This window comes from Martes martes (assembly GCF_963455335.1).
Source record: "Martes martes genome assembly, chromosome: 10".
Taxonomy (NCBI): domain Eukaryota; kingdom Metazoa; phylum Chordata; class Mammalia; order Carnivora; family Mustelidae; genus Martes; species Martes martes.
The window spans coordinates 92673246-92961603 of NC_137898.1; the positions used below are offsets into that span (position 1 = coordinate 92673246).

The 288358-nt window shown below is 44.3% G+C and overlaps 1 protein-coding gene across 2 annotated transcripts; it reads left to right on the forward strand.

Annotated features, from left to right (window-relative positions):
• The first annotated feature begins 56066 nt into the window (after positions 1-56066).
• Positions 56067-182191, forward strand: ETS1 (ETS proto-oncogene 1, transcription factor). 2 transcript variants are annotated; one of them, XM_080815506.1, is made up of 10 exons: positions 56067-56136; positions 70398-70481; positions 85839-85983; positions 151591-151710; positions 153249-153449; positions 156266-156343; positions 157318-157566; positions 161855-162115; positions 179402-179520; positions 180393-182191. In XM_080815506.1, the coding sequence occupies exons 2-10, from the start codon at positions 70413-70415 to the stop codon at positions 180606-180608; spliced, it is 1458 nt and encodes a 485-aa protein (XP_080671632.1). In that variant the 5' UTR covers positions 56067-56136; positions 70398-70412; the 3' UTR covers positions 180609-182191. The 2 variants fall into 2 exon arrangements, with proteins under 2 accessions (XP_080671632.1, XP_080671633.1); XM_080815507.1 differs by lacking the exons at positions 56067-56136; positions 70398-70481; positions 85839-85983 and adding an exon at positions 118240-118689.
• The last annotated feature ends 106167 nt before the right edge of the window (positions 182192-288358 follow it).

A 288358-nucleotide genomic window follows, 5' to 3' on the forward strand; every position in this document is an offset into this window, starting at 1 on the left:
CTTTTGTTCTGATGCTCAGCCTCACAGGAGGCCATGGGGTGCTGCTAGTCCCCACACCTAGCTTCTGTTCAGTTTTTTTTTTTTAATTAATTAATTTATTTTTTTCCCCTCAGATCCGCAGCCTCTAAGTAGTTGTGGAAGCAGGTTCTGATCTGAGCGTGAGAGAGGGCTGGGGAAGTGGCACAGTTGAGGAGAGACGTGCCTCCATGACAGAGGGACAGCTTCCATGATCAGATCATGTAGCATGAAGCAAAGTGAGGCGATGAGCAGATCTGTCTTGTTCCCCACCCATCGGCCACTTTCATCAGTCAAGTTCTATCGGGTCCACAGCTAGTGGGTCTTCCCGGATTTATCAAGAGTCTTAAATGTTGGTATTGTGATTTTTTTAAAAGATTTATTTATTTATTTATTTGACAGACAGAGATTACCAGTAGGCAGAGAGAGAGAGAGAGAGGAGGAAGCAGGCTCCCTGCTGAGCAGAGAGCCCGATGTGGGGCTCGATCCCAGGACCCTGGGATCATGACCGGAGCCGAAGGCAGAGGCTTTAACCCACTGAGCCACCCAGGCCCCCCAGGTATTGTGAATTTTTGTCTTTTTCTGTCTTAATAAGAACAATAAATGGGAGGCTGGCAGAGTTTTCCAAGAAGAACTTAAATTGAGGCCAGATGCCATTTTGCACTTTTCTTTTACAATCTGAATGGTGGTACCATAGAAATAAATCTTAATCAAGTAAGATGAAAGCTTTGGGCAAAGGTGAGGGCAGGGTGAGAGCCAGCGGGACAATATGCAGCAGGTGGCTCGTGGGCTGTGCCCCTCAGCATGGGACTGACTTTTCTTTTTGCTGCACTCTGAAGGACTTAAAATTCCAGACTCTCACACACCTCTTAGACTCAGAACATCTCTGCTTTCTGGGCGGTTCAGAGATCTTGCCCATCTCCTAAAACCATTCTGTTCCTTCTAGTAGGATGTTGAAAAGCATGCTTAGAAATGAGCAGCAATATCCACAATACCCAAAATATGGAAAGAACCCAGACGTCCATCGACAGGTGAATGGATAAAGAATATGTGGTGTGTACACACACAGGAATATTACTCAGCCATCAAAAAGGAATGAACTCTTACCTTTTGCAATGATGTGGATGGAGCTAGAGGGTATTATGCTAAGCAAAATAAGTCAGTCAGAGAAAGACGAATGCTATATGATTTCATTCATATGTGGAGTTTAGGAAACAAAACAGACGAACATAGGGGAGGGACAGAAAATTAAAATTAAAAATTAAATTAAAATAAGGTGAAATCAGAGAGGAGAGAAACTGTGAGAGGCTTTTAACTATAGGAAACAAACTGAAAGATACTGGAGGGGTGGTGGGTGGGGGGTGAGATAACTGGGTAATGAGAATTAAGGGCGGCCCTTGATATCATGAGCACTGGGTGTTATATGCAACTGATGAATCACAAAACTCTACCTCTTAAATGAAAGAGAGAAAGAAAGAAGGAAAGAAAGAAAGAAAGAAAGAAAGAAAGAAAGAAAGAGTTGGAGGAGATGGTGCTGGCAGACTGAGAACCTTAGGTGGGCTTCAACAAGACAGATGGTTACCCCTTAGACATTGCATAGACTTAGCTGGCTCCCTGATAGAAATGCCCATGGATCAACAGAAGGGAGCTGCCTGGTGGTCTTGCTAGACGATTTGCCAGCAACACATAGTGTATTTGGAAATCAGAGCCTATTTCATTCATTTAATAGCAGCCACTATTTCCTGAGAACCTACCATGTATCAGGCACTGAAATAGGCATTGGGATACAACAGTGAACATGATACATTGTCCTTAAGCAGCCCGAAGCTCATTGGTGGGGAGAGACAACTACCTAGGAAACGATACGTGTTGAGATCTGTTGAGGTAAGTGTATGGTACTATGAGTGAGTAAAGGAGGGGACTATTTAACTACTCCCAATGCATAAAGGAAGTGATACATAAACTCCAGAAAGAAAAAAGACACATAGGAGAGAGTTAATATTATAAAAAGCTCTAGTATGGAAGGACAGATTTCTGAGTTGAAAGAAGACTCAGTCTGCAAAATCAAAGGAGATGCCCAGATCCACTCAAGTTAATTTTTTTTAAGATTTATTTATTTGGGGGGAGGGTAGAGAGAGAGAAGGGGGAGAGGCAGAGGGAGAGAGAATCTCAAGCAGACTCCCCACTGAGTATGGAGACAGATGCAGGGCTCAGTCCCATGACCCTGAGATCATGACCGGAGCTGAAACCAAGAGTTAACACTTAACTGACTGAGCCACTCAGGGTTTTTTTTTTTTTTTTTTTTTAAACATCTGTTTGGATGTGTATAGAAAGCACTACATAATGATTTGGGAAAGAAGGCATAGATCTCACAGACTGTAAGGGACATTCAACAACGTTCTGAAACTAAGTATTTTTAACAAAATGAACTGGTAAAATGCGGAAGGAAAAATGTCATAAAAAGAACACTTTAGGAGTAAAGAGGAGTAAGGAGAGGGTAAATGTTTCAAATATCTTCTATTGGAACTTGAAGAGAGGTAAGAGAAAAGGCAGCCTTGGCAAGAGAGATAGTTGGTGTTTTGACTGATGTGATGGTGAAGACGTATGAGGCAAATGAAAAGCACTGAGGAAAGAAAAACAATAATTGACTTCCTCCTTTCAGTATTCACTTCAATTTATGGTTTTGATAGGCTACATTCAAGATGTTTACCCTTTGAGTACAATTACATATATATATATATATATATATATGTATTTATATATATATTTAGGTTCCACGCCCAGCATGGAACCCAAAGTGGGGTTTGAACCCATGACCCTAAGATCAAGACCTACACTGAGATCAAGAGTCAGATGCTCAACCCACTGAGCCACCTGGGTGCCCTAAGTATGATTACCTTCTATCTTTAAGTTAGCACTGTCAATAGGACATAAATTATTTGAAAAATCTGATGATAACAATATAATTGATGATTTGACCAAAATGTAGACATGAGCAGTAAAGTTCACAGAGTAAATATATAGAACAATTTATTATTTATATTTGTCTTTATTTTATTCACCCCCATTGTGGTTCCATTATATCAATCAAGCCTTCAAAATAATAACTAAATTCAGACATCTTTGATATTTTGCTAACTCTCAATATTATTAAGACCGTAGCTTGGGACAACTGGGTGGCTCAGTTGGTTAAGCATCTGCCTTGGGCTTGGGTTATGATCCTGAGGTCCTGGGGTCCAGTCGCGGCGTTGGGCTCCCTGCTCAGCCGGAAGCTCTGCTTCTCCCACTTCCTCTGCCCCTTCCCCCGCTTGTGCTTCCTCTGTCTCTCTCTCTCTCGCTTGTCCTTGCTTTCAAATAAATAAATAAATCTAAAAAAAAAAAAAAAAGGCCCATAGCTTTACACATTTAAGAAAACATGTTGTCGTAAAAGTTTATCAAGTTTATCAGGAGGATAGAACATATACATTTATCAGTATATTAGCTTGAGTTAAACTTTTAAACTCTTAGGCATATACAATGTTGGGTTCCATCGTACAGTGGGAGCAGTGAATGTTGCTGGACTCTGGACCTGGACTCTGCAAATGTTCGAGAGGGACCCGCTGCTCAGAACTCAGCTACCACTGTGCCTTTATTGTTGTGTCAGAGAGAACCTACTTCAGAGACAACCTGAGCATTTTATAATTGAAACGCTATTGGTCACTCCCATATTAAAGTACACACACACACATCTTCTTGACGTGGTAGAATCATTTTTGCTCCCGTAACATGGAGCTTCTTCGAGATGTTCCCGTCAACTCCTTACAGGCATCATGGTTTCCTCCTCTGTGTGCCTCTAGGTCTGGAGTAGTTGGATGTCAAGTAAGTGCTTGTTGAATTGGAAGTTTCTCGAAAAGTTGCAAGAGGCAGCATTGCATGGTAGCGAGAGCAGAGGTTCTAAAGTCAGAGGGCCTTGGGTCTGGAGACTTTTATTTTTTTTATTTTTTTAAAGATTTTATTTATTATTTATTTGACAGACAGAGATCACAAGTAGGCAGAGAGGCAGGCAGAGAGAGGAAGGGAAGCAGGCTCGCCGCGGAGCAGAGAGCCCGATGTGGGGCTCAATCCCAGGACCCCGGGATCATGACTTGAGCTGAAGGCAGAGGCTTTAACCCACTGAGCCACCCAGGTGCCCCCAGAGCCTTTTAAAAGGTTGGCTGTCCCTGGGCACAAACTCCATTTCTCTGTGTGTCAGTCTTTTGCCTGGAGAGTTCTAGCCCATACTTCAGAAGTGAAATGAGTTAATATGTTCAAGGTATGCAGATCAGCAGGAACTAACTATGCATTTGCTGTTATTATTAAGGAGGGCTAATAGATGATTCCATTTAACACATATTGATTGAATACGTGTCCTCTGCTGGGGAACGAAGGGTGCTTGTGGGCCTACCACGTGCCAGGCCTTGGGCTTAGCTGTGGATATCAGAGCAAACAGGCCCCAGTCTCTGCCGTATTTGGGTTTGTAGAGTAAGGGATTCAGGTGAGTCATCAAGCGATGATAGAACAGATTATTTTATAACAGGGTCCTGGAAATTGGGAGCATGCAGGAGGGGGAGGGATCCCTTCCCCGGTCTTGGGCAACCAGAAATCATTTCCTAAAAAAGTGGAGTCAAAACGGGTGGAAACTTCTTATGTTTATAAAGGGAAGGGAGGAATGGAGATCCATTGAGGTTATAATGGCCTTAGATTTCGTTTGCTTGAAATCCTAGGTATTTCAGGAAAAGCCACTGTGGGTTTGGGGGTCAGCACTCCTGACCCGTGGTAACAGCCATAGAGCCCACAGTCTTCAGGTCCCCATTCATGGTCTGCTAAGCTGGGTGTTTTCAGGATCATTTGGTGTCCTGTTTTTCTTAGCTTGTGTCCAAACAAGTACCATGATGGGGTTTACAGTGTGTTGATTTATCTTTTGAGACATTTCTTCCTCTTCTAGATACTTCTTCACAAGTTTCCTGTTTCCACCAGGACCCACACATCCTGCAGAGACTTCCGGCTCATGGAAGCAGTGTGGGCCAGCAGGAGAGTTCAATTGCACTGAGGGCTTCCCAAAGGAGTTCTTTTTTCCCCTTCTTGCTGGCTTCCTTCTTCTCTCTTATCTCTGCTCTGTTCCCCACTTGCCCCGAATCCTCAGACTTCCCCTGGAGATTGCAAATGATGATTTCAGGGACAGTGAGCTCAGGAGCCTGCGTTCAGGCGGGATCCTCCTGGGCCTCCTTCGGCTCTGGGTAAAGCAGTTATGTTGGCCCAGTCCTACAGGCAGTATAAAATCTGTAGGTAATTAAAGAGCTCCCAACTCTCCCTTCAGCCCTACAAATACATCCCCCTGGGAGAGGGATCAGCATTTCATAACCCTCACTCACTGAGGTCAGGGCAATAAAGGCTGCTGGAATTCCAAATGGTAAATGAGAGGAGGTAAATATGACTCATTGATACCATAGGACGCATTAGCCTCTCTGTTCCCTCTGCCCCCCCCAAGGGTCCTACAGGCATGAGACCCCAAAATATGACTTTTAGGAATTTAGGAACCTGGAGAATGGGGGATATTACCTGAAGGACACAGGTATATGCCACAGTAGAGAGTCTCTGTTGATGTGGGTTTTAAGCATCTGAAAATGGGGTCAACCCAGTTTCCTCCCTCTCTCCCTCCCTCCTTCATTTTTGCTCCTCCCTCCCTCCCTCCTTCCTTCCTTCCTTCCTCCCTTCTTTTCTTCCTTCCTCCCTCTTCCCTCCCCTCTCCCCCACCCCTTTCTTTCTTCCTCCCTCTGCTGAGCCCTCCTCATTCCAGCCTGTGGCTATGCCAACATAGCAATCGAACAGAGTGAAGATATGACAAATAAGAAACGCATAGTCACAAGATCATTAAAACCCAAATCCAATAACTCAGGTTTTATTTTTCTTGTATTTTCCTGTTTGGCTTTTACAATGCTGGAATGAAACAGAATTTGCCAGAGCCTGCTTTCTCCTTGACTGCCTGCATAGATCTTAGCCTCCCTGGGATCCACCCTTTGGTAGGAGAGCAAAGAAAAGGAAGCTGGAAGATTCTGTCAAGGGCTAGAGCTGCGGAGGGCACAGAGATTCATCTGTGCGGGGTCTGTCCTTACCTGTCCCATTTTCCTTAAGACACCATGGATTTTTTTTTTTTTTTTAATGAAAGAAACCGGGAGGGTCTTCCGTGGGTCCACTCGATGTATGTGCAACTATGGCCCAAGCCTGTCTTTCTCCAGAGTTCGCCAGCAGGCCCTGCTTCCCATGGGCCCTCTGCAAGTCCCCCTTAAAGCTGGAGGTAATGGGAAAATAATCCAGTGGGAAAGGGAGGGGACGAAGCACACGGATTTCTGGTCGGCGACTCCTGTTGCTTTTGGCACCTCAAGAGTGAGATTCCCAAGCTGCCTGTGGCCGTCTCCGATGGGCAGGGAGGCCAAGGGGACACTCGGTGGCTCTCTCGGGTTCTTTGGTCGTTCCCGCTACGATCTGTTATTTATTTGCTTTTACATTTCAGTGGCTTCTAATTCGTGGAAACAGGTGGGGAGAAGGGGAAAGGAAGGGGCTGCCGCTCAGGTGGGGCTTCTGGGTCTCCCGGAACGACAGCTTTCTCATGCGGTGGGGTGGCGGGCGCGTTGCAGGCAGGCCGTGTGGCCACCAGGCGGCGGGCTCTCCCGGTGACCGGCCGGCAGCAGCCCCGGGCTGGATTCCGGGAACTGAAAACTTCCAGAAAGGAAGATAACCCTGGACCGGATTAGAACGTCTGGCTCATGAGAAGCGTTCGGTAAACGCTTGCTGGGGGTGTCGGGCGTCGCTTCTGGAGGCCAAACTGATGGTGGTTCAGGCTCTCACCAGCCCCATCCTTTATAGACAGCAAGACCAACGCGAATGTGCTGGATTCCTAGTCATCTCCTGGCCAAAGCAGGACATGTTTGTACCATGCTGATTCTGTTTGCTTATTTATTTTTTAAGAGTCTGTGCAGTGTTTAATTCTTAGATCTCAGGTGAGCTTGGGCTCCGAACACATTTGGACCAACGCTCAGGTGTTTGAGATCGGCTACATCTGGCTGTGCTGCTTATCTCTGCGGTGTTGGGTCCTCGCAAGGGCGCCCCTTCCTGCCCCTCTGTCCGTTGTCCACTTTTTCTCTCCTGTCGCGTCAGTTCCCTGCTCTTCTGTGTCCCGCAGCCCCATGATCCTCTACCGTTTTTTAACTACATTTTGTTTTTAAGTATAATTTTACAACTAAACTTTGCGGTTTCCTAACTCAGCTAGAACTCAGAGGTTCCCATCAGCTTTTTTTACTTGCTTTAATCATCTCCTTCTTCCATGACCCACACTCAGGGTTCAACCCTCACATCTTCTCCCCTCTGCATCATCTCAAACTTCCTTCAAGTATTTTACTTCCTGGTCCTCACAGCGGCTCTTACTCCAATTTCATAGAAAAAAAAAAAGAGGGGGGTACTCTCAGGAATTACCATTCCCATGTGTCCGTGGGCTACTTGGGCATTTCTCTTTATCTCTCCACACCTGTACTTCCCTCCTACCCACTCGGCTCTGAGCAGAGGGACCAACATATTTGCCCCCATCCTATCCTCACTCTTCAACCACGTGCTGGTTTCCAAGTGTCCCAAGTCACCCTTCCTCTCCCTGTGACTCAGCCTTTCTCTGCTGCTTACACTCCTGAGCTCATAAAGGTGCAGAATTCCTTCCCATCCCTAATCTCTCCACCATGCTCCCACACCCAATTACCACCAAATTTCTCTTTCTCTCTCCAGGCACACTTCCCCAGACCACTTTTCATGAGCTGTCTCCATTCCCTACCGGACATTTACCCCCGACCCCACACCCCAAATGTGCCTTGTCCCACCTGGGGCCAGCCCCTCCGTGAGCCCCAAAGGGAAAATTATTTTACAGCTGTGACCTGAGGTTCAGCAAGGTCATCAGTTAGGGAATGGTGAAACTGGACTTCGGACTGAAGTTTTACTCGTTCTGCTATCTATGCTCTTCCCACACCACGATGCTGGTGGGGAGGGACGGACAGCAGGTACCTTAGATATAGCTTTCCGAATGCCTTCTAGGTAGGCAGGTTTTTGGAGGTAGGTGGGTCGTGGTTGTGAGGGCAGCAGAAGTTAGAGGCAAGCAGACTAGTTACAGGGTTTTCTGGTTGTTGTAACTCCTGCTCTCCTCCTTGTCTTCAGTCCTCTCCCCTCACTGGCCTCAGTAACACGCACAGACGCTTGTCTACACAGACCCACACGTGTCATGGTCATTATTCCTCTCATGTGCTCTGCAGACCACACCGTAGAGACCCCAAAATTCTTTGCCGCATGAACGGAAGATGAGGGCGGAAGGGAGGACGACATCTACAATATTTCCCCGGGTTTACAAATGGGAAGAAAGTGCCGACCTGGCTGTCAACCCTTTGACTGGGAAGGAGACCCTTCTTGAGGCACAGTCTCAGGAACTCCTGGGCCTGGGGACTGGGCAAGAAGTGTGCCTTTGAGAGGCTGTGACCTATGCACGTGCAGCCCAGCTCTGCTAGTGCCAGACCCTAATCTGGAAAATGGGCTGATAACGGGGTCCGAGTCATGGGGCAGCTGAAGACAGTGCGGTGGGGAAGCCCGAGGCGCTAAGACGGCTGTTACTGCTGATGTTTGGGTGATGACAGTGACGACGGGGATGGAGGTGATCAAGGGGATGTAATTCTGCTATCAACTCCGTGCACGCGGTCAACAGTGATTGAGCACCTACTGCATGCACGGAAGTGTGCCAGGCAGGGGCAGCATAGGGACAAACAAGGGAGGCCCCTGCTTTTGCAAGGGAGGAACCTGGACTTCTTTATAGCTGGGGGTCACCGTGAAACCCTTAGGCTCTGGGGCTTTAGTCGGATGGCCTTTCTTCCCAACGGGACATTCCTGGTCTTTCAAGGGTCTTTGAGGGGAGACCCTCCAGGATCTCGGGGAGCTCCATTTCCTGCTCTTTTCCAGAAAGAGGATTGTCAGCAGCTTTTGAGTCTGTCTGCTCCAGGCAGCCAGGGTTACAAGAAAGCCACAGGGTGGGGCCCCAGGGAAGGCTCACGTTACCGCACTTGGAGCCCCTGGTTGGTAACAGGAGCTTGGGGGGCCATCGCTTTCCGCTGCCGACCTCGTGGAGAGGTCACCTGAAGGGCTTTGAGGCAAAGCCCTGGCTTTGGAATATTCCCTGGGCTTGGAATCAGTTCAGCAGCTCTAGGGAGTTTAGGAGAACTGTGCTGCTTTCTGGATCCACAGAGAAATCCCTCCGTTTACTCCTTGTTGCCAAACGGACTTCTCACTTCTTCTCTGTACCCAGGACCCCCGGACAGCAGGAAGTGGAGCCCAGAAGCCAGGGCAGCCCCCGATGTCTGTCCGGGAGAGCCAGCTAGAGCAGGGCTCTACTTGAGTAGGAATTCAGGCTTCTGGTTTCTGGTCAGTTATTCTATTTCCATCTTCTCAGGATCGCTCTTTTCATGGGCATTTAAAAACAGATTGTAGAGATGCTAAAGGTCTGGGCCATTTGAGACACGAGTCATTTCTTTACTGACCTCTTCAATCACGAGGGTCACCTGGGGACTAGCGTGATGTGATTTATCTTTCTTAAAAGACTCATGCCCTCTAAAAGTGAATTTAGTCGTGCTTTTCTTTCTTATATTTCTTTTTTCATCTTTTTACTCCTGCTTTATTGCAAACTTCCTCTAAGTCAGATTCCAGTAGCCTCAGAAGTCCCATGGAGGGATAGAGACTTTTTTGTTGTCATTGTGATGATTTGCTTTAAATTAGGAATTGGTATGGACCTCTGTAGCCAGCCTCTCTGGTCATAAGTGCATCACAGTGTCCTTGGGAGAGAGGTGATAAATGACGTTTGGGCAGAAAAACTGAGGCTAAGTAAGGAAAGATGTCTCTGGCTCCTTGGGAGGCCACTGTCCTGTCACCTTGTCCCCGTGTCATTCCAAACCCAGTCCAGGTGTGCATCCTGGAGGAGTCCCGGGTTTCCTTTCTAAATCTTGAGCATTCACTGAAATCCTAAAAGGCCACACACAATAATAGGACAAATTGCAAACCCTCTGTGGGGCACACAGGCCCCTTCCACATCCCCTCATCCTGCCTCTCCAGCCTTGGCTTTTTCCCATTCTCAGCTTCGCACTGCATGCCCCAGTCCCAGAAAAAACCCCGGGCTCTCACGGTGCCAGGCCGGCGTCCCTCCACCAGGCCTCTGAGAAGGTTCTGTGTGTTCCTCCAAAAGGATCATCACTGCCCTGCTATCCCTTCTGGTAGAGACCCCCCCACCCACATTCTAGTCACACATGCCCGCCCTCTCCTGCAGTGGGCTCTGAGAGTTTCACGGAAAGGGACAGCAATGTCCCACCCTTGTCCTCTCCAGCTGTCACAGGAGCTGGGAAGAGCTGGCTGGATGACATGGGCGCCCAGGGCGTGTACAGTGAGGGGCAAGGGGGTGTTCTGACACGCGGGGGAGGCCCAGACCCCAGGCACCTTCGGGTGTCTCCGTTTCCCCGCCTTGCCCGTGAGGTCTCCGTGGTTGGCCACCTTGCACCAACATCGTTTGAGCAGAAGGGGTCTCTCTAGTCGCAGAACACAGGTTCCCAGCGCTGCGGTCAAGGGAAGCTACAGAGAGGGGCATCTTCTAGTAAGGGACAAGAGCCAGACGTCCTTGCAAATCTGACTCATGCTTGTTGCTATATTAAGGGGAACTCAGCCCCTCTCCTTTCTCCAAAGAAATACCCCTGTATTTGGCCTCCCTCTGGAAGGCATGTTTCAAGACCCCCTCACCGTAGAAGACAGCTTCTCTCTTCTCCCCTTTTACCCCTAGATTCACCTGTCCTTTTCTTTAGACAAGGAATTTCTTTGTATAGTAACACTGTATGTGTGTGTGTAACAGATGTAATTGGGAAGTCCTCCCTGAAATGAATTTTTCTATTGTCACGGGTTAACAACAAGAAGAAGACCAAAAATTTAAAGAAAGAGTTAATTGAGTTATTTGATGTATACATAATATATTTTCTGACGTGATATAATGATTGCCCCAATATTACTGGTTTCTTTACCCATTAATGTGACAACTCATTTGCCTATTTCCCATCCATGAGTGATTACCTCACATCTGTCAGGAGGGCTTTTATTAAAAAAGAAAGGCAGGGGCGCCTGGGTGGCTCAGTGGGTTAAAGCCTCTGCCTTCGGCTCCGGTCATGATCCCAGGGTCCTGGGATCGAGCCCCACATCGGGCTCTCTGCTCAGCGGGAAGCCTGCTTCCTCCTCTCTCTCTGCCTGCCTCTCTGCCTACTTGTGATCTCTCTCTCTGTCAAATAAATAAATAAAATCTTAAAAAAAAAAAAAGAAAGAAAGAAAGGCAGCAATGAATGGCGAGGCTGTGGAGAAACTCCTTGCACACTGTTGGTGGGAAGGCAAAATGGCACAGCAGCTACGGAAACCAGTAAGGAGGTTTCTCTATAAATTAAAAATAGAACTGCTCTATGAGCCAGCAATCCCACTTCTGGGCCTTTATCCAAAAGAATCGATATCAGGATCTTAAAGAGATATCTGCACTCCCATGTTCACGGCTGCACTGGTCACAGTAGCCAAGACCTGGAAATGACCTAAATGTCCATTGACAGATGGATGGGCGAAGACAGGTGGCCTATACATATATATAATGGACTATTACTCAGCCTCCAAAAAAGAAGGAAACTCTTCCATATGTGACAACATGGATGAACCTGGAGGACATTACGCCAAGTGAAAAAAGGCAGCCACACAAGATCTAACTGAGTTTTAAAATGCAACAAGCATCCTTTTCGTCATCTCTTTTGCCCAGTTCCCTGCATGTTTGGTCATTTTTACTGTGAGGTGCTAAGTTATTTTGGATTCTCTCCCACCTAACACTGGAAAGTAGAGCTCAACCCAGCTAATTAGAGACCCCACTGTACCCTACATGCACTCTTCCTTCTTAACGCTATTTCTGGTTGAATGAGGTAGAGATTAGACGCGCTGTGTCACTGGGTGGACAAGTGAGCCCCAAAAGTGGGTCAGAACCCTAGAAAGCTTTCGGACCACCTCTTTGTCCCCAAGCCTGTTCGCTGATTACATTGTAAAGACTCACCCAACCTTTCTGTTAAGACGGCTCCAGAACCCTCAGCAAGGGCAGCGCCGACGGGTAGCCCATGGGTCTTGGCTCTCATGCCTACAGTCCATGATATTTGTCTCTCTCGATGGTCCTCAGAAATGACTTCATTGTCTTTGAACCAGAATGGTGTTCAGTGGCACCACCGGTGTTCTTAAGGATCACCAGTCCCTTCAATTCAGGGATGAGGACATATCCTGAGGGGTGGAGTGAGTGATTTATCTGGTAGATTCTATGAAACTCTTAGGTTAGGTTAGGTTAGGGGGACATTTCCATAGACCTGTTCCCCATATGGGAAAACCAAGGCACAGAGAAGTCACAGTGTTTCCCTCCAGTCATGCATATGGAAGTGGCTGACAAAGAAGGAGAACCTGGTTGTAGCTACTATTTCTTGAGTGTTTATTTTGTGCCAAGCTCAGAGGTAAGCAGTGAGCAACTTCTTCTCAGTCCTCAGGGGCCCTGCGGGGGAGGTATGGGAGGCTGTGCGACATGGGATGAGTCCAGGCTCCTGATTATACCATGAGGTTGCAAATCTGGTTCTACCAAGTACCAGCTGTGAAGGTTTGTAACTCACACTGGGCCTCAGTTTCCTCCTTTGTATAATACGGATAACGGCATGTAAGCCATAGGGTTTTTGTGAGCGCACTCGCAGCCTGCCGCTTGGTAAGCAACCAAAAATATATTGCTTTGCATTCCATATTTTTTTAAAAAGATTTTATCTATTTACTTGACAGAGAGAGATCACAAGTAGGCAGAGAGACAGGCAGAGAGAGAGGAGGAAGCAGGCTCCCTGCTGAGCAGAGAGCCCGATGCGGGGCTCGATCCCAGGACCCTGAGATCATGACCTGAGCCGAAGGCAGAGGCTTTAACCCACTGAGCCATCCAGGCGCCCCTTTGCATTCCATATTATTCAGATAAGGAAACTGAGTCAGGGGGAGGCACGAACTCATCTTCAGTGGAATTCAATCCAAGGCACGTTTTATGCCAGAGCCCGATCTCTTTTCATCTCGGTAGGCACGTACATAAACAGCTTGTGGGTGTCAGAGAGGGCTGGTAACACATCTACTTGGTTTGCTGACTCTGCCTTTGGGTCTACCTAGATACTGACTTTTCTTGTGGGATGGGACAGGGTTCCTCACCTCCTCCTCTTTACTGCACCCTTCCCTATTGGCCTTCAGGGGGCGCCATTGAGCTGCAGTCACCCCGTTCCAGGCAGATGGAAGGGCAGCCACATTTGAAACGACATACCAAGGAAAGAAAAGAAAAACTCAAAAGCTAAAATCCAAACTGCTAAGACTTTTGTCTTTATGAAGAAACAGCTCTTGAAAAACAACATTGCTGTACTGCAGGAACGGGAGGACTTTTCAGAAGTCAAGTTTATTGCAATGTGTGTTGTTTCTTTTCTTTGCTCCGTGTTCTTTAAACAGAAAACTATAAAGCTACCTTAACACACACACACACACGTACACTCACACAACGCGAGACAGTATCAGTGTCAGACTCTGCGCCCTTAACCTTGTCAGGAAAGGTGTTTTAGAGCCCGATGGCCCATCGACAGAACAAAACCAACTTCTGCCTCTGGTTAATGCTATCGGGAATCTAACATCAGAGAGAATGGATGCCCTGGAAAATAATTGGGACCAATGTTCCCTTTGCTTATTTGCCAGATCTGAGGTTCCAAACTGGGTGGCTTCCCTGAAAGCTCGAAACAGGAGAGCCCCAGTGCCCAGTGTGTGGAACATGGGCCCTGCCCGCCCTGGGGCCTTGCCATGACCACTTCCCTGCTCCCTGGCCTGACCCCACGGCCCGCCCCTGCGGTCAGCCTCCCTGTGCTCACGGTCTGGGCTCCTGGAGAATTGTCCAAGGCCCCGTGATGACCCTTCTATCACAGAAACGGTGTGCCCTGGTGAGCTGGCTCTTTCTCGCATCATCAGCCAAGGGCAGAAGAGCTACTACCTTGCTCAGAGAAAACACGGCGGGTCCTGTTGCTTCTGGAGGTCATTTGGCAAAACCATGTCTAAATGGAGGCATCTTCCAGGGTATCACCCCATTTCGTTACCAACAATCACTTAAGAGGGTCCGTGTTTTACAGAGTACGGAGGGGGAAAGTGGCTTAAAGTCTCCCGCGCTACTAGCCAGGCTTTGCGGACCTTCTAGCTGTTTTGAAGTAGCTCCAGGGGTCTTTCAACGACCAGATCCTCGCCTCTTGCTGAGTCGCAGCGGGCTGAAGATCAAACCCACTCAGCTTCGTTGGCTGTCTCCCCGCACCGCACCGTCTGCAGGACTTCCCAGGGGAGGATGATAAGATCACCTTTTGCTCGGTCTCCCCCCACCCCTCACTCTCTGAAGGTCATCTTTATCAAAAAGGTCTTCACTTCTGGCCTGACTATCAGGGCCACTCTGGTGGCATTGGAGATGTGCTCAGAAGACCTGGCCAGACATGCCCCCGCCCGCCCCCCCGCCTCCCCCATTCTGGTCTTGGCCTTCCTGGCTCTATGTCCACCATCCTCTCCTGCAGCTCTGGTCCAGAGAATTCGGCTGCTGTGGAAAATGCAAACACTTCCATAAGAGATGGCTAATTTAGCCCCGGATGTCTGACTCTGGTCTAGTTGGCTCATTCTTTGGCTGAGGAAAAAACAAAAACAAAAACAAAAACAAAAAACCAAACCAACTAGGAGTGGGAGCAGAAGCAGGAGGGTCAGCAAAAAAAAAAAAAAAAAAGGAAGAAAGAAAGAAAAAAGAAGGGACTAAGTGTTGCCTTGCAGGGCCCCTCCCTTCCCCCCCCCACCCCGCCCGTCCCCCAGCCCTGGTCCTGCGTGGAGGGTTCTGACACCGCCCTTGACAAAATGAAGTGTGTTCAGATAAAGGATGTTGCTGCTTGTTTCAAAACAAGGTCCCACCCTCCACACCTACCCGAGGAAGCAGATCTCCACAGAGTAAGGTGGAGCCCTGAGATGAATATGAATTACTCGCCCTCCGCACATTCTGATGGCGTCTGCCCGTGGAGCGGGCCGGGCCGGGCTATTTCTGCCACGCAGTGTGGCTGATCCCCCCCGCAGGTCGCTGTGATGCCGACGAGATCAGCCTCCACTCCAGAACACACCCGGTCCTGTTCTCAGAAGAAAAGTTGGAGTTTCCTTAAAAAGAACTTTAAAAGAAAAAAAAAATCTAACCTTTTAATTTATAAAAAAGGAAGCAGAGTCCATCTTCTTCTTTTTTTTTTTTTAAATAAACCAAGATACGGTTAATAGTTTACAGATGTTGGCTGGGGTTTTTCCTCTTTCACGTGTTTATGAAATGATCCTGCTCTTCACCTTTAAGAGCTTTCACACATCCCTCTGAACTTGTCATTAGGTCGGATGCTGCGCCGAAGGCTGTCTCATCAAGGGCAATCATTAGGACTTGCATCCCGGAGGATCCGGGAGCAGCAAACGCCGTTCCGTGAGCAGCCCCGCTTGGAAAAGCGCACCCCTCTGCGGGCCACCGAGGTGTGGTCCCGTGTGAGACAGCTGAGCAATGTCCAGGGTCACTGGGCAAGCCCAAACACACACAGCCCAGCCAGAAGTGGCCTGGTGTATTTTTCCCCCCAGGCAGGAGGCAGCTGGATTGTAACTTACTACGAACAGGTCACTTTCAGTGACTTGGCGCCCAGATGAGGCATCACAAAGTCAAGCACACTCTTTCCTCATCACTGTCCCTATTCCTTCCCTGAGTGTTCAGCCAGGGTGGTCCCGATAAGAACTCTGTTGCCAACAGAGAGCTTTTTACTTATAGCCTGCATGCAGCGGTGGCTTCTGGGCTCCCTGGGGGGTGCGGGAGGAAGTGAATCGGCTCCAGAATGTTCTGGGGGCAGCCTCCCCTTCATTCTTCTCTCTTTCTGCCACCTTTCCTTTTCACTGTTCCCTTGTGGGTGGCTTTCCCTGTTAATCCCCTTCCCCCATAGGTGATAAAGCCCCCTACCCCCACCCCCCCATAACATTTTCCATCAGGATGAAGGAGGACAGGCAGACCCTTCTGGGGGTCATTCTTTGCTGGACACTAGCAAAGGCTTTTACTCAATTAACAAGAAGAGCAGAAATTTCTTTGGATCTCTGGGATGGGCCTGGTGCTGAGCGGGCTGGCCTTGAAGATGGGGCTCGGTTCACAGCCTCCCCAGGGTCCTAGGGCATCTCCAGATCCCAGCAGGTCTCACTGCGGCTCACCAGCAGTACCAGTTGGGTCGGAGAGGTGGTGGACTGTGAGGGTGGTGGGCGGGGAGGGGAGGTTGGGGGATGGGGAGCTGGCAAACCCGAGGGCCTTGTTCCTGCCTTTTTTCTGTCGCATCTGCTGGAGTAGAGCCTTGGCAACCAACCCTACCCGCCTAACAACAATTCATGGCGTCTAATTGCTCTTTCCTTTTCATTTTATTTAGTAACTGGGTTCAGCCCAGGAAACTCTGGCTTCCAATCCTTGAGTGTTTTGACTCAGGGACCGTAAACTGTCTGATTTCTTGGACAAACACAATCTTGAGGAATTTCTCTCTTTATACAATGGCAGGCATCTGTGAATGTCAGCCACCCCGCTCAGGCCTTGGCAGGCTTTTTTCCCCCTTCCTACAGACGTCAATCTCCTTAAAATAAATATTCCCTTTGGTTTTGGGGGCCCTTTCCTTTGGATTACTCACCTTTATCTCTGGGATTACAAAGCGGCTGGGAAGCAGAGATAGGGTTTACTGCGACTTTCACACAGAGCCGGAGAAACAGAGCACGCTGGGCGATCCAACTCGCATTCTAGATTTCAGCAACTCTGGAATTCACCTTTGGCCTTGGAGATTCGTCTACTCTTTTGCCGTGGGGGGGGGGGGGGGCATCTACCTGTACGCTTTCCTGTTTGGGGTGGCTCCTCACCGTCTCCCTGGTCCAGCTTCCCCTCACTTGTGACACCCCTCCCCTCAACCACCTGAGTCATCTTTCTGAAACAAATCTGGTCACGTCTCTTCCCACCCCACCCCTCGCCACCCTCATCATGGACACCCCGGAGGCCCCAGATAAAATCCCACTACTCGGTCAGGCAAACTGAGTCCCTCACCATCTGGCCTTGCCTGCCTCTTTGTCTCCTTTCTCATTTACTTTCCCTGTGTAGCCCATGGTGCAGGCCACCTGGAGGGGAGGCCTTTGCCTTGGTGCTTGGACATGTGTGACCCCTTCTGCCTGGTTGCCTTTCTCCTTCCTTGTTGGATTCTTCCTCGTCCGTTCTGACCGTGTGAGGTCATCCTCGACGAAGAACATCCCCCCCTCGCTTGTAGGGCCCCCTCTGCCATCCAGAGAGCTGAGTTTACGATCACGGCCGTTATTATGCTTCCACTCAAACACGGCCAAGGGCTCTTAAGTCTTTTTTTTCGGTTTTGTCCTTTTTCCTTGTCTTCCCTCTCCTCTTCATCTCTTTCTCCTCTTTTTAAAGAGCGGAGAGTATTATTTTTGAAGTCCTTGCTGGGCCTTGTACGGTCCCTGGTGTTCTACCAAACCAAAGGTTCCCGTGCTAACTTTGGTCTTATCAAACATCTGTAATGCCCGGACGCCGATGGGGCACCTTCTGCCGGCTGTCTCACCAAAGCAGCACGCTACCCCGTGGGGTGCATGTGATTTTCTCATTTTCGCGTGACGTAGGCCGAAGCTCAGTGAGTTCCGATTGCTTTTGCGGGGTGCCGGGGGTGCTCCGCCGTTAAGCGTCTGCCTTCCGCTCAGGTATTGAGCCCCGTGTTGGGCTCCCTGCTCAGCAAGGAGCTTTCTTGTCCTTCTCCCTCTGCTGCTTCCCATGCTTGTGCTCTCTATCCCTCTCTCTCTCTGTCAAATCAATCAATCAATCAATCAATCAATCAATCTTTTTATAAAAAGTGGCTTTTGCAAGGTCACACTACTGGCAAAATGGTTTATCACTCATTCTTAGGCCTCTCTGATCCCGAAGCCTGGGCTCTTTTGTAGTGTCCCTCAGTGCCTGTGGGGTGACTCGGTGTGCGCACACATGACCGGAGGACTGGGACCCCAAGTTTGGGTCTCCCCGAAGCTCCCTGCGAGCTTCTGACTTTTCTGCACCTCCCTCATCAGGGAGCTCTAACTGCCGCCCTCAGGATGGGGGCTGAGCGCCACAAGTTCATGGGAAATCGTCTGCAATCAGCAGGCATTCCCCAAAAAGTAAGGTAATGGGGACTTTTACACCCTTCCCCACCCTGATTTCCTTCCTAGCCCATCCTGAATCTACTGTGCTTTCCTGGCCAAAGAAATTCATCCCTGGGGAAGGTCAGCTGCCATGGTTCTGGGTTGCTGGGTTAAACCAGGGACTTTGTGTCTTTCAACTGGGGTCAGGCCGAGGTAGGTCTGGTTGATTTGGGTATAGAAATGCTTGGAGACCCTGAGTGACCAGATCACCCTGAGTGACCACACTACACCGAGTGTCGGGTGGAGAAATTATGTCAACAGAGCATTGGAGGAAAAGGGAAGCCTGCAGGGGAGGGGAGCCAGAGGAGACCCAGGCCTGGGGTTCTGAACAAATTTCCGAAGTGGAGGGTCTGATGATATGCGCATTCTGGGTGCTCCTCGGCAGAGCCCCTTGTGGGGCCTGCCACCCTCCTGTCATCCCTCCTTTCTTCCAGAGACAGAATTCGCTGGAACCGGCCAGCGTTTATGTACACGTACAAGAACACCTCCTATCCCAAGGCTCTGAAGAGCTGCAGAATTGTCAGACACGGGCCCCGCACCGAAGAAGTGGAGGCCAAGAAGCGGTAAATGAGAGGTTCCTTCAAGGGCTCGCTCTTTTAAATACCACTTATCAGATGCTTTACCACGTTGTGAGGGTGAGATGGGGTCAAGACCTGGGAATGAGTAACGTGTCAGGTGGGGATCGTCGCTGTTATTCAGAGCAAGGGCTCGGCGTGGAGGGGACCAGGGTGGAGCCTGTGTGTGATCTTTGGGGGAGCGGTGGGAGAAGGGTTCCCTGAGCAGGGAGTGTGCCTGATGGGAAGCAAGATCCAGCCCGCCCCACCCCCATCTAGTGCTGTCCATGGTCATGGACAAGGGCAAGTGACTTCCCTCCCTTGCTGCAAGAGGGCACGTGGTCTTGAAGCTCGGTTCCACATCCGGACACCTTGGGATCAGCAACTGGAAACAGAGTCTTGCCCAGAAAATCCTGAGCGGGCTGTGGTCCTACTGACCCGCCAGTGCCCTTCAGTCCCGCAGCACCTGCCCAGCGGCCTCTGCACCGTGAGGCTTTTTCTGGCAAGTAAACAAGGAACACGCAGCAAAGCAAGCCGGTCCCCAGCAGCAGCAGCAGCAGCTGGCACTCGTCTCTGACTCTCTTGTCACTCTCGGGGCCGCGTTCTTTGTTTGGTGCTGAGCGAAGGCAGCCAAAGCCAAAGTCCGTCGGCCTGGGAGCTCACCCAGTGCCCATGCCCACCCCTGTCAGGCCCCCAGAGCCCAGCCCCCAAGCTGGCATCTTCCCCTCTCCTAAGAACAGAGCCTGCCTGGGTTTTGGTTTTGTTTTGTTTTGTTTTGTTTTTAACCCTTCTGGCCCAGGGAGTAATTGTATCTTGCGTATCTGCCCCAGTAATGCTGAAGTCAGGAGAGGACTGTTTTGTCAAAGCTGCCGGGTGCCCAGAACATGTCTCTGAGCTCCTACCCACCTCTTCTCTTCAAAAACAGGAAATCACCTTGGGCCAGTGTAAATCCGCCCCACACCCAGGGGGTTAGATCGCATTTGTGCTCAGAAAGTCAGTCTAAGACCTGGCAAGTGAGGCCTCTTGAGGGCCAAGCCATTTTCCTTCTGTCTCCTTCCAGTCTTCTAGATTTCTCTCCCTGTCCCCTCTCCCCTACCCCCACCAGCGTGGGACTCAAACTCTAGCTTCTTGGGTGAGATGTGGGCTCTGCAGGTGGCCAGTTGTCTGTGCTGGTTGGAATAAAGGATGAAGCCTTTGTTCTGGAATCTGCTATGGTTTCTATGTTACTGGCTTGATGGGTTGATTGATTCCACCGCCTTACGGCCCAGATACTCCATTCACGTGGGTCATTCTCAAGAGCAAAAATACCATCAAATACCACTTTGGTTTTTTTAAGAGGAAGGCTTTGGGCTTCATCTTGAGCCGCTAGGACTCAGGGGGCTGGGGAGCGGGGCAGGAAGAAATGAATACTCCAAGGAGTCATTCCTGCTGGGCATCTGGCTGTGCTGAGCCCAGAGTGTGAACACCCTCCCAGCCCCCACCGTGTCAGGCCTGGGAGCCAGGGCCGAGCCACCTCCTTGCATACCCTGCCTTGCACACCCAGCTGGCATAGCTCCGCCCTCCTTGTCTGTCACCCAGCCACATTCCCTCCTCCTTCCTCTCTTGTCCCAACGTCTGCTCCTTCTGATCTTGCTTCATCTTCTAAATTGGAATTCCTTGTCGTGGACATGGGGGGCCCGTAGTACTGAAGGACGGAGTGGGTCCTGAAGGAACGTGAAGGAACAGGATGTGCTCTCTTGCTCCTTCACGGGTGAGAAATCTCTGCCGCTGATTTACTGGATCATCGGTGACAGAAAATGGTAATAACGTGGAAAGGAATCCAAAGATGAAATTGGTTGCTGGGGAGAGAAGAGAGGAATTGAAGCCAAGACCCGACAAATCCAAGAGTGGGACGACAGTGGGAGGGATTCATGCCGGGTCATCTTTGAGGGCTGTCAACAGAGGCTGTGTGGTTTGTGCCCGGGGAGCTGACTGTCTTCTCCCAGCTCTTAGCTGCCACCTCGTCTGGCCCAAGACCATCTCTGACACTCCCAGGGTGTGCCTTCTTGGAAACACATGTGGCAAAGACTCTGGGGTCCTCCAGGCTCAGAAATGCTTGGTGGCCAGGAGGAGGGTGACCCGGTGGGTCACAGAGCTCCCACTGGGAGAGGAGTAAAGAAAGTTTACAGCTTTGTCTTGGGACATTTGCTAAGTCATGTTTTAAGAGAAATCCAGTCTGAGGCAACATGAGTCCACCACCAAGCGGTGAGATGCATAGGTTCTCAGGCTCTGAGACCCTATGGGAGATTGCCTATAGGGCCCCATAGCCTGGGAAACTGGCCTAGAGGCTTTATAGAGTGACTAATATCCTACAGGGATCATTTGGGTCCCGGGACTTGCAGTGGGGTCAGCAACCCAGCCTCCCCCTTGAGCAACACCCCTGGGACTGTTCATGTCCATCTGGAAGAAACTCGTCTCTGAGTCTTGTTCAGGACTTACTTCGCTTTCCCACCTCTCACCCGGCCGTGTGATTTACACATCAGTTTAAATCTTCTGTCGGGAAATCCCAAAACATCTGAAAGGCAAGCAGGGACACTCGAGCTGAAGTCAGAGGTAATTGTGTCTTGGGTTGGGGGGAAGGGAGGGCTGCAAGGAAAGGAGAGAGAGAATGAAGAAAGGAGACACACACACACACACACACACACGCACACGCACACACAAGACAGAGACAGAAACAGAGAGAGAAGAATGTGGAAGGAAAATGGCCAGGAAGAAGCCAGGTCTCTAAGGCTTACAACTGTAATATTATTATTAATAATTCTGTCCTATTTGCTACTGCCTGACAACATTGTAGATGTTCAGATTATAGAATTGGGGGAAACCATGTCACAGAAACAAAAATCCCTTCTCTCTCATTTGGGGACTTCGTCCAGCAGGGGATGGTCTAGGAGGAGTAATCAGTTGGTCCTGATCTGGAGACTGTTCCTCCTTGCCTGGCTGAACATGTCACCTGCTCTGTTACTGTTGGCCGGGGGGGGGGGGGAAAGGAGCTCCAAGTCCTTAATCACCATGGGTGTGCTGCTGAAACTCCTGATTTCACACCAGCCTGAGCCCCTGGCAAGTGGATACATTTACAAGACTCCTTTGTTATTCTCTTGTGTTAATGACAGGCAGAGCTTAGAGCCGGTCCAAGGAGGCAGAGTGGTGGCATGGAAATGCCTGGAATTTGGATGACACTTCAGTGATTTTAAACCCTGACTTATTGACCGTATTGCTCTGTTAAAGCCCTTTGAGGGGCCCCTGGGTGGCTCAGTCAGTTAAGCGTCTGCCTTCAGCTCAGGTCATGATCCTGGGATCCTGGGATCGAGCCCCACATCAGGTTCCCTGCTCAGCAGGAAGCCTGCTTCTCCCTCTCCCTCTGCCCCTCCCCCCTCTAGTGTGCACACACTCTCTCTCTTTCTTCCTCCCTCCCTCTCTCAAGTAAATACACAATGTATTTATGTATATTAATGTATATGTGTATATAATACATATTATTAATGTATATATTAATGTATATATACACACAATGTGTATATATATATATTTAAAGGCCTTTGAGATTCAACTTCTACCTATGGATAGTGTCAGAGTTGCCCCTGAGAATTTTTTTTTTTAAGATTTTATTTACTGGACAGACAGAGATCACAAGTAGGCAGAGAGGCAGGCAGAGAGAGAGGAGGAAGCAGGCTCCCTGCTGAGCAGAGAGCCCAATGCGGGGCTCGATCCCAGAATCCTGGAATCATGACCTGAGCTGAAGGCAGAGGCTTTAACCCACTGAGCCACCCAGGTGCCCCGTACCTGAGAATCTTGTACATTGCACAGTATACAGTAATTATGCAGTAGATAGAAGCCCTTCTAATCTAACGTAATTTCCTAGTTTTGTTGTGTGAATCTAGAACCCAGACAGACACTTCATACAGGGGAGGGATCCTGTAAATACTTGTTGAGTAGAACTGACAAGCTACTCAGGGCCCTAAACCCGACGTCCCTGGACTCAAATTCAGGGTGCTTTAGAACTGATTACACCTGTTCCTTTTCTGAAGGAACTCTGCCTCCCAGACAGCAGAGGCTTGCACGGTCCTTCTCCCTGGAACGGACCTGGTGGAGGATATGATGTAGGTGCAGTGACTTTAGCTCAAGTTGCTTCTCGGGGACCTGCGGAAGCAGCCGCTTCTCTGACTAAGAGGCTGAGTTGGGGGTTCCAGCCAGAAAAGGAACTGGCCGGTGATGCTCTCCCCACTGTGGGCCTGGCTGGGGGTTGATAAGTGATCTTCAGAGACATCGAGGGAGCTCTCTGTTTCTGCTTCCTCGCAAAACCATGACTCAGGAATATTGTTCACATCCTCAGGATGGCAGGGGGGCTAAAAATAAACCATGATGGAAGAGACCCCTGTGAGGAGCGGTAGGGTGGGGGAGGGGAAGAGCTGAGAGCCGGGAGGCAGGAGAGAGAAGGATGAGAGAGAGAAGGGAGGAAGAGGAGAAAGGGGGGAGGGGAATGTACGTTGGACAAGAAATACACCTTGATACAGGGTAGCGGAGAGCGTGGAAGGGGGGTCCTGGAGAGAAGACATGTCAGCTGCACACATGAGCTGCAAACATGAACTTGACATTTGAAATAGCCAAAGCTGTCTGGAGTCTTGGCTCAAGGTCACCAACCGCTCTCCTTGATCCCCACTATTTTCTCTTCCTGAGACATGTCATAAATGTCTCCAGTTATCAGTTCTACGCTGGGAACCCTCAGTCTTCATCTCTGACGTCGATCTCTCACCCGAATTGGGTCAGTATCTCTAACTGCCTGTAGCAGTGGAGGTGGAGGAGGAGCCCCAAGGATCTGAGAGATGGGTGGAGGGGTGCTGAGGGGGCCAGAGCTCCCAGCACGCCTCCTTTTAAACTAGCATATCTCCCTTTCAATCTACCGTATGTATTAGATTCCTCTGAATATTCTGCTTGCTGCTTAAAATAAACTTGGCAACCATTGGCTTTTAGGTTGAAATTGTTTTTGCAAAGATTTAAAATGACCCCAGCTAGGGGTGCTGGGGAGGCTCAGTCAGTTAAGTGTCCAGCGTCCAACTCTTGATTTCATGATCTCAGGGTCGTGAGATCGAGTCGTGCAACAGGCTCTGTTCTGGACATGGAGCCTCTTTAAGTCTCTCTCTCTCTCTCTCTTTCTTCTTCTGCCCCTCCCTACATCTGGAAAAAAAATGCTCCCAAATAAATGTGCCCCTCCCCCCATCTGTTCTCCATTTTCCCCTCCCCTCCCTTCCTTTGCTATTACAACCATCCTCCCAGTCATTCGGACTCCAAATCTTGGGGTGTACTGAGGAGTGTAATTCCCACCTCCACAGGAAATCCCTTGCTGCCTTGGAAATGCCTTTTGGATTTGGCACTTTCTCCTCCCACCGGCGGTGGCACCCTCATCCCATTGTCTTAGGGCCCAGATCACTGTGGCATCTAACCAGCTTTTCTCTCCTCCCCTTCTAGGCTGCACAGCCCTGTCTAACTAAGTTTCCTTTTCTGTCTTTGTTAGTTTGCTGATTACTTTTCAGAACCCTTCCGTGCTCCCATGGCGTCTCCTGGAAGTCCTCCCCCCGGAATTCAGAAGGTGTCCCAGAGCTAGGCCAGTCGGACCCGTCACTCCCACTCATTCTCCCATCAGGCTTTCCTCTCCCGTGTGGGGTGCATACCTCCTTCAGCTCTGCTCTTCTGTTCCCCACCTGGGGATGAGCCCCACTCTTTGTTACCTGTCCCAACATTGCCTATCTTTTGACTTTCCTTAAAGCTAAACTTTTCCACTCTCTTCTCTAAGACTTCCAAATTATTTTAGCCCATTCTTTTTTCCGAATCTGTGCAATCTCTTCAGTCTATAATGCTGAGCTTAGTATTTGTTTATACCCGGGTTAACCTCACTCCTGGCTCAGGGCCTGGTCCCATCCCCTCATGCTGCCAGTGTCCTCCCCACCCACCCTGGGGGCCCTGGGGCTTCTGCATCTGTCATGCCCAGCTCCCTATACTGCCCCACCTTTCTTAAGGGCCTCTTAGGGAGACCCACCCTGTCCCTGAGCCACAGGAGTCAGGGAGGTTCACAGATATGCTGGACTTCACAGATATGTTGATCTAGCGCCTTAGATGACTTTCAATATCCAGGATCTTGACTCTACAGGCAAGAATGGTGTGTCCCCAGGCTTTCTGTTTTCCCGTCCTCAGTGGGGCGACCTGGACACATTCTTATTCACTGCACTGCTGCCCTACCGGCCCCTTTGGGATGTGACAGCCTACCTCCAACCTTTGCACTTGACATCCCTCGCCACTGTCTTTGCCGGGGTTGCTCCTACTCACCCTTCACCTCCTAGGGGAACACTAAAAGTCACTTGGTAGGAGGACAGTCTCCCGATGGAGGCGGATTGCCCTGCATCCTAGGCTTTTTCTTTCACGGTACTTAATGCACCTGCTATCAAATGAGTTCCTTGCTGACACACTCTCCGGTAGCCCACATGTCCCATTGGGATGAGGACCTAGTGGGTATTACTTTTTGCTTTGCTCCTGACACTGAGTATACGTAGTACTCAGGGCAGGATATATTTGTAGAAGACATGCTTTGGATTTGACTTGGAGTTCGAAGCCAGTTGGTACAGGACCCAAGGGGTCTATCTCCCAGACACACCGTGGAAGTTGTTCATCTTTTCATTTTGTGTTGAGCCCTGGGTTGGCCTGGAGAGGACATCCCTGCCTTACTGCATTTTCTTGCATTCCTTGCAATAAAAAAATCCGTCTCTGGCTGGCTTAAGTTCTCCAGTCCTCCAGTCCTCCAGCCTGACCACCTCCCTCCACCCCTAACCCTGGCACAGACCAGAGGCTGGCAGACAAAGAAACACAAAAGACAACACTTGTGGCCATCCCTCCTGTCCCAGTGTTGGGCCAGATTCTTCTCTGTCTCTTGGTTCCACAAGAGGCTTCTTACACTCCCGGGGGAAAGTCAGGGACGGGGATGGATGTGGAGACAGAGCTGGCATGGAGAAAGTAGCACCCTGTTCAGCAGGACGTGACTCTGGGAAAGGCAGCCGGAACCCAGGGGAACAGGGGTGGCACCTCTGAGAGAGAGCCCAGCTGAGGGTCAGTCCCACAAGGCAGAGATGCTCCATTGTGCATTAGTCCATCCGTAAGTACACCCACCCAACCCCATGTTCACGGAGTGCCCGCTGTTCTTCCTGTCCTCACAGAGCTTATGTCTAGTGGGGCCCTCAGATTACCCACCCTCCACGAGGTCACCAAAACACAGTTACAGATGGATTTCAGGGCCGGGAACGAGCCAACAGAGTCCTGAGGTGGAGGACTATGTGACCCCTGCTTTGGATTGAAGGTCAAGGTTAGGAATACAGTTAGGTGAAGAGATTTTCTTCTTCCGTCCCGCCAATTGTTCTGTCAGTGACTTTTCTGTCTTTGTTCAACTTGGGTCCACTCTCATTTTTCCCATCCCTGTTCGCTGCTTTCCATGTTCTCTCCCTGCTGGTCCTTGTCAGTCTTTGTTTCCTGGGTACCAGGAGCTTCGCTAGCCTAGAAACGTTCCTTTTCTTTTGTTCTTGGCTTTTTTCAGTGAACACTCTGGTGCCCCAGATTTTAGGTCATCCTCCCCAAATCATCAGATCTCCCAGGCTTGGAGGGATGGAAAAGACCTCAAAAGTAAGCCTACCCAGTCCTTTGTTCTTTGGCTCCCTCTGGATCTGTCTGTCTGTCTCACTGTTCACTCTGCCTCTCTTCCCCTCATTCACCCTGGCTGCTTCTTTCCCCCAGCTCTGTCCTCCTTCCTGGGGTTTTATCCCACCGGTCCCGCAGGATGATAAGCGGTCACAGAGTAGGAAGGAGAGCCTCTCTCTGAGGACAGCTCATCTTTTCCCCCAACCACGTGGAAAGATCCCATTTCGGTTATGGTCTTTCGACAGGGACCGAGTCGAGCGGCCACAGTTCCACACCCGTCATCTCATCCCTCCCTGCTCTTGTCCTGTGCTTCTTGTTCTGTCAAACTCAGGGGAGAAGGCATGAGGCAATTTACTTTTCCTTTTCTGGTGGAGGAAGACAGGTATGGGAGGACCCAGAAACGTCGGGACTGTGCTTTTTGGTATGTGGTACCTCGCTTTTGTTCAATCCTCCCTCGTCCCCTTTCTTGCTTGATGTCAGATATTTTGGGAGTGGAAAAATGGCCTGTCAGATATGAGTGGTCCTTCTCCCCTGATTATCGAGGAAGTTAGACTCCGTGGCGGGCTACGTCTGCAAGCGCAGGGATACGATGGCCATTGTGTGGGGGGAGGAGATGGGAGCCCCAGTGTGGCCACTTATTAGCCGTGTGACCTTGGTGAAGTGACTTCATCTTTCTGAGCCTCCTTTTCTCACTTGTCAAATGGAGACCAAATCATAATTACCTCCTAGACGGTGTGTAAGGACTGAATCTATTCAAGTATCTGAAGAACGTGGCAGGTGTCAGATACAGACCCCTCCTTTCAATTATGAAGGACATGCGGAACCCCTCGTTGGTACAGAGCTGGGATGGTGCCTTCGGGGGGGGGCGGTACAGAGAAGAAGTGGAGGGGGCAGAGGAGATCTGGTTACAGACCTGGTCCCCTCCCCTGCCTGGGGGGCCTGGGTCTGAGCTGGCGAGGGGGGTGGCCGGCAGCCAGGCCCCTCTCCCCAGGAGCCGGGGCGCACATGAAAGCCTGTCATACCTCAGGAACCGGCCGCTGTGCGGAGCATCTGGATGTTCTTAGATCTCTGTCTGGATTCCTTCTGGTTGTCTTGTGGAATCACTTATCAGCGGCGAGCAGACCAGGCCTTTGGCTTTGCTCTCAGCGGCCCAGCCCCGCTGCCTTCCTCTCCATAAACACCGTGGCGCAGGGGACAGGAAGGTGGCTCCGGGGCCTGCAGATGAGGCGGCCCTGGGCGCTGTCCCTCCTCGCCCCCACGGACCACAGATGCTACCGCCGGGCCCCCTCTCATGTCCAGCTGCCTTCAGCTGCCCACACAGTCAGCGGAGAGGGGTTTAGGGAGTGGGTGGAAATGTCAAAATTGCTGAGAGAGTGGGAATATTGAGAGTAGCCTGTAATGTCCATTCACCAAGCCGTTCCCACCAGAGGAGTCCTCTGCCAACCCCCTTCTGTCAGGGGGTGGTGTCACTTTCTGAGCCTAGACCGACCCCATCTCTTCCTCACACGAAGGTACTTATGAATCTGTGGGGAAGGCTGCTTGCAGCTCAGGGAACAGACTGCTCCTCTGTGGTGTCCCCCCAGACTAGAGGAGGCCTTGGCCTTTGCGGCTCTGTCCCCAGGGCGGGCTTCTAGGCTGGGTTCCAGGCCCCGGGGCAGGAAGGGAAACTATCTCGGGGGGATGGGGCTTTGGACACCCCTTCAGGTCACTCTGAGATAAGATTGTCCGTTGTCTGTGCTCTGTTTTGGTTCCTTCTCAAGCAGCAGGGGACACTGTCATCCCTCCCTCCTCGTGAAGCTTTCCTTGCAGGGCCTTCCAGAAAGCGCTCTCTCTGGTTTTGCCCGTGCTTTGCGGTCTCTACTCAGCCCCTTCTGTTGGCTCCTCGCCCTCCCGCCACCTCGGCACTGGAGGGTCCTGGGTTCTCCGTTCTGTCTTCTTCTTTCCTCCCTGAGGAACACATCCAGCCTCGTGGCTTTAGAAGGGAGTGATGTAGGAGGTCAACCTCATGTTTGTGTCTCCAGCCCAAACCCTCTTCTGACTCCGGACACACAGGGGACGCCCACAGAGCAGACCCCTCGGAATTCATGCGGCCGCGATGGGACGCCTGGCTCCAGCCTTCTCCCCGTGCTTCCAAATTCTGCGGCCCAGATCCCTGGAGGGTGCCGGCTCCTCTGTTCCTTAGAACCACATCCAGCCTGTCGACAAATTCCGTTGGCTTTACTTTTTAAACTCTATCCGGTATCCAGCTGCTTCTGTCCCCCGCATTGTCACCGGCCACTCAGAGCCATTTCACATCTCGCGGGAGCTTGGCAATGGCTGCCTCCCCAACCCGGTCCATGCTGGCCAGTCCCTTGTTTGCCTCATGAAGAGCCCGAGGGGACAGACCACCCTGTCAGGTTCTCTTCTTCTCCCATCTTCCTCAGGGCTAGCCGAATGTCACTTCTGCCATCTGTCCTGCTCTGAGCCTTCTGTACAAAAGAACCAGGACCCCCCCCCCCAACTCTGTTCCATCCCCTCCTGGCACCCCATCCCCATTCTGCCCCTCAGTACCTCCATCATTATTTCTTATGCTCTCTGTTTACGGGCTCTCTCCCTTCACCGAGCTGTAAGCCCCACTACAGCCCCACTAGGGACTTCTGTCTTTGTGTCCCCAGAGCCCGGTGCACATCAGAGCTGCTGCGTGATGGACTGAACGTTACTGGGCTTGAAGCCTGGTTCCTTCTCACCCTCAGCCTGTGGCCTGAACACCCCTTCCTCAGGGACCATCCCAGATAGAATGGGGGCCTCCAGCCCTCTTTGCTGCTCTCTGCAGGACCCTCCTCCGGAGCTTGTTGTCACAATATGTAAATGAACATGTTCTAGGGTCCTTGCTGGTTTGTAATCTGCCTCTCTCCGGACAGTAACCACATCAGTAGTGTGTTTGCACTATTGCCCATGGTGTTCCTAGATCTGGCAGAGGCCTATAGAGAGCACAATGATCTATCATCTATCTATCTATCATCATCTATCTATTTTGGATGAAGGATTTGAGGCTCAGGGAGCTGGAGTAATTGGCCCATAGACCCAGAGCTAGGAGGGGAAGCCAACCTTGAACCTGGGTCTGTCTGGCTGTGCGTGTGTATGTCTGTATGTGCATGTGTGTGTGCATGCGTGTGTCAGGATCCGTGTTTTCCCTCCAGTCTTGCCCTGGGCAGGCAGCTGCTCCCCCTGTGCCAGGAGGACTGTCCCTGGCTGCCATCTCTGGTCACCTCCTCCCGTGAAATGCAGCCGTAAGAGGCCCCTCTAATCTTCAGGCTTCTTTATTCTCAAGAAACCTACTCTGAGCCCCCGTGGCCAGCTCTGAGCCCCATCAAATCCGTGGCTTCCCAGGGAACAAAGGCCCAAAGTTGTGTCTCTGTGGACACAGAGCCTGTGGCCTTGGGATGTTCTGAACATGGCACAGCGGCCACCTGAGCGACCTCCAAGGGCAGGAGCCAGCTGCCCGGGCCTGGCTCAGCAGCGCAAGTGCCCTGTGGGCACAGCTGAGGGGCCCCAACGGTCCTCCCCGCTGTTCCCCAGAGCAGGTGTCCCGCTCACATCTGCATCCCACGAGGAATACACTGGTCTTTTTCTACAGGAAGGGAAAGGGAAAGAGGAAGCAAAACAAAGTCCTCTTTAAAAGCAGAAGGGGAGAAACCAGGGGCCTGGTTCCTCCACGCCCCCTGGAAAGTGCCTTGAATCTGGGGACAAGGACGGACGTGGGAAGATGAGCATGGCACTTCCAGAGAGGCTCAGGCCTGCCCCCTGGGAGTTCCGACCTGGCTACCAGCTGGCCTCCTGGGAAGGGCTGGCCTGTGAAGCTGCAGCACAGGTCTCCAGGGGCAAAGGGGTAGGGCGTGGCTGCCCGAGACATCCCACCGGGGGCTTAGGGGTTCCGGCAAGCCCAGGGCTCCGCTGACCACTGCTCCACCTGGTAACACAGGCCCAGTTATACGGAAGCCTCCCTGGGAAGGCACGTTAAGACTAGAATGGCAAACTGAGGTCAATCATTTAAAAAAAAAAAAATCATGAAGGTTTTTCCCACAGCTATAGTACGGAACGCAACCATCATGACCCACTGAGGTTCGGCGACTTCTGTGTTTCTACTTGTGCATGGTTTTGTTTCACTAGCAGGAGGCATAGTTTTGTTCATCAGCAACAAGACAGAGGGCCGGGACTGGGGCTGGACTTCTGTGTGCGGTGGCTGGGAAACAGAGAGGGTGGCTCGGGGACCTGGGAGCCGTGAGCACAGCCTGAGCTAGTCATTACCACTTCCCAGCTTGGCGTCCACACGCACACATGTACACACATGTACACATAGACACATGTACACACACGTGCACACTCACTTAATTTGCAACAGTAAACCCTGAAGCAGCCCGTTCAATGCTGTTGTTATTCTAGCAAATAAATATAGATCTATAAACAGACTTTGCATTGTCCTTTAAAAAGTGAAAAGTGTGAAGAAATGATCTTGTAAACCAGCTGAAATGTTGGCCTGCTTTGAGTTGTTTGCTTGGATGTTGTAGGTATCTCCTGGATCGTGGGCTTTCGGAAGATTTTGGGAGAGTTTCCTGACTGTATTAGGATTGTTTTTTCATCTTAAGTGGCTTTTGGTTTCATTGTTTTGGATAAAATATGAATCTGTATCTTTTTCCTTTATCACTTCATAGAGCATTACTAGTACCAGTGGGCATCTAGACAGAGAGGGGAGGAAGGAGGGAAGAAGGGAGGAAGGGAGGAGTGAGGAAGGAGGGAGATGGGAAGACCAGGAGCCCACCTCTCTCCTGGCATGACCATCCTTTGTCTACATTCAGAAGAAGCCTATGAACAATGGGGAGGACACACCAGCTCCCACTCCTCATCCTGCCTTCCAATCACAGACATGGGATCCACCTAACTATGCCCACAGATTAGATGGGCTAGCCTCCATTGCCTGCTGACCTAATCGGACATGGAACATGGAAACCAGTTTCCACTAGAACCTTCCCCGGGGCCATTTTTACAAACAGAGAGAGAGCACGCGGCAGGAAAGGGAGCTGAATCTGGGAAGAGGGTGATAGCTCGTGAAGTCTACCTTGTATTCTTGGCTCCCTCCACCCCCCGTTCACACCTGTGCTTATGGGCGGGTCCTGGGGACCCCCTCTGTTCTGAGCTGCTTCCAACAACGGCACAGTGTATGCCCTGAATTTGACTTCATCACCATTTTCAGACAGTATGGTCTTGAGGCCCAAATGATGTGCTATGGAGAACCTTTGACACAAGCTAGAGGTGAATCCTTCATGCCCTGGGGTCTTAGTGTCACATGTCCCTCTCCTGTTGTGCCTTGAATGTTTTCCTCTAACCCTCAAGTTGGCTGTATAGACCGAAGTTATGTCCTAGAGAGAGAAGGTGTCCCAGGCCTTCTGTCCCTGGGGGACTGGATCCGGCTTTACCATGTGCCCAGCCATCTCAGCTCCCCGCACTGCAGTTGAGTTGGCCCCTTAGCCAACCGTCAGCTCTGAGCCTACTGCTCTGCTGCTGGGCAGAGCCAGGCTTGGCCCTGGGCACTTTCCCTGAGTGCACCACCCCAGGCTTCCTCCTTCCACTGCCATCTGCCTCAGTTGCAAGGCCCAGCAGTTTGGGTAACGGTCTGCGTACTGATGCTCTTGTTTACAAGAGGTCAGCCTGCAGCTCACCGCAGTTGGAAGGGTCAGAGATGGGGGGTGCCTTGCCAAGCACCCTCAGCCAGTGGGAATCATCCTCTGGACGGCACCCACTAGGTCTTTAGACACTGTGTGAGTTTTCCCCTTGGACCAGCCAACATCCCTGAATCACGTTGTGCTCGGGCCAGGGATAGGCTATGTGGCCAACTGCAAGGGGAGCTCTAGTTAGGAGTTCAATGTCATTAGATAATGACCCAGATTTTCTCTGGTCGCAAGCTTCTTCCTGGCAGCAAGATCAGCCTCGTTGCTGGTTTTCCCAGATGCTTTCCGGGTGGTGCGAACTTCTACCTTCCATGCCACGGGAACCAGCGGGAACCCCGCGAAGTCTCAGACGTGGCATAGAAGGGAGTCGGCCCCATCGCACAAACACACGTCCAGCCACCAGGCAGCTCACGCTCCGCTCCCCATGCGGCTGTCCCCTGATAACCCGGCTACGCCAGCCCCCGGCAGCCCAGGTGCGGATTTGCATGGTGCAAGACAGCCTCTCCTGTGAGGTTTTGCCTCTCCAAGTTTCTTTTCTGCTCTTGTGAGATGAGCAGCCTCTTTCAAAAGAAAGAAAAACAAGACACTAGTAACTCTCTTCTTGGACCCGGGCCTCAAGGTGTTTCAAAGCCTCCCGTGGCTATTTCTGGCCCTATTGTCGTCGGGGTCTGAGAGGAAGGTCTGATGGCAATTCTTGGCTTTAAAGGCAGAAACAGAACATTGTTTCTCCCAGCTTTGATTTAATGGCCAAAAACAGTTATAGGAAACTGTTCAGCAGATGTTTTATGAAACTCAGAAAAGACTGGGTCTTTTAGAAGGGCTATTTTTAGACAAATGCTTCCTACCATTGGAGGTTTGGTACTCACAAAAGGGACAGAAAACAGGAGAGGGAGAGAGAGGGAGAGAAAGACCGGGAGGAAGCTTTGAACATTTTGACGATCGCACTCTGGTCTTCCTTCCATTTTCGGCATGGATTAAGTGGACCTGGGAATGTGTGCGGGACTGGCTGCAGACTGGTTCCAGTAAGCAGGACTTCACTTTAGAGTTTACTTTCTAAAATGAAAGTTTGCTGGGTGTGAGGAACATCTATATTTTTCACGACTCTCCACCTCCTACTAAATGCGGCGGCAAAAGGGAAAGGCTTCTCCTCCTTGCTCACGTTCCTGTCTTGCCTCCCTTTGCCTGAATTAACCTTTGCCCCTCTCGCCCCATCCCTGCTTGCCTCTCCTCGCGCCTCTTCTCCCTGTCGCACTCATGGCTACAGTTCATGCTCAGGTCGGCCACGTCCTCCCCTGAGAAGCCTTCCCCGAACTCTCTAGAGTCGATCGGTGTTCCTCCGTTGTAGTACGCTGGCCGTATTTCAAACACTGCTTTTGCTGCTTTGCCTTACAAGCTATTTTTGTAGCTGGCCCCTTCCTCAGGTGGTAAGCGTGATGAGGTTGGGGACTCCGCCTTTCATACCCTTTCAGGCTCCTTACTCACGCCGGTTAGTACACTCGGAGGCACAGAATAAATGTGTGTTGAGTGAAAGGGTTGAGGGAAAAAATAAGTGGAAGAGGCTGGTTTGGGACTTTCCTCCAGCTAAATTGTTTTGTTTTGTTTTGTTTTTGTTTTTTTTTGTTTTTTAATTCATTTTTTTTCCTCCAGCTAAATTTTACTTCAATTGCAAGGGCGACAATGAATTTGTCTTTGTCTCTGCTGTCCAAATCAACCCCAAATCCATTATTGCTCAATGATAACAAAATAATTAATTATTCTTTGGGCCACGATGTAAAAGCTGCTGTGGGAGCATTCAGCTTCAGATATTTTATTCCAGACTTTCCTTTTTTTCTCCAGTCTACCAGGGAGAATGGTGTTCTCAGGGGCAGAGAGCATTGAGTGTGTGGGCCCAGGTAAGAAGTCTGGTAAGGGAGAGGGCCCAGAAGGAGGGAGGTGGGGGGAAGTCACAGCAAGCCTTTCCTCCTTCACTGCTTTTTCTGGGGCTACATCTATCTGGAACAAGAAGACAAGAGGACCTCCCCACCCCCCAGTGAAGATGAACAAAGGACCTCCCAGGTTCTCTCTTGTCCTGGGGCCCCTGGCCAGTGTCTCAGAGTAAGGTCGCCGGAACAAAAGCCAGTCACCTCCAGTGTCCTGGCTACCCCTGCAACCCAGCCCAGGAAGAATGAGCTTCTCATTTCATTCAACCCCTCACTCTCTATGGTCTCCTAAGCTTCTCAAGAAGCTACCTGAGCACTGTTCAGAGAGCACTTTTAACTGGTTGAGGTTTAGGCAGGTTCTGATATCTGGAAAATGAATCATCATGGTGTGGGTGAAGGCCAATGGCCGCTTCACTGTGCTCTGGGCAAGCACTTTAGAGTTTCCTGGAAGCTGAGTCCAGGCAGAGCTTCCTTTTATGTTCCATGGCCCCAAGTGAATGCTTGCACATCCTTCTGTTTTCTTAGAGTTATCTTTCTTTTTGGAGACTTGCTATGTTGTAGTTACTGTGCTAAGTGCTCAAGAAAATGACCTGACTTATCTTGAAGCTACTTTTAAAAAGCACAAAATATAAAGATGCTTTCTTATTGTTAAGGAACATTACCTTTTTATGTCGTCAATAATCCTCAGAATGGAGTTCTAGTCTTACCCTTGGATTCCAGACGAGGAAATCATAAGGGGTAGACAGATTAAGTGAATGTCTCAGAGGCAAAGATAGACATTTCCTGCTAAGGTAAAGTGGACTCCAAATGAAAGAAATGCCAAGAGATTCAAAATGTCAATACTTTTCTAGAAACAAGAACAACAGCATGTTGGAGAGAGCTAGCAAAGTAGTTTCCAGTGGAGGTGAGCTTCTCCCCAGGCCATTGCCAACCTGATTTATTTACCTCCCACTGTTCTGCTGTCATGAAGCCATTGGTCCAGAGCTCAGCAAATGTTTGCTGAGCACTTCGGTAGCCTTCAGCCTGGACTAAGTTATGCTGCGGAGACAAACACCTCAGTGGCTTGAAGCAACACTTCTTACTCATCAACAATCACTGCATGAAGATCACAGGTTGATGGTGGCTGTGGCAGCTGGGGGGCTATGTTCAGTAGCATCTGAGTGACTGTGGGCCCAGGATGATAAGCAGCTGTCACCTGACACATACCAGAGAGAAAAACAGAATGGTTGAAACTGTGCACAAGCTCTCCAAACTTCTACCAGAAAGGCCCTAATTTCGTCGGCGAAAGCAAGTCCTAAGGCTACTCCCAATTTCAAGGGCACAGGGAAGTGAGACTCTACCACATGCCCAGATCGGGGAAGGACGACAACATTTGGAGAACAGATCTGAGGTGCTTACTGTTAGGTTAGGTCTTGTGGAACAAACAAAAGAGACAAGAGTCTAGATCCAGCCTGAAGGAGCTTTATCCAGAGATGGGGAACCAGGACTTGCCATAACAGCTGGTGGTTGGAAACCTTGATGAGTTGGTGTAAAATAATGTATCCTGTTGAACCACGAAGGAAGGAATAGTAGGATTTCAAATACAGAGTTTCAAGCTGTGAGGAGGCAAATGAGGAGACTCTGATCTGCAAAAAATGCCCTAGATAGTATCATGTTCAAATAGAAAGAGTAATTACACAAATTCTGGAGATGAAAGGATCCCTAGAGATCATCAGATTTAGTTTCCTGAACTTTTCCCTCATCTAACACTTGAGAAGCCGCCACTAAAAATGTAGATCATCTAGTTTCTTGTTCCCTGATAAACTGTAAGCTCGAAGAACCGATATTGCTTTATGTTTTATTTTTAGCTCTTATCAAATATCTGGAACACAGAAGAGCTTAGTACACGTTGTTTGGAAGAGTTAATCCTGCTAAGCCCATTTGGTACCAGGTTTCCTAGAAGAAAGAGAGTTGGAAGACCACCCATGGAGAGTCACCAGTGTCATTCAGTGGGCTCAAAGCATCTCTTCAGGGAAGGTTCTCAGCACTTTTGTTCTTTCCCCCACGAACCAGCCCACTCCTGCTCAACACATACTCTGTTTCTTGGACTTCTCACCTATGCCTTTTTGCCTGGCCACCCCATAAAGGAAACACCCTGGTCTTCTACAGTAGCAATTGTTTAGAATGAATGCACTTCCCTGACTTAGATCAGGGTCAGAATGGGCAAGAATCCTAAAAACACTGATTTTTTTTAAATGCTGAGACTCTATAAGAATCCCTCTATCCCTTTGCAGAAATGGAGTCTTGGAGAACTTGCAAAACCCTCCCAAGGTTTCCTAGGACTCACTGGGTCATCTGTGCTAGAATCCAGGTCTTTCGACTTACACGTCCCTATTCTTTATGCTCAGTAATGATGCACATATTTCCATTGAGACACACTGATAAACTTTGTACTGATGCCTAAGACCTTATATTTTCCCCTTTATATCAAGACAATGTTTAAAGCAATGCAGAAACAGCTAAAGGAAATCCAAATAATGTGACTTACATGCAAGGAGAAGAGGGACACAATGCCCAACATAAAATGAGATCTCAGAGAAAACCTTTGCTTGCCAAGAAATCCTCACCTACGTGAATGATATCAGTGCTGCCTGGGTTGGACTTGAAATCCTGGATGGAGCTGATCACCTCTTTAGGATGGCATGAACAGGCAGGTTCGATTCTCATTAGAGAATAGTTTGGAGGGAAGCAGATGAGATTTGAAATTAAATTGGACACCATTTGATTTCTGAGCTTCAGTTTTGTTATCTGTAAAATAAATTAATAATCCCACCTGGCCTAATGTATATGTAGTCCTGTTTATCAATTAAGCCATGGAGAAAGAAGGTGTTAGATGAACTCCATGCCAATAATAGTTGTTGTTAGACCCTGAATCGTGGAAGGTAGCACCCAAGAGATGATGTCTTCTTCTGAACTTGAGGCAGGAATGGAAAGAAAGTGGAGTTAGCAGAGTTATTGACCATGACTGTGCTTCCTAGTTCACCCATCACATAGGGTTGTAGTAGGGAAGAGGCTGAAAGGAGAAAAGTGGAAGAGTAGGGCAAGGGAAGACCCGGTGAAGGTCAGTTGAGGACCAAGGAAGGTGGAAAGGAAAACAACCACCTCTCAGAAATGGGTTAAGGGTTAAAATTATCTCATGAATAACAGCAATGGTATTGCCTCTCACTTCTCTTCTCTGAAAGCACGGATTGTTCAAAAATAAACCAAGGGCAGAAAGGTAGTATAACATTGTGGTCACTAATACAGGCTTCAGCCAGTCAGAGCAACTTGAATTTGAATTCAGATTTACTTGTATGTGACCTTAGGCAAATCATTTAACTTACTGTGGCCTCATTTTTTCTTTCGGCAAAATGAGAATAATAATACCACCTCTCTTAAGGGTTGTTACCAGATAATGGATGCCAAGGGTTTAGTTCAGTACTGGACAAAGTAGTAAGTACGCAGTAAGTGTTAGCTCTTAATTAGGGGTGTCTGGGTAGCTCTGCCAGTTAAGCAGCTGCCTTCAGCTCAGATCACGATCCCAGGGTCCTGGGATTGAGCCCGGCATTGGGCTCCCTGCTCAGCGGGGAGTCTGTGTCTCCTTCTCCCACTCCCCCTGTTTGTGTTCCCTCTCTCGCTGTATCTCTCTCTGACAAATAAATAAATACAATCTTTAAAAAAGAAAAGAATGTAGTACTTAGTAAGGGAAATGATTCTTGCATTTGAGCTGAGCTGTTATCTACCCAGGCTTCTCCCATACAGAGAACCCAGAATCCTTCTTCTCTTCTCTGTTAAACCTGGGCTCCTTTTCAATCAGTCTTAACTAATTAAAATTTTACTGAGCACCTCTTAAGTACTGGCCACAGTCAGAGGCAAATGAGGCAATTTGCCCACGGGGAGCTCAGTCAATTAGGACCAGTTTAAGAACTGCACAAAGGATAGCATTTCTTTATTTCTGATGTATTCCCGAGGTCCTATTAGAGTTATCACAGCTGCACCCTCCCGCTCTCTGATAGATGAAGTTCCAACACAGCCTTGTATGGAAGTGCAAGTTTTGCTTCCAGAAAGCCTCCACTATGTTGTTATAACTGGTATCACAATTAACTAAGATGAGAATTTATTTCCTGTTTTTTTGAAGCCATGTTTGCTGTAACCTAGGATAAATAAACCCTGAAGCAGTCATTAGACCAGGAAGAATTTTTAGGGCCTATATCCTGTCCTGGTAGGGAAATGGGATCAGATGAGCTAATGGGTCTTTCCATGGTAACTGCGATGACAGCTGCCACGTTACTAATGGCAGGAGCATCAAAACAGCACACTGTCCAGTGAGAGAGAGGCTGGGTTTTAATTTCCATCAGCCCAGGAAAATGAGATATCAAGGCGGCCATGTTTATTCCGTTCACGTAGAAATTAAAATTAGAATGGAAGCTATAGGAACCCACCTGTTCTAGGACGTGTAACAGACTCCTGACCAGAGAGGGTTAAGTAACAGTAACAACAAAATAAAACATAATAATGATATAAAAATAAACCCTTTGGGATTATATATTACATCTGGAGGGAAAACATGTGGTCCAACACCTCCATTTTGGGGGTGGTGGGGCTTCAAAGAGATAGAAGATCTGAGAGGCAGTGTGGTGTCACTGAGTGTCCATAAGAAAGGAAATTAGAAGATGTTGGGAAATCATATGAAATCTAGTCCTCTAGCTCTGTGGAGGGAAGACTGTTCTCAAGCCTTTCTAATTCTGGCTAAGCTCCTCCGGAACCTTGCCTTCCCACCAAGTGGCTAGAATTTCTGTTGTCAAGCATTTATCTGCTGGTCGGATAATGACATCTACTGGTAATGTGCTCTGGGGAAAACACCATAAAACAAGAAGGCCAAGGGACAGAGCAATCCTATCTGTGCAGAATTGCTATGATCCAGATCAAATCCGAAGCCTCTCCTTCAATATTTATTAAATGGGGGAAAATGGGCTTGCTCCGCAAATTTGTCTGGAGGATAAACGAGTTAAAAGTGCAGGCATTCTGAACTTCAAAAGGGATTTACCAATGTATTTACCTTTCTCCCTTTCCACCCCATGGTCTTGTACACAGTCAGACTCCTTTGCTTGCCTGGCCTGTAGCATTTTCTGGCTGCCTTTGCAAGCTACGCTTTGGCTACAGGGTGACTGGGAAGGGCAGTGTTGGCATTCGGAGAAAGCATCTAGCCCATGGGTGTGGGTGGCATGTAACAGAGCCAGGAGACATTACTCTTATTGGCTCCCTTTCTCTGTTCTTAGGTCCCTCCATGGGACCATTTTCTCATTTCTTTTCCAGATTTTTGAGGTGTGCATAGGCACTGCATAGAGTTTGCCCCTTTCCTAAGCCAGACCACAGGGGATCCAGCTGTGTGGCCACCCTCTCCTACTTTTTCTGGCTTGGTGGAAGGAGAATGGGCGTTGGGCACATTTTGAAGCCATTTCTATAATATTGATGCCGCAAGTCAATGAGAAGGCTGAACTCAGCTTTCCAGGCAGGGATTGCCAAAGAACAAAGATCCGATTCATACTAACTCATTGACTGCCTTATTTGTAATTTCCCCCTTAATATTATAAATGCAGGCAACCAGGAATGCCGGCTTCCCAGATGAGAATTTGCACAAATCATTTTTGTTTTCTATTTTCTGTAGATTTCCTGTCCACCCCCACCCCAGCCCAATGTACCCCATGGAAACACCACCACTCTGGAAAGAGAAACTGGAGAGCCCTTTGTTTAGAGAGAAGAAAGCTATACATGTGTGTGGGGGAGGGAGGAATTTTGCAAGACACCTTCCACTGTCCTCTCACAGCCTGATGCAATAGAATGGATGGCTATCCAGAGCCTGTTGAAAAATGTCAAAAATCCAGGTCTTTGAGATAGGAGAATGAGGCTGGCTACAGGTCTCTGTGAAGAAAGTTCTCCACTCTGCCCCACCTCAGTGTTTTTGAGGTGTGCTGTGAGCTGGGTGGGCGGCTGGCGGCAGAGCGCTCAGTAAGTCCGCTCTTCATGCAGAAATTTGATTATGCCACAAAGAGCATGGAAGCTGTTGACTTAGAAATCACACTGAGTAATTTAAACATTTGGCACATTCATTTGCATGCCAGAAATTCATGAAGACCACCCTTCTCTTTTCCTGGTTCACGTAGTCTGAAAACAACCACCAGCAGTGTTTCCTATAGTTTGGGATTTGAACTTCTCATCTCCTTGGGACACTGAATAAAGGAGTAAAACAACAGCAAAGAGCCCACTGAAAGATGAGAAGATGGAGATACAGAAATTTATTAAGAGATATATCTAAGGTTCCTATTTTTTAATACCAACTTCTGTTGTCTTTCCAAAGGTCCTCATAGCATTTATAAATGAAATCAGAAAAATAAAGGCAAATATTCATTCTTAGGATTTTGTTGCTCAGACTTATCTCATGCTGACACATCAAATGTCATAAGAGAAATGATTATAGGCCAGTATCTTCCCAACATAAATGGTATCTTTTTAAAAGGCAGAGATTTTAATATATAATATGTATATATTTATAAGATAATGAAAAGCCAAACAAAACAGATATTATGAAATGAGAAGTGAAAGTTGACATACCCATTTCATAGTGAGTCACCCTCCCAAAAGTTAGCCACTTAAACTATTTCTATTTTTAGTATTTTGAGAGTTAACTCCATATTTTATGCAATATACTTCTGATATTTCTTGACTTAATCACTTTAAACCATGTCAATTAGCCATCAATACAAAACATAAAATATGTGGTTCATTTACACTATACCCAACCCCACTAGCTTCCGAATTTTTTTTTTTTTTTTAGCTTCCGAATCTTTAAGTGATTTTCCAGTTTTTAGGTGTTTGTTTTAGTTATCATTGTAACTTTGAATAGTACATCTCAAATTTTTATTTCTTGGTGCATCATCTTTAGATAACATCTCTGATCTCATGTCATGTGAAATGAGGAAATTAGCACTCCTATGTTTTTCTACCTTTCTACATACTCTCTACCTCTTCATATCATCAAAGTTACATTTGCATTCCTTTGTAACCATAATTAAGTCAGTCATGTTTTGTCTATAGATTGATTCCAAAAATTGATATCTCATTTGTATTAAGATTATGTATTTGGGGCGCCTGGGTGGCTCAGTGGGTTAAAGCCTCTGCCTTCAGCTCAGGTCATGATCCCAGGGTCCTGGGATAGAGCCCGCATCGGGGTCTCTGCTCGGCGGGGATCCTGCTTCCCCCTCTGTCTCTGCCTGCCTCTCTGCCTGCCTCTCTGCCTACTTGTGACCTTTGTCTGTCAAATAAATAAACAAAATCTTAAAAAAAAAGATTATGTATTTATATTATGATGGTTCACCACAGAACCAAATTGTGTAATTAGACTTTATAGAATGAGGTATAATTCTGTCATATACATGTGTGCCAACGAAAAACATGACAAATTTTAGGAACTAAAGAATTCTCTTTCTTATTCCGTAAATCAGTTAAAATCAGATCATATTTTCTTTTTTCATCATACGATTTTCTTATATAGCTTTTTGTTTTTCCTGGTGTTTCTGATTGCTTCTTTTCCTTATTAATTAAAGCAATTTATTTTTTCACCTTTCATCCAACTTTTTATAAGTTATATGTTACAAGGAAATCTACCTTCTTTTAAAGATATTTTCCTGTTCTATAATTGCTTTTAAAATCTACTGTAGACCTGTCTCCTGGATAAGGCCCCCTGTTCCCTGGATCTTATTTTCTCCTCTTTTTTTTTGTTTCTATTTTTATTTTGCTGAAGTACATCTTATTTTTCATTTCAGAAAAATTTCATGGAAGCTAACTCTTCATATTCTTTGTATGCCTGAAACTGTTTTTATTTTGTTTTATGCTTGCTTGACAGCTTAGGTATAGACTTCTAGTTTCAAAGTAATTTTTATTAAAATCTTTAAGACATGACTTTATTATCCTTTATCATCCAGTGCTTGTAATGTGAAGCCTGGTGCCAATCTTACTCTCATTCTTTTGTAAATGACTTGCTACCTTCTTTCTAAAAGCTTTTTGAATCTTATCTTATCCTTGGATGAAACTTCAATTTTAAGATTGGTGACATTCAGGGCACCTGACTGGATCAGTCAGTCAAGCATGTGACTCCTGATCTCTTTGAACCCCATGTTGCGTGTAGAGATCCTTAAAAGGTAAATAAAAATTGAAAAAAAAAAAAAAAGATTGTGACTCTCTTCGGCTCTCATAAGTGTTCTTCTGATATTTTCTACCCTTTATTTTCTCTCTTCTCTTTTGGGAAACTTCTTGAGGTGAACGTTGGACATCCCAAGTTGATCTTCTATGTCTCTAAACATATTATTTGATACTTTGCATCTCTTTACATTTTGCTCTTTGTCCCAGGAGAGTTCTTTTTTTCCGAGTATGTTGTTAAATTTTTATTGGGAAATCATATTTTTATTTTCAACAATTCATTCATTCATCGTTCACTTGTTTAGTAAACACATACTGAACCTTTATTATATGCCAAGCATTCTTCTATGGGATACAGCAATGAACAAAACCTACAAAGTGTCTTTCCTTATGATGAGAGAGGAAGCAAACAATAAACAAATGCATAAGTAGGTCCAGAAAAAGTAAGTGCTATGAAGAAAAATGAAGCAGAGTAAGGTGGATAGGGGATACTGAGGATGGGGATGGATTGTTCTATTTTGTACAGGTGAGGAGTGGCAGGGGCAACTATGTAGAACTGTAGCAGGAAGGTCAAGTCCAAAGGCACTGAGGTAGGAACTTTCTTGGTCTTTGAGCCTTTTCCATAGTAGACCAAAAAGGCATTTGGGGAGATTCCTAACTATCTAAAATTTTAAGATGCTCATATTTTGTTGCTTTGGAGACTGCCACAGGATCCATTTACAACTAACCTTCTAGGCTCTAAAATAAATGAAAACCTATGTATATTTTCAATCAAATAAACCTATACTGAGAGGCTCCTGAGGGCCAAGTATCAAGTAAGATGCTAGAGACACAAAGATAAGTAAGTCACCATCCTTACCCTGAATGTAAATAAGCAACTAATGTGTAAGGCCAGCAAACACATTGGATTTATGTACAAAGTAATTGAAAATGTGAATTGGGAAGGTGAACACCTGATCCCACAGTGCTCCTGGCAGTGATAAGATAAAGTCAGGCAGGGAAGATTCAGAGAGGAGGTGACAACTGAATAGGATTGTGTTATGGGGGCATTCCAAATGGTAGTAAAAACACGAACACCTAACGATGAAGAGAAAATTCCCATCAAGAGTTTTTACTCAATTAAATCTAGTTGCTGCAGGTCTGAGAGTAGCACAAGCATATGAACTTAATCCCTCCCCATCCCCCCAAGAGACAGAGTCTAATAAAGGAAGGGGTTATAAGGCAGAAGGACCATGAAAGGATTCTTAGTGAGTGGTCACCAACGTATGGCTTTCCTCTGATTTTTAAAATATGAGTTTTCCAAGTATGTGTGGTCTTGGACTGAAGGAGGCATGGGACAGGAACCCAGAACTGGACTGAACATCAGGACTTTGTGGTCTAAAACAGGTGGGTTAGCTTTGGTCTGATTACGCATCCGTAGTTACATCTACTCAAGTGTGAATCAGGTAATTACCTATAAAGGCTTGAATATTGTTTCTCTGTTGTGCCAAAGCTCAGCTTCTTATACCTTCCATCAACTAGGCCTAGCTTGATGCTTTTGGAATAAAAAACTTCATCTTCTCCATTACAGCCCCTTTACATACTTAAAAATAGCTGTAGAGATCATCATAATAGTGGCTTCACAGATTCTCTGAGCCGGATGGAACCTTAGCTGTCTGGTGCAATGCAAGAAACTTCTCTACAGCATCCCTGCTGGTTGGTTCTCCAGCTCTATTTCAGTTTACCCAGTGCTTTTCCAGGCACTCATTTCTTTTTCGAATGGCTCCAAATGTTCAAAAGCTCTCTAAATGTTCAAAAGCACTTCATCATTTTGATCTGAAATATGCTCCCCTTAATGTTTATCTACTGATTCAAGTCTATGACACTTGTCTATTATGAGGCAATTTCAGTTCTAACAATGAAATATTATAACAGACTGCTGCAATGAGACAAGGCAGGATTCATCCGAGCTATCATAAACAAAATCTCTAATCCCTTTCATATGCAAAGCGTTTGACTTTCAAAGCATTTTCTGTCTCTATTATCTCATTTTATTTTTCAACATCTCAATGAGAAAAGACCTGCTAGGATCCTAGGCAGCCGTAGGGAGTGGTGCCTGGTTCCATGAATATTCTTGCTGTGTTTAGTAACACTGACAGGGATGGGAGAGAAATAATCAGGAAGGAAATGTCTCCCAAGATACTCCATGATCTGATGCCATCATCCTTTGGAATCCTGCTTGCTGATATGTGGGAATATCAGCACCTCCTGAGATAATGAAATGTGCCAGGACTAGTCCTCACTCTCCTCCTATTTCACACCAGAATCACAAGTCTCTGCGGTCAGTGGAATTCATGATAAAAGCAAAACATCAGAGGCTTCTTCCCATCTTCTCAGTGGATGGGCTACAGAAAACTCTCTGGTGAGATGTTGGCTCTTGTGGAGATACCTAAGTTGACAGACTCCAGAAATATACAGAGATAATATTCAGATCTGTACTTCACCTCTTGATCTTTGTCAGTCTCGGGCCCGTTATATGGATAGTTTGGTGAGACCCGAAGTAGCGGGGATGGGGGAGGGGCACCCTTCCTTTCAGGCCATGGACATGAAAGATACCTTGGGAACTCAGTGCTATAGGATTGCAGGCAGAAGTTTCAGGGAACCTGACAATTCTTTCTCTGAACTACTATATCAGACCTCAGGAATTCCTTTAGATTCCAATTCATGGGCAAATTGAGTTCCCCATCCATTTTCATAAGTTACAGTGGAAAAACATTGTCTCTTCCTAGCTTCTCTTTGATGTGGAACACAAAATCCTTACTGGGCCCTTTAAAAGCAAGAGAGATTAACATTTCTGTTCTTGGTCCAAAGAAAATGAATGTGCCTTTTATATTTTCTTATAGTCTGGCTGGAGACTTCAAGAAGGCAGAGACTTACTTGAAGCTCCAGGACTTGATTTTCTACACCAGGGGCATGGAGCTCCAGTGAGCCTGGTGGCAGGAGTACTTGTATGAGTACCTGTCTGGGGCCTGGGGCTCAAAACAGACCTTGTATTTCACAGCAGGAGAGTGGTGCCAAGTTTGCAGAAGCGGGGGAAGAAGAATCCAGCCACCCATCTTCTGATGAGCAGATCAAAGGCATCACATTTCATTGTTTCAGGAGAACGGAAATGGAAAAATAAAAGGAAAACAAATCAAAGGATGAAGGAAAAGGGGAAATCCCTCTCATATGGAGTAGACATATAGGCAAAGTGGAATAGTTAAGAAACTATGCATTATATGATTTATGTCCCAGAAGTCCTTCTCTTGGACTTTCTAGAAATTAACTATATAACCTTTTACATCACAGATCAAAAAAACCAATGCGCAGAGACCTTGCCCCCAAACATAACAGCCAGTTAGTAGACCTAGGAATTGCATCCAGGTCCTGTGATTTTTTCATTATCTGTAGAGTATAAAATGAAAGCTCAGTCCTGCAGTAAATTTCTGGACTTTTTAGGAATACATACAAGCATCTCATGAAGCATTAAAAATGCCATTGAGGGCAGCCATTTAATGGCATTAAAAAGAAGTTAAGATTTATAACTAAGAAAAATAAGTTAAATATCACATGTAATACTACTTTATTTTATATAAATTAAAAATACTTATCTATGTATAGAAACAAGAAAAAAATTGTCTTTATGAACTATTATCATTGGCTACCTCTGAATGGAGGATTGTAGATGAATTTAATCTTGTTTTTACTTTTTCCTATTTCCCAAATTTTCAACAGTAAACATGTATTACTTTCAGATTTAAAAAGGTAATTATTGGGGCACCCGGGTGGCTCAGTCGGTTAATTGCCTGACTCTTGATTTTGGCTCGGGTCATGATCGCAGGGTCATGGTCCTAGGGTCATGAGATGAGCCCCACATCGGGCTCCTCGCTCCGTGCAGAGTCTGCTTGAGACTTTTTCTCTTTCTCTGACTCTGCCCCTCCTCCCATTCTCTCTCTCTTTCAGAATAAATAAATAGGGATGCCTGGGAGGCTCAGTTGGTTAAGCATCTGCCTTCAGCTCAGGTCATGATCCCAAGATCCTGGGATCGAACCCCATGTCGAAGTTACTGTTCAGCAGAGATCCTGCTTCTCCTTCTCCCCCTGCTGCTTCCCCTGCTTGAGCTCTCTTTCTGTCCGATAAATAAATCTTTAAACTAGTTATAAAAATTAATTAATTCATTCATTAATTTAAAAATCTTTAAAAATTTTATTTTATTTTGACACAGAGAGAGAGATCACAAGTAGGCAGAGAGGCAGGCAGAGGGGGAGGGGGAAGCAGGCTCCCTGGGAAGCAGAGAGCCCAATAGGGGGCTTAATCCCAGGATCCTGAGATCCTGACCTGAGCTGAAGGCAGAGGCTTAACCCACTGAGCCACCCAGGCGCCCCAATTAAAAAAAAAACTTTTAAAAAATAAATAGAAAAATAAGAAAGGTAATTATTTGGAAAAAGAGATAGAAGGCAGAATTGTTCTTGGATTCAAGATTAAAGTCCTTGAATTTCCATCTTGGGAAGTGATTTAAGGGGAAGAGCATGATTTCAATATAAATTCTTCACTCTAAGCTTCTTTGAATTTTGTTCGTTTTTAGCGCTGACTTGTACCATCTGGGCAAGTACCAGCCCTTCTGTACCTCTGACCCACCAGAGAATTCTGCCTTACACTAAGCAAGGAACAAGAATGCTTTTCTTTTCACTTTTACTCTTTTGGGTTTTTTTTTTTTTTTTTTTTTTGGCCCTCTTGGAGGTACCTTTTATCCAAACACCCAGAATTTCTAAAGACCCATGTTCGAAGTGCCATCAAAATAAGATAAAAAGTTCTCCACCGGGGGTGCCTGGGTGGCTCAGTCGTTAAGTGTCTGCCTTCGGCTCAGGTCATGGTCTCAGGGTCCTGGGATCGAGCCCTGAGTCAGGAATCTTTGCTCAGCGGGGAGCCTGCTTCCTCCTCTCTCTCTGCCAGCTGCTCTGCCTACTTGTGATCTCTGTCAAATAAATAAATAAAATCTTTAAAAAAAAAAAAAAGTGCTCCACTGAATTACTTTGTGCTTTGGCCAGGGGTGGGCTATCATGCAAATTGCAAGAGGTGGCAGCCTTAATTAGGAGTTCAATTTATTGCATAATGAGCCAGATTCTCTCTGGTCATAAGCTTCTCCCTGGGAGCAAGGTCATCATTGTTGGCTATCCCAAGTGTTTTCTGGTTGGTGCAACGTTTGAGTTCAAGCTTATGTGATTTCCTTTCCCTTTAAAAAAAAAAGAAAGAAAGAAATGGGTGTTTTAGATATCTGATTTGTATGCAATAAGGGAAGTTAAAAACTGGATTGTACAATCATAGTGTTTCTTTCCATACTCTATGCTCGTCTCTTTCTGAATCAGTCCTGGGATCCCTTTTCTATACACCTATACACTGTTAAGAGTTTTCTGTGCCCAACAGCCATTGATAAAAATGAGTAACACATTTCAGACTTTTTGTCAGACCTGAAACTCTTGGCAAACAAACGAGGAGGGAAACAAAACCCAACAGTCTAGATTCAGCCCAGCAATCACAAGTCAATTACTTCTATTTTTCTCATCCTTAAGGAAAAATAAGATGAGGGCTGTACTGATGCTTCTACTCAAATAGTAAAGGAAAAACACTCCAGATGTAGGCTGAATTACCCAGATAACAGACAAAAAGAAATCTGGTGTGAAGTGGTGACTCATTCTGCCTGTTTACACAGACTGAATTTTCTGGTTAATTGTCAGTTCTTCACTTCACTCCGTGCTATGTAAAAGATAAATTATTCTCCTGACAGGTTTATTTTTATGTTGATTGGGAAAAAGTTCATGCTGAAACAGTTGTGTGATGTGTTTTCTGGGGACAGAGTTGGGTGCCAGAGTTTGGTCAAGTGTGTGACAATACAGGAGCAATGAAAGGAGAATTAAAGATCAAAGAACCAAAGTTAAGAAATTATAGGTAAATTAGAGAATGTAGAGATGACATTCAAATATCCAACTGCTCTTCCTTTCTTCCTTCCTTCCTTCCATCCATCCATCCATCCACTCATTCAACCATCCATCAAATACTTAAACAGCCTTTACTTTAGGTCTTAGGTATAATGATAATAGCTACAGGAACAATGGTAAACAAGACTGATCCATTTCTTCCCCATTCCCCCCAACCCCCCTGTGATTTTACAATAAACAAAGGAGATGGACATTATGCAAGTAATTACAACATCATATTTGCTACAAAAGAGAAAGACATGCTCTTAAAACATGTCTTGAGAAGACAATCTAGTGAGAGAGGGAAGAGGGTGTGATTAGAGAAAGCCTCCTCATAGAGGTAGAATTCAGGTTGAAGCCAGGCATATGTGAATGGTGGAGACATACCTTAGTTTGTCTCCCTGGTCCCTGAGTTCAGGAATCATCTTGGTTATATTGAGGAAGAAAGGGAATCATCGAGGATAAAGATGTCAACAGCAATCCTGGCAGTTGATTGAAATGGTGTTCCAAAAAGCACAAAACAAACCAATCTACTTCTAATCATTCATCAGTACCAGGCCAAAATAAGAGAGCCCATTAATAACTGATGAATGTGGCTTTCTATAAATCTCTCAATGCATTTATGCCTATAGCTGACTGCAGTTAACTGGACTTCTGGTCCTCAGCACATTTTGAATCAGCAAATCCATGGTGATGTTTTGGTGGTACATTGGATCGCTCTTTCCTCTCCCTGGTTTACTGGGGACTGAGCTATCTACTGAGTCTCCAGGCATCTGATGTAAAAATGGGACAATAACCTCATCAACAGTTCAATTAATCTGAATTTTCTCCTATAGTGCTAGTTAGCCTAGCTTCAAACATAGATCTCTAGACTTACCCAGGATGCTCAAGATGCAGCTGACAATGGTTCCTATAAATAGGCTAACGCTATGGCTTTGAAGAGAAGTCACAAATTTATTTATTAACTTTCTTAACTAGAAGATTGATCTCCCTGATTCTGTTTACTTACTTGAAAGGTGATGAGATTGCAGAATCCCTAAAGATTCTTCCCAGCTCACAAGCTCATAGCTGCTGTAATTGTTGTCATGATGGTGCTGTTCTGGAAAGCATATCTTGTCTGAACAGATGCTACTGATTTGGTCCAGGTGAGGGGCAAAAATAGGGAGATGTCCAAGGCACAGAGAGGGTGCACAGTTCTCGCAGAGGCAGCCAATCCTGAGCACCTGGAGAAAGCAGAGCTCAGACTGCTTCCCAAAAGCCCTGACAGCCTCCCATGAAGAAGGAGTTTAGGACCCCTCTATCTCGTTAAATCAAGAAATATATTAATGATCTCTGTGTCCCTCCGTTGAAAGTGGTTTGCCTTCTAAATGAGGACTAGAAAATCTGCTTGGGGAAATTCAAGTTTGGTGCTGTTATCATCTTGGGGAGGAGGGCCCGACCCCAAGACTGGACTCAATCTGTAATCATTGGACTATTTCTAAAGGGAAAATTAACAAGGGCAACATTTCTTGCTGGGAGCCCCCAAGATGAAGAAGCTGTGGCTGGCCTTGTACAAACCCAGCAGGACCCTGTTTCTCAGCAAGCTTGTCCTAATTGCATTACTCAGTGCTGCGTCAGGCTCTCCCGTCCGGAGCGGCAGCCCAACACTCCAGCCATGAGGGAAGAGCAGCCCGTGCGTTCTCAGACTTCATGGGGCATGGTGGCTGGGCAATGGAAGCCCAAGCTGCCATTGATAACAATGTTTCACGTTCATCAGGTACAAACTTAATTAATTAAATACTTAGCACTCAATGCTTCTTTAATTCTCACAATGATCCCTGAGGTGTATATATCCTTATCCTTGTTTTTCATTGGAGGAACTAAAGGTCAGAAAGCTTAACATGCTCAAGGTAACATAAGAAGAAGAGGGCTAGGATTCAAGTTGGGACAGTTTAATCTCAAGTCTATCACACTGTGTTAGAATGTGGTGCTCTACTATAATCTTGATCAGACCAATAAAATCACACACTTGAAAATTTTGCTTATCTTAATACAAATGGAGCACAACTTCATACGAAAAGCAGAAAACACAAACATATAAGAAGAATAAAGCAAATAAGAAGAATAAAGCAAGCAAACATCTCCCATGCCACCAGAAATGACGTAGGTGATTAGTGCTTTCAGATTGCAAACAAATGGTATCATTCTGTAGGTATGATATTTTGACCTGTCAAGCCATAACCTGTTAGACTCATGACATCCATATTCACGTGCAATGTGATGGACGATTAGACTTCCTGCTGAAATGAATGAGAGAGCTCCATTGAGAAATGTGGAAAGACAACACCAGGAAATGTACTGGAAGTCTCAGAACAATGCATATACATAAACCCTTGAGAAAGGCATAGGGACAAGTGGGGAGGTGGATGCTGCATATCAAACCGTAAATTATAGTTACCTTTTTGGTGTGAGATCAGGTGGAAGGGGACAAGGGCAGTAGTTCTGAGTTTTCAATCCATATTCTCGTGTACTGTTTGAATATACTACAACCCCAAATTAATTGTATAATTAAAAATAGACATTTAAAGCTAACCGCGTCAGAGTCGACTGACAGAGGGAAAAAGTAAAGGTCTTTCAAGGGAGGAGGGAACAAGGGACACAGTGACAAAGAACAGAAAAAGGAACAGAGTCAAAAAGAGGGTGATTAGAGACGGGTTTCTGCGGGCTCCAATATACGCTACCATCAGCCGCTCTGCTCTGTGGGAACTTTTCGAATTCGTGGATGTCAAAGGATGTTCCGCGAACCCAAGAGAACCAAGATGGTGAAGCGTCTTTCACAAGCCTGATCTAAGCTACGTTGCAGAGTGTCTATCCGGGGCCCTTTTCCAGGCCCATTTCACATCGGAGAGAGGACAGAAACAACAGGAAAGCTGGTTCGAGCAACCGCGGGGTCCTGGGACGGCTATGCCAAGAACTCGAGCTTCTCCATCGGCTCGCTGGCACAGGGAAGGACCGGCACCTGGGCACCAGATGTGTGCGCACACGTGTGTGTGCCACTGCTGATCCGTCTGGGGCTCAAGACACAGGCTTGGCTTTTGATCACGGAAGGGAGATAGATTCATTACAAAGTACAGGATAAGAAGTTCCAGAGCTGGAGCGTGAATAGACAAAGGTTCTCTGTTCCTTGCTCTCCTTTCATCTTATCTTTTGCGGCCTCTCCGATATTTGGTGACAACTGCATTTGTAACGGTATCTGGATTTTACCTCCACTCAGTTTTGATAATATGTTTAGATGCTGCTTTCCTGCTTGTATGGAGTCTTCTTAAACATCGGAGGTTTTTTTTCAGGGAGATGGAAGGAGAAAAGAGATAGTATGTACAATGCAATAAATGATGATTTTGCTTAGTTTCTCATTAAATTTAATGCCATTGCTGAGTTCAAACTTGTTTTGTGTGCAGATGGCAGTTTAAAATGTGGATTGCTGGAGTGCCTGGGTGGTGTAGTCGGTTAAGCATATGACTCTTGGTTTTGGCTCAGGTCCTGATCTCAGGGTCCTGAGATCAAGCCCCATGTGGGGCTCTGCGCTCAGCGGGGCATCTGCTTCTCTCCCTCTCTCTCTCCCTTTCCTTCTTCTTTTCCCTCTCCCTCCCTCTCTTCTCCATTTTTCCTCTTAGGAAATACAAACTTGCAATGTCATTTGTTATGCTGAGAGAAGGAAAAAGATTTCTTCACAGTATGAGCAGCAAATCGCTTGGTAATTATTCTAGAAATTCATTCAGGCTCTAATCCAAATGTGTCTAAACTATATCGAAACTACCATCCTTCAGGCTGGGCTATGGAGATATTTAGAGAAGCAAACAATTCTTTCAATTTAACTCTTTCCCATGGGAGCCCAAAGATATGTGTTTGCTAGGTAACTGGCTTTTTAAATATTTTTTTCCTTGAGTATCTTGAAATATATGGTCATCTTTCTTGAGGTCCTTCTCCATAGAATTTGATATCCAAGAACATAGAAAAGAACAACCAGCTTTGCCCTTTGCAGTTAATTGTTTATACTAATCATCCAATTATACAGTCATCTCAACAACCTCATGAAATTGGGCCGGTATGTCATCTCCTCTTTGACAGATGACTTGACCGAGGGGCTCTATATAGTGGGGGAGATCCCACACTGCTACAAGTCCATACCCTTTCCTTCTGGAGAATCATTCCCTTTGTCCCATACCATCCATGTCGATCCGAAAGCATTCCTTCTGCAGATGGACTACTTTACCCTGGTGACCTACATTTTTTCCTTCAAGTCAGTGTACTTTTTTTTTTTTTTTAGCTTTAAAATACAGGGGCACCCGGGTGGCTCATTCAAGTTAAGCATCTGCCTTTGGCTCAGGTCATGATCTTGGGGTTCTGAGATATAACCTCGTGGCCAGCTCCCTGCTCAGCAAGGAGTCTTCTTCTCCCTCTCCCTCCCCTGCTCCCCCTGCTCCCCCTGCCTGTGCTCTTTCACTCTTTCTCTATGTCAAATAAATAAATAAAATCTTAAAAAAAATAAACTTTAGTATAATACATACAACATAAAATTTACCACTTAACCATCTTTTTTTTTTTTTTTTAAGGTTTTAATTTTAAGTAATCTCTACACCCAATGTGGGGCTTGAGCTTCCAACACCAAGATCAAGAATCACATGGCCTATTGACTGAGCCAGCCAGGTGCCCCATCATTTTAACCATACAGTTCAGTGGCATGAAGTAATTACCACCACCTTGCATATCCAGAACTTTTCATCATTCTAAAGGGAAACCCTGTCCCCATGAAACACTAGCTCCCCATTTTCCACTCCCCTCTGATCCTGTTGATTTTATTCTACTTTCTGTCTCTAAGAATTTGATTCTTTTAGGTACCTTGTAGAAGTAGAATCATACAATATTTGTCTTTTTGGGTCTGACTCATTTTGTCTAGCATACTATCCTTAAGGTTTATCCATGTCATAGTATGTCAGAATCTCATTTTTCTAAGGTTCGATGATATTCCGTTGTTTGTAACCACCACATTGTGCTTTTACATTCATGTCTTGACAGACATTTGGGTGGTTTCCACATTTTGGCTATTGTCAGTGATGCTACAGTGAACACTGGTGTACAAATGTCTGCTTAAGTCTCTGCTTTTGATTCTCTTGGCTATATACCTAGAAGGGAATTCTGAATCCTATGATGATTCTACATTTAATTTTAGGAGGAACCACCATGCTATTTTCTGTAGTGGCTACACCCGTTTTATGTTCTCACCAGGATTTGTGGAAGGGTTCCACTTTCTTGACATCTTGACCAACACCTGTTCTTTCCTAGTACTGTTCTGTCTTGGTTTTATTGAATAAGAGCCATCCTCATAGGTGTGAAATGGTATCTCATTGTGATTTTGATTTACATTTCCCTGATGATGAGTGATGTTGACTGCCTCTTCCTCTCTTCGTGTGCTTACGGGTCACTTGTATGTCTTTGCTGAGAAGTCTATTCCAGTCCTTTTCCCATTCTGTAATGGGGTTATTTGTTTACAAAACTCCATTTTGTAATGGGCTTATTTTGTAATGGAGTTATTTGTTTTGTTTGGAGTTCTTATGTATTCTGAATATTAATTTCTTATCAGGGATTTGCAAATATTTTCTCCCATTTTTTTCACTTTCTTGATGGTGTCCTTTGATGCACAAAAGGTTTTAATTTTGGTAAATTCCAGCTTACCTATTTTTGCTTTTATTGCCTGGGCTTTTGGTGTCCTAACCAATAAATCATTGCCAAATCCAGTATTGTGAAGTGACTCTCTATGTTTTCTTTTAAGAGCTTTATGGTTTTAACTCTTATGTTTAGGTCTTTGATCCATTTTGAGTTAATTTTTGTATATAGCATGAGATGAGGATTCAGCTTCATTCATTTATTGCCTGTGGATACCGATCTAATGTTGCATTTTTGAAAATACCATTTTAAACAACACTTCCTGCTTTCCTGGGCCTTGCCAGGCAACTTACAACAGTGATGACTCACTTGGCATCATTCAGATTTCTAGCTTATGCTCTTTCTCACCATGACAGGTAGAGGAGGGAGCTAAGGTCCTCAAGTATCGCTGACTGTATGAACTCTTATGTAGACAACGTCCAACTCCAGAACTTCTTAAAAATCACACTGTGTACACTTGGAGGACAAGAATCCATGTCTTCTCTGCTTTTTTTCCAAATGTCTTACAAACATAGTAAATACAATTATAATTAGTTGTGATGGGTTTAATTGACCATGAGCTTTTTAGATAGCATGACTTGCACTGTATTGCAAAGGTTGATTTATGTCTTTCTTCCCACGACAGCATAAAGTTGTTATTTTTCTAGTGTCTAGCACAGTGCCTGGCACAGACATTGATTAAACAATATTGCACCAAATGGCATTATCTCTTCCTTTCTTCGAAGCCATATTAAAGTGCATAGACAAAAGATGAGCAGCAAAATCTCATTTTAATTACAACACCATTTTAACTGCATTGCTAGCTTTATAGAGTGAAGGATAATGATGCTGTTGCTCTGAGGGACATTTATTAGATTTTCATAGACTTTCCAAGTTGTGCATTTGTGATTTCATTAGAAGGGGAAGGGAGCCAACCATGACAAATCCAGCTCCCATCTATTCTTCAAAAAAGATAGAATCTTTTAGGATAAAACTCTTAAATTAAGCAGCCAAATAATGACTTTTCAGAAAAAATTTCTCTTAACAAAATAACCGTATTCCTAGAAATGATTTTATATGAATGTAACATTCTTACCATGGTTCTGAATATGTGAATAAAAGAAGCTGTATATTTTCACCCAAAACAAATGTATGATTTTCACACTGCTCACATTTGCTCTAAATGGGAACTTTATGAACATTTCTGTCCTTTAATTGCTGTGCCAGAGTCAGGGTCACTGAAACTAATCTATTTTAGACATCACCTAAGACCAGACTTACACGAATAGGGTATTTTAATTTTATTTTTAAGAATTCCCAGTGCTCCATTCCATATAATTATTTCCTTCTCCTTAGGAAACATCACATTTCACATCAGGTTAACAGAGCTAAATAAGCCAGAGCAGGTGACTGTTTGGTAGATATCCTGTTTTCTGACAGCCTTGGGGGACCTGATTCTACAGCAAGCTTTCCATTTCCAGACCCCTTGCCTAGGTTAATGGGACTCCATTGAATCCATGAATATTCACATATTCAGTAGAAAGTAAATCTAATGCATCAACAGAGGATGAGACAGGTTATCCCACTGAGCTGGTTCCCTTTGGCTCATCTCCTTCCCCATTACTCTCCATGGCTGCATTATATTTAATTGAAGGATAATTTGAAGGATAGAAAATAAGGTGTGATCCGGTGTGACCCCAACCAGTAACAACATTTGCTTTTCCACCTAGACCAAAAAGCCTGTCCCAGTGTCTGCCTCTGCGGTGTCAAGGGCTTGGGGCACGCTGCCTTTTTGTCCCAGCTTTCCCGGCCTTGACCACACCCCCCAATTTAAGGAGGCAGCTCTATTAGAAACATTATGGTCTTTGCATCCTCTATAGCCATCAAGCGGAGGATTCCTGCAGGTAGTTGGAAAGAGACCACAGACACTGAGGGAAGCTCACTCAGGACCTTTTCTTCACCCAGGCTCTCCGGCAAAGTAGTAAGTGAAGTGTGAGTTTCTGCCTAAAACTTTGCTCTTTTCCTTTCCACCCACCCCCCTTTTTTTGTTTCATTCTGGGGAATTAAACAGTGAATTGATGGGGACTTTCAGGATACAGGCGGGTTTTCTCTTTCTCTTTTCACATTTTCTGATATTTTCCATTCGATTACTTAATAACAATTTTCAAAAATACTTCTTAACATTCTTAAAATAGTCTGAAATCAAGAGTGTTTCACTCTTCTCCCTGCTTAATAAAAGCAAAATCACACACGTTTTAGAGACTCGCAGATTACTTGTCAGAAACTCTGAATTTTCCTCGCATATTGGAGCAGCTCCAAAGAAATAAAGCCGTAGTTAAACATAGAAATTCCTTTTTCTCTCTTTCACTCCTACCAAACCTATTGCTTTTTTTTTTTTTTTTTTGCCTCGCAGCTTAATGAATTTTTGCAGAGAGGAAATTGCCACAGGTTTGAATCTTGCAAGCCAAACTAGCCAGATTGTTTTGCGGGTTTTTTTTTTTCTGTTTTGTATTTTTTTTGGTGTTTTCCCCTGTTTTGTGACTCCTAGTTCTCCCATATTCTGCCTGTTTGGGGGGCTGTAGCTGAGACAGGGAGAGTCTCAAAGTCACGGGGCTTTTCTCCTCTCCCCCGCAGAGCTGGACTTCATTGGCGCTGCTACGGAACCACAGGGGGTATGGATGGCCATTCCCCTCCACTGGGTGATTTTGTCCTGCATTGCCACTCTGTGGCTTCTCATCTGCTGTTAACAAGCCCCTGTTACCCCACCTTTTAAAGTAGCCTTAAACGTGGACGAACTGTTCAAAAAGATTCTGGGTTATTGAGATCAAGGCATTCACTTGTAGCTTTTCCTTACTGCCTTTTGGGTAAGATTTTTTTTTTTTTTAATTTTAAACCATTTTCCCCCTTATTTCCTACCATTGCTGGACAACTGAAAAGAGACATATCACCGAAACAACAGGAAAAAGCCTCTAAAATGATAACCCTGGCAATTCCCCATGATTTGTAAAATGACTCTTCATCTGTGGTGGCTCCGGATTGTGTTGTCTCCTTCTTATCTAAAAAGCAAACCTTCCACTTCTGCGGGCAGGGACTATGCGTGGAGGGTTGGCAGGGTGGTCACTGCTGCTGTTGAGATTCTTACTTACCTGTTGTTGTTCCGGAATGGAGGGAAGGGACAGCTAATGAGTTAATGTCTGCAAAGTGCTTTGAAGATGAAAGGCCCTTTTCATGTGTTCAGTATTGTAGTTATTAATATTAATATTTGAAGAAGCATGCTGTTTCTAATTGTAAATCAACAACTCCCATCCTTGCCAACTCAGTAGTGAAAAAACAAACAGCCAAAAAAAAAAAAAAAGCAGCCACACAGCGTCTTCCGTCCTGGTTCCCTTGCTGAGGAGGAGGGAGGCAGAGTCTGATTACAGATGAGGCAACTTTTCCTTACAGGCTCCTTCCACTCATGCGCTAGTGGGTAGAGGGGCCGCAAGGTCCAAGAGTAGAGTCTGGAAGAAGGTGGGCAAAGGGTGTCCTCCTTCAACACCTGATAATGCCTGACCCTGGGTGAGGCATGGACCTGGGCCAGTTGCCTGCCTCTGATTATAATGAAGTTCAAAGGCGAGCAGGGTCAGAACTGGAACCAGCCGCTGGATTTGGCATCAAGAATGTGGATGTGCATTTGGGTCCCATTAGAGATTGGCTTGGTAACGGAGAACAGGTATTTAACCTGACTGCTCTTAAAATGTGAATGATGATTTGTGCCTCACCTATTTCACAAAGAGGAGAGAACAGGAGTAAACAGCATAGAGAGGGAAAGTGCCAATCCTGTTGAGGGGCGGGCCTAAGTAATATTGTAACAAGTTGGGTGTGTGGGTGCAGGTCCCTGGGGGAGGGGGAGGCAGAAGACAGACGAATGTTAGGGAAACAAATGATTAGCCCTGACATTCCTCTCTTTGATTATACCCAGAGCCTCAGTGTATGCCTGAATTTCTTACTGAGAATTCCCATTCTGGTGTACCTCCTGATTTTATTTATTGATGAGCAGATCTGTTTTCCACAGCGACTCTCCTTTTCTAATTACCCATTGAAAATTCCCATTTCTGCAGCAAGCAGCCGAAGGAAGGGTGACATCCCAGAAGCTGAGACACATACCCCCACCCCCTGCTTGCTTGCTTTCTATATGGAAATTAAAAAGTATTTGGTATTTGAGCAAACCGAATGTGGTATGCAACAATTTAGTGGCGTTGGAGGCAAATTTTGTGCGTTTTCAATCCTGGGGAAACTCAGATCTGAAAACAACTCATTTTGTGTCTTTTCATCTCCTTTGTCCCTGCTCCACTGAAAATGTAGCTTTAGGGAGCTCCAGCTTTTAATCTTGATTATTCTCTGAGTATCACACCTGGTTTCCTTCACTTTCCCCCCAAGGAGGAAAATAATTCCTAATATTTATTGCGCACTTAGTATGCTCGGGGGTCCTTACTGAGTGCTTTGCACAGACTACTTCATTTAACCCACATCGAAGTATTTGAGGTGGGCACTCTTGTTATTCCCATTTAACAGCTGAAGACCCTGAGCTTGGTGATATGACCAATGTAGAGTAGGACCCGTTTAGAACCAAGGGGCTGTGAGTCCAGACCTTGGGGCTGGCACAGTATTGCAAAGCAACCTTCATAGCTTTCAGATACTGACACAAGTTTAGGCTGAATTCCTCTTCTCTGACTCATGATTTGCTCTTATTTGGGAGAATACTAAGCAATAGGCCTCTTTCCAAAGGGGAATCTGCAGATCAACCATTCGTTGTCAGAGAGATACTGACTATTAGAAAAGTTACAAGGTCTAGTTGACCAGATTAGCATATCTCTCCTCCAGTGTCTCTTGGGACAAATATCGATTAAATTTCTGTGTTGTCTCCAGCCTTGTGTTGGGTGATGTAACAGATACCGAAGGAATAATAATGGATGTTCCATTTCTAAGATCAACATAATTTTATTTTAGGAGGCAAGATCTTACCTGAAAAGAGGTTGAAAATAAAAGACAATATGAATGCTAAGCTATGTGACACAGTCTATGAGTGTCTTGGGACTTCAGATAGCAAGAAATCATGTCTAGAGCAGGGAGTGACATCTATTTCTGATCAATTTTGTTTCTCATAGAAGAGGATAAATTTGATATTCCAGTTGACTAAGGGCTGCTGCTGTCTCAAGAACTCAGAGGAGAAGGCTGGGATAGTACCCACTAGGAGAGTCAGGAAGTGACCTCTTGGTGAAGATGACAAGAAAATACTCTCAATGGGGTTAGTAAAATCTAGAAATTTTCAAGTGATGTGGAAAAATAGAACACCCCCCCCCCGAATTTTAGCCTTTTTTTTGTATTTAAATTTTTTGACCTTTTCATTTGGAAATCATCTCCAATGCCTCAGAAGTCGCAAAACACAAACCGGAGAGTTTCCAAAAGTGTTAGGTCGTTTAAAATTGTGAACAATACAATGCAAATTATTTTTCTTCATCATCTTTTGGTGCCCCCGGTGACCTTTTAAACGAAAGGATTCCCGTCAATGGGGAGAGACCAGCGATGCCAGTTTCTTGACATGCGAGGCTAAGTAAGGACAACCACAGGTTCTTAGGAAAGGCTAGAAGGCTTGTCAGAGGCGCCCATCCTCGGGCACGTGGCTTTGGAGGCAGGGACAGGTCCTGAGCCGCACGTGTTCCCCTGGCCAGGCTTGTACTGTCGCTAAGCTAAAAATCGAACTTCTGCTCAGCCTGTGCCACAGATGTCTTTTTGCCTGATCCTCAGGGGGCCCTGACCCCTCAACACCTGCTTTGTTGTAATCACCCATGAACTTAACCAAGTTTGTCCAGACGCTTCCTTGCTCCTACAACTGAGGTCCTCTGGGCCGCAACACCAGCATCACGTGCGATCTCGCTGGAAATACAGACCTTCCGCCTGTACCTCAGACCTGCTGACTCAGGCTTTGCATTGTAACGCGATTCCCAGGTGATTCCTATGCAAATCGGTTGGGGGAAGCGCAGCTCTAGAGGGAAAAACCAAAACACACGCAAGAAAATTAAAAAACGCGAACGAACAAAACTTACAGTATTTTCTGTAGCAGCTTACGACTCCCTTAGGTTTGCACCTAGTTGCTAAAGTGTTACTCCGCCAAAGATAGACGTTTAAGTCAAAAAAATGTCGGTCTGACTGGAGAGGCTACAATATCCCCCGCTTTGTGCCTTGCAGTCTTTCAGTGAGTTTGCTCCTCACTGTAAGAAAAATGCTTACTTCTCGGTTTTATGCATAACAATGGTACAAATAGACTACCATTCAACAGAAATTGTGGCTCTTTTTTCTCCAGGGAAATTCTTAACTAATGCCTACTCAACCTCTGCTTAAGGAAGGGAATCCTTTTCTGATTATTTAAATGCAAGTCCTTTAGAAAAAGACAAGGGATTTAGGCCATCTGGGTTCTAGCTCTAATACCTGAATGAATAGCGTCTGCTCCTTTGGGCACTGAAAATAATAATTAATAAAACCCACTATGACTATGAAAGCATGAATGTTTACTAATGCCAGGCCTTATGACAAAACAGCAATAAATAAGAACCACTATTTGTTGACCATTTTATCATGCTTAAAGCACTCTGCTAGGCATGTTTATTTTATCCAACCCTTCTCAATGATCCTGAAAGGATGGGTATTATTACCACCAATTGATAGTTGAGGAATCTGAGACTTTGTGAGCTTAACAAACTTGCCCTTGGCCATACGCTCAGTGAGGAGCTGCCGGTTCACCCACAGTCTGTAACTCCAGAGCTCCTTATTGCTGATAAACTTAACCTCTCTGAGCCCAGTGTATTCAAACAAAACATGGCGGTCAACTCCAAAGTTGACTAAATTTGCAAAGTCCCTCCCTCTGGAAGAAGGACAGCAAGCTGTTGAACATTATATTCAGAAAATTTGAACCTTACAGTTTGGGCAGTAAAACAAATGAAACAACACTATGAAAATCTCCATCTGACATAGTCCAAGAAGTTGCTTACTGGATTTGAGAGATCTAAGGCAGCTGGTCTCCCTTGGTTCAGTTTGAAAAGGGCATTTTTCAAATCTATCCTGTTCTCCTTTCATGTCCTTTTAGTAGCTACCTTTGTTCATGATGTCTTTCAGTCTTGTTGAGAGCTTCTTAGGAGCCCAAACCATCTCCATATTCTACATTGTATCCAATGTGCTCTCCACGCTGTTAGTAGAAAAATAATTATTTAAAATTCTAGGCTCTTTAGGGATTTCTTTGGCAGCATCCATTGGGTTAGAGGTGACGTTTTTAGTCTTGCAGACCTTTGGATTCAACTTGGCCAAGAATCTCATATAACGTGACCTCTGCTATATCCGTCACTGTGAAGCAGCGAGTACTTAATGTCATTTCTCTAGCTTGCTCTTTTTTTGTTTCTAGTTTCTTAGTAAGAAACAATTTTAATTTATTGATTCAGTTATTCATAGATAACTATGATGTGGATGGTGGCCAACTGTGATCATTTGCTGAATTTCGTGGTTAAATACAGCATTTGAGGAATGACATTTGGAGATGAGGCTGTGGGCACTTTTACTGTAAAATACTGTAAAATGGGAGACTGACCCTCAGTCTCCCAGAGCATGTTCCCACATGAAGCCTGATTGCCCAGAAAAAAGTAGAGTGCCTGTTTCTGCTAGGTTTCAGGGATTAGGATTGGTATCGTGTTCATAAAATTCGTCGCATTTAAGAGCAGGCAGGTCTGGATGTATCCCTTGATGTTTATGAGAAGCAACTCCACTCTGCCCACTGTTGACAATGCCATTCCAGCAGTGTGACTGGGAAGGATTTGTTTCCATGAGGAGGAAACATAAAATAGTCTATGAGGTACTCCTTATTTCCTAATTGCTATGGTACAACAGACTAAAACCATCTCATATTCTCTCTTTTTTTCAGGACATATTTACGAGTTACTCCTCGAGGAAGGGCAAAACAATATACTCTTGCAATCGTATGATAACATGAGTGTATTTATAGTCTTCCAAGAAAGATTGGTTGAGCTATGTCAATTCATACAGAACTTGAAAGTGTTATGCTTAGTTAGGAGATGGGGGTGGTTTAGAGAAATAGGAGATGGCTATGAGTCATGTTCATGCCTCTATTCAAGTAAGGTTTGGAGCACTAATTATCAGTGAAGCGGGGGAGAAGTAAGACTGCAATGCTAGTTGTACCCTGAGTGGCTGCTTTGTGCATTTAGTGAAGGTGGCCTGTTTGGTTTAAGACACAGAAGGCAACAGCACATAAATGAGAACACTGCCTTTATGGGTCAAGGTTGGCCACTTAAAATAAGAAGGAATGTTTACTACTGTAATGTTGAAATACCCAGTCAAGGCAATGAGGTTCTTAAAAATTTAGGAGCAAGGAAGAGAAACCATCTCCAATCCTTCAAACAATTTTTCTTTTCTCCTTATTGTAATCACAAAGTTTCCTTAGGAAATGATCTAAATACACTTAAATTTGAGTTCTTGGGGCAATTGAACTTGGCAGCTTTTGTTACCGTGCCAGATCAAAGGAGAGATCTACTAAAATGACTGGAAAAATACCAATGAACTAACTTATGAGAGTTAAGAGAGAGAATGGTACAATAGATAAACTTGTCAATCTGGTGCATTCATTAGTTAAAAGGAAAATATGATTCTGGGGCTCCTGGGTGGCTCCGTTGGTTAAGTGTCTGCCTTTGGCTCAGGTCATGATCCCAGAGTCCCTTAATGGAGCCCTGGGTCAGGCCCCCTGCTTAGTTGGGAGTCTGCTTCTTCCTCCCCTCCCTACCCCTCCTGCTCTCTTGCTCACTCTCTCTCATAGAAATAAAATCTTTTTTTTTTTTTTAAAGAAAAATATGATCCTGCGTGTAGTGAACATTAAAGAAGTCTAATCTTAGTGTTGCATATGGACACACGTCATCACAGGTGATGGGTCTTTTTTTGTTGTTGTTGTTCTAGAGATATCTTCACTCTCTTGAGTATATTCAGGCTGTGAGACATACCGTTATGCGTTCTAACTCTATTTCACGGACAGGTTCTTTCATTCAGTCAACAAACGTGTTGCATGTCTACTATGCAGCATATGAAAATGCAGTTCCTACTCTCAAGCAGCTCAGGATGGAGGGGCAGAAACAGACATTTATAAAGGAAATACTCTGAACCAAATAGCAAATACCGAAGTAGGCATATTGTTACATTGAGCCCCGTGGAGGAGGGTCGAAAGTGTCCATCTAACTGCCTAGGGGGTTCAGGGAAAGCTTCCCAAAAGAAGGAATGCTCCCTCTGAGTCTTTAAAAACAGATTTTCATAGCATTCATAAAAAAGAAACTCCAACTATTCATTGAAGATTTAAGGTGTTGCCTTCACGTGGATGGCAATGTCTTTAGTTTGGCAAAGGTTCTGTCATTTTTCTTTGAATGGATAGTCCTTTTGGAAGTCAAATTCTTTTCCTCCTGCATTCTAGGCCCAAAGGCTGTCTTTTTTTTTTTTTTTTTTTAAGACTTTGTATTTATTTATTTGACAGAGAGATCACAAGTAGGCAGAGAGGCAGGCAGAGAGAGGGGGAAGCAGGCTCCCCACTGAGCAGAGAGCCCAATGTGTGGGGCTTAATCCCAGGACCCTGAGATCATGACCTGAGCCCAAGGCAGAGGCTTAACCCACTGAGCCACCCAGGTGCCCCAAAAGGGTGTCCTTTTAATACAAATTGATGGGAATCCTAAATTCTTGATATTAGGAGAAATCCTAGTTGCAAATCTATTTAACTTTTGCATAGCAAATTATCTACATTATTTACATGTTATAGCTTTACTCCACAGCTGAATCCTTCACATGCCGTCTTTATACCTAGCATATATTGTAGCCATGATTCCTGACCTATGAAGTTAACAGGAAGACTGGAGGGTAGGGTCAAAGGTAGAACAGAGTGTCATTGTTGGTGGCTGTGCAATTTTGGCTTCTCTGTTATGGAAGGCATTTTGTACACGTTCCTTGTTCCAACGATACCACTTGTAGGTATTTAATGACAAGAGAAAATATTTTAGAACCTTTATCATGACAAGGTATTGGGACAAGTCAGTTATACGGTAATAAGAGGCTCATTAAGTCAAGAATAATGCATACATAGAACATAATACTCGACAGCCATAAACTTTGGAATGTAGAGTTATATTCCTTGACGAAGAAAAATGTTCATAACATCATGTCAAATGTCAATGAAAAAAGCAGATAATAACATAGTATGCAGAAAATCATACCATGAAGGTAAAATTATGATCATGTGTATATGTTATATCTACATTCGGAAAGACACATTAAAAAAAACACCCAGAGGAACATTGAACAGAGTATTAGTGTAATTACCTCTAGACAGTGGGATTTCGGGTGATTTTGGCATTTATTTTAGATATTTCTGTGTTTTTATTGTAATTTCTTCAATAAATATATATTATTTTGCCAACAACAATCATTTTCAAAAGAAACAAAAATCATTTAAGTGTAGTTTACTATTTCCTTAATGGCATAGTGTTTCCTTGAAGAGCACATAACCTAAAATGAAAAACACTGATGTCACCATGCTCCTGTAGATATGCAGCCAAGCAGGGGCAGAGTTGATGTGAACTGGCTTCAGCCTTCATGAACGTCTTCTCTCTTTGGGATTTCCTACTCTTTCTGCCTAGATCTGACACATCCCTGCTCCTCCACAGCCTCTCTGCCCTCTGGGCCTCCCTCACCCTGCCCTGCAGGGATCTGGGTGAAAGGCAGCTTCAGCCTGCAGGTCAGGCTCAAGTCACTAAGCTTGAGGAGGGTGGAAAGGTCTAGAAGAGGTCCGTTGGGTAGCATGCTCTACAAAGAAGAGTGCTTTCCCCTGAGTCCCACAGAAAACTGTTCAAAGTCCATTACGGGACTGATATACCCACATATACCAAGCTGTTATCTTTTTTGTCCTCTGCACGGATTGAGCATTTTCATCTGGAAAATTGAGGAGAGTGAGAAGAGAGGAGCCCAGAGGAAGGTGGCTGAAGACCTAGAGTCGATCGATCTCAGCCTGACTGGGTTACAGCATTGCCCATTGTCTTTCTCCTCATCTCTTTAAAAAAAAAAAAAAAAAAAAAGAAAGAAAGAAAAGAAAAGGAGGACTTAAGTGAGTTAAAGGACATGTACGTGTTTTCTAACTTAACTCTGAGAGTCAGCAAGTCTCTGTGTGGCCGTGTCCTACCAGCACCGCTGTAGGGCCTGGAGCAGAGAGTGAAGACGTAGACGAAATCCTTAAGTTCTAATGGGGCGTGCATTGATGAGACAATCAACAAGCAGCTCAGTGTCACATGGGGTGGTGGAAAACACTTCTGTGATAAGGTGACATTAAGAGCGAATGCTTAGAAATGGATCATGCAACAAACCTATTCTTTCTTTCTTTCTTTTTTTTAAATTTATTTATTTGAGAGAGAGAGAGAGAGTACAAGGGGGGAGGGGAGTGCCAGAGGGAGAGGTAGAGAGGAAGCAGACTCCCTGCTGAGTGGTGACTCCTGGGGCTCCATCTCAGGACCCCGAGATCACAAGGACCTGAGCCCAAACCAAGAGTCAGACCGTCAGCTGACTGAGCCATTCACCCAGGAGCCCCCACACCTATTATTTCAAGTGGATCTTTATTCAGATCTGGGATCTATTTAGATTCTCTGACTTGAGAATCTAAGGAACATCTGATCACTTTACATTTTCCTTTTTGGGAGACCAAGTCATTCTTTCATTCATTAATTAAAAAAAAAAAAAATCTCTTATGCCCCCTAGTCTGTCTTAAAGTCTGGAGATACAAAGATGAAAAAGACATAGTGCCTGCCTTCAGATAGCTCAGAGTTGATTGGGAGAGGCAAATAGAAACAGATGTTTATAAACCAATGTGTTCGGCGCAGTGACAGAAACACGCGAGGGGGACGGGGGAAAGGCCAGCTGGCCCTGCCCGGGACGGGAGGGGAGGGCAAGAGGGGTCCCTGGCAGTGAGACCTTCTGAAAGGAGTCTCAAAGCCGCAGGAGAAGCAGGTAGGGGTCTGAGGAGCAGGACAGGAGGCATTTCTACCAGAGGAGGTCACGCGAGAAGGGCAGGGAACCCAGGACTGGCCCCATGAGTTGTGGGAACAGACGTTCCACGTTACAGGAGCAGAGGTGCGTCGGTGTTGGGGAGCATGAGGCCTAAGGTCGGCGGGGAGCGCTATCCCTGGAGGCCGGGGCAGGATCCCGAGAATTAAGTCACTTCAGACACATTTATCTGCTCCTTGGCCGTTGCTGGCTCCTTTCAAGAAAACTGAGCTCAGCTCTTCACAACTCCATTATCAGGTATTCACATCGTTCCTACATTCTGGCGGGCCTCTGGATGCTTCTAGGCTTAAATCTTAAGCCACACAGTTGTTTTGTATTTAGGTAATAAATGTTTATGATGCCAAAACAAAACAAAACAAAACGCAACAAAAACGTTGGTCCAGCTGATGTTTCATGTTATGTAGGAGGGAATTCTCCTTGGCTAACAAGTCAAAAGAAAAAAAAAAAAAAAGCATCACCCAGACACTTTTTGCTTTTCCTGAAAGGGTTTATGTCCCAAGCAGCTGTTCTGTGTCACAATCTACAAGTGGAGAAAGGGTGAGTTCTTTTTTTCTTTCTCCAAAAAATAATATAGCAGTAATCCATTTCTGTCCCAGAGTTATTTCCTGAGATGAGAGCCCTTGAGAGCTCTGGCAACTCCCTCTTTTCGGCTTCCTCCCTGGGTGAAGGGCTTTTCCCCAAGGGAAGTGTCATTCATCTAACGCAGCCGCAGGAACACAGCCCTGCGCTGAAAGAACCATATGTGGGGCCATAGGTTTCCTCCCTCACTTTGTCTGCTGGAAAGAAAACACATATTTCCACCGAACCTCTCCCCAAGCTGTGTTGCTCTGAGGGGTATTGGCTGGCTGGGATTGAAACTCCTGATGCCCTCGAGCTGGGCTTCCGGACAAGGCTGCCCCTTCCAAAAGTCCTTTTTCTTACAAATACCTAAATAAAATAGGAATTCAGAAGAAGAAAGATCTTTGCCACTTGTGGGAGTATAGGGGTGATTCGTATGGCCACAAGGTCACACCTCACGCATGCTGCGATCTTCCACGATTTCCCATTCCCCACACCTGGTAGGACTGACTGCTTATTTCCTTCTAGATTGTTGGTAAACTGCTCATCACCTTCTATTTTAGTCCTATGTAAGTCTGTCTTTTTCCACTGCCTGGAGATAGAGACTGTCTTTCTCAGCTTCATTCTGAGTTGGAGAGAATGTAAGGTCCATGAAGTCGGGGATCTTTGTTTACCAGGTGGGTCCCAAAAGCCCAGAATAGGGCCTGGCACATAGCAGGCATGTAGTAACTATTTACTGAATGGGTAAACAAGTTTCTAACAAAGGACGCCTTCACTGTGCTTGTTGCATGAATGATGGAGGTCTGTGATGACTCGGGGGGTCCATGGGACTTTTTGGGAGGACATCGGAGGACTGAATGGCTGGCACAGACAGTGCTCCCATACCCGACAGGTCCCAAAGGTATAGGCTGTCCTGCAGGGCTCTGGAGGCAAAGCCAGTTGTACCCTAGGGAATCTGATCATGGTTAATCTGTTCTCAGGATGACACATTCTGTATTGCTGAGTTGTAAGTTTCATCCGTGAGTAGATCAATAACTTTCAAGTGGGGATGTGTAGATTGATGACGATTCATTAGGATTTTTGCATTTGATTTCAAGATTAAAGGTGAGGAATGCTTTGGTAAGAAGGGGATGTTGAACTCATTGCGACTATCTTCACAGTATATGGTCAGGATCAGTCCTCGTTGACCTAGTTGTATGTACCTTATTCTATGTCATTCTCGGTCTGATACAAGATAGCTCCTTATTGTTTGGAGAAACAGGTGGTATTAACTGGAAACAGACTTTAACAATGTCCTTGGACTTGCATACTTTGGTCTTTGTCTCCTCTTAAGCTTCACCACTGGGGTTCTTAAGGGGCCATTTTGCTACAACGGAGATCAATTCCCCCTAAAAAACAAGGGAATAGCATCTTGATTAACATAGCCTAGTTACCCTTAGTTATTTTATTTATGAAAGATTTTTATTTATTTATTTGACAGACAGAGATCACAAGTAGGCAGAGAGGCAGGCAGAGAGAGAGAGGGAAGCAGACTCCCTGCTGAGCAGAGAGCCTGATGTGGGGCTTGATCCCAGGACCCTGGGATCATGACCTGAGCCAAAGGCAGAGGCTTTAACCCACTGAGCCACCCAGGTGCCCCCTTAGTTATTTTATTTTTAAAAATTAATCTTATTTTGTCTGCATCTATTTTTGGAGAAAATGCATCATAAGAAAAGTAAAGGGTTAGTTAAAAACAAGAAGCACAAGTTCTGGGCTAAGGTATGTCTTTTGACGATTTTTAATTTACTGATCTCAACCATGCAATATTAGCTGCTCTGTAATTGTAGTCCTTAGTCGGTATAATTTTCTGTTGCTGAGCCAGTTTAACTATATCGTTTAAATACATTTCATAGGAAGGAAGATAGGCTCATTGGCTGTCAACTGAACGAAGACAGTGAACCAAAACCACAAACTGAACATAGGACATATAATACACTTTTTTTTTTCCTTGAAATGTGCCAGTGGCTTTACATATTAGCAAGAATAAAGGAAAAGACAAATACAATCCGGAAACACTCAAGTTAAAACAAAAATGTTACTTTTTTAAAAAAATAAGGTTTTATTTATTTGAGAGAGAGACAGCGAGCAGGGTCCTGCAAGAGCACGAGTGGGGGGAGGGGCAGAGGGAGAAGCAGACCCCCCACTGAGCAGGGAGCCTGAGCTGGGGCTAGATCCAGGAACCTGGGATCATGATCTGAGCTGAAGGCAGATGTTTAACCAACTGAGCCACCCAGGCACCCCCAAAACGTCACTTCTTAACCATAGGAATTTAGCCTTTGAATGCTGGGCCTAGGAACCAAATCTTCTAAATCACTTGGGAAAGACTTTTTTTTCAGTATATAATATTGAGTGGATTAAAGTGTGTGAACTAATGTACTTTAGGAAGCATTTAGATTAACAAAAGTGTTTGATACATAAATGATTTTCCTGATGACTGACAACCAGCTGGAAAATCCCTTCAGCCAGAACATTCCTCAAGTGTTCTTGACAGTCAGATTTTTGGTGTAGATAACAGTTCTGGTCAAGAATTATTTCATAGTGTTTTTCCTTTTGTTCTGGATGAATTATGTTCCATCCCTTTTTGAGGGCTTCTCTCTGTTTTTCTGTGTCTTGGGGTCCTGGTTGATGTGTCTGTCCAGTCAGGCTTTTCCATCCTTCTTCCCTTCAGGCCTTTCTTTTTTTACTCTTTTATCAAATTTATGCCTCACCTGTGTGCTGAGTGCACCTGCTATGTGCCAGGCCTGGTTGGGGTGGAGGGACGGTGATGGATGGAGATGTTACTAAAAATGACACGTACAACCTGGTCCTTGTCCAGAAACCCTACAAAAGGGTCTTTTTGTAGATGCTTTTCCTGGTTCTTGACTGCAGCTCACAGAGGCTAGGCACTATCCCTGCTACTTTGCAGTCAAGAGACTGGCTCTGTCTGGGGTCTGCCCATTCTGTATGTGCCCGTGATCCGTCACTTTATCTTTCTGATTTCTCATTTCCTTCTTTGTAGCATAAAGAGGTGACCTCTAGGGGTGCCTGGGTGGCTCAGTCGGTTAAGTGTCTGACTCTTGATTTCGGCTCAGGTCACAATCTCAGGGTTGTGAGATTGGGTCCCATGTAAGGCTCCACGTGGAGCCTGCTTAAGATTCTCTCTGTCTCCTCCTCTCCTACCCTTCCTCCCCTCTTCAAAAGAAATATTGAAAAAAAGAAGAGGTGAGCTGGAGCACCTGGGTGGCTCAGTGGGTTAAAGCCTCTGCCTTCAGCTCAGGTCATGATCCCAGGGTCCTGGGATCGAGCCCCGCATCAGGCTCTCTGCTCAGCGGGGAGCCTGCTTCCTCCTCTCTCTGTCTGCCTCTCTGCCTACTTGTGATCTCTGTCTGTCAAATAAATAAATAAAATCTTAAAAAAAAAAAAAAAAGAAGAGGTGAGCTCTATGGTTCCTAGGAGACACCCAGTTCTAAGACTTGAAACCTCTGATTTCTAGTGCACATGTTGGTGCAACCAGTGGCTCAGTGAAGGCTTTCTCCCACGCAGGTGCTGAAAGTGACCATGAGCTACTTTGTGGATTCTGCAGCCAGTGGCCCTGCCCCTTATTCAGCAACACGTCCTGCGATGGCGGTAAGTGGGGTCCGCTCCCTGCTCTCCCCTTGCCCACCCTGCCTTTCCTGGCTTCCCCTTGCTTCCGTTGTCCTGACCTCTCTTGGACAGAGAAGCCGGGATCCGACTCCAGATTTGGAATCAGCCTTGAATCTCTTGGAGGAGCTAAATTGTGAGATTATCTGTGTTTTTTATCGGCACATAAAATAAAAATCCAAGACTGATGGATTTGCTGAGAAAGGTTTTTGAGTGTGTTTGAGTTTCAGAGAAAATGACTCAAGCACGATTAATGGTTAAAGGCTGGTGATTTTTCACTGCTCAGTTCACTTGGTGAAAAGTTTTCACATATTGATAGACCTTGGGTTTAACATGGTTAAACTTATTTTGGGCCTCATGCATAAAAGCTAAGTAACACAAGCCTTCTGATCACAGAATTTAAAACTGAGAAATGTAACAGTAAGTTTACAGGAAAATGTTATAAATCCCAGAATAAGAGAGGTAAAAGGAACTTTAAAAATAGGACTAGATAAAGTTTCTTGCCCTTAGGGAAGAAAACCCTCACCCAAGCAATGCATTGATCAGTAGAAGGTTTAGAAGCATTTCTTATAAATTGATTGTGTGAGCGATCCCATGATGCTATCATCGATCAATTGCAATGTTGAAAGAACCTTTAATATTAGCTGATATATTATTGACTATTCATTCCAAATTCTGTATGTTTTCATATGAAGAAAGCTAATATAGACATTGAACTCTTTTAGCTTACGCTGGAAATGGACAGATAAGCTTAATGCTAAATCTTTCCTGTACATTTATGGGTCTAAGGAGACACCAAGGGACCAACGCTCTTTTCTGACTCTGGTCTTGGACTGTCTTGCCTGAGGATCTGCAGAATTTCTAACGCTGGTTTCCTTACGTTAACCACGCCCGCTCACTGTAATTGTATTTTGAAAGATTTGATGTATTCACAAATTATTTTCCACAACGTTGAAAAAATAATTGCTCAAAAGCTAGTCTATGTTCAAGGAGTGATTATCACTGCTTTCTTCAGTGACTATTCTGAAACACCTTTTTTTTTTTTCTGTTTTAAATGGCTGCTGCATTCGTATAACCCCCATTCACTTTTCTAAAAAAATTAGAATCAGAAAAAGGTTTAGAGTAACACCAGAAATATGTTTAGAAACACACACACCCCAAGTCCTGACCAGCCGTCACTCAGTTTTGCTCTGTAGAAATCACCCAGATACTTGCACTTGCTGGTCACAGAAGGGACTGGAAAAGTTGTCAGGGAAAGGCTCCTCCTCCTGCTTCTCACACAGAGGTTATCATCTGAGGTCAGCACAAATTACACTAAATAGTTCTTAAAGATGATATTGAAGAGATTTGTTAAAACAAATAAAGGGTTTTGGGATTTCAGGGCAAAATATGTCATTGGCTTGAAAGAATAGATTTAAAAACCAGCCTATGTTAATTATCTTTGCCAGTATGGTAATCAAAGTAAACAAGACAATAACTTCTCCAAAAAAGCAATGCCATGCAAATTTGTATGCATTGTATTTTAGACACCGAAATACATGGTATTACAAGTATGCAAACTACAGGTATAGTATTAAATTAACCTTGGCAGGGTGTCTGGAAATTGTATGAAATTAGAAAACCAAAACCCAGCTCTGGATACATATTTCCAACAAACGACCCCACCCCTAACTGAACTCACTGGCTAGTTTTAATGCATTTTAAATGGTCTCCACTGGTTGCAAAACAAAGGACTCATTTGCTCCCAGCCCCAACAGCCATATCTGAAAAGCATTATCAACCTGTGGGATCCTTCTCGCTTCGAATTTCAGAGTTGCTTGGGTAAAAGCAGAAGGTTGCATAAGAACTGCTAACTACTGCTCCAGCACTTTCACGCCTAACTTCTCTCTGGGCCTCAGTTTCTCCATCACTGGGACTAGTTAGGCAACTTTTCAGAACCCTAATGCAAGCAGGCAAGTCCTGTGACTTCTTCACCTTGGTGCTCTCCCTAATACAGATGAATGCATGAATAGACAAACAAATAAATAAAATGTATTTGTACAAACTCGGGTTCAATCAACTAGCCCCCACAGAGAACCTCCAACCCTAGCCAGCACCATAAGAAACAAAGAATCTGTAAACTGTCTGCAGATTCTAACCTTGGGACACTGGCATTAGCGAAACTGACAGACCTCACGCCCTTGATCCCAATCGAAGATTTCGGGGAGGAGTGAGCACAGCTTTATTAACTTCATTAACTTTCCCAGACAAGAAAGTCAAAGCTGCAGACACCGGGGCCTGCTCGGTTCTGTTGGAGCCACTCTATCTAGAGGTCAACCTATGGTACTTAATCCAATAATCCGCGTCCTCCTGCCTGGTGCCCTGGGCTCCAATCTGGTTAAGCCAGGCCGGGAAGAAAAGAAACTCTGTCTTGGGTGTGGGAATTTGAGGGTGGAAGGAAAACGGTAAAGCAGTGGGTTTTTAATGGGCTTAATTGTGCACCCAGGGGATAGTTGGTGACATTTTTAATTGTTAAAAGCAGGCAGCAACATCCCCTGGCATTTAGAGGGTAGAGGCCGGGGATGTTGCGAGCCATCCCACAATACACACAATACCGTGTCCCCACAACAAAGGGTTATTCGGCCCCACATGTCAGTAGTGACTCGAGGCTTACAAGTCCTGGTGGCAGTAGCCCTGGGATCGGGTTTGAAAGTAGGATCATCCTCCATGTACAGATTGGTTTAAGCAGCTCTTGGCAATGTGTAAATTACTACTTCAGAAAGGGAAATCTTACAAAAGAAAAACAAGTGAGAATATATTCGTGTTATGAGGGGTTCTGCTTCGGCTGCTGCTTTAACTGTCCAATCTAAAGTTTGGTTCCATCTAAAGCAGGATACAAATATTTTCTAGTCCCCGAAGATGGCTAATTCTCCGATTGCTCATTCATAAATTAGAGGAAGCATCAGCATGACCCGATCATTTGGGGGTACCAGAAGAAGGCTTAAAATCATCATAAGCAACAGTTATAAACTCCATGCCACAGTCAGGTAACAGCCTTCTTACACAAAACTCACATTATCTGCCTCAGGGTCAGCTTGTCAAAATCAGGATGCGTGTTTTCCTCCTTGTAAGGTCAGTCCTCTGGGAGACGATGGCCATGAATAAAGTGGCGTCATAGCCGGGAGGTCGAGCAACAGCGCTTTGGGGAGTTGTCTGGCCATTGTGTGGGAGGGGGTGACGTTTTCAGGTACGAATATGGGTTGTGTGTCAGGGACCCTTTCATCCAACGGGAGGAAGTGCTCCTTCCTGTTATGCTACCTCAGCAAGCCCATGGTGAGCCCTGGAAGTCCCCAGCAGCGCTGGTCCCTTCATCCCCTCATGCGTCATCCTCTCCTCCATGCCACCGAGGCTGCGGAGCTGGGGGAGGGCAGGAATGGGAGGGATGGGCCACTCCTGGTTTTGACCAAACATGTCCCAGTCCTTGGCCACCTTGAAAGCAATGAGGATGTGTGGAGGAGGTCCCCCCGGGATTAGTGACCCCTGGGCCATGCAAACTTTAGGAAGCACCTTGAACTGTTCAGAAGGAAGGACTAGCACCGCCCACTCACCTCCTCTCAGAGCTCAGGCCTTTGGGGATAGAGTAATATGTCAGGGCAAGAGTGACTATGTTGGTCTCAAATGCCAAAATTTCCTAGGATAAGGCTCTGGGTTTAGGCAACATCCCATGTTCCCTGAGATGGAGTAATGACATGAAAAACTTGACATTCTTCCACTTTCTGGATCAAATGTTCTTCTCTTATAAATATGGTCACTATGAAAGAAGCATTTCAGAAACTGTCCAACAAAAGCCCTTTTTTTTTTTTTTGACTTGTGACTTTATTATATGAATGGATGAATAGGATCATACTTTCTAGACACTTAATGGCTATAATCGTATAGAATAACATGCTACAAGGTCAGGGCTATTTCAGACATAGGATCACTGAGTAATTTGGGTGATGCTCGTATGCCAGAGAGCACATCAAATATCAGCTTTCCGGCGGGCTGAGGAAGGCTGCCCGCCACTGGCTGGTTTCAGGCATTGCCCTTTGTCCTTCCTGTCCTTTTCCAGTGGAACTCAGAGGGCTGGCAGCCCTTCCGAATCTCCAGTGTGGTGCCCGTCAAAGGGATAGCGTGGCCATGGGCCTTAGCTAAGTGCATTTGCAAAAATAAGCTCCAAACCACACCCTCAGGCACAGTTTGCCAACACAGAGACCTTTGAGATTGGATCTTGCCAATCACTCTGTGGTTTGAGCAACTCCTCTTTTGTACATGTTCTTTCTTCCTTCTGTCATCGATTGATTGATCGATTGATTTTTTTTTTTTTTTTTTGGATACATAACTCTGGTTCTACCTTCTGACACTCTGGGGAGGCGGGAGGGGGACCCACTTTGTTCTTGCCTCTTTTACATGAGATGGGAGACAGCCTGCACTGGCAGCTGTGGAATGCAGCCCATCCAAGTGTAATGGAAAGGATTTTGGAGTCAGAGAGATGTGGGTTAAATTCTGGTCTCTTACTCCTTCGCCATGTGACCTTGGACAAATTACTTAACCTCTCTGAACTTCAGTGTCCTCCTCTGTGTGAGAGGTGGAGTATAATTTTGCATGTAAGACCATCATGATGGTTCAATGAGAAAATACTTGTTGAGTGTCTCCCCCAGATATGACCTCAGCTAATTCTCTATCCCTTATGCTCACTGTCTCTTCCGTGCTCTTCTCTGGACTTCTTGATCGCGTTGGATGGGGACATGGAGGTGGGGAGTGGAGATGATTCCACTTGTCCATCCGAGGGTGTTGCCCGAGCAAGATGGGGGCTACTGGGGTGAAGATGGAGACATTCTGATTGTGCAACCTCCTTGCTTCATCACTACCCTGCACCAGAAACAGCTCCCTCGCCACCAGATCAAAGTTCCCTTGTAATGGGCTGGTGGTTTACAACCCCATTGTGTAAACAGACCTGGTTCTCTTATCTTGAGTAATTGCAGTTTAATTGGGCCTCCTTGGGAAGCAATTCCCTTCTTACCCAGGGCTGTTCGCACACTCTTCACCTCCAGCCCACATGCCTCAGGATTCTAGCCTTGGAGTGGTCACCGGGGAGTCCGCGGTGTCCCTGCTACCCTGGGGAAGGGCTCACGCTTGTTGCTGTAAAACCTAGCACAGAACGCCCTTTCCTCCTCTGTGTGAATCCTGGAGAACAATGGATAAAGCATTTGGGATTAGAGAAGTAGAAACACACAAAAGAAATTTGGAATATAAGGGAACACTGGACTTTTTTTTTTTTTTTCCCTTGTTGTGATGGTGATGGCTTTGCCCCTGGAGAGACTGCTGGAACATGTTGCTTAGGGAAATTATTTACATCCATCACTCTTTGTGCTGGGAAAGAGTGATCATGTATACTTCTCTAGCAACTTGAAAAGGGTGCTTTTCTAAGATACTGGGTTCAGGCGGCACCACCTAGAGAATTTCAAAGCCAGGACACAAACTATAGGCCATCATGGCCATCTCCCAGTATCAGGAACTTAAGGTCCTCAGAGATTAAGTAAGTTGCCTGAGTTTACAGAGCTGGCGGGAAACGGTGTGCGACCCAGATCTCCCGAGTCCTGGCTAAGGACACTCCCTAAACTACTGAATTTATCCTCATTTTTTAGATACATGATAACGTCAAAGCACTTACAATAGACTTTCATTCACGCATCTAGCTGCCTTATTTATGATGAGGTGGTCTTCCCGGATTCAGGAAAAAACCCAAACTGCATTTTGTAGAGCACTCAGCAAATTGGAATTACTGCTGGGCCTGGTAGCCTGGGTGACTTTTTCCACCCAGGACCCCTGGGCCCGGACCGAGGCTCTGAGTCATCTGGCCCTCTACCTCTGCCCTGTGGGGTGCCCAAAGCTGTCGCCTCTGCAGTCACTGGGAGGCAGCAGGCTTCACACTATGGGAGTAGATAGAAGCCGACAAAGAACACGTATCTCCCTGCGGATCTCCCAGCAGGAAAGTGTCAAGGCCAGGCGGGCACTCAGGCTGGTGGCAAGGTCAGTGACCCTGGAGCTTCAGCTGGGGTCACCAAAGGCTGGCTGTGGTCTCCACCTGCCACGAGCCACCTCAGTATGGTCCCTGTTCCAGAAGGATTTTAAGGAGCCCGTCTCTGCGGCACTGGGTCTGGGCTCTGCGTTTCTCCCTCAGAAACCTGTAGGTGATCAGGCCTGCCCTTTCACCGAGGCCCAGGCCCATCACTCTTATTGTTTTAGGAAGAATTTCCTGGCTTTGAGTCTAAAATTAAACTGCCCTTTGAGAGTTTCCTATTTTGTCTGTTCCTGCTTCTCCCGCGGCGGCCACACCCTCCCCTCCCTCCTCCTCCTCGACGGCACTGCTGAGGAAAGCTGAACCCAAGCTCAGGAGTATTTCTGCTTGCCTCCTCCCCCTCTGCCTCGCCAGGGAGCGGGACACGTGTGCCCTCCTGAAGGCCCGACGGGGCTGGCCCCAAACTTCCCCCTTAGCGTTGCCCCAAGAGTTTCTCCATGACATGTTGGGGCTGAGTGAAAGGAGGCGTCTTGTCAAGTATTCTCTGAGGATGAGGAAGCCCAGACTAGGTTAAAGTCTGTGGAGTTCGGCCCCATGTGGAAGGCCCACTGCGTGCAATGGGAAGAAAGGGTTGAAGCTGAGAGACCGTCTTTTCGTTGCCCGGACTTTTCCTGAGCATTGACGAGGCAGGAGGCCCGAGAGCTATTCTATACACAGGTGCTTCCGAAGCTTCACAGTTCTCTGCGGAGAAATGGGGGACATGGAGTCCAAGCAGTGTTTGAGCATGGTCTTAAGAAAGAATTAGAAAAATATGAAGGTGTTCCTAAATTTAAAGGGGGCCCTTGTATGTCATGAATCCAAACTACAACTAGGACTACCCTTGGTTCTAGAGGTTCCTCCACCCATGAAAGCTGTGGGTCACAGGTTGGGAGAAAGAATGTAGATCTATCCGCAGAAGAAGTCGCTGGACTTGGAGAGGCACCTGGAGATCACTGAGGCCTGCCTGCTCAGGAAACAAAAGCTAGAGGTGAAGGGACAAGCTGAAGGTGACGCAGCTCCGTAGGGGCAGGGCAGGACGTGAATCTCGGCTCCCTGATTCCCTGTCTTCTGTCTTCCTACTGGAGTGTGGGGATATCTACGCCATTTCCGGAAAAATGGCTGTCCCTGCAGAGGCAGACATCCAGTGCTAATTCATCTTCGCCCCTGGGTGTAAGATGTTTGTTTTGTCATTGTGGTTTAAACAGCAGCATCTAGAAATAGTTATTGTGTTGCATATATTCATGGCCCTGGATTCTGAAGTTGACCAAAGAAAAGCCAGATTTGCTCCCACAGAGTCTGTGTGCTGAGTCATTAGTAGGCAAACACGGGGACATTTATGGTTGCTTGGCTAAAGGTGGACATGAACTTGAAGAACAGATCACACATAATCTTATTACAGACATGCGGACTCCGGCATGGGTTTGTGATGCAGTGTTGTGAAAATGTTCCCCTATTTCCTCTTTTCCAAATTTTGGGGGCAGGGGCAAGGCAGACAATGAGCAAAAGGTTTGGCAGGCGTGGGAGGGGAAGAGCAAAAGATGCTCCTGAAGAGACAGCAGCAGGGGGTCGTGGGTTGGGAGGAAGGTAGAGTCCCTGACTCTGAAGTTTGGGGGGTGGAGCTAGGCAGAGGTAATTAAGTAGAGGAGACCTTGACTGGAGGGCAAAAGGAAGAGGGCATATGTGGTCCTAGTCATGAGAGTGGGCTCACCTTCAAAGCAGAGCAGGGATAGGGTGTGCCCATCGTTCCAGTAGCTTCCAGATTTCTGGGGCTTTGTTTTATTTGTTTCCAGTGTCATAAAGGTGAAACATGTGGGCTTGGGCTGTGTCCTCTGACAGCCCCCAAAGGGATAGGGAGAAAAGTGCCCTTCCCTTGGCATCTTGCCACCATGTGTGGGACAGAGCAGGGCAAAACATGCACTTTCCTGAGATGCCCCAGGGGAGGGGATCTAATCCCTCCAAGGCCCTGTGGCTACCATCCTTCCCTTGGTGGCCACTGGCCAACCACCTTAGGTTCCGAAGCTCTGCATTTGGCTTCCACAACTCTGTAGGCTTTCTTGTTTTTCTTCCTCTGTCTTCAGCCAGCCCCTGTTGGTTGTTTCTCCCCCTTTCATCTCTTGCAACTGTAGGCAACTTTACAGACTCTTTTTTTTTTTTTTTACACAGACCCATTTTTTATCTTTTTTTCCATTTTGTTTGAACTGCCATTTTTCTTGACTTTATACTCTCACCGGGTGCTCCATGTTTCCAGATCTAACTGCACCCTTTCTTGTCCTCTTCTGTCCTGTATCCACCTTCAGGAACCTCTGCCCCACCAACCTGCCATCACTCCATCTAAACATAACTGAGGGTGAACTTCTCTTCCTCTCTCCTTTCTTATGTATTACACTCACCTTTGTCTCACCTTTATCTCACCTTACACTTACCTACTATCAGTTAGAAAATCTTGTTGATTCTTCCTTTGAAACATACTTACATTTCTTGTTTCCTCTTTACCTCTACATTCATGACCTTGATCTAACTCTGCCCTCATACCTGGACTGCTGCTTAGCACCACAACCAGCAGGATGCCCCTGGAACACTCATGTGGGGGTAATACATAAGGGTGCCCCAGCCCTTAGGAATCAAGCTAAATGATATCTGAATACAAAATTTTCAAAAGTCAAAATTAATGCAAAAATTATTTAAAAAAATAAATTTTTAAATAAAGTTAGGGTTAGTAGTACTGATTTGTTTCCCCCTCTTTACCTTAGTCTCCAATATGGCTGTGAGGCACTCCAGTGCCTATGTCCGCTTCCTTATCTCCTCCTCTTGCCCAACCCATCCTACTTGGCACCATCAAACGAGTCTTCTAGAACATATCACCATGTCACTACCTCTAATGCGACACCAAAGCCTTTCTCCTGGAGCCCAACTCCTGTCTGGTATTTACAGCCCTCAACATTGTGATCTTTTCCTGTCCCTCCAGCTTTGCTTCTTACTCATTGATCTCCACGCCAAGCGTCCACATTGTCCAAGAACATACCTTTTCCTCAAGCTTCTCACCACCAAACGACACAGTCTGTATCTTTCTAGATGACCTATCTGAATCTTTCTTATTCTTCCTTTGATAGTATTGCATGTTTCTTTTCACCTTAAGGTGTGTGATCATCTTTTTTTTTTCTCTCTCTCTAGGCTCTTCACTGTGTGTTCTAGGCTAATCTTACCCAGCCTTTGGGTTACCTTAATTTGCTTCCACCAGGAAGTATTACCTGCTATGACACCCCTCCCCCTACACATTGGGACTTAACCCTGTCCCATCTCCTCACTGTAATTTCCTGTTTACTTGTCTGAATATTCCTAAGGGTGAAGTTCATTTCTTGTTCATATTATGTTCTTTGCATCGAACATGATACTCGGCATAGACTGGGTGTACTGATATAAATTTGCTCCATAAATACCCATTGCCATAATTTGCCTAGTACCTATCCTAGGACAGCAGTCACCCTTCTTGAGAAATCTGTATGAGGGCCACATAAGCTTCGTGTTGGATAGGTAGAAGAAAAAATAGTCTGAAACCAAATAGACCTGGGTTTGAATGCTATATTTATTATTTTATTAGCTGTGTGGCCTTTGGAAATTTTCTTGTCCTCTTTTTAAAAAAGATTTTATTTATTTATTTATTTGAGAGAGAGAGAGAAAGAGAGGGACAGAGACAAGCAGACTTCGTGCTGAGCTCAGAGCCAACTTGGGACTTGATTCCAGGACCCTGGGATCATGACCTGAGCTGAAATCAAGTGTCAGACTCTTAACTAACTGAGCCACCCAAGCCCACTACTTGTCGTCTTAAAGTCTCAGTTTGTTCTGCAAAATAGGGGTAGGAATAGTAATCTTGCATGAGGGTGGTGAGGATTAAATGTGACCATTTCTGCAAAACGCTTAGCACACCAACTGGCATAGAGCAGGTGTGTGGTGTACGTTAGTTCCTTTCAAGAATCACCTGTGGCGTGAATGAGTGAGGATGGGTGGTTTCTTAAAACTGTGACAAGGACTGAAAATGTTGCTTGCATCTTATGAGTTCACCTCCAGTTGCAGCCAGGAAAGGATGGTGTCAACAAAGAGACTCAAACTTATTTTGGGTGACGCTTTTTTAAAGCAACAGGGTGGGTGTTGTGCAGCCCAGATTTCTGACCTGTTAATAACCTGCCTCTTGCTCCTCAACGAAGACAGTTTCATAATGAATTGGAACCAGCTATGTGGTTCTTTTGAGTAAAAATGTCATTTTCATACTCTATGAAATAGGTATTAAGTCAGTTTGTGAAATGTCTAATAAACAGGCAGGTGTCTAGATAACAAGAGTCATGGTGCTTCCAGGAGCATCTGCTAGCAAAGACGTTTGTGGTTCATGGTAAGCTTGGTGGATTACCTCCTTCTCATTCTTAAGAGTAGGGTCCTCTGGCTCCCCTGAGGATGGCTAAAGAGAAAATAATGTCTTAAAGTAAATCTCCATTTGTAAAATAATATATGAACTATCCCTGACAAAAACCTGGCTTGAGGCAGGAGTGATTAAAAAAAAAAAAAAAAAAGCCACATAAATTCAGTCTGATGCTGAGCATGGTTGTTAATCAGAGGCTGGGAATTGACTCATCACAGTGCTATGTTGTTGTCATTGCCTGTGTCTAGAACCTCATGGCTTTATCCCTAACCCACAAAATACTCCTTTGGCCTTCCATCTCTCCCCTGCAGAATGCATGCAGATAATTTTCCTTCGACACTTCTTTGCACATTACATTTTGCCATCAGTGGCCTTTCCTTAGCAGAGAAAGCTTAAACTTGTAAACTTGAGAAAAATTTTTCCATCCCACCTTGCATCAAAAAGAATAAAATATTTAGGAATAGATTTAACCCAGGAGATGAAACACTTGTACTCTGAAAACTGTAAGACACTGATGGAAGAAACTGAAGATGACAAAAACAAATGGAAAGACATACAATGCTCATGGATTGGAAGAATTAATATTGTTAAAATATCCATATTACCCAAAGCAATCTACAGATTCAATGTAATCCCTATCAAAATACCAATAACATTTTCCATATTACTAGAACAAATAATCCTGAAATTTGTATGAAACAACAAAAGACTTTGAGTAGCCAAAGTAATCCCAAGAAAGAAGAAAGCTGGAGGTATCACAATCCCAGATTTCAAGATATACTACAAAACTGTAGTAATCAAAACAGAACAGTACTCTCACAAAAATTGACATATAGATCAATGGAACAGGATAGAAAGCCCAGAAATAAGTCCACACTTATATGGTCAATTAATCTATAATGAAGGAGGCAAGAATGTTCAATGGGGGAAAAGACGTTCTCTTCCACAAATGGTGTTGGGAAAACTGGAAAGCTACATGCAAAAAAATGAAACTGGACCACTGTATTACACCATACCCAAAAATAAACTCAAAATGGATTAAAGACCTAAACATGAGACATGAAACCATAAAACTCCTAAAAGGAAACACAGGCAGTAATTTCTCTGACATCACCTTTAGCAATATTTCCTAGATATCTCCTTTATATAACTATAATTCCCTTCCCTTGGGCAAGGGAAACAAAAGTAAAAATAAACTGTTGGGTCTACACTAAAATGAAAAGCTTTTGCACAGTGGGGGAAACCATTAACAAAGCAAAAAGACAACCTGGCAAATTGGAAAAGATATTTGCAAATGGTAATCCGATAAAGGTTTAATATCCAAAATATATAAAGAATTTATACAACTCAACACCAAAAAAAAAAAAAAAATCAAAATCTTCTGGGCAGAAGACATGAACAGACATTTCTCCAAAGAAGAGTGCAAATAGCCCACAGACACATGAAAAGATGCTCAACATCACTAATCACTAATCATCACAGAAATGCAAATCAAAATCACAATGAGATATTACCTTACACCTTTCAGAATGGCTAAAATCAACTACATAAGATACAACAAATGTTGGTGTGGGTGAAGAAAATGAACTCTTGTGTACTGTGGTGGGAATGCAAACTATGCAGTCACTGTAGAAAACAGTATGGAGGTTCCTCAGAATAAAAATAGAATCACCATATGATTCAATAATTCCACTACTGGGTATTTACTTAAAGAAAACAAAAACACTAATTTGCAGAGACCTACACCTCTATGTTTATTGCAGCATTATTTACTGTAGTCAAGATATGGAAGCAACCTAAGTGTCCATAGGTAGATGAATGGACGAAGAAGATGTGAGATACACACACACACCTGTGTACACACTCCCTCCCACACACACACTCACACTGGAATATTGCTTAGCCTTAAAAAAGAATGAAATCTTGCCTTTTCTGAACAACAAAGATAGAGCTAGAGGGTATTATGCTAAGTGAGATAAGTCCGATGAAGACAAATCCTATATGGTTTCACTTACATTTGGAATCTAAAAAGAAAAAAAAAAAACACAGATGAGCAAACAAACAAAAACAGACCCATAAATACAGAAAACAAACTGTTTTCTTGCAAGAAGAGAGGGGGCTTGGGGGATGGACGAATAAGATGAAGGGGATTAAGAGTACAAAATACCAGTTATAAAATTAATATGTCATAGAGATAAAAAGTACAGCACAGGGAATATAATCAGTAATATTGTAATGACATTGTATGGTGACAAATGGTGCCTATACTTCTCATGGGGAGCATAGTGTAATATACAGAATTGTTAAATCACTGTGGTCTATACCCAAAACTTTCATAACATTGTATGTCAACTATACTTAAGTAACAAATATATAAAAAAAGTAAATGATCTAAAATGCAAAAACCAAGAAGTTCTCCTCACGTTTTTAATACCCTTGCAGGGCCTATAACAAACTACCTGTACCTATCTACAAGGATTCTACTTGTACTATCTACTGCCATCTTCTAAGGCTCTTACAAGGAGGGTTTAGGCAAACCATGCATACAGTGTCCCAAAAGAACAGGGGTAGGCAACTTAGAATTCTCCTTTATATAATTTAGAATCAAAATTTTCTCACTTGAGACCTAATTCCTACAACTCTGATCCTTGACATTGAATTTTGAGAAAAACTCTAGAGAAATATCAGAAGATGGGGATAGATATTGAGAGCACACAGGTAGTCTAGGAAATGTGTTTCAAACTGATTCAGTTGCAAAGTGTTGTTGAAGACCTACTTACCCTTGGGGATTCAAAAGTTGTTGCCTCGGGAGCTTGCAATATGAAAATACAATGTCCCTACAATGGTTTTAACCAGAATTCAGGAAACATTTCCTGACAGAAGCTCCGGGGAGCGTTAATTTCCCTAAATCTTTTGGTCTCAAACACAAATAGCTAGCAGCCCGCCATTGCTCCATTTATATTCTAGTGGTTCTCACCAGTGTCCAGTAGCAGAAGCCAAGTATGGTAGCCTTTGCTACTCAGTAACTCAAGGTGACTCCATTCAGTTCCGAGGATGTTATTAAGTTCTTGGCACCTTTAGCCCAGTTAGAAGTCCAACAGCCCCAAAGTAAACTTCATCCAGCCCTACTTTGAATGATTTTATGAATATTATGGAAAATGTCATCCTGTTTAATGCACACAAATGTTCTTCTATATTTTGGGTTTGATTGTCATTTTTCTCTGTGCCAATATACTCTCTTCTGTTATTTTTACTGAGCTAAAGTTAATGGACAGTTGCAAAACGGGGAAGAGAGAGTAGATAAAAAAAAAAAAAAGATTAAAAAAAAAAAAAAGAGAGTAGATAGGGAATGTTGACTCTAATACCGCTGAGCTCTTGTCCTGCAGCTCAGGGGAGAGAGGGCATCGGAGGTTCTCCAATAAGAGGCTCTTCCTGGGGGTTAGCAAGCTACCCTTCACAGATGAAAATACCATCTGAGTAGCTATATTTATTATTTAGCCCTTTAATATCAGTAGACTTAACCTCATCAAATTATAGCAGAGTTTGATTATCTTAACTGTGGTTTTTAAGAAGGTAGAGGGACCATAAGAGAAGATCAAAATAAAAAAGAAAGAAAAGAAAGTAAAGGAAGGGCCAGTGTAGATGAGACTCCTCAGGAAATCTTTCTGTGAATCTGCTGTCTCCTTTTGTGTCTTACTTTTTTTTTTTTTTTAAAGATTTTATTTATTTATTTGAGAGACAGACAGATATAGTGAGAGAGAGCATGAGCAGGGAGGAGAGGGAGAAGCAGGTTCCCCACTGAGCTGGAAGCCTGATGTGGGGCTCGATCTCAGCACTCTGGGATCATGACCTGAGCTGAAGGCAGAGGCTTAATGACTGAGCCACCCAGGCGCTCCTTGTGTCTTACAGTTTAGCCCTCTTGCTCAATCCCAGGAATGTGAAGGGTCTGTTATATCAAAATAATATCTACCTTCTATTAGGCATCATGTAGACAATGTACACATACATTTCATATTTAATTTTGCTTTAAATATAATTTTCTTACACATGTTTTACTTAATTCTTCCTATAATTGAGTAAACTGAGATTTAGATAAAAGAACGGGCCCAAGCCTTCCCTTAGTAAGTGATAGAGCCAGGATGTGAATCTATGAATATATCTAGCTTCAAAGAATAAGGTCTCAAACACTGCAAAGCATGCCTCCCACATGTGTTTAAGGAAGCACCTCTGCCTTCCTTAAAGCATACTGGGTGGATGGTATATTTTATGAATTTCACAAAATGCCTGAAAGAGTGGCACAAGTCCCGAACTGTTGCAAGAAACTGAAAATTTCTGTGTAGCCATCAATGGCATTAAAACCCATGCAAATCGAGTAACTGAAAAACAAGTGATTATTATTACATAGGCCCATATTTTGGTTTTCCTTTGGCGTCTCTCACCCACTGGTTCTATGAGATTAGAATGTCCTGTAAGAATATCCATTTATGGTGTTTTTACAGAGTAAGATCATAAAAAAATTCAAAAGCCAGGATTGTATAAAGATGGCCGAGATTCTGCCTGCTGCTAATCACGGGTCCTTATTTGAAAATTAGAAAAGGTAGTTGCCAAATGCTTGAAGAAATGGATGAAAATCATTGGATGTACAGTCTAAGAAAAAGACCCTTCTCCTTCTCTCTGTATTTTTTTTTTGGTGGGGGGAGTTGGTTATGTGACCAGTGGTTGGTTCTCTTCTGCTATCATCTATGGATGACTCCTATCCACATGTGGTTGTATGATAAGACGTTATTCCATTTGGGCTAGAGTACAGAGATTTTCCTGTTTATATATTTCATTACTTTTTCCCTTGTCACAGAGGCAGGCACCTATCAACTCCTATGAAGATCCTCGAATGGCCTGTGGCTTCCAGTCCAATTATCACCCGCAAAGAGCTTACTACCCTTTCTGGAATGAGATGACCATTCAGGAAGTTCCCACTGGTCTGGAACACTGTGGCTCAGGTAGGAATGTGAACAAAGGCTCGGACCGCGCATAGAGAGTCGGAGGACAGTGGAAGGGTGCTGTGGGCTTCATCCTCTGTAGCAAGAACAGCTGCCACGGCTTATGCGGGAACAAGATGCTATTGTTCTCGAACGGAAAGTCCCGCGACTTCTCCATAATTCTGCGTTACTTTATTCTCCAGCGACAGGAAGATGAAACTGTAGGAATGAGCCCAGGAGAGGTTGCCTCAGGTCTTCATTCTATAAATAGTTCTGTGCACCATGCATTTCCTGAGACTTACCCGTTTCGGCCCGGTTGTTGACGAAGGGTCTAGAAGTTCTGCAGTTGGAGAGTTATGAGCCAGATAAATGGCCATTTTACAAAAGGGAATTTCTTTATTCATCTTTTTCTCTCCATTGTCCTCAACCTCTTGGCCTGTGCCCACTGGCATCTGGCTCCTTTTTCCTCCGCCCCCTCTCTTTCCCCAGCTCTCCCTCACAGACCTCCTTCCTCTCCTCCCAGCATTCCACTCTCTCCCTGACTTGCTGGTCACCGTGCTGCCCCCTGGTGAGCAGGAATGACATTCCCCCAGAGAGCTCTTCCCAGTGTCCCCCTCTCCCAAAGACCTGACAGGTTGAGAGTCCTCACCCCCCATCCTGTTTTGCAGAAGTCACTGTGTATCTCACAAATTCCAGGAGTCCGCGTTGACCTGTGAACAGCGTTTTTGTTACTTTATGTTCGATGCCAAATGTAAAACTTGATTTGGGGGTTCTGAGTGATGGATTCAGGTATTAAGTTCAATTTATCACGAGGCCAGATTATATATACCCAAATACAAAAAAAACCCAGCTCAAATCTTTATTTTCTCCCAGGATGAATTCTTAGCCCAAGAAATCTCATTACTCTCACATGTTGAAAATATGTAATTCTGAGGCACGATATAGGGAGAAAGCCACTGGGAGCTCACTTAAATACAACTCTTTGGTTCAGTGTTTCTTTACTCCACATAACGATATGGTAGACTACTTTTATAATAGCAGAGACAGAAAATAAATGTTTGTTTTGTTGCCCTTGCTTTAGCTCTGACCAGAAATATAGAGGCATAAAGCAAGATGCTGAAGCACTTGGTGGGGGTTGGAGGGGAAGGCACGGGACTCGCTCTCCAGTTGTCTGGTTCTTCTCTAGGGCAGAACGAAAGCAATCTCTGTGTTCATAGTCTCCGGACTCAATAGCCATTGATATTTACAATATTCTTTGGTACCGCCCTTGGATTTCAGACTTGCTATATTACGCTTCCCTTTCTGCTTGGTTCTTCCAAGCATAAACACAAATGTCTCAACTACCTATCCATTTAAAAAGGAGACAGGGAAGATTTTTGCAGCTGTTTGCAGGTTAGTCTTGAAGATTCTAAGGGATGAAAAAAAGTCATCCTTTACAAACTGTTCTAACAAATCTTATTTGCATAAGCAAAAGGTCAGGATGGTTGCGCCTTCATTTGTATAATTCTTGAATCCTTTCAGTGCCACCAGGCTTGTGTCTCATATCTTCCCGCACAACTCAGGTTAAAGTTACCTTGCAGTAACACTCTGTGCTCTGGACGGTGCTTCTGTTTGCTGGAAGTTACCTTTTGTTAAGAGCTGAGGTTATTTCACGCTGGTCTGTAGCCTCAAGATCAGAAGGTCCCTTCTTCATAGCTAAAAGACATGGTCTTTCTTCTTTTTTTTTTTTTTTTTCTTCCTGGCTGAGAAGTACATACATTCCCAAGTGAAGATGATTTTTTATTCTCCTCCTTGTCAAGGTTCTTGAAAGCAAAGAATTTTTATTTCAGGGCCAATGACACCGTGTCTGTGACGCACATGAAGAACCTCTTGGGATGAAGCTTCTTTAAAATGTGAGGAGTCACAGCAGGGTAATATAGTCTTCTTCCCACAGTCAACTTCGTTGTTGCAAGAAGAAGGAAGACAGGGTCACACAGACCAGTGGCTTTTGAGTAGGATGGGAAGATGAGTGCCTGTAATAACTAGTCTTAAAATGACCTGGTTGTCGTCAACCACAGCTCAGAAATACTAGAAAGCCTCCATGGGGAGCAGTGCCTTGGTGGCAACTGTGAGGTCTGTAGTTCCCTCTGCCCTAGGCTCCCTCTGATAGAAATATCTGGCAAGAACCCGAAGCTCCTCCAGCCCCTCCTTTGCTTTCTGAGCTGTCCAGACGAAATAGTTGCAGCGATTATTTCTGGGCTGTGGTCCAGCCCTCCTCAGTGATGGGTGTCCTTTGGAAGGAGATCTGGGGTTATAGAGAAGAGAGATGAAGACATGGACCAACCAATGATTTCTCCAGCTGCAGCACATTTCCTTGGAGATGTGTTGAGTAAGAAGAAAGAGGGAGAAAAAAAATACGCTACATTTTTTTTTCATCTTCTTTTATCCTATTTATAACTTCAGTTTCCTTCCCGTCCTCCGTCTCATGGCCACTCCCCACCCCCGCTCCCATCTCACGTTTTGTGCTCTCAGAAGGAATGAATGAACTTCTTTTCCAAGGACTCCACATCTGGCAGTGACTGGAATACCCGGCAGGAGGGGCCATTGAGGAACATCAGGCCCTTTCCTAATAAAGTGGTTCTTATTCACAAAGGGGCCCGAGGCTGAGGAGTAGGAGGGGGGTGAGGGAGAGGGGCGGGATGATAGGGCATAGAGCTGAGATGTGGGAGAGCCTACCAGGTGAGCTGGAGAGAATGCTTAGTAACCAAGACAGTCAAGAATGGGTTGAACAGAACAGATGCTAAGAAGGGTGCCCAGGAAGACAGAGAAGCATGGGAATGGACAGAAAATACAGGTATGGGTGGACAGGTGAAGCAGGATGGGAAGAGAAAATGAAAGCTGAATGGGAAGGCAAGAGAAGGGGAGCCCGGAAGAAGACAAGGCAAGAAGGGGAGGGGAAGATGATATGAAAGAGAGAGAAAAAAAAAAGATGAATCTGAGGACATTAACTATACGGCTAAAAAGGGAAGCCACATTTGCATGCAATTGCCCGCGCAGCTGTACATTTCTTCATGACAATCTCGTAGTCATCATTTTCTTTTATTTCTCCTCCTCCTCCTCGTCCGCCTCTTCCCCCTCCTCCTTCTCAGCCTGGAGCCACTAGCAAGAGCCAATGGGGACGGGGAGCTGGTGTTCTGCATGAATGAATGGCCCTTTCTGTCTCGGCTCCTCGTCATCCCTCTGTCAGGGAGCCTTGTGAATCAATGGAGCCCCTTACACAAGACGGGGCTGAAATGTCTGTTACTGTTTATAGTCTGACTGGAGTGGAGCCCACTGACCCTGCCTCCTCCCTGTTCCCGTGTCCACTCTTCTATCCCCAACATCAGCCCCTTCTCTCAATCATCAGAGCAAGAATCACTTTTCAGGTCAGTCTCTTACTCCTTGTCTCTAAGAAATCATTAACACTTCACTGCCATTAACTATTATGATGAGCTCCTAACCACAGCCCTGTTGAGAAGGGGCAGAATAGACAGCAGGCCATTTTTGGATCAAGTCTCGTGAGCTCACAGTGCTGCCCAGACCTGGCTGGAGTCATGTAATGACTGTTTTCCATTGGGAACTAGAAAACCGACATCAGAGACCCACCTGAGCCCCCACGCCACAAGCCCACAGTCAGTTCCCAGTTGACAGTTGTCCATATTTAATTTTAATATTATGAATGACAATAAGGTATATCAGAAAATAGGATGCTTACTGAGCACCCTTCCAGAGTGATATACTGTCAAGTTATTTTTTGTTTCATGGGTGGATTTGTCTTGAATCAGCCCAACTTATGGATAGGATGATCTAACCCAAGGTTCGCTTTTGGGAAATAGTTACTCAAAGCTGGAAAGCAGTCAGTGGCTACACAAGACAGTACCCCCAACTTACCCCTACGGGAATGAACCTATGGTTTCCTTACTGTGGTCCTCGATTTCAGAAAGAAGACAATACTTTATTTCTTCTTGTATAATGCAGTCTGGTATGTTCTTGGTCATTGAACACAGTAAAAACCACATCTACCCACGTTTGCAACCTACCTTCCACTTCTCATTCTACATGAGAGGAAGTATGTATAGTATATTGGTAAAGAATCCAGATTCTGGGACCAAATTGCCTGGGTTTGCACATCAACTCTTCCTAACTGGGTGACCTTAGGCAACTTACTGTATCTCTGTACTCTCGTTTCCTCCCATAGACCAGTGGTTCTCAAAGCGTGTCAGGATCACCTGGACGGCTTGTTAAAACAGAGGGTGTTGGGTTCTGTCCCCAGGGTTTCTGACTCAGTGAGTCCAGGGGACGACTCAAGAATTTGCATTTTTCACAAGGTCTCAGGTGCTGCTGCTGCTGCTGCTGCTGCTGGCCCAGAGACCACACTTTGAAAACCACTAAGTTAATATATGTAAAGCTTGAAACAGTGCTGTCACTTAGCAAGCACCTTATGAATGTTTGCTGTCATCACTCGTTGCCCTGAAGCGCCTGAGTGTCCAGAAATGTCTGTGTATCATTGAGTCATAAAGTGCCCCGCTGATTGGTCGAACACTTTCAGTGGTCAGTTTCACGTACTGGAAATGGAGCAGATGTCTGGAGAAGGGGAAGACTCGCTCCTTGTCTCTAAGCGACTTGGTTCAAGCGTGTGTGGTGGGGGGGCGTGGGGTACACTTACAGGATAGAAGAATTATCTCCCACGTGAAATATTACACTTAACTCATAAGATAATGCTTGGCAGTGTGAGTGTGTGACTTTGGATCTTGCTATTTAATATTTCTAAAGTAAATTTACTAGTAAAATGGTAGGAGGAAAGAATGTCTTTCTCAAATAAACTTTGGAAGTTCAAGTGGGGAGATGTACTGGGAGCCCGAGTTTCTGGTCTCTCCTGGGGCTTTCCCAGACAGCCAGGGCGGCTGGGAGAGATCAAACCAGGCCCAGTGTTTGGAAAGGGCTATTGACAACCAGGTGGGAAATTTCAGCGGGAGAAGCTGATGCCTCCAGTTTGGCTTTTAAGCGTTGAGAACGTTGAGATAATGCCAGGCAGACTTGTTGAATGGAGATTCACCTTGCTCTGAAGTGTTTATACTCACAGCAGCTCTGGCCTCTCCACCGACCATCTCAGATGGCCCCGCGGTTTTAAAAGACAGTATTTCCAACTGTGTCTCCTGCACGTGTCGGATCTTTCCTCATTCGGGCTACATTTTCCTTCTGTGGAGGACCTGCTTCAGTTTCTTTTTTCTCCAAAAATAGTCCTGATCCTTTGTGTGTGTGTGTGTGTGTGTGTGTGTGTGTGTGTGTGTGTGGGATGCTGTGATGTGGGTCATTCCTCATGGGAAATATGCAAAAAAGCTACCCTTGGCCCTCACTGTATTATTTTGTTCTTCTGATGAGATTTCTAAGACTGCCTACCCTTGTTCTCCATAAGCGAAGGATATTCCTCCCGCTCCGGACTGAATTTGGTCCCATTTGCCAATGTTACGTTGCCATCTCCTTTAGACTCCCATCTCCTGACCTCTTGGCAGCTTTCAAGTGTGTGCGAGGTCAGATGCCCATTACAAGAACTTAGTGGTGTAAACGTTTGAGTGTGAGCTGAAGGGTGTTGAGTCCAAGCGAAGGGTTGAGGAGTGGCGGAGTGGCGTGGTGGAAAAGGGCAAGAACACGCCCTGAATCTTGTCCCTCCCCTTGAACAGGTGGGACACCTGTGCTGACTGCAAAGAGGTCTTGTGCCCATTAAATGGGGGTATATACTTAAAAATTCATGGCCTGTAGCAGGTGATCAATAAATGCTACCACCTTCCTTCTTTTTCCTTCCAGTACGATTTGAGTGTGAATTTAAATGAACCCAGGAAAGTAGATGTCCCACCCACTCTTGCCCACTCTTCTTGCCCTTTTCTGACACCTGCCAACCTTACCCTTCACGTGTTTCCTTTTACCAGTGAAGGGACCCTGGTGAGGACCACGAAGAGAAGCTCTGCTCCCTTAGGGACCAGAGACTTGTGTTTCGCTCTGGACTTGGGCCTAGCAGCCCAGAGCAGTAAGGATTGCCAAGGTCTTTACAAATGCGAATCATCTCTGTAGGTGCTTGCGAAGGAAGGTTCCCTAGAGGAAGAAAACTTGAGTGGAGTTCCAGTTAGACTGCAAGCCTTCTGTTGGCTGTCCTCCTATGCACTGCTTCTCAAAAATCCTAGGGTGTAACTAACTGCCTTGCTCTGAAACTCCCATGGGGCTGGGGAGAAAAAAGTTCTCTGAACTTTTTCAAACCACAAATATTTGGTCCGAGTTGGGAAAAGGTCCTCGGGGCAGCGAGTTCTTATTTAATTCAAGCAGTTTGACCCCTCTTCTGGAACTCCTCGAGCGGGGGCTGGGGACGGTGGGTGCCGCGCCTGGCCTGGGTCCCCGCTTGGCGCAGCCGGCCCGGCTCCGCTCTGTGAATGGAAAGCTCGGGCTGGGTGAATGGTGTGGGAGCTGGAGTCCGGCCGGGAGGAGAGGGCTGCTGTGTGGGACCGCGAAGGGATAGGGGGTTGGATGCGCAGAGACAGCCTGTTTTTCTCAGTGTCTGGCCGCGGAGAGACTCTTACTCTCTCTCTCCAGATGTTCGCTGTGTTTATAGCTGCTGAAGCAGGAGACCCAGCTCCCTCATTAATAAGTTTCTTTCTTGCACTGCGGCCAGGGGTCTGAGCCCGGAGCCCGCAGCTGGAGGAGGCTCGGTGGGGGAGGGCCGCCCGCAGGGGGAGGCGTCTCGCTCCCTCCCCCAGCCTCCGCGTCCCTAACCCCTACCCCGCCTCCCTCCTCTGCAATCCTCCCAAAATACACGAGCACACAAAAAGAAAAACACCAGCAGATTTTTTATTTCAGAGAGTAAACACTTGGGCCATGGGGGTCTGGAGGTTATGGGAAAAGAGGAAACCATCAGGCTAATCAGGCAGGCACACACTTCCCCTGCTGAAATAAAACAGAAATCATTGCTCCGCAGGGCTGGCGGGTTAACCCCGGCGCTGCCAGCGACGCTGGCGCGGGCAGAGCGAGCCAGGAGGTAGGGCGTCCGAGGACGAGGACCGGAGTGTTTAACTCCACATCCAGGCAGGGAGGAGAGGAGAGCGGAGTGAACTCCCTGGGCCTGAATGCCCTCCATTCAGTCTGTGGTAGCACATCTGCCCCAAGCCGGGCTTTGGAGAGAGACCGTTGGAACAGAAGAGATTCTGCGCTCAGCTGCAGTTTTGCAAGAGGTCAGAGGGAGTTCTAGGTGGGTTGGGAGATGGAGAGATAGGTGAGGGAGCCCAACGCTCTCGACCCAGAGCACACGTGTGGATTGTTACTCTTTAGAAAGGAGCGCGAGGGAGGGTTTGGTGGCAAGGATTCCGGTCAAGGTTAGAGCCCCGCCACCCACCAGCTCTGCAACCACCCGCAAAGCTTCTGAGCCCCCTTCTCTCCTTTGTAATATAGTCGTGCCTACCTCACAGAACTATGGCGGGGGAACAAAGCACCGCACTGAACGTGGAAACGGCCAACCCCAAAGCATGGCTCTCAATTTATGATTTCATGCATTGCTGTAAATTGATCAGGTTCCTCTCTCCCTCCCTACCTCTTTCCTTTCTCTCTTCCTCCCTCTGTCCTTTCTCTCTCCCTCCCTCCTTTCTTTCCTCCCTCCTTCTCTTCCTCCCTTCCTTCTTTCCTTCCCCTTCCTCTCCCTTCCTCGCCTGCCCCCCTTTTCTTCCCCTCCCTATTAAGTGCCTTCCCTCAGCGTCTACCTTGTTGCTGCCTGTCTGGAGAGCATAAATATCGCATGGACCAGAGGTCGTAGGTCAAACATGAGACCTAATTGCACTGTGAGAGAAATTACCCTTCCACTGATCTATGGGGCAACCTTTGGCTCTTCCTGAGGCTGCCAGGGTGAGTGGTCCATCAGCTCTCAGTCCAAACCCTGCCCCCATCTGGCAGCCTAGTCAGGGGACCATCACCTCTTCCAGATCACGATTTTAAAAAATACCAGCCTTCTAGTCACCTTTGCTGTTCTCTTGATTTCCCACCTGCTTCCTACATTTTTAAAAAAATCAACCCTGACAACTTTCTGCCAAGTCTCAGACATGCAGGTTCTCATGAGAGCAGGGGTGCTTGACACCGAGGAGTGTCAGAAATGTGCAATCCCTCCCCAGCGGTGTGCAAAGGAGTTTCCAAAGGGTCAATAGCTTTCCTAGGATTCTCTGAGCCCTCTGGGACACCCCCACCCCCAAGAAGTTAAGAACTACCAGCCAGGACAAAAGGGACTTTTGTACCCCCTGCAGCATTTAAAAGCGTGGCGTACATACAGAGTGTGCAAAGCCTATTTTGTGGACCTGGATTGAATTCCGTGGTAGGAGCTTCCTCCTATCAATCCCTTCTCACCACTCTGGTCAGTCCCAAGAGAGTGTATTTAAATCTGGAAGCGGATTCTATCCCATTGTGCCAGAGACACTGGGCATTGAAGTCTTGACTGAAGTCCAGCCATATTTCCCGCTCCCCCCTCCACCTTTTTTTCCGTTTTAACATCTCCTTTTATTTTGTGCTCCATGGAATGAGCTCTGTGAACAACCGTGGAGGTTATGGGCCTGTGGCCTCTCTACTGTGAGGTGGAGTGGGGGAGGGGAGCACTTCAGGCCCCTCCAGAACAACAGGGGAGAGTCACCTGGTGATCTCTCCTTCTCACAAAGGTGCCTCTGGTGATAGACTTTCCCACCTGTCCCCTACGGGGGGGGGGGTGTATAGGGGGTGGGGGGAGAGTGAGTGGAAGAAACACTGCCTCTGAAGGGGGCAGGAGTCCAGAGCCCACACTCCCCACCAACAATGTGTACAAAAACAATCATGGTGCCCACGTACACCTCCAGATGCCACATACCTCCACCCAACTGCCTCCAACTCTGTGCGCCCTTCAGGATCTTGGCCTCCGTTTCTGATCTTTGGCCTCTTGTGGAACCACTGACTGTTCTATCTCCTGTCACAAACTGGCTTCATCAAATGGAGACCATTTCCAGAAGTTTCAGATCTAGGGAGTGAGATGACCCCACCCTGGGTCAGCTCCTTTGAACTGTCCGGTAGTGTCTTAGCATTTCCTTCTTTGGTCAGAACAGATGGACATTCCTCACTGAACAGGGCTTATGGCTTACGTGAGGTTGATAAGTTGAATGTTGGGTTTTATAAGGAAAGGGGCTGAAATTTCTGTGGTCCTGCTCCCAGAGACTTGAAGGAAGCCTGGAAATAACAGAAAAGTGGTCGCTTCAACCATACCTGAGATATTCAGGCATTTCATCAACACTTTGTGTTTTGAAAATCTGAGTTTAGAATTCCTGAAAAACAACACCACCAACCTACCATGACGCAAAGTTTGTTTGGCTCTTGGTAGGTTTTTATTTATTTTTTTTTTCCAACATAATTCAGATTCCTCAGAATTTCCAGTTAGGTATCTGTGCCTATCTCTATTTCTGTTGCTTCTCTCCTGATTAATAAAAAAAACTTAAGAATATAGAGTAAAAAATAGTTCATATCCCATTCTTGTTCGATTTTAAATAATCTTACTGTAGCAAGTCCTGAGGGAAGGCCTGTCTTCTTTCTAGAACAGCTAGAGAGAAAGAGTAATTGTCATTCATCAAATACTTTCTATACTAAGAATCACACATGTGTGGTGATTTCACTCTTAAAACATTCCTCTGAAGATGATATTACGACCCATTTTACAGATGAGATGAATGAGGCTCAGTGGGGTGACCTGACCTCCCAAAGAAGTCGAACTATAATTCTGGGAGGTGGGGAGAGGGTCAGTTAAACTGGGATCCTACTGCAAAGCCCAGGCTCTGACCTTGATGCAAACTTGGCCTGCCCCCAAAATGTTTTTTAGGTCTTCATTGTTGCCTCATCCCTAGTGGTTAATGTCTGCCCTAGAGGGTAAGAGAATATAAGCTTTCCTCATTGTCCTACAAACCAGAGAGACCCATGAAAATCTTAGAGCTGAATAGAGAGAATGAGCCTGTGTAGTCTTTCAGGAGCTTCTCTCTTATGTTGGGTTTGACATCGTGCACGAGGGAGCTCGGTCATCTGTAGGGCCTTTAGGGGAGCGGGTTTTCCTTTGCTGAGAGTTCCCTTAGGGTCTCTCATCTAAGCATCACATTCCCTCTGCTCCATTTCTCCTCCACCAGCTAGCTTTGGGAGCAGACAGAGTCGCTGAGCAAGACTAAACCCAAGAAGTTTGTGAAAGGTTATACCCTTGAAGCTATCCACAGTGTACACAGCACGTGCTGAAGTTTACACAGACTTCTCAGACCTCTGAATAGAGAGACTAATTGTGGGGAAGCTGCTTTTCAGCACACAGGATGGGCTGTTCTCTGTGGGTTTTACTATCAAAAGGCTTTTAAAAGTGCAGTGTAGCCATTGTTGAATATTTCACAATGAATTAAATACCATTTTTCTCCCCGCAGCTGTTCCATGTGAGTGAGCGTAGAGTGCTTTTTTTTTCCCCCCTCCTGGCAGAAGACGGCTGCTGTATAAACCTAAGCACTGGGGTAATGAGATTATTTGTGTGCGAATTCTTTAGGAAAAGCATTTCTTTATTTTAAACTCAATGATGTGATTCGGGGCTGCTGCTCTGGAGATGGGAGAGGGGGAGCCTCGGAAGAGAATGGAATTGAAATGTCTCTGAGCAGAATTGGAAGAAGGCAGGGGTGAGGGGTGAGGGGATGAGGCTTCTAAACCCCAGTGCATTTGTCTACAATTCCTTGGGGAGGGTGGGGGGGCAGCCTGCCTCTCTGAGCCCTACTGACTGGGCTGCGGAGGAGGAGGGAAATTCCATATTTTTTTCTTTCTTTCTTTCTTTCTTTTTTTTTTTTAGTAAACAATTAATCGCTTTTCCATCTGCCCTTTCAACATTTCTTCCTGATCTCACAAGTTTTAATGGAATTGAAGGAACATTTGGTTTGCTCTCTCCCTGTTTTTATATCAGAGAGCACTTAAAAATTTGAGAATTACAATGAAATCTACAAGGAAAACAGCTCTTCTCTAGCACTTACAATGGTCTCTACAATTAGGATGATATTCAACCTTACTGGTGCTGTGACATCAAGTGTTACACCAAGTGTCCGTTCCTCTTCCCTTGCTTGACTTACTTTTCTTCTTCAGATTTTTCACTGCCTTTCATAGAAATCGAGCTTCAGGTAAGCAATGTGTTGAACTAAGTATAAAATCAATTAAGATTCAAAACTACGCAGACTTAACCCTTCATCAAGTATCATCCGGGAGTTACCAGCTGTTCTTTAGATCCACTGAAGACTAAGGGGGAAAAATGGGGGAAAAAATGGGAAAAGAGAGGTTTAGATTAGCTATGGTGAAATTTAACTCTGAAATCCATTATTAAAGGAGTTTGTGAATTGCCTACGCCCTCAAATATCCTTCAGCGTGTTTCAGAAGTAGGTTAAGTCATTTTTTATTATCCTTCTGCTCCTATCACATAAGACACAAATTTCAAAACCTTTTAAGGGAACTTCAAGGGAATGTTTTAGGAAATCTATCAAGTGGGAAAGAGCAGGTCAGATACGGAAAGAAAGCTATTGATTTCGAGAATAATCTTTTAGTTCTGCTTCAGCGAGTGAAGCAAAAAGGGGATTCAGCTAGGCATGTGTTGTGAGAACTCGACCAACAAGATCTGGGGGCAAAGGACAGACGGTTTGAAATGTCCTTCTGCATCTTCCCCATTGTTGTTGGTCACTTATTCTTTTCACTTCCCGTATTTCCTGATAGCTGTGGCAGGTGGGCAGGTGGAAATTCATCGTCCTCCCCTCCCTCTAACCGAAGTGGAAGACCTGCTGGAAAAGCAAGAGAGAATCTGTGTGGTTTGGGTTGCTTTAAATCATGTAACTCTTTCCCTCTTTCTGGCTAGGAACTAGTACTTTGCCATGTGCAAATGTGAGCGGCTTATTTTTTGGTAATAATTGCTACAAAAATAATCCACCCCTTTAAGGAAAGTTTATAAATTAAAGAATACTTTAGGGGAAAAGGGCACTTCCATTTCATCAGTTAGTGGTTAATGTTCAAGTCTACTCCATGAATATTTTCCTGGGAATAGCTCACCTGGCTATCACACATCGTCTCAAACTTACACCTGAGATCATCGCTTTCTCTCCTGCCTCTGTCACACTACCTAGACCGCCAATCCTGTCTTGGAGAAAGTCAAGCGATCTACCAATCACCAGCCTAGGAAACTAGTAGTTAGTATTGACTCCCTCCTTTCTGCCTTAACCCTAGTGTTGTTTGAGGCTCTTTTTGTTTGCAAGTGGCTCAATTAACTTAAACTGAAGAAGGAGTTTCTCGACTCACAGAACCGAAGAGTCCAAAAGAGCCAGTCCGGGGAACCCTAGGATAGCGATAATCTTGTCAAACCCCTTGCTCTCTTCTTCCCGGGTCTGTTTGTTCCCCTCTTCTCCTTCCTCTTCCTCCTCCTTCTCTCTCTTTAGCTCATGTCTTCTTGTCTTTCCTAGAAGGGAAGTGTGATAAGAGGTCTGGTAGGGGAAGTTGGAGGGATCTGGTAACGGAAGACGGGGGAAAGCTTTAGGGATGCAGAAGCAGCAGATGATCACCATATCCTCATACTGAGCTGGGCACAAGTCCTCTCAGTCTTAGGTCCTAAATATCTCTCGAATTTATAAGGATGATGATGACGATGTTGATGATGATTATTGTCAATCTCTTAGTTTAGGCCCTAGTTGTATTTCCCCAATACCTGAGTACCTGAATTGTAGATTATCTCACTGTGTTGCAATCACTGATTTTTGTCTTTGCTACTTGCATATATGTACCTCGAGGGTAGGCCTTTGTCCTGGTCCTGTTCCTAGTACCTGGAGAGTACCTGGATTGTCACAGGCATTCAACTGAGGTCTATTGGATAAACAAGACAAGGCCATGAGATTCATCTGTTGGGATGATTGTGATAACTGCCCAGGATTTTAAAATCAGTTAATCAGTTAAGAAGTTATTCAATTAAAACAAAACAAAACAAAACAAAACACACACCTTAAACTCTTCAGAACAAAATCCAAAGATGGTTCCAGAAGGTTCTTTGTCTTCAGTTTCTCTCTCTTTAAGCCAAGGGAATGTACCATTTATTTCCATATTCCCCATGTTTAGCCCAATACTTGCCATAGAGCAGAGGACGTGATAAATATCTGTATCCTGGTTGTCCAAGCATCACAGCTACTGGTGGGGTGCTTGGTGTCTTGGTCCTCAACTGGGCCAGAGGTAATTCAAGGTTTTTGATTGGTTTAGGGTCTTGGTTAGAGCAGAGCACTTTTATTCTGTCTGTCAACACTTACTTGTGTTCCTTTTATTCTGCATGAGGCATTGGGCATACAAAGTAGGATGGCACGGTCGTCCTCAAGGAGCATCAACATAAGCTGGATGGGAAGCTAAGACCGACATACCCACGCTGGGCAGCCAGGTGAGCATCAGGAGAGTGGGAATTTTAAGAATATTCCCACTGCACACCAGAGTAAGGAGAGACCAAGGCAACCCATTTCCTCTCTGGCCTCTTTGCAAATTACGTGAAAGTGAAGATACTGAGTGCTTGCCTCGAGAAGCACTCATCTGTCCAAACTTAGTCAGCAGAATGAGGATGGAGAGTTTGATTTGAAAGGGGGTTGTCTCACTGATGTTTAGAATAGCGGTCACTCTTGCTCTGCGTTATGTATCCTCGTTCACTGTTATTCTTTCCTTCTTCACCCTGTGCTGATTTTCACCTCCCTGGCCCTCCTCTGTCCCCTCCTGGGCCTTTGGAGATGAGTTCAGACTGTGCTCGGGCCTCCCAACCTGAAGGAAATTTAGGTCTGCTGCTCCTCACTTCATTAGCATTCCTGATGTTTATAAAGCCAGGAGATAATATTTTTAGGTTCCATTTGGAGTTTCCCCGGGCAGCCTCTCTCGGAGCCACTTAGGAAGTTTAGAAAAGAAGGTCATGGAAATGTTAGCTGTTTTTCCACTGAACTTTGGTTAAGCACATGGTCTTGAGATGATGTTCATAGACTCCACTGGGCAGGCTTTACTGAATGATAGGAAATTCTTTCTCTCCCTTTTATTTGTCTTGACTTTGCCTCTGGAAAAGCAGAGGGTTTTTTGTTTTTTGTTTTTTGTTTTTTGTTTTTTGTTTTTTTGGGGGGGTTTTTTTTGGACAGTGTTGAGATGAACTTTATTGAGAAATAATTCACATACTATACAATTTGACCATTTAAAGTGTACAATTTAGGGGTTTTAAATATATTCACGATATTGCACAAATAGCACATAATTTAATTCTAGAACGTTTCTGTTTCTCCTAAAGGAAATTCCATACCTGTTAGCAGTCACCTCCCTCATCTATCCTACTCCTATGCACTAGTAACTACCAGTCTAATTTTTGTCTATAAATTTGCCCCTTTTGGCTTTCTCTTGTAAATATAGTCTTACAATATGCAGCCTTTCGTGACTGGCTTCTTTGGCATTTTCAACGGTTATCCATGTTGTACCATTTATTAATATTTCTTTCTTGTTCATCACCAAATGATATTCCATTTTATGGTTATGTTACATTTTATTTACCCATCATTTGACAGTTGAATTGTATTCACTTTATGACTGGGATACGTAATGTTGCTATGAGCATTCACATAAACGTTTTTGTGTGAAACTATGTTTTCATTCCTCATGGGTTTATACCTTGGAGTGGAATTGCTGGGTTATATGGTAACTCTTCTGGAACTAATAGACTGTTATCCAAATAGCAGCATTTTACATACTTGCTAGCAATGTACAAGGGTGCCAGTTTCTACACATCCTCCATCAATATCTGATAACTTTCAAGGTGACCTTGAAATAGTATCTCATTCTGATTTTTATTTGATTTTTCTTAATGACTAATGATCTTGAACCCCTTTTCACCTGTTGATTGGCGATTTGTATTTGGAGAAATGTCTGTTTAAATCTTTGCCCATTTCTTTTCAGTTGGGTTATCTTTTTACTACTGAGTTATAAGAGTTCTTTATACAGTCTGAGTATAAGTTCCTAATCAGATATATACTTTGCAAATATTTTCTCCCTTAATATGGGTTGTCTTTTTACTTTTTTGATGTTTCAGTTTGTGGCACCAGTGTTTTTCATTATGGTAGCCTGATTTATCTATTTTTTCTTTGGTTTTTCATGCTTTTGGTATCATAGCAGAGAAACCATCAACTAACCCTGGTTATGAAGATTTACTCTTATATTTTCTTTTAAGAGTTTTATAGCTTTAATTATTACATTTAGGTCTATGATCCATTTTGGGTTAATTTTTGTGCATAGTGTGAAGTAAGGGGTCCAATTTCTTTCTCTGGTATATGTATAGCTCATTATCCCAGCACTGTTTGTAAAAAGATTTTTCTTATCCTGGGGTGCCAGGCTGGCTCAGTCAGTAGAGTACGCAACTCTTGATCTCAGGGTCAAGAGTGCGAGCCCCACATGGGGGGGCACAGAGTTTACTTAAGTAAAAATTTTTCTTATCCTATTGTCTTGGCACTCTTGTAAACAGATATTTTTAAATATGTAGGCCACCTATCTATTTCTTATCTATGGCATAGGTATTCATTTGCATCAAGTGATTCTTCAACATTGCTCACTGTGATGAGTATTTTTTGATGGATGGTGAACTTGGTGAGTTGAGGGTGCTTGAGTTCTAAGTCTGGTTTCAAATGTGATTTTTAAAAATTTTAACCTGAAAAGAAATTGTCATTTATTGTTTATTTTGAGCCAGATACTGTTGAATATTTTACATATATTATCTTATTTAAATCGTACCAAAAAATCTGAGAGTCCATTTTATAGGGGAGCAAGCTGAGCTTTATATGTAACTTGCTAAAAGTTGCACTGTTCGTAAGTTATAGACCCCAATTCTGAGCTCAGGTTAGTCTGACTCTGTAGCCTGATATTAAACTCTGTGCTGGGCTTTGCACAGGATCTATGAAATGATAGTTATGAGGAAAAGGCTGCAGAAAGCGACCACTTTATGTGCAATTAGTGAAGAATGCAAAATCCAAAAATCTAGTTATGCTAAATGGTTATCAATTTCCTCATCTCTAAAGTGGAACATAACACTTTCCCCTTACCTCTTGTATCACGATTAAACCAAAACAAACAGTATTTTATTTTTAAGTTACTTCAGTGTGTTTCTTTTGGTCTTTCTTGGTGTATTGTTTTTAAGTCTTAGGAATGTTAAGAGGAATCAATAAAGCAAAGGATAAATAAATAAATAAATAAATCTCCCAGAATTTCTTTAACTCCAAAAAGAAAAAAAAAATCAGCAGACTTCTTTAAAGAAAATTTTATTAATTCATTTTGTGACTTCATTGTATAAATCCCATTTAATGCATGTTTGTTTCTCTAAGATATTAATATTGATATTTCTCTTCTTACTTTTTTTGGTCTTATTTTTGATAGATTTCAAAAAAAAAAAGCCACTAATGGTTGTCTGGCAAATATTCTGAATCTATAGAGTTTGTGATGAAAAGGACTTTTAATAAAATTAGTATATTCGATTTGGGCATCTTGAAGGAACCACCACTGTGAATCTAAGGGAAGTGGAATTCCCTCTTAGAGTAGAGGTGTCAAGAAGTTATTATATCTGCAATCGAGTCCCCAAGTTCTCTTCCCTTCCCTCTTTTCTCTGTCTCTTCTTTCAGGTGCTCACTTGGCCCTTGGTGGAGAATGGGGGTATGTGACTTTAGAAAAATGGAACATTTCCCAGAATGTATTGTTCGTGCATTTGTAATGTAGGTCCTACTTGTCTTGAAGTCACTATTGGGACATGTTATTATAAAATCCCAGTCTACACATATAAATAGAAAAAAGACAATTTAGAAATATGTGTTTTGTGACCAGCTGCTATTACTTCTAATGCTTCCCAACGTTTGCCGGCTGCAGCTGTGAGGGAGATGTGTAGCAGACATTGGATGTTCTGAGCCCAGAGCTTACTCCATGTCAGTTTCCCTTGCCTCTTAGTTCCCATGGGAAGGGAGCTGAGTCTTTCCTCCCCTTTCCCTTAATCCCGACCCTGATTTCATTCTTCCTCTGGTTCATCCTTGAGCTCAACCAGATGCATCACTTGGGACCCTACTCTATCCACCCCCCAATGATGGCTCCACTTATTTCTATTCTGAGTGAAGTTGGGTGGGAACTAATGCATTAATAATTTCTTCTCCACCACACCATGCCTTCCCTCCTTTTCCCCCTCACCCTTTCTTGGTGGGAAAATGAGGACTCTGATGGTTTATGGTACATAAGTGATGAAAGGTCTAATAAGAAATCCAACAAAGGAAGACAAAAGACTTGGTGGGCAAAAACCACATTTAAAGATCTCCAAGTGGTAGGTGAGAGAGATGTGGGACATAGGAATAATTTGCAAGAGCTGAGCAAATGTGTGTCTTCAGTATTTTGCATAGCTCTCATGGATCAGAGTTGAGCAAAAATGGTGGAGAGTTTCTCCACTTTGGACAGACACTGGCCTGCTGAGAGCTGGGATGCATGCCTTCCTCCTAGACATATCTCTGGGGTGCTGGGACATGACGTCGATGGAAGTGCTTTGTGACCTTCAATCAGAGGAAGGGAGCCGTGCTTACTCACATTCAGTTCTGAGGCTTGACACATAAAGAATTTAAAATGACCCAAACTCTTTTGAAGGTAACATGACATGGGTGGCGCCTGATGGCTCTCCTAAGGGATCCCATTTGCAGAGTTATGTGGCCAGCTTACTCTGATGTCACTGCTTAAATAACCTGCTAACTGGAATGTATTGACATGAACTATCAACACAGCTGCAACATACCGTCAATTCTGAACTCTTCCTCCTCCTCAAGAGAGGATTCTTTTGTGTCTTGATTTGTCTATTTTATGGCTTTTAATATTGCTGAAAACCTCAGTTGGATTTAGAAAGCAGCCACATCTCTCCCACATAAAATATGCTATTTTCTAGGACCTTAAAAATATTGTGTTTACCCATTGTACTTAATTCTTGTACCCAATATCTCCATGACAGTACTCACATTTACAGAACCTAGTTCTTATCTTACGTTCCTACTCTTTGCTTAAAGTGCATTGATTATATGCATCTGATATTTCTCTTTGATTAATATGGTGGCATTCACACTTATATTTATTTCCAATCATTCTTCCCTTGCTACCATGTTTTCTATTTATCTTTGTTTTAATAGTTTATTTCTGCCATGTAGTTTATTTGATCTGGCCTTGATAAATTAACAGGTGTGATTTTTACGTGCTCAATGCTCAATGGCTGCTTTGTATTCATACCAAGCTGTATCTTGAGGCGTCAGATCTATATAGAAATGTAGATCTATTTATCTTCATTTGTTATCCTATTTTTACATATCTTAGAGGTCTAGGATGGGTCTTCCTTAAGGCAAGATCTGAGAATGGAGGCACATTGTGGTAAAGTCAAGTAATAAAGAGCTTATTGCCAGCCAGAATCTAATTTTACAGCTTTCAATCCATTATGATCATTATAAAGTGGGCATTCCACTTTAGCAAGTAGGAAGTTGGCCAGAACAAAGTGACTGCCAAGTGAATGACAGTGTTTTCTCCCTCAGTTTCAGGTTGGAGGTTATAAACTCTCTTGCTGAAATGGTTATCTCTTGCTGCTGGAGGACCATGGAATCTTCCTCTGTGTCTGTCTTTATGCCTTGATTTCTCTTTCTATGGAAGGTGCCCTCAAATATTGGAAAAAACATCTTTTTTCGAAGTTGGGACTGTGATAGGGAAATAACAAGGAAAGAACCAACCCAAATTTATCATGCTTAGATGTGACTTTGTAGACAAGTCAACAGACAATGAGTTTTGCTGTGAGGTTTATGTTTGTTTGTTTATATATTTATTATTAAAAAAAATTTTTTAAGTAAGCTCTACACCCAACGTGGGGCTCGAATCCACAATCCCGAGATCAAGAGTCTCACCGTCCAACTGACTGAGCCAGCCAAGCACCCAAGGCCTTATGTTTTAAAGATAGTAATCTTTTAGTGACTTTGGCTATTTATAAATGTTTGGGGATTTCGCAGAGTTCAAAATCTTTTGCCACATGCTTTAATTCATTCATTCTTTCTTTCTTTCTTTCTTTCTCTCTGTTCCTTCTTTCCTTCCTTCCTTCCTCCCCCCCCCCCCCCGCACCCTTTCTGTTCATCTGTCCTTTTGCTAATTTGGAGGCCTATGAATATTTCTTGGGAAACTTAAATGTATATGGGCTAACTTTGTAATTTAGTTACCCACTCATCAGTATCAGACATTCAAGAAGATTGGTGAATCTTCTTAAAAACACTTGGAAAGGAAGATTTATATGGTCCAGTGACTCAATGAGCTAGAGACCTCAAAGACTAGAGTTTGTTTGAAAAGTTAAGCTCTAGAACTATTAAGCAGATTTAGAAAATGGCTGGCCTGCTCTCTTTCCATTCCATTATTTAAAAAAAAAATGTATCTGAGACGTATGTGTGTCAGTACGCATGCATATGAGATCTGACAATTTCTTTTTTTTTTTTTTTTAGGACTTTATTCATTTGAGAGAGAGAGAAGTGTGTGCATGATTGGGGGGGAGGGCCAGAGAGAGAGGGAAAGATTGTGCACAGAGCATGGAGCCCAATGTGGGACTCGATCTCACCACCCTGAGATCATGACCTGGCCCAAAACTATGAGGCAGACGCTCAACTGACTGAGCCATTCAGGCACCTCCAGATGGGATAATTTCAGAGGGATGGAGAACCATATCCTAAAATAACAGTATTCTTTTCCAAGCACCCAGGGCCGTGTGTAGTGAAGCTGGGAGCAGGCCTAGCATCATATCAGATGCTAGTTTTATTCATGCATCTATTTATTCGTTATTTCTTTCATTCATTTTTTTTTCAGTTATTTGTTCTTTTAACATTTTTTTTTTTAAACTTTTTTTTTAATTTATTTATTTGTTAGAGAGAGAGCGCGAGGGAGCACAGACAGACAGAGTGGCAGGCAGAGGCAGAGGGAGAAGCAGGCTCCCTGCTGAGCAAGGAGCCCGATGTGGGACTCGATCCCAGGACGCTGAGATCATGACCTGAGCCGAAGGCAGCCGCTTAACCAACTGAGCCACCCAGGCGTCCCTGTTCTTTTAACATTTATTAAGCATTTACTATGTCACTATGTCCAAGTCACTGTTTTTTAAGCTGGAAATTACCACTTGAATCGAATATGGTTCCTGCCCTTGAAGGACTGAGGTGTGTCGTCAGCAGTGTTGGAAATGCTCAGTCAGAGAAGCCTGTGGGCCCTGCCTGGGAGGCAGTTTGTTCTGAGAGGGCAGAGGTGGACGTGCCCAATTTTATCCAGGAAGACCTAGGACACCTCCATGGTGTGGGGATGGAGGGGGAGTGAGGGAGTGGGGTGGGGGGTGGGAGAGTTACGTTTGCTGCTTTGTCCTGACAGATGAGTGGGACAGGGGGACCAGGGCTTCCTGGAAAGGGCAAGGCCCGCAGAAGTTCACAGAAGGATGAGGCACTGGGGTGTGTTCGAGGGATCCGCACAAGGTGGGGTGCCCTGGAGTGCAGTGTCCCTCTACGGGAGAGAAGGTGAAGCGTGGCTGGAAGGCAGGCAGGGGCCAATTTTGGTCTTTGGGGCTGTGGTTGGGTTTTATCTGCTTAGCAGGCTTTGAAGGAATTCATTATTCATTATTATTAAGATCAAAATTCATTATTTCTACATCATGTTTACAACATTTGGGTTGAACTCTTGTCTCTGCTTTCCTATAGCATACCTTTCCAAGTGCTCCTGCTTCATTGGTCACCCCCGTCTGAGGACTTGGGTGATGGGGGCGGGGCTGTGGCCCCTGTGGCTGGCGTGAGGGTGACTCCCCCAGGCTCTGCGACTTCTGTTGCAAGTCCTTCACACATTCTACACTCCGGGGCTGGTGACAGTGCCTTCAGGCTGATGTGGGTGCATTCCCACCAAAGCTTTCTGGGGCAGAAATTTGGCCCTCCCATGTCACTTATTATTATTTTTTAAAATAATGCTAAATACTAGTAACAGATAATAATCATAGTAGGTCATAATAAATTGTATCTATTCTTTGAAGGTGGAGGTGACTAAAGTCTGAGCTAATGGAAGAATACGGAGCATAAGCAAACTCAAGGATATTGATAAGATGGCTTTTCAAAGGGGGAGCTTAGGAGAAGTCGAACGTTGGCTTGTCTATCTCTAGGCGTCTTGCAGAGAGGTCTTGGACAGAGGAAAGCTAATCAGGAGACCTGCATGGGGAGAGAGGCGTGTTATTTAATTAGCTTTACAATGGGCTGACTTGAAGGCACGTGGTGGCTTTAATAGAGGGAGATAGATGTCCTTTTTTACAGGGCTAATTGTTGGGTAAAAGCAAGGTCTTTGTTCAGACCCAGCATGAGGGCTCTGATCTCTTGGAGCCTAGGGCTGCCCCTGCTTATAATTTTAGACAGAGCTATTCAAGGCTGCTCTGTAGAGAAAAGAAGAACAAGAACAGTATTGTGTATGCAGGATCAGTGCCCAAACCTCCCCAAAGTCACTAGGAAAAAAAAAAAAAAAAAAAGAACGAGAGGACCCAGCCATGTGCATTTTGGAGTATTTCCCCATCATTTGTTTGCCACGGTTGTTGGAAAGGGCAAAGCTACACTTTAATCAACTTGGAGCGGGGGTGGGGTGGCTTAACCAAACACCCCCAGAAAACCAGTTAAGTCCACTTTCCCCAATGATGTGGCATTAATCTTGCCAAAATGGAGCAGGCAACGAGTGAGGAGACTAAGTGTGTTTCTAATATACCAGCCTGGGTGGCCAGGTGCCAGGCACTGGTGGTGCCAGAATACAAATTATGTAGCCGGTGCCCCCGAAATAGGAAAACCTGGGTACTCTTGGGCAACACAGAGCAATGAGGGCTCTGACTGGCGGCAGAAGGGGCGACATGAATCACCTCTCCTTGGGCTCTTTTGGGCCACTGGTCAGCATGGGTTGTTGATGCCAGCAAGTAAAACACTCCATCTGAATTCTGGGTGGCAAGTCTGAGCTTGAAGGAGTGCTACATGGGTCCAGAATTCTGTAACTAAAATGCATGTGTATGGCGCGATAGAAGGTTTGAAGTTCAGGTTGCAGCCCAAGTTGTTAGAAAACTCTAGTGTCAGGAAAAGAGACAGAGAGCCTAGAGAAATGTAAGATGGGAAAACACAAGACAAGACTTTCGTAGAGTGAATATGGCGGCGTACTGCCCAACGGGGGCTGGCTGGAGGAATGCCTCCGACAGCATGGTACAGGGTATGTATTACATAGTACGTGAGATCCTCCTAGGTCACTGACCAGCTTGAAAGCCAGATGGCACAAGCCAAGTTCTTATTTTGCTCAGGTGGTACAGAATCATGGAATGGGTCTGAGACCTGCAACCCAGAGTGGGGACAGTCCAATATTGGAAGAGGCCCAAGGGTGAATATTTTCCTTTTTGCTGCTAATGTGTAATGTAGCTGTGAACATATGATTAGAACTTCTGACCCCTATGCCATGTCTCTATTTTTTTTTTAAAGATTTTCTTTATTTATTTGACCGACAGAGATCACAAGTAGGCAGAGATGCAGGCAGAGAGAGAGGAGGAAGCAGGCTCCCCGCTGAGCAGAGAGCCCGATGTGGGACCTGATCCCAGGACCCTGAGATCACGACCCGAGCTGAAGGCAGAGGCTTTAACCCACTGAGCCACCCAGGCGCCCCTATGTCATGTCTCTATAACAGGAACCAATCCCTTTTCATCCAAGAGGATGGTGTGCTTTGCATACTTAGACCTAAAATTATCTTTATTATTATGTTATGGATTTAATGGCACACACCAAGGCAGGGGGTTACCATATCCTAATCCCATTGTCGGAACATTGCATACCACCGCTTGGATTAACTTCTATGAAAATTTTATGCTCACCAAATCCAGAGTCACAATTCTGATTTTTCTAGCGAATGAGAGGAGCAAAGTGTTGTCGAGGGCTCATTCTGGATCAGGCACAGAGCAAATTACTTGGCACACGTTCATTCCATCTTTGGTTCCACTATGTGAGCTGGGCATGGTGATCACCTCCATTCTAGAGATGAAGAATGAGGCTTTCTGAGGCCAAAGGACTGACAGCTGGAGGGGGGCCAAGCTGAAACTCAACCTTCTGTCTGTCTACTGCCAAGCCTGTGCTCTTAACTACTCTACAGCATTGCCTCCTCAATTGTTTTTAAGCTTAAGCGCGTTCTATGAAGTTAAGACACCAAAGCCCGAGAGTCGATTTGATGAGCAACTGTCCGTCCTCCCATGGGCTATTTGGAAGCAGGAACACTTATTTGGAATTGTCTCTTTACCTCTACACCTCAGCCCAATTCAATTCAATTAAAAAAAAAAAAAAAGTACTCTCCATGACAGAAAACGTTAGCTCATTGAAAATGAAGAGTCTGTGTGGATGCTGGGTCTCTCCCGGATCTGGGAATGGTTGTTGCCAGCCATCTGGTCTCTCTCAATGCCGTGGAATTCCCTGAAAGAAAAGTCCGTAATCTTTTTGATTTTTGACAATTCTCAACATTATTTAGAATTTTTAATTCCTGGAAAGGGATCTCTCCTGGGAACGTGCCACCAGAGAGCTGACTGCTGTTTATTCTTTCTCCCACAGTCTGTTGCCAGCTCCCCACCCAGCTGCACCTCCCCCCTCCCCTTCTCAGCAGGTCCCTAGTGGCTCTTCCCACCCAAGGCTTTTTTGTGATGAAGTCTTTCAAGATGGTTTCCCAGTCTGGGGAAAACACATGTTTCTGATCAGTCTGATGAAATACATTTCCATTAAGAAGTAACTTCTCTATTTTCTACTTTCTTCGTGCTCCACATTACCTATCATTACCTATCATTTCAAGCCTTGAACGCTTGAAAGTGCTTCACAGGCCTGACTGATTAAATGGCGCCTTCTTGCACGTCACACGTGTCGGATTTGCTTCTCTCCTCTTCACTAACTCCGAGGAAGAAAGGTTTTTATTGTATAGAAGCCAATCCAGATAGATGAGATGTGAGCTGGGGTCTGCTCCACCTCATGCGTCATTGCCAGGACCATCCACTCCATCCCGATTCCTTCCCGAGAGGTGATGTAAGATGCAAAGCGAGCACAGCTGGCTCCTTGCAAGTAAAAGAAGGTTTCATCTCTCCTCCGCCCTCAAGCGCAGAGCATTACATTCCAGCTGAAATCCCGGAGAAGTTGACATGTCCCTTCTTGAGGCTGTTTTTCAACTGTCAACTTTCTATCAGTGGTGTATTGGGTACTTAGTCAATTCCAAAAATGAGTAATTACCCTGGACACCCTAGAGTTCTTTTTATGGATTCATGCTCCCGAATAGTTATGAAACTTGGATTTTGTGCACCTTTTTTAGGGCAGTTCATGTGCAAAGGGGGGGTCTGAAACAGCAAGGGAATTTAAAAAGCCCTCCACGTTGCATGATTTAGCAGGGGCCAAAGGTAGTATTCATATGAATTCCTTACGACACTGTAATGTTCAATGAAGGATGCCTAAGGTGAGACGGGAATATATTCCTGAGTAAGTTGTTTGTAGATGACCCACAGAGTGTTATAGTTATTGGCTAGGAAGATGTTCTCAGTGTAACACACTGAATTTTTTCTTGGGCCTCTTCTCATATAATAGGCCCAAGGAAAAAAAAAGCACCTAGGTCTTCCGGTTGAGGTGATATAAAATAATGTGTGTTCATGATCCTCATGGCTTGGTGGTAATAGTGGACCCTGACCAAACCCGTTATTTCCTTGGTTTCTTTGGTTTAAGATCAGCTGCTTTTCTGTTGCAACACTTCCATTATCCAGTAGTAGATATAACCAAGTATAGGAACAGTGATCTGCTACAGTCCAGCCAGCAGGAGGGGTTAGGTCTTCTTTAGGTGTTTGTTTTTGTGCATGCGCACGCGTGTGTTTGTGTGTGTGTGACCTGTTAAGTGCTAGTGGGTCAGTTAGTTCCCTCTGCCCTTCCTGTTCTCACTCCCTCCCTGCTCTCATTCTCTCACTCTGGAGGATGCCTACAGTATGGCCCACGCTTCCAGGAACCTGACCAGTTAGAGCAAATTTGACAAGGTAAAGGGGATTTGTAACAGGTACTGGCCTCCCTGTAAGCATCTGACTGTCTATACTGCCTCACAAAGATGGAGATAATGGGTCCATGCATTCTCTGGACTCTTACAAATAATGGATGTAATAATGGTTGGGCATCTTACCTTCACAATAATCAGTGAAATAGAAGATTCAACTTAAAGTTCAGAAAGCGCTGAAGACTGCCTCTGAGCTGCAGAGTGAGATTATGGACAATATGTTGCATAAAGTTCAGACTGACAACAAAGCCACTAGTTGGCTTTGTGGTAAGCCAGATGCCATTTTTCACACCTATACTGAATATGCTCAGATGAAAAATAAAATGAATATGTTGACCTTAAGCAATATTTTCCTTTAAAGGAGATCGGAGAGGACAGGAGCACAATAAAATTTCATAAAGACATTTTCAGTTGGAAAACATCACATGGCTGGGTCTTTACTCTTGAACTTTGGGCAACGTTGGGTCATACATTAGACAAAACTAAAGAAACAAAGAAAGAAACAAGTAAGTAAATAAGATGGAAGACGGATATCTGAGTTAAAGATCCATATTTGAAATGTTAGGAAGTTATTTGTTCATTAATTAAATCATTGGTGGAGTTTATTAAGCTCCTGCCCTCTTGAGCTGGGCCCCAGAGGTTGTGATGGCTGAGACCCGTTGCTGCCTTTATGGAGCGTTCGAGGGAGACATGGCCATTCAAATGTTCACCAGGTGAGCACAAGAGGAGAACATCGTGGGGGTGGGGTGGGAGACTCTTTACATACAGCACGTCCACGTAGGGGAAAGTCTGTGTTCAAGGTCGATTTCCAGCTTGGCCTTCCCCTTGCATCTTCTGTAGATCCTCTCCCCTCTCTTCCCCTCACCATCCTGTGCAACTCTTCCAGCTAGAGAACCTCCTATTGATTTGTTTTACTGTCCTTCCATAGCTGATGACCATGCAGGACCATGAAATGGGCTCTGTGACTATACTGGATGCATTACCAGGCTTTGATTTCATTTTGAGAATTAAAATTTGGGGATCTTAGGGATCCCCAAATGCCAAGGACATAGAACTGCTGTGACTATACTTCCTCATGCCTCCCCCTGACCCCATCTTGTTCTTCCTTTGTTCTCCGAGAAGCTCCCTTTCTAGTCCTTCCTCCTGTACCATTGTCCTTTTCCCCTGTCAGGACAATTTCTTCTTTTGGTGCTATCAGCTCCCTCTGTCTTCCTTCCAGCATCGGGAACAGGCTGGAGAAATTCCCCACCCTATCTCTGTTCCTTCATCTCTGGGGGTGGTAAATGCTAGTCTTTTGGGGCAATTGCCTTGGCATTTTAAAATGGAAGGGGGAGGAAAAGGGGGAAGATTCCACAATGAAATTATCTTAATTTAAGATTCAGACCACAACTGCAGAGAACATCTGTTTTGAAGTCTGCTGTTGTCTTTGTAACCCAAGAGAAAAGCAGGGTGAGATCAGAGGAAGGGCTTAGCCTTCCACCAGAAGAAACCACCTGCAGCCTGGGGCGGGGGCCGGGATTCTGTACTCCTGGGGTATGGAGCTTCTTGCTAAGACCCTGCTTCTCTGCTTCTGCAGGTCATTAAAGAACACTGGTGCTACTGCCACCTGTGCTAAGGCTATCATCCCTCTACCTCCTCGAGAGGCCAATTTAGGACAATTTAAATTGGAATCCAAATTACATGGTCCCCGAAGGCTCATAGGGTAGCCTGCATTCTGCATTATCCAGGCCCAGGAGGGCGCAACAATCCCAGGAAATGGGCTCAGTGTGGGTGTGGAGGAAACCTCGGAACCCTGCAGGCTTGATAGGCAGCTCCTCACCTCTTTCTGGGGGAGCAGAGCCCGATCTGCTGCTGGAGTAATACGTGATGTCTAAACTCGTGGATTTTATAGTGTCGCTTGGTCTGTGGATTAGGCCAATCCATCCCACATTGTTGGGGCTGCAGATGCAGCTGAATGGTTCATAATTACAGTCTAAAGAAACTGCAGACAGCCATAGAGCCAACCCAGACCCTTTCTCTCCCTACAGCCCATGCCAAGCTGGCTCCCACAGGGAATGCTGGTGTGGTTATCCTGCACTGCATTTGCCCAAAGACAACACATCGGGTGCAGAGAACACTGTCAGATTTCTAGAAATTGAGGCTGATCATCTATCCACTTCTGTGTACACTGGATCCTGCTTTGTGTCTCGAGAGTGTCCAGTAACAGACTATGCCGAATGGCATGGCTTCCCCAAATGTGATATCAATAGACCCAAGGAGATGGCCACAGACGGAACTACAGTCTAGGGGATACTGTTGTAGGACTGACATTGACTTTTTCAGGCTGTGTGGCTCTGGACTGAATGACCTACTCTCTCAAACTCATTTTTTCCCTCTGGCGAGCAGGAGGGCTGGACTTGGAAATCTCTAAGAGACTCCCAGCTAGCTCTGTCATGTGACAAAGCCAAGCCCGGGACGAGGGCTCCACCGGGTACCACCCACAGGCTCTTCCTTCTGAATTTGAACTATGGGTTTTCCATGACTTAAAACACATACAGATCTACAGTGTTCTCTTCTAACCAGGTGGTGCTGGGATTTCTCAAAGGAGGCCAAAGCTGGGCAGGTTCCCAAATCAGGAACTGAGTGAGGTAGGGGTCTGGAGAGATTTTTAAATTAAACAAGATCATTCTCCCTATCACTCCCTGAAGACGGTTCAGGTAAACAGAGTATCCAAGTTACTCTGAGAAGGGGATGGTCCTAGAGGCAGAGCAGGATTTCTGGACTATTCTACCTCATCCTGGATTTTAATAGCAGGAACAATGATTTAGCTTTAACCGAGCACGTTTTCTGACCTGGACACTGTACTAAGTGCTTTGCATGCATTATCCCATTTACTCTTCCAAATGACCTTAAAAGGGGGGGGGGGTGATATTGTTGTCTCTACCTTGAGTGTGGAGGAGCTGAGGTTTTAGGGTAAGTGACTTCGGAGCAAGAATTCAGCCCGTTAGTGGGTAGAGCTAGAGTTCCAACCGGAGTCCAACACCAGAGCCCGTACGGCTCACTCTCATCTTTGTCTGATTGTGGAAGCTTTCCCGGGGCCAAGGAGCCCCCAAGTCCTCCCTCTCCCTGCCCCTCCCTACACCCCCCCCCCACTTCCCCTAACTATGGCTCTTCTTATGGCCCATTGTTTATTGTACCTTCTAAACAATAGCTAATGAGTGTGTATTACATGGTTGGGAGAGCCAGGGGTGATTTTATTCCCTGAAACAGAGATGAGGTTGTCACACACAAAGGTTAAGTGGCTCTGCTGAGGTCACAGAGCCAGCCCGCAGCCCAACAGCTCAGAGCCTGCCACTTGGGTTCTTAAACTGACCCTCAGGCCTTCTGGCATCAGAGTTTAATTAAGAGAGTTATTTCCATTTTCCTTTCGATCTCCAATTTGCCATTTTAGTGCTGCTTGATAATGGTAGATATCGAAGTCCCAGGCTGTTTTCTGTCCCACTGTGTTTTTTTTAATGACTCAACTTACCACGGAGAAACCACTTGCTTTAGAGTGAAGCTTCAGAGGCCTGTTTCTAGGTCCCTGTGTGTGACGGAGACTGTTGCCTTTTCTCAGAGAAATAACAACCACAAATGCAACTCAGACAGGTTGTTAATGGAGGACTTTTTTTTTTTTTTTTTAAATCTTACATTTAAACCAGTAAATCAACATCTGTGAGTCATAAACTTGTTCTGGATCAGCCGTTAGTGGTCGGAGTGTTTTTGCACCTACCTCCAATACAGCATATTTTAGCTCAAAACTCAGAGGTTCTTTGGTTTGGTGAAGTTTAAGATTCAAGAAAGAGACAAATAACTTCTAGCATGCTTGTGGAGAGGGACAGTCTGTCTTCCACGACTGTTTGAAACTCGGTGTATTTTTCTGTTTCTTTTTAAACTGAGGCTGGTGTGGAGTCGAGGGGCGGAGTAGTAAAGAGAAAGTTTGTGTTTTGGACATCTATGCGTCTGAGGGAATTCTTATAAAGAATGTGACTAGTTCCTTGATATCATTAATGTCTAACCTCACATCCGGGTGCCCCAACTCTTGCAGTCCTGTTTTGATCCTCATTGACATGATATTCCTCTTTTAGGGAGTTTCAGCACATGCTGGGTGTAATTCCCTAGGTCTGAAGAATGTTTAAAAATACAATTCTGTTTTCTCCCAATTGTAGGAGGAGCAGACTGTTGCACGACAAAAATAAGCAAGGAAGTATTTCCTTGGGTGATTTTTCTCGAGTGCCTCACGAGTTGAAACCACTTGCCTAAGTAGCTGGAAGGCAAGGCCCAGCTGCTTTTGTTTTGCTGGTGGGGAAACTGAGGCACAAGTGAACCTGAGTGCACATGAATGCTGGGGAATAGGGGTTCTGCTCTGCCATGGGGGACAAAGGACCGACCTAGGGGTGGACTTGTTGACATGGTTTAGTTCATCTTCACAAGCCATAGCAGAAACAACTCACTTAAACCTTTGCCTTAGAGAGAGCTGGTGGCAAGGTAGATGCCCCTAGCGTCCAGGAAGTTGATAGTTCATTGCTGAATACATATTTCCTGAGTGTCTGCAATGTGTCAGGCACTGGGCTAGGAATTGCTTTTTAGGATCTGGTAAGAGAGAAATGCCTTCTAAAGTCCATAGAAGATTTGCAAGAATCTACTCGTGTCGCAAAGGGAATGAAAATTTCATTTATCAGCGTTGATTTGATACTTGTAGGCCTGATTCGATTATTAATATCCCACATTTGTGAACATATTTTAACTTGTTTACATCAGTGCTCTTTGTCCCAAGCAAAGTTGCAGTTAGATCTGAAGTTAGATGCATGATTTGTGATAACTTTACTGTTTGCAATCAGCCTCAAGGACAAGGAGATTTCCTGGAGGTCTGTGGTGGTCCCTGGCTATCTCCCCCACCCTTCCTTGATTTGGACCTTCACATATTTTGAGCTTCTGTGCTGCAGGACTGGGCTACAAAGGGTGATGGATAGTCAGGTGAGATATCATTGTTGCAAAACCAAAGGAATAAGTTTCCCCACTGCTGGCGTGGAGTGGAAAGTGTTTCTGGTTGGATTCTGGAGGGTTCTTTTAGTGTCTGATGGTGGAGGGTGTTAGCAGCAGGGTTCAGGCTAGTCTGGGGGAGAAAGCTGAGGAAGATTCTGGGGAAGAGAAAAAAGACTGGCTCTGAGGCAGCTTCGGTTGCAAGTAGAAAAGTTAAGTACTTACACTTGGATTTAAAAATAACAACATTTTCTTAACACAACATCAATAAAACAAGATTCCCCCAAAGCAGCTCTCGATTTGTTCAGTTCTTTTGCTGATGTATTCAGAGGAGGCAAAGCAGGATGGGTTCAAGATCCTTTCCTCTGCGGCTCCTTCGGACGTGGAAATATCCAGTTCATTCTTCCAGCCCTTCCCCCAGCTTTTCCCAGGATCAGAAGTGTCTGTTCTTGTCATCTGGAGGCCAGCATTGTTTTCTCATACCTTTTGGAAACAGCTGGATTACAACAATCCTACAAAAATTAGAATTGTCACATACAAGTATTTTTCTTTGGCCACTGAAGGACGGGCATGATCTGAAGTTTGAACCAGGAACCAGAGATTTATTTTCTGTTCCTAGCTCCTTTTCTCATCTGCTGTGGGAAACAGGCAAGCTAACCAATGCTTCAAGGAGACAAAACTGGGATTAGGTGAAGGTAAGCAGGTGTGTTAAAACTGATCTAAGTCAGTTGCAGGCAAGTGGTGGTAGTTCAACAGAGGCTTAGAAATCAGGAAACAGTATTAAAAATAGCTTCCCTTGAGGTTGTTCAGAAAGATTATTTAATCTTCTAGTTAATCGAAGGTAGATCTCAATGTGTGGCTCTCGCTATGCACACATATGTCTGTGTATATTCCTCTAGATTTACTGGTTGATCTGTTAATTAGAACAACTAGCTCCACTTATGATAACCAATGTTATTAGTGCAAAGTCATGAATTATTGGGGATCGTGTTATGGTGTCCAAAGTGTCTGGAATTCCCAAATGGGACAGGGGCTGTTCACTGATTCTGTCACAGCTGCGAATGATGTACTCCAGAAATTTAAAACCACAGAGCCTCTGCACCGCTTTTTTTTTGCTGGTGGTGGTGGTTGTAGTAGGGTTGTCAGTTTTATCTAGTGGAGGAGAGTCTGTGAAAGGAAAGGCCGACGGTGACATAATTAGAGGAATAGAAGAATAGCTTCCCCTTCCACCCAACACCTGCTGGGTAGGTAAACTGGACGCTTATGGAAGCCCATGACTGCATTCCAGTTTGGGGGCCCTGTTCTCTGCTCTCCCAATAATACATAAGCATTTGAGCCTTTGTTTTGGGGTCTCCAGGAGGCTGCCTTGGGCTTGATCCTTCTCAAGGGCAGCGAGAATTCTGCTCACGAACTCTGCTCACGAACGCTGCCTCCGTCTTTTCTTAACTAATTTCTTAACCATGACACGGTGGAGGGGGAGGGGGACCCTGAAAAATCGAAGGGTCCTCCAGAAACACTGCACCGATTCCTGACTCACTAACCGGCGAGAGTCCAGGACTCCAAAGCCCTTAGAGGACACTGGCTCGAGAACCCCCTGCGGCCGCTCGCACGCACGCCCCTTCCTCCGCATGCCTCACGTCCTGTGTGTCAGTCTTTGTGAATGAATGATGTACACGCACTCGGAAAACTATGCTGCTACTGGGAAGAGGGGCAGGAGCCGGTGACCAAGTCCTCAAGAATGCGTGGCGAATCAGACGGACTTTCCCGAAAGGGCCGCGGCAGCCTCTGCACCCAGCCTGCTCGAGCGCTCTGGGCCCTTCCCGGCTGGGGAGCGGGCTCAGCGTCCCGCCCGCTCCGCGCTCAGCCATCCGCGGCCGGGCGCCTGGGCCAGGGCAGAGAGTGGGCGGCGGGCGCGGGCGCGGGTGGCCGCGGAGCTCCGCCCCATCTTCCTTTCGTTTTCGGGCCGCCGCCGTCGATTGGCCGCGGGTATCCGGCTCCGCCTCCGGACCGCCCCCGACCCGCCTGCCCCGCCCCTCGCCCCCCCGACCGCCTCCCCGCGGAGATCCTGGGGGATGGTGGGGGGGCGGGCGCGCAGACCCGGCGGCCGAGGCTCGGCGCCGCGAGAAACGCCCTAAAGAGGCGGGAGAGAGGGAGGGAGAGCGCGGCTCCGGAGAGCGAGAGCGAGCTGAAGCTGCCTGCCGGCGGAGAGGAGGAGCGGGGCGAGGACGAGGAGGAGCGGGGCGAGGCGCAGGCGAGGCTGGGACCCGGGGCGCGCGCACTTCTCCGCAAAGTGCCAACTTCCCGGGAGAGAGTGCCGGGCGCGCACCTTCTGGGCTCCGGGGAAAAGTCAGCGGGAATTTGAGATCTTAGGGAAGAAAGTCGGATTTCCCCCGTCCCCCTTCCCCTGTTACTAATCCCCATAAAAAAGACAAACAACAAGAATAACAGCAAACTTGCTATAAGCCTGTCTGCCCCCCACTCCTGGCACCATGAAGGCGGCCGTCGATCTCAAACCGACTCTCACCATCATCAAGACGGAAAAAGTCGATCTGGAGCTTTTCCCTTCCCCGGGTGAGTGGTGACTGTCGAGGCCCCCAGCCGGCTTTCGGCCAGAGGCTGGGGTCCCCTCCGCTTCTCCCCCTTTCCGCCGTTCCCTCCCAGGCAGTGCGTTTCTGCCTGAGCGAGGCGATGCTGGTGGCAGCTGGAGCAAGGTAGAGAAGAGGAGGAGGACTGTTGGTGGGCTGAGATCCTTGTTTGGGGGGTGGTATTTATTTTCACAGCTGTGTTCTTGTGAGTAGTGGGAAAAAGCTTATAGAATGTCCAGCACCCTTATTCCTGCCTTTTTTTTTTTTTTTTTAAGTCTTTCCGAATGAGAGAGCATGCTCTGGCCTTATTCCTTAGCGTTAGGGGGGATGGACACTGCGCAGAAGACATCAGCCGCTGTCCCTGCATCCCCCAGAATTGGAGCTGGATGGAGGGCCCTGAGCAGTTAAGAGCTGAAACAGTGTCTCACTGGCCGGCCTACAAGCACATTTTCAAACGTCTTGCCTTCCTGAGCTCCTCTGTCACATGTCCCTTTGCTATCTAGCTCCTCGTTTCTTGGCTGAGGGCAAGGACATGGTAGGAGAACTGAAATAATCATCTTAACTTCTGGAAACATCCCAATTCTATTCACGCAGGTTACTTACTTTATCCAAAGCTTTCTCATCTGCCATATGTTTGTCCTTTGGTACCAAAGATCTGTTACAAGAGGGAAAACATCCTGACCCCAAATGTGACTTTGGGTCTTTGGTGGGTGGTGTTATCCAACTTTTTGAAGGATTTAGAAGAAGGGGATAGCAAGAAATTTGATTTTGTCTTAGACACAATTTTTGATCCTAAAATTGGATCAGTTTTCATTGGCAGTTTCACAGGGTCCAGAAGTCCTAGAATAAAGGCGGTTTGAGAAGAATAGATGTTTTCTTTTAGAATAAGGAACTGCCAACTATCTTTTCGAGATTAGTGATTTTAGAGGTAAAGGTATATATAATAAGATATACAGAGAAGGGGATGCTTTCTGGAAAATAATTAAGTGCAGTGACCTGCTGCTCTGTTTTATCTGATTATTGAGAAGTTTAGCCTAGTCTTGCCTTTGGTTAACACTTCCTTGCCTCTGCCATAATCAGTTGCTTATTTTAACCCTTTCTTCATCTGCTTAAACTTCCAACACAAGCCAAGCTGATGTTCTTTCCTTTGGAGAGCTTCCCGAAATGTTAATGAAGACCTGGCCCTGCCCTCTCCTGTTAGACCCCCTAACATTCAACCCCAGTATTCGGAGTTCTGCTGGGAAGTGCACAAAGAAGGCTAAGCTTGTTTGTTGTCACAAGGATGCTGACATGGTCAGAGCAATGCTGAGATCAACTAGAACCGCGGAGACATTTCAGGCACTTAGAGCTACAGTTCAGAAATGATGTCGCTGTCCTGGTTGTGTTTGGGGTTCGAGAAAGCCAGAATGAATTCTGTTAGTCACAGTTGATCCAAGCCATGTATCAAATAAATGATAGTTGCCAGCAAAGATATAAACTCAACTAATAGGTTCTTTCCTTAAGAATGGCTTGTTTGTATGTGTGTTTATGGAGAAGGACAGAGTTGGCTGTCTGGGAAGTATCGTGTAAGATACGTCAGTCCCCGTACCTACAATGGATTTCATGTGCTGGGAATAAAGTGCCCCTGGCAACACATGTTTTAGATCACAGTAAACAGCTGAAGTCATTTTGGGGGGGGGTAATTTAATATTATGTATTAGAGATTTTGAGCATATGGTGTTGTTATTTTGGTTATTGATAAAAAATAAGTCTCAGGGCAAGTAACTTTGCTTAGCATTCCCATCTGTAAAATGGGGACAGTAAGCACTAATGCTACAGTCAACATCTATTGTACTAAGTGTCTTTGCAGTGCCTCTCTTTTTCAAAAAAGGTTGACAAGACACTGATCAGGTTTTGTAAGCAGCCTTTGATACAACAAAGTTTCAACGGGTCAGAGAAATTGGGCAATTTTCTGCCACTCATCATAATGAGATTTGATCTCTGGTCCTGTCTTGGGGAAAATAGAGAAACTGGCAAATACATATAGCAGTTTTAGTTTTATTTATTTTTTTTTCTGGATTTTTTAGTAGGGTATATATATAAATATTGTGCCCATATCTCAGAGAGGAAAATAGAGGCCCAGAGAAGGTAAGTCACTTACTTAAGAAAATCTTGTAAGCCAGTGGCTAGAGTAAAATTAGTCCCTTTTTTGAACTTAGTGTATGTTGCCTTGAGTAACACTGCAAGTTACCTTTGAAAAGCTCAGCAAAGAAACTTCAGTTGAGGTTTAAGCTTGCAGGTGCACGGCTAGAAGAAACATTGGTTGGGGCTGCCTGCCTTTGTTGGTGGGTGGAGAAGATACTTGCTAAGTGGGGATTTGCTTTGCCCATCAGACCATATAGGACATGTGTTTAAAGTTTAACTTTTCACAGCGTGGTTTTGTGTCCACAGCTGTGACTTAAATATTTTTCAGAATGATTCTTTGGGTCGTTTAGTTTCTTATGTGTGGAGACAGCTAGTTTGGGATCTTATCTGGCTTAAATCATTAAACCAGGATTTCCCTACACCCCACCCCCCCCCCCCAACCAATACATGGGAGCCAGTAGGGAGGCAGTAGGGAAGTGGGTGTTGAAACAGGAGTCCTGGATTATTTGCCTGTCTTTGTGGCTAAGACCTGATCCAGAACCTTTATTCACATTTCTTCTAGATTGAGACCTCCCAGGATTTTCAACAGCTTTAAGTACCAAATTAACATATATTTTGAAATAACCTGGGAACTGGATATCCCTTGTAAACGTAAAGTGGGTATACCATTTTGATTGCAGTATGTGATTGCAGGGGCTCTTGGGTCTTAAATGGGCTAAAACAAACAGAGCCACGGAGAGTGGAGAGTCCACGAGGTCCCCCCTGGTGTGGAGCTTACCGAGAAGGGCAGAGGCTGGGTGCCAAAGCAAATACATTCCCAAGCCGCTTCGTTTTCCCCCTCCTTCCCCATTCCACCTTCTAGGTGAGGTGAGCATGACGTCCAGAGACAAGCAGGAGTTCTCATTCTGGATGTTCGCTATCCTGGATGTTTGCTATGGCAGGGGATGGGCAGCCATCGCGGACACATATTGCTCTTAGAGACAGGAAGATTTCTTCCTTTCGCCGTCCCTTAGGTCAGTCTTTGTGTCTTCATCAGTGTAGACAGGAGAGAAGGGCAGCGCTGCCCAGGCTGTTAAGCTCGCTCGTTCACTGTGCTTCCAGACCCCTACGGACCACACTCCATTAGTGACTAACGAGCCCCGTGGTTCAGAGCCCAGACTCTGGAGCCAGCCTGTCTGGATTTGAATCCCAGCTCTGCCACTTACGAGCTGGGTGACTTTGGACAAATTACTTCATCTCTCTGTGCTCTAGCTCCTGCATCCACAAAATGAGTGTAGTAACTGTTCTATCTCTTAGGGTTGATAGGAGAATTATGTCTATTGGTATGCATACCATCTGAAAGCAGTACGGACCCATGACAAAGTCTCAACAGTTAACTAGAAAACTAGTCGACACAAACGAGCCTGACCAGTGCAGGATTTTCGGGGGCCCTTGAAATGTTTCATAGGGGCTGCTGCTGTATTGTGTTACCCCCCCCCCCCCACCGCCTTTTTTGAAAGGGAAAGAAGATTCAAGGTAAAGAGAAGTCTTTCCTCTCCTTAGCTGAGATCTCATGCCAGTGAGGTTCCATGCTCTGCCTCCCAGGGCTAACACAGCGAGCCAGGTAACTTTCCAAGTGTGTGAGTATCTCCAGGTCCCAACTCAGAGCTAAAGAAAGGCCCAAGGATTGGTCAGTTACTTCAGGTGACGGAGGTGATCAGGGCCACCTCTAAGCAAGAGGGTCACCAAGACTAGGGACCGGGGGGGACCTTTGAAGGGCTGATGAAAAAACAGTGTTTCAGTTATGCAGAGTTGAGAAAGGCATCATGTCCAGTTATTATAAAGTATCTCACATTTTATTTATTTATTTGGTTGGCAGAGCTTGCATTCCTGGCATTTTTGGTTGGTTTGTATTGCTGTTTTTTTGTCTATGTAACTTTTTTTTCTTTCTTAAAGAGACCAGACCACCCTGTAGGAGGACCATAATCCCCCCCCCCCCCCAACCAGGAGACAAACCAGCCCGTGGTCAGCCTCCCAGAACCCAGCTTACTCTGGGCTCCAGCAAAATCCCTGCAAGACAGAGAGCTGGTTAGTGTCGGTCAGGATTTTTCAGGAAAGCGGGGCTCTCTCTTTCAAAGAGTACAGATAACTGTACAATGGCTATAGCAACAGCATAATTCCAGACGTCTCTCTGGTTTGTGGAATGAATAACCCGTGGCTATAGTGGTATCCCATGGACCTGGCATTGATGGTAGATTGTTGCCATTCTCAAATGACAAATTATGGAGCCTACATTATGTACCTGGCACTCTCACATCAAATAACACTTTTTTACCCTTCACACTAACTCAGGTGGGGAGAGCTTTTATTTTATCTGTATTTTCAGATGAGGAAAATGATATTCAAAGAGATGCAAAATCCGCCCAAGGCCACACTGTTAGAAACTTACAAATTGATGAGCTGTTGCAGGCATTTTATACCTAAAATGAAAAAAGCATGTCATTCATGGTAACTCTAGAAATTTAAAGGGACATATGTTTAAAACAATTACACACACATATATATAATATATGTGATATGTAATATATATTTGTGTATATACAGTTACAATTATTTATGTAAACATTTACATATATATATATATGTATGTATACATACAAAGGGGGCATATGAGGAAGCAGTGATGGTGGGTTCTCCGGGGGTTGAGAAGGTGCAGGGCTCCCTCTGGGCTTAGGGAGAGGCTGTTCAGTGGGCAGTCTCCAGGCCCGCCAGTCCAGATGTGGTGCCTTAGGAAGGCGCTTGAAGGTTGGAGCTATGCTTGCCTCAGATCACCAAGCAGAGAACCTGGGTTCTTGTTTTTCCAGTGTCTTCCAGATGTACTTCTCTCTCTCGCAGGTGGGGAGGAGATTATGTTCACTTCCAAGGTCACATCCTTCCTGGAGCCTCCTGATGCTGCCTGTTTTGCCTCTTGCCTCACGGACACAGCTCTGCATATAATCTCACTCACAATCTGGCGGACGAGAGACATAGATTAGCAAATAGTTTGTTTTCTTAATACGGCTGTGGTTTAATTTTCTTGCGTCCTAAGGAAGCCATAGGCCCCTACATTTGCTGTCTGAACACCCAGTGTTTTATTTTTTTTCCAACTACAATGTAGTATTTTCAAGTCCATTTAATGGGTCAAGGGGCTGTGTGTACAAGAAGGGAGGGCGAGCTTTGGGATTCTACCTGTGGACCCACCAGTCCTCCATGACCCCTGGCCAATCAAGAAACAGATGCCCTGACTACTTGTCCCGGGTAAGGTCTGGGTTCCTCTATCACTGCCTTATGGGGAGTATTTTCTCCAAGTAATTAATATCCTGGGACCCACACAGTCATCATTGAGGTGGATTTGTATATTGACAACACAGACTCCATATTTTTTTTACCTGACTACTCCAGAATGAAATGTTGGTCCCACTTCCCTGCTCAGAATGTCTGATGAGATTTGCTCTCCTCTTCCCAGCCTCTTAGGCCCATTCTTGGCTTATAGCTACTACACAATCCTTAACTCAGCATCGAGAACGTCAAGACAATTCCCAAATCTATCATTTCGATTTGTCATGTGTCTATAGCTTAGCTTTTTTCAGTTGGGTTAAAGACCTCTTTTTTTTTCAAAATGTCAGTAGATGTTTTTCAAATTGCATAAAGAAGCTGTTTCTGCTTGGCTACTTTTCTGAAGCCCCGTGCCTATCTGTGTTACTTTTTTCTTTTGATTGTGAAGTTTAGAGTCTCCGTGCAGATACAGAAAGAAAATGGTCTGTGGTGTAGGTTGCAGTAGGATCCAATTTCATTGTCAGGGAGCCATGTCTTATAGACATGTCTTATAGACACACTCAAAATATTGCTGTTCAAGCCATAAATATTTATTGATTACTTGACCAACTTTGTCATATTTCCCAGGTGCTTTCCAGTTTCTGCTGCTTGGGTCCAAGCCTCTCACTGGACACTCCAAATGTCGCTTCTTACTGTCCCATCAACTTTTTTCAGTTGTCCTTCTCTGTGGCATTTAGTTCTATCCCTGAAAATTGTAAAATACTGACCCAGGTGGTTCTTTAAGACCCAAAGTAGTATTGACCGGTTTTAGGCTATTGGATTTCAGAACTTGTTGATGTCTAGGTAGTAAGTTCCTATAATTTATCATCTAAACTGGGACACTTTTGAGAATGTAATGGGCACTGTGAATAATTATACTAGAATGATGGACATGAGCTGAGACTCTCCCAGCAAATGAGGGTCACACCACTTAGACACTGAATTTAGATGATAATATTCTCTGTAATATCTGTTCTCAATTGCTAGCCTTGGGGTTTAGACCTTCCAAAGTAAGGGCCATATTAAGAGTTTGAAATAATTCAAGTTCAGTGTGGTTTCCCCCAACCGTGAGTAATATTTTTAAATGTGTTTTTGACGCATAATGTAATATTTCTCAGAGCCCGAGAAATAACTACAAATCAACCTCAAACAGGTTCACTTCGAGCATTTGAAACCTCTTGGTAGCTTTGGGGAGCTATGCTAAGCTGTTGATTTCTGCTTTGCACGGTTCTGCAGAGAAACTGTAAACTTTGTGCATGTCGTGTGTGGGGGGTGTGTTTGGTGTGTGTGTGTGTGTGTGTGTGTGTGTGTGTGTGAAAATGAACTTTTGAGTAGGGGGGAGATGTCATCATTATACAAGTGAAGACAGTTAACATTTTTGCTTTGTTTTGTTTTAATGCTTGCCCAAGATGAGACATTTTACTGATGGGATCAAAAAGGGCAAGAAAAAAAAAAGTTGTTTTTTTTTTTTTTTTTTTTGTACCACTAAAATGGGTAAACACAAAAACAAAAGTAAAAAAATAAGCCCTTAGTGCTTTAGGAGGGGAGGAAGGGAGTGGTGGATTCAATTGCAACATCTCTTTTGGCTAAAAAGGAATAGAGAGAAAAAAAAAAAAAAAGAGTAAGAAAGTATCAAAGAACTCATAAAGGAACAAAAAGAAATAATGACAAATGAATAAAAGCATTTAAGTGATTATTTCATAGACTTTTGGGAAATTCCTCATAGGGACCAGTGGTTAGTTGGGTGACCGTGGCTCTCCATTCTTCGTCTGTGGACTCTTTTCAGGAGCCTTTAAATCCCTCGCGGATGTATGGCTGGTCGGGGTAAATCAGATGAGATCTTCCCTGGGCTCCAGATGCTTCCATGGCTGAAAGTGCAGGAGGACCATTGTGTGAATTTATGGGCCTGCGTGTGGATCAATGATTATTTATATTTTCTGTGCCTGTTGGGCTCTTTCTTCCAGCACTTCTAGGCTAGAATAATTTCACAGGTCAGCTTCAGGGAGAACATGGCTATTTCAGAAGCATTTGAAGGAGGCGTAAGAACAGGGAAAGGATTATTTTAGATAGAAAGAACAGTGTGGGCAGAACGCCGAAAGTTTAGAGTAAAAGAAAGGCTTACATAAATATGAAGAAAATACCTTGATTGTAGAAAGGGGAGAGAGAAGGAAACGTGAAGGCAGGACCCACGTGAGAACATTTTGAATCTCAGGATAAATTAATTTTGCCTTTGAAGGTAGGAAGGTTTTAAGGACAGAGAAGAATTACTGAATAGGTTTCTGAGATATATATGTATATATATATATATTTTTTTTTTAACCTCCCACTCATACTGTTGTTAGTTGTTAAAACCTCTGTATCAGTTTATCAGAATAGGCGTTAAACCTCAGAGTAGATGACAGAATCAATCAGGTACGTATTTTCAAGGTACGAATGGAAAATAAAAAATCTAGGTCAGGCAAGGGCGTTCCTAAACCCGGGGAGTGTTTGTAGATCCGTAGTTTTTGAAGCATTTAGGAACTCTTACTACTTAGTAGGAACTAAAACAGCTTTCATCGAATGTCATTTTTGTGTGATAACAGTTTTGTGCTAGGGTAATTCATTATTTAGCGTTCACGTTTAAAATCAGAGTGTGTTGCTGAGTATGATTTTAAAATAGCCTTCAGAAAATCCATCACCAGGAAATTTTTGGTGGAAGAGTTTCCGTGTGATGACCTTTATACTTCTAGTATTTGTATGTTTTTCCTCTCTGATACTCCTTGCCTAAAACTTAAGTGAATTCTGTACATTATGCGAAGGTTGTCTTCTATCACTGGAATACTAATTAAATGAATACAGTGAGGATTCATGCATGGGAAGGGGAGACTTAGCAGTGTAGTAGGAATAAATATTGTGAGTACAGTGTATATTCTGGAGGGACCCATCATTGCTCGGAGGGTCAGCAGCCCTGGATTCTAGCCATGGCTTTGCACCTGTTTGTCTGCGTGACCTTGGGCAAGTCATTTCATTTCCCCTGAACCTCATGTTCTTCCTCAGTCAAATACATGAACCAGAGAAGATGACCCGTAAGGTTTGTCTTTACCCTGACATTTTATGATTTTAGAGAACCTTTGAAATAATTCAGGCTCGGAGAGAATATATATGTCACTCAAGAGGTGGGCAAAACGAGGCCGTTTTTCTCCTAATCCTCAACTTTTGCCGATCTACTGGGGATACATCTGTGAGGGTTACTATGTCTCCTGGAGGGAGGTGTTGGGAACTGTTCCTGGCCTTGCTTGACGTTGGAGAAACTTGGGGCACATTGTCTCGGGGGTGACCCTGGACCAGGTGTCATGCCTTCCTCTTGGTTCCCCTCCATGAAACAGCTTTCCTCGTCCCGTCGGCCTTTGCTACAGTTGCAGCGGAAGGCGGTTCCAGTGTGGGGTCTCATCTGGAGGAAGGAGATGTAGGTTAGGGGTCTGGAAGGTGAAGCAGCCGGCCCCAGCTGCATCCTCAGGGCTGAGCATGTGGTCTGAGCAGTGAGCCGATTCTGTCTAAGCTACCACTTCTCTGCGCGCCGCTCGGTAGGTAAACAGTCCCCTCCTGCAGCAGGAATGTATTCTGCTGAAAGTCGTCTCAGTGCCTCTTCCTGACAGACTCAGTGAGTCAAGGCCCCTGCCTCCTATTTGTATAGAGGGAAGGGCCTGGGCCGCTGGCTTCTGGCTCTTCACGCAGCCAGCAGCTGACCCTTCTGCAGGCGCTGGCTGTCCTGCGGAGTCAGGGCCCAACAAGACACCACCTGCTTTAGCTGCCCCAGCCGTGTCCCTGAAGCTACAAGTGTGTGTCGGGGCGTGGTGAGCCCAGGCCGCCTTGCTGCTCAAAGGCCGCTCTTGGCAGCCGGGGAAGAGTGTCGCCTGCACACAGCTGTTATCTGAAAATCATTTTCTTGATGTTATTTCTACACTTTGAGAAGGGCCTGTCACACTTTTCCCCTTTTCTGTCAGCAGCAGGCATCTAAGGGCGGCATGCCAATTTGGGGAAAAACAAGAAAAACTGCCATTCGTATGAAGGTTCACCTTATCTACTGGTACTTATGTGGGCACTTCTCTCCCCTTATCTTGACCCCCCCTTTTTTTGGCCCTATTAGTTAGTAGGTGCTAACTTATTAATCTGTGAGGGCATTCATATGCTGAGGACCTCGTTATTTTACCTGCATCCCTAATGGCTAAGTATTATTTCCATTTCACAGATGAAGAAACTGAGAGGTTCAACAACTTGCCCAAGCTCACACAGCTGGTGAGCAGAGGGCTTTAGACTCAGACCCACTCACTCTGAAGTTCCGGGTCTGCTGCCTCCAACATGTGCAGAAATATTGGGATGCTTGTTGAATTTGGGGGAAACCCTCAGGTCTGTTTGTATCTATTATCGACCAGTTCCCTTAATACTGGGTTATAATTTGGTAGCACTTTTACAGTTAGACACGTGACTTCACCACACTTGAACCTCAAGGTAATTTTTTTAGATAGTAACATTTTATAAATGGTGCAACTGCAGAGCAGTGATTCTGAGTTCCCCCCCCCCCGCCCCCAAGTTTACATGGTCAAGTTCAGTGGCAGAGTTAAAACGGGAAACTTCCTGACATTTCTGTTTAGCCATATGCATTTTCACTATTTGATTTGGCGAGTACATAGTGCATTCAATGTTAATGAAATAGTAATCATAATAATAGTAATTATTAGTAATCATAATATAGTAATAAACATGAACTTGAGATCAGAAATGCCAACAAGACACCTTCTCCTCTTTTGCCACAAATAGATTTCCCCCACATCTTTTATATGTAGTTAGTGGGTCCCACACAGTTGGCTAATTATTGAGCTCTGAGTAGGTTGCCCAGATGACTCCGACACAGGATCTGAGAAATCTGCATAGCTTTCCATGATGCCAACCCACTGGCCAAGTTTTAAGTAGGATGGCAAGTTAGTTTCTTCTCAAGTTAAAAAAAAAAAAAAGTGAGTTACTCCAATAGCTTCTAGATAAATATGCAGTTTCCCTTTGGGATGGGTTGACCTTGAACTTTGAGAAATATGTTATTTTTAAAATATAAAGCATTTTGAAAAGAATCCCTGTCCAACCCATTTTCCTGTGTTGAGATATATAATCTTCTGTGCCTCCGTTTACCCATTTTAGCAAATGAAGTCCATTTTGATGACTAGCAGGAACTTCAGGTAGCTGGAGGGGGAGGGGAAGAAAACCCGCCAAAACCGAGAACCTCATACTGCATTTTATGAGCAGAAATTGTGTCAGAGAGTTGTAGAAGAAGGAATGACATCTTAGATGAGTAGGTTTTTTCCCCCCCGGGGCAGGGGCATTTGCTATGGCACCAGGTGTATACACTCTGAGTTTAGCAAACTCATCCAATGTGTTGTTCCTTAGCAATAAAAATAAGTCCCCTCCCTACTTTTGTTGGTCATTCTGGAAACTAGAGCATTCCAAGGCAGAGTGAGAGGTTGTTACCCTGAGAAGTGTTCCCTTGGCATGTTGCTGTTTTCCTAGGGGTGAAGGCAGTTCTATGTAGCCAGCAGTGCCCTTGGAAGGGCTCTGGATTGTAGGGCAAGAGGAGATGGGGATGGGGACCCCCGATGGCAGCAAAAATGGAGATAATCATTTTAAGTTTGGCACTTTTGAATCTCAGCCCTAAACTTAATGCTTGCCAGGAAAATCTACTCTTGGAAGGCGAATCTTAGTGTGGGTGGAAGTGTGTCTCCTTCTCACCCTGAACTTTGGCTTCGAGCTCTCCACTTGTGGGGAGTTTGGGTCAAGTCTAAGGAGTCTTTGGTCTTACCTTTGCCCAGTTTGAATGTTTTCTGTGCTTGAAACTGGGCAGGTCCTCTTCTGTAGGTGGTCATCATTTTATCTCCTACTGCCTGGTGTGGGAATGCAGAGAGCTGAGTCTCTTTTTACTCTGGGAGGCCAGAGTATCTCCACATCTCTGTATCATCTCTCAACTCTTCTAAAAGAAGGGTGCTTGCTCCTCCTGAGTGAGCTCCCTTTCCTTACGAGAGAGTGGGAGAGTTCATGAGCTCAGGTTTAGAAAGTACTCTAGAGTCATTGGTGCTGCAAGAAACATTATTAAATTAAGGAGAGATCTGATACAGAGTTACAATACTGAATACATAAACTAAGGGTGAGTCATGTGTGTGTGTACAGGAAATGCGTCCTTGATTTCACGTCAGATCAAGAGTTCAATCTTACACCTTCCTTGGCTCCTAATGGAAACCAAACGTTGTTCAAAACTGCTGGGTGCTTGTTTTTGGTCTTTGTATGTATCTGGGTTTCAGTTTGCAGGAGTGAGGGAAATAAATTGCTTTGCACCAATAATCACCTTCCTTAAACAACCTGGTGAGCTTGGTGTTTTAATCCCCGTTTTGAAAGTAAGAAATTGAGTCTCAGAGAGGTTTAATTAATTTTCCCAAGGTTCTAGAGTTCTCAGGTCATACGTTTGAGCTTAGATATTCCTCATTACAAAGTCCTACCACCTTAGAATCTGTTTGGAGGGAGAATTTGCTACCATTTTCATCAGAGGCTTTGATTGTTGGAACATTCTTTTGTGCGTTATGCTCTTTCAGGATCCTCATGATTATCAGGGTAAGGAAGAAAACATTCAGTAGATCTATAAATATCTACCATTGGGATGTGTAATACAGAGAAAGCCAAAAAAAAAAAAAGTTCCTAGAATTGTCACTATGCATTTTCAAATTTAAAATGCACAAATGAAAAGTCGCTAACTCAACTCACCAAACTTATGTACAGAGCTGGGGCTTTGGCCCCCATTTCCCAGATTGGGAAATCGAGGAATGAAGTAAGAGCCCCACCCTTGCTTGAGAATTCTCCAGGGAGGGGACGTTCAGAGGCACAAGTCTAGGCCTTGAGGCCACTTGATGCAACAGGAATGTTTGTAGATAAATAAACACACATGGAATGAATCAATGTCTACACAGCGGACCTGCAGTTAACCTCTGATTCAACTGAAGTAGTTTTTTTGTTTTTTTGCTTTTTTTAAAAAGTCAAGTATCTACTGCTTTATTTCTGGATTTCTGAAGGTTTCTCTTAGGGGAGCTTTGTGGCTTTCCACGCCCTCACCTGTAGTCTTCTGCAATGGATGGGCCGATGGGGGAAAAGTGAAATGCCTTCCTAGCTTTAGTGTCTCCAAAGGATCTGGGGTGCTGGATGAACAACAACAACAACAAAAATTCTTTTTAAATGAGATTGGGCCCTGGTGAGTTGCCTCTAGGTTCATAGGTTTCGGTCAGGTTGCTCTGCTTGCAGACATGCTGCAGACAGCGGGCGAGGAGCAAAGACGGGTCCAGTCTCTGGTGGCCCTCTGCTGCCTTGCTTTCTAAGAAGAGAATATTTTCAGCATTTTTATGGGCACACCAATTCCAAGGAATTAATATTTGAATTTCTAAAAGCTGGTGGTGCAAGGTAGGTTCATCCCACGCAAACCAGTCACAGATCTCTTCGCAAATCTTCTCAAAACACCTCACTGCAGTGTACCCTTTTCAGTAATTTGTTTTTTCTGTTTGCCAGGTGGATTTGTGTGTGCCCCAAGTTTCTTCCCATCTTCTTCAGATCTCTCTATGTTCTCTTTTCCCCATTTGGTGGATGAGACATCTTAAGTCCAGAAGGGGATTTACATTAGGTTGCTCCGTGGAAAGTGATCTTTGTCCCCAAATCACAGTCTGCCATTCCTTATGTGGGTGACGAGGGTGTCTCTCACTGCAGGCACCACGGTGTCCTGGGAAGGGCAGGGTTGACGTGAGCCAGTCCTGAGTTTGAATTCAGGCCCTCTGCTTGCTAATTTGTCCTTAGGCAAAGCATTTAACTTTTGTAAGCCTTGTTTTTCTGATCCTTACAACGGAGATCTGAATAAAAGAACGATGGGGACTGTTGTCTGGGTTTGGGATAATTCGAGACAATACTTTTCCACTGCCACAGGGTCTCAGTAAATGGTATTTTATCACTATCTTGTAGGCCACTGTGTTCATCGCTGACAGCGCTCTTATGACTACAGTGGTTGTTAAAACTGTGGTTACTGTTAACCTGGTTACAGAAAATTTTCCACTTGACACCCCCCTAACCAGTGGGCCAGAGCAGTCCCTGTGGCCAGTTAGCAGTATCTTCTTCCTCTCACGCATACTTAACCCAACTTGAGCTAGGGCTTTGGTCACGTTTCCAACCCGAAAGCATTATTCACAGGCACTGCCCCTGCCTCGTCAACAAGGACGTTTCTTGGAATTGCAGTTATCAGGGAGGGCATAGAATGAGTTTAGCTGCGTGAGGACTCTCCTCTTTGCCCTGGAAGCCTTTCTTTGCTGGGGAGCAACTCCGAGGTCTGGGACAGAACCTCTGCTACTTGTGGGAAGAGCAAGCCAGGAGGAGAGCTCGCTCCTTCCTGGGAAGGTCCAGACTAGTGAATCCGTTTGACAACCTCTTGAAGATAATCAGCCTGAGGACGAAAAATCCCACTTTCTTTCCTCTCCACAGGCTGCCCCTCCTGTCCCCTGCAGATGCCTCTTAGATCTTCCTAGTTCTAGCCGAGTCTCCCTAAAGTGCTTTGCAGCTGAAGACATCCCATAGGAACCGTGCATCTCTGGAGCCTGCCTGTGGCCGATTGGAATGGTTGATTTACAGCCAGAATCTGGCCCCTAGGAAAGGGGATCCTGTGTCTTTAAACAGCTGTGTGCCAGTGTGTGTAAATGTGCTTGCTAATCCAGTGACTAATTCAGTATATTATAAAGCAGCAATGAGCAGGCTGCCAAGGCAGGGCTGTATCCCAACTGGAGTGGGGTGTAAGGCTCAGAGAATTCTTCCTTGAATTCTGCCACACCACTTATCTCTGGAACGGACTCGAAATCTCATCTGTCTGCTTTCTGCACCAGAGTCAGCACTTGCCTTCTCCTGGTTCCTGTCCTGCTCTCGCCTGCCTGTCCTCTTTTCTCCTCTCCCTCCCTCCATTCCTTGGGTCCGTTTATTTACTCATCTGAGGGTGGAGCTGTGCTCATTCTGAGTCAGGGCCACAGAACCAATCAGAACTGCTCTGGGGCATTCCAGGGGACAGAACTCATGATCCCTCTTGGAAAAGAATTTTCCAAAAGATCTCTTTTGGTCACAGTGCTGTGACTGCACCTTCCTCGGGTTCATGTCCAGTGAACCTGGCGGGGGGTGGGGGGGTGGGGGGGTGTTGGTTTGCCTGAAGCTCTGCTCTGTCTGCCCTTCCTTTGTCTCCCTCCAGGGGTGGGGAGAGAAACGTCCAGAAAGAACCTAGTCTGATGGACATTTGTTTTCTCGTGAAATCCTGGTGGACCCAAGTCTGAGTGCTTGGGCAGTGTCTTCTGAGGACATCTTTGGGTTAGGGGAACGTGAGGTGTTCTGCTTCCTCCTGGTCTGTGCCCCCCCCCCCCCCAGACCTTGCCTTAGTGGCCCCGCCCCGGAAGCTGTGGACACTGGAAGTTGTAGACACTGCAAGTCTGGAAGTGGACCTTGCTCGGCTTCTCCCGTAGTCTCCGGTGAGCAGAGCCTATCTGCTCTCTCAGGAGGCTTCCACATGGCAGAGTCCAAACCCCTCCGGCTTCCCTTTCCCTCTAATGCCATCTGTGGGAGGCGTACATCACACTTTGACCCCCCTGTTGTCTCGCACCCCTCACAAGGGACAACGGCAGGCCTTTTCCTGCCCCCTTCCCCAAGGCTTCTGGAACCCAGCTCCTGTTTCACTTCATCTCCATCGCGAAACCTTTGGTCTCAGTCGTCGTTCTGTCGCTCATCATGAGATGTGACTATGTGGCTATTGCTTGTGTGCCTGTGTGAGGTTTGTTTCCCCCAGGAAAAGGGGAAATCCAGGTGAAGTGTCTCTCTCCCAATCACCAGGGTATTGCTTGGCTCGTAGAAGGTGGCTCACTAGCTCTTAAAAAAAAAAAAAAAAAAATATATATATATATATATATATATATATATATATATATATACACACACACACACACACACACGTAACATTATATATAAGAATATTATATAATAAATATATATATTATATATATTTTAGATTAAGATTTAATTTCCATAACATAAGATTCACCATTTTAAAGTATACAGTTTGGTGGGTTTTAGTACATTCACAAAGTGGTACAGCCATCGCTGATACATAATTCTAGTACATTTTCATCACCCCCAACAGAAAGCCCATAGCCATTAGCAGACAGTAGCTCTTTTCGAATAAGGGAATGCCGGCACAGCCATCCAACAGAGGATGTGAGGAGGTGGACCTGTGTGTCTTGACAAGAGCTCCCACTACTCTCCCCTGGTGCTCTGTGCACTTTGCTGGGGGGAGGGCTATCGGCCTGTCCCCCGGCTTTAAGGACCTTTTCGCTCGCTGCTGCCTCGCTAGGCAAGCCCCAGCTCTATTTTGGTGGCTCCCTTGCTTTGGCTCCACTGTGCAGTGAGCCAGTGGACGTCTGGGCAGAGATAATGAGTGCTTTCACCATCTGCATGCAGACCGTTCCGTCCGAGAGCTGAGGGCTGCGGTGGCTGCAATTTCCTAATGGCTTCCTGATGAGGCAGAGCCATTTATTAGTGGCGGATGAGGGCTGAGGGCTGCGCATCTCAGTCTCCCCTTCCCACCAGACCCGGGCAGATGGAGAGTGGCTTCTGCTCCCTCCTCCTTTTGCATTGATCACTTTTTCTCTGCTCTCCACCGGTTGGCCTCTCACACCCATTGATCTGGAGATCGGGTCTGCCTGGCGACTTCTCAGCCACGAGGGTTTGCCACTGGGAGAGGCATCCGGTGCTGTCTGCTCCGGGCTGGCGTGGGCGACGCTGTGGGGCAGTGGTGGGGTTGTCAGAGGTTTGGGGCCATGAGGAGAGGCCTGTTCTGAAAGGAGTGAGAGAGGGAAAAAAAAATAACCCGTAGAGGTGAAGAGATCACAGTTAGGTGTATTTCACCCTAAGTTCTTACCTCCCTGCATCCCAAATGGATTTCATTTAGAACTGGAGCTGCTGGTGTTGCTTTAGGGCATGGACATTGAGTCAGACATATGGCCTCATTAATCAGAAGCATCAGGTTCAATGCACAGGCCAATGCCCTTGATTTTATGTTCTGGCTCCGTTGGTGGGGTTTGTTGTCACCCCTCAACCCTCTCACTGTGTCTCCATTACTCTATTTGGAATACCAGCGAGACTGGAATGGTAGCATTCTAGAACCTTTGAATAGCATGGTGGTCATCTGTTCTTCCTTTCAGTGCTTTTTAGATAAAGGTCAGTAGATCACTCAAATTAACTGCTGCTTTCGCTCTGTCTGAATTGATGGGAATAGCACTCTCAAATTTTAGAGCTGTTAGACACAGTGGTATCATGCAATTGAAGTTAGGTATTAAAGGTTGCTTGCTTTATAGTTCCTGGTATTCAGCTGGAATCTTTCACTCCAGGGAAACTAAGGTAGAGGCTGACCACTGATACTGAAAGCTTCTAGTCTGGAATGGGAACAGGTAGCATCATGGGTCTGTATAGTCTCGAGTCACGTTTCTTTGATCTTTGGATGGATTGTTCCTCTTGGGTTCTTAGGAACTTGGAGAAGGACAGTGTTTGTCCATAAGGACACCACTTTATAGTGGTGAAGTTGTGAGGGAGACCAGCTCTTTCCCAATCCACTGCTATGAGTAAACAGCAGGGGTATGGAGGAAAAAAAAAAAAAAGAATACTGGACAGGGAGTCAAGAGGTCTAAAATTAATAACCCTGTGACCAAAGGCAAGTTGATGTCAGCTCTCCGGGTTTCATTTTCCCCTTCTGTAGAAGAAAGGGTTTGATCTAGCTGACGTCTGAGTTCTAATTTTGTGTTCCAGGAATAGTGTAGGACCCCTGACCAGTGACAGAGCTCGGCTCCTCCTCCTCTCTACCCACAGCCTGCTTTTCATTCATCTTATAATTACGTCAAGTTGCCAGGAAGGAGAGCATCCCTCCAAGGAGTTGTTAAAGTTTTACAGCGAATTCTATAAATTCCTCTTTCCTGCTTTTGGGCCCCAGATAAGGCTTTATGTGTCATATAGCTATAGTGAGGTCGGTAGAGAGGAGCAGAGAGCCAAGGAAAAGTGTGAACACACAAGTAGAGTGGATGGGATGATAGTTACTGCCCAACGCCATAAAAAAGGCCAAAGTTGAAGATATAGGGGCCAAAATTACAGATTAGGTAGGTCTAAACAAACCTTGGAGTAGCCTCAGATGATAGGTTTAGCAGTGAACCCAATGGTTTCGGGAGAATACCCATAATCCCTTTGAAGCCCTCTCTCCGGGTCCTGAGTACCACCTTAGCAGCTCAGGGAACTTGAGCCCGTACCCTGCAATTATTAGCTAAATCCCTCAAAGCAACAGGATCTCTGATTCCTCATTAGGAACGTGCATTTGGATTTACTAAACTGAGTGCGGCTTTTAATTCATGAGCTGTTGAATCCATAAAGTCTGATGTTCTGAACTCCAGATGTTCCATGTTCAGGCTGTGCCATCGGTCTTTGGTGCATTTTATCTGGCGCGCAGACGTTTGGGAAGACAGATAGGTCTAGAGAAGGGCTGTCCCCAGCACTTGCCAAACATCTGATGGGTGGGAATTGTCACATCTCCTCTGATGTCAGCTCCACTTCAGGGTGGGAATGTGTGTCTTTCTGCCTTCTCCCCCCTGCTGCCGTATGGCTCCCATGTCGCTCTCTTGCCCTTGGAGCAGAAGGGAACCTTTAGCCTGTTGGGAGCATGTCAGGGGTGGGGTGGGAGAGGGGGTCAAGGAAGCAGTGTTGGAGTGAGTTTAGTGGAGCAGGAGAGGTGGCCCGCACGCCCACTTAGATCTTGGTTTAGGTGGTCCATTGTCTCAGCCGGGCTTCAGTCTCCACCATCTGCCTGGAAGGAAAGATGTACAGGAGTGTTTGCATGTGATGGCCTTGTACAGATTATCTCAGTTAGCCTGTCGTTCAGGTTTCTTAGACCATCCTCGGATGGCCGAAACCCTGAGCGTCTTGACGCAGGCCCTTCTGAAGTCACCGAGAAGGGGTGGGGTGACGAAGGAACAGAGCGCCTCAAGTTTAACCTGTTGGCACCTACTGCAGCCGGGCCCAGCGCTGGTCTGCTCGGGACTTCAGCCTTCACGTTCAGCAACGTTGCCTCTAGTTCCCTGTGAATGGGGTGACAGGACCCGGGGTATTCTCAGTGACACACCCTAAGCTAGTTCAATGACAAGGAGAAAAATGGTACTATTTGGGTTCTTTTCTGCCTCCTTAGTGTTGGTTTTCTAAGAACAGGGAGGGGAGCTGGTGGTAGGAACTGGCAGGCGTGAGTAAGAAGCTGAAACGACTCCTCAGGGGATCTCTGTGAAGCCCTGAATTTCGTGCCTTTGGGAGATGCCAGCTTCGCACTCCTTCTAGGAGGCTGTCAGGTTGGACTGGATCCAGGAGACACAGTTGCTGGCTACTGGTCGCCCGTGGATGCTGGAGGCCGTTAGGGGAAACAGACAATGCAGTGGGGCGGCAGGGGGGGGCCGGCCACAGGGCTCACTGCTGGGTACCCCCTCCTTCTTCCCTGGCTCAGCTCTGTTCGTCTTCATTTTGGTGTCTGTCACAGGCTGATGTGGCCGCTGCTGATCTTTAGTCAGCCTCTTGGAGGATTGAGAATCTAAGTAACGCGCTTAACTATATTATACACCTGAAACTAATACAACACTGTATGTTAACTATACTGGAATTAAGATAAAATAAAAACTTAGAGGAAAAAGGGTTTTTTCCCTATAAAAGAAAAGAGTAAGTATCACAGGAAGGATTGGAATTGATGAGCACTCCAACGTCAGGTTAGAGCAGAAGATGACCTTTCCAGAAAAGAGAGAGACCTTCAGAAGAGGAGGCAGAGATCTTCATGAAACAGGAGACACAATCTGTGAATTTCAGCTCCTAGCCTGTTTATGCTAGCTCCCAAGAAGTGAGGAGGGAACTTCCCTACAGAAAAGCTCTTTTATAGAGCCCTGAGATGTGTGTAATATACAGATCTGATAGGACTCTTGTTCCAGGAACCCTAGCGTTAACCTCCATCTACTGTTTAGTCTTCCCTTGACATCCCCACCTTCCTTGGACCTCTGTAGACAAAGACCTTAATTGCCTTGGGCCGGGCTGAGCAGCGGTTCCATTTGTGACCAGGCCTTCTCAGCGGTGGCTGTGTTTTAGCAGTAGGCAAGCAAACTTCTTTACTTGGCTAAAGAGATCCTTTAGGCTAAGAAGAAACTATGCAAGCAGCAAAGGAGCCTGTTCAAAGGAGGCAGCATTCTTGGTGACCTCATCTTCCTCCCAGCTCTGGTCCAGTTGGAGCTGTGCATACAGGGCAGACTTCCAGTTCCTCCTGTCTGGGACTAACAGTGGCAGATATAAATAGACCAAGACTTTGTCTGTAGCCATTGTTCTCTAAGTGCCCATTGTTTCTGGATGCAAAGTGACTGTAGGGCTCTCTCCAAGCGCACTCTCTCATTCTTCTTCCTGCCCTTCCTTCTCTCTCTAACTCCCTTCCTCCCACCCCCTCCCTCTCTGGGTCTCTTTCTCTATCTCTGTCCTGCACAAATCTGAATCCAAGCTCCATTTTCCTCTGCTGCCTTTCCACTTGCCTCACACTTAGGGAGAACTGGCCTCACGTTGGACGTATCATCTGAATCTTTGGGCTTCGTATTTTTATTCCATTGAAGCTTTTGTCTAAGTCTTTCCATGGTATATTTGTGGTCAAGTTGAGGCTACATGGGTCCAACCATGGTAAAATCAGGAGGATTTGTAACTGGTTGAGCTACTGTACCCAAAACGGTCTTGATGAATGCGTGTCAGAATGATGTGTGGTCTCTGCTGTTACGAGGCTCAGGACTTGGTCATTGCCTTTTCAACATTTTTATCAGGGGTTCATATCAGAGAAGGATACAGAAAACATACTTACTAAATTGCATATGGTGCAAAGCTAATGGGAAGGGGACAGCTTCGTGATGCAAAAAAAGATCTCTGCACCAGGAAACAGGGATCAAAACAAATGAAGTTAAGTTCAATATGGATAAATGTGAAGCCTTCCACTGAGGTTAATAAGATTCAGTCAACGGGTCGGGAACTGGCTCAGCTTCAGTGTACTTTGAGTGGCTTTTGTCGTGTAGCTGTTGGAAAACTCAGTGCTGGTCTGTACCCACAGAAGTGAGCGGTGTAGGGGAAGGGGGATGGTCTCATTTCCTTCTGAGGAGCACGGTGTTCGCCTGGGAATGTTCCTGATGCCTTTGAGGAACGTGGGCATGCCGGAATGCTTCTGGGTGGGGGGTGGACAGAACCAGCCCGTCATGAATGCTTGAAGGCACCATCAGGGAATTTAAAAACCTGGCTAGAAGTGGTGACAAAGGGATGTTAAAGCAGTCAGGAAACTGATAGGTGAAGAAAGATGAAACTTGTATGCATGGTTTCAACCCACAGAAGGAGGGACAAAGCCCTCCTTCTCAGAGGAGAAGTTCTCCTCCTAGAACTCATTAGAGGGCAGATTTGAACTCAGTGCATGTAATCGTTAAGAAATCATGATTGCAGTCCATAAAGAAAATTGAGTGGGTCAAAAGGGACGGAGCAACTGAATGTCTTAGCAAGTCAGGTGGCATCCTACAGAACCGCCAGGGCCCTTCTGGGAAGCATGGTGTTGTTTGTTTGGATCTCAGGTCCGATCTTACCTCTGATTGTCATTACTCGTTCACACATCGTCTTTTGTCCATCTGGGGACCTTGGGCTACATATGTAGAGTGTATCACGTCCCTGGCTGTGGGCTGCCCTGTTGAGAATATTTGTCCCTGTACTGGGAAAATGGACTTATGTATTCTTTTTCATTGTGGTTTCCCTGGGTTGAAAGCAGACTGTTGCACTGTGTGAATGTGTATGAGTATGCTTTTTCCTTCTCTGTCCAGATTTATTTATTAAAAGAAAAACACATCTGCATAAAAAAGCCTTAGAACACAGGAAGAATGTCCACTTTGTTTTTCTTTCTGTAGCACCAAGACATGTGGGGTTTCAGCTTCCTCCAAGGGGTTTTTGAAGACTGGCTTTCATCTCAGACAAGGCTTTTTCCCATTGGAAAAAACGGTCCTTTTTTGGTTTAGAAATGTATTTATATAATGTATAAATAAATAAGAAAGTCGAGAGAGAATTTCCTTTCAAAATTTATGGAAAAATGCTGCTTTCTGAACATCATTAATTGGAAGGTGCTGGCTCTTCCCAGTCCTCTTCCACTCTGCGCTCTGGCCTTTACTCTGGTTTAAGATTTCCCGGTATCTCCTTGCTCTGCGCCCTCTTTCTTTCCCTCTCTCCTTCTCTGCCATCTGCCTTCCCTTCCAGCTCTTCCCCTCCCACTCCTCTGCCAGCTCCTCCCTGTCTGCCCATCCCCCCCAGCTCCCTCCTCCCCCACCCAGGCCTGTGGACCCTGCCGCCCACCCGCGCCCCTCTTCCTTCTGCCTCTCCCGGGCTAGCCTTCAGCGACTAGAGCCCTCGCTGCAAGAGGCCTGTCTCTGTGTTTGTTTCCTGCGTGGGAGGGAGAGGCAGGCCTTGAGAAAACAGTTCAAAAGTGCAGAAAAACTTTACCTCTTCCAGCCTAAATAAACGGGCTCCACTCCATTTGTTTGCCCAGATTTTTCCTTTGCCCGTGGAGAAAACTCCTCATCTTCCACCTTGGCCAGCCTCGCCTTCCTGGTGATCCTCATAAGCGCCCCCCCACCCGCTCCCGCCATGCCTGTCTTGCCCCCCAGATCAAGGGTCAGGTGGGCCCTGAGCTGAGCGTGTTAGAGTAGAATGTGCAGTGAGACCCCTCAGCTCTGTTGATGTGACTGCTCTTTACAGAGGGTCTCAGGGATTGAGGTGCTTTCCTTCTCCGGGAGGAATGTTCTCTATAATGAAAACGATGGGGGGAAACGGAAAGAAATGTCCTAGTGTTCAGCATTTCCGCCAGCCCGGCTTTACCTCTGCGAATAGGTCTGGGTACAAAACACCTGGCTTTGGTATCTGAGGATCTGGGTTTGTGTGCTGCTCGGACCACTGCACTGGCCTGACCATCTTAGCAAAGTCACTCAAGTGACCTCTGCGAGCCTCAGTGTCCTCACCTATGTGATGGAGATAATGCCAAAACCTGGTCGTTTTCAGGATCATGTTAGAATATGGGGGAAAAGGTTCTGTAAAATGTGAGATTCTGTTCTGATTAACAGTCCTTAAAAATCAAGGGCGGGAGGCAAGTGAAGTGAAAATAAATTACTCAGCCCCCAATTAACCAGCATCTCCAGGGCCGCAGGGAGGGAGGCATCAAAGGCCCACGTGTGAAGTTGAAGACGAGGAAGCTGGGATTATAGCAAGATGGACCATGTCACATATTTTCCTGAGTCTTCTTGAGTGGGGTGATCCTGGGCCACGTTGGCACCAAATGCCTTATGGTCCCGTCATGAGGATTTTAGCTGACGGCAGGGCCGGAGTTTGGCCTCGCTTAGAGGTGTGACAGAAGAGCCCACAGGAGATCTGGGACCATCTGCAAAGCTTTGGGGCTGAAAGGGGCCAATTCAGGCTTTCCTCCTGAGTAATATGGAAACGGGGCTCTGCGTTTTTCTCTGTATTTTTCATGACAAAGAAGTCACACCATTCTGGGAGATTCAGGACTTGTAAAATGTATGTTGTGGTGGGAGTCAAGTGTAATCATCTGCATAGCAAATGAGATGAAGCATGAGACATAGGCAGTAAATGGCTTGAAAGGATCATGTCAGAACTTTTGATTATTTAAAATACTCTGTTGCGCTGTCCCTTTTTATGCAGGGATCCGAATCTCCACAATTAAAACATTCTTTTATTATTTATTTATTTATTTTTTAAAAGAGGTTAAGCGCTTTTATTTTTTTTTTAAGATTTTATTTTTATTTATTTGACAGAGAGAGAGAGATCACAAGTAGGCAGAGAGGCAGACAGAGAGAGCAGGGGGAGCAGGCTCCCCCACTTAGCAGAGAGCCCGATGTGGGCTCGATCCCAGGACCCTGGGATCATGACCTGAGCCGAAGGCAGAGGCTTAACCCACTGAGCCACCCATTTTAAATCGTGAGAGTGTCTTTCATTGAAGGGTACGTGAATGACGAGGATAAAATGCAGCTTGGGTTTGGCAAGTTTCAAACACCTGGAAAAGGGTTTTGAGCCCCAAATTACAATTTTGTTTTGTGCCATATTGACTCTGAAATGGCACTCTTAGGGCCTTTTGGAAACCAAAAGTCTTAGGTGCGCTGGATCCTGGAGCTGTGAGGTGTTGTCCTGGGAAGGCACATTTGAGATGATAATTGCTGCGAAACAGGTTTCCCCCTTAGCAGACTGAAGGGTGCAGAATAGGTCAGAAATTAGTCTGTTCCGTTAAAGCAAAGAGCCAGATTGCGGAGATGTCAATTTCCATTGACATCTCAGAATCGGATTTTTGTGTTCATTTTTTCTTATTTTCTCAGTCGCTTCCTTGTACCTGGGAAAATTGCCAGATTCCTTCTCCTTGCTGTCTCTCAAAGCATTAGGAAGTAAAATTGTGTATTTTTTCTTGTAGTCTTGATATTTTACAAGATGCTTTTTAGTTCTGTCCAAGTCACTGGTTACTTACTGAGTACCTCCTAGTAATGAAAATGATGGGGGGAATGGAAAGAAATGTCCCAGTAAGGTGGGGAGAGAATCCCGGATAACGAAAGAATGCTCCGTCTCGTTGCTCTTGGAGACCTGTCCTCGTGCACCTTCTCTTGCCAGGGCTGCTAGAAAAAACAGAGAACCGAGGAGTCATTCCAGCGAGGCACACTCATTCAAATATTTCCTCTTTCAGGCCATGTGCCCAATGTGTAGGGTAGGAGAGTTGAACTACTCTTAAGTAGAGAGCAAGAAAATTTAGCTGCAGGACCCAGGGGGCAGTTCTGTTTTCTGGCTCCGATTCTGGAACGGAAGAGCCTCTCTGGGTTTCCCTGAACACCTGGAATTAATTTGGATTTTGCTCTGACTTCGAAACATTTGCTGAGGTGGAGGATGGTGGAGGGCGTAGGAAAGAAATAAATCCAGTGATTAAAAATAGCTTTGCATGTCAGGTGCCTGAACGGATTTGGGAACATGCCTGCAATCCCTTTTGTCTGGCAGGTCTGAACTCCGGCGCTGCCGAATTACAACCGCTTTCATTTGTTTTTCCTGCTCCCCTACCATGTAATGGTCAAGGGCTCATTGGAACCATGTGTGAGCCTGGTGAGTCACCAAATCCTCAGGACTTCAGTGGTAATAATGTGTTAAAACTCCTTGTGGGGGATGGGGCAGGGGTGGATGGAGGGAAGAAGGGAGAGCATGGAAGTCACTTCCTACAGATGTTCAGATGTTCAGAAGCCCTCTCCGAAGACTTTCCCAGGCCCGGCTGCGGGACCCGGGGCCGGTTTCCCAGTGTGGTGGGGAGCATGCTTTGCCTTCCCCGAGGCCCACCTCTCTTGTCCCGTGGTGGCTTCTGACCGAGAAGGGGCACCCACGTCGGAGGTGGCCCTGGGGTACCCAAGCCCTGTGTACTCCCTGGTGGCAGTGTGCGTGGGCAGCAGGGCCGAGAGGCTGTAACTGGACACTGGCTTGCTTTTTGGTCAGCCTGGTTGTTGGAGGGTGAATTGGGGATTTTTCTGTGCCGCTTTTTTCTCCTGTCCTTGGACTGTTTTTGTTTTTTTTTAATCGTCGGGCAACTTGTAGGAGACTGGGTATGAAGAGGAGGGCGGAAGCCTGGTTGTAGGTTTTCCTAACTGATAGGAGTCTGTTTCAGAGCTCCTGGTGTCCCCTTATGTGGGACAGCAATGGACTGTTGGGTAGAGATGGGTGGTTTCAGAAGGGGCGCCAAAGCCCTTCCTTGTTCCCTGCTTGGCAGAGCACCACCTTGCCTGTCCCTCATCACTCTGTCCCATCATTAGGTCTGTGAAAACAGAGCTGAGGGGCCGGGGAGGGACATTTATTTCCTTTCTTTGCGGTAACCTCAGCCCAGAGGCTTTGTGGATTAGACCATTGCCCTCCGCTGGAAAGCCTGCCTGCCAAGTTTCTAGGGCCTTTCACAGGATTTAGAATCAGAAGTGTGGGAGAAAGAGGACCCTGACAGGTCTCTTGATCCCTAGTTCCAATCCACCATCCACGAATGAGAGAGAGAAGAGCAGAGACGGGATTTGAGATTCCCTGTCACAACTGTAATGAGATATTAGTGTCTTCACAGGGGAAGCCCTCTTAGAGACCAGTTACAGCTTTCCAGGGACAGTCAACTCTGGGGTCAGAGTTTTTTCTATTTCTATGTTTCTATTTCTATTGATCTAAAGGAGTAAAGATGCCTTCTTTCCCACACTGGGACTTTCTAGGCAGCTTGGCACTGCCCCTTGGATTCTCGCCAGCATCCCCAGCCTTTTCTTGCATGCTCCTAGCTACAGTTATAAGGTCATGCGACATGAACCGTTAGGAAGAATGATCCCCAGGCTCTCTGCTTGTAGGACAGGGGAATCCAAGACACTGGCTTTCCATCCTGATTTGAGCTGAGCTCCTCTTTCTCTGATCCAACTTCCTCACTTTCCAGATCATGGCAGTGTTGCTTTCAGACAAGCTCTGTGGTTCAGATGTGCTGATAAACAAAATGTAGACCTAGCTGTAAGCACCGTGGAAGGTAATCTGAAGCCTTATTTTCCTTTTCCATGAGTTTATCTGTCTCTTGTCAGCTTTCCTATTATGATCCTCCTTTATCTAGAGAATGTCTGCCTGACAATAAAATGTTTGTGGGTGAAATGACATGTGGTCTGGGATTAGCTTTATAGTTCTTCAGTGTGTAGGGGAAGGAGATGAATTAGGAACCAGTAGTGTTGATAGATTTCGAATACGATTTCATTGTACTCTTCCCTCCACTTTGGTGGATGTTTGAAAATTGCGATAAGGGAAATTAAAAATGCTATTCAACATTAACCTAGAACCTATTAATAGACTTCTTTTTAGCAAGGCACTGATTAAGTGATTTGTCCAGTGTGATTATATTAGTGGCAACACTGAGATAAGAGCCCATGGATTTTGACCAACAAGCCAAGGCAAGCCCCGTGCATGCCCCACTATGTCTTTTTCCCTTGTCTTCAGAATTCTCTTTCCAGCTGGGACTATTGTTCTCTTTCCTCCTGGGATGGACCAGAAGGCTTCTTCTTGGTTTCTTTTCATTTTAAGAAATGTGTTTCAGTAAGACTTTATGTAACTAATTAACCTTATATTATGCACACAATTGCCCATCAAGGTGACTCAGGGGTGAACACAGACAGGGAAGGAAGCCAGGTTGTCATTTAACCTGTGTCACTTTGTATGGAAGGAAGGAAGCGTCGCTACCCATAGTCTCGAGAAAGGGCAAGATTACAGTCGATTCTGTAAATGGCTTAATTATGTCTTTATGGAGCTAGCGCCATAATTCTGGATTTGTTCAGTCCAGGAAAGGTTTTAAGTTTTTAATTATTTCCTCAAATGTATCTAACTTTCCAACTAACAAGTAAAATTCCCATTTTCTCTCTCTGAGTTGTTCAAATTTTAGTTTCCTTGGATCTCCGACCTAATCCGATTTGCTGCAGCAGTGGGATGGAGTAGGAAGAGCTTGAGTTTGAGAATTGAAAGACTGGGGTCCACCCTTGCTGGGCCCTCACAGCCCTGTGATTTTACACGGAGCTCTTGATCTCTCAGAGCTCTGTTTCCTCAACTGTAAAATGGGGATCCAGTAGTACCTCCCAAGGACCCTTGGAAATTTCATGTGTGATATCATGAAATAGTATTCATGAAGGGTCTTAGTGGACTGTGAACTGTTTTTCAGATGTCAGACATATTATCCATTGTTGGTGTTTCTTGCATGCTGCTCTTGATGGGAACAGTAACCCCCCCAACCTGACTCCCCCCCACACACATAGTATCATCGTGGTAACCTGCTAGGGTTTGGCCAGTTAGATGGTTGTGCAGACTGGAATAATGCACCTGGCATTTCTAGTTCTTAGCTTTGTTTCTCATCACCTAACCCTCAGATTCAAATCCTAGATGCTCTGCTTTATTGTGTAGTTTGAGGAAAGTGAGGAGAGAGACATCTTAGGTCAGTAAGGCGCTGTCCTGACTTCTCCCGGGACAAACATCACTTCTGGCATAGATTCTATGTAACATGGTTGATATGAGCCATTTGGTTCCAAACAACTGAACAGAATGGCACGAAAAGTCACGTGAAAACATCCCGGACAGGTTCTTGGACGTTGAACAGCCCTTACCCTTGACTTACATATAACTGAATTGAAACCGTTGTTCTGCATTTGACTTAAAACATCCTTGGGGTTACGTATAAACTTTTGTTCAGGGTCAGGCCACAATGCAAAATGAGCAGATGTTTCCATGCATTCAGAATGGCCCTGGTTCGTTATGCTCCTACTAATTCAGGGAGTGCTCCCTGCTTGTTTCCGACTCGATACTGTGTAGTCTTGCTAAGATGAGAGTTTGGGACTGTTACTCATTCACTGGCTTCTGTACAACTCTTTTCTCTGAAACTTAGGGTGATTCTTATAAATACTAACTCACATTTAAGGTCCTGAGGGATAATCGCTGGGTAGGAAATCCGATATGCTCGTAAATGTTTTCAGTTTCCCATGTGTTGTGTTTAGAGTCTCTACTGTATTGGGGTAATATATCTTCAGGACAGGTTCTCAGCATTTTGAGACAAATGTGTTATTTGAATTTAAGATACTGCAATTACAAATATTAACACAAAGGCAATTTTAGTACTTGTCCGTGAAATACAGTCAGTGAATTTCCAGGATGGGAGGGGTTGATTAATTTCTACGTGCCATCCCTCAAATTAGAAATATTTGGTACCTGATACAAAAATATTATAACAGACCATGAGCTAAAATGTGGCAGGAATAACAGAGAGGCCTGTTTGGGCTAAACTAGGTCGGATTCTCCACCTGTTTAATGATTTTGTTATTGTTGTCAATCAGTGTAATTAACAGAACTGCTGTGATTACAAACTAGCACCATAGGTGGAATTTTTGCGTTCATATTTTCTATCAAGACAACTTAATCTTTTAGATTAATGTCTGCTTCCAAATATGATTATTCATCATCATTTAAACGCAGTGCCCAGGCTACTACTGATAAAGCCAATCCTGGCTAATTGTTCACTCACTTAGAGAGGGGAGGGTTTGCATTTTTTTAAAACCAATGCTCCCCACTGTTTAACAAGGGAGAAAAGCTCTTACTTTTCCTGTCTGAATCCTTTGTGTCCAAGGGCAATAACATGCCTTCTCCTGAGCTCATGGAGCCCAAATGCAGGTGTCCCAAGTGTGCGGAGTTGGCCTTCGCCAGCCAGCTGGTCTGTGAGGCTGTGAGCACTTTTCCAAGAGATCCAGCAGCCAGGGGCAGAGCTGATGGGCATGGCGCAGCTGCAGCTGACAGCATGGGGACCAGGCTTTTGGAGATGGCATTGAGGTAGACAGGCAAAAGTATTCCAGCTGCTTCTCTTGGAGAGAGCGAGTGAGAGCCTGGAAGGGCTGGTTCCCTAACAGGAAGCAGGAACCTGCATGGAGTGTTGTCAGGCCAGCGGTCCTGTCCAGACCATACTGTCAAAGTGTGCGGGGTTATAGAAAGCAGACTACAGGAAACCTCTTTCTCAGGCTTTCTGCTGTCATCCTTGGCCTTCACATCCCCTTGGCATCTTCCATGTAGGAGATGCCTGGGGCCTCCTAGCCAATCTCATCCTTCAGTTCCAGCCTCTAGCACAACCATTGTGCCTTTGGCCCGGCCTGTATTTTCCACATGTGTTGTCCTGGCCAATTTCCGCCATCAGTAAAGTTCTTTTCATCGAATCATAAATCAGTGGCGGGAACAAACACACACAACAAAACCCACACAGTTCAAGTTCATGCATTTGTGTTGGACAAGAGTGAAGGGAAGGGAAGTTGATTCAAATTTGGAAAACAGTGAATTTACTAAACATTTGTTGATTGACTCTGTGTTCTGCCCTGTGCTAGGAGGCCAGGATGCTTTCAAAAGGAATGTTTTTGGGTGAAATAAAAAGTCCCTCTCTCTGAGGTGACACCGACTTCTACTCTAAGTGGAGACGTTTCTGGACCTGGCCCTTGGCTGTTCTTGGGTGTGTAGAGTGGGGACAAAGGGGCAGTATTGATGTCTTTCTTGGTGACTCATTTGATGATTACTCCATTGTTTGAAGGGCTAGATGTTATGTAATCAAAATTTTATCCCCTCCCCCCATTTTCCCCTCTTAACAATCTGGGATTTTCCATCATTTTGTCAACCTTCCTGGAGGCATGTTGATTTTTCCACTAGATTACTAGATTTTTTTGGGCTTGGCCCAGGGCAGCCCAAGCTCTCCCCTCCCTAGAACTTCAAATCCACCCTTGGTGGCAGGGCCTGGGGAGCAGCTGCTCTGAGCCCTTCTGTGCTTTTAGGGGAGAGCTGGACTGCAAGCTGTTTCCTGAAGGCATCACTCAAAGCAAACCAGAGAAAAAGTGCTCGCTCTTCTCTCTTGCAATGCAGTTTCCGTTCATTTTGACGTTTGGAGGCAATTTATTTGCTCCTTTTTTCAGAGATCACCAGTCATCATCTTTTCCCTTCTGTGTTTCCATTTAATTCAGCCAGTACACATACGTATGTCCAGGGAATTTTTTTAACTGGTCAGGGGGCAGGGATGGCTGGTTGAGAAACACCTATGGCAGCATTGCCCGGAACCCAGCCATTGTATAAGTCAGTTTCATATGATACCTTCAAGACCCAGGGTGAGGAAGAGGGCTTCTGGAAATTACTACAGCAAAGTGTACCACTGCCCTAAGATCACACCATGGCTAGTAGGAATTCTCAGGGGTTTTGTTGTGTTTTTTTGTTTTTCTTTTTTTTTGCCCATGAGCTTTTTGTGGGAACTTGTACTTGAGGTGAATACTGGGGAATTTTAACCTGAGCCATATTTATGTATCTTTGCTTTGAACATAGTCTGTGATTACAAGAGGGATTGGATGTAGAGATAAAAATAGAGATGGATGTCGCAAAGGATGACATGTTCATGGACGGGCAGACTTTGATCCTTCACTGTTCCTCGCCACCTTCAGTGTAGCTATTACCTCGCATATGCACTTCAACTTTGTCCTCTTACGCTACCTGTATCACCGTCTCCCTTTCACCACAGCTACTGTAAGAACTTTTTATCAAGTGTTCCCACGTCTATTCCTAATTATCCGCTCAACCGTTCTTTACCAAATAGCTAAGGTGATCTTCTCCCTCTCTCTTTTTCCATTTTTATATTATGATAAAATATACCTGCCATAAATTCAGCACCTGTACCCTTTTTAAGTGTACAGGTCGGTGGTGTTATGTACATTTATAGTGTTATACAACCGTCAACACCATCCATCTCCAGAACTTTTTCCATCTTGTAAAACTGAAACTTTGTTCCCATTAAATAACAACTCCCCGTTCCCTTTCTCCCTCCAGGCTCTGGCAGCTACATTCCCCTTTCTGTCTCCATGAATTTGATTATTTGAAGGACCTCATGTAATCTGTCTTTTGGAGATTGGCTTGTCTCACCTAGCATAATGTGAAGGTTCATCCATGTCATAGTCCATGTCAGAATGCCCTTCTTTAAGGCTGAATACTACCGCCTTGTATGTATATACTACTTTGCTTATCCATTCATCGGTTGATGGACACTTGGGCTGTCTCCACATTTTAGCTGTCGTGAACAATGCTGCAGTGAACAGAGGTCTACAAATCTATCTCTAGGACCCTGCGTCAGCTCTTTGAGGTATATCGAGAGCTCCTAACACTCCTAACACTCAACAACAAAAGCCCAACAACTCTATTAAAAATCCTTGAATAGACATTTCTGCAGAGAAGATACAAAAATGGCCAATAAGCACATGGAAAGATGCTAACGTTCATTAGTCATTAGGGAAATTCAAATCAGAACTACAGCGTGGTACCACTTCATGTCCATTAGGGTGCCTTAAAAAAGCCTATGCTTACCTTGCCACCTCCTCTCAATCAACTGTCCTGGTTCCTCTGCTCCAACTGCATTGATCTTTTTGATACGAAAATGGGCCACATTTCCCCTCCTCCCCCATTTCATAAAGTTCCTCTGTACTCCTCCCATTTTCTAGGACCATGGTCCTCTAATTGGGTGGTCATCAGGAGCCCCTGGACTGTGTGTTAAAAGCACAGATTTCTGGGCTCCCCCTACCCCTTCCCAGAGGTTCTGATTCAGGAGGTCTGGAGTAGAGCTGAGAATTTGAATTTTTAACAGTTTCCTGGTGATGATGATGATGATGCAGCTGGTCTGGGGACCACACCTGGGGAATACTGGTCTAGAGTATTTTTTCTTTTTTTTTTTTTCTTTTTTTTTTTAAAGTTTTGTTTTTTCATTTATTTGACACAGAGAGAGAGAGAGAGCACAAGTAGGCAGAGAGGCAGGCAGAGAGAGAGAGGAGGAAGCAGACTTCCTGCTGAGCAGAGAGCCCGATGTGGGGCTCGATCCCAGGACCCTGAGATCATGACCTGAGCCGAAGGCAGAGGCTTAACCCACTGAGCCACCCAGGCGCCCCTAGAGTATTTTTTCTTTTTTAAACAAGTATGCATGTTTTAGATCTCAGGTCAAGCATCCAGACTTCCAGGAATTCTTGTTCTATGTTAACCTCTTATCTTCTGCGTTTCCTATGAAGCCTGTATTGATGTGTTTGAATGTCTAATTGTATAACTAGTTTTATAATGCCTGAGTCCCCTGCCAGCCGCTGATATCCAGCTCCATGAGGGCAGAGATCATTTCTGTCTTGCTCACTGCTTGCTTCCCTAATTCCTTGCACACAGCGAGTGCTCAGTGATGATGCATTGAATGAATGAATGTTGTCATTTCCTTTTCATGGAAGTAGGTAGCGACATTCATTCTCTCAGTGAATGGGAAGGTTGAGCAGGGGCTATGACTGAATTAGTAAAGCTCTGCAGAAAGAGTAAGCATTTATTTATTTATTTATTTTGGGGTCAAGGATGTAGAACATTCTAGTCAAATGTCAGTTTTGGGTTGTTTTTTTTTTTTTTAGGGGCCTAGCACACTGTGGAAAGCCCCCCAAATTTTACCTGCCCTGGTGAGGACGTTAGTACAGTTATTTCTCAGATTGCCTTCTTCAAGCCATTCATGCCCTGTTGTCTTTTATGGGTGGTTTAACTACCTAGTAGTTTTTTAAAACTGAGGTACAATTAGCTTATATTAGTTTGAGGTATACGATATAATGATTTGATATTTGTATCTGTTGCTTGATGATGACTACAGTGTCTAGTCTTTATCACCTGTGTTGTTTTATTATTCATCTATTTTTTTTCTTTACAGATATGGAATGTGCTGATGTCCCACTCTTGACTCCAAGCAGCAAAGAAATGATGTCTCAAGCATTGAAAGCTACTTTCAGTGGTTTCTCTAAAGAACAGCAACGCCTGGGAATTCCCAAAGGTGTGTTTTGTTGATGGGAGAAGAGAGGGATGGGATCAGACTTTTGGGTGAGTTTAGTTATCTCAGCTGTAGTGTGAGATAGACATTATGACTAACCACTTCCGTCAGCCCCTGGAGATGGTGGCAGACGTCTCCTAGAACAGTCGTAGACCCATGCCAGTGCTTCCCCATCTCCCAGGTTTTGACACTGCCATCTTGGTCTTGGACAGTGGTTCCCAAAGTTGTTTGCACATGAGATTCAGAACTTCAAGAAATCCCACAGCTCAGGCCATGTCCCAGGCCCATGAAGTTGAAATTCCTGGTAATTCCAGAGCACAGCTGAGCTTGGAAAACAGTCTTAGAGTAATTCTGGGCCATCATTGGATGAATTTAGTGAGCTACATTTCTTGGAATTTAACTGATTGCTCTTCTCTTTTCCATGTGCTTTGGTGAAATGTGTTTATGCATAGGTGTTCTCCTCTGAAAGGGTTTATTCAGGGATGTAAGGGGACTGGAGTTGTCAGAAAGGACAAATGACTGGAGAACACTTAAGCCTCCAGCAGGCAACATTTCCTGAGCAACTGAGAGCCGAGAGAACACCTTCCTCTCGAGTGAGAGTGACGCGTCAGTTGCTTCCAGCCCAGTCACACCCGCCTCTTAGACAGAGTCTGTGAATGCACTTCCAAACCTTTTCTCATGTATACACTACTTTATCACAGACCTCGGTTGACAGCAATGCCCAACATCCTATTAGCATCACAAAGCAGAATCAAGTGAATGTTGACCTTGGGTTTCCTAGCATCTCATAAAGTTGTCTGCTAGATTGAAGGGGGTGGGGTGGGGCTGGGCAGCAGGTGCATTGGGAGCCCCGCAGCCGGCCTTCCCGCCGTCCTCGGAGTTCTGAGAGCGCCACGCTGGTTTGGTCATGCTCAACCCCAGCCCCGCGGGAAGAGCACATCTTGTCTGTTCTCTGATGCTGCTCCACGCTTGCGGGGTGTCTGGTATGATGAAATCAGGTGCCTGATAATGCTGTTATGACTAAGGACTATTTGAATGGCTTACTATTACTAGTTTGCTATGATTATGACTAGCCATCGTTAGCGAGGATAAAAATGATTAATTCTAACGTCTCAGGTCAATCATGACAGCGAAAAGCAGGGATAGGAGGGAGCAGTCTCCAGAACGCACTTGACTTTGTTCTTATTGCTATGAAAGATGTCATTCTGTTTCTCAGTCCTGGGCTTTTAAAAAAAAAAAAAAGCCTCATGAAAGTAAGGCTGTGAGAGAGGAGATTCATAGTCTCTGTCTGAATATAGAGGTGTGGGGGGCTACTCCTGTCTTACTTTTTGGCTGATGGGCGTGATCTCCGAGCTTGCAGGCTAGGGATGTTGAGTGTGTGCAGTGGGGGAAGGTTATGGAGAGTGCCCCATGACATGCCTTTATAGGCTGGCGCTTCCTAAACCTGTGAATCAGAGAACAGATCCTTCGGTATCCTCCCTGAGGCCTGGGCACGAGGGAAAGCCTGACCTGCTGGATCTTCATTCGATCTCTTTCCTCAGACCCCCGGCAGTGGACAGAAACCCATGTTCGGGACTGGGTGATGTGGGCCGTGAATGAGTTCAGCCTGAAAGGTGTGGACTTCCAGAAGTTCTGTATGAATGGAGCAGCCCTCTGTGCACTCGGGAAGGACTGCTTTCTCGAGCTGGCCCCAGACTTCGTTGGGGACATCTTGTGGGAACATCTCGAGATCCTGCAGAAAGGTAAAGGTGTGGGGAGGGAGTGAGGAGGAAGCCGTGTGGGGTTGCTGTTGTGGTGGGTGGGGGAGGATACCCGAGGGTGGGACATCCTTGCCAGTACCTGTGGGTGTCCTATCACGGCGTATACTGTCTCTGGAGACACGCCCAGCTGGCATGCAGCAGGTGCTCAATAAATGGAGCAGGTGCTCAATAAATGTCAGTTTTTTTCTTTTATGTATCGGAGGTTCAGATATTAATGTTTTGCAAGATGGCACTCCCGAGGCATTTCGATAGCCGGAATTCTGATTCTAGTCCTTACCTTGGACTCATGGGCTATTCGAGCAGGGTCAGCAGCCAGCTCCCAAGACAGATTGTTGGTTGTATTTTTTTTCCTGGCCCCTTAATACACAGTCCCTTGATCCATGGCAGTGTGATACCTGTCCACCCCACTAGAGAGCTTAGCTTCTCAGAGCTGCTTACTAAGACTGGCTTCTTGGCCCCCTGCCTGGGAGGGAGGGGAGGGATTGGCACGCTGTGGGCTACCTTTCTCATCGGGAGCACAAATGGGGGGTTAGGTCGGGACACCGTGTTGCAACCTTGTAATGACATGGCCTCCCCTACCAGCCTCTTCCAACCTTTTTGGACCAAGTGACTCATGTACCACAGTCCTGGCTGAGTATAGAAACAGCAGCAGGCGGCAAACTTGGGTGTTTTTGCACTTATTTTTCTGAATTTCTTCTTAAAATAAATTGCAGTTACCAGCAGTCAGCGGTGCCCTCCAGCTGACTGTAAGCCTAGAAGCCCGTTGCCCTCTCTGACCCAGGCCCACCCTTTCCCTGTGGTCACCAGCTCCAACCCTTGGCGCAGATGCCACGGCGGGGGTGGGGGGGGGCAGGGAGCAAAGCTCCGGATTAGCACTTTTCTTCCATATAATACCTTCCTTTGTGTAAGGATATTTTCCACTCCGCAATGCTCAGGAGAGCCCCAAATTAGATTCCTCTGGGCCCAGAAGTGTTATCTTTCTTCCTTCTCTTCAGCATCTGCGCTGGAAAATAAATAAATAAACACAGTCCAGAACTAGGTGAATCTTGCTGCGGCTGCCTCCGCTGGGGACTGCGGGGCCCAGGCTTCCCGAAGGCCCGAGGCCGTGTCCACGTTAACTGCTCCAACACCCACTCCTATGGGTTGACACGAGTGACCTGTTTATAGAGGGAAAAGACAGGGCAGGCTCCTAACAGATCTGATGTAACCGTTGGTGTATAAACACAACGGTGGATTCTACCAGACCGTGTAACCCAAATATATCCCGGTAATACGCACTTTCCCTGTATTTGTCTCCGTGGAGCGACCAGGTGTGCCAGAGTCCCTGTGATCACAGTCATGACTAATAACTGTAGAACAGGTCCTGTTTCCCGAGTGCTTTCCCATCCGTTTTCTCATTGGATTCTCAAAACAGCCCCGTGAAATAAGAGGGCCGGGTCCTGTTGGTGTCCTCATCTGTAAAATGGGGGCAGATTAGGTGGTTTCCTCAAGATCGCTCATTTCCTTAAACTTGGTCTTTTTTATTTAATTTCCTGCCCTGCATTCTTTGTATAATAATATGGACTCACAGGGGAGCGTCTGGGCCCCCAAGATGGGTGTGGCCTACCTTCCTGCGAAGGACCAGTTTCGGAGAATGTAGGCCGATCAGGAAGTCATTGAGACTATTGGAGGACAAAACGTCCTATCATCCCACCTATTTGCTACTGGGAGAGGTGGTAGGAACCATCTCTCCTTAGACCCTTGAAGAGCCCAGCTCGAGGTGTGTGTGGAGGCTACAGCTTTTGTTCTGTAATTAAACCAGAACAACACAGCCCCAGAGCATAGCTGTTTGGGGTGGGGTGGAGGGCCAAAGGGACGGGGATGTTTCAATCTGATAAGTGGCTAAAGCAGAGTTTAATCATTTTATCTCCACTGGGAACTGTTTTCTCTGTACAGGCATAAACTTGTTTTCCCAGCAGCCTCTGCTCCCAACAAGCTATCAGATATCAGAGGAAAACCCCAAGCCAATACTCCTTCTGGGTGTCTGAGTCTTACAGGGAAATAGAACCAGAGCATTCCATGCAATGTTTGGGGTCACACCACTGGATTCCAGGGTAATGAGAGGATCCCCCAGCTCACCTCAGCTCACCTACATTCCGTGCTCATGCCAAGGGGAGCTGGCACCTGGTTGCCAACAGCAGTTGGTGGTAACGGTTCTCTGTCTTCGCGCGAGCCCCACAGTATCCATCCACCCAATGGTCACCTTACCAGTATCCCGTTCTTCTCTGAGCCTGGGGGTGATGGAAACACACACACACACACACACACACACACACACACACAAAAAACACAAAAACCAGACATCTGTTAGAAGTGGAGGCCCTGAAGTATAACCACCTAAAGATGATGATATATTTCCAAAAAAAGTTTTGGAACCGATTGGTTCGAGCATTCGGGACCGATTCGGGTAAATTCCCAAGACATCTTGAAGCCTCTCATGGTAACGTGGAGCAAGCATGCATCAGAATGAGGGTGGGATGCCTTCCCAAGCCTTAGAGATTACTCACTGGTGCTGCTTCCAAGATATTAAATCCCATTTTGCAGCTACTGAAATAATCGACTTAGCCATACTTTTGTGATCTCATCTCTAGACAAGGCCCCAGTCAGGGTAGACTCAGACACCAGCTCAGTTAATGAACATGCCGATTTCTTGGAGGAGGGACTGAGATCATTGTAGTCCTTGCGTCCAAGGTCCTTTTAGGCCAAACATTACTTGTCTGTTGACCTCTCTGTTTGGTTCCCTGCCCTGTCTGTTACAGAGGATGTGAAACCATATCAAGTGAATGGAGTCAACCCTACCTATCCAGAGTCCCGCTATACCTCGGATTACTTCATTAGTAAGTTCGTCTTCCGCTCTTCTCTCATTTTGCTTGCTATAGTGGGAACCTAGGAAAGGATTCCTGTCCCAGATGACCTCAGGCTCCTTCATGGTAATTCTATGGGAAATAACATTTTCTTCAATGTGGCCGCTGTTATTTATTTTTCTGTTCCCCCGAGGCACGAGGCTTCAACCTCTTTACATGTTGGTATTTTTATTAACCTGCCAACTCCTCTACACACCAGGATGTCTCCCGATACCTTCAGCATGAAAGTCATGTAGAGGGACTGCAACTTGGCCCCTGAACTTTGGTCTTACTTGATCCTGCGTACCATGGTGGCCATCAGAGGTTGGGGTTAGGGATTTGGTTGTGGCCCGGGATTTGGTTGTGGCCCCTGTTCTTTCCCCTTTTGCTAGTAGATACGACAGCATTTCCTCTGATCCTTCCCCAAGAGTGTGCCGTGTGGCTTTAGATTCTGTTACGGAAGGTAAAGCCTTCTCCCTTGTAGTAGACGACACCTAACCTTACGGAGAGGGGGGCCAGAAGAAGAGGATCAGGGTAGGGCTGTTCTTATCTGATGGCCTTGCTTTTGAAGGGAGTCTTGAGCAGGTTTGTTTTCCTTTTACCTTTTTATTTTATTTTGATTTTTATTCTAATAGCAGCAATGATATTAAGTATTGAGATGGCGAGAGCAAGACGGGTTGGCCGGCATTTTACGCACATACTCTTTGCTTTTCTTCACAGTGCTCTGAGGGAGATTGCAATCATCCCTATTTTAGAGATGTGTAAATTAAGCCAGAAAAGGGAAGTCTCTTGTTAACTAGTTGAGCAAGCTGAAACACCCAGACCCTTCTGACCTAAAGTATGCTCCTTTCCTTCTCTAAGGTAGTCAGCTTGTTTTCGTCTTGTGGGACTGCTGTGAATGGCAAAGACCTGCCTGTTGTAGGTCCAAATTGGCCCTCTCTCCAACGGCACATGTTCTCTGTTTCCAGGTTATGGTATCGAGCATGCTCAGTGCGTTCCTCCCTCAGAGTTCTCAGAGCCTAGCTTCATCACAGAGTCCTACCAGACCCTCCATCCCATCAGCTCGGAGGAGCTCCTCTCCCTCAAGTATGAGAACGACTACCCCTCAGTCATTCTCCGGGACCCTCTGCAGACAGACACCTTGCAGACTGACTACTTTGCCATCAAGCAAGAAGTTGTAACCCCAGACAACATGTGCATGGGGAGGACCAGTCGTGGTAGGTCAGATTTCTTCTCTAGAAGCTCTTGGGTTTTCAAGATGTAACTGACTTCGTGAGTTTTACAGGTCCCGTTATTTTTTTCTTTGCTATTGGCCCTGTACATTCCTGAGTTTCAGCCTTTCCATTAGAATGTCTAGCTATTAAGAGCTTTTCAACATGAAAGTTTGGCCCAGTCCACCATGATGACAAAGACCGTGTGTCCATGGTAGATTTGGTGTGATGACCAATCCCATTTCTCATTTGGGTAAAATATTTCATTAAGTGATAACTCTAGTGGAAGGTGGTTGTTTTTTAAGGTGTGATTTATCTTCTTTGAGAGCATTTTGCTTAGGGAAGACATAATCTGATAAGAATGGTTCAGGTGACCCTTCTAGAAAGCCCTTAGCTTCCCATGTAGCCTAGCGATCCTCCCAGAGTCGTCCTGTGTCAGACTGCATACCCGGGCATGTTATCTGAATGACCTCTGCATCTCAGCCTGGGCTCTCCAAGCCTCCTGTGACTTCTCTGGTTTGGGAAGATACAAGATGGTTAACCAACGGTTTATTTGGAACCAGTCATCAGCACTGTGGTGAAAGTGTGTATTTAGCTAAAGGACCAGGGAAAGAGGTGGCCAGAGGCTTCCAAAAGAAGGTATTCTTGTTGACATGACTATTATGATAATGATAAAATATTCACTGACAGTGAAGTAAATGTTTCAAAATAGAGCTGACTGACTTTGTAAAAAAAAAGAAAAGAAAAGAAAAAAGAAAAAGGTTAAGTACACCTGAATTTAAGATCAGGACACGAGTGCTCAGAGACGCAGCCTGCCTCCTCAGGTGCCCGGATAGCTTTGTGTCTGAGGGAAGTTCAGTCCTCCGTAAGGAGGGATTTGTTCATCGAGGAAGAACTAGCTCATTTCTAGAGAGTTGAAAAAAAAAATGACTTTTCCAGTGGATAAAGGAGAAAACACTACGGACAGGGAGAGAACAGGAAAAGCTCATCCAAGTGGTGATCTGAGGCTTTTGGTCACGGGAGTCAGGCTTGGCTGGCCTCGTAGGGATTTCTGCTCAGGGTTGACCCTGCTCTCCTCCTCTGAGTCTCTCAGAGTGGAGCCCAAAGACATCTTTACTTTGAAGAATCACCCAGCAGCCACCAGGTACCATAAATGTCGTCGTTGTCTTCTTCGAGCGTCAGTCTCATGCTTCCTCCCAGCACGCCCTAGGAAGAGTGGCAGGCCCTGCAGAGGGAAAGTCCCTAGCAAAATCTGAACCTGCAGTCTTCCTTCAGGGCCCCAGGGTGTTTGTGTGTCAGACCGAAGGGGATGGGTGGAACCAGTTTTGCCTTCCCCTTTCTGACTCTTTTTTCTTATTTTTGGATGTACGTCTATTTAAATACATACACACATGTGTGTGTACCTTTTTTTTTTTTTTCCTTCAGGCAGGTCAAAGAAACAAAGCTACTTTCTTTCTCCCGGGGCTTTCTGTGCATGTATGTGATGAGGCTGGGGCTGAGGGTTGGGCCCAGCCATGGTGTCACTCGGGGAGCTCTGCCGTCACCTTGTTTCTAAATTGTGCCTGGCTTTGCTTTTCTGTGATCGTCCCTTCTCTCTCTCCTTCTCTCCGTCCTGGGTTTGGGGCTCCACCATCCTTCCAACCCCGTGTCAGTTTCTGGGGACCAGATAGTGACCCGTACGAAGAGGCAGGAGGTGTTTCTCTTTGACCCCGTTCCCCCTCCCTCACAGCAAACCGACCATGGCGTGGGCCCCGGAGAGGAAGCCCTTGTTATTCACGGCTGCTGTTTGCATGTTAGAGGTCCTGCAGACCTGCCCTCGGACGCGCGGTGATTGGTTAGACAGAAAGCTTGACTGTTGGCTGATGATTAGTAGTAATGATCACAGTATCTGTGGACAGCATTATAGGATACAAAGCGCTTCTGTGTCCCCCTTCTTCGGACTCTAAGTACTGTCTTTGTGTCAGTCTGTCCAGAGCGTTGCTGGGGAGGGTCCCCCGTCTGCTGCTTAGCGTGCTCTGAGGTCTGTCTGGTGGAGTCAGATGGCTTTGGAAGGCCTTGCTCTGAGACAGTTCACAGAGAAGCTGGCCAGTGGGCGTCTTAGAGGACACAGGCTTCCCTGCCTGAGCACAGTAGCATAACTGAGTGCCTCATCCAGTTGGAGCCAACCCATTTTTGGAGAAAATACCCGTAAACGAAGGTTCCCAGCTCCAGGATTGTGAAATAGAGCTAAAATGAAAGCAGCCTACTGCTCTAAACCACAACTCTCAACAGAGCTACATTTGGCTCATGTTTGAGAAGCTGCCAGAGGGTGGTTATGGCCTAGTTTCGTGCCCTTGCTTCTCGGGGCTCCTTGGAAACTCAGCTCGCCTGCTTTGGAAAGTTCAGTCTACGTGCCCTCCTAATGGAAAAGTGACTGATAGAGAATCGTTTCAGAGCGATTGAGGTAGAAATGCTGCCTAAGTACCAGTCACTTGCTGGGTGTTCTCCACGAAAAGATGAGTTGTCTTTCTTAAGCTGTTGGTACGTTTGCCTCGTGGAGAACCTGAATGACCACTAGGATGGGTGTCTGCTCTCAGCAAACACCTCTTGAAGAGACGCCGCCAATCTTCCTTGTTCTGTTAAAAAGAGGCTATTGCATTCCGGCTGTAGGCTGTTTTCTTGTCTCTTCCTGTGAATTTCTGGGAGAGACGATTCTTTCATTTGTTAGGATGATAAAAAACTTACAGATATGCCAGTGGATGGGGTAGGCAGTGCCAGGAACTCACGGAGAGCTCCTAGTTTGCCCTCTGGAGATTACTCTTCTTCGGATGACTCGAGGAAGGAAGGAGGTTAAGTGGATATAGCTACCTTTCTGTTCGCAGCAGCACTGGAGGGGATAAGAGGTTCGGGAAATCTTCTTACAACAGTGGCTTTGCAAAAAGTATATATTTAACTGAATACCTTTTATTGTGGATTTTTTGGGTTGCTTGTTTAAATTTTATGAGCAACATATCTTCCCTCCTAATCACTATACATTTAATTTTGGTTTGGACACCATAATTAAGTATTTGAATTCCATTCTTTTAACCCATCCTCACTATTATGAAGGGGAGAGTACGCCAGAAACCCACCAGTATTAGCTTGTATTGGCCGGCCGTATTCTGGGATTTGAACTTTATAGCAGACCTGCCGCCCCTGAACAATGGAGAGTTGACCTGGTATTTCTACACACACGTCTGTCACGTCCGTTTGCCTCTTGGCTTGTGCTGACCTGAGACGGTCAGGGAGTCTCCTGTGATTTAATTTAGGTTGCCTGAAAAGTCTCTGAAAGGGGAACACAGAAAATATTCCTGTGAGCTTTTCAGCTTCTAGATACATTTATTTTCCTCCAAATTATTTATTTTTTTTTGGTTTGTCTCCCTTTTCATAGCATTTTTGCCAATGGAAATTTCTCTAGGAGCTATTACGCAATCATAGCAGCTGTTTATAACCTGGTTTGGGAAATTAATGAACTTGCATGATCTTGTGGTCAGTTAAGAATGCCTTAAGCAACTCATGGAGTAAAGGATTTCTGACATAGCTGTGGACCTTAACTCTTTAATCAACTCCTTTGTGTTTTATTGCCCCCGCTCCCCCACTGAAGTATAAGTTTCAAACACAAAATTATCCTTGGAGATGATAAAGACCATGGATTTCTATTCAGAAGAGTGATAGTGGTTCTTTTTTTTTTAACCTCCTGGAAAAAGCATCTCATAACTTCTTTCTCTATTGGAGAAGGCATGGAGGCAGGGAGTAGGTTTCATTTTAAAATAGTATTTGGAAAAAATGCTAAAAAATAACACTTAAGTTCCAAGGTCAGGGAAGGTCAGTCTGCTCTTAGTCTAATGGAATATTTTTTCTTATGACCAAAATATGTTGCCAAATTGGGCCTTTTGGAATCAGCTCATTGGCCTGAGTGGGACTAGGGAGTTGAGCCTGACTGCTGCGATTTCTTCATCTCTTCGTTGAGTCGAATACGTCAGCCGGAAATTCCGTAAGATCCAGTGTGATTCTCCACTTTTGGATTTCCGGCCCCAGGAATCTTGAGGCCCCACACACGGCTGTCTCTCTCTGACAGACAAGAGCAGCGTGATTTTGGCCCCATGGGGCGCCCTTCCCCAGCGTAAACCCCTGAGCTTCCGTTTCCACTGGCCTCTCCCTTCTTCCATCCCTCCTGCAGGGCTGATTAGCAATCCGTCCTCACTAAGAGGGTTTTTACAGTTGTCTCTTCCCAATTCCTCCTCCCATGCCCTCTTCCCACCTCCTTTACCTCCAGGTAAGCTCGGGGGCCAGGACTCTTTTGAGAGCGTGGAGAGCTACGATAGCTGTGACCGCCTCACCCAGTCCTGGAGCAGCCAGTCATCCTTCAACAGCCTGCAGCGCGTCCCCTCCTATGACAGCTTCGACTCAGAGGACTATCCAGCTGCCCTGCCCAACCACAAGCCCAAGGGCACCTTCAAGGACTATGTGCGTGACCGTGCTGACCTCAACAAGGACAAGCCTGTCATTCCTGCTGCTGCCCTGGCTGGCTACACAGGTAGGCGTCCTGCCCCTACCTCAGCAGCCTCTGTGGGCTTGTCGCCATGGGTGGGCTCGGTGCTGGAAGGCATCATGCACAGATCCCTAGAGACTCTCTTTTTTGGCAGAGCGGGGAGAAGAAGACAGTAGGAGGTCTGGTCAGTCTCTCACACCACTCTGTTTGTGAATGGCCATCGATTTTTGGAAGTAAACAGTATCATTCTATCCCAGGGGATCATTTCCAAGAGCGGTGGGAAGAACTTCTCTCTCAAGGGCATCATTGAATGGCCACACTTTAGATTCTTCTGTAGTAGCATTCTCATTAGTCTAGCTGTTCAAATAGGAAGAGAGGCCTTCGTCACCCTATGCTCTGTCCAGATCTTGGCCTCTGTAGGAAACCCTTTTTTTGTTTGTTTGCTTGTTTTTTCTCATTTAGCTTTATTACTGACTTTCTTCTAGGAGTGAAAGTTCTAGTAGTGGTGAATGAAGAAAGAACATAGGGAAAGGAAGATGGATGTTGAGAGCTTAGGCTCTGATTGAGAATCTGCTGATAAAACAGTTCATTGTCCGAGTGAGTGGTTAGCAGGGGTGCTGCCTAACCTTGGAGACATGTGACGAGTGTATATGAGAAATATCCAAGGAGCATTCACGGGTTAACTATTAGATCCTTTCTGTAGGAATGTAGTATTTTCTAAGAATTAGGAATTGTGTTGTGAGTGGAGCTTACTTTAAGCTTTGATCACTCAGCTGTGGTGTAGGCCACTCTTCTCTTCAGCTCCACGCTGGACAGGTTGACACGTGGGGACCCTTTCTGTGGATGGAGGCAAACTGTCCTACCTGTGTTTCCAGGGAGGTACTGGTCTGATCTTAGGAGTGTGCTTGATCCTTATTCCTGTGTCAGGGAGGTCTCAAGATTTTACTAGGAAAGCCAGCTGAGCTTTGAACAACTCAGAAGCTTGGAGAAATGACTCCTTCAGAGATCAGAAGTACGCCTTTTATGCCGCATCCCACATAGCTCCTCGGGCCGTGTGTCGCACGAATTGGTGCTCAGCACTGATGTCTGTGTTTTGAGGAAGTGACAAGGTCTGTATAGAGAGTCAGGACTTGGAAAGACGTAAACACCCCCTACCCTGTTCTTCCTACTGGAACCTCCCATAGTCTTTGCTTGGATATCACTAGTGTGTCACTAGTGGGAACATGCTGCCCTTCAAGTGGATCCTCTTCCATCTCTGGACCGCACACTGTTAGAGAGGAGGCCCCTTTCCGTTAAGGACGTCTGGAATGAGGAGAAGCACATTCAGTGTCTTTCAAGATGTGCGAGACTGCTGGCTCCTGTAGCTTTAGCTCCTAGGTATTTTAAGCCCTGGACTCCGGTTGGATACTGATGAAGGAGGGAGAAGTGCAGCTTAATCAGGGGGAGAAAGGAAAGGCCAGGGAGCCTCCAGCATGATCCCGAGGACTTTGCAGGTGGCGGGGTCTCTAACTGGTGGCGCTTGCTTCCTTTCCCCTGGGCTCTGCCATTTGCCAAGGGTACGGTCCAGCTCGTCTGCAGCTTCCAGCAAGCCCTCACATTGCTCTGTCCTTATTGGAAGTACTTCTGTATTCTTTCTGGCATCATCTCCCTTACAGCCACCAGCATCGACGATCACTGTTCTTCTCCCATGACATCATTCTCTCTTAGCTAGGTACGTCATAATGGAAAGTTTGCTACTTAGGGTGGTTTTGTGGATAACGAGATGAATAAATTAACTTGAAGTTCCAAAGTTGGGTTATGGTCAAAGAAAGCCTTATGGTTGAGGTCAGCCTTCACGGGATAAGATTCTGGTAAGGATCTCTGGCTGCCCTGCAGAAGATCTAGAAGTTTCTGGGAAGGGTAAAAGCCTGATGTGCACCTCAGCTAGAAACTGCTCTGAAAGTGTGACATGTATTAGTTACTGCGTTTTCTGTTGGGAGAAATCTGCAGAGCTAACAGTCTATGAGAGTGACTCAAGGCTTTTTGAGATGATCTTAGTATCTTGGAAAAATTATCTTAGAGTTGGGGAATCTTTCCAAGTGTCCCAGTTTCAGGGTGAGACAGAAAGGGGTGAGTTGGGAATTCTAAGAACTAGGAACAAATATGAAATACAAATTAGAGACATGAACTGCCGTCAAGATAGCTAACACCAGTGTGCTGCCCGAGAATCTTCTCTGGCGATCTAGACTCAGAGCCAGACCGGTAAGAGTCTTAGAAAGCTCTTTCAGAACAAATGTAGGTGTGTCCTGGAGGTCTCAGTTATGATGGATGTCCCCCTTTATCTGGATGGGTTTTTTTTTAAAGGTGCTCTCAGTCTTCCCCCCTCCCCCCCACCCCGCTCCTTCCTCCCTGCTCCCTCTGTCTCTCTGTCTCTCTTTCTCTCTCTCTAAGGGAATAAAACATTCAGTGAGTGAAAGAAAAGCCAAGGTGACTTAGTGAAAGGTCTCAAAGACTAAAGTAGTCCCTTGAATTTAAAAGTACGTTTTAAGCATCTCGCCACCCAGTGTTGCTCTCTGACCCTGGGGATATAACTGTTCCCACCATCTCAAGACGGTGGTAAGAACAATAGCCCAGAAAACAGAAGTCCCCTGCCCCCTCCCCCCGCCCCAGCTCTAGCACACTGTGTGATTTTAGGCAAATTTACCTTGTACCCTTTTCTACTTTTAGTGAAGTGGAAGTGTTCATCCTTATCTTGGTGGTGGGAGATCTGTGAAAATGTAATTTAACTAAATCAATTAATTAAACAAATGAGTGCTAGACGTTGTACTAGACATGGGGTGCCGGGAGCTCCATTTTAATAAATCTGTTGTTTCAGCAAATGTTTCTGAGCACATGTCGAGCATAGATAAGGGCCAGTTGCCCTTGGGGGGTTCATTATCTGGTCAAATTCAAGATATTATAATTGTCCTTAGACTTGGACTGGATTTTCTTCGTGCTGTGGTCTGAATGAAGGTCAGGATTTGTGAGGCATGTGGGGGCCAGCTGAAATTTTGGTGACGTTTACCCTGGGCTCAGTGCCTGGCGAGTATCTGTCCACCCTGCAGACTAATTCTACTCGGTGGTTCCCTTGCCCTTGCATGTTCCTTGTAGTCCCTCATCATTCCAGGTACATCCTAGGGAGTGGGGAGAGGGATAGAGGAACATCCCTAGGCAGCCCTCTCCACCAGCCTGGGAGCATGACCTTACACCTGACCTTACGTAGACGTATTAAGGTGAGCTGAAGTTGGGAAAGTGCTTTGGAAAGTGGAAAGTATTGGATGAGTGCTGGCAAACTTTTTTTTTTTTTTAAGATTTTATTTATTTATTTGACAGAGAGAGATCACAAGTAGGCAGAGAGGCACGCAGAGAGAGAGGAGGAAGTAGGCTTCCTGCTGAGCAGAGAGCCCCATGTGGGGCTCGATCCCAGGACCCTGGGATCATGACCTGAGCCGAAGGCAGAGGCTTTAACCCACTGAGCCACCCAGGCGCCCTGATGGCAAACTTTTTATTGCTCATAAAAATCAGACCCATTTTCTAGTTCACGTGCTGCCTCCTTTTTGTTCATTCCCTTAAAATCTGAATACACAGAGTATGTGTGGCCGCCCTTTAGGAGCAGTGGTACCGTTATATCAGCATTATTTGGCCTGAACTACAGTGTGTACACATGGCTCCCTCAAGCCGGGAAGAGAGTCATTTCCCTGCCATTACAACCGGGGGGCCTTTGTCTGTATCACCTTCAAAGGAATACATTTCACTTCTTATGTGATGTCTTTGTTACTGCACTGTACGTGTGGAAATCAGTTAGAAACTGAATTTTCACATTCTCTTGCACAGTTACATTCTTCCTCCGAAGATAAGAAAATTGCATCAACCTTCACTGGGCTCCCATGGCAACTTGTTAAATTAGGTCAAGATGTGGGGGCAGATAACATGGCTTGAAAGCCTGCCTGTGCGCGGAGTTAAGAATACATCAAATGCAGTGCTGGCTTCCGCCAAAATGTACCTTCTTACCTTACTGTGAACTGCTTACGGTTATCAGACTGATACAATCAGAAAGCTCCATTTTCTCTTGTTTGAAGATACATTATGAACCCCATCTAATTACAAAACAATCCGAGAGAAGTGCCCCAGTATTTTCTGTCTATTTAATAGACCTAAGCAAAATGCTTTCCAGATCCCTGAAAAAGGTAGGGATCTCACATTTTTTTTTTTTCCCAAATGCAGTAGCTATAGAAAAATATACTGGATTGTCAACTGGTATTCTCTCCTCTCCCAGCCCCATTTAATGGATGGTGAAACTGAGGCACAAAAAGTGACTTATTCAAGACCAGATAATTGGCATGTACATAGAAATAGCTCCTGAATTGAATCTTAGGTGTCAGATGTCTCACTCGACTAGGAAATCTTTCTCCGTGTTAAAGAATGAGAATACTTATGGCTTATCCCAGTTGCTTTCCTACAGTAGACTAGGGGGCCTTGAGGCTCGCTTGTTACCAATTAGCACTTGTTACTAATTGTATATGGGTTAGGGCTGTGTAGGACATAGTACTAGCCTTTGGCTTCAATCTGGAGTCATTGGCCTACAAGTCACCTTCACTGAACTTCATTCCAGATTGCCAGACAGATAAGGCATTGCCACAGATAAGACATCTGTTCCTAGCACTTCTGCAGCTGTTCCTGAGCCGGCCTGGTAGTAAAGCCATTGTACTCCAGTGCCCGGGTATGTCCCCACCCACAGTTGCAACATTGTGAACGAGGTGGCAAGGGTCTCTTTTTCATCCGGAAGCCTGAAAAAGGCTAAACCCAAAGCTACTTGTCAACTGTCACCAAATTCTGTCTTCTAGTGCTGTGCAGATCTATGAAAATGCAATCCCTCAATCTGGCACTATCTGAAATTCAACTTTTAGATACTTTTGCGTGAAACATCACACACACACACACACACACACACAGTGCTAGTCTCATAGAAGAAGAAGCCCCATACATTCTCTCTAGGTCCTCTCAAATTGCTTCTGGCCTGAGAGAAATCTTGCCAAGTCCTAGGAGGCTCTAGAGACAGTCTCAAGTCATACAGTAAGAAAGTCCCTAGGCCAAGCCCAGAACCTTGGAGTTCTGGCTCATAGTTAAGTTTTAGGGTTCAGTAACCCAGAGCTGCTGCTAAAACATGTTTTTGAAAATAAACAACTTCATTGCAAAGGAAGTGCTTCAAAGCCCTTCAGTGCAGAATGAAACCTGAGATTTGGCAGCGTTACCTGAAATCACAGTTTTCTGAAGCAAAACTGGATTGCAAAATACTCTCAGGGCACTCAGGTACAAATAACAACTAAGGAAGCTTTTGGTTCGAGCCTACGTTCTTGATAAGGAAAGGGAAGAGGGGTCACAGAGCAGTGTGGATTTGTGCACAAGAGTTCTAAAATTCTAAACCCAGGTGGGTATGTTATTAGGAACAGCGTAGAGCTTTTTAATTTGGGGGTGAAGGGAGGGGTGATTACCCGACCCAGGCTCTAGAATATTGTGTCTGTACAAATGCTATCAGTATAAGACTGTGAATTGAAGAAGAAACAACTTGTTGACACGAATATAGAACTCTGGTCCCTTTTTGAGGCCTGAGCTGCCTTTTCCTGGGGCCCTGAGGTTCTTGGGCAGGCAAAGCTGGAGCTGGCCCTCAGGCTTTCAGGGGGGCCCACCACAGTCTCCCTGTGGAGTATCCTTGGGCAGCACCTGGATGGAAAAGAAGAAAAGAGCTTAAAAATGAGAAATAGCGGCCCAGAGAGAGCGTCTTGACTTTCTGGCTCAGAGGCCCTGCGATGAGCAGGTTGCAGGAAGCCAGGAGGACCCCCTTGGCCTAAATGGGACCAGCATCTCAGAAGCTGGATGGGATTCCCATTCTCCGTGCTGTGGGTTAACATGCTGCCCAGTGCTGAGACTGATGGGACAATGTTTTGGAGCATGGGGGAGGGAAACCCCTTGGGAGAGGAGAAGTCCCTTTCTGTGACTCTGCCTCCTGCTTGGCTTTCGGACCGTTCTTCACCCTCTGCCATGAGCAGACAAAGATCACAGGGTAGCAGGATTCGGCCTCCCTGTTCGTTTTTTTTTTTTTTTTTTTTCCCCCTAAATGTCTTTTAAAAAAATATGGGAAGGGAGGTTCCCCTCTTCCGCCAGTTGTTTATGAAGGCTTCTGCTGACTGAACCCCCTCCTTGTCTTAATTCAGTTACAGCAACACCTCGCAAACCGACTCTACCCATTTCCACTTCACAAAACGCGCCTCGTGTCCCTGGTGCTGTTTCCAGCCACCCGAGGCTGAGCGGGCGTGTGGATTTGGGATGGCAGGAAACTCGCCAGGTGACCCCTTCCTTCTGGGGACAGGCCCCCTGCCTGTTTGGGAGGCGTCCCGAAGTCTCGCATTTTGTGGGTCACTGTTTCTTTAACCAAATCTAACTACATAGGCTGGAACTGGGTGGTGACGGTTCTGGAATTCAGCTCTGTCTCCAGCTGGAGGCTCCACCTTTTTTGTCTTTGAAGTAAAATGTTTCCACGGAGCCAAATTCAGCCCGGGTGCCGCCGAGGTCTCTGTACCTTGCCGCCCTTCACCAGCAGGCCCGGGAAACTCCCTGTAGCTTCCGTTGGGAGAGGCCCTGCCAGAGGTCCCAGATCGTCCTGCTGGTGCCCCTTGGCATCTTTCTCTTTCCCCTGGATGGCCTTCGCTGCTCCAGGGAATGAGTGGCACATTCACTGGTCCCTCCACCTAGGGACTCTGTTCAAGGGAAGCTATTCTCTTCCCGTCCTGCCGACGGCAGCTTTCCCGTGCAGCCCCCCGGTTGGACAGCCTTTCCCCTGGAACTGCCTTCTCTTCTCAGTCCTGGTAAAGCATCCGAGAGGGAGGCCTTGCCAGGCTCCGCGAGCCCTGGTATGTTTCCCGTAGGCGTGAAGAGCCAGAGTCGGGAGCCAGGCAGCCTGAGTGTGGTCCGGCTCTGCCTTGGACCACGTGTGACCTCAGGCAGGCTTGTCTTGCTGTGCGTTGGGATTCCCATCGGCAAGATGCTGATAATAATAGTTACTGTCTCAGGGGGTTGTTGGGAGCACTGAAGGCAGAGTTTGTGGAAAGCACCCAGAACCCTTGCTAGGCACATAGCGAGTACCGCTGTTCCGTATTATCCCCCAACCTCCACCTTTCCCATATAATTCTTTCTTAAAAGATTTTATTCATTATTTATTTGGGAGAGAAAGAGCGTGCACAAGATGGGGGAAAGGGCAGAGGCAGAGGGACAAGCAGGCTCCCCGCTGAGCAGGGAGCGCAACGCAGGACTCAATCCCAGGACCTGGGATTGTGACCTGAGCCCAAGGCATGTGTTTAATCGACTGGGCCACCCAGGCGCCCATTCTGTATTTATATTCCTCGAGGTCAGGGGACAGTGTATTTTATTTAGTAAATGCCAGTAATTGGTAGCAGTGACTTAGGGCACAGAAGATTCTTAATATCTGATCAGGTCATTTCAGCTCTTCAGCTCAGCCCACGGGTGCATTAAGCTCCCCCTGTGTCCTAGTCTCTTTCATGTACATTACCCTTTTTTTTTTCTGTTTTTTTTAACTGTCACCAACAACCACACAGGGTAGCTTCAGTCATTCTTACTGTACCAATGAGGGAATCAAGGTTCAGACAGGGAAGGAGGTCTAGCCTGAAGTCACACAGAAAACCACAAGGAAGATGCCTTTTGAAGTTTTTCATGTTGTCAGATAATTAGTTGGGAAACAGTCACTCTCAGTGGACATGTTCCTGTGTTGTTTGGGGTCTGCTAAGGTGCAGATGGCAAGACGCGGTTAGACTTGAAAGACATGTGTTGGTGTGTGAGGGGGATCTGTGAGGGACAAAGTGGGGGATGGCCAGGGAGGGCGGGGGAGGCTTTCGACCATGCTGCAGGTCTGTCCCCTGGAAGAGGAGAGAGGGAAGGCGGATCTGGATAGAGAAGAGCCTCCCGCTGCAGCTCGGGTCCAAGAAAGTTTTGGCCAGGCTCCCGGGGAACCCTCAGGTCAAAGCTGCCCAATGGAGGAGCCCGCGTTCCCTCCTCCTGCAGCGGGAGGTCTCAGTCGCCTCTTGTCGTGGCTGCCGCCGCTCGGGTGACTACCCCATCACGCCCGACTGATGACTGTGTGTTGTCAGATAGGCCGGCATGGTTTTTCTTTCTGGCTGGTGGTACAGCGGGGCTCCAGACCCTGGTCCCGATGCTCTCGGCGACCCCGCGGTAGGCTACAGAGCTCCGTGCATTTATACTGTTGACTCTAACGAAGCAAATGGCATTGTCTTCCGTGTGACTCACCTCTCCCTGAGAATCACAAGAGTGAAAGTTCTCCTAAGGTGAGTGAATGTGAAAGTTTGAACTCTGGCGGGAGGCCGGAAGGCTCTTTGCTGGAGCGGTGCCCATGGGGCACAGCCCCGTGGAGGGGACTGACATTCAGAGCTGAGGTGGGTGCAGTTTCTTGTGCAAGTCCCCAAGGCTACGTTCTCGGTCCTTTCTTCTTTAAAAGCAAGGCGTAGGTAGGACGTTCTCAGCTCTTCACACGACGGTGGAAAAAAACATGTTTCTTCTGACGCCCCGTGCTGTCATTCACGTTCTCTTTGTCGTCCAACCCAATCTGGCGACCGTGCCTTACATTTGGGGGGTGCGTGGAAATTCTTTTCTGGATTAAAGTTTGAAAACTTCGGTGCCCTGATGACCACGTGGGATGTATGTCACCTCCCCAAAACTTCTAGCAGACTTTGCTCGTCATTCCTCTCACCCTTGATACACAGGCGCAGCAATATGGCGAGGATAAAATAAATCCCAGAGGTTCCACTCAGGCCACAAACTATGGGCTTCAGACTCCTCAACTTCATCTTTCTAAGCCTAATCAACGAACACATCTCTCTTTCTTCCTGTTACCTCGATACATCATAGGGAGGCGTTGTTTTTAGACATTTGCATTGGTTCGAAAAAAGCATTTCTTGGGTTTCGAACAAAATTCTCACCCCGTACCCTCAAATCCAAACGTAACCCATTTCTGGTGACTTCTGAAAACAGTCAGTTACCTAGAAGACATCAGAAGGAAAAGCTCTGAAGAACCCACTTCCTGACTTCAGCTTCCCCAGCGCTCGCTCCAAGTCTGTGTCTCAGTGGTAGTCGCTGAGTATGGTTAGCAGAGCCCTTGGGTTTGGAGGGAGGGGGCGCTGCATTTGAATATAGGCTGCCCCTTGAAGAGAAGACCAGTCTCCTTTCTCCTTCCACCCCCACACAGGTGTACTTGAAACGTGCAGGTGCGAGGAGCCCAAGCAAAAACAAGGGTCTTTGCTCCGCACGCTAAAGCGTGGAGCAGTCTTGTTCTCAGGACCAAGACAGACCGGCTGGGGAGCCTCGCTTACGTCTGTTCCGGGTGCGGCAGCCTGGCCGACCTGTGGCCCACCACCTGGGCTTGTGGCCCGGTCTGTCTTGGACATTGATTAGCTGGACAGGACTTTTGGCTTTACCTTCGGTTCATGGCATGGGATCTGTCTCTAGGCCCGACGTTGGTGGGCAATGCTGTTGCATTCCTGGGTCAGCCCTACATAATAATGAGGTAGAGCGTATTTTGTGAGAAGCATAAATGATTAGGGAGAAAAGCACATTGGGGGAAAAGAGGATCTAAGTCTGTCTGTGGCCAAGATTTCCCCAAACCATAAGTGTCTGTCATACTTTCACTTGCAAAACAGTTTGCATGTGTTCTTTTTGTGCTCACCTACTTTGAATCAGGGCCAGCACTTCACAGAGTTATCCCGAACTTGAACAGATCCACACTGGTCGTTCTCATGTACAGGATTTTTTAAAAAGGTCATCACATATCTATACTTTAACCTTTCTCGCAGCCTGCAACATTATCCTTTTCCAAAGTTGCCATGAGAAAGGCCAATTTAATTCTTGGAAGAATAATTGAATTTTATCTTGTGCTTTTGCTGTGTTTATTTTTTAAAAATTTTATCCTTTTTGCTTGTCTTTCTTTGAAAAGTGTGCTTTTAAAAATATGTTTTCTGTTGATTCATTCTTCTAGTTGATCCCACTGTCATATTTTATATTGTTCCCAAAATGTTCAGCACTGTGACCGCCTCTGCATATATGTGTATGTGTATATATTTAAATTTATATGTATATGTTTTTTAATAACAGGGACTCAATGGACATCTCTATAAAGTAGGGAGGACAGGGATAACTATTTCCATTTTAGGGATGGGAAAACTAGAGCCCAGAGAGGTTAAATTAGTTGCGTAAGTTCGTGGAGCGAATCAGGGAGGAAGTGGGAGCAAAGTGCTGGAGGCTTGACCTCCCCACTTGGGGCATTCCTTGGGCATATATATATATTTTTAACTTCTGAGGGTACTGTCTGCTCTCCTCTCCCAGCTTTCCACTGCCTGACACGTTTGTTTGTTTTTGATTTTTTTGAAATTCTCTCTCTCTTTTGGTCTGACATGCCAGGGACACAGACTTGACATCAAAGGCAGGTTTTACATGATTTGAGAGCTGTTTACTGACTGGCTTCCATTGGCAGCGGCTGGCTCTTTCAGCAGTAAATCCATGCATGTTCGTGAAGTTATTGTCCATTATGTTCATGGAGCATGTTTTTCAAGCCCCTGTCAGATAATATTCTTTGTGGTTGTGTGCTGAATTATTAGAACCTGTATGCCCACTGCTACCCTTGAGTTATTAGCCACTGATACAGGAACTTAGTGACGGAACATGTGACTCATTGGACCAAAGGCACTGTTGGCTGGTTATGCAATGTACCATAGTTAGATCGTGCTGGAGTTGAGAGGAGATCAGGTTGGGGTGGAGGCAGGAGATGGGCATCGCTTCGAAGAAGTGAGAAAAAGGTACTTACAGACATATCCCCATGCCAAAATATCAAGCAGTCTCTGTCTTTCCTTTCCTTTTAACAATCTTCCCAGTGCTGTGGTGGCCAAACCATCCAACAGTCGTTTATCCCCAGGCGGAAGACGTCTGTAGCTTCACAGCTGATTTAGGTCCAGAGGGCAAGAAACTGTCAGGAGCAGGAGGGCAAGCCATTGTCAGGAGGTTTCCTGTTTGTCATTCAACTTCATTTCATAAGGACTCAGTGGACATGGATTTGGGCATCTTCTGAGAATGATCGTTTAGAAGCAGGTTGACAGGAAGGGCGTGGTGCTTATGAGGCTCCGGCCCCCCCCCCCACCCCAGCCCGTACCGGCCACGGTGGGCATCTTCACGGTGGCAGCAGAGGAAGATAGATTGGTGAGCAGATGGGTCATTTCTGGATTCGCGTGTGCTGTTTTTGCCATCTTCGTTCGGCTGTGGGTAGAGACACCTGGGTGGAAGGGAGGGGCAGCCAAGGCCCGTTCCTCTGCTTTAGGACCACCTGCCAGATGTGTGCTCTGAGGGCAGAGTCTCCCCTGTTGCAAGGGTGACCAACCATGCGAGTTTCATAGGTTAAAATAAATGTGGTGTCTTGCTCGCACTGAGGTGTTTGATTTGACTTTTAGAGTCAAGCTGAAGAGATTAACTTCTCAAAGTAGCAAATGAATCCCCAAAGGACAGGCCGTGTGGGTGTGTTTTTATTTGGGGGAACGTGTTGCTCCTACAGCCTGGGAGTCACTCATGTTGATTAGTCCCGGATAGGGTTTAATGGAGAGAGAGGCAGCTGGGGTAGACACCTTTCTGCAGAGGGAGGATGAATGTCTCAGCAGCATGAACCAGTAAATGTCTGTGGAGCACTTGTCTGAAATCCCAAACCTGCCACCGAGAAAAGAAGGCTCACGAAGCTTGAGTCTGGGCGCACAGGGGGCCAATGGCAGGTGTCATTCAACAGCAAGTCGCTTTTGGACTGTTGGTATTTCGGGGTGAGGCATCGTCTATGCTTTGCCTTGCACCAGTGAGAAAGCACCATCTCTGCCGTGAGAGCGTGCATCCCAGTGACGAGAGAGATAGGCCCAGAGGACATAGACCATCAGGCTTGGCCTCGGTAGAAGCAAACCTATAAAAGAAGCTACCAGAGAGCGCGACTGCCCCGTGCTGACCTCCGTCTGCATGGAAAGCAGCTCTCACAGGTTAGCCACGCGCTGGGGCACAGACGAGGGGGTGAGGGCTTGCAGGTGAAAGGAAAAGGAAACACGGCCGTCCGGCCCCGGTCGCCGTTCACCAGCAGTGAGTCCATGACCGTGGACCTGAAAATGAGAAGACACTGACAGGTGACCAAGTGGAAAGGATGATTCCCAGGAGGATCTTAGTAAGATCTTGTCCTCGCCCATTGCTGTGCATTGAACTTGTTCACTTAGACTCCGAGTTGGGGAACATTCAATCCTCGCAGCGAAATAGGGGATTTTTTATAACTAGCCCTCATCAAGGTAGATGGTGGGGCTTCCAGTTCCTAGACAAGGAGAAGGGACTTAAAACATCACCCGGATGAGAAGGAATTGACCCGAAGCTTTGTCTTAAAAAAAAAAAAAAAAAAGACACTAACAACTTGGATCTCAAGTGCCTTGAGGGTCCCCACCTGACACTTCTGCTTCTGAGGTTCGGTCACGTTCTTCAGATCAGGACTGTCACTATTGTACTCAGAACTCTCCTCTTACCCAGAAGTTTAGAAGAACAAAGCCGGCAGAGGAAATCCCCCAGCTTAAGCCGGCGAGGGGGCTGGAGGGAGTAGTCGGCAGGGTCTGCGGGGCCCAGCCAGAGTGTGCGTGTGTGTGTGTGTGTGTGTGTGTGTGTGTGTGTGTGTGTAGCCCTCCCTCCTTCACTTCTTCGGAGAGAGACTTCCTTCTCACAGGGACCCCTCTGTTGTTGTGGCTGAGAGTTTCTACTTGAGAAGCATAGTTTCCCAGTGATGCCACCGGATTCCTGATGTGTGACACCCCAGGGCAGCATGGTGAAGGACGCCGTTGACTGCCTTGGGGCCCCCAGACAGGGACACCATTGTGAGTCACATTGAGTGTGTGAACTCCCCCTTCCCCTGACTGGCACTATTCTTAGTACCATTCTCTGCTCCCTGGGACAAAGGTCACTGGGAGCACCGTCCAGTTGGGTGGGTGGATGGGGCTGGGCCCGGGGTGAGAGGAGGCACAAGGAGAATGAGGAAGAGGCTTTATAGTTTGAGGATATGTTGGAGCAAGGGCGAGGGATGGAGGAGCCCTGCAGCCCCAGGGATTTGGGCTGAGCTACACTAAACAATCTAGAAACATCCTTTGGGAGAGTCTGTAACGGGCACTGCTAGTCTCATTTCTGGGTTTCAGCAAGTCTGGGGCCTAGGAAGTTCCCATGGGCCTAGACATGGATGGGACAGGCAGGGTCACCCAGTGTGCATTGCCATCCTGGAGCTACCTGCCAGCTGTGTGCTTCCCTCTGGGGATCCTGATATCCTTTCCCAGACCTGCAATGAACATGACCAGGCTCCCGTGTGGGACTGTCCAAAAGTCCAGCTGGGGAATGGACCTACCCCGGACCCAGAGCTCTTACCCAGACCTGGCGTTTCCAGCTGGGAGAATAATTCCACGTCCTTCCCATTTACGGCTCCCCACCACCAAAAGGGTCCTTTAGGAGTCAGCCAAAGGGAGGAAACTTTGCGGGGGTGGGGGTAATCTCATGGATTCCTTTCACTTGGTACCACATCCCGTGCTTTCTGAAGGGCGAACAGCCACTTTAGGAATCCCACGGCAGGAGCCCTGCGTGTGCCTGTCAGCCTTGGCTGGGCTTCCGGGATCTTCCTTGCAGAGTCAGGGGACAGAGACTCGAGCTGACATCACCCTATTTTGACTTTCTTGTTGTGAAGCTTTCAAGAGACATTCCTCCCTGTTCAAGTTCCTGTGCTTTGGTTAGGCATCTGGTTTTCCTATTTATGCTCCCTCTTGCCTTAGTTGTAAATAGTGAAAAGAACTTTGATAGTATCTCACCCACGACCTGGGCTCCTAGTTCCCAGATTTCACAGTTTTATGTTCCTTATGAACAGAGGAAAATTCACAATGAGACCAAGAAAACAAAAAACAAACAAACAAAAAACACACAAAAAAACCACCAAACCCACAGACAAGGGTTTACTCTGCCCCCCTCCCACCTCTGGCCGCCCAGGCAGGCAGGGTTGGCACAGACAGATGGAACTTGTCCCTCTGACATTTCAGTTTGGGAAATGGCACTGGGCAGGAGAAACAGCAGGAATAATTCTGTCTGACATCCGTGCCTCCGTGAGCTGGTTCCGGCGACAGGACTTACACACCCCCTTTGCACTTTCTGGCTGCCCCAGGGATCCCAAAGGCGAGGAACTGGAATGTGTTCCTGAGCCTCTGTCTTTGGGACTTGGGATGTGCCTGCTGCTCCCTGCCGGGGACTAGGACTTGCCTGGGTAGAAGGATCCCAAAATGTCCTTCCTTCCCCTTCCTTGAGCTTGGTGTGACTAGCCCTCCACTCCCCAAAGGAATGTGAAGATAATGGGAAAGAGGTTTGCAGGTAAATAGTGGGAGGGAGAAACATTAGCCTCACAGCTAGTAAGTCAAGTAACATTAGCCTCACAGCTACCAGGAGGGGATGGACTCATGGGGCTGGACATGTCATCTTTGGAGGTGAACACCAAGGTCCCCAGTGGTTGGATAGTCAATCAGGAGAACCACCGGCCAGCCCAGTGTCCCGTGTCTGCTGTGAGCGGAGAGGAAGAGATTGTTTTTTTTTTTTTTTAAAGCTCGGTCCTTTTATCCCATGGCTCCTCTCAACCAGGTAGCCCGTTCAGATTTCTGCCTCTGGGTGGGTCTTATTTAAGGACAAAGCAGTGCCAAGCTGTAGGATTTGGGGGTCAGTGGGTCTTATTTAAGGACAAAGCAGTGCCAAGCTGTAGGATTTGGGGGTCAAACCGTCTGGGTTCTATTCACGGCCATTTTACTTCTGAATGGCCTTGGACGAGGCCAGAAGACAAGTGACCCAGGAACTCAGTGTCCCCTGTTATAAAAATGGTAAAAACAAATTTGCGAGTCCTAGTACCTACTCCCTGGAGTTACTATAAGGAATAAATGAGACGAACATAAAGCATTATGCACAGTGTCCAGTGCACGTGAGTGTGCGACATGCCCGAGCTCTCGTTTGCACTTTTCCTCATCCGGGGTCTTACAGTGACTCCTCTCTCTCCGTGTTCTGTCGCTTGTCTGTGGGCGTGGCCCGGGAGATGATTGACTGCAGACTCCAGGTCTCGTTCACGTGGTTTCCGAGTAGTTGACTTTTCCTGGTTATGTCTCTCTCCCAAAGAGTAGGAAGACAGTGCTCTCCTGTTGGGTGTAGGGTCATCTTTGCGCCTCTTCCAGAAACCTGCTCTTTTGCCAGGTTGTTTCAGTGGCTATTTGTGAATTTCTTGGCTGGCAGAGATTCCACAGCCTTTCTTCATAGAGACGCGTGGACTGATGCCTCCTGTCCAGAATGGCTTCTCCACCGATTCCTCCCATAATGTCTCGTCTCGTCCCGTGAGCCCAGGCAGGCAGTAGTGGCTGGTACCTTGAACTCAAGGCCCACGAAACCTGCCAATATGCCTGAGTTGTAGGCGAAACCGTGTTTTAACAAGCTGAGAAACAGAAGAGGGTAAGGTTTTCCTGGGGTCACCTTCTGGGCTATTTCTCTGAATGCTCAGTTATTTTGTAGGTCCACGGGATCATCTCATTCTAGAATATGCATAAGGTATTTCTTACAGGATGGTTTTCAAGAGTGCAAGGTGCATTCTTAGAAGGATGAAGTGAAGCTATTTTATCTTCCAGTTTTAGCTTGGCCTGTGCTAGAGAGCACGCTGGGGTTCGCCCCCAGCAGGTAGCCGCTGGGATCGGTGCGGGGCAGGATGCTTCCTTTGGCTGTCCAGTGAATGTCCACGTCAGCTGTTATTGCCCTGCTGCTTGGAATCTGGAGGCCTGGGCACTGGACCCAGAACGGTCACGTTCACACCGTGCCCCAGAACAAAGTCACCTCGCTTTTCTGAACATTTTTCTTTTTGTTTCTTAATAGGACAGAAACAGTAAGACCTGTTGTGCCTTGCCTAGAGAGAGGGGAGTGGATTTTAGGAGTTAGCAAAATGATGCATGGGAACATACCTTGTAGAAGTATAAGGTATAACAAGAGTTGACCCCTCTAGATCATAAGAACATTTCTCTTTCTAGATGAAAAAAGTTTATTTCCCATTGAATCTCACTTTCCTTTGGATCAGACAGATCTGAAGCTCAGGTTAAGGATGAGAGCCTTAGAAAGTCAAGTGTCCCTGTAGGAGCTGAAGTGCTCCTGGCTTCCTTCGTCTTTCCTCCTCTGCCCAGATGGCTTCTAAGATGGTGCTGTAAGTGTAGACCTATAGCAGGCACCACGGACTTGAACCGTATTGTTGAACCATGTTGTTTCTCCCTCCAGCTAAGCCCGTGAACGAGATTGAAATCACTGGCAGCGTTGTCATATCTGAATAGAAAGTTATCTTACAAGGAAATCTATGAGCATAAATCCTTTAGCGTGAGATAAGTGGACTATCAGAGTGTGTCTGGCTTTCCAGAACTAAGATCTTGGCAGTGTTTATGGCTAAGACAAGAGGATTGTGTGTGTGTGTAAGTTAGAATATATTGACCCAGGAAGAATTTCTGAGACCGTCCTCACCTGACCTCTGAAGATGTCGTGGGTGGCAGGTTAATTCCTTACACAGTGCTGATACTCTCCTTTCTTAGTTTGTGAGGCTGCCTGTAAGTGGCCTGGGGGAAGGGGATGGTGGTGGAGAGTATTATGACCTTATGACCAAAAGAATGTCTAACTTCTGTGTCCTTGTTAGATGACCTTAGGATAGCAATCCTTGTCACTTACAAATCAGGGACTGGAGGCTCTCTAATACAGAGAAGCACTTAAGAGCTTTGACTTAAGATGGGATGTGGCAAGATAGTCCTTAGTTAATGACTGTATTACTAATCAAAGCAAACGTGACTTAGTTCTTGAAGGCACAAAGGATTATGCTACCTTAGAATGTCTCAGAGGATAGATCCAGTAATTTTCTTTCTAGAATTTTCATTGCAGTAAAAATGGACTGACCGCTAAGTCAATCAAAATAATATTGATAAGACAATGGTATATTGTAAGTGCTTTTGGGGGGGGGGCGCGGGTAGAAAGTTTTTCACCTTTCATTCCTTGTGAACTCACAGTACCTCCTCCAACTTTTGTGCTGTATGGCGCCTTCATCCTCCCGGGGCTGGACGGACTGGAGAGGAGGCAGGAGGGGCGCTGTGTGATGGGATTCATTGCGGGTGCTGCCGAGCGTCTGGTGTAATGATTCACAATGGCTTGTGTTTTCAGGCAGTGGACCAATCCAGCTGTGGCAGTTTCTTCTGGAATTACTCACTGATAAATCCTGTCAGTCTTTTATCAGCTGGACAGGAGATGGCTGGGAGTTCAAGCTTTCTGACCCAGATGAGGTAAGAAGGGAGTGACGCGCGAGAGCGCTGTGTGGAAGGGGGATGAGAGTGAACTCTGGAACTCTGGAAGGTGGTTATGTGGGCCGGGATGACGTTTCCTAGGATTCCAGCCCCACCTCTGCCCCTCGGTACTTGTATAATCTCGAGCCAGTTACGTAGCCTGTCTGAGACTGAGTTGCATCCTTCAGACAGCAGAGGACATAGCTACACTGCCCATTTGTTTTCCAAGATTCACATTGTGGGCCCTTCATAAATATGGGTTGCCTTTTCTGGAATGGGTTGGACAGTTCAAGAGGTCTTGGAAGATCAGTACAATCTGTTCATTAATATATCGTTTTCAACAAATGCATATCTGTGCCAGGCCCTAGTCTGAGCATGACAGAACTGAAAACACTGAACAAGAGAGACAACATCTCTGGTCTGGCAGACAAGAGAAGATAGCACGCCCAGTACAGAAAAAATGCTGCCCTTTGATGAAACGCAGGCATGATCGGCTCCACTCCCTCACACTAAATTTCACGCTTGCAAAGCGAGCATAGCCTACCAGCAACATAGGGAAAGAGGAGAGTCTATAGTGCTGTCTCCCCCCCCACCCAATACTTTAATACTTTCCAGCACTTCATTACATAGAAACACAGGATCATTGTATTTTCATTAATTTAAAGAATCTTGCCCATCTCTTAAAAACGGGAATTCAGAAAAGGTGGGTGAGAAAAACATTCCCCGTGCCCGTGAATCTCCACCCATCTTCCTTGGACATCATGGGTCACCATGAATGGACGGATACACGGGCATATCAGCGTGTCTACTTGGGTTATCCTCTAGGTTTTTACCCCGTCTGTTTTTCACTTTTTTTATTCGTTTAATTTCAGGTGGCCAGGAGATGGGGAAAAAGGAAAAACAAGCCCAAGATGAATTATGAGAAACTGAGCCGTGGCCTACGCTACTATTATGACAAAAACATCATCCACAAGACAGCGGGTAAACGCTACGTGTACCGCTTTGTGTGCGACCTACAAAGCCTTCTGGGATACACGCCCGAGGAGCTCCACGCCATGCTGGATGTCAAACCCGACGCCGATGAGTGACGGACACCCAAGGGGTCGGGGAAAACTCTGCTGAGACATTTCGAAGAACAACCATGTTGGTCGGACTCTTAATTTTTAATCGTTATTCTATTTTTAATTTTCCAGAACTCATTTTTTACATTCAGGGGTGGGAGCTAAGTGAGCTGCAGCTTAATCAATTGTGAGCAGTTGGAAAAAGAGAGCCAGGACCTGTGGGGTGGGTGGGACGAGAAATTCTTGAGCAAATTTTCAGGAGAGGGAGAGAGAGAGAAAGAGAGAGAGAAGGGTCTTCTTAGAAGCTTGAAGAATCTGGCTAAAGGGAGGAGGAGACTAACATGTCCCATTATTTTTTAAAAATCGTCCATAAAAAAAAAAAAAGGCATGTCTTGAGTTATGGACCTATTAGCAAAAGAAATTGACACATCAGGAATTATGAGACCCATGAAAAGGCAATTAATTTGCTTTTGGTTTTAGGTCTGGGAGGGCAAAAAAGAGGGAGGTGGGATGAAACATTTGTTTGGGGGATGCACTAAAAAACAAGGACTATTTACTTTTTACTCAACTTTTGAAACAAAGATGGGCTTCAGTGGGGAGGGGCCCAAACTGTTTTTGTGTTAAAATTTATTTTATTAAATTTTGTGCCAGTATTTTTTTTTTTTTTCTTAAAAATCGTCTTAAGCTCTAAGGTGGTCTCAGTATTGCGGTGTCATGCAAGTTTGTTTTTTATTTGCCGGCTGAGGATTCTGTCACAGTGCAAGGAAACTGTTTATATAGACCCCACTGGAAATGCAAAGTGCTGTCACTGAGATCGGGGATCCCAAATTCATGTGACTTCTATATGAAGGAAAAAAATCATGCTGATTTGGGTATGTGAATTTCATCTGTGTTTTAAGAAATGATCACGCCCCTCTACTTACTTATCATTAGTGGATTCTCGGGGTTTGGACTTAACGTTGAACTAAGAAGCATTAAGTCTTTGAACTGAATGTATTTTGCAGCCCTGGTTTTGGACCACAGTCAATGTAGGAGCACTGTTGAGGTCATAGAAAGGAGATCGAAGGAGGAAGACTGACTTGGTTCTTTATCGGTTCTATACCTGTAACATATATGACTTGGAATAAAAGCTGTGTGCATGGGCATTACCCCTCAGGTCTTAGGAAGTAAGTCCTGAATGCTTGTCATTCCACACCAACACTCTACACTTTCTCCTTTATGTCTCACTGTCCCGGCATCCCACGTTTATTGCTTCCCCCCACCCTGTTACCCAGTGGAGAGAAATGTCCGACTTTCTGATTGGTGAGAGAAGGAGCAATGCAGTCATGCCATGAGATGGAGAGTGGCTGGCAAAGCCATTTAGATGTCCTGGGTTTTAGGAACAATGGAAATTAAGGTTGTGTGGAAGTAAAATGTGGCTTGGCTGTCTTTGGGAGAAGAAGCGCATGGCTTTCCTTTGAGGAGTGTCAGCTGGTGGAGTCAGGTGTCAAGTAGGCCGTGCATGCAGCGTGAAGAGTGCAGACCCTATCTGGGCCCGTGCTTGGATCTGTTATCTTGGCACAGGGTAAGTGAAGGTTAAAAATTGCAGAAGAGACAAATGACTTGAAGGCAAAAGAAACATAAGAAAAGGAGCTTGAGTGAAGAAAATGAGGTGGTCCGTGAGATTCGAGTAGATTTCTGGTTCCTCCAAAGCTCGACGACAAACTCCATTGACTGGGGCAGTGCTGAAGGATGTTCTGCAAAGGTTTGGGTCTTTTTCCAGGGCGGGGAAGGTAGGAACCAACATCTAACCAGTGAAGAAAAGTGCCTAAAACACTTGAACCCCGCCCTGCCCCCAATAGATGCCTGATTAAAAAGGATGACGACCGAGGGACAGCTCTCGCGGACTTCAGTGGGAGAGGCAAAGAGATATGTAAGGTGGGCTTCTCAGGGTGAGCCCTTCTTGGGCTCTAAGGGAGAGACCAGAAGTACTAACTACCTGCTAGCATAGCTTCCAGAAAGTGGGTTGTTTACTCCCAGGTCCTCTTGCAGTCCCTGAATTATCAGGAAACCAGCTCTGTGATTCATGAGTCTCTTCACACTGTTAAATCGGAGTGTCTCCTTGGAAAGCAAAGGCAGAGTTGGCCCAGCTGTGTATTCTCATCTTCTTCCGGGTGCAGGTGCCTTAATGAAGCTCTCGAATATTTTAGGAGCTGCTCAGGGAGTGTTAGGCGGAACTGTTGGATTACGTTGTTTTCTCTTAGATTATGGGATCTTTGTTGGGCACTGGCAAAGGCGTGTGTGTGTGTGCCCACGCGCGTGTGTGCGTGTGCACGTGTGCGTGTGCGTGTGTGCATGCTTGCAGACACGTAGAACTGCCGCTAAAATAATACCTGGGTTTTTCAGTTAAGTCTTTCCACATTTCAGCAACAGGCAAGAGTAGAACCAAGGCAGGGCATCGGTCTTGCTTGCTGTACGCAACCAGGCGGAACATGACTTTCTCAGTGCACTCACCTTTCCTCTTGTGTTTCTGCTGGAAACTCCCCTTGTATGAGCACGTCTAAGTCCTGCAAGAACTCCATAGCAGATAAGAGATAAGAAAGTGCCTCCTCCTGCTCCTCAGCCCGCTTGTTTGCTAAGTTGCCCCTCTCTCTAGGTCCGCCATTTTCAGTATTTGTAGATAGTGCGCTAGTTAGGGAAGACAGCTTTGTCCATCTGGCCAGATGCTTTTTCTCCTTCTGTCCAGGGGCCAGAGACCATCCCAGGAAGAGTGGTGGGTGGTTTATACACTGGAAATGTAGCAGAATTGTTGCATTTATGCTTTTTAAAAACACATGTTAACTTCAGAGGAAGGATGGGCAAATCTGGTTGAGCTGATGAAACCCTTATTTTCCTGGAGATGCCTTAACCCATGTTGGTTTTGGCTGTCGGGTTCGGGGTCACTTTTGTTTCCTTCTCCAAGCAGGGGAGGGACTTCCCTACACAGAGCCCTGGTTTTGTGGCTTTGGGGATTGGAGGTAGCATTCAAAGATCAGATGTGCTTTTCCTCACTTTGGAGACGAACACTCCGGGTTTTAGAGCATTAACCTGCCTAATCTTCATGGTGAAAAATCACACCTTCTCTGTTCTAGTCATGCTGTGCGTGCTGCTTTCTGTTGGGGTCTATATAAATGTGTTGAACTCATATCTACATTCCAAAGAAGTTTCAAGGAACCATAAATATATGTATACATATACATATATAAAGTATATATATTAAAATGAAATTATCTCTATCAGGAATACTGCCTCAGTTACTGAACTTTTTTTAAGAATACTTTTTTTTAAGCTGAGAAGTATAGGGGTGAAAAAGATGTTATATTGTGTTTGACTATTTTCCAACTTGTATTTTCATATAATTTATATTTTTTAAAAAGCTGAAAATTTAAAAGCAAGATGAAAAAAGGAAAAGCAGGTGCTTTTTAAAAATCAGAACTGAGGTAGCTTAGAGATGTAGCGATGTAAGTATCTATGTGTTTTTTTTTTTAATGCAAAAAAAATTTCTTATGGGGGAGTTTTTTTGTTTGTTTATTTTAGTAGCTGATGCTGGCACATCATTTTGCTGGAGAGTTTTTTATATACTGTAGCCTGATTTCATATTGTATTTTAAACTGTGTGAGATTAAAAACAAAGAAATTCATTCATAACAATGTGGGTTTGGCTCGATTCTTTCCTGTCTGGTGCATGTGTGACAAAGCAGGACAGACTCACCAACCAGAGACACGCTGAGGAAGAAAGGCAGTTCAGTCTTGCTGATCTCACGATCTCAAGACCAGCTCAGATAGAGATTTCCTAATAAACTAATTCCTAGTGAGAGTACAGGGAAGTATAGTGCAATACCCCAATTATTGAATATATGGGGGTCATCCTTGGTGGAATGTGCCTGGCCTCGTCACACCGCATTTCGTTCATGTCTGAAAGACCGAAGAGCCACGTGAAACAAGTTTTTTAATGACTCAACGGATAAATATTAGTAAAGTTCCTGATAGGAACACGGAAAGTTGAACAGCTTAGCTCATGCTCTGGACATGAACAGTATTCTGGTTTCTTCTTCTGATGCTAATTTTGGTCTGTGCAATGTGGGACCCATCGCATTTGTCTCCTTCGGCCCAAATCTTCCACTGAGGGTTGAAAATGGGGAATGATAATATCTGCCTGAACCCCAGCAGCCCGTGTTACAAATAAAATCATATTTATAAGTGCTTCGGGGAGAAGTGCTTGGGAACACATCCTACGTGGTACTTTTCTCTTGTTGTTGAAACTGTAGAAGGTGGATGTTTTTAATTAACACCAGCATTTGCAACATGAGTCCTCTACTCACAGCTGGAAAGAGAATTTTTGCTGAATTGTTCACAAAGAGAGCTCTGTTTTTGGAAAATCTGTTTCTCCCAGCCTGGAGCTTGAGGTTTGCTGAGTGCACATTGAACACTGACTGTGTGGTCTAGTGGTTACAGAGCTGGACCGGCCATGAGGGGGTTCGGTGTCCTACACCTCAGTCAAGCTGCCACCACTCACTGGGAGACTTTGGGAAGTTGGCTTGAGGTCCTTATATTTTTTAGACTTCAGCTGCAAACCCAAACAAAGCCACAACTCCTGAGCCAACCTGAGGCCACATCTGAGCTCTCTCCCTTTGAACAAACAGTGCACAGAGAATAGGTTTCTGCCTCCATCAAGAATTTGGTCGGAGAGCTTACCTTTGGTGCCAAGTGGCTGTTCTCTCCCAAAGTATCTGATTTAATGCTGACCAGGTTAAAAGATACAGGATACCCTTGAATGAAATAAGCTTAGACCTCTGTTTCTCCAACTAGGAGCTAGAGTTGAGAGGGAAAGTCTCAGGTAATAGGGCTTTGGTGATTTCTCTTAATGATACTGCCGAGGCCACCATATTGTTTCTGGGCCAGAGACTGTATCTTCTAAAACGACTGCAGGATTTGGGGGTGTAGGGTAGGGTGAGGATAAAAAAAGATGCAAGGAAAAGGGGGAGTCATTCAGAAGAAGCGGGTCATCAAAAATCTAGATTTGACAGGCTTTCGGGAAGTTATGGGATAAAGTAATTGCCCAAGGCTAATCTGGCTCACAACAGGTATGGCTTTAGAGCGAGGTAGGACACTCACGCCACATAGACAGATAAGCAAGCAAACAAACAAAAAACAGCAACAGAGCTTCCTGTATAATGAGGTGTCACATTTTAACCTGAAAAGGAAGAGGATTGTGATTTGAGCTTTGGGTAAAATGAGGCAGGCAATGTAGGTGAGAAGTTACATGTGGACAGACTGTGGGCTGATGGTGCGCAGTAAAGATGTTCAGTTCGGCCTTCACAGCGTTGGGACCCATGTATCCAGTAGGGTCATGGGAGGTCTTTGAATAATTTGCATTCCTCATAGCAAGAACCTGTGGTCAACACTGAGTGTGAGGTGCCCTCAAAATGAACGTGGGTCTCCTGTCTCAGGAGGTCAGCCCCACACATTTACACTCCTGCCCGGTCCCTGCAGAACTTGACTTTGTGACCCTTATGAAGATACCTATCTATTCACGTCCCATGTTTACTTGGCAGGAAGCTCGTTTTATTCTAGAACCTACCGTGGAAAGGAGTAAAAAGGTCATCATGTTCATCAGCACCACCTGACTTCTGAGCCCTTGTTCTTTCCATTAGGCCACGTTACCACCCAACAGCTCCAGAAGGTCTCCTTGGATGATGTTGGCTAATGGGCCCCCGTCCACGGGAGCCACAGCCCCAGTTACCAGGAGGTACACTTCCTACATCAAACACAGGACAAGGACAGTCTTCTCCTTAGAAGGAAGCTTTTCCCCTTCCACAGTATTTCCTCCACCTGTCCCCAGGGGTGACTCCGGGAAGGCGGTTTGTAATGCAAGTTCAGTTGTACAGAGGCCTTTCTCTGGCTCAGGTGCAGGGACACCTGACCTGGGCAGGTGGCCCTTGCCTTTCAGTGGGGAAATAGACTCTGTGCTGCTGGTTGTTCACTGCTCTTGGGGCTCCCTCCATGCTATGAGGATCCTCACCTAAGAACAGCGAAGGACAGAAAAGAAAAGCACTTGCCTGGCACCTGCTACAAGGAGACAGAGATTTAGGGAAGTTGGTAAAAGCAGGAGTTGATCAGTTGATGAAAATTAGAAAAGGCTTGAAATTGAGGTAAGAAGCCCTTATTGAGAATTTCAAGCTGCACATCAGGAACTCAGGTGGCTCTGCCTCTGCCCCTTGACCACTGCCATTTCCTGTTTTACTCGGTGTTCTGATTCTTTTTCCCTTTTCCATTTTCCTGGAAAATATTTCTATACTGAGAAAGCCAGGTTCATTTAATTGCCTGGTCTATCTCAATGTTGCTGACGTCCAGAGTTATGACAGTGACGCTTATCTGTCCATGGCAACGCGGGACAATCAACAGTGACCAGGTCTCATGACGTACTGTGTGATTCCCAAAGCCCTCGTGAGTTCACAGCCCTGTCCTTAATCTCTCGTCCTGCCACTCAGGCTCCCCTGCTCTCTCAGCCACCGTATTTTTACAGAGCTTTGATGCTGGGTCAGCTCTGCTCACTCCACGGGGTACCATGGGGAGGGGCAAGGAAGTTTCTGGCAGCCACCTGTGGGAATTATAAGGGGTCAAGAGATAGCCACAACCTTCTTCTCCCTGCCCATGCCACACTGACCCTGGGCAGTAGCAGGCTGTTTTTCATCTTTTTACAGGCAAATCTCGAAATTTCAGTTGTGACGCTTCTTCTTCCCTTTTGAGGGCTGTCCCCCAGATGTGCTGGAAATAGTGACTCAAAGAGGTGGCCCCAGTCTTCACACGGCTGGAAAGTTTGATGAGGACTCTGGGCCTTGATCTGGGACTGCCTTTTTGAGGCAAGAATATTCCAAATGTGAGAAGGAGAGATGGGATTGGGAACTTTGAAAGGGCTTTGAGAATGGTGTAGTGTTCGTATGAACTGGACCCTGCTTATATAGATCTGAGGGAAACACAAGATCAGAACCTTGAGAGTGATTGAACTGGGGACTCTTCTCTGCTAATCTACTTCTTGGGCAGACCGATTTTGTCCCATTTGTTCTGGTTCCCATGGGAATAAGAAAGTTCACTATCATAGTGCAGCCAAAGCACCTTTTTGTCTGAGGTGTTTATACATATTAGGGGAAGGGTAAGTGATGGTAAAGACAATGACCAGTGTTTGGAGGGTACATAGACATTTCATTCAGGGCATCTGTTTTCTCTATGGTTGAGGTTTCATGAGCATAGCACAGAGCTGTGTACTTGACCCCAAGGGAATTTTACTTATTTTCTTCACTGGCCGACTTCAGATCACTGTAGGGTCTGGGTAGGGAATGGACTCATCTGGGCTCAGGCTTCTGACTCGGGAGCAGGTAGGGGAAAGGGCTGGGCCTCCTGCACGATGATGAACCATGTACGCTATTCTGGGTACCCGTGTGTGCAGTCTGCTTAAAATCCTAATACAGAAATCCCACAAATTCCAAATCGTCTTCTCGGCCACCACAAGTACAACCACAAACCTGAAACCCTGCCAACAGAGGCTGAGTTAAAACAAGGGTGACCACAAAGACTGGTGTACCTGGGACAGTCCCAGGGTCAACCCATTGTCCTGGAATAATTATTCACAGCAGTTCCTTCCACTTCCATGATACTTTACACGGTCTCCTTATAAAACCCATGGATGGCTTAGCTGCTGGTGAGTGGAAGAGCAAACACCAGAATTTGAAATTCTACATTTTTGAGTTAAAGGGGACCTAAAAGATTATCTAGTCCAGCCTCTTCAATGAGGCATGCGTGAACTCAAGGTCCAGAAAGGCCAAAAGACTTGCCCAAAGTTACCTGATTAGTGACAGAAATAGACTTTCTACTAGAACAGGAGATCCATCTAAGATCTCCTGTTCTAGTATGTCTAGAACTAGCCAGACTTTCTACTAGAAAGTAGCTCTGATTGTCCCCGAGTCCTCCCAGGCCTCTCTTTCTTCCTCTACTGTATCGGATCTCATCTGATTGCCAGACAACACGTCCTAGTTTAAAGTCGATTCATAATTGATCATAGTTGATTCATAATTGATCATGGCAATTCTTTCTATTAGTTCTGATAGAGTCCAGCAATCTGCTAAGTGTTTGTGTTCAGGCTGGGATCAGGAGATCCTGGGATGGTGGAAGTTCTAACATCTGGTTTTCAGAAACTGAACATGCAGGAGGTATGGGATTGCTGTCGTGAGACTATAGAATGTCATAGCTGGAAGGTGCCCTATGTGAGGACACCACTCAACAAATTATTCAGGTAGTGAACATTCATCGAACACGTGCTCTGTGGTTGACACTGGACTCAGTATTACGGAGCTATAAGGAAAAGATAGACACAACTTTTACCTTGACTCTGCTTTTAGTAGATGAAGACTATTGGCAGGTAAAGGGTGAATGACTATCCAGGGCAAGTACAGTATGGTTTGACATCTAGGAGGAGCACCCAGCTGGAAGAATTTATGCCTTGAAGATGAGTAGCAGTGAGCCAAGCAGAAAAGGAAGGAGGTTCAGGTTGAGGCCTAGAGGTGATAAAGTTCATGGGCTGCTAGAGAAGCTGGAAGTCCTTTGGAGGTACCAGAGCCCAGGGTGAAATGGAGTAGGGAGGGGGAGGGGGAGAAGGAGAGATGATGCCGAGACTCATGTCCCATGCGAAGGGCAAGGCACAGGCCCGAGGACCTTCCTGCAGGCCAAGTCACACCATTTGATCTGTGCTTAGAAAAATCATTCTGTCTGTAAAGCAGAGAAAGCATTAGAGGGCCCAAGGATGGAGGTGGGCAGACCATTTGGAAAATGGCTTCATTTGTCTCCGAGAGAAACGCAATAAGCAGATCAGAGAGGTACTGGGGAGGTAGAATGGCTAGGACTTGGTGATTGGTTGGTGTGGATGGGCGGTGGACTGCTGTGCTAGGACCAGAACTTGGGGGGTGGGGAAAGATGACTTGTCCTTGGTCCCAAGATCACCGTTCTGTGGAGTTCAGATCTGGAAAGAACCATAGAGGTAAGGGTTTAAGGTTAGAGAGTTTAGGTGACTGATCTGAGATCACCTTGCTAATAGTGACAGAGGCAAAATTAGGTCTTAGGTCTTTTGACTCCAAGGCCAATCCTATGTGTCTGATGAAGGTCCAGGGCTCTTCCCTACAAATAACCTACCTCTTCTTTTCCTCCCTTTTTCCTCCATCCCTTCTCTCTTTCCTTCCCTTCCTTCCTCCAGGGACAGGAACTATTCAGCTTACAAATGGATGTGACGGGCCTCCCTGGGTGACTGACACAAGCTGTCTCTTCTCATCAGGGGGCTAATCTCTCCCTTGAGCGGTGGACACCTGCCTCCACCCCAGGCTGTAATTGGAAGAGAGGGAAGGTGCTCGTTTCTCTGCTCCAGCTGCCTGCTCTCCAGTCTCTCTGAGAGCTTTCTGAGCCCCATTGGCTGAGTGATCTCCCAGTATTATTTCCAGAGTCCTCTTTGGGGCATACAAAAGAACAGGTGTCTGTTTGGCCTGTGGTGTCATGGCTTCCATTCCCTATCCAGCATTTCCGGCCATCTCTCTACCTTGGTTTCACACGACTTCTCCTGGACTGAGAGCTTCCTGCCTTTTTTTTTTTTTTTTAATTCCCGTCCTTGGTGATCACGCCTCACTCTTTCCTCATCCATTCCTTTTACTCTTCATCTGAGTCCCCTCACTCTGTCCTTCATATTGTCTATTCCTAGAGAGGAAATATACGTGACAGGCTAAAGAGAAGCTCTGTAACTTTGAACAACACAGGCTCTGAGGCAAAACAGCACGGTGATAACTCCTAGCCCTGCTGCTTTTTAGCTGTGTGGCTTGGGCAAATTATGTAACCTCTCTGTTCCTCAATTTCTTCACCCATAAAACAGGAACCATAGTGCCGACCCCACCGATAACGGCGATTGCCGATTAATCTATGTTGGTGTAGTGTCATGACACGTAGTGTCATGGAAGTAGGAGCTATTAGTAAATCTGAAACCACAGCTCAAGACAGTCTTTCTCTCCTTTCTTTGAAAACATTTTCCCACTCCATCCCGCCCCCAGATTCCCTGGACAAGGAGAAGACTTCAGCATTAGGGCGCGGCACGGGCTCTAGCTCTGGAGGGCCTGTCTGAAGAGATGGGAGCATCTGTTCCCTGCCCTCCCGGCCCTTGGCTGGGGACGCTGGGTGCCCAGGCCTCCCTGTTCGCTGTGACAGCTGTGGGTGTCACGGAACGCCTGGCTCCAAGCAGGGAAAGGCGAACGCTGTTCCCGCCAGCTCCAGGACTCAGCATTTTCCACTACTCCTTGCTCTGTTTGCTTTCCTCTTTGGACTCCCCCATGGAGTGGGGACTTCTGAATGACGTCCAACAGCAACGTCGGGCCTGCCCAAAGTCCTCTCCCACCGCCGGGCTCGGAGCCCGCCTCTCGCCTCCTCCCGTTGGCAGGCAGAAGGAAGCAGGGCCTGGCTGGCCCATGCCGAAAGTTCTCACACAAAGTGCCATTGTATGGGGCTGGTCTGTGGGAGACAAATGAAAGGGATTTCAAAATCGACAGCAAGTTATTTTTATCCATGGAAGGGCTGAGATGCCTTTATTTTCCATCCTGGAACTCAAACCTTAAGGGGTCATTGTGCTGCGGAGTGTTTTCATTTACTCTGGTATTCACGCAGTTAGGAGGGAGGCCTCTCAAAGACCTGGATTCAGAAAGGACAAAATCCGGAAAACCAGGCTGTAGGACTGATGGACCCTTCCTGGGTGGGGGTCTGACGGATGGCCCCGGAGCCTTTCTTTTGCCTGCGCTCTGAGCACACGTACTGTGGACCTCCAGCCTGGGCATCTTCTCATCCCAGCCCCACGTGCTGACTCCACAGTTCCTGACGGGCTGCTTTTCTCCTCCAAAACCTCAGCCTTCTGTATCTGCGTGGGAATATAGCATCAGCTTCCTCTGGGGCAGGGGTCTCCCAGGGAGGTCGTGCACGCTCCGGGAATTGCAGAGGAAGACATGGGGTGTGGAAGAAATCATTTAGAACTTCTAGTCATATCTGCTGTTGGCTGAAACAAGGAAATGCATTTTTATTTACTAATATTGAATATACATGTTGACCCTCATGCCTGCGGTTGGGCTTCCTTGGGTTATTTGCATATATTCCAAGCACCCTAGGGGAAAGTGGGAATTATACAATGGAAAAGGGGTGTGTACACCGGTGCTCTTATGGTGTTTTATGGTTTACATGTACACAGTGAGTAGATTTATAAACCAGAATATCTAGTTTTAACCAAATAACCTTCACAGAACGGACCAGTGCCTTCCAGTGTTTTCTGCAACGAGACTGGGGTATACCCATAGGAACCACTGTGGCACACAGACAAGAAAAGAAGCCGGTGACTTCTACTCCTGGAACGAATTGTCAGTCACTCACTGAAGCTAAAACAACAGTAATTTTTTTTTTAAAGATTTTATTTATTTATTTATTTATTTGACAGACAGAGATCACAAGTAGGCAGAGAAGCAGGCAGAGAGAGAGGAGGAAGCAGGCTCCCTGCTGAGCAGAGAGCCCGACGCGGGGCTCGATCTCAGGACCCTGGGATCATGACCTGAGCCAAAGGCAGAGGCTTTAACCCACTGAGCCACCCAGGTGCCCCAAAACAACAGTAATTTAACTAGGTTCGGCCAAAAAAGTTTCCAAATTATCAACGTTATATATAATATATATTTTTAAAGATTTTATTTATTTATTTGACAGAGAGATATGCAGCAAGAGCAGGAACACAGCATGGGGAGTGGGAGAGGAAGAGGCAGGCTTCCTGTGGAGCAGAGAGCCTGATGCGGGCTCTATCCCGGGACCCTGGGATCATGACCTGAGCTGAAAGCAGACGCTTAACAACCCAGGTGCCCTTCAATATTAAATGTTGATTTACAACTATTGTCACTAATGAGAATAAATGCCATGGGGTATTGTATTATCAATCAATGCTGATAGATATTAATTAGTGCATCAAATTTATAAATTAATATGCATATATCCAAGGCGGTACTTCAGATATTTACTGATGGGAATATAGGGTCAGAAAAGTTTGGAGATGACTATTCTAAAGGAATAATTGCTGTGGGCCAGCAAGATTTCTGTTTATGGTGGAGAAACCTCGGCATTTGCATTCAGTTAAAATCTGAGTTTAAATTCTGACTCTACCACTTAATAAGCTATGTGACTTTGGGAATCCATATAATTTCTGAGTCTCATTTTCCATAAAATGACAACGAGGGCAGTTATCTCACTGGACAATTTTGAGGACCAGTTCGTTTATAGTAAATGCACAGGATAGTACTCACCCTATAGTAAGCACTCGAGAAATGTTTTGCTTTTCCAATTCTCCTCTTGCTTCTGCTAGGAAACTAGGGAAGATCCAAGGGTTTAAGGTGAAGCTCATTCTCCATGAAATCTTCCTACCAATCCTCGGAGAGGGTCCTTCCCTTGGGGTTGGGAAGGTAAACCTATGTGTATTTTTCAAAATAATTGCTGATAGGCTGCTCTTGGCTCTAAGAGGAAAAAAGGTTTGCATGTATATGTTTAAAAACCACTGTGGGTAAGCCTTCCTGGTGGCTTCCTAACAACTGTGCAATACATGGTTGTATGTTGGTTTTAGCCCAGTTCCCAGCAGACCATTTTTTACGTCAGAAGGTAGCACTCAACAGCACCACAATGGGCAGTAATTAGCCACCCCCCCCCCACCCCCGTGATGCAACTCAGCCAAAGGTCTCAGAAGCGAATGAGCCATGGAAACTGGGAAGCCCCTGCCGAGCTTGGGGCCTGGCCTTTGGCAGAGGATTTGGCAGAGCCCAGCCCTGTTATAAAAGAGGCAGTGTGTGGGGGTGGCGTGGAAAGTGAGGCTCAGTTCCTCTGGTTCTTCTCCCCAGCTCCCATTTTGCAAGCAAAGGACACAGGAGGAAGGACACTGGAGCCACTGGAGAGAGCCATACTCTTCCTCTCTGCCAACTCCCGTTGGCAACTGATGATCAAACGAGGATTTCGATGATCTCCTAATGATCACAGGCTGGCTTTGAGAGAACCCCAACCAGCTTGCACACAATCCATCAGAGCCCACCCCAACTCCATTCTAAACAGAGCTTTAGATTCAAGTCAATCCCAGATCTCCCCGCAGCCCTTGTAGTTGGACCTGGGAGGGGTTTTTTTTTGGGGGGGGGGTCAGAGTTTCCTTATCCCAAACTTTAAGAAAAGGATCAATAAACGGCAAGCAAATGAGGTTTTTTTTTTTTTTTTTTTTTTTTTTTAAAAGCCCAGCAGTCAAAGTACATGGTAGATATTGAAAGAGACTCACTACACAAATAGCATTCAACACAAGGTGGAGGGAGCCGATGTGACCTGAACAAGTTGACAAGGAAACTGCTCTGGCCCACTGCTCTCTGGGTGACCCCCCTGGTGTGCTCTCCCACAGTCCATTCCAGACAGGTGACCAACCTGTGAGTCAGGCTTGCCTGGGCAGGTGGCAGCCAATACAGGGAATGCACCCATTCCTGTAAACTGACAGCCATGACCCTTGACCTTGGAGGGGTTACTCCATCTGGGAACAAAGCTGCCTTTGTCCTTATAAGCTGTTGACAAATTGTTAGGAAGAAACACATCACTCTGGGTCCCACCATTAGCCACGCAGGGTCCTAGGTTGGTTGGATTTTCTCTGAAACACCCAATTCTCTTGTCTTAGATCAGACTTCCTTGAGTTTCAGATGAACTATATTTGATTCATGACTGCTTTGATGAATAATGCACTTTGCCAGGAGAGTGAACTCCCCTAGTCCGGGTGCCAATTCATCGGCCTGCGGACAGTGATATATTCCTGGGACTTTCCCACCCCGCCAAGCCTTTTTGTTCTCTGAATTTCAAAAGACCATACCAGGAGCTTAAGTCTCTTTTTAGAATCAAAACGTGGACTCCAGAAGCCTACAATCAAGCCTAGAGACCTTGAACTAATAACTATTTGCCTTTTGCAAAGGGGATAATATCTACTTTATAGGATTATCACATTGACCAAATGGAACAACGTAATAAAGTGACTTTTAAAGGGCTAATATATGGCAAATGCCCAGTAAACATTTGTTTCCTCTCCTTCATCCATTCTACAAGACAGAGAATCCCCCTGCCGAACTACTTTCATATCTACGTTTTTAAAAAAAAAATTATTTTTAAAGATTTTATTTATTTGACAGAGAGAGACAGCAAGAGAGAAAACATAAGCAGGGGTAGGGGAAGAGGGAGAAGCAGGTTCTTCGCTGAGCAGGGAGCCCAATGTGGGGCTTGATTCCAGGACCCTGTGGTCATAACCTGAGCTGAAGGCAGAGGCTTAATGACTGAGCCATGCAAGTGCCCCATAGTTTTATCTATGTTTTAAAAAGATGGTACATTTATTGACAATTTAAGTAACTGAAAAATACTCAGAAGATAATTTTACAAGTCATCTTATGTTCTTAACTATTAGTATGTGTGTATTTAGCACTAAACATGCTTTTTATTGAGGTAAATCTTATATACAATGATATTCACAAGCCTTAATTGTTCAATTTGATATATCTGTGTACAGAACACTCCAGGAAATTCCCAAATCCACCTGCAGTCAATCACTATCCTGATCACTATGACCATCAGTTAGTTTTGCCAGTTCTTGGACTTCATAATTCACAAGGCTTTGGGTAGAGTACTGAAAAAGGTTTTGCATCAGTCATGGAACAAAATTAGCCCTAGACTTAAAGACAGTGTACTCCTGCCTAATAAAGCTTAAGACCAAGACTCAAAACGGTCAAACTATTTCCAAGTAACTTAGCTCAAGAATATTTTTAGGAATACAAAAATACCCAAGAAGCCCACAGTGTCTGGCATTCAATAAAAAATTACCAGGCATACAAAGAAGCAGAAAAATATGACCCATAAAAAGGAAAAAAATTGGTCAGGAAATTTCCCAGAAATGACACAGATAATAGAATTAGGGCCCAGGATATTACAGGAGAGTAACAATTTCACATGTGCAAATAGCTATTGGAAATACTGAACATGGTAAGTAGAGATGTGGAACATAAAAAAAAAAAAAAAAAAAAAAAAAGAGACCCAATTCAGACTTCTGGGATGAAGACTGTAAGGGAAGAGGTGAGAGATACAATTGAAGGGATTGGTGGAAGATTTAGCACAGAAGAAGGGAAAAAAATAGCAAACTTAAAGTCCTAGCAATAGCAACTAGCCAAAATCAAACACATAGAAAAGAAAGACTGAAAGAAAAATGAACAGAGAGACAGTGACCTGTGGAAAAACTTTAGATGTCTGCATAAACATGTAACTGGAGTCCCCACAGGTCAGAGAGTGTGATAGAAAAATATTTCAGAAATTGTTAATGCCTGAAATTGTCCCAGATTTGCTTAAAACTATAGACTCGAACATCCAAGGTATAAAGTCCAACTAACTCCAACCACAAGAAATTTGAAAACAATTATAGCAAAGTACATGACAGTTTAAATTGCTGAAAGCTGATAAATTAAATTGCTGAAAAGTGATAAAAAAAGGAAACCTTAAAGGTAATGAAAGAAAAAAGATATATATATACAGAGAACAAGGAGTAAGAATAATAGCAGATTTCTCATCAAAAGCAATTCAAGCAAGAAGACAGTATACCTCTTTAAAGAACAAGGGAAAAAAATAAGTCAACCTAGAATTTATACTTAGTGAAGATATCAAATACAACAGTAAAACAAAGGCTTTTTCAGATATAAAATATTAAAATATTTTATCACCAGCAGAAATGCACTATGATAATCATCAAATCTTAAAAGTTGTCAGTATAAGAGAGCCATTTGTAATTATATGTGGTGAGAGATGTTAACTAGACTTACTGTGATCATTTCACAACACACAGAGATAGTGAATCAAGAAGAAAATAAAATAACCTCACACCCCTAGGAATGGATAAAATCAAAACCACAAGAAACAATAAGTGTTGGTGAGGATGTGGAGAAAAAGGAACCTCTTAAACTGTGGTTGGGAATGCAAGTGGGTGCAGCAATTCCGGAAGACAGTATGAAGTTTCTGCAAGTAATTAAAAATCCTGAGCCACCTGAGTGGCTCAGTAGGTTAAGTGTCTGCCTTCGGCTTGGGTCATGATCCCAGAATCCCAGGATCAAGATCAAGCTCTGCATTGGGCTGGGGTGTGGGGTGGCCCATGCTCAGTGGGGAGTCTGCTTCTCCCTCTGACCATCACCCCTCTCATGTCCTCTCTTTCTCTCTCTCTCAAATAAATAAAATCTTTTACAAAAATCTTTTAAAAAATTAAAAATAGGGGTGTCTGGCTAGTTCAGTCATTAAGCATCTGCCTTTGGCTCAGGTCGTGGTCCCAGGGTCCTGAGATTGAACCCCACATCAGGATCCCTGCTCAGTGAGAAGCCTGCTTCTCCCTCTCCCACTTCTCCTGCTTGTGTTCTCTCTTTTGCTTTCTCTCTCTCTGTCCAATAAATAAAATCTAAAAAAAAGTTAAAAATAGAACTATACTATGATCCAGTAATGATGCCACTGGGTATTTCCCCAAATAATATGAAAACACTAATCTGAAAGGATATATACACCCCTATGTTTATTGCAGCATTATTTACAATAGGCAAATTATAGAAACAGTCCAAGTGTCTGTTGATAGATGAATGGATAAAGAAGATGTGGCATGTATATATATGAATATTACTTAGCCATAAAAAAGAAAAAAATCTTGCCATGTGCAACACCATAGATGGATCTAAAGATTACAATCCTAACCAAAATAAGTCAGTCGGAGTAGGACAAATATCATATGAATTCACTTATATGTGGAATTTAAGAAACAAAAGAAAAGGACAAAGGGAAAAGAAAAGAGACAAACCAAAAAACAGAGTCTTAACTATAGAAAACACATCAATGGTTACTAGAGAGGAGGTGGAGGTGGGTGGGTGAAATGTGTGAAGGGGATTAAGCACACACTTATCTTGATGAACACTGAGTGATGTATAGAATTGTTGAATCACTATATTGTACACTCAAAACTGATGTAACACTGAATGTTAACAACATTGGAATTAAAATGAAATTTAAAATATTTTTTTAAAAAGTATAAAACAAGATAAGCAATTTTTAAAAAAGCTATCACAAAGGATGGAAAATAATCCCAGGTGGAAATGTGTGCAACTGAATTGAAAGCCTTGGAAATGGTAATAATATGGAGAAATATAAGATATATTTTTTTCTTGGCATGTAAATCTTTCTGCAAGAACACTGATTGCTTAAGGCAAACATAAGAGCACTGTATGTGGGGCTTATTAGATATGAAGAAATAAAAATGTATGGCAACAGTCACCCAAAAGTCCATGAAGCAGGGAAGAGAAGTGTGTTGTTGTAAGTCTCTTTTAATGTATATAAAGTGGTACACTATTACTTGAGGGCTGACTCTGATAAATTAAAGACATATTCTATGAACCCTAAATCAACCATTAAAAAATACAAAAAAAAAAGATAAAATGGAATAATAAAAATATGCTGTGAGTCCAAAAGAGAGCATAAGGGGTAGGGAAAATGCACAAAACCCAGATGGAACAAATTGAAAAAATTAGACAGCTGGTAAATTTAAAATCAATCACGTACATAATCACATTAAATAGAAATAGTTTAAATAGCCCAAATTGAAAGTAAAAAATGTTACAGTGATAAAAAGAAGCCCTAGCTATATGTTCACTAGAAGAATGCACTTCAAAAATAAAGGTACAAATGTGTTAAAATTAAAAGAAGAAAAATGATATACAATGTTAATACCAGTCAAAATGAAGCTAGAATAGGTATATTAATATCAGGAAAAGTAGATTTTAGAACAAAGAATATAAAGAGGGATAAAGAGGGCCATTTAATAATGATAAACTAGTCAATTCACCAAGATGATATAATAATCCTAAATATTTATGCCCTTAATAACTGAGCTACACTAAACATGAGACAAAAAAAGGATGAACCCATGGGAGAAATAAACAGATCCACAGTTATGGTCAAAGATTTCAATAATTGATAGAAATTATAGAAAGAAAGTTAGTACGCATCCAGGAGATTCAACCAACACTATTAATCAAATTGACTTAATTAACAATTATAGAACACTGTATCAACAATAGCAGAATATACTTTCAAGTATCAATGAAACATTTACCAAGACAGACTGTATGTTGTATTATAAAACAAATCTAATTAATTTAAAAGGAGTCAAATCATAGAAAATCTGTTCTATAACCACACAGAATTAAATTACAAATTAATATCAGAAAGATAGCTGGAAAATTCCCAAGTAGTCCAAAGCTAACATTCCTAAATAACTCCTGGGTTTTAGAATACATCAAGAGAGAAGGTGCCAAGTATCTTGAACTGAGCAAAAATAAAAACCTAACACATACACAAACCTAACCCTAGGAGATGTGGATTCAAGTATACTTACAGGAGCATTTACAGCACAGAAGTGCTCATAGTAGAAAAGAAAAAAAAGGCTTCAAATCAATGAACTCAGCTTTCACCTTAAGAAGACTTCCAGAGGGCTGACAGACACATAAAAAGATGCTCAACACCTCTCATCATTAGGGAAACACAAAGCAAACCTACAATGAGATATTGCCTCCTACCTGCTGGAATGGCTAAAAACAAAACACAAGAATAGCAAGTGTTGACAGGGATGAGGAGAAAAGGGAACACTTCTGCACTATGTGGGAATGTAAACTGGAGGAGCCACTCTGGCTGTTCTCACAGTATGGAGGTTCCTTACAAAGTCAAAAATAGAACTACCCTATGATCCAGTAATGGCACTACTGGATATTTACCTCAGAAATATGAAAGCACTAATTTAAAGGGATACATGCACCCCACATGTTTATTATCTATGATAATGATATCTATGATAGCCACATTATGGAAGCAGCCCAGGTGTCCGTCAACAGATGAATGGATAAAGAAGATTGTGGTAGACACATACAGTGGACTATTACTCAGCCATAAAAAGGAATGAAATCTTGCCATTTGCTACAACATGGGTAGAACTAGAGAGCATTATATAAGCAAAATAAGTCAGTCAGAGAAAGACAAATGCTATATGATTTCACTCACCTGTGGAATTTAAGAAACAAAACAAATGGGCAAAGGGGAAAAAATAAGAGAAAAACAAACCAAGAAACAGACTCTAAACTATAGAGAACAAACTCACGGTTACCAGAGGGGAGGTGGGTGGAGGCGGTGGGGATTAAGAATACACTTACCATGATAAGCACTGAGTAATGTACAGAGGTGTTGAATCACTATATTGTACCCTCTAAACTAACATAACACTGTATGTTAACTATATCGGAGTTGAAATTAAAAGTGTAATAAAATAAGTAAATAAATTAAAGAAACTAGAAAAAGAAAAGCAAATGAAACCCAAAGAAAGAAAAGACATAGAATGATCAGAACCCAGATCAATGAACTAGAAAATAGAAAAGCAATTGAGAAAATCAATGAAATCAAAAGATGGTTCTTCAAGAAACTCATTAAAATCAATTAACTTCTAACTAGATGGGTCAGGAAAAAAGAAAAAAGGGAGAAGACACAAATTACTAATATCAAGAATAAGAAAGGTGGCATAGCTAGTTTCTAAAGATATTAAAATATAATAAGAGATACAATAGTACCTACTGTATGAAATTATAGAGATTATATATGAAATTATAGAAAAAAGCAAATAATTCATCTTTGAAGAAAGCAGTTCTTTCTTAGCCAGAAATGAGGGGGAGGGAAGAATGGATTACAAAGGGACATGAAGGAAATTTTGAAGTTCTTGAAATATTTTGGATTTTGATTGTGGTGACAGTCTCATGATACATTATGTATTTCAAAGCAGATCAAATTATACACTTTATTTTGGGTGCAGTTTAGTGTACTTTAGTTAGAAACCATTTTTAGGAAATACAATGCTCTCCATTACAGCCAAGGATCTGCTAAGATCCATGGCCCATAAACAATTTACTTGGAGGAATTATATTTTCCTCTTAGTGGTTATGAGTTTCTGTAAGCCATTCACATGGAAATTCAATGACCCAAATTTGAGGAAAAATACAGGTGCATTTTGTTGCTGCTGGAAATAGAGAAACTAACTGGCCTATGAACAACTCAAGCTCATGGCTTTGGCCTCACTGACATTGGACATCAACCAACTGAGCTAAGCAGCCACTGATAACATTATAAAGAAACTTTACTGAGGTATTTGTGTGTACGAAGTTTTCCACTCCTTTGGGACGACATCAAGGAGTGTGATTGCTGGATTTTATGGGAAGAGTGATATTTATCCTTAACATATGTATGACTTCACACATCTGCTACTGTTTCCTAAGGCCAAACTCTTAGTATCTTTTATTAAAAATTGTTTTGTTGAGGTATAATTGACACACAACATTATATTAGTTTCAGGTAGACAACACAATAATTCGATATCTGTATAAAATGCAAAATGATCACCACAATAAGTCTAGTTAACATCCATCACCATCCAATGGGATTATTGTTGAGACTCGTTTAGTTACAAGTAATAGAAGACATCTTGAGGTCTCCTAGGGAAATATGCATTTTATGGATTCAGGGGTGAGTGATGGGCCTCTGTGGCAGTCAGGAAGGAAGCTGGAACTGTGAAGATTCCAGAACCAGGGACTGAAAGATCATCAGGACTTCCTGTCCATCTCCTATTTCTCCTTTCTGTATTTCTGCAGCTTTATTCCTTTTCTTTCTAGGCAAGCTTCCACTGTTTCTCTTGCTCCATGTCATAGGAAACACGGCCTTGCGAAGTTCCAGAGGTTAGGTGGCATGGGTCCAAACATATAACAAGAAACCAAATCTCTCTCTTTCTCAGTCATAATTTTTAAAATCCCAAGGAAAGGGCTCTGAGTAGTTCAGCATGGGTCAGATGCTCACCTCTGGCCATGTAGCAATGGGAAAGGTACCCTCTTTCAGGGAGCTTCTCTTGTGGGTAGGACAGGCAGTGTCTAGAGAAGATTGTCTGGGTAGGCGCTCTACTGAGTCAAAGTCTAGGCATGTAACAATTTTAATGTATATTACCATGTTTTCCTCCAAAATGGTCTACAGTTCCTAAGACAGTATATATGAGCAACTATATCTAAATCAAAATAAGAACTCCGTAGTCTGTCCCACAACATCCAAGTAGTCACGTAATATTCAATTTAGATAATCAAAATATTGGAGGGGTGCCTGGGTGGCTCAGTGGGTTAAGTGTCTGCCTTCGGTTCACGTCATGATCTCGGAGGGTACTGGGATGGAGCCCCACACCAGGCTCCTTGCCTAGTTCTCCTTCTCCCCCACCTCCCCCTGCTGGCACTCTCTCTGTCACTCTCTCTCTATCTAATAAATGAATAAAATCTTTAAAAGAATAGATAATTAAAATTTTGGAGAGGGAGAATCTAACGTTTCTTCTTTTTCCTAAAATGGAACATCCTCTTGTGTCTTTAACTCATTCCTGTGCTCCTTTCCTAGAGTCTCCTTTTCTTTTGCTCCTAATTTTGGGTGGTCTCAGAGGATCTGGGCTCGACACTCAGGGAGTGCACCTTTTCAAGAACTTACCAACTCTCATAACTTCATTTAGCACTGTTGTAATATTGATCTTCAATATCCATATCCCCTTCCTACCTGCTCTTCTGTTCTGTTATTAGTACGGTAATTTCCTACACTATTCATGGCCGGAAACAGAGACATCAACCTGGACCACTCCTTTTCCGTCCTTTGCTGTGTCCAGTCTCTCGCCAAGTTTTTTGGCCATCCTCGTAGGCATCTTTCTTTCCTTTCTGCTCACCATCCATCTCTATTATTCAGTCCACACAAAGGCAACAGATGGCAGATCATCAGCTCCCAAGTTTAGATTTTATAATTTAAGTCACATAAAGGACAGATTAACTCAGCCCCAATCCCAAATTCTCTGCATGAGTCAAGTTCCTATATCTGAGCCAATTAGGTATAACCAGGGGTCAGGGTCACACAACAGAAATATGACTGGTTACCTGCCTCCGTGGGTGGGGCATTGTTGTTCCCAGAAAAGAGGGTCCAGGAGGAAAACCCTGTAGGTGGTCATTACATGAGTCACCGAAACATCATAGAGTTTCGAGTATTACCCAAAATCAAAATTTGGGATAAATTCCACACATTGCTGATAAACTTTAGGGTTCAAATACAGATTTCCTGAGTAGATAAAGCTTAATTTTATGCTGGAATTTTTTAGGTGATTATTTCATGAAAAAAAAAATCCTAAAAATGCAAATAAAGAAAGCATCATCTTATCTTCCTGGTTTTTATTTAAATAGAAAAATCACACCATCTGCAACCAGCAGCCTTTTCAGACTCTCATTCTTCATCATCTAGACATGCAGTATGTGATTCCTCTGATGCCAAGGTTTGTGGCCTCCAACTCCCCGTTGCTTCATACTGCCGGAGTGACATCAGCATTGTGGGTTTTCCCAGATGTGAGCCCAGAGGCTCTTAGTACTCTTAGTACGAGTTGTTTTTGGATCAGGGAGAGTAAGCAGACAGGTCTAGAAAAGGCTATACCTTCAAATACTGTCCCTACTGTACTAACGATTAAAAGTAAACTGAAACGATTAAAAGTAAACTAAAAGAAAAAGTAAAACTAAAAGAAAAACTAAACTAAACTAAAAGAAAAAGTTTAAAAGTAAACTAAAAGAAAAAAAAAATTAAACTCAGGGAAAGAGTCACTCTTTAGGCTGCTAAATTTTTCAGTATTTCTATTAAGTATTCCAGGGTGGAGAAACATGGTTAGCCCTTCCTGCCTCATCTCCCACATTTACATGCAACATTCATCCAGGGATCTGCTATACAATCTCGCGCTTCTGGGTTTATGCAACTGTTGTTGTCTTTGGCTTTTCTGTGTAGTAAGAGCCTACATATTTCCCAAAGTCCAGCTCTGATAGCCCTTCTTTCATGAAGTCTTCCTCCCAATTTTTCCTTCCCTTCCAACTTCTACCAAAAGAGCTGTTCCTTCTCAAGTGAACCCGCTATGCTCTGGCTCTTCACTCTTCAACAGTGTTTGACAAATAGACAGAACACCCACTTTGCATCAAGTGTAAGTATTTGATTTAGACCTATATAGGATGAAAAGTCATATTTCTTGTCTACAAGTATCTTTTCATCTCATAGAAAGACAAAAAAGGGAAATACCATAGAACATGAGTTAGAGTTATAGTGTGTGTGTTTGTGTGTGTGTGTGTGTAGCGGAAGGGATAGGTAATTTTCTTCTCTACTCCTGGTGTTTCCTTTAATGGGGAAGGTGCTCCATTACTATAACACTCCTAGCCTTTCTCTGTCCTTTACTTGCCCCACTCCAAGGACTAATATATTTGATTGCTGAGGTTTTTTTTTGTTTTAATTTTTTATTTTTTTAATTAACATATAATGTATTATTAGCCCCAGAGGTACAGGTCCGTGAATCGCCAGGTTTACACACTTCACAGCACTGGCCATAGCACATACCCTCCCCAATATCCATAACCGCACCACCCTCTCCCTCCCGCCCTCCCCCTGGCAACCCTCAGTTTGTTTTGTGAGATTAAGAGTCTCTTACGGTTTGTCTCCCCCACCCCCGATCCCATATTGCTTCATTTTCCTGCTTATGAGGGATTCATATTCTCTTGTGTTAGCCCACGCTCTAAATCTTACAGTGGTCGGCCCTGTCGTGAGGAAGACTGACCCAGTCCATCAGAACCTGTGCCTTAAAAGTTAAGATGGCCAAATTCTGGGGTCATTATTAGGAAGCTCCCTTATCCAGTTGCCCATTGGTATTAACTTCACACTGTGATGTTGGCTTTATTACTGATAAGGGTAACATTTGGGGATCCCATTCCATCCACTTTTTTTGGCCTTTTTTAAAAACTTATTTCAGAACTTGTGTAGGAAAAATGGTGCTGTGGGCTGACTCCTCAGACTCTCCCCATCATTGTGTAGTTAGGTGCAAAGAACTTTGATGAAGGCAGAACTGGAGGAATCAGAGAATTTATTACAGAGGATGTGTGCATTCTTTAGTAAATTAGGACGCCATTCCTAACATGGAGAGCAACGGTCACGTGAACAGCACAGCGATTTCACAGAAGGTTGTGTCACCAGGGTTGGGGGGTTGAGGATGTCCAGAGATGTAAGTGGGAATAAAAATAAGAATCAGATCACAAAGGGCTCTTCCATGTTAGGGAATATAGTTGTTTGTCTATAACCAATGGGGGATCAATGGAGAAATTCTGAATTGAGGATGGCTATGAGGACATTTGAGTGCAAAAAACATGACTCTAGCTCAGTAAAAAACAGATTTGATAATTAAAACCATATGGTATTGGCCTTAAAAAAGACATTATAGATCAATGGAGCATAAGAGAGAGCCCAGAAATAAATCCAGGCATATATGGTCAACTGATCTTAGACTAGGGTGCCAAGAATATATACTAGTAAAAGACAGTTTTTTCAACAACTGGTGTTGGGAAAACTGGATATCCACATGCAAAAGGATGAAAATGGACCCCTTTTACATCATGCACAAAAATCAACTCAAAATGGATTGAAGGTTTAAAATAAGACCTAAACTGCAAAACTCCTGGAAGAAAACATAAGGGAAAAGTGTCACCGCACTAGTCTGATGATTTCATGGCTACAGCACCGAAGGCACTGGCAGCCGAAGCAAAGATAGACAAGTGGGACTCCTTTAAACTGAAAAGCTTCTGCATGGCAAAGGAAAGCACCAACAGAGTGAAAAGGCAACCCATATAATTGGAGAACATATTACAAAGCAGATACATGGTATAAGGGGTTAATTTCCAAAATATGTGAGGAACTCCTATAACTCAATAGCAAAAAATCCCCCAATAACACAGTTTTAAGAAGAACTTGAATAAACATTTCTCCGAAGAAAAAGGAACGAAAGAAGGAAAGGAACTGATTCAATGGAGACGAAGAGAGAGCTGGAGGAAGGGAGAGCAGATCTGTACTCACCAGAGGTGGCAAGGAAGCAGAGGCAGCATCAACAACAGAAAAGGAGCAAAGCGATGGGTTCTGGCAGAAGGTAAAGGAGTCAACCCTGTAGGATATGGTGATAGAGTATGAGAGGTTGGGGGTGGGACGTGGAAGGGTCCATGCTGGCTCCTAGTTCAGGTTTGATTATCTGGAAGGATGGAGAAGATGCTATGCTGATGACAGCCCTCTCTCACCACCACATCATAATTCATTGAGAATTCAACCACACTCGTTCAGGACTTCCTCAAAAAGACAGACTATGACTTTTAAGTATCCAGAAGGCTTTGCACATTGCCTGATACGCAGCAGGCTCAAAATATTTCTTGAATTTTCCTTTTTTTTTTTCCTTTGAAAAACATAGAGTGCTTACTGTGTGCCAAGTACTCACCTAAAGGCTTTACAAATAATATTTCACGTATTTCCTGCAGCAGCCCTAGGACAGGTATAATTGTCTTCCCATGACAAATTAGGAAAGTGAGGTACTGAGAATCATTAACTTGCCTGATGGGATAATAAGTTGCTGATCCGGGTTTCAAGCTCAGGCAGCCCGGCTTTGGAGAGGTTTCCCCTAACCGTTATGTTATACTAAATAAATATATGAAGCTCTTGAAGGCTGCTAAGTTAATACATCCAAAATGACTTCTACCACCTTCCATCTACTAACATCTTCAAAGCTCAGATCACATGTCCTCTGACATTCCAGCACTCATCTGAGCCCTAAGACCGGGTTCAGAGTCCCTCCCACATGCTTCCAGAATGTGCAGTATCGACCTCTGTCCTAGGATAGACTCTACCACCTTGGAACTGCCTGTTTATTTCTCTGCCTCCCTTGCTAGCTCGTGAGCTCCTCAGTGGCAAATGATCGTGTCTAATACATGCCTACAGTCAGAGCACCTAGCATCCATTTGTTATCAGAAAGAAATAACCTAACAGGTAGATACCCACATGGCAAGGTGCCATGAAGACTTTTGCAAGATGGAGTGGCAGTTGGGGTACTGGTCGGGAGGCAGGAGAAATGCAGGTAGAGCAGAAGTCTGCTTTCAGGGACTCAGCCTTTCTAATCTCATGAAGAGAGCAGGTCGAGGTGGAGAATTCCCTGCCAGTGGAGGTTCCAAACATCTGTTTCTCATCTCACTATCCATTTATGATTTTCTCCCTCTTCCTCCCCCTGCCTCTTTGGGGTCCGTTGCAGCCGGAAAGCCCATGTGGAAGTAAAGTTCTCGGTAAATCACCAAGAAGGCTCCAGGGCTTTAGGGCTCATTTTTCACTGGAAAGAGCCAAATCCGGCAGAGGCTGGTGAGGGCTGGTGAGCGCTGGTAAAGAAAGCCAGGCGTGGGATATTCCGGCTCTTTTTCTCCTCTGTACAATGAGTGGGAGGTGGGAGGATGGGGGCAGTGTATATTTGTGTGTGTGTGTGTGTGTGTGCGCGCGCACGCCTGTGTGTGTGAGTCCAGGTGAGGGCTCAGACCCTTCCTTATGGCTCAAGGTAGGAATCAAGAGTCAAAGTCTCTAGGTGGCTGAGCCCTGACAGCCCTCCCTGCACTCGCCTGCCCCAAACCGCTAAGCACAAGGGTGTCCCTCCATGAGCAAGTCTCTCTGCAGAGGCCAGGTCTGAGCCAGGGGCTCCTCTCCCTGCTTGCCGCCCACAGACTTCAGAGCAAAGTAAACAGGGGCCGGGAGAGCACACCCAAATGACTTGGAATAGTGGCCAAATGAGAGCAGAGCGAGGCAGAGGCTGAGAGCGTCAAAATTAAGTGATAGGAAATGCCGTTTGTGGGACCTCTAGGGCTGGTGGTGAAACTGAGTTTCTCTGTAACAATGTCACCTTTTAAATTTAAGCTGCTTTCTACTTAACGGAGCTATTAAAAAAAAAAAAGATTTTATTTACTTATTTGTCAAAGAGAGAGAGAGAGAGAGAAAGCACAACCAGGGGGAGTGGGAGGCAGAGGGAGAAGCTGCCCCCCTGTTGAGCAGAGAGCCTGATGTAGGGCTCCATCCCAGGACCCTGAGATCATGACTGAGCCGAAGGCAGAGGCTTAACTGACTGAGCTACCCAGGCGTCCCAATGAAGCTATTTTATGTTGACATTTGATGAGAGCTAGGTTAAGGCATTAGGTTCCACGGGCTAAGATAATCACAGATGAACCCGTTAGGACATTCAAGTTCCAGTCCCATCCCTCTGACAGACACCGAAACTTGCCACAGATAGTTCAGGCACTAGATCTTTGCTACATCAGCCTTTCAAATTCAAGTGATGCCGTGCTAGGAATAAGTAGATTTTGTTTTATGATTGCCAAGGGACGGTGTTAATCATTTCTCTATTATGAATTCCATCATTCTTGCAGGGAGATTTTTACTGAAACTTCAGGGACTGGTGTTTCTTTCTGAAGGCCTTGAAAGAATCCAGAATCGGCTTTTGTGGGATAGCGCTTGGTTTGAGTTGTGTTCCATGAATTCTTCCACTTCTTAGCCCATCAAAGTCCTCAGCTGACAGCAGAAATGATTCTCATCTAGAGTTCTTCTCGTTAATGAACTGGCCGCCTCTAACAGATCAAATCTGAGACTCGCATGTTATAAAAAAGGATTTCTGTACTATATCCAAGTGTGAGGAAAAGCCTGGGATATCTAGTTTCCAGAAAAAGTTGATGGGTCATGAGAATAACAGACGAGATTATTTGAAATTGAGACTATTCCTGACAACCTAGGACTCAAAGTTCCCATTATACTAGTGTCTTTCCCATGTGTGTTTTAGAATCTCAAGGAAGAACTTCCCACTTTCCACAACACTTGCTACAAACTTCCATTTGACCCAGAGAATGAGTTTTCAATGCTTCTACTGTGAGGGAGAGCTGAGAGCCGGGCAGAATTCATACTAAGAGGTAAATGACTAATATCAGAGCCCAAGGGAGATGGAGAGATTTTGAGTGTCTAAATTGAAGTGAACAGATGACCACCCCCCACCCCATCCCTACTAGAGACAAAAGTGCAAGGTCCCATTAGAAGAGCCTTGATTCCATTTACAGGAACCTCTGAGAATCGCCCCACAGCCTTGTTTGGCTAAAGCTTTGCTTCTGAGACAATTCACTATAGCTGTACCTAGGTCCAACTTTCCTTTGAATGAGTTCTCTCCCAAAGACCCCATAAGGCTAATAAAAGTAAAAATTTGGCGATAAATGTTTGAATCCAGCAGCGTATACAGCCTTGGCTGAATGATAATAGTAATGGCAATGACAACATCTAACATTCTTTGGGTATGTGGCAGGCACTGTGCCAGTCACGCTGCATGAATTATGCCATTTAATTGTCACAATGATGCTCAGGGAAAGTACTCTAATTACCCCCATTTTGTGTATGGGAACACTGAGGCCAGCAGGAAGAGGATGACATCCTGCCCAAATTAGCAACTAACAAGTCATTATTTGTAATCCGGCTGATTGACTACAGAGGGTATACACACCGCAGCTGCGTTTGCTTCTTCTCTAGAAACTGAGAGCTCTGAATCCTAAGTCAACATTTAGCCCCGAACATCCTTACAGTGTCACATGACCTATCCTTGCTACTTTAACTAGTCCCACTACTGACATGTGCGGTACTGAGACGAGGTCTCCAGAAGTTGGACGCTCTGCACCTTTCTTTTCCATGTCCCTGAGATTAATTCCTGGTCAGTTCTCTAGTTCTGGTGCCCGTGTTAGTTCCATTTCAGTGGTTGGATGTGGGTGGGAATGTGGGTGGGAAGCCTTAGCTGTTGTTACCTACTGAAAACGGGTAAAGGAGCATTGTTATTCCTGGAAATGCCAGGACACAGCTATACAATTTCCTTGAGCAAATCCAAAGGAAAGGTGAGAAGAGACGGGTGATTCTATCCCTCCAACCTGCCCCTCCCAATTTGACATGATGGAAAGAACGAGAAAGGTGAGCATGCCAACGAACAGTGGTAAATGTTTTTGGGTCTGAGTGAACCAAGGGGAACATCCTAGGATCAACCAGCTCAGCCAGAGGGAACTGGGTCCTTCCACAATATTCTAGAGCCCAGTGAGGTACCTCATAGGTCGTCATTCCTGTGCAATTACTAGTTTGCCTATTTCGATGAATGCATCCCACAGTGTGAAGAAGGGAATGCCCCCTTGCCTCAGCCTGCACAAAGGTTCTAGCCCCAGAGCCTTCCCTCTTCCTTTGGCCTCAATGCTCCACCCTTGGACGGGGAACTCCCTGTTGACCTCTTGGAGAGACGAGATAAAAGAGAGTGGGTGAGTGGGCTCCAAACCCTCTTCCCTCAGCTGTGACCTTTAAGCAAGCTTTGCTTTCTTGAGGCCCTCAGAGCCCACAGTAGGCTCTCCCAGGCCTTGATTTGCATATCTTCTAACTGCCTCAAACAGACATGGGCTAGGGGAAGGAGGCCCGGGAGGAAGCTAATGAGATGGAAGGAATCTGCCTCAGACGATGAGTGCTGGAAGATTCGCCCACCGAGATGACGCCAGTCAGAAACAGCCCTTCTCGGCAAAGGAGGCAACTGAGATTTGAAGGTGACCAAAGGGGGCTCCCACCACTGCCTGCCACAGGGCCTGAAGTCCTCGCCTCCCCTCACCTCAGGAGCGAGGCCTTCTGAAGAGCATGAATTTTTCCGAGCTTGAGATGTGATGTTATCTCAAGGCAGATCATGTAGGTGGTTGAAACTCTGTTTTGGAGTTTGGAGGCAAAGGCCTGGTTTCAGGTCCAGCAGGTTGCCGAGTCTCCTTCAGCCTCATCTACGAGGGAAAGTAATGGTGGCCATTGTGTAGGCTAGCCATAAGGCTCAGGTGAGGCGTGAACGTGAAAACCTCCATAAATCTGTGATGAACCCTGCTGTGTCTGAGGGGACTACCATCACCACTCAAACAAGCTTGCGTGTTATTAGGTAATAATATATGTTTATTATGCTATCAGTTACTATAACCAATCAATTTATTTAATGGACATTTCATTAAATAATGTAACTTAATAAGACATTTATTTAAGTGCCCTTTATGCATCAGGCACTGTTGTAGGAACTGGCAATAAGGTTGAACACAAAATCCTTGCTGTCCTGGGGCTTACTTTCCTCTGGGGGAGAAAGTTTGTAAACAATTATATAAAAGTGATGAAGACGATTTCAGACATGAAGGATTACCAAGAATTACATGCTAGAGGAAATGGGATAGAGAGTCTCTGGGGTGGGAGCAGAGCTGTTTTACACAGAAGATTGCCTCCTGAGATGTTGACTAAGATAGAAGGGACCAACCAAGAAACCACCCGTGTGAGGAGGGGGAGGTGTTCCTGGGAGGAGAGAAGAGCCAGTGCAAAGGTCCTGAGGCAGAAGCAAACTCAAAGAGGGAAAAGCGGTTCTGGGTGGGTGCAGCAGATTCATGAGCAGGACTGGACTAGGAGCTGAGCTTTAGGCAGTGGCTGGGGGGGGTGGGTATGGCCTTGTGGGACACACTAAGACTCTTATTTCCAGTGGAAGCCTTTGGAACATTTCAGAAGGGAAGCAACACAATCTGATTCACATTTTAACAAGAGCTCTCTGGCTCTTGGTAAGAATCAGAATGAAGCAAGAGTGAAAATGAGGAGATCCATTGGGAGGATTATCTCAACTGCTGATCACAACAACCTGACAATGGGTGACATGCTATTTTCTTAATTGAGAAACTCAGGCTTCAGGGAGCCTGAGCAGCCTTAGGGAGGCCATACCCCCACTAAGCAGTAGAGGCAGGATTCCAACCCTGGTGGCTCTGCTTGCAGGGCCCACGTTGATAAACCTTCAGTGCATTGTTTCTCCCTTCAAAAGCCTGTGTAAGTTACTGCCTGATGCTGTCAACGGTGGCTAGCCAATCCTTGGGACAGGGAGAAGAGTCCAGCTGGGGTGGGGTTGGGGTTGGTGGCTGGGGAGTTGGCCTCCTTATAGCAGGAGGGCTCAGCTCCACCCTCCTCTGGGTTTTCCCCAGGGGGTCTCATTCCTGCCAGGGCACCTCCCTGCGGTCCCCATTACGTCTGTCCCCAGAGCGCCCCACCGAGGCCTGTGGCCGCAGCATGGCTCTCCTCCACATCGGGCCTGGGGTTGCAAGCCACAGGGTGAAGATCGGACAGCTCTGTTTTGCCCTAACATCTGCCTCCATGGTAACGGTCTGCGGTGTGGCTGGAAAAGTGATCTGTAGGACTGAGGACCGGAGCGCTGCAGGCAGGGAGCCCGGCCCGGAGAGAGCTCGAGCCACAGCCGCCGTGGGCGGCTTCCCCCGCCAGGGCTGGAAGGTGCGTTGCGCACCTGTCCCTTTCCCTGGGCCTTGTCCTGTCGTGACTTTCAGTTGAGGCTTAGCAAATCCAGATGTTCTCCGAAGAGCTGGGGTGTTATTTGGCCCAGTCCTTACCCTTCTCTTCATTTTTCAGCCAGTCTGACAAATATTTATAATAGCCTCATTCTGTGAATCCCAGGACGCCTCTGGGCGGCAGGGGGTTAATGAGAACCAACCTTGCCTGTGTAGCTTCCCTTCCCCCACCGCGCTACCCCTGGGCCGTGCCTAGCTAGGACTGCAGGACTTGCTGTCCAAAGGACCTCAGAAGACATCCGAGCAATCTTTTCTTAGAAACAGGAAACTGTCTTCAGCCAAGTACAAATGAACTGAAGCACCCAGAAACCTGAGGGCTGCTCCAAACTCCGAGGCCTGGAGGCAGACAGGGAGGGTTGAACTCCTGGCTGGGTCTCCCTGACTCATTTGCTCATGAATGGGATTGATCTCAGCTGTGCTCTCGGCCATTATTCATTGCACTCAGACCATTATGTAAGTGCTGGTAACAAATTCATTGAAATACTTTCAGCAAAATCCTTTTCAATCCTAAAACAAAAATATGAATCAAGACAATATTACTTGTTATTTTTCATAACCTTTTCACTGGACAGACACTAATCACTAGCCTGACCGGGAAGATGAGGGACGTGCTGCTCAGACGGTTGTTTGAATAGAGGAGGATGGAAAAAAAGATGCAGATCATATTTCTTTCCAAATATAGCAGGAGGACTAATGGGGAGCGCCGCGTGGAGCTGGGTATTGGCTGTTGCTTATTTGTGAAACTGCTTCACAAGTCTGGAAACTATCTTGTTAAGGGATAAATAAATGACACGCTCCTTGAGGATGAGGAGTGAGCCTCTCTGTTTGCTGTGGCAGCCCCAGCCCCTAGCTTGAGGGCCTGAAATTTGCCTCACAGAATAGTTGGTCAAGGGCGCCTCAGTGGCTCAGGCGGTTAAGCATCTGCCTTTGGCTCAGGTCATGATCCCGGGGTCCTGGGATCGAGTCCCACCTTGGGCTCCCTGCTCAGTGGGGACCCTGCTTCTTGCTCCCTCGGCCTCTGCCTCTCTCTCTCCCTCATGAATAAATTAAGAAAATCTTAAAAAAAAGAAAAAGAATAGTTGGTCAAGGACCAAACGACTGACTGACTGAATAAATAAATAACCTTTGTTCTCCATGAATCGAGGTCAGACTGAGGCACCACTGGAGAGGGGCATGTTGCTTGCCAGAGACTGGGTGAAGGCGAAGTGGGATAGTGGAGGGAAAGAGGGGTGGGGGTGGTGTGCGGGTGGAAAAGAATTTTCTTTGGGGCATGGTGGGCGGGTGTTAGGGAACGGACACTAGACTTCAAATCAGAAAAGCAAGTATCAAATCCTGACTCCGAGTAGCTGTGTGACCCTCAGGCAAATTGTCCAATCTCTCTGAGCTTCGATTTCATCTCTAAATCCAAACTTTTTTTTTTTTTAAGATTTTATCTATTTATTTGACAGAGAAGTAGAGAGACAGAGTACAAGTAGGCAGAGCGGCAAGCAGAGGGAGAGGGAGAAGCAGGCTCTCCCCTGAGCAGGACGCCCGATCAGGGCTCAATCCCAGGACCCTGGGATCGTGACTCGAGCCGAAGGCTGCCGCTTAACTGACTGAGCCACCCAGGCGTCCCTACATCCAGATTTTTGATAGCTACAAATACTATCAAAATCACCTGGAGATTGAATGAGATGAGAATGGGAGAGCGTGTCCAGCACACAGTAGGACCTCTGCACATTTTTGGTAAGTTGGCCTTTTCGGCAGGCCTGGCTCTGGCTCAAGCTCTTGTAAATGTACTCCGTAATTTATTTTCCCACTGATGGCCCTCACCACATATTTCCCCAACTAACCAGGGTCCTCCTGGTGTTCTCTCCTATAGGCCACCCAACCAGAAAGCCTCCTCCGGTCCTGGGGGAGCTGCTACTCTTGGCTGGGTCCCTCCACCCCCACGTGCCCAGCCTTCCCTGTCCGGCGTCTCTAATGATCAATACGTTGAGTCTGAGAGAGGGCTTCATCAAACTTCGGAGTGTGCCTCACATGATGTGGGAGCCATGAAGTGTCAACAGAGATGGAACTTCGTGTGTGTGTGTGTGTATCTAAAATTGGGCCTGGGACCAGCATTCATGAGTGTGCCAGGCCCACCCTTCCCTCATGAGCAACAGGTCAGGCAGAAAGGAGAGCCCTGCTATGGCCCAGCCCCCCTTGGGCCTTGCCCTCGTGTGCCTATCCCTACCGTCACCAACGCGGAGGCACCCGGTGACAAGGCTTCTGGAGGCAGCCCCCTCCCCCTCCTATGGCACTTGGGCTTTCCGTGGGGCCCGCCAGCTGAGGGAGTGGTTTCTGTGGTATTGTCCGCCACAGCTCATTTTCCATTAGGGTCACCAGGCAACCAGCAGAAAGCGACAACTCTCCTTACGCAAACTCTACTTCGCCCAGCGAGAAGCTCTGTATCCCATTACTAAGCCTGGGCTGGCTCCAGGGTGGGATGTGCCAAAGGCGTGTTGCTGGTGAGGGCGGATGGAGGGTTCCAGAGCCCAGCTCCCAGCAGTGCCTGTGCAGCTAGCTGGGAGGCCTGCTGGGGGAGTGAGGGGGTGAGGGCGCATTGAGTGAGTCAGGTAGAGGAGGCAAGGTTTCAAGTCAGACCTTGATCCCAAATGAAGCGTGCTCTTTGTCCCATTCTGACTGGAACTGTTTTTTTCTTGTTTAAGGGTGTCACCCAGGAAATAAACTGCTGAGTTACTTAAAAAAAAAAAAAAAATGGGGAACGCCTGGGTGGCTCAGTTGGTTAAGCGGCTGCCTTTGGCTCAGGTCATGATCCCAGTGTCCTGGGATCGAGTCCCACATCAGGCTCCTTGCTCAGCGGGGAGCCTGCTTCTCCCTCTGCCTCTGCCTGCCTGTGCTTGCTCGCTCTCTCGATCTCCCTCTCTCTGACAAATAAATAAATAAATAAAATCTTAAAAAAAAAAGATGCTAACATCTCTTTTTTATATGGTGGTTTACAGTGTTCAAGGCAGATTTATTTCCACGGTTGAAATTTATCCTCCCCCTAGCTGTTTGAGGGAAGTATGGTATTGTCTTTAGAGGTGGAGAAACTGAGGCTCAGAGAGCAATGTAGTAGCCCATCATTGTATCAGTGAGTGATTAATTGGCTGGAGCCAATCAGGACTTCCACCCTCATGGAGCTGTGGTGTCCCTCTTGGAGGTAAGGGAGAGCCAGTCCGAGCCTGTGTGGGGGTGGATGGAGGAGAGCCTCTGTGGGAGGCAGAGAGATCAGAGAAAGCCTTCCAAGAAGTTGCTGCTTGAGCAGAGCCTGAGAGAAGTGAGGGAGCCCTCAGGCACATGCTGGAAGGGATCACAGAGTAGGAACTGTGCCCCGGCTCTCCAGGGTTGGTGTCCTCACCGCAGGGAGAGATAAAAACCCCCAGAGCAGCTTGCTCAAGTCCCACAGCTGTCATGACGGGACAGAGGGTGTGGACCAAGGTCTGTCCTCACAGCTCTGCTTCTCACCACCATCGGTTTCAGAGGGATCTTCTCAGGTGGGGAGATATTGGGGCAGGGTCATCTCCACTCAGATTCCTCAGCCACCCAGGTGATGTCAACAGGGCACGTGCTGGCATGATAAAAAAAACCAGCCTGTCTTTACTATGTGACTTAATTTTGATTTCCTGTTATATTTCCTGTCAGGCAAAGGACCAGAGCCCACAGGTGACAGTCAACATCCAGTACGGTATAGTGAGAGAGGACGGACTAAGGATGATACCTCCTTAAATGTCACTCTAGGTCAGGTGCTGTTGCTGTTGCATACTTTCTATCTAGGGTCTCACTTAATTTTCACAAACATCCTTTGATACAGGCACTGCTTTTATCTCCATTTTATAGATGATGAGGTTGGGTTGAGGATTCAGTTAGGCTTGGATGACTGAGAAGTGTCTGATTTACATTCACCTCACCTTTTTTTTTTTTTTTTAAAGGATTTTATTTATTTATTTGACAGAGAGGGAGAGAGACCACAAGTAGGCAGAGAGGCAAGCAGAGAGAGAGGGGGAAGCAGGCTCCCTGCTGAGCAGAGAGCCCGATGCGGGGCTCGATCCCAGGGCCCTGAGATCATGGCCTGAGCCGAAGGTAGAGGCTTAACCTACTGAGTCACCCAGGTGCCCCTTCACCTCACCTCTTATACCATAAGCTGAGCTCTTGAGTCCTAGGGAATGGGTACGGGAGATCTCATGTGGCAAGAGCTGACGGAGAGGAGGCATAAAGGGGGAAAGGCAGGGGAGACTGCTTCCTGGGGGTCCCATCATTATCTAAGACACCCCAGTGGGGTATGTTGGGATGGTTTGTAAGTGAAACCTCCTTTTCTCTAGGACCGCACCAGAGAATTGTAAAGAACGATTTGTTAACTCAGTAAGAATGCAGGGGAAAGTCCTGACATCCCAAACATTGGATTTTTAACATTTTCACTTTTGTTGATTATTAAAATGCATGCTTAGTGGCAAAACATGAGAATATTGAGAAGGAGGGGGTGAAGAAAATGAAAACATCCCTTATCTTACTACTCAGAGACAATCACCATTACCCTTCCGCTATCTTCGTGTTCCATCTTCCATCCAGGCCTCCTTAAAACATGTAATTGATTCAAAAGAGTTTTTGATGTATAATGTTGCAAGATCACCTCTTTCTTGGGAATTGAACTCTACTCCAGTCCCCAGCTCCAGAGGCAGCTCTGGCTAAGGCTCCGGTGCCCTCCTTTTCCCCTCTGCTTATCACTTTGAGTTGCACGGGAGTTTGCGGTCAACCCAGGCCCCACTTGAGCCCTGCTGTCTCTGGAAGGGTTTCAGCTGACCCTGGGCTGTGGCACAGCCAAAGGGCACCTGCTTTTGCTACTGAGCTATACATTCCCCCTGACAGGAGCTCCTCTCAGTCCTCCCTAGACAGCAGACATTGCGAGCAGACAGCAAGATTCATGGCTGTCTGGCTTCTCCCTGTCCTCCCCCAGATGGGCTGAAGCCAGATGACAGAGCGTTAGGCCCGAGGAGGAGCAGCCCCGGGGGTCGACGGCTAGCCAAGCAGAAATGGACACTATCTCGTCCCAGCTCAGGCCTTGGCTTAATCGCAACCACATGAGCCAACTTGGGACTGCATAGTGTGATTCCAATTAGAATCGAGTGTCCTTGGGGAGACTAATGGGGATGAAGCGGCTTACTGCGTGAGACCACGTCCTGCTGGAGCTATCATCCGTTTACCATTCGTTCGCCAGTAATGGCAGATTTCGCTGTGTGCCTACCATTCTGCTGGCACAGCGTTTGGTGCCCTGGGAGGATTATCTCGTTCATTTGCATAAGACACTGCACAGGTGGGTATGGTTGCCATCCTCATCTTGGAGATGAAGATACGGAAGCTCAAAGAGACTAAGTGGGTGTCCAAGGTCCCCCAGCTAGGATGCGATGGAGCTGTGCTTTGAAACGAGGCAGTTCTGCTGCAGGTCCTCAACCTCTCACTCAGGTTCCATGTCATTCATTCACTCATTTACTCATTCATTCATTCACTCCGTAGAGAGACCAATTCAAGCTACTACCATCTTTAACCTGGACAGCCGGCGCTAATAACTTCCTATGTCTTGCCTCTCTCTGATACAGAGAGTTTCCACCTTGGCTGCACACCGGTATGACCTGGGATGATTTTACTAGTACAGGGACCTGGTCCCAGAAATACTAATTTAACTTCTCTGAGATGTGGTCCATGTATAACATAAGAGATCTTAAATATACATGTGTATAAATTCTGACCATGTCCCTTGTGTGCGTAAACCATTTTCCTGGAGAAAGGTCCAGATCTTAACATGACTAGATGACACAGTTCTGCCGCCTGTGGTCCCTCCCTCCTCACCAGCCTCCTTTGATACAGCTCATCTTCTCGCTCAGCACGCTGCCTCTCTGGCTTTCTTGACTTCCTGGAAGGATCCAAGCTTCTTTCTGCCTTAGGGTCTTTACACGCAGATAGCAGTTCTCTTCTCTGTCTGGTTAGCTCCTGCTTGTTCTTTTGGTCTTAACCTGGTGCAACTGATTACAAAAAGGGCCATAATTCTCTACCTCCTCTCCATCTGCACTTTTTGGCATGTGGCTTTGTAGCTCTTTCCATTGAGAGGTGGGAGTTCTCTTTTCCCACCCTTGGAATCTGAGGCTTCTGCTTCCTCTCCTGGAACCCCACCAGCACCATGTGAATGACCCTGGTTTGATCTCCCAGAGAATCCTAGCTGAGGCCGTCCCAGACCAGCCAACCCCAGCCCACAAACTCATGAGGAAGCCCAGTGGAGATCAGAGCCTGGCCTAGATCAACAGAACGTTTCGACTGATTTGCAGACTTGTGAGCAACAATAAATGGTGGTTGTTTTAAGCCAGACACTTTGGGTTGATTTGTTATGCAGAAGTAGGTGGCTGACACAGTTTACTACCACTCCCTATTTCTCTTCTAGCCTGGATCTGGTCTCCACTTACCACTTTCACGGCACCTTATGCTTGTCAACTGTAGTAGGTATGACAATTCTACCAAAGCTAAACATTGTGTAAATAATACTTTTTTTCCTCTCTGATTAGAGGTTAAGCTCCATGAGATCAGAGACCGTATTTGATTTGCCCCCTGAAATGTTCCTATCATCTAGCATTATTTTATACACAGTAAATGCTAAATAAATATTTGTTATAAAACAAATACAAGGATTAATGAACATATTCACAAAACATTTCTAAATTGCCTTTTATATATTGGGTACCATGTGAGATTTTAAAGATATAAGAAAGAATAAGGCATAGTCTTTGCTCCTAAGGTAGCTCACAGTTTAGAAACTGGGACATGACCACTAATAAAAATTGTAGCCCACCTGAATAAGTATAATTGAGGATGTTTTTAGTATTGACAAGATCAGGGTAGATTAGTGGAATACAGCTGGAGAAAAGAAGTTTCTGGGAAATGGAAAATGGAAAGAAACGATGATTCTACATCTGAGGAGTGAGTTCCAATGGGTATTCCAATGATGGAAGTGGTTCTGCCATTGGAAATATGGCTTTCAGAACGATTAACGAAGTTTGTTAAATTTCCATGCAAGCCAAAATGCAATCTTCTCTCAATTAACGTAGCAGTTGCATTTATGGAAAATTCAAACTGCACAAAACCATGTTTTAAAATTATTACAAAAGTTAGGTCTTAGGTGTTTATATGTAAATGCAATTAAGTATTAGGCTCAGAGAATTATGAATCGGTTTCTACCCATGTAAATGTCTGGAGGGACATTTGAAAACTCTCTGGAGTGTGGGTTAGTTGTTGATTGCATGGCGATGTTCTATACATCCATGATTAGCATTCCTGCCCATTGCCTGCTAAATGGCAGTAGTATCCCCTCTTGATACTGTGACAACCTAAAATTCACTTCAAATTTCTAAGACTATCTTACCAGTGTGGAGCTACATCTGCACTAAACTATTGATGCAAGAAAACTGCTTTGACAAATTAACGTTGATGTTTTACAGAACAGTGTTGTTTAGAAGAACACAAGCGATCCACACAAGTGTTCTAACGCTTCCAAATTACCTTGGTCTTATTGAGAGAGATGATTCGACACTTCCTTGAAGGAGAAAGAAAGATACTGCTCCATTTCTATCCCTGGAAGCAAATAACCTTAATATCAGAGCTGTTCCCAGAAGGAGTGGACAGGAAGTCCAGCATGCCTGCATTTCCAGAATGTTGAGACAACCCGGCTGAAAACCCATTTCATCGTTCTGGGTCAACAACAGCACAAAAACATGTAAAATTGCCTGGAGACTTATTCTGAATAGAGCAATTCCTCATTAACTTTTGCTGATTGGAGTAGCTTGGATTAGTGAAGAATCGTAGTGTTAGAAATTTGTAAGCGTTTAACAAGTCATTCTAAAATGTACGTACAATCAACGAGTGAACATTTGAGTACCGACCTTAGGTGAAATCACTGTGTTAGCCACTTCGAAAATCCGAAGAATCCTACTAAATGTTTCTGATCTTTAAGGAACTGGAAAAAAATCTGAGTTTGGCAGTAGAATACAATTCTGCATAATTTACTGACAACACACACTACCAATACCTAATGAGTGGTACGCTCATGAAGGGCTTTAGAAGTTCAAGGGTGAAGAGAATTAGAATGGCCAAGGAAGTTTCCCCAGAGACTGGATGGGGCCCTCAAGGATAGATAGGAATCAAAGAACAAAATTAGGGAGGGCATTTCGGGTGGAAGCAGTGGCATGGGAAAAGAAAGGAGGCGGGAATGTGAATGTTGTATTCTAGAAATGATGATTCCACTCATCTAGCCAGAGTCACAGTAGGTCGTAGCTAATAAGATTACATTGGTAAACTAGAGCCAGATAGCTAAGCATCTTACTACCAGGCTAAGATACTAGAATTGGTGCTCTGAGGAAAGAGAGGTTATTGAACATTTTGATCAGGAACGTTTAAGGATCAGAGATTATTTAGGTGTTGGGAGAAATCCTTTCTTTTTTCCCCGGGTTTATATTTCACTGTGAATAAACCTCCATTACAGAAATACTCCTGGCCTCAGAATGCCCCAATACAATTCCCCCCTAGGGAGGAGGAATTATTTTTCTGATCGAGAATTTGGGAGATAAAGCCGAGCATGAATTATACAGCTCCCTTCTCACGCCTCTGCTGAGCTACTACTGCAACATATTTTCATTCTTGTTACCCGCTCTCCGATTCTTACAGGGATAGGTCTGCACGGAGAGGTCTGCTTCCAAACACGCCTGTGATTGGGTAAGCAAGACTGCCTAACTCAGAATCAAGTACTAGCATTCCCACTTGGCGGCAAACCTCAGCTACATTCTCCCAAAATACATTTTATCTGCACGAAAAGGGCCATTTTGGTTCCCACCTGTCTAACTCCTGTGTTTCTTAATTCCCATCGGGCGGAAGATGGCTTGTGCTTATTAGCCTCTTCCACATTAGAGATAAAATATCCATTTAGACAGAGGTAGAGGAAAAACCTCACCAATCCAAAGACCCTAAAAAGGATTCACCCACAAAAGCTTCTGCCTGATAAACTTTAGACTTAGCAATTCGGTTGATACTGGAATAGTCAAGGTCCTACCAAGGACCTATGGATGCTTGAGACCAGGGGTTGATGAACTATGGTGAACTATGATGAACTATGACCCACCTGGTCAAGCAGGCCCAGCACCTGTTTTTCTAAATAAAGTTTTACTGGAACACAACTATATGTATTCATTTATGTATAATCCATGGCTGTTTTAGAATTTAGATATACTCACCACCATGTTTATTTCAATCTATTTACCAGAATGGAGCAGTGGCCACAGAGACCATGTGGTCTGCAAACCCTCAAATTGCTTCTGACTTCTGAGTGGTCATTGAGAATCAGATACCATTTACACAAGTTTAAGTTCACAAAAGCTTAGTTTACCACACTGCAAGTTTGAGGTGGATTATGTAAGGAAAGGAAAGGTCTTCCTTATTATTTCCATCAGAAAATTCAGTATGAAGTAGGAATCTGCCAAGTAAGTAACCATAATGAACTGTCCCTTATCAATTCATTTCGTCCATGCAATCAATTCTTGTGCTGCTAGACGTTGGATTCAATCTGTGCTCTTGAGTTTATCCGTTTTTGAATTAAAACGCCTTTAAGCTTTAAGCTCTGAAGCTCATACTTACAAAATTCTACTCTGAAATTTCAGCAATTAAAAATAGAGTCATTTGCATGAGGTTCTGAGATTGTCCTTTGTTGAACACACAGAAAAAATGCTGAGAGCCTTCAGGTAAGCATTAGGGGAAAGCAGAAAATATTTGTGGGTGAAATTAAATTAATCACAGCTTGTGTCCTTAATTTATTACAGTCATCAATAATATCCAAAAGGAGGTACGCGAACTTCTCTATTGGAGGACAATACATAACTGTTTCATGAGGGTTTGACAAATGTTTCTCCTGAGGATAAGAACATATTATAGAGAGTGAAGACATTAATAAATCTCCAGGTACTTTTAATTCATAAAGTGTACAATATCTGAAACATTTATATTAATGACATTTTACCTACATAAAATTATCCTTTGACTTAACAACCCTTCCCATGCAGCTCTGGAAATATCACTGAGCTAATTAAAAAGTACAGGCCATACCAAGTATACCTAATCATTTCTAGTATTTGTCTTTATATTACATGAAAGAATAAATCTTTGTGATTGTCCAGGCCTTTCCGGGAAATCCCCCAAAATAGTTTCGGATGTAAATGAAACTGCTTTTTTGCCAGGGTAGGGGGGGAGGTCCCAATTTATTTATTTATTTATTTATTTGTTTATTTTGTATTAAGTTTTCAGATTTTAATTGCAGTATGGTTAACATACAGTGTTATGTTAGTTGCAGGTGTACACTATAGTGGTTAATTTTTTTTTTCCAATGTAGAATATGATCTCAGGAAAACAGATTCAAGAGTTCTCAAAGTATATTAAGACAGTATTTTGGGCACCTGAGAAACAAAAGTATGTCAGTTAATTTGTGTGTCAACTTCATTAAGCCAGGGTGTCCAGATAATTGGTCAGACATTATTCTGGATGTGTCTGTGGGGATGTTTTTGGCTGAGATTAACATTTAAATTGGTGGATTTTGAGTAGAGCAGGTTACTCTCTATAATGCAGGTGGGCCACATCTAATCAGTTGAAGGTTTGACTTAGGACAAAAGGCTGACCCTCTCTGTTGCAGAAGGGAATTCTGTCAGCAGGTAGCCTTTGGATTTAAACTACAACATCGGTTCTGTTCTGGGTCTCTAGCCTTCTGGCCCCCACTCATGTTTTTCTTGACCAACAAGGACATGCTTATCATTATGCACACTGTCTCCACTAATATAGTCATAATTATCCATATTAACTATAACTTGTAGCTAAATTACTTAACTTCTACTTTTATAGGGAAAAAACTGGAAGGTAGATGATTGATAATTACTTGTCCATGTGTAAGCATTTTAGCAGACTTACAAAGCTATAACATGGTAGAACTGCCTATAGACACTCTTGCCTTTCTAAATGGATGAAAACGAATATCATCAATAGTGTCACCCAGACTTATATTCACTCCATACCATATAACATATAACATATAAAAGTAAGAAACAGAAGTCGATAAATTAGGATATATATTATGATCAGTGTTTTGAGTATTCTATCTTACTTAGAGATTATCGAAGTGTGCAAAGATTAGCCAAATTTAATGATAGTCCTAGTTAAAGTTAACAAAGAATCTTGGGAGTTATTTTTAAGCTGAAACATTATAGAACATTTAAAAACTTTGTTGAAATTATATTTTAATTTAGGTGAACACATAGTGTTTCTGTTTTCACAATGACAGTGATTATGTGGGAGTCATATTGGCTAACCTGATCCCTAAGCCAATATAAGAAATTTAGGAAGTTCAGAATAACTAATTCCTTCATGAGAGAATAATTCAAAACTTATAAAAACAAGACATATGCTTATATTATACATATTTAAAATACATCCATATTTAAAAATATGTCTTCATATGAAATGTCTTCAAATGAAATGACCAAACCAGTGTGGATTCACCTTAATTACACAAATTTGGATCTTTACATAAAAATACTTTTGATACAGTGATTTCCTACAAGAAAGAATTTTTTTTTTTAAAGATTTTATTTATTTATTTGACAGACAGAGATCACAAGTAGACAGAGAGGCAGTCAGAGAGAGAGAGGAGGAAGCAGGCTCCCTGCTGAGCAGAGAGCCTGATGCGGGGCTCAATCCCAGGACCCTGGGATCATGACCTGAGCCGAAGGCAGAGGCTTTAACCCACTGAGCCACCCAGGTGCCCCCAAGAAAGAATTTTTATTTCTATAAAAATTCAAAGTATGAGATGTTTAGTTTCTTAATTTTCTAGGAAAATATTCTGAATTCTGGAAGAAGCTTTATGTAAGTGTTTATTATTCTCTCTAAACTAATTAAAATACAGCTTCTTTAACTTAAAGCGCTTTATGATCTAATTTCTTAATATACTCCAGAGGTAGAAAACTATTTCACATTCACACACTGAGAGGTAAAGACGTTCCACACTTATGGATACAATTTTACAACTTTGGCCATGGGTCAAAGTAAACATAGAAACTCACCAGACTAGGTCTCAAAGATTTATTTTTCTTCATAGAGGGCATATAGTATTTATTTGAGTTCATGAGGAGACAACAAGACAAAAGTCAAGAAACCAGTCTTTGGGGCGCCTGGGTGGCTCAGTGGGTTAAAGCCTCTGCCTTCGGCTCAGGTCATGATCCCAGGGTCCTGGGATCGAGCCCCGCATCGTGCTCTCTGCTCAGCGGGGAGCCTGCTTCCTCCTCTCTCTCTCTGACTGCCTCTCTGTCTACTTGTGATCTCTGTCTGTCAAATAAATAAATAAAATCTTAAAAAAAAAAAAAAAGAAACCAGAGTCTTTGCTGTGTCTCACCTTAGAAGAAATCCCCGTCATCCAAGAGAGATCACCAAAGGGTCAGATGTTAAGACTAGGTTGCCCGTCAGTGATGCGATGTATGGGGAAGAACGCCTTGGTCATGAACCAGCCAGAGCCAGAACCAAGGTTAGTTAAGTACAGAAGCAGAAACAAAAATGCAGAATGAGATTTAAAAAAGACCAAAGAAAGAGGAGTCAGGATCGATTAAGTTGTACTGGCTCTTGAGACTCCCTATAGGAACCAAGAAATGACATTCTTGGACTTAATCCATGAAATGGACAATTACAGCTTAATTGGCTCTGTGGGCATCTCAGTAGGACCTCCCGAACTGCTAAAGAACCATTTTCAAAAAGTTAAAAACATGACTCTCATTCAAACACGGAAGGATTACTTCTCAAACCTTATTCGTAATTGTTCATTATTGAGGGAACTGGTAAAAATGCGAACTTGGTTTAAAGTGAGGAGCTGTGAGGAACTAGGTATTCTATGGGCATTAAAGAAAGGAATGTTGGAATAAGGTTGCTAGAGTAGACACCAAATCGGTTAATGTCCTACAGGGCAATAAAACTTAACCTTTGGGATTATCTTCTCTACCAGACAAATATTCTTGTTAACCCAAACTTTACAATGTCTGGTCTCTAATCAAATTGTAATGGGAAAGCCAAACATAAACAAATTCCCCAAGAAAATTAAATCAACCTCGGGCTGGCTTATTATACAATGCTTTCGTATGATATTGAAAGAAAGTACCATCCTCCCCCTTTGGTTTTTTCCAGGTTTTAGACAATTTTTCCTACTCTTTTATTGCCCCTGTTCTGTTTGTATGACTCAAATGTTTTGATTTTGCAAACTATTCCAGTTCCTCTTGGGTCTCCCGAGCTGGCTTGATTCCCAGAGATCAAGTGATATAGACATAGGTATTTAAATTTCTTTTCTAGTCTTTGAGTTTTTAGTTATTCCATTGATAATTTTTGTAATAATTCCAATAACAACTCAATTGTTTCTCTATCATCCCAAGATAATGAATGGCATATTTTTTTTAATGTTAAAGACCCTCCTTCGTTTTTCATTTGTTTATATAAACAGTCTATTCTTCTATGGGAGAAGCTGTAGTGTGGGACTCTGAAGTCTAAAACCTCCTTCTAAACCTATGTGATTAGTTATTCAGTTTACTCGGGGGGTGACTTTGAACCTATGAGTCAGCTACAGGAATGCAAAGTTATTCCTTCTAAAGTTATATCCCTCTTCAGAATAAGATGAGATAAAATTATATGTAGCTGATCTCAGATACACCTTTACTGGTTTCAGATTTAAAGCTCACATCTCACATTATAATGCTCTGTTGCACAAATGGAAAGTAGCTACCTTTGAAGTTTAATGTCTAGATCTACCTTCTGGACTAAGAAACACAACTGGAAGAGTCCCCATTCAGCCCCAGCAACTTCCCTGTTCTACCACAATGCCCAAAGTGGTGGATGACCAGGACCCTTCCCTTTGATCGAATCCTTGCCAGAAATGGTACAGTTTGCACGTGTTTACTAAGCCCTCCCTCCCCATTTGTTTGGCATTTTGCTAAGGTCTGTGGGTGTTAAGAAAAGCTGCCCACCTGCACCGAAATCTGCCATAAACTACAGTGACTTACAAAGGTCAGAATCCCATATGGTTTACTTCTAAAGCCTAAGGCTGAAATCCGCCTCCACAGGTTGCTCTAGTTACAAGCCAACCACAAAACTATAAAAACCAGTCCCATGGCATAAGGTCAAAACCTCACAATACCCACAGTTGCTAAAATCTAGGGCCTCAAGCCTTCAATCTTGGACCCACTGAAGCCTTAATCTACAGGTACAACTTGGTTTTCCAAGTCGCAAACTTTGTGTATCTCTGAAGACTTCCAACCCAATAAACAGAATGTTGGGGTTCATAGGGAGAGTCAATAGCTTCTCATTTGTTTCTTGTCCCAGTTTAGACACTGAGAGGCAGCCTATGGAGCCAATGGGATGAAGATGAACTTACTGTCTTTGTTAGTAAAGCAGTATTTGGAGAAGATGGCTCAGGAGTGAAGGTCACATGATCTTGCTAGAGAGTGTGTTCATTGCGTGAACACTTCCTCCTCTCACTGCCCTCAAACCGAAGCAGAGTTCCTGGGCATGTTGCAGTGGGAGAGGGACCTTGAGTGGAGGCTACCTGTCTACACAGCTAAGGTGTACACGGGTAAGTTACTCCTCTGGGGAAAGCAGGAGGAAAAGGAGGGCAGGAGTGTCCTCTGACAGCATATGAAGATCAACATTAGACGCAGGGAACTATGTTTCGTTTTTGAGGTTAAGACCTTGGAAGAAAGAGCCTGACAGGCATTGGGAATCCTTGAATTTCCCATTCATGCATTCTTCATGCCTTTGTTCATTCAAAAATATTGATATTTTACTACGTGCTCCACATTGTACTAGCAACTGGAACACAACAATAAATAAGACTCACATGGTTTCCAGTCTCATAAAGTTCCCAATCTAATGTGAAAAACAGAAATTGGACAAAGCTTAGTCACATCAGGGCTTGCCAAAATGCAAGAAAACACAGGGCTCTCAGGGACTTTTCTCTTGAGAATGGAAGAAAATCCAAATCAAAGTGGCTTAAGCAAAATAAAAAAAATCAATACATCAATAATACAAAATAAATTTTAAGAAATGAGGGGGGTGTTATGTGTTCATATAATTAAAAAGTTGAAATTTGTAGGCATATCTGGCAATAGGGGTTCCAAGGCCATCTGAACCTGGTTTATTTTTCTCCATTTCACAGATCTGTTCCTACTTTGTGGATGCCCTTTTCAGAAGGCTTGTAAATGAAGTAGCTTTAGATCTTCTATCTCAGCTTTAAGCCCAATGGAAAAGAACAAGAATCTGTATTCCAGCATTCTCAGATTAAAAAAAAAAAATTCTGATTGGGTAGGGGCTTCTGGGGGATTCAGTGGGTTAAACATCTGACTTTTGATTTCAGTTCAAGTTATGATCTTAGGGTCATGAGATGGAGCCCAACGCCTGGCTCTGCACTCAGGGAAGCCTGCCTGGGATTCTCTCTCTCCCTCTCCCTCTACCTCTCACCCTATCTTGTGTGTATACTCCCTCTCGTAAATAAATAAGTAAATAGATAAATAAATAAATAAATAAATAAATCTTTTTTAAAAAGTCTGATTGGTTGGTTAATAAACCCATGTCTGTACCAATCATTTTGGCTTATGTCTAGACTCCATGGATCCCTACCAGGAGACTATGGTCTATGAATGAGGGGACAGCACATGGTTCCTCAGAAATGATGGACTAGGCTTATCATTAGAAAGTTGAATGGATAAAGGGGCACAAAAGCTACAAGTGTTCACCATGAGTGAATTAGTGTGGGAACAGCAGAGAAGGCTTCTTTCTGGAAGATACAGTATTTGTGACCTGAAGGATGTGTAGAAGTTAGTGACTTTTCAGAGAAGATGAAAAGTCTTCCAGATTGAGGGAATAGCATGTGAGAGATTGTCAGGGAGTGTGGTAGGGAAGAACATGGTATATTTCTGGCTGGTGTGATTAAAAAAAATAAATAAGTAAAGATGGGCAGGGACAGGAGAGTAGGCTAGAAATGCAACAGGCATCAGATTACATCAGACATTGCAGATCACAGTAAAGCCTTTATCTTTTTGGTTTTAATGTAGCTATATGCATCAAGAGAGGGTAGACAGAAGACTAAATGAGGACACGGATTAAGGAAATTTACCAGGGTGACTATAGTATTCCACGGGTAACTTTCCTTTATAATCTCAAGGATCTACCTGATTTTTATTTTAATTTTTTAATTTTTAATTTTTTTAAGATTTTATTTTTAAAATTTTTAATTCAACTTCAATTTAATAAACATATAGTGTATTATTAGTTTTAGAGGTAAAATTTAGAGATTCATTAGTTGCATGTAACACTCAGTGCTCATTCCATCAAGTGCCCTCCTTAATGCCCATCACCGAGTTACCTCATCCCCTCCACCCATTTCTCCAGCAACCCTCCGTTTGTTTCCTATAATTAAGAGTGTCTTATGGTTTGTCTCCCCCTCTGACTTCATCTTGTTTTATTTTTCCCTCTTTTCCCCTACAATCCTCTGTTTTGTTTTCTTAAATTCCACATATGTGTGAAATAATTTGATATGTGTCTTTCTCTGACTGACTTATTTCACTTAGCATAACACCCTCTAGTTCCGTGCATGTCATTGCAAATGGCAAGATTTCATTCTTTTCAATGGCTGAGTAATAGTCCATTGTATATATATACCACTTCTTCATCCATTCATCTGTCGATGGACATCTGGGCTCTTTCCATAGTTTGACTCTTGTGGGCATTGCTGCTTTAAATATCGGGGTGCATGTGCCCCTTTGAATCACTGTTTGTATCTTTGGGATAAGTATGTAGTAATGTAATTGCTGGGTCACAGGGTAGCTCTGTTTTTAACTTTTTGAGGAACCTCCATGCTGTTTTCCAGAGTGGAACCTGGAACCTTCAGATGCTGTTTTGAGGAAACTTCCATGCTGTTTTCCCACCAACAATTTAAGAGGGTTCCCCTTTTTCCCTCATCCTCACCAATATCTGTTGTTTCCTGTCTTGTTAATTTTAGCCATTCTGACCGGTGTGAGGTGGTATCTCATTGTGGTTTTGATTTGTATTTCCCTGATGTCCAGTGATGTTGAACAATTTTTCATGTCTGTTGGATCTGCCTGATTTTTAAGATGTTCTTAAATGTAGGTGGATACATCTAATATTTATTGAAATAAGTGGTCCCTTAGCTGGGTGTTAGAAATTACTGTGCTCACTAGAGATGTTTGATGTAATGGAACTTACTGGGAATAGAATATGACCTAACATCCTGAGAAAAAAATATTACAATCGTTCCCTTATGATTTAGATTCTCATATCCTTCAAGTCACTTTTTTTTTTCCTCTTTCACTGATTGGACCTGGGCCAGTTCTTAGCAATAGTTAAGTGTGATGTTAAGAAAAGAAGAATGGGTATACAATATCTCAACACAGACATAATTTCACCCAATATGATGTGCGGGGACTGAGTCATAGGATGAGTACTCAGCTTCATTCTCCTTGGAGATTGAGATGTTTCAGAAGACAGAGAAATCTTAGAAAACAGACAATAGATATATCAGCCAGAGAATTCTCTTCAGATGGCTGTCAATTCCTTCACCTCACTACTCTCCGGATTATTAAACGATCAAAAGTTACTAAGGAGTTAAGGGGACACATGAAGTTGCTGCCAGCACTGTAGTGAGAAAGCGAATGACTAAAAACGATCTGTTTTCCCGCCAGATTGAGATGGAACCAGTCTCCCTTCCAAGGGAAACGGAAAAATCGGAAAGAAGTGTTTTAGAGACAGTCTGGAAGGAGATTAAATCTTGGAGTGCATCCTCTTGCTAAGGTAGGATTAGCAGAATGATTTGGCAATATTTTCCCAAGCTTTCTTTACTGGAGCGAAGGCAGAAAAAATTAGGGGTGGATGCTGAAATTGGTAGAATCTGCCATCTCTTAGGGAAAAAAGTTGTAACTATGTGAAGTGATGGATGTTAACTTACTGTGGCAATCATTTTGCAAAATATACACCTAACTATTCATTATGGCGTACATCTTACACTAATACAATGTCATACGTCAGTTATAGCTCAATAAAACTGAGGAAAACAGAAGACTAGGATGTAACAAATGGAAAAAAAAAAGCTTGTTTGTGCCAGATATGCACAACTGCTGATTCAGAAATATAGGAAATGTTGTACTGGGGGCGGGGAGCAAGAAGGAATGGCTATTAATGGATAGAGGTCTCTCCTAGAGGTAGGAAAATGTGGAAGAGAGCCTCAGTTTCCTGGACTCAAAAGTGTAGAAAAGACAAGTGGAGGTCTTAGAGACAGGGATGGAACAAGATGTATTCGAGAGCTCTTCTAGGACTGATCCACCCTGAGAAAAAGGTAGAGATGACCCTCGCTCCTTGGGTTTGCTAGAATGTTTCTGGCAAGGAAGGCATGGATGATTTAATGGGTTAGGGTTGTGCGCAAATGTGCTTTGGTTTGGAGACAGGCACATCTGAATGTATACAGTGTGACCACCTCTCCCCTGATTTGTAAATGAAATAAAGAACTATCCTAGTATGGAGCCAGTTGTTTCAAAGCCGGCCAGAGAGAAGAGGTTGAAAACCTAGGCTGGGCTGAAAGGAAATCTGGCTGTGATTTTTTGAATTGGGGTCGAATTTTGGAGCTCTAATACTAAACTCCTTTGTACAATTTCTATCTGATAGATCATTACTGGCCCGTGTCTAGTGTCAGAAGGGATCTGCAAGCCTTCTGGGGGCTAACAGAGTTGAAAAACTGCTATAAGATCATTTCAGCCAAACTTTTAAGGATGAGCGCTTCTTTTCAGTATTTCTTTTTGGGATCCCAAATGCCATGCAAATGACCAGCACTGGTCCCTTAGTTATTTGGGGTCAGATGAAATCTGGCAGAGCAGTAATAAGCTTTGGTTTTGCAAATTGATGATTGTACAACTTGAGGAATGGATAACAGTTCCCTTCTAAAGAATGGCTTTCTCAGCATATGGGAACCACAAAAAAGTTAGGAAGATCTTGAAGCAAAGCAGCAAGCATGAGTCAAATTCTCAGGAATAATACAGTGAATTGCTGGGGGTTCTCCTTACTGCAACCAAGAGCGAGTACTGCAGCTCCTATAAACTAATTTACAGTGTTGCTAATCTTTCTTCTACCTCTTCTCAGTCTTGCTCCAAATCAGAGGATTTGGTCTTTGGTTGCTGGGTCCTGGAAACCTAGTTAACCCACCATTCTTTTTGTCTTTATCTTCAGAAGAGATTGAAGGAGGCAGACAGATCTGCCTGCAGTGAACAGGGCGGTGAGAACTGTTTACACCTGTGTAAGGGCACAGTTCATGGACTAGAATGATTGCTCAGAAACAGAAGAGGGAGATGTGGGGGGAAGGGGATGGAAAAGCCACTGGCGGGGAAGGAAGGGTGGCAGGGGTGTGGTCCTCTGGTCATGGTCAAGGAGGGGAATGCTGTTTTCAGAGCTCAGCCTGCTTTGAGGTTGCATGTATCCCCCAAGGTAACTTTTTCTGTCCTGTCCACATCAGCAAATTTTCTTGTGGCTTCTCTCTCTCTCTCTCTTTCTCTTTTTCTGTCTGTTTTTTCTTCTTTCTTTTGGCTCTTGCTTAGCTAATCATAAATTTCTCTAGGACTTTCCACTCTGATCTTTTACCTTTCTTCTTCCTTTCCCCACTATCGCCCCGGTGAAGACAAGGTGTGTTTGGAAGCAATTTAATGAACAAGCAGTCAGAGGCAGGGTGTGGGGAGGATAGGGAACCTAGACATGAAATGGGAACCACAGGAGGCTTTGTGAGTGGTAGACAGCACTCACTTGCCTTTCCTTTCTTTTTGCCTTTTTATGCTTCCACCCCTAATCTTGCCATGATGCTCTGAAATGCGGGTGAAAGTTTATTGGATAAATATGTTTCTTTTCTTACTCTCAGAGGCACACACACTTCTCTCTGCAGAGGATTCAAGAATGATTCACATAAAACAACAGGCTAAGGCATTCCAAGGTGTGCGCTTTCACATGTTTGTTAACATAGTAATGTCTCTGCTCATGTGTTTGTACATATATGGTCTCACCCAGAGTTGGATGGATTTGACTAGCTTCTGTTGCTCTCCCCAGTCCCTTCCTTCAGAAGTAAGTACTGGTCCATAAGCATGCTGGGAAATTCAAGGCCCTGGCCAAAGGCATGCTGGGAAATTCAGTGCCCTAGCCAATGATGGTTTGAAGAAATAGCGAGCAAGGCAGCTCTTTCCTCTTCTCACAGAAGTCCTTGGTTTATGAAAGAAGAGTAAAGACTCCTAGGGATGACTGAGCCAAGCATCTTCATTTTACAGAAAGGGAAACTGAGGACCAGAGAAGAGACGTGACTTTCGTAGGACTCCTATTTAAGGTACCTACTTAAGGTGGACCAGCTTTTAGACCTCAGACCCCTTGTCTAGTGTCCTTTTTGGTCAACAGCAAAACACTCAGGGGCCCTTCCTCCCTCTTTCTAAACCCTGGAGCCGTGAGGGGACAGATCTTGGGGTTTTGCCTCTATTTTTTCCCTTCACTTTGCAGGCTCATCAGCTTCTACAAGAGAGACTTTTGCAATCTCTTCTCCCTGTTTCCTGAGATTCCTGGTTCACGGTCCAGGCTAACACCAGAGAATTCCTTCCCAGGGGCAGGCGGGACATGTCAGCAGTTTCTATCTTTCTGGGACAGAAATGGCAGGACCTCAGACCTCTCGCTTCTTAAGACTCAGCTCAGTCTCTACCTGACTCAGCAGGGGTTTCTGGAATCTCCCCCTCTGCGTGCCAACCAAGACTCAGATCTGCACTAACCAGAAGCAGTCAGTTGCCTCTCTCTTTCTGTAATGAGAATACCAAAAAAAGCTGACGATGACCATTGAGACAGAAAATGCACAACACATAAACACAGCATTCTCCACTCTATAAATAACCCTAATTAAAATGAAAACACCCGCATAGCCCCATCTTTTTATTTTTCCTGTTGGACATCATGGGAGGTCCTCTGGTGCTTGCCAACAATAACCAGGCTCTGAGAAAGAGACATTTCTCGGCTTCTTCCATTTTTCTCGCAAACTCGAATCTGGTTCTTTTCTGAAGCATAATGCTGGTCCCTCTCTGTTTCCCCTTCCGTCTTTCAAGGTGACTTTTAGAGTCCCCATCCGATTCTGTCTTCCCTCCTAAAGTTCCAGGCATTATCCAGTTGATTTATGAAAGAAGTTCAGCAGGGCTTAATTCATCACACAATTAAAATAGTGTCCTGAGGGTTTCCCTTGGAGAGAGGAGCTGTGGCTATCCCAGTCTCATTTTTTAAAAGGGACCAGATAACATTAGACAGAGTACAGAAGTCTCCTTCTCTTGGAAAGCAGTGGGAGTACAAGGGGGTGACTCAGCTGCCTGAGGGAGCTTTGAGGGAGGGCTCCAGAGCATATGGGTCTCTGTGCACAGAAATGGGGTGGGGCGGGGGGGGTGGAGGGGGAGTGCTGTTGCTCAACAATGAACTGACTGCGTACGTAGAGCTCACCAAGGTCCCTGCCCTGGCCCTTCCCTTTGGCTCCCGAAAGAGGGGACTGAGGTTTTCACATCCCTCCCTGCAGGCCACAGGGATCATGGGTGGGAGGCCACACTACATGGCTCTAGGGGCCCTGGGTGGAGAGGGCAGCGAAAGAGGGGGAACCAGAGAAGTCACAAAATCACCCAGCTTAAGATGAAAGCCTATCAAAATTTCAACCTAAAAAGTACTGTCATCCAACTCCTAATTCTGTAAACAAAGGAGACAGATTCTGAGAAGGCTTACTTGCTCAAGTTCACTTCAATGGTCAGTGGCAGAGCCAGGACCGCTCATAAATGAACAGATTGTAGGTGGTCTCTTCAAAATCACGTTCTGCGTTTGTACATCCCATGCCAACTTTGGATCTCCAAACACTCCCACACAGGCCACAGCTATTCATTGCGTATAAATATTTAGTGCCCCTCCGTGCTTCCAAGCAACCCACGAATGACTCTATCATTCTCCTAAATGACATTGAACTTGTCTGTTTCTGACCGTGTCTTCCACTAGTTGTGAAGGTTGAAACCATGTTATACTCAATGTTCACATTCCTGGTACCTATGTTTGCAGAATTCTATCGATTTTTCAGACCAAACTCTGTTCTAGATGCCTAAGAAGACATCAGAGAAAGAAAGCACATTCCCCTTTATTCCAGTAGCTTACGGCCTAATGGGAGGTATAAGGAATACGTGTCTGGCCCATTTATCCCTATATACAATCCTCAAAAATAAAACCTGTGAAACAAATATTATTTATAACAAATAATACCTGTGAAATAAAAATATTACCATAACGTCTTTTTAAAAATTTTAATTTATGAGAGTGAGAGAGAATATGAACACGGGAAGAGGGACAAGCAGGCTCCTCACTGAGCAGGAGCCCCACGTGGAGTTTGATCTCAGGACCCTGGGATCATGACCAGAATGAGCCACCCAGGTGACCCCCAAAGTGATCCTTTTCTTGGACCTATCATCTACTTACTGCCTCTCTTCACTCACATACATACATGTATTCCAACTCTACGGACAATTTCAGGTGCCCTGGGAAGTTGGCGCCTTCCCCAGAGTTCCTCGCTTTCCACTGGACCCCTGTGTTGAAATCCACCTTATCCTTCAAGATCTGTTTCAAATGTTACTTCTTCCTGGTCACTCTCATCTGGGACTGCTTGGAAGTCCTTTGGCGTGCACTCTGTCCCCTTCACAGGACACTTACTTCAGAACCTTTTGTATCAGGGTAGCTGGTTGTGTTATACGAGTGATCCTTCCAGTTCCTTCCCCAGCCTTCATATTCCTCGTATCTAACTAATGTATAATTCAGTAACTGTCAGTGCCCAACAAACAGGAGGGAGAATAACACACTCAGTTCACACTTAGGTAAACCAATCTACATCAGTAGACTGGAGTTCCTGTAGGATGGGGATTTTGTCTTGCCTTTGCCTCCCCACCACATCTAGCCTGAGCCTTTCTTCCAGTAGCTTGGGTTGAACTCATGTTTGCTGACTGAAAGAACGACTAGGAATTACAAAATAGTATGGCAAAGTACAAAAGTATAGTGTGTTTTTGGAAGATACTGGCCTAAAAAGTGGAGTTGAGCAGTAGAAACTCTGTGTTCCCTTGAGATAGTGTTTCTGAGCCAGAATAGGGGTTGGTGGTGGGTAGATGGCAGGACAGTGCAAGGATGGAGAGAATCAGAAAATCACCAACAAGGAGAAACCAGGCCTTTCTGTTCTGAACAAAGGGCCCAGGCAGATCAATGTCATGTGCATTGCTGATGCATCCCTTCTTCAGAGGGTGGGAAAGTAAGTGGAAAGACACTGGTGTGGGCATCAGAAGACCTTTGGCAAGTTGTTTATTTACTTGGAACCACCATTTTCTCATCCATAGAAGCCTCCGGGGTAGATCAAATGAAAGAATATACAGACTTAAATTTCAGCTGTTTCTCTTGACATTCGAAGCACATTCTGGCATTTCTCTTCTGTGGCTTCTCCTCCATCGAATGTATTTTTCTTGTTTGTCCCTGCTCCCTGGACACAGGAATTTTATTTACTAGTGAAAGGAATATCTGCAGATCACTGTGCTAACTGTTGCTGTTCTTTCCTGAAATTCTTAAGTAAATAATCATAGGTTCAGCTATGAAATTGTTCTTGACAACATTATTTATCAGAGCTGGAAACCAGATGTAATCTAGACATCTAGCCGTAGAGAACTAAGTAAAATATAAAACATCCATATAATAAGACATCATTCACTACAAATTTCAGTCAACTCAGAAGTAAAAAAATGATGCCTGCTTGCATTTATTTAATTGTTACAGAATTGCTGAGCCTCTTTTTCTGTTTATTGGCTCTGTGTGTGTTCGTGTGTGTGGGGGTGTGTGTTGTTTGTTTGTTTCAGTGTGCAAATATCTCCAAAGACAAGGAAGTCAGTATGAATTTCATCACCCAATAAACACAATTTTGAGGGTGGAAATTGGTGCTATTCATAATAGTACAGGAAAACAACCAATACACTGATCACCAGGCCAATAATGGGGACGTAGAATGACCCTTACACACTAAGACTTTCCACTTTCTTCTTCTGTGTTCTTTACTCTTCTCAAGGGTCCACGTAGAAAATTAAAAACAACAACAACAACAATTCTAATGACTTTAGATTCACAGAGAAGTTGCAAAGATAATACAGAGAATTCCCGTATAACCCTCACCCATTTTCCACTGATGCTAACCTTCTATTATGATCATGGTACATTTGTCAAAACTAAGAAACCAACATTGATGTGCTGCTATTAGCAGATCTCAAATGGTAACCAAATTTTGACAGTTTTTTCCCTTTTTCTTCCTTCCTTCCTTTTCCTTTTTCTTTCTTTCTTTTTCTTTTTCTTTTTTTTTTTTTTTACAGTAATGGCCTTTCTCTCTTCCAGGATCCAATCCAAGAAACCACATTACACTTAGACAATCACGTCATCCTTGTCCTTTATGGTTTTTGATGGCTTTTTCCCCCGTTCTTCACAATCATTACAGTGCCAGGTAAATTGGGTTCATCTGTTGTTTTTCTCATGATTAGATTGGGGCATGGATTTGGGGAAAGAATACAAGAAAGATGAGGTCCCCTTCTCATCATAGATTAGGGGGTACATGCTATCAATATGTCTTTTTACTGGTGAGGTTAGCCTTAATCAAATGATTAAGCAGTTTGCCAGGTTTTTCCACCAGGAAGTTGTGTCACTTTTTTTTTTTTTTAAGATTTTATTTATTTATTTGACAGACAGAGAGATCACAAGTAGGCAGAGAGGCAGGCAGAGAGAGAAGGGGGAGCAGGCTCCCCGCCAAGCAGAGAGCCCGATGCGGGGCTCGATCCCAGGACCCTGGGATCATGACCCGAGCCAAAGGCAGAGGCTTTAACCCACTGAGCCACCCAGGCACCCCAAGTTGTGTCACTTTTTTAAATGGAATTTCAACTCAGTGAGAGAAAACAGATTGTGTTTGGGTTGATGTTTCTTTGTTTTGCAAAACGTTGCCCCAGAAGGAAGACTGGAGACTAAGTACTCCTTTAGGGCCCAAACTCCTTCGTGGCTTCTGAAGTGTAGCCTAGCCCCCAAAAGGTGGTTCTAGCAAAGGCGTAGGAGGAAAAGACTGCTCATAGGGATTGGTCTGGGACATATGGACAAATCCAGGTGAAGAGTTCCATTATGATATAACCCATATATAACCCAGATGTGATTTTCTTTAAAAAAAAAAAAAAAAAGAAAAAATACCCTCTTGCCATCCTGAGAGTCACTTCAAGACGGAGGCTGGGGGAAAATATGAACATCCACCTGGGTGCAAGGAATAAAAAGTGCATTTTCTTTTCTTTTTTTCTTTTTAAGATTATTTATTAATTTATTTGATAGAGCAGAGTGAGCAAGAGACAACACAAGGAGGGGGGAGGGGCAGAGGGAGAAGCAGACTTCCCATGGATCAGGGAGCCGGATATGGGCTTGATCCCAGGACCCTGAGATCATGACCCTGAGCCAAAGGCAGGTGCTTCACCAACAGAGCCACCCAGGTACCCGTAGAAGGTTGCATTTTCTATAAACAAAAACAATAATGAAACTCACTCTAAGTCCATCTGCTTTCTTATTATCACCATGGACTGGCAATTCTAAACAACATATGTGACATAATACTCATCCTCACAGTGTAGACAGCTCCACCACCATCTCCTTTGGCATGTCACTGACCATTCCTGATTAAGAAGATTCTGGATGGAGTGGTCCAGCAATGGCAGGTCATCTCACTGACCTAATGGTTAAATGCCTGAGTTCGTCCACTGTCTGCCATTTCTTAGTTTTGTGACTTTAGTACGTGACTTATACTAAATCATTCCTCATCAGTAAAGGTGAGCTAATTTAATATGACGCTTGTGAAGAAGAAGTGAATTAATTTCTGGGAAGGGTTTAATGCATATGGTAGAATTCAGTATTTTAAGAAACAATACTCCATCAGCCACTTACTCCTGGCAGCTATACTGGAATAAGTCAGCTTTGAGGTTAGGAAGTCTTTGTCAGTCTTAATGCTCTCTGGCCTCCAAACTGCTTTTGGCTTTCGAAAGTGCATATCATACTCCCAGGAGGCAATGGAATTATGGGCAAAATTGCCTGGGAAGTTTGCTTCTCTGGGTCTTCTGGTCCAGCCCCAAGATGTCTAGCTTCCTAAAAAGGTTAAATTTACTGAAGGTCTTTCAAAAACACAGGCACAGGAAATGTGAAGCACAAGGAGCCCCTGGGGTTAGGAGATAACTCCCTAAGGAAGAATCCTACAGGGATGAGGGGTGAGGCCAAGCCTGAAGTCAGGGAGAACACTTTTATGGCCTGGGGGGATGGGGTTTGTATACAGACCACACTCAGGTTCTTTTATTTTCATCAAGATTATTTGTGATTCTGAACACATTCCATGAGCCGGGCCACCCCAAGTGTAGAGACCATCAGTCTACCTTTAGCACAGGCCAAAGGATCTGAAAGGTTGAGAGTCAACAGCGTTTCTAAGGCTAACCAAGTTCAGAGGCTACTAGTGCACAGACTAGGGACAGTTGAGCAACTCTGTCTAATGGAGCAAATGGCACAAAGCCCTGAATCTTTACATCTTCATCCTGCTGTGAACGGGAGCCCCACAGATCAAGGGTCAAAGGCCATTTGGATTCAGACTGAAAAGCTCATGGAGGTCACTTGCCTTCCCATTCCTTTCTCCTGTCACCATTGACCATATCGCCACAGAACCCCTTACACTCTGCCAGAGCTTTTTTTTTTTTTAAAGATTTTATTTATTTATTTATTTGTTTAGGAGAGAGAGAGAGAGAATGAGATCACAAGCAGACAGAGAGAGGAGGAAGCAGGCTCCCTGCTGAGCAGAGAGCCTGATGTGGGACTTGTTCCCAGGACCCTGAGATCATGACCTGAGCCGAAGGCAGAGGCTTTAACCCACTGAGCCACCCAGGCATCCCACTCTGCTGGAGCTTTTAAAACCACCACTGGGCTCCCCTAAAGTGAGAACACTCGCAGATTGCTTACAATAGCCCCCCAAGATGAACGAGTCCTTCCAAAACCCAGCATATTTTGGAGTCTGAGGTGTACCTCCTGTGACCTTCTCATTCCTGTGAGGACCTTCCCTCCCAGGGAAACACTACTCTGAGATCAGTACTTGAAAAGATGACTTAACACTTCATCATTTTCGATACCCACAGAATTTTTACCGCATAAATTGGAAGAATTTTCGAATGGAAAGATATGCTGCTCTTCTCTGAGTGAACTTTGGGGTCAGTGATTATAGATCCCTGTAAGCTCTCTATTTAACCCGTTTTGGTTTTTTCTGACTTTCTGCCACATGGAGTCTATCTATCTATCTATCTATCTAGGCCCCTTATCTGGTAACTTCCATATAGAAACAAAAGAAAAACTGTTCGAAGAATAAGTCAATATATGTGGTATCCACCTTTTTGGGTCTCAATTGAATTTGGAGCCTTATACTTTTTGGTAACTTAGTTTTGTGACTTTAGCAGGCATACTGGGCTCTTTTATGAGAAAAATCCTCAAATCCCTGTTTAAGTTGGATGAAAAGGAGGTAAAAAATTACATCTAAACTCTCTTTCTGTCAATGTTTAAAGAATGTCCTGTTGTTTATCTACTTTTGCTTTAACATACATTGCTGCCCAATTATCTTGGCCATTAGGCAACTTAGTAAAACAAATAAAAAACGTCTAACAGATGAGTAATTCCAATTTTATTGTTACGTGGTCTTGTCTCTAATGGAGATACACAGGGAGTATGGGAAGAGCGGACAGGGAAAGAAACAACACAGAGAAAATAAGAAGCAAAAGATAAATTGACATGTATGGGTGGAGAAATAACAGAAAATAAATTATAAAAGCAGAGGGGAGAGCATGAAGGGAACGGCACTGGGCACATGACTTCATTGTGCACTCACTGTGCTAGAATCCGAAATTTGCCTCTTCTTCATCACTGATTAAAGGAGTGTTCTTTTCTGTCTGGGGAAGGTCCCTCCCTGCGGCCGGGGTTGCTTGAAATTGGTAAGAGAGTTAGAGCCTTGCTATTGTCTGGGGAGGGCACAGTGAGGCTGTGTGGTTTAGTGCCCAGCTGACAAAGATCCAAAGCTCTTTCATTCGCTCACCTGATGGCTGTGTGCAGCCTGACTTAGAGACCACTCTGCTGAGTCAGACCAATAGAGAAAATGCAGTGCGCTCCTGTTGCAAACTGGGAAAACACGCAGAAGTAAGGACAGCATTACTATTGTCAAGATCCCTCTTCCCATTTGACCCCTGAAATTCACTAGGTTGGAATCAGAAGGATTTTTCACGAAAGCATCGTAGTGTTCTTGCTCATCAGAGCTGGTGGAAAAAATTGGCCTAACCTAGTCCCTCTCAAGCTGTTGGGCTTTTTGGTTTTTTTGCTTGATGGTTAACTTTTCCAAGATAATTGAAGAAGACTATGTGAGGGCAGATGTGCCTCTTTCCTTCTCAAGGAACATTCCTGGGCAGCTAGCAATGCAAGCACGAAGGCAGATGATTGCAGTAGTCAGGTGGTTGGGCTTTGGAGTCCGCAAAGCACTCTTAAAATCTAAATGACCTGGGGCGAGTTATTAATTTTCCCAGGTCATTTAATTAATTTGATATTTAATTTCAATATCTTGTTTTTCTCATCTGTGAATCTGAATATGGGTAAAATCAGCACCCAGCCCAAGGGTTGTTTTGGAGATCGAATGAAATATGTATGTAGTGCTGGAAATGTACTAGCTTTCATGATCACAAATGGGATGCTAAGTTAGAGCTGCTCTTGCCTCCTGGTTTGCAAATACTTCTGCTGAGGTTGAGATTCGACATTTATAACTAGGGTCTGCATCTGCTCACTCGATGGAGGAGAGTTCTGCACCAGGGTACACTTGTGGTTCTCGGGCTGGCTAAAAATGGAGTGTCGACCTCTTTGAGAGGCCCCAATCTTGTTTTTAAGGCACATCTCATTGTGTGGTTTGGTTGCCGCTGGTTAGCAGTGAAAATAGGACTTATTTCCAATGCAGATAAATACCTTCGCATAATAACAGGGTTTAAAAACTGAGCTGGGAGTTTCATATGAGTCAGCAGAGAGATGTGATATCAAAACTGGCAAAGTAAACTCAGATCGTAATAATGGACATCTGAGAACTAGCACGAGGGAATGATGCCCGCACCGTGTTCCCCACTGGTCAGAACTCTTCGGGAGTATTGTAATTACTTCTGAGCGTTGCACTTTCAAAGGAATATGAACAAACCAGAACAAGTTCAGAAATCCACAACCAGTGCAGCAAAGAGTCTTGGAACTACATAACTAGAAACAGTTGAAGGAAATGGACGGACAAAACCAAACAGGGACACTACCATTGTTTACAAGTATTTGCAAGGGAGAATAATGAATCACATTTCCCCTTAAAAAGAGGACCCAGAGGGTTGTAAGTAGTGCAGTGGGAAGTTTAGCCAACTTTCGGCTTAATGTAAGGAAAGCAAAGTCCATGAGGATAGGGACTTCTTTTGGTTTATTTGTTTACTGCTTTTCTCTAGGGTCTACAGGAGGGCTTGGGCACTTAGTTGTTACTGAATAAGTATTTGTTGAATGAATGAGTAATGGTTTCCAAGCAGTAAGAGCTGCTGCAAAATGGAGTGGGCTTCTTCATTCCTGGAATTATCCCGACATAATCTTTGGTGAGATGGGAGAGAGGATATTCAAGCATGGAGGCAGTCTGGGCTGGGTGACCTTCAGTGTCTATACCAACCTTGAGATGGAATTATTCTATAAATCATGGGAAGGACTAGTGCCCAGCACACAAACATGAAGTTTGGTACTCTTCTAAAGTGGTTTCTTACCTATTCATTTATCCCCAAGACCCCAAACCTCACTCTGAGTTTTGGTTATTACAGACTCATGGCTGGCAGAGGGGTTCATTCATTAACTGGATGATTGTTGCAGCCTCTCTGATCTGACAAGGACACAGCTCTTGGCTCTGACTTCCATCATCTTCTCCTGAGAGTGTCTCTGAGTGAAATCTGGCAGTCATCACAAACAGGGAGGGAGACACTACTCACTAGGAATTCAGGATTGGTGACTCCATCCTTCCTTTGACCATTTACCTCTCACCCCTACCTCCAGGGACATGCCTGCAGCCCCCTGCTTACCTACTTGGCCCCACCCTGGGTACACACTCCACCCCCGCAACACACTCTCTCTCTCTTTTTTTTTCCAGAGCCAGAACCAAATTCCCTGAGCCCCTAACTGGTGTGTAGACTCCAAGTATAAACACAATCCCTGGCATTAATCATGGGTAATAGAAACCAGAGATGAACTGTCACCTAACTGGCTATCCTCTTGCTGAGTCAATGCAACCTTTTAAAAACACACTAAGAAACACACACACAGGCTGGGAACAGAGCATGAAAGAAATTCCAAAGAATATTTTCCTTCACCCCACCCCGCCCCCTTTTCTCTTTCTAATTGCGCAGGAATTCAGTAACCAGAAAAACATAAAGAACTAAAAATAGAACCAGGACTTCTGAGGATCTGCAATAGAGTAGTGTGGGGAGAAAAAGCTTTGTATTATTTACGTGTCATTTGTGCGGCAAGAGCTGTAACTATTTCAACATGGAACGTCTACATTGTCCACCTGGTGGCTACCTCCTCACTGAGCAGCCATGTTGTTGGGCATCTGAGAGCTGGTCCTAAAGTTAAAAGATCTGAGCTTAAACTTTACTTATTTCCTTTGTTATATCTGTAACTTGGAGGTAAATTATTTACCTTCTCTCCAAGTTTTAGCAAACTTGCTTGCAAAATGAGTATCAGAATATCCCCTACACAGGGTTTTAGTGAAGATTTAATGACATGATCACCTGTCCATTCCCAAAGCTAAAATACATCAGGCCCCTGAAAAGGGTTCATAGATTCCATATCTGATCTTGGTTGGGACAGAAGCATGAAGGTTGACATTGGCCCAAGAACACACTAGCTGCTCTTCACTGGACCACTTTATATTATATAAATGTATTTGTGTGTGTGTGTGTGTGTGTGTGTATGTGTATTTGTTTAAATTATTACTATTATCATTATAAAATATGTATCATATATATATAAAAATATAAAGTTTTCATTATGTTATTTCACACTAACAGAATAAAGTTTGCAGTGATATGGAATCACTTTATTGGCCATGCTCACACTCCTTGTGTTAGGGGAAGCAGAGGCCCAGCAAAGCATAAAATGCAGCATCTAGTGCAATTGATTCAGGGTTGCTACTTTCTAAAGAGTAGACACTTAGAAGATACATACAATTAAAACAAGATGGGCAACAAGGTAAAAATTAGAGGTGACTTACTCACTTTTTATTCACTAAGACATCCATCAGCCACAATCTGTTAGACTGGCTAATTATTAAACATTTTTCTCTGTTTTGGTCCGATTCCTAAACCTCATTACTTCCTAGACCATTACATATTACCTGGTGTGGTAAGATTGATGTAATTTTTCCCTTTCCACAGTTATGTGGGTAAGGAATAGAGGATAAGTCATTTCCAGAAGCCACCTAATGTCCACTAAGGAATTAGTCTGAGGAGTCAGACATATTTTGAGTTATTTTAAGATCAAACGATTTGGGTAAAAATGAAACTAGGTCCACCTAATAACCTCTACTAAGCTCTAAGCACAGGACCATGTGTGAGCGACTCACTGAATGTTGAATGTTAAATGAGTAAACATACTTCATATGGGTAGGCTAACTATTTTATATCCGCTGTTTAGAGTAGAACACTTCTGCGCGTGAAAGGAGGAGCTGTGATAAATATTCCGGGGCAATAGGTATAAATAAGACCATCAGAGAAAATTCAAAACAAACACTCTATCTAAAGCAGGCTACCCAGGAGAGCGGTCTGAGGTTCTTGGTATACTAGAGAGCAAATTCCCTACAACAAACGGCATTTAACTTGACCTTGGAACTTGCAGCCCAAACTCTCTTCGGCATTGTTGGTTTAGAATAATGGAAATTACAGGACACTGAGTCACGCGATCATAATCTACTTTGTGTTGCATCTAACAGGTACCGTGTGCTAAAGAGAGTATTTAGGGCAATTACAGATGATTACCTAAATGGTTCTTTTAACTTGGTCTGCATAACTGGAGTCACGGATTCTTCAAGGTAATGTAGAGGATAATATAAAATATTTAGTCTATGCCCAGAACATGGTATTTCTTTCTTTGGGTGGAAGTTTTATGTTAGTCATTATAACTGTGAAATCTACAGCTCAGCTGAAGTATTTGGACATGATGAGGTAAGAGCAGCTCTAACTTGTCTTGGCTTTTATGATAATGAAAGCTAATACATTTGAGCATAGTATATATTTCATTTTTGTTTTATATTTCAACAAGTTTTTGAAGAAACTGCTTTCAAGCTTCTGAATCAAATACAGGTTTTCTTAAATAATTTCTGTCCTTAATTTCCTTTTTTAGGTCTCCTGTGAAAGTTAAATTGGTGTTCTTATAATATTTCAGTAAATATAGCTCTTTATATGTGAATCGAAGTGAACTTCTTTTTTAAAAAATTTTATTTATTTGAGAGACAGAGAGACCATGAGCTGGGGAAGTGGCAGATGGAGAGGGAGAAAAGAAGCAGACTCCCCACGGAGCAGGGAGCCCAATGCAGGGCTCGATCCCAGCACCCTGAGATCATGACCTGAGTTGAAGGCAGATGCTTAACTGACTGAGCCACCCAGGCTCCTCTTGAAGTGAGCTGTTTAACGTGGTGTTGTAATATAGTGGAAACATCACAGGAATGGAAAGAATACTATTTTGTTTTCATCCAAGTCTGCCATTAAGTTGCTGTTGATTTTGAATGAGCTACTCAAGTTTTCTAGGTATCTCCCTGTGTTTCTTTTTCTCTTCCTTTGTCTCCCTTTGTCCCTTTCTGTGTCTCTCTCCATCTGTGCATACATGCATCTGTCTACCTATATTTTTAAACAAAAGCAAACCACACACACACACACACACACACACACGCAACCAAGAACAACCAAACCAATGATCTTGAATACCCCTTCTGACTCCAAGTGTTTATGGTTAATGCTGAATTTTATGCTGATTCTCTGAGGATACTGAAGTGGGTGGTAGAATTTTAAGATATATTTAATTAATGTGATAACCTTCTATTTACTAAGAATGTGTTCAAATTCACTCTTAACAATAACTGTAATTCCACTTCTGGAATTCTTCCTTAATGAAATAATCCTAAATTTGAAAACAAAACCATAGTGTTTTGCCCAATGATGTCTATTGCAATATTATAAAGATATTATAAAGATTGTGCAGACTATCACTTATCTAAAATAATCAGCTAGGTCAGGGGTACAATAATTTATGAACATTTAAATGATTTTTTTCCTAGCCATAAAAATTACATTTTTGAAAATTATGTACTTACATGAAAAATATTTTTGATGCGATACAAAAAAACAAGAGTGGGAAATATCAATTATAATTTTGTTGAAAATAAATTATGTATTTGGAGAAGACAGGAAGGTAATACAATAAAGTATATAATGACTATTTTTAGATGATTAAAACTACAGGTGATTAGCAGTAAGAGATGGCAAAAGATGTCTTTATTTTAAATATTCCTTTTTTTATGTGATGAGTCTGATGTTACTCTTCCTCCCCTTCCTCTTCTTTCTAATCCTTCTTTTCCTCCTCCCCTTTCTCCTCCTCATTTCCTTAACATGGCGGTAGGCACTTTTATCTTTACCTGCCTGGCATCAATTAAAGTCTAGAAAGATTTGAAATTGCAAAGAAGTATTTTGTAAATCAACCTCAGGAGGCTACAGTTCTATTGAACTTTTACAAATGCATCCTTTTGATCGCATTTGTTTCAAAATCAGTTGGAAATCTTCAATCAAAAAATCCAGTGTTTGAGAAGTCGAAAGAAGTCATCTTTTGTAGCTTTAAGAGAATTTCAATTATTGAAACTAAAGCGTGCAAACAAGACCATATTACAGAAATACACTGAAATGCATTACTACGAAAGCAAGAGAGGAAACAAAGGAAATGATGCATGAGCATTTAAATAAGGTGCAAAGTTTAATTCTGAAATTCCATAATTGTTCATTTTGAGAAAAATATTTTAATAGAGGTGCTATTTTTTTTATTGGATAAATTTATATTCTGTAGTGGAATAGAATCCTATTGAGGGGTCTCAAAATGTGCCACATCCAAATTTGGCAAAACTCAGAAAATAAATACTCAGACACAGCTTATTTAAGAAATATTAGGTTGAAAAAATATATTTTTCTCAAGAATGTTAATTTGATATAATGACCAATGTTATTTTAGCACAAGACTTTTCAAAAGGAGCATCCAAGGAAATAATTGTGCACTACCTATTAAGCTGGTGTGATGTCTGATCGATATCCGGCAGGCACAGACCTAACAATGTGGACGTTTTGATTTGTTGGCCTTCAGTTCTGATTGCTTGAAATCTGTCCTGGTTGGTTGGTGACTATTTGAATATTACCCCTGCTTTTTTCAAAGTGAGAAGTTGTTCCTCTACTTGTATCTGTGGTTGAAGGAACACCTGACTGGGAGGGTTGTTGAGACCTGGTGTTGCCTTCTCAAAGCTGGCCAAAATGGGAAGCCAGGTAAGAAAGAACAGGGGTCCTTAGTCTCCTTTGCAGGGGAGCAGATGGGGCCAGTATGATGGTGACTCCACGCTCTTTGCTTCGTTGGCTGAGCTGGGCTTAAATATTCTGTTCTATTCCTATGTAGTTACTCATGTATTTTTTTTTAACTCATAACTTTCTTTCAGTTTCTTTTTCTTAATTTAATTTTATTTTCTATTGGCACATAGTTGACACGCAGTGTTCTACTAGTTTCCGGTGTAGTGAGCTGATAAGTCTACATGGTATCCCATGTTTTTACTTCACTGTTCAAAGTCTGCAATTCAGTGTTTTGTAGTATATTCACAGAGTTGTGCAACCATCACCTCAATCAATTTTAAAGCATTATATCGCCCCCAAAAGAAACCCCATGCCCATTAGCAGTCACTTCCCAGATTCTCCCAATATCTCCCTCCCCTCAGGCTAGGCAGCCACTTGTTTCTTTCTGTCTCTACAAATTGGTTCTTGGGGACCTTGCATGTACATGGAATCACATGTGGTATAGTCTGATTGGCTTCTTTCACTTAGCATAATGCTTTCAAGGTCCATTCATGCTGCAACCTGTTTTCATGTCTGCATAATATTCCATCCTGTGGCTACACCACATTCTGGGTGTCCATTCTTCAGTTGCTAGGACACTTAGGTTTGTATCTACTTTTTGGTTATTATGAATACTGCTTTTGTGAATAATCTTGTGCAAGTTTTTGTGTTAACACACATTTTCATTTCTCTAGTTACATATCTATAGGAATAGAATTTCTGGATCACTTGGTAACTATGTTTAAAGTTTAAGAACTTGTCAGCTTCCCAAAGTTGCTGTGCCATGTTGTACCCTCGATCAGCCACGTATAAGGATTCCAACTTATCTACATTCTCACCAACACTTGTTACTATTTGTGTCTTTGGCTCCAGCCATTTTCGTGGGTGTGGAGTGGTATCTCATTCTGGTTGTGACTTGCATTTCCCTGATGGTTCCTATAGCAAATACTATTCTGTTAAAAGATAACCAGATGTACATTAAAAGTCTCAAGAGTTATGTGAGCAAATATCAGTTTGAATTCATTCCAGTACCATGGAAGTGGTTAGGAGCACTCTACCAACAAGAGCTAGGAGAAGGGCTTTACAGAGGCGATGTGGAAGCAAAGCAAGGAACTCATTTGATTGGCTATACCTGAAGTGGTTGCTTTATTTGGGGAAGCTTAGTTGGCTATTTGTGTTTGGTTGTTGTTAAATTTCATTTTTTTCTGTTATATGTGCTTTTATGGGAATTGGCTCTGGTTTGGATTTTGGTTTGCTTACCTAGATGCAAGGCACTAGAGCCACCAAGTCTAGTGGCTTCCTTATTTAATAACTTCAACAGTACCCATGCGGTCATTTGTCCTGATTGGCATTAAGAACTATGGACTATGGCAAACATATCAGACATTCCTAAATGTGGGGTTGCATGAACAAGTGACAATAAGAGATATATAAAAGTTTCGCTTTAACTTACAGAAGAAAATTTGGTGAGCGGTGTCCTTGATGATACAGGAAGCTAGCGGTGTCTTTTGAGGAAGAGTTGGGTATAAGATACTCCCTTGAGATTGGAGCCTTTGGCAGCCAGCTGGCTGATGTCCGTCAGTGATCAGCACATTAGCAGATCGTGCCCAGACCAACACTCCTGCACTTGCTCCGATGGTTTGTTTGTCTAATGGCACTTCACCAACATGAGAAAGAGAATCACATCTCCCTTGAACGTGCATCCATCTTTCAGTTCCCAAGATGACATTTGCTTGTTCTGACCTTGGGAGTCTGTCTCACTCAGCCTTTTAATATATTAAATTGGTTGTGTTAAAACCTAGTTGGGGAACAAAAAGTAAGCAGGAGAAAAACGTGTCACTTTGTAAGCCTCGAAACCCATTATTTTAAAGTAACTAACACATCAGTGAAGACAAATGATAGGATGAGGGTTCAGAGAGCCCATGTCCTCGTGGCCCCAGTGTCTTAGGTAGTCTTCAACTTCCATGTGTGGTGAAGTTACCTGTGAAGATTGTTCTTGAAGGGTGCATGTCTGGGTCCCCAAGCATCTGTTGATCTGACTCAGGATGGAGCCTAAACAATGGTGGTTTGTTTGTTTAATAAATTCCATCATTCCCCATGTTGCCGGAATTGAGTAGGAATATGGATAATCAAAAACAGTGAATAACTCAAAGTTGTATCTTTGGTTTCAGAAGAAAATACAGAATGTTTTTCCTAGACTAGATTTGCTTTTCATGCTGTGTTGTGGGTGTTAGGACACTATGAGAATGATCTTATGAGGATGGGCTGGCCGTGAGAAGCAGGAGGAACACATTCTCTGCTGCAGGCCTATAGGAAACAATGCAAATTTATTACAGTCAAAGCCTTCAACCTCATCTCTTGCTATTTTCCTACTTGATAATCTACACCCTAACTGCATTGGGCTACTTAACATTGATTTATTTATGTATTTGTTTGTTTGTTTATTAAAGATTTTATTTATTTATTTATTTGTCAGAGAGAGAGCGAGAGAGAGAGAGCGTGCACAAGCAGGGGGAGCAGCAGGCAGAGCAGGCAGAGGGAGAAGCGGGCTTCCTACTGAGCAAGGAGCCCGATGCGGGACTTGATCCCAGGACCCTGGGATCATGACCTGAGCCAAAGGCAGCCACTTAACTGACTGAGCCACCCCGGCGTCCCTGGGATACTTAACATTTATTAAATTTACTTTTTCTTTCTTAATTTCTCTGCATGTGTTGTTCCCCTTGGAAAGTTTTTCCACCAGTTTGTCCATCTGATGAATTCATGTGAATTCTTCAAGATTTATTTCAATAGTCCTCTCTATGAAGCCTTCCTTCACCTCATCTGCTCACTTTGCCCAGAACTGACCAAATACAGAAACAATTTCTTTTTTCCACATTTACTGAGCACTTGTTGTATTTTGGACATTTTGCTCCAGAACAGTTGTAACATGCCCATCTCCCTCTTAGCTTTCTTGACATAGTAGAGGGGAAAGAAAACTATACAGATAACTGCAACATGAAGTATGCCAGGACTTTGTTAGGGAAACTTAAGGATGTTCTGGGAGGAGATGGGAAGGACATCCACGCTATGGGGAGAAGATGTCGTCAATAGCTTTTGAGTAAGTGGATATCTGAGCCGAGCCTTGAAGGATGAGTGAAAATTAACTGGAAACAGAGGGTAGGGCAGCAGCCAATAGAAAAAGGAGAAACGGTGGGCGCATCTTGATGGGAGAAGGGATGGCACACTTGTGAAGCTACAAGCCATCCAGATAGTGGGAGAATGGAGTCTGAAAGCATTTCGGGGGCAGGGACAGCAGGGTGCAGGGCAATTGTGGTGCTAATTAAAGCTGCAGAGGTAGACTGAGCTCCCTTCCAAAATAATTCTCAGTTTGCATCCCTTATCTTCTCCTCTCCCAAGAGAAGGGTCTTGTTTCATTCAGGTTTATATTTCAGCGGCTGGTGCAATACAGATTTATGGACAGAACATTTATCGAAGGAGTGAATGAATGCATGCATGCATGCACGCATGGGAGGAAGAGCTCTATGGGGCCCAGATCACAACGCAGCTGTGAACAGTCTACATGGAAGAAATACGGATTTTCACAAAGCATCTGGCTGACTTTGAGAAAAGATGTTAATTTCGTGGGTTTTTTTTTTTTTTTCCTCCCATCTCATCCATTTTTTATTACCATATATTTCCTAAAGAGAAGGTCTGGCCAGTATCAAAACAAAGCATACCACTGTGTTTTTAATTACCCTTTTCAAGGCTGCACCAGCAAATGCTGCCTCATCTAACTTGGGCAGCAAACAGAAACATTTAGTCTGCTTTCCTTGAAAGCGTTGAATGGAGCGCATAAAGCTTATATTGATAAGGGTTGAATTTTAGGCTTTATCTTTTAATAGGGGTGATAAGATTCTAATGCCTCAGCCCTCTATACTATCTGGATGCTGATGGTGGGAACAGTCACCAGAGTGATGTGCCGGGCGGTGGCGGGGGCCCTGGGTTAACCTCAGAGAAACACAAATATGAGTGGGTGGAGGGGCCGCTTTCCATGAGAATGTCTCTCCCTCTCTTTCACAGCCTGGCCCACAGATTGGGCCTTTTGCCAGGAAGCAAAGCAATGGATTATTTTTTCCATCGGTCAGAGGAAGTTTTCCTTCTCGTCCTTTCTTTTCTTTTCTTTTTTTGTTTTTTCTTCTTTCTTTTTGTGAATGGAGATAAAACCTTTCATTTTAAAGGGGGAACTTCAGGAATTTCATTTTAGCTAAAGGAAAGACGGCTCAGATTCCCAGGAAGCCCTGGAGGAAGGCACAGAGCCCAAGGAAACAAGGGTCCTTGGGATCATACAGATTTGGGAGTGAAGCTGGTTTCCATTGTAGACCGGCTGCGAGGCCTTTAAAGTTGCTGTCCCTTCGTGAGCCTCAGTTTTCTTGTCTCTAACATGGGGAAATTTTTAGGTAAATGAAGTGAGTGCAAGGAAAATGTTTAGAGGACCCTCGGTATTAGTTTCCTTCTTTTGCTGTTGAACGAAGACAAAGGATTACACCCGCTTCCCACCAGTCTTCTGTATATTTGGGAACAAAGTCATGAATACACATCTAAGAAGCCCCAGCGAAAGCTTTACATACACAACGTCTCAGCCTGCCAGCTGAGCTCATTCACGTCAACTCACCAAATATTTATTAAGTGTATGCTTGCTTAAAACTGCTTGAGACTGTGGAGTTTACAGTTGGATGACAGATGGTTACTGACGTCTGTCTTCATGAAGCTCCTCTCTTACTACAGTGACAAGACTTTCTATGCCGGGCAGGTTAACAGGACAAGGCAGCACGTGCGTGCGTCTGTGCGCGCATGTGCACACGTGCTTGGGGATGGCGCATGTGCACACGCGCTTGGGGATGGCGCATGTGCACACGCGCTTGGGGATGGCGCATGTGCACACGCGCTTGGGGATGGCGCATGTGCACACGCGCTTGGGGATATTGCATGTGGTGTCATAGGCGTATATATTTTTAGGTGGTGAGAGATTAGCAATGGCTGGAGAAATAAAAGGAACTTGTTCATTGTTTTGGCTGGGACAGGAGGGGCTGAGCAAAGAGCAGAACTATCATTCTTATAATCGTTCTTCCCTATGGGCCTCAGTTTGGCCCAAGACAGAAGCCTTTGGATTTCACAAATACCCAGTCAATTTCCCTCTTAATACTGCTCATGTTCCTTTAAATGCCAAGAATGTTGGGGCTCTGCGCCTCCGGGCCAGCTCTTTCTTCTGGCTGTAATTCGTTTCTCCAACTATAGAAATCTGACTCATTCTCCCAGTCCCAGCTCAAAGCTTCTCTATGAAGCCTTCTCTCCTTTTGTGTATCTATTACCTAACGTAGACATGATACATATTTTAGGAGTGAATGAAGTCCATCTTATAAATGGTTTTGAAAGTTGATTTCTGCCAAAAATATTCCACTGGCCTCCAAACTGCCCTGGGACCTTTAATAACTTGCCCACACCCGTCTCTCATTTCTTCCTATCCTCATCTCCACCCACGTCCCTTCTTACCAAGGTCAGGGAGCAAAAGCTTCTACAGAAGCATCGAGTACCCTCTGCTATTAGCTTTCCCCAACCGGCAACCCAACGGTCAGAAGCAAAGCAGAACAGTACACGTCTTGCCTTGCACCAACCCCTCAACAAACCCACTGATACCAGGAGGAAAAGTAGTACAGATGTGGGACACACAGAAATGAAGGAAGGGCATGAGGAACATAAAGCATTCAAATGCTGGAAATCATACTGCTTGTCTGTTTCAGGGAGATGTGACAAGGGAGAATTCACCCAGTTTGTGCGAATATGACGCAAACCCAAAGACTGAAAATAGAAAAGAAACAATGCAACTGTTCTGCAAAATAATTCTTCTTGCCAAATTTCTCTTTTCACATGTATACATTAATTTAAAGAGTTTTGTCAATCTGTAGATAGTATGAAATGATTGCCATACAAGGTAAAACTCTATAAATATTCTCTTGGTTTACTCCTTCCTATAATGGGAATGACCTCTAAATTATGAAAAATGATCATCTAACCAAAAGTGACTCGTAGCCTCGCAAGGCCCAACGACCTTGGCAGATGAGTCTTTTTAAATACCCCCCCCCCCCAAATCAATGAGTTTAACAGGACAAATAAAATTCAGTAGGAGACCATTGGGGTCTTCTGATATTCCACGAGAATGCTTGGGAGGCAAAATTTCTAGGGAACCCACAGATAATGGTTCAAATTCTTGCTCAGTTTCTGATGGAAATGAGTTCTCTCTGCCACGCTCGCACCCCCCACCTTTCCTGGACTTCCCTGTTTATCCCCGTAGGCTGTATGTGGGAAGCTGTGGAGTTTGGGATTGTGGCCAAACAGAGATGGGGTAGGCAGTCCTCAGCTCCACATCCCCATGCTTGAATTGCTTTCTCTGGGATTCCAATTCCTATCAAGATTTGTTTTCAGCAATTTGGTCTTCGTGCTATTTATTTCTTTTCTTTTCTTCTCTTCTTCTCGTCCCTTCTTTTTTCCCCCTTCTTTTCTCGTCTCCTTCCTTCCTTCCTTCCTTCCTTTCTTCCTTCCTTCCTTCCTTCTTCCCTCCCTCCCTTCCTCCCGCCACTCCCTTTCTTTCTTTCTTTCTTTCTTTCTTTCTCTCTTTGGAGGAAGCTCTAAAGTGCTTTTAGGGCATCAGACAGCTGGTTTTTACCACTTTGTTCAGTTCATAGTATATTTTTTGCCTCCGCCCTATCCCGTCCCCTCCACCCCCGAATCAAAGGGAAACTCATTGGTAATGATACGAAGCATTTATGCTTTTTCCACCTCTTTTTTATGGGGGGGGGGGAACACTGGAAAAACAGATTGCCTGCCCAGGCTGTTGGCTCTTGAAATGCCTTCCCTCTTCAGACCTATTATCTCAGTAAGAGAACAGTTTAGATAACATAAATCTAACTACTGTTCACTTTAATTTGCCCCCGGGATGAGTGGGCTGGGCTCTCCCTCCTCTTTGGGGAAAAGAATTAGGCTTTTGCAGGAATTCAACTCCTTCAGAAATGGAGGAGGAATTTGAACCATACACTGTCATTCGTTTCCAAGTGAAATGGATTTTTAAAAAAAAAAAATTTTTTTTAGAAACACATTCAAGACAAGAGTCAGAACCACCCCAGTGTGGATGGTAGGGCCTGCTTACAAGGGCCCCATTCTGGCCCTCATACTACCTCTTATAGGTCACACTTAGGGTCCTTGTAGCCCTGGAATTCCTTGCTCAACTGACCTTCAGCCTGCTTCCAGAGTTTTCCTGGACTTTTTCCTCAGGGGGTGTTCCCATCAGAGGGTAGATGGTATGTACATCCTAAGCCCAAGTGGTGGCCAAGAAGTGACTCTTTATGGGGTACAGATAGACTGAGCTTCCATGCTGGAGGCCAGAGACAGAGGTAGGAAGAAATGGTGCTCGGGCTAAGGGCAGTTTCTTCATGCTTCCATGTTTCGGTTTTGAAGTCAGTGGAGACTGAACATATTAAATTTGACCCAGGTTTTGCAGGTTATTAGGAAGGTAAATAGAACAGGAAAGAAGGATAGGGAGCTCAGGTAACCAGATACCTGGTGTTTGAATATTTAGACTCGCGGCATGTTGCTCTTCAATTACATCATTGCCCAAGGCCTCCATATGTTAGAGAAGAGCCTGGAGAAAGGTACGATATTGTTACTTGGGTTCCTTGATCTGATGAAGTTAAGTCAGGAGAAATGAATTGGGTATATTTGCTGGGTGGACCTATCTCTCTGCCTTCTTTTGGGGAGTAGGGAAGAAGTGTTTTATTGTGAAAAGAACCTGAGATTTGGAGCCCAGAAGACTTGGACTCAATAAACTTTTATTAGTCCCTATTATGTGTCAACAACTGAAAAAGAATACTAGGAGAGGTAAAACACAGCCAAAATTCTCCAAAAACTGATAGCTTATGGGTGGTTGTGAAAGAAGGTGACAGGGAAGTATGTTAAAACTCACAGTTAAAAAAGAAAAAAATTTAAAAAAAAAAAAACAAAAAAACTCACAGTTAACCAGTATATTTTAAATAGATAAGGGTGAACATCTAAAAGAAGGAACAGGTCACTGGAGGAGAAATTGAAGACTTCACAGAAGTGATTCTTAGCCTGGGTATTAACCTGGGATTAGGAGATGTTGTTTGCCAGGAGAAAGAAGGGAAGCATGTCTGGAGGGAATGGAATGGGTTGTACAGAACAGAAACACAGAGGAGTTCTAATCTAGATTTCAGAATTAACTCTGTCATCTCACTTGCTGAGTGTCTTTGGGTAAATAACGTTCTGTAACCCCAGCTTCCTCTTTGGGTTAATGGGGAGCATCATAAGATATCATGACAATTAAATAAAATGGTGAATTTGAAACACATATTTTAAATTCCAAACAAAGCATCAACCAAATTTTAATGATTGTTACAAGTGGGGCTTCAGGTCTGGGTCCCTCTAGATCCCAGCTGGGGAATGACAAGAAAGTTGGAATGTCTCCTGGGGGTCCTGTTGGCATGAGTCCCAAGAATAATCACAGTACTATCTGACCTTTCTTACAGAAGGAACATTGGGTACAGGGCAGGCTGGTCTTTTTTTAGACATAAGCCAATGCCTTTACTACAGTCTAGAAGTGAGACTGAGACTTTGATCTTCTAATTTGTGGGCAGGCCTCTCCATTTCTCTCTTGCAGAGCCCTCACTCCCCAGATTCAGTCTTCTTTAACATTCTTAGGCAAGAAGTAACAGTATTGAATTCTTCTGTTGGCACTGGTGTGGCTGAGTAATACAGGACCTGAGGATGAAGACTAGATCTTATAGAACTCAGGACCCCTGGGATCCTGAACCAGCAATGAGCACAGCATACATAATAGGGTCTGTTCCCTTCCCTGCTGATTCAGAAAGACAAAGTGTCTTGTGTGCTCTGGTCAGTGCTTCGAGCTTGTGGCTCTCTAGCCCTAATTGACAAACGCTGCCCAGTGAAGCCACATCAGTGACAGGGCATCTCATTTGGTTCTCCCCTGCAGAGCAGACCCCCATGGCCCGCAGGACATCCATAGCTTCTGTTTCACATCTGTTTTCACTTCTGGCTGGGCCTTCTGGGTCACTGCCTTGGCCCAGTGAGCTCCCCTTTCACCTTGGTTCCCACTCCAGCTCAGGACAGGGAGGTCTCCTCATCTCTTCTCATCCCCGGGGCCTCTCTCAGCTCCCCAACTGGACTCTGTGGGTCCTGTCAGTCCTCTTGTGGCTGCAGAGTCTGAGGCTGTCTCCCTGCACCAAGGCACTCAGCCTTCCCCAGCCTGGCCCCGCTCTCGTCGCTCAGTGAGTGCCTGTCTGCTACTCACATGTGCTTGCCCTGACCTTTGGGTCTTGGAATGTCAGCATGCACATAGAGCCAAAGAATCCAATCTGCTAGAAGCATTAGGTGTTCAAATCATCAGAACTCAGGGAGGCTTCTTGACATTAGCATTGTATCAGCTGCATGTTTTCTGGGCTTGTCACTCCCCCCACCCCCCGCCCCAAGCCTCCCACTTAATCATTTGGGTCGTATGTGAGAGTCATAATGCCTAGATGGCAGGGTTGACTGTAACAGGAAGAGAATATTGAGTCTTCTTCTGTCTCCTCTTCCTTCTTTGTAGCACATTCTTCATCTCAAAGGCTTGCATAAAAAAACAAAACAAAACAAAACAAAAACCTGCTCTCGGCAATAACCAGTTCACAGGAGGGGTAGGGGAGCCCATCACAGTCACATTAGTGGTCATTAAGGAAATGCAGCGGGAATGAAGGAGGTGGCCTGTGACCTCAAAGAATTTATAATCTCACTGTGTAGATAGAAGTAGCCCACAAGAAACCAGGACAAACCATGTGAAAGAGATTATTTATAAGTACCTAATTGCTACTTAGTAATAAGTGATCTTGGAGGCTATGGGGATTTGAGAAGACTGCCTGGAGGAGGTGGAGCTCAGGCCGATCTATAAGGATGGAGGGTGTGTGTGTGTGTGTGTGTGTGTGTGTTTATTACAGTCCTGGCATCCGATGCAGTAACTTGGAAACTCATAGGCGATCAATACGCATTTTGCATAAATTAGTGCCTGGGAAAGAGAAAACAAAGGGGAGATGTGAACATGGGGCTGAAGATGGCGCGTTTGTAGCCCAGGGTCTAGGGACTGAGTGAGTGTACATCAGACTGTACTTCAGGTAAGGAGAGGGGAGAAAAACAGCAAACACTTGCTTGTGGTCCAAGTTCCTACTCCGTGGAAGTCCAAGCTGTTTGATGTCACTGGCCGTGTTCATCAGGGCAGAATGTGCTAAGCTCGGATCACTTTTCAGTTTCTGAGCCAGTTTCTCATTCCAGGGGGTTTTGGGAAAATGCTGGTATCACAGAGATCGAAAACATGGGACTGCAGATAAGGAGGGTAGGGTGACAGCAGGTAAGCAATAAGGGTCGCTGAGATAGGCCTCTATTCCATCGCAAAGCCAAACAATTCAGGCCTTCACACCCACACACTCAAACCCAAACAAAACTATAAAATGAGAGGGAGGGGCCGCAGGGAGGGAATTATGTGCCTGATGTGCAGAAATGCAGCTGGGCCAGAAGGGCTGGGCAGGACAGCTTTGCCTTAGCATTATTGCTTCTCTGGTAAGTGTGGACGTCTATGGAAAATTTTGTCCCGTGTATGAGGTTTAAAATATAAGCACCAAAATATGTGTTGCCCTTTGAGACTATACATATATTTGTTTGTTTGTACCATAAAGATTTCCTGAGTATTTGTTGTGGGTTAGGCCTGTGTATATATACACTGGTGATCATATTTGAACCATAGACTCTGTCCTTATGAAGCTGATAGTTTACTGGGGACAGAGGTAATAAAGAGGTAAATGAAAAGATATGTCAAAGATGAAAAAAAATCTATTTCTTCTATCAAGAATATTCAGATAAATGAAGGATAAAGAATTTAAGAGTTCTAAAATATAGCATAACTGCTTCTTCCTTTAGAAGTGGACCTTTTCTTGTACTAGAAGTAAGGCTGAGATAAAAACAAAACGTTTATAGCAGCAGCATCAACGTTTATAGCTAGCAACACTAGCTAAATTATGGAAAGAGCCTAAATATCCATTGACTGATGAATGGGCAAAGAAGATGTGGTATATAAATAAACGATGGAATATTACTCAGGCATCAAAAAGAATGAAAGCTTGCCATTTGCAACGATGCGGATGGAACAGAGGGTGTTAGGCTAAGTGAAATAAGTCAGTCAGAGAAAGACAAATACCATATGATTTCACTCATATGTGGAATTTAAGAAACAAAACAGACAAACATAGGGGCAAAAACAGAGACGTCAAACCATAAAACAGACCATAAAGAACACACTAAACAGGACAGGAGGTGGGTGGGGAGATGGGCTGAGTGGTGATGGCATTAAGGAGGGCACTTGCTGTGATGAGCACTGGGTGTTGTATGTAAGTGATGAATCACTGATTTCTATTCCTGAAGCTAATATGACACTGTAGGTTAACAACTGGGATTTAAATAAAAACTTGAAATAAAAAATAATAAAAACATGAAAAATAACACAAAAAATAAAAAGAAGCACAACCTTAAAAAAATAAGCAAAACAAAACAAAACAATATCAGAGTACAATGAGCCGGGATGGCTTTCAGGAAGACTGTTTTTTCAGATTATCATGCTCTCTCATGCAAGTGCTCTCTCTCTCTCTCTCTCTTAAATAAATAAGTAAAAATCTTAAAAAAAAAAAAAGGATACATGGGCCAGCATACATGTGCTTACAAAGAGAAGGGTTTAGGATATTTGGGAGTTGATATGCTTTAGAATATACGTATTTGTTGAGCTGATGAATGAGTAAGGGCTTCAGGGAAGCAATGCAGAGTAGTAAAGTCTTCAGAGTCAGAGACATCTGGATTTTCATCCAGGCTCCTTCTCTCTAGCTGTGTGAACATAACGTTGATAGTTTAACCTCACTAAGCCTCAGCTTTCCCATCAGTACAATAAAGCTATCTCTGCCTACTAGGTGGTTAAATGAGATTGCTATGTCATCTATGCAGCGCAGCACCCGGCATATAATGTGTGTGCAGTAGATCGGGGACTGTGTCAGCCCGTATTCCAGGAGATACGCTGGGTGGTAGCGGCTGAAGTTGGAATGGGCAGCCCAGGAGCTGCACACACAAGGAGTGGGACAGAGAGTGACATCTTAAAAATGAGAACGGAGAGCGAGTAAAAGAAACAAGGACGTGTCTGCCGGCTGAGAAGTTGGAATTTTCCAGTTGTCTGGACCCTTCTCTAAGGAGTGCTGCTGTTTTGTAGCAAGGTGAAAGTGAAGCAGATGTATTTCTTAGGATTTCTGAAAGAATTCAACACGGAATGTTTGTGCCTGCTTGGTAGCACGGCTGACGGTCCTTTTACTGAATCTTTATGGTTGTAGGTGTGCGCCCAAACATGTGTGTGGGCTGCATATCTCAGTTATCCAGTGTGCTCTGCTGCACTTAAAAATATTGCTTCTAGTTTATTTTTCTGAATGAGTCACTGTCCATTTAGGAAGGTGTGTGTGTGTCTTACATTTACCAGAAAACAATGCATCAAAATTCCGAGTTAGAGTCTTTTTGGGGTTAAGTAAGCTTTCAAGTGGGTGATTAGTCTTTCAGATTTCCTTTCCCTTTCCCGGCTTCTCCCCCAGATAGTATATGGGAAAGCTTATGTGACCTCTTGGGGTGGGGAAAGAGAGCCTCGGGTTTACCTGCTGGCTTCAGCTCTTGATGTTCTGTTTTGTGAAGAGCTGGTTTGAACAGATCATGCTGCTCATTAAGTGGAGATGGAACTGGTTCTTTTCTGGCTCTTGGGTCTTTATTCTGGCTCCTACTACTAAAGCTCTTGGTCCCAGACAGCTTGTTTGGATGTAGTCTTCACTGGTGAAGGGACAGAGACTCCATGTTCTCCTATTTTCTTGCCCCTCCCCTCCTGGGACCTGCAGAACTTTGAGACTTCTGATACCCACACACACAGACTGAGGAGAGCTAAAAGCATGGCAGGTTTCAAAAGTCATCTTTCTAGCCACCTGCCTCCTCTATGCTGTGTGCTCTCTCTTTCCCCCAAACCAGTTTGGAAGTAACATTGAGCTGATTATCAGTCTTCTCAAGAGCAATAGTCTTGACCTTGGCTATACACTGGAATCAGCTCAAAATTTTTTTCAAATACTGTTGCCTGAATCCTATGTCCAGATAGCATTCTGCAAGTGCTCCGGGCATATAGTGGTGATTCTGATATGCAGCCACATTTGAGACTCTCTGCCCAGAGACTTGCAGCTTCCAGATTAGGAAGCAGGCCATTAGCCTTTGTGTTTTGGGAGTCGGTCTTGCCCATCCAGATGTTCCTATCATGCCCAATCCACTACTAAAGTCTCCTCATCCATGGTGGAGAGTGGAAATGAGGATGCAGACAATGACTTTCCTATTTCACTTCTTTTTTTCCTCTTCTAAATTCAGGAAGGAAGGGACTTTTACTTTGCTTCCCTTTCTTTCCCCAACTCCATTTACACCACACATCTTGAGTTCTTTTCACCACTGCCTTTGATAACCGAATATTTAAGTGCTTAGGCACTGATAGATCCATAGGAGCTTAAAGATTTTAGGAAAAAAGACCTTTCCTCTCATGATAATGTTTGGCATTCAGGGCTATTATTTTAGGGAAAATTCAAAAATTCCATTCTAGATTTCAAAAACAATATTTGTTCTGTCTTTTTCTTTGTAGCTCTACTACAAAAATTCTAAGCTCTACTATAGGAAAGAAAAAAGTAGAAGAAAAGGAGGAGCAAATAATATATATAACATATAACATTTATATGTGTATCAGTCTGCTAGGGCTGCCTTAACAAAATACACAGACTGAGGGGCTTAAACAACAGACATAAATTTTCTTGCAGTTCTGGAGACTGAAAACCCCAAATCAAAACTCTATTAGGAGTGGTTTCCTCTGAGAGCCACAGTGGAAGGACCTGTTCCAGGCCCTTCTCCTTGTTGTATAGATGGCTGCTTTCTCTTTCTGCATCCTTGTGTGATTGTCCTTCTGTACACAAGTGCCCCTGCTGTCTCTCTATGTGTCTAAACTTCTTCTTCTTATAAAGACACCAGTCAGATTAAATGGCCATTGTAGTGGCCTTATTTTAAGTTGATCAAAGACTTTAGGTCCAAATGTAGTTATATTCTGAGGTACTAGGGATTAGGACTTCAGCCTATGAATTCTGAGGGGACACAATTCCGCCCATAGCAATGTGTATTCACATATGAATGACACAAAAAAGTGAGAACATAAAATTTATATATTTTTAGCACCTATACAGTTCACAAAGCACATTTGTAAGTTTTTTTTTTCCATTTAGTCCTAACAAGTTCTTATAATGTATAATCTTTTTCTTTTTTTTAATTTGGAGATGAGACAACTGAGGCACAGAAAGTGTAGGTGGCTTTGTTCAAGGTCATTGGGATAGTAAATTAGAAAAGAACTTAAAATAAATGTGTGTGTGTCCTTTTTAGTGAATTTATGTCTCTATAGTGTAGATCAAGCAATAATAGGAAACATGATTAAATAATACTTCAGCCTGTACTTGGTGGGTGAGGGTGAGAGATTGAGAGAAATGACTAATACATTTGTAGTAATTAGTAAAAATCCTAATACAGAATGATGGTCAGATCCCCAAGCTCAGTATGAATGGAGATCAGAGAAGAATACTGAAATTTGTCCATGAGGAAAACAGGGTTTGGCCCACAAAAAGGGGTTATTCTGAGCTATTACATGAAGTTCTACATTAAATGAAACTCTTTACAATAAAGGTAAAACCTAAACAAATAAGACTGAACATTGGTTACAGTCAGGATCCTTTACTTAGCTGGGTTAAGCTAAATGGAGAGCACAAAATGAATTGGCACAATCATGTCCCACTAAATTTTTGTAAAGTGTATTTGAGTGACTTATCTCACTGAATCTTCATAGTGATCCTTTAAGGAAGTTAGTAATATTATTTTCCTCATTCAATTTTTGAAAAAATGGAAGCTCATATAGTTCAGAGTACATTGTCAAAGATCACTCAGCCAATAAGTAGAAATGAGATTAAAACCCAAATGCTTTGGTTTGAGACTCCACGTTCTCCATATTATACTCTATCATTATGACTTTTCTTTAATTCTGCACCAGACAAAGATCTTTAAAATCATAGCAGACACTAGGATTCATGCATTGTTTTATGTTCAGTGCCTAGCATGCTGCCTGAAACCTGGTACATTATCAATGCTGAATAAGTATTAAAAGAATAAATGAATTAAGTACAAAAAGACTTCTGTTTAAATATAGACACCTACTTACATAGATTTTTCTCTTTTAAGTCATTAGAATATTCTAAACTTATGATAAAATAATTTTTGGAAAATAGAGAACAGGAGTGGAGTTATCAGAAATTTTGACAAATTTCTAGAAGATGGAAAGCATGTGTCAGGGGGGTAATGGTGACACTTTACCTAATAACAGAGATAACCATATCCAGAACATACAGCTGGTGTTTTGTTGCCTTTTCTTTAAATATGAACAAATAAACACTTGAAAAAATATAGTATAATACAAAAACAAGTGTTGCAATAAAGGAAAACGAAGACTATGGAACTCTTATTATCTAAAAATATCATTTTATACAACAAGTTTTTAAAAGATTGGAAAGTAAAGGCTAGGGACTCTCCCAGAGTGAGTGACAAAATGAAAAAAGATAGAAAATGGGAAGGAAAAAGGTCATAAATGTGGCTGATGAATCCAGGGAGTCCCATATCTGATTAACAGGTGTCCAGAAAGAGAACTGCATAAATACAGGGGGAAATGAAAGCATTAATTTAACTATTCAGGTCTATGTAAGGGATACATCTCAATTATAATGACATCTAATTGTCTAGCACAATGAATGAAGAAAAGGCCATACTTAGGCATATCATTGTGAAATCACAAATACCAAGGAAGAAGAGATTCTGAAAGCCCACTGAGAGAGTGATCAAGAGAGAATGAATACCCTACAAAGAAATAAAATAGAGGAAATTGGAGCAATAGCATTGATATAGCATTATATTTCTTAGGGGAAATGATTCTTCAACCTAGGATTCTATACCTAACCAAACTATCACTAATTTTTTTCTGGTAAAATAAAAACCATTTTTCACCTTTAAGGACTCAGAAAATTTACTTCACTCACTAATTTTAGGCAACTTCTCAAAGAAATTCCTCTGTTGGGTAGAAAGTCTTTTAGTGCAAGAACAGAGAAGTCCAACTCAACTATCTTGTACAGAAAGAAAATTATTACCTCAAATAACAAGACATCTGGAAGTGGATGGCTGACTCAGTTACATCAGCAAAGTTTTAAGTTCTTCCCATTTTTCTTTTCTGTCACTCTTGGTGAGAAGCATAGTCCTTAGATGACTCTCCTTTTGTTACAAGATGATTTCTGCAACTAGGTATCACATTCAGATATGATAATGGGCGAAGAAGGAAGGATATGCCATTCTCATGTGTCTTTTTTTTTTTTTTAATTGAAGACTTCACTAGAGATTCCTCAGTAAACTTCCCCTCCCCTCATGTGTCACTATCTAGAATGGAATATATATACACTCTCAACCAGTCATTGCATGGTGAAAAGAGATAATGTGATTGGCTCATAAAGTAGAGCCTCATTAAATGGCATACTGGGATAAAAACAAGATTTGCTAGAAAAAAGAGAAATGTGTTTGCTACGTGCTACAACCAACCAGGGGTTAAACCGATAAGGAAGATAGGCTATGTTGGAATGGATCCACTAGAGGAGAAAAGAAATATCCTAAGAAGAACAATACACATGGCCTAGAAGGCACAAGTTTAAATTAGATCAGAAGGACAGAGGGACCCAGGTAGGACAAATCTATGTGAAAACAGAATGTGAATTTTGGCAAAAAAAAAAAAAATTTTTTTTAATTCGTATAAAGGCAAAAAATTAAAAGTAGGCATTTGGAGTGTCAGAAGATGCAGGAAGCATTATAAGAAAGAAATATAATCATGAAAACCTGACTTAGTTCTGTTGTGTTCAATACTGGCATGGTCTTAATAACAGGGATATTGCCAGTTGACTTCCAACTTCTACAATCAGCCCATCAGTGAAAACTGGTTATAGAATGAGAGGTAACTGGCATCCATTTTGAAGATATAAAAGAAGAAGTTTACGTGTGAGAAATTGGTTCTAGAAGGTTGGGGGTTGGGGGTAGTGAGCAGAGATTAGAAGGAAAGAGCAGGGATGCTAATATGCTAATGATCTTACCTGACAGAATGGCCAGATAAGCAAAGATACCCTTTTCAGTCGGTGGAACAAAAAGTTAAAAAAAAAAAAAAAAAAGGAAGAATAGTTATGAAAAGGTAAGGAATGAAGGACATAATTTTGATTTACTAAGATATTTGGTGCAGGGGAAAATAGACTGAGGTTGTGTGAGCCAGATGCTAATTTATCCGGAATTCAAAAGATAATGTAGAAAGTGAATAAGAAGTAGAGGCAAAACATATATTGTCTGGAGATATGGCACTGACTCCCAGGGGAAAAAAATAACCAGAAAGAGTTCAAAGTATTTGCTGTGGGGAGGGGGATGGAGGGTAGGAGGGATGGGAGCCTTTTGTATGTAAGCCCTTGTGATTATTTCTTATTTCAACCATGTGCACACATATCATTTGGTAATTGAAAATATATTGTAAAAAAACGATATATTTTTACTTTCTATCATAAAGCAGAAACTTTCTGTATTATGCATTTTTCCATTTATAGCTGCATCATGAACATTTTCCATGACATTACATAACCTTTATAATGATTCAATTAACAGCTATATAATATTTTGCATTGTTTCCTTGGAAGTCCTGATCCATTTATATACATTCCCTCCTGGTGTCTATCAGAAACCAAAAGCAGTAGTTGAAGTTTGGGGGGGCAGCCTAAGGCCAAAGAAGAAAGTTGTTTTTGTTTTTTTTGTCTTTAAAGAACTAAATCTTGAACTGGCCCACATTAGCCCCGTGCGTTAACCAAGTTCAAAGCCCAAGCAGAACTGCATGTCCTTGCTCAATGCAGCAGCCCTGGGTGGTGTGCACACACCTTGAGACAGACCTACAAGACCCCCAGGGTGCTCCATGACAGCCTGGACATCATCAACACAAGGCTGCCCTTTGCATTGACACTGCCCTCAAGTTCATTTGAAATGGGGGCTGCCAGAAAGATGAGGCTTCATTTGCAAAACAAGGGCATGGTTTTAATTAGCCTTTAGATCCATAAAAAAGAGAGGGGTGGGGGTGGGGATAGATTTATGGCTTTAAATTCTCTTCTATGCCGTTTATAAAACAGTATTTATCAGGTGTGGGGCACATGGCAGCTCTGGGGAGTGCCAGACGGGATCAAAAGCAAAGCATAAAAACCTTCCCCTTTCAACATACCTAATCTCCTTCTATCTATAAATGGCCACATTAACCTCATGGCTCAGAAGAGAGATTCAGTCTGGCATTTTGCTGTCAGAGGTATAAGGAGCAAGTGAGAGGCCGGCTTCTGTGTGCCAGGCATATCTTGCCTCCCCTTTGATGTTTCCCTCAGAAGAACCCTTGCGGCTATAGCCCTGGGGTGGGGCACTCCTGCCATTGTGCTGGAGAGTGTCCCTTTCATAGGGAGGCATTTACATCCCTTCCAGGAGAGTATCAGATGGCAAAATGACTGGAAATGAGCAATCATCCATTCTTCCGGAGCTGTTTAGTTATCTCTCCTGTGTCCCACATACTTGCAGGTGTTAGTAGATGCTAATGAAGCAGAAGATAGGATTTCTTCCTTCAGAAAACTTCAATGTTAGTTGACTCAGATTATTAGGAAAATTTTTGGTGGTGTTGAGTTTTTGGAAAGAGTTGGCCTTAGTGAATCTTCAGATTGAATTGGGTTTTGCCAGGAAGGTGTGATATGGGCTAAACCTTGAAGGATGGGTAGGGTTTGAATAAAAAAGGAGGAAAGAAGAGACGGAGGAAGCCAGAAATAAAAACCCTGAGGCCAACATAAATACGGTGCATTAAAGGGATAAAAGCAGAGAATACACGTTGGAAATATCTTTTGGGCTCAGAGGTTTCTGCATGTGTGTCCCAGCCTCCTGAATTGTGGCTTGCTGATCAACAAGAACCCGTAAAGGGGCAGATTCAGGAGGCATTTTTGCTTCTAGAAAACAAGGCAATTTTTCCATGATTTTTCTGCTTCTGCAGCTCCAGAAGATACTTTGCTTTTCTTCTTCCTGCCAGCTGGGGCTATGCCTTCCCCGAACTAGAGTATCACACTGTAAAATCTTAAATGTAGAGAACCCTGAGGTTATCTAGGATGCAAGCTCCATGAAAATAGGAATTTTTGTTGAGTTTATTCACTCAGTGTTTAGCACAGTGCCTGGCACATAGTAAGAGCTCAGTAAGTACTTATTGAATAAATAAATGCATGAAAGCCTAGCCTCCCTTGAGGAACATCTGGTTCCTGCTCTGAAATACTTTGACTCTTATTAGCTTCAGTCACATCATCCCTTGTAACTCAGTTTTCTTATCTTTAAAATGGTGGTATTAAAACCTATTTTAACCCACAAAATTCTGAGGATCAACTATCCATTCGTGTATTTTATTTATTTTTAAAAAATTTTTTAAGATTTTATTTATTTATTTGACAGACAGAGATCACAAGTAGACAGAGAGGCAGTCAGAGAGAGAGAGGAGGAAGCAGGCTCCCTGCTGAGCAGAGTCCGCTGTGATGCGGGGCACGATCCCAGTACCCTGGGATCATGACCTGAGATGAAGGCAGAGGCTTAACCCACTGAGCCACCCAGGTGCCCCCATTCAGTGTATTTTAATTCTTTAACTGTTCTGTACTAGACTCTTGGGAATTTTATGTGCATTTAGCTTTCAGAGAACTTGGTCTAATGGAGAAGGCAGAGGAAAACAGAAAAGATCTCGAGTCAGTGTGATAGCAGCTAAGATAGTAGTATGTGCAGGCTGCTGTGAACTCACAGAAGAGCAATAGCTAACTCAGAGTAGGGGGTGCAAGACAGCCTTCCTACAGATGACAGTTGTATGAGCACCTTGGTTCAGCTAAGATTTACTCAGGAGAAGTGAGGACAGAAGTACCATCAAGGCCGAGAGGGTAGGTGTGAATGTCCAAGTGCCCAGAGGCTGGACAATGAAAGGGTTGGGTGGAGGTTGGTTTCTGTGTATAAGTGAGCACAAACCAAGTATGTACTGATCTGTGCAAGGATTGGCAATGAATCCTTCTGGTGAAGCTAAGTAAGCAGTAGAAGTCACATAAAGCCTTATTTTCTAAATAATGACGATCTGACTTTAGTGAAGAGTTTTAAGTCATGTGGGGACATGATCAGATTCACATTTTAGAAACAAATCAGTGCAAGCGTGGATAGAGAATGGATGGGGGCAAGATGAAACCGAAAACAAAATTGATGGTGGTGGAAATCAATTAAGAAGCTACTGAGAGAATTTTGGGGAAAATGAGGAGACTTGGGATGTGAAATTGTGTTAAGGGGGTAGAAGAGTTCTGGGGGTAGGTTAAAAGAGATTGAGAAATGTGGACTCAGTGGTGGCTGGCTGCATGTGAATTATAAGGAAAAGGGTAATGATTTGGGTATTTGATTTAGGCAACTGATCTGGTAATGGTAAACCAGACTTTAACATCTGGAAATCTCAAGTCAGTGAATGATGTAGCGCCCTATCAAACAGATCTTCTCTGGGTGGGGAAGAAAAGCTCTGTACATAGATCCTCAGGCTATCCCCTGTTCTGTTCTAAGTAATTCATCTCAGGCTCCAAACTTGCTTCTTCCACCTAAACTAAGAAAAAGGCAGCCATTAAGCGGAATGTCCCATTTGGAAGAGGATTTAGTGAGCATCTCCTTTTACTAGAGCATACTTCTTAGAAAACTTACCTTCTACTGAAAGAAGTTTATTCGACTTGTCTCTCTGAGAGGAAGTCTGGTCGATGTGGGTTTTCTCTATTTGTTTCTAGTAATCTTTGAGCCATCACAATAGATTGTTTCCCTGAGCAACCTTCGGTCTGATCTGCTCCATAATGCTTTGAATGATGGTTTTATTAACTAAGTTGGTGACTAAGAGAGAAGGCATAAGGGATCTGGGAGTGGGTGTGTGAGGAGTGGGATGTGGTCAGAGAGCTCATGTTTTGACCTGTCAGTCTCAAGGGTCAGTCTCTGGGACATCCATAACATGTCAAGGGAATAACATGCCCTCTTTTTTTTTTACCTAAGCCAGGGCTCAGATCAACAGAGAAACAGCTGTGGAGAAGACACACAAAAGCTATGAAGTGTCCATGTCCTTCAGGCTGAGCAGTAAAAAGATCATTGGTGAGGTTTGCTTTTGACGAGTGTGGAAGCTGGATTTTAGTGTTCAGGTAGTCATTAAAGGGAAGTGAAAAGCAGACAAAGTAAGTGTAGACAGTACAATATATAATGTGTTTTTTGTGAAGTTAAACTATGTTGTAAAAGATTTTATTATTTGATAGAGAGAGAAAGAGAGAGAATGAGCAGGGGGGGGAGGGGGGAGACTGAGAGAGAGGGAGAAGCAGACTGCTTGCTGAGCAGGGAGACTTATTCAGGGCTCAATCCCAGACCCTGAAATCATGACCTGAGCTGAAATCAAGAGTCATACGCTTAGCAGGCTGAGCCACCCAGGCACGTCAAAGTTAAACTATTTTCTATTCACTTCCTGCTATGAAAGAGTTAACTTTCATATCATCCCCTATACATGCATGTCCCTTCCCCTTTCTCTCAATATAGAATTATGACAATTTTCCTAGCAGCATATTTAATCTTCACATTTTCATGACTATACCAATGTTTATGTGCAGCTGAGTCATGTAGACTACTATGATTACATATCCTTTCTTGTACAACGTGGCTTTTGTACAATAAGCATTACCAATTTCCTTGATTTTTAAGAAGATTTTATTTACTTATTTATTTGACAAAGAGCAGGCACAAGAGAGCACAGGCAGGGGGAGCAGCAGAGGGAGAGGAAGAAGCAGGCTCTCCTCAAAGCAGGGAGCCCAATGTGGGGTTCAATCCCAGGACCCTGGAATCATGGCCTGAGCTGAAGTCAGATGCTTAACCAACTGAGCCACCCAGGTGCACCATAGTTTTCTTGATTTTTTGCTTGCTTATTTTCCTCTATACCTAGAACAAAAATCAAGCCCAAACACTGTCAGAAGTGTCAGTTTTCCCTCAATATTTTTAAACATATCAGATTTTCTATCAATTTTGATTTCTTAGAGAAATATTTCCTTTGGTTCTCCATTCTCCTATCCCAGTGTGGATGGGTTGTCTTCCTTGCCTACTGTAGACGTGTCATCCTGGCTTTTCCTATCTCATCCTGGGGATCTCCTTCTCCTGTCTCTTTCGTTGGTGTGGCTGTTTCTTTTATCTTATGTCTTTTTTCTTTTTGATCTATCCTTTCATCCTGGTGGAAAGTAATTTTCCCGTAGAGCTTGGAAAAATATTTGGAAGTACTTTTTGTTCTAAATTGCCAGCTGAATATGTTTTTATTCTTTGTTCACATTCAATAAATATTATGGATGATACAGATTTCTAGGTAGAAGATCATTCTCCCTCATAATTCGAAGGCATATTTCCCTGTTGTTTTTTAGCAACTAGATTGGTTTTAGAATGTCTGTGCCATTCTGACTTGAATCCTTTGTTTTTGTGGATAATCTGATTTGTATTTTTTTTTTTTTCTCCTTCCCTTGGTTATTAGGATCTCTTTTTCTTCTCCGGCATTCTAAAAGTTCACTCATAATGATATGATTTTGTGTGTGTCTATATCTATGCTAGGTACTTGATGGGCCCTTTCAATCTGGAAACTCATGCTCTTTGGTTCTTTGTAAATTTCTTGTATGATTTCTTTAATAATTTCCTTTCCCTCCATTTTCTCTTTCTGGATCCCCTATTAAAGATAGCTCTTCTGGAGTGGTTTTCAGTTATATTTACTATTTGCAGTTACATTTAATACATTTCTGCTCTTTGTTAGTTTATGTCTTATTTTGGGTAAGATTTTCTCAATTTTGTTCAATGGTTCCATTGATATTTTTTAGAACATAGTTTATTTTAAAATATTTTTAATAACCAAGAGCTCCTTTTTTAACCTTTCTGAATATTCTTTTTATAGGGGCATAGTTTTGTTTCATTGACTTACAACTTTTATCTACTTTAAGTTCTCAATTACAGATAAATTTTCTGTTGTCTTTAGCTGTCTGTATTTTGAGGGGGAGAGGGGTCAGGGCAGAGAAAGAAGGAGAGAGGAAATCTTAAGCAAGCTCCATGCCCAGTGCAGAGCCTGACATAGAGCTCAGTTTCATGACCCTGAGATCATGACCTGAGCCAAAATGAAGAGTTGGGTGCTTGACCAACTGAGCCATTCAGGCGCCCCTGCATTTTTTTTTTTTTTTTAATTTTGATATGTCTTTCACATTACAGAATTTCCTCAAATATCTGATGTTCCTTGGTTTTCTGTTCATATTTAAAAATGATGCACTGAAAACTGTTAGGAATCTTTTTGTGCTTGAATGGGGCTTATGGACTGATGGCATTCTCAGTAGGGTGACTTTTTAAAAAATTATTTTTATTAACATATAATGTATTATTTACCCCAGAGGTATAGGTCTGTGAATCATCAAGCTAACACATTTCACAGCACTCATCATAGCACATACCCTCTCCAATGTCCATAACCTAATCACCCTATCCTTATTCTCCCCAGCAAGTAGGGTGATTTGATTGTTCACTTTTCCGAGATTCCCCATATATCAGAATCTTTCCTAGTGGACCAGGCAGATTCCTCAAAGAAGAATCTCTGTTCGTATGTAGGGGAGAAATAAATTTCATTACCACTTGGAAGGCAAGTTGGGGTAGGAATACAGGTGGGGTCTTCACATATGGTGTGATTTAATATAACACTTCCGTTTCAGTGCAGGGTTCCTACACTCTCCTGAACCTCATGTCTTCAACTCTAGAATGTCTTTAGTTCAACATGTCCAGAAGGCAACTCTTTACTCTTCTGCTAGAATAAAGGATAGGTAGATGCCCAATTAAATGCAGGGAGTAGAAAATCGGCGATCTGGGAATCTAATTATTCCCACAAAAACTTCTAATAAATCTTACAATTTTCAGTCTTATGTCCACCACCATTTTCAGAAGTATCTCATCATCTCAAATTCCTGATCATTTCTCAGATTGGGTAAATCAGTCTTTTTTTACTGCCAAAGGAATTTTCTCTTTTTCGGCCCTGCTAAGTCAGCCTAAAGTTCTGCTTGTTCCCTACTTTGCATCTCCTTCTGATATGTCATTTCTATCTCAAACTTAACATTCTAATACCAAACTCTTCCTTTCTTCCCCCCCACCCCCAGACTTGCTGCTCTCACATCCTCATATCAAGAAATGATGTAATCAATCACCCAATTGCTGAGATAGTCTTAATTATTTTCATTCTTTTACCTTCCTATTCAATCCATCAGCACAACTATTGAATTTACCTTCAAAGTATATTTCAATTCTGACTTTTCATTACCTTTACAACTATTGACCTGGACCAACCCAGTATTATCTCTCACTTGGATTACTCTCAATTGTTCATTCCTTTTTTTTTTTTTTTTCCTGCCCTGCTAGGAATATTCTCTATACAGCAGAGTGATCTTTTAAAATCTTAATATTTTATTTATTTATTTATTTATATTTTTTAAGATTTTATTTATTTATTTGACAGGGATCACAACTAGGCAGAGAGGCAGGCAGAGAGAGAGAGGAGGAAGCAGGCTCCCTGCTGAGCAGAGAGCCTGATGTGGGGCTTGATCCCAGGACCCTGAGATCATGACCTGAGCCGAAGGCAGAGGCTTAACCCACTGAGCCACCCAGGTGCCCCTAAAATCCTAATCTTTTAAAATCTAAATCTGATCATATATTTTCATTGTTCAAAATATGCCACTAATTTCCCCTTTATCTTTAGAATAAAATCCAAGAGTCTTTCCTTAGTATTATACGTCCTGTCTATCCAAATTCTGTCTTCCACCAAGACTTCCTGTTCTTATGCTTTCAGTCATACTAGCCTTCACTTCCATTGAAGATACTGAGCATCCTCTTGTCTCAAGACTTTGCTTGCTCATCCAGCTACCTGAAATTCTTGTCCTACATATATTGTGATTCTGGAATAACAACTATTTCCATTTTCTATCTCCACAGCCTAAGTTTCTCAATTCCAAAGACTGCTTTAACTATTGCCGTGTCAAAAATAGGCTGGACACGTAGAAGGTGCTCAATAAATATTTGTGGAATGAATTACTGAAACTCCAATTTATTGGAATTTCGAGTGGAGTGTCAATAAATGCACATACCCAAATAGTCATCTTTAACTGGGATGTGAACATTTTTTAATACAGGCGAAAATTAAATTACTAAGGAGCTACAATTTCAGCTTCTGTTTGAACACCTCAAATCATAAAAATTCACCATCTCAGAGGCAGTGAATTCTACCTTTAGGGAGAGCTCATAATTTTAAAAAATTATGTTCACCTTAAAACTCAACAATTAAAAAAAACAAACAACCTGATTAAAAAGTGAGTGAAGGACTTGAATAGGCATTTCTTTAAAGAAATATATAAGTGGCCAATAAGCACATGAAAGGATGTTCCACATCATTAACTTCAGGAAAATATAAATCAAAATCACAATGAGATACCACCTCACACTCACTAAGATGACTACTATTAGGAAAAACAGAGAATAGCAAGTGTTGATGAGGAGTTAGAGAAATTGGAACCCTTGTACACTGTTGGTAGGAATGTAAAATGGTCCAGCTGTTTTGGAAATAATATAATGGTTTCTTAAAATTTAAACACAGAATTATCATATGGTCCAGCAATTCCCTTTCTGGGTATATACCCAAAGAATGGAAATCAGGGGCTCAAACAGATAATAGTACACCCATGTTCATAGCAGCATGATTCACAAGAGCCTAAAGGTAGAAGCAACCCTCATGTCAATCAGTGGATGAATGGACAAAGAAAATGTTGAACATACAAGGGAATATCACTCAGTCTTAAGAAGGAATGAAGTTATGATATGTGCTACAACATAGATGAAACTTAGGGATTTTATATTAAGTGAAGTCAGGCAGTCACAAGAAGATAAACCATGTGTGATTCCAATTATACGAGGTCTCTAGAGTAGTCAAATTCATAGAGACGGAAAGGAGAAAGGCACTGCTAGAGTCTGGGGGAAAGACAGAATGGGGAGTTGTTATTTAAAAGGAACAAAATTTCAGTATTACAAGATGGAAAGTTTCTGGAGGTGGATGGTGGGGATGGTTGTGCAATGATGTTAATGAACTTAGTTCCACTGAACTGTACACTTAAAGTGATTAATATGATAAAGTTAGTTATATATGTTTTGCCATAGTTAAAAAACAAACAAACAAACAAAACCTGTGTCCAGCTAAAATAGGCCAACCAGAAAATTTTATCTAAAGGACCTTTTAAGCCACAGGTGGAAACTCTGATGACAATAGTGGGAACACTGAAAGACACCAGTGATGGATCGGAAGATTCTAAATCTTCTCTTTTTCAGACTTATCTTCCCATTCAAGTACCTATAACCTTTTCTCTATGACCTAGCTCTTCGTCATCCTTCTCTGTCTGTCATCCCATTTGGAAATAGCAAAAAAACCCAAACTTAGTAATAGTCAATAGCAACAGGTAACATTCTCAGTGTTTCTTTCATAAAAATATTAAGTATCTTGAAATGTATTTTTAGAAATGATGAATTTCATGGTCAAATGAACTAAACAGTTTTTTGTTCTTGCAGGATTTTTCCAAGCATTTAATTGGCTAATGTACATTGTCAGTTTCCAAGAACAGGAAGAATATTCGGGGCTTCTCTAGCATTTTTGGTCGCAGCTTTCTATCTCAGCAGTTTTCCCACATGGTGTGGAAGTTTGGGGAAGTTTTCACTAGTGCAGTCGTTAACTCTCTTGTGTTTGCTGAGTCCCCTAAGTTCATGAGCTTTTGTAAGTGTGTGCTGCAAGCACAAGAATGACTTCTGGATTTAGGCTATGGAGTGTTTCAGTTCTTGAAAAGAATTTCCCTGAATTGTCCTCTGAGAAAGTCAATGTGATTTCTTCTGATATGGTACAGAAACATATGCTTTGCATACATGAAAGATACTGCCACCCAAAATAGACTCTTGCCAAGCTGTAAGACAGATCATCTCACTTCAGTGCCACAAATCATGCTTTGAATTTTCCCAAGGCTCTGGAAGCACGCAACTTCTATATACATGTCTATAATTATTCAAAATCCAAAATTTCCAGATGTGTCTTGCAACTGGGGATTTTGTAAATTTTAGAAATATAATATAATGCCTATACCATTATAGTATATCCCTGCAAGTTCTGGATGCCTGCCTATAAACAAATGCAAAAATATTGGCTGAATATTCATACTCACTAGGATAAATAAAGACTATAGATAAACATATCAGTCTATATCAGTTTTTTTTTTTTTTAAAGATTTGATTTATTTATGTGAGAGAGAGAGAGAGCACAAGCATAGGGAGGGGCAGAGGAGAAACAGACTCCCTGCCGAGCTCAGAGCCTGATGTGGGGCTCAATCCAGGATCCTGAAATCATGACCTGAGCTGAAATCGAGTCGGATGCTTAATCAATTGAGCCACCCAGGCACCCCTATATCAGCTTTTGTTGCCAAATGAGTTTCAGTGACTCAGTTAGATAACTTTTAGTTTCAGAGTATTTTGAATTTTGGATTTTGAAATGGTGAACAAGGGATCATAGGCATGCTAGTGAAAACAAAGCCAGGGATAATGCTGACAGAATTTGCTCTTTTGCTAACAACAGGATCCCATATTTCTCAATATTCTAATCTTTGGAGGAACTCTGGAGAAGTTACAATAGAGAGAATCCTTAAGGAATAAGGGCAGGGATGATTGCTCTTAAGCTTACATTCCCTGGTCCCTCCTGTTTGACTCTCTCTAATGCAGTCTTCAACAGATTAACTCATTTGTGCTAACCTGCCAACTTCAAATGAGGGAGGTAGAAACCTCCACATTATTGGAAAACAAAACAAAACAAAAAACCCAAACCTCCAGGTTATGGGATTTGCCTAAGGTCATATAGATAATAAGCAACACAGTCACACCTTCTAACTTCTAGCCCTTAGTTTATCCCATTACATAAATTAGTTTCCTTATTTAAACTATGAATTGAACAATTATTTAGTATCTCCAGCCCAATCAACATTATCCACTTATAGGTTAACTGCAAGTGAACTATCACTTTGGTAGACAAACAAACAAACAAACACATAACTAACAATGGAATCTTCCTGCTTCTGGAGGATATCCTTCCAGAAAAGAATGTTATCCTAAAAGACATGCATGGAAATTCATTTCCTCCATTCTTCGGGACCTTTTATCTTACGCATAGCATATTGTACTATATATTAAATGCCTCCAATAAGGACTTCATTTAGATTTAATAAGTCAGAATTGCAAACATTAATGAAATGCCAAAAGAGTGATTAAGAACACATGCTTTGAAGTTCCTCAAATATGCACCAAAGACAGAGAGAGAGAGAAGAATTTATAAGAAAAATGTCCAGACATGGAACTTTACCCTGTGGTATCTTTTTTCCTCCCCCCTTTCAGAGTTGAAATATCTCTCAAATGCTCAGTACTGAACAAACAGAAAAACAGCAGGAGGATAAAAAAACAAGGCTGGATTTCAGTCACACAGATCTCAGCAAGAAGCAAAAATAAACTCTTTAAATGTTCCTTTTCCACAGCACCCAGAGGCAGGTTTGGTAAAAAGTAACTAGAAAACAGACAAATTCATCCTCCACCTGGCTCCCCCGACCTCGGACTCCACTTTCTGCCTCTGTTCTGATTCTATTGGTCCTGTACCTTCTTCCACATTAGTCGAAGATTCCTGGGTTTACTCTCTTATTTTGTTTTTCCTCTCCATTCCCAGGAGGTACCTAAGAACATGGGGGCAGAAGCTATCTGCTAATTTTGCATGATTCCAATTTCAGGAAAATAGCACGGACATTCCATTTCTCTGGCCCAAACTCCCCCTTTCTTAATGACGTCTAGAGAAATGAAGCGATCTGTCAGGTGTTACAGCGAGTTTGTGAGCGATGTGACCAGTCATACAATACGGGTACTTCTCTCTCCAATACACAGGTTTCTTGCTGTCCCAAGTTAAAATAGGATAGTTTTCCTCACCCACTCCCTGTTGCCGTAAATACCTCTATGGTATGGCATTGAGTTAGGCAGCTTCGACCATATCATGAGCTCCATGAAGCTGGGGGCTTTTCAAGTTCAGCACCTGAGAAAAATTAAGGGGAGAATTGGAAATCACATCCAGCTGGGCGTTAGCATGTGTTAAACAGGGTTTTGATGTTAAAGGGTTTTAAGTGCGTGACTGGTACACCCCAGGGCAAGGCCCAAGCTTCCCTGAGAATCTGTTCTTGCTTTTCTTTCTTTTCGAGTCTAATCGGTCCCATTCGGTTTTCAATTCTCTCTCTCACTTTGCAAAGTGCCAGACAAATTACTGGTATCCTCTGTGAGCCTCTGGTTTCTTTTTGGTTTCTGAACTCATACCCTCTTGAGAATATTTCAGGGTAGATCTTACTCAAGACACATTTCATAAAATTTGAGCAACATAGAGCAAAGACCTATTCATAATTTTTCTAGCCCTGATCTTCCATTTTTCAATCCTTTCCTGTAATGTGCCTATTTTCTCCATGTTTTCTTCTTGTATTTCCTCCAAAAGTCCCTCTCGTTCTTCAGCTTCAACAACACGACTTCTCAACTGTGGACTGTCTTGAAGTGTTAAGACTATTAAGACGAAGTTGTTCAGATTTAACTATTTTTGAACTGTATAGATGGCAACTTCGTTAGGTTCAGGCTAATAAATTGTCATTTGGAATATACTTGTTTTAGCAGAGTTTTTAATAGATTTTATTTATTTATTTGAGAGAGAGAGTGAGAGTGAGAGAGACCACAAGCAGGAGGGAATGGCAGGCACGGGAGAAGACGACTCCTCGATGAATAGGAAGCCCGGTTCAGTACTCAGTGCCAGGATCCTGGGATCATGATCTGAGCCAAAGGCAGATGCTTAACTGACTGAGCTACCCAGGTACACCCCCCCCCCTTTTTTTCCCCTAAAAAAAGCATGTAATAAAACCACGAACTTTATTGAACATTATAATATGGAAATTTAAACATCTTATTTTTTTTAATTGAGAGAGAGCAGGAGCAGGGTCGGGGTGGGGGGGCGGATGGGGAGAGCAGAGGGAGGCAGAGACAGAGAATCTTAAACAGTCTCCATGGCCAGCATGGAACCTGATGCAAGGTTTGATCTTATCACCCTGGGATCACGACCTGAGCCCAAAGCAAGAGTTGGATGTTTAACCGACTGAGTCACCCAGGCACCCCTGGGAATCAAAATATTTTTAAGAAGAAAATTCTGCTTAGATGATTTCTTTTTGTTTACTTACAGTACAACTAATCTTATGTCTCCATTGGCTGGCAACCATCTCCAGGTTTTACCTGTTGCCCAGCATTCCGTCCAATTTAGCATTCCCTCTGGATTGTTCACTGGCCACTGAAGTATTAATATTAGTTGTAGCATGAAAATAATAATAGCACTTGGTTAGGTTGGTCTTGGTGGCCTTCTGTTTTGTACTGAACACTTCCCCTCTGATCTCTTCTAGAACCGTGAGAGTCGCAAAGTGAAGAGAGCTCTCAGAGGACTGTGTTGTTCAATCACTCCTTGAAGACATGACTCATAGAGGCCTCCTTCTCAAGGGAGGAATGTCGGGTGCTCAGTGATGAAATGGGTTCAGGTACAAGCTGTGTGGGGTGGTTAGGTTTTTCCGGTCTTGAGTGGTGCTGGGAGGAGGGATTTCAAGTTGCTGCCCTAGTGGCCACAATATTTGCCAGCCAGTTGTGACCTGGCCTTGCTGTCACGCCTGCTACCGCCTGAGCGAGGCATAAAGCTGCCAGGCTACTGGTTGGGGGGATCCATACCCCACATAGGGAATTCTGTGAGGTCTACCTGAAATGTGTACATGAACTGAAAACTGGGTGGTCCTGCTTGGGTCATGTAGTGAGTGGTGTAAAAGCTTTTGCTGTGGTGATTTTTTCATCATATACGCGATACAATTCTATAGCCAGTATCTCAATGTTTGGGGGTACGTTTTTTTTTTCTTTTGCAATTAGCCTTTTTGACAAAAATGAGTTCAAAAGGAAGAAAAGAACCCGTTGAATGCAAATTCAAGGCCTGTTTAATGCACATTCAAAGACTAAATCTTCATTGTCATGGGAGTTGATGATGAATGGGTAACTTGCACACAAGGTCTTTCCACAGTCCCCATCCACCCCAGAGGCTGTGGTGCGGTCACTGACCACAGGGAAACATGAAAACAGAAATCTGCTGAAGAAGCATCAGCCTTCACTGGAGAATTACTAGTTTATGAAGACCAGGCCTCAGTGCAATAATTTAATATCTGCCGCTCTAGAGGGTGTGTTCACATATAATAATGGGAAGCTTGACTTTTTCAGCATATTTTAAAAAAATGAATATCCTTCCAAATTATTTTTTCTAATTTTTTTAATAATCCAAGTTTTCTTGTGTACATTAATATAAACACTGAAGAAATAACTATTAACTGTGTCAGCTCCATGTATGGAAGAAAATAGTAGCAGTTCAATGATGACAATTTTATGTTGGTGTGATCCACTGGGTTTCTCAGCTGAGCCACAGAACGCAAGACAAGTGGCTTGAAAGACCACTTTCTCCATGAGAGACTGTGGACTCTTGAGAAACAAACTGAGGGTTGTGGAAGGGAGTGGGGTGGGGTGTTCGGTGAGCCTGGTGGTGGGTTTAAGGAGGGCATGTATTGAACGGAGCACTGGGTGTGGTGCATAAACAATGAAACTTGGAACACTGAAAAAATAAAATTTAAGAAAAAAAAAAAAAAAGAAAGACTATATTCTCAATTTTGCCCAAGATGGTACATGACCAGTACCATTCCAGGTGTGCCTGCCATGACATACAGTGGATGCCTTGGATCCAGGACAGTTTAAAACTCTTACAGAATTCCAGTGGAAAAAGGCTGAGTCCTATGTTTCAAATTGAAAGGCCATGAAGATAATATCCCCAAATCGTTTTTCACCCACCCAGTCATAGGACCAAGTAAAGCTTTTGGAAGTTCATTCTTCTGCAGGTGAAATTGCTGACATTATCTTGAATACTACCAGAATTTAGTTAAAACTTTCAACATCGAACCAGTTATATACTTTGTGACGATGAATTTAGTTAAAACTTTCAACATCGAACCAGTTATATACTTTGTGACGATATACTTTATGTAAATGTGGACTTTGGTGGAGCATATCCTCAAAATGATCGGTGTTGTCACTAAGTGAATAAATCTAGGGCACAGAAGTATATATGGAATTAGTGGTGAATGTATTTCTCAAACTGTGTCCATACACAAAAGCCACAATATTCCCTAGTCAAATATAGAAGCTATCACTGATAAGACTTACAACTATTTTTTAAAAATAGGGTTAAAATAATTAAATTTAATTTTTTGTTACAAAGCTAATGTTGAATATAAAAATATAAAAGGAGGTAAATGTTTTGTTACCTGTCAATGAGCAAATTTTACAAATGTGAAAACTTTATGTGAATCAACCTATATGTCCTATAAAGTTTTTGAAACCTTTTTTTGGAGGGGGTAAATGAGTTACCTGATTTTATTTTATTTATTTTTTTTAAGATTTTATTTATTACGGAGAGAGAGAGAGACAAAGAGCACGAGTGGGGTGAGGGGCAGATGGAGAATCAGACTCCGGGATCATGACCTGAGCAGAAGGCAGATGCTTAACTCACTGAGCCACCCAGGTGCTCCATGAGCTACCTGATTTTAATTGCATTTTGTTCCAAATCACTCGAACATCTTTTATTAAAGTTTTGGGATGTTCCACTTGTTGGCTGTGCTGCAGCTGCTGCTGGTGGGTGGCTGAGGCCCAGAAACTCCCGGGCCAGGGTGGTCACAGCCAGGGTTAGGGCTCTGGAGGCCAACTTTTCACCCTTTGTAGGAGAGGCTGGAGGCAGAGGGGCAGCAGGTTCAGCCTCTGTTTAAAAAAAAAAAAAAAAAAAAAAAAAAGTTTTCAATAATTGGCACACTGCAAAGCTTTAGTTTTTGAAGATTTTAGAAAATTGCAATTACTAAAAATAAAATGTTTGAGTGAGACAATCCTAAAAATTAATACAAAAGCAGAAAAATTGATCTGGAATGCCAGTGTGGGAAACATGTTGTTTAATGAGACTATGAGAACTCAGAATATATAAACCTTAATCCTGAAATTCAAAAATATCTTGAAATACTTCAGCTTTGGGGAATAGTCTTTTAATGGAAACATTATTTTTAATTCAATGCATTTATATTTTCTTCCAGAGTAGAAATAAAATTGAGAAGATTTATGATTTTATAACATTTGCTGTTTATGAAACATTTATTTTATTTATTAAGGTTTACAAAATTTGAGTAGAGTTGACACACAATGTTACATCAGTTTCAGGTGTACAACACAGGGATTTGACTTCTCTATGCATTATGCTAAGTTCTCCACAAGCTACCATCTCTCACCATACAACGTTATTACAATATCATGGACTCCATTCCTTGTGAATGCTTTTATTCCCATGAGTTACTCATTCCATGCCTGGAGGTCTGTACCTCCCACTCCCCTTCACCCATTTTGCCCATCCCCCAGCTGTTTCCCTTCTCAGCCACCATTTTAAACATGGCAAATAGAAGCATCTTATTTGATGAGTTTGATCCTCTACAAAGTGAAAGTAATTTGGCTGGAAACCCAAAAATAGAAACTTTGGACATTTGAGCTGATATATTTGTACACTTCCTTATAAGGAATTAGAATAAAAAATTTTCCCTGTTTAGTGGAATTTGGCCTGACCTCACCTGACCACCTGGAAATTTTTCTCAATTAAAAAAAAAAAAACACAGTCTAAAAGACAAGTCAATAGGCAATGCCAGTAATTCCAAGTTTATTAAACAAAAATTCAACTTTTAAGATTGCAAGAAAGTTTACGGCAAAATTAAAAATGATAGGACTGTCTTAATAAAAACAAATTATTCTGAAAAATATTTGTGACAGTTTTGGAGTCAGTCTGCTACAGCTAAGAAACTGATTAAAGTATGTAAAGATCTGCCAAGAATAATAATTAGTCTGCTTATGTTTCTTAATGTTTAGAAAATTAATATAAAGAAATTTTAAAATTTGGGGCCTAATGTACACAAATATATGATTTTTTTCTTTCTTTGTCCTTCGGAGAGAGTTCTGAAAAGTCTTTTTGAATAGAACTATCTATGAATGTGCCGCACGTACACTGAGATCAGAATGATACAGAGAAGATGAACAAGGTCCTTGCACCAGGATGACACAAAAATTCATACAGTGATCCATATTTTTTTAAATAGGTGATGGGGATGTTGGAGGACACTTGCCGTGATGAGCGCAGGGTATCGCATGGAAGTGTTGAAATTAATTTTACGCTGTATGTTAACTAACTGGAATTAAACCAAAAACTTAAAAGAATATCAAGAAGAACCTTATTCTTTAGAACAACAAAGGAACAATCTATGAATACATAAAGCCAACTTTTTAAATCAAGAAATCACCCATGGAATATTTTCTTTCTTCCTTTCTACTCTGGTATGTCCTCACCTTCTTTGAGGGCCAGTTCAAGCCTGACCTAAGGAGGAACTATGTCTCTGAGCCTTTTATACATCATGGATTGCTCATCCTCTGAGTCATCTCTGAGTCTCTATTATCTTGCACTGAATTACCTTTTCATTCACTGTAGCTTTTAGGCGGTTTATGCCATGTCTCATAGCTTTTGTGTCCCCCTAGGAAGGTAGAGGCTCAAAAAAATGTGTGCTGTTGATGACAATATGGCCACATCATATTCAAGGAACAAATGCTAGATGTCTGGATTCTAGGTGGACGGTGAGGAGGGATGTAAATGGAATGTATGGCTGTGGCAATTCAACTCTTGTTATTATCTTCTTTCTAGCAGCAGAAAGAACTCCTGCAATAGTTGTGATCCTGCAAATGGAAAGAAGGGTCAGTTTGGGGGAGGGGAAGGTTGGTGGTGGCTTTCACTTCAGTTGTTGAGAAAGGATGAGAGATGAGGCTAGGAGGGGAATGTGTAAGATTATAAGAATGAAGAATTAGGCTTATTCTACAATATTTACATTGGCAAATACGATATATTAGCAGTATAATAGCCAAAAGAAAGTGTCAAAATCAAGGACATTAAAGAAAAGGAAGAAAATGTCTATCACTGTAGGAAAATAAGGAAAACAGGAAATGAACATAGCTGTTGGAAAGGTTTATTTATTTTGACAATATTTTATCTTAGAAGAGGCTAAAATGTGGTGTGTTAACATTCATTAATAGCAACTGATTGAAAAGCAGAGATGTCAATAGAACTGTAATGCAGAAAGAATGAATGAGTGTAAGGAATGCTATGCTAAAATGGATTTTTAAAGGTTCCTGTGGGCACATCACCTCCTGCATTGGCTTTCGACAAAAACAACAGCAAAAGGCCCTAGTGATTTTAAAGTGAGGTTATTGGTACAAACGTGTGCTGGAAATCAAGGCACGCTTAGCATTCAAATATTTATTATTAGGTTAAGAACATTTTGAATCAACCATATTTTATGTACATATAAGATAATGTCTTAGAAAGAATGTAATCTTCCATTTCCTGCACGAGGGGCATGATCCTTGGAGACACTGGTTTTTTGTGATATCTTCCTATCCTGACCATGTATCGAAGCATGGGGAAAAAATAAACAAAAATATAAATAGATAAATAAGGCAGAATTTTAACCTCACCTAGGTAGAAAGACAGACACAGTATTCTTCCAAACTACACTCTCAGATTATGAAGATAAGTGAGGAAGGAGAGAATGTTAACTTTTTAGAGTCTCCCAACTTTCTTGGATTCTCTTACTTTTAAAATAATGATTAAGATGAATTTAGAAAACCTCCATATGCTGTAGAGAGGCTTTCAGAATGGACTTAGGAGACAGGAGTTGTTTGTTTTTATTCCAGACAAGATAGCAGTGAAATTAATTGACCCATCGGTAACTCACATAAGATAATTCACCTCTCAAAAAAGTTGTACAAGATGACAGCTGAGATACTTTATGACGTATGATTTTAAAACCCGTGTAGTGCTGTTATGACCCATTTATCCAAATGGAAAGATGCAAGGGGTAGAACTGATGAGAGCAAAGGAACTGTCCAGGGTGCTTAGAAACACTACGTCCACTCATTCTCTGGAGTGATGACCAGAAGCCACAATATGACTCCCTCTGTTATTCATCCAGTATATCTACTATGTTAAATAGATAGCAAACTATTCTGTCAGTATCAAGTGGATATAATTAAATATGAGATCAATTTCCTTTTGCTTAAAAGGGGGAATTACATCTTGAGAATCATCTCTGTTCTGTCTCCAGCTAGTTGCTGATTTTTAGACTAGTCATTTCATTCAATTATTTAGAGGAGGATATCATAGTAGTTTTCATGGCATACCTGTGGTATTGACTTTCCAGAAGTCATATCAGGAGTTATGAGGCTGCATACACTGTTAGAGAGGTAGGAGGGAGGGAGACTTTGAAAAACCTATATTTGATCATGGTACAACAATAAATATAAAGGAAAGATGAAGAGGAAGAGGTGTAGGACAGATCAGGAGAGGTAATTATAATGAAGTGTAATCCTCAGTTGCCTGACCAGGATACATGGAAAGGGTTGTCGGAGTATATGCATGGGCTTTGTTAGCTTATTACGGCATGACCTGGTACTCTGGCATTAGATGCTGCAGCTTCTTGCTGATAACCTACTTTGTGGGGGTGTGGGGAATAGAGGGTACAATGGGAGTGTGATGTTGGTGAGTCTTAGATATAGGCCTACTGAGTGAAAAGTGGGCATAAGCTAAGAGTGGGCATAAGCTAAAAGTGGGCGTAAGCTAAAAGACTTACACCATGTCAATTTCTTGAAATTCTACTCTTGTACCTGTTGCTTCTGTCCGAATCTTCCTTCATCTCAGGACACCCTGACCTTTGCTTCCTTTCTTGTTCTATGTTGAGCTAGAAGCCAGAGTTTCAATCTCTTGGACTCTGGGCCCTGTATTGTTTTGAGAGTGATTGCCATCTTTTCTAGTCAACTCTCCCACTGACCCCAAGCCTGAGATGTCTTTTCACTTTCGAGTGCTCAAGAATGGCAATCAGAAATTCAGTCTGATAATTACCACAGTACAAATAGACTGTTACTCCATTTCATCCCTATAACCAGCACACCAGTTCTATGGAGCTTATGTACAGGATTTCATGGGGTACTAGGCTTAGAGGGGTATATGAGATATTGATATTATCTTAAACTCAAAGATGCTCCTTCTTTTCAATGACCAAGTCTTTACCTCATGGCCTGTATTCTCTGCCTAACCCTTCCTTCCCTGAGACATGCACTCTCCCAAGATACTCATCACATTCTCATGTACATGAACTGTGGGGTAGGCACAATCACACCTGATACGTTAGTTTTCCAGATATATGCTCAGACATACTTGAATCCCAGTAATTGATAACATTTAAGTTTCAATTCAAGTTGTCTCCTTAAAAGTAGGAAAGGTTCCCTTCCAGGATAGAGGAAAAGGTGTGTAGGTAGCAGCCTCTCAAGCTAAATTTATTGGCATTAATTTCCAGGAAAAGGTCTATAAACTGGTAGTCTCAGTGTAACCTGTAGAGATTTTTAAGCAAGTGTGATGCTCAAAAGGACATGGCAGCATCACTGGGGTCACACTGCTGCGGCACAGAAGATCCTCAAGGCGGGGCATTTGGATGGCTCAGTCCATTGGATGTCTGTTCTCAGTTCGGGTCGTGATCCTGGGGTCCTGGGATCGAGTCCCAGATCGGGCTCTCTGCTCCTTGCGGAGTCTGTGTCTCCTTCTGCCTCTGCCTTTCTGTCTCTGTCTCTCATGAATACATAAATAAAATCTTAAAAAAAAAAAAAAGATCCTGAAGGCAGAGTTTGGCAAGAATTAGACAGTGTCAGTGTCCCTGCTTAACCCAGAAGGCATTTAGTCTCAGCAGAGGATTTGGAGAATGCCTGAGATAACCAAGAGAGAAGCTCCACCACATAAACTTATCAAATGGAAAGAATTAAGAGGAATTAACCCTAAATTAGAAACATGGTGGCCAGGACTCTTTTTGGGTACACTGGGTATCAGGTTCCCTGAGGAAATGGGGAGAGGATAATGCAAGAACTGTGGAAATGGCAGAAATGTCCCTGATCCCACTTGCTTAGGCTGAGAACAAATGAGAGAGAGCATTTTGGAAGATGTTTTACTTTTCTTTCTTCAGCCTATATCAAGTTTGAGGTTTTTGTAACACAGTCATAGGAGGCTCTGTGGTAGGCGGTCAAAAATGTGCATTTGGATTTTGCTTGAGAAGGCAGCCTCAGGATTATTTAACACCCTGCATATGATTTTGATTTTCCTCCTATTTTTACGTCTCCTGGGTATTTTCCCCCTATTTAAATGAGTTCTTACATATTTATCTAGTGTTTCTAGGGATTTCATAGCTAGAGATTTTCTGATTCTCAGTGTGCCATATTGTTAGAAGCAGCCCTATCAGTATTGGACATTTAATAAATACTATTAGGTAAATGAATAAGCTGAAACAGTGCATAATGAATACCTCTGATGGTAAAGCTTTCCACAAAAGGGGCCAATAGGAAAGTCAAAATAAGAGGAGAGGCTGTAGAGTTGTGGGGAGGAGGCACCTTCATGGAGGGTTCATAGAAGATGATCAAGAAAGGAGGTCTGAGATGGAGAATGGTGTTTGGAGATTGTTAGGACACCTTTTTTTTTTTTTTTTTTTTTTTTTTTAGTAAGCTCCACACTCAATGTGGAGCCCAACACAGCTTGAACTCACAACCCTGAGACCCAGATAAGAGCTGAGATCAAGAGTCAGAGGCTTAATCAACTGAGCCACCCAGGTGTACCATGTTAGGTCACTTGTTAGAAACTAGTTTCTACAGGTGATATGAGAAGAACCCAAGTTATAGGGTTTGGGGAATGCGTGGGAGGAGAACAAGAAATGTGACCCTGAAAGCAAGGTGAGAGGAAAATATGGTAGTTAGGGTGGGAAGCTAATTTGAAGAGGTTTTTTTTTTTTTTTTTTAGGTAAGGGAGGTTATCAGTTTGAAGCTTCATTCACACCTCTGCTAAGTGTCATCTAGAGTTTCAGGATAAATCAAACATTGCTTATTAACTATCTCCTCTGATTCATAATGGAATTTAAACTATTATTAAAAATTGGGGGCATGTTTGTTTAAAAAATGACACATTAGTTCATAGATAAGACAATAAGGTTTAGGGGTGCCTGGGTGGCTCAGTGGATTAAGCCTCTGCCTTTGGCTCGGGTCATGGTCTCAGGGTCCTGGGATCAAGCCCCACGTCAGGCTCTCTGCTCAGTGGGGAGCCTGCTTCCCCCTCTCTCTCTGTCTGCCTCTCTGCCTACTTGTGATGTCGCTCTCTGTCAAATAAATAAATAAAATGTTAAAAAAAAAAGAAAATAAGGTTTAGTGGTCTAAAACCAGCAAAGTCTTATTATACCACTTAAAAATACTGTTACTGCTTTCTACTCTCCTTTGCATACCTTACAGGTGATTATAATAACATTAGACTCTGGTAAATGGAGCTATATAAATTTGAACAATATAATTTAATGTGAAAATGCATCAAACCATTGAAAATGGCAAAGCTTTTTAACCAAGTATCTAGGAGGGAGAGGGTTTGGAGAAGAGCTTACAATGATTTCCCTAGAATTGCTCAAAAACCATCGAATATGTACTCAAGGAGATGTCATAACTTGATTTTGTCCAGGAATGTTTAGTTCTGCTCCCTGAACTCATTAAAGCCAGCTGTGTTGCTCAAAGAGCCAGCTGAAGGAAGTGGCAGAAGTGGTGACAGAGGAGCAGAAATAAAAGACCAGAAAAGGTGAGAAAGCCAGTGTCAAACAGGAGGGGTGATCACAGCTTCACACGGTTTATAGCGTTTGTTTCCTTTTGCATTCTCAGATGAGGGGAACTTTTAAATAAGACCCTTTGTAATCTCACTGCCAACTTCTTCACTAAAAATAGGATTGGGCTGTTAGAACTTGCCGTAAATCTCATAAAAATCAGCATCAGATGCCTGTCCTTTCCTTTGACAGGGTGAGGTTTCGGACTCCTTGGCATTGTCCATTCCCATTAAGCTCTTTGGCTATGGGGCCAGCATGCCCATTGATACCTACTTGTCATCATCAGCCCCGCAGAGCCCGATGGGGCCCACTGACAAGGTGAGCACCACAAGCCTTCCCCAGCATTCCACATGGCTGCCAAATGTTGTGAGGCTTAAAGCTGCTTGTAGTAGTCTGCTGTTGGCTGGGATGAGATTAATTAGGGAACAGGATAAACATGGACGTTGCTTTCTGATAAGTGGAGGGCAGCCAATAGAGGACAGGCTTTCAACCTCACAGCAATCACTTACCCCGAGGGCCCATGTAAACACACACACTCACACGTACTTAGGAAAACTTTTCTCCAACCCAAAGAGAGCCAGAGGAAAATACAGGAGGCAGAAATTCTCAGACTCTATTGTACCCATCTAAATAAACAGATTATTTTTATAACCAGTATTTAAAGTTAGATAATGGTAAGTCAAATTGGCAAATGCCTTTCTGCTGACGATATTGACTGGAGAAAATATTTAAATAATTTTCCATATGGAAAAATGGAGGCAAAGAATGTAGGACTTGTTTCAAGATTCTCCAAAGTGATCCTGTTTTACTGGGGCATGGATATTTTTGCAAGGCTGAGGAAAACTAGAGACAGTTTCTCCATAAAAATGCATGCATACCCCTGCCCCCCCCCCCAACTTTGAGTGCTCTTTCTCGGTAGCTAATTTGTGGACCCATATATAGGTTCAGCACAAGAAATCCTGGCATAATGTATCATAGAAAATATCATGTGAGTGAGTAAAATGTGAAAACTTAATGAGAGTGCCCTATGTACCAGGAATTTTATTAGGTACCTGATGGACATTATTTCTAATTTTCATAACAGTCCTGCAAAGTAGGTATCACTGCCTCTCTCTTATGGGTGGAAAAAAA

Coding starts and splice junctions, on each gene's coding strand:
- ETS1 (XM_080815506.1), top strand. CDS start 70,413: ATGAGCTACTTTGTGGATTCTGCAGCCAGTGGCCCTGCCCCTTATTCA. Junction 156,344..157,317: donor TACCTCGGATTACTTCATTA/GTAAGTTCGTCT, acceptor CTCTGTTTCCAG/GTTATGGTATCGAGCATGCT. Junction 162,116..179,401: donor TGCCCTGGCTGGCTACACAG/GTAGGCGTCCTG, acceptor TTGTGTTTTCAG/GCAGTGGACCAATCCAGCTG.